Source organism: Capricornis sumatraensis, chromosome 13, assembly GCF_032405125.1.
Source record: "Capricornis sumatraensis isolate serow.1 chromosome 13, serow.2, whole genome shotgun sequence".
Lineage (NCBI taxonomy): Eukaryota > Metazoa > Chordata > Mammalia > Artiodactyla > Bovidae > Capricornis > Capricornis sumatraensis.
In genome coordinates, this window is record NC_091081.1 from 33,985,308 (window position 1) to 34,273,665 (window position 288,358).

The window sequence follows — 288,358 nt, forward strand, 5'->3', positions numbered from 1 at the left end:
GTTTTGTATGTCACATTTAATTCTGCTCTAGTCTTTATAATGACCTACCTTGTGATTTTGTGTCTGAACATTTACAGAGTGAAATGGAGCATTGAATGGGCTATATCCAGTCAATTTTGTTAATCAAATGAGCGAAAAGAGTTTAAACCTAAGAGAAATTACATATTCTTCATGTTTCATTATAAAATAGAATAATAAAACTCAAAAATATGCATGATTATTTTTATAATTTGAAATGATATGGGAAATAATCTGATTTTCTGCTTTGATGTTGCACCTGAAATAATAAGTGTGATAGCATGAATACCAGGCTAATTCAACCATTTACACCCAGGTTGGAAAATTGATATCTCTTCATGTCACTAATATGTACAGTGATCTTAAATGAGAATCTGCCAGTAACAGAATTTTTCAGAATTAAGAATAAAAAGCCGAAATCAAGTAAGGTTAGAATTTCTGTCTTTTCCTTTAATCATTAGGTTTCAGTCAACTTAAGAATCAAACAAATTTTAACATTATTCTCCAATTTTATGTAAGAAATACCAAATGCCCCATTTATAGCTTTTTATTTAATAAGTTTTGATTCTCAAGAATTGATTTATTGATCAATAAAATGACTTCATGCAATGTGAAATATATACAGTGATATTTCTGATAAAATTCTGACCTTGGTTAGCTAATATATTCTAAATATCTATGGGAGCAGTGGGGTTGATTGATGTTCTTTCCTCAGTAATTTCTATAAGAAAATTTTAAGCATTTCATTTAATTTTGGTAGGTGAGTATGAAGAAAAGCAGTGAGTACAAGGGCTTAAAATTTGGTGAAAATGCAGAACATAAAGCAATAGGGCTCAGTGGAAAAGAATCTGCCTACAGTGTGGGAGACAGGTTTGATCCCTGGGTCAGGAAGATTCCCCTGGAGAAGGAAATGGCTACCCATTCCAGTATTCTTGTCTGGGAATTCAATGAACAGAGGAGCCTGGTGGGCTACTGTCCACGCAGTCATAAAAAGTCTGACAAGACTGATCGACTGACACTTTCATGTGTGTGTGTGTGTGTGTTTGGTTTCTAGTGCCACATGATAATTAAATATACAGAGTGGAGGGAGACAGCAGGACATGTCACTCATGCTGAAGATGGCATGCCAACATACACAGAGCAGTATTCAAGACACAGAGAAAGGAATAACTGACAGAGATGATACAGTATGCCTGTCTGCCAGACATCAATCACCCCAGTATAGACAGACTCAGGATACTTCCTTTGATAATTAGGATAATTGGAGCATTTATTCACATTTATGAGGATCATTTTGGACTTTGAGAACTCAGCCAGCAGCTTTGTGTTTGTAAATTTGAAGCCTGTTAATCTTCTCGAAAGTTCTCCTTGCTTAGTAGTGCAGTGTCACTCTTCTTTTTATTTAAAATGTTTTCATTCATTTGTTTTTCCATTTTTCTTTTGCACTGTAACTTTAAAATGCATATGTTTGTATATGATTTATTGTTTTCGATTATAATAATTGCATAATATTTATTTTAGTGGTAATTACATTTTTCAACTTTGATAATTCATCTTATGTGGGTTTTCTTTCGTGATGAATTACTCAGTCAGGACTATTCTTGACCAGAGTCAAAGGGTCCATAGATAAAATGCTTGGGATAATTCTTGTAACAAATTTGCCAGTGAGTTTGAATAACTTTTTCAGTTGACTTTCCACATGAGTCTAACCTTTAATGAATAATTTCCTTTAATCTTATGTAGGAAATTTTGATGCTACTATGACTTTCATAGTTTTATTGATGAGGTAAGGAAGAAGACAATGCAATTGTACATGGCTTTTGAAGAGTTATCAATTTGTGAGACATTATTCATATTTGAGTAACATTGACAATGTTGAAGATAGAGCAGCTCCTATCATCCTCTCAGAGCTTCTTACACTTTAATAACCCTGTATGCGAGACAGCAAGAGACACAGAGGTATAGAACAGTCTTTGGACTCTGTGGGAGAGGGAAAGGGTGGGATGATTTGGGAGAATGGCATTGAAACATGTATAATATCATATAAGAAACAAATCGCCAGTCCAGATTTGATGCAGGATACAGGATGCTTGGGGCTGGTGCACTGGGATGACCCTAAGGGATGGTGTTGGGGGGAGGTGGGAGGGGGGTTCAGGATTAGGAACACATGTACAACCTGGGGCAGATTTATGTTGATGTATGGCAAAACCAATACAATATTGTAAAGTAATTAACCTCCAATTACAATAAATAAATTTAAATTATAAAAGAAGGAAGGAAAAGAGCAGGTATAATTATAGGTTTACATTCTCCAAGTACAGAGTTGAATTCATGAAAACTATCAAAACATGTTTTCTGCATCATTTCTTTTACACAAAATGATGCCAATAGCAAACTGTTGCACAGACATTTGGGGGATAACATTAATTTACAGTTTAATATTAATGTTTCTTAATTAGTTCTAAGAGAATAGAGAAATAGGATAACTTAGTTTCAGTATTAGGATATCTTATACTATCTAAGATCTAAGACATTGCAGAAAAGTAGAAAGCCGGTGGAAATTGGATAAAGAAAAAAGCCATCGACCAAAGCATGGAAGAGTGCTGCTGACTCTTACTGTACAGTCTTCAGCCAAGGAACATCCACCTCCTCCCAGAACCACCAGGAGGGGGGTTGGAAGGATGGACCTCAGCAGACAGCCAGAGGGGTGGAAACCTCCACACTGTATACTCTCCCCACACTCACATCCTGTACTAGGGAGAGGCAGCTGTATTTTCTTCCTCCAGAAGTGAGTAGTAAGTTTGAAAACTTGGGCACAGAGAATGAAGAACCCTTGATAACTGGAAATATCCTGGAGCGATGCTACCCTTAGACATAACAGGACTAGTAATCATCAACCAGTAATAATAAGTACAAATGTAAACACACAACACAGAATCAATAAATACGTGCAGAAGTACAAGAGCCCTAAAGAAGCATGGAAAACTGAACACCAAACTTAAAACAGAGGCAACTATATTAATAGTCAACAGAGTAAAAATAAACAGTAGGATTCAGAATAACGATTATCTGTATGTACTATAATCCACATGACACTGTTTGGTACCCAAAAAAATGAAGCAACACAGATAAGGTAGATGAAATATCTCGATAACAAGAGTAAGCAAACAAGTAAATTCAGGAGCTTAAAATATGAGCTAAAAATGAAACAGAAATAAATGAATCCGTGGGACTGAACAATTGAACATGAGTTTTTCCAGAATGCAGAAAGTATGTTTCAAAGAACAGAGGGAAGAAACCTAGAAAATGGGTACAGGATTTGTATGATCTGTTTAACTGAACAGAAAAAGAACATGAGAATAACACACACATGTATGTACATACATAATGAAATTTCAACACACTGGAAATAAAGAAAAAAAACCAAAACACCCCTTTAAAGAAATATCAGATCCTCCATGAAAGAACAAGAATCACTATAACCTCAAATATTTTTTTGACAATACTACCTTGAAAAAGGTAATAGAAAATTATCTAAAATTTCTTATTAGGAATCTTGGATTCTATATTTAACCAAATTGTACTGACTATGTAGGAAAAATAGAAGTATTTTCACATATGAAAGTTTATATATAATGGACTCTGGAGTTTTATTATGGGTAAAAGTGTGAAAGTGTTAGCTGCTCAGTTCAGTTCAGTTCAGTTGCTCAGTCGTGCCCAACTCTTTGTGACCCCATGGACTGTGGCACTTCAGGTCTCCCTGTCCATCACCAACTCCTGAAGCCTACTCAAACTCATGTCCATTGCATCAGTGATGCCATCCAACCATCCCGTCCTCTGTCATCCGCTTCTCCTCCCTCCTTCAATCTTTCCCCTGCATCATGATCTTTTCCAAAGAGTCAGTTCTTCACATCCAGTGGCCAAAGTATTGGCATTTCAGCTTCAGCATCAGCCCTTCCAATGAATATTTAGGACTGATATCCTTTAGGATTGACTGGATGGATCTCCTTGCTGTCCAAGGGACTCTCAAGAGTCTTCTCCAACATCAGAGTTCAAAAGCATCAGTTCTTTGGCAGTCAGCTCTCTTTATGATCCAACTCTCAGATCCATACATGACTACTGGAAAAACCATAGCCTTGACTAGATGGACCTTTGTTGGTAAAGTATTTTGAATATGCTACCTAGATTGGTCATAGCTTTTCTTCCAAGGAGCAAGAGTCTTTTAATTTCATGGCTGCAATCACCATCTGCAGTGATTTTGGAGACCCCCCAAAATAAAGTCTGACACTGTTTCCATTGTTTCCCCATCTATTTGCCACGAAGTGATGGGACTGGATGCCATGATCTTCGTTTTCTGAATGTTGAGCTTTAAGCCAACTTTTTCACTCTCCTCTTTCACCTTTATCAAGAGGCTATTTAATTCCTCTTCACTTTCTGCCATAAGGGTGGTGTCACCTACATATCTGAGGTTGTTCGTATTTCCAGTTTGTGCTTCATCCAGCTGGCATTTCGCATGATGTACTCTGCATATGTTAAATAATTAGGGTGACAATATACAGCCTTGACATACTCCTTTCCCAATTTGGAACCAGTCTGTTTTTCCCTGTCCGTTCTGACTGTTGCTTCTTGACCTGCATACAGATTTCTCAGGAGGCAGGTCAGGTGGTCTGGTATTCCCATCTCTTTCAGAATTTTCCACAGTTTGTTGTGATCCACACAGTCAAAGGCTTTGGACTAGTCAATAAAGCAAAAGTAGATGTCGCTCAATCGTGTCCAACTCTTTGCAACCCCATGGACTTTAATCCACAAGGCTCCTCTTCCATGGAATTCTCCAGGCAAGAATATTGGAATGGGTTGCCATTTCCTCCTCCAGGGGATCTTCCTAACCTAGGGATTGATTATTATGTGTAGAACCTCTGAAATAATTCCTAAAGGATATTCACGTAATAGAGGAAGATGATATAAATCTAAAAGGAATAATTGAGAATCAATAATCACTTGTAAAATATTAGTAGAGTTATGATAGAAGTATTAAAGTGGTTAAAAAAATGGTCATTGAGCCTAACTGACCATTGAAATTCTTGCTTTACCACTAATTAGCTGTATTACCTTGGACCCATTTCTTAACTACTTTCTGGTTTTGTGTCTTTGTAAAATGGAAAAAATTATTATAGTCACCTCATAAGAGTATTCTAAGTATTAAATAAGTGAGTACCTGTTAAGTGCTGAAAACAGTGCCTGGCATGTGACAAGCTCTTGATAAATGTTATATGGTTATAACTATATTTATGTGGTTAACTATGGTTATATTTAGTGTAAAAAGTAATATTTTTGAACTAAAATTACAGATATTTTGTAGTTCATTTGAGATACTGATTGTGATTAAGTAACAACTTTTGATGTCTTTGTGTTGATATGATAGGTGACATGGATGTTGTTTGACTTTGTCGTTGTTAGAAATGTATCTGTTAGGAATATGTGTTCAAATTTTAGTCAGAATTAGTTTCTGCTTTTTGCAACCAAAGAACTTCATGCAGTTTTCTCCTTATCTGTCTCTGAATTACCCTTGGCTTTACTATCCATTCCTCAGTCAATTGTAAGTTTCTTGGGGGAAATATTTGATTCCTGGAAAGTATATCATATTTATGTGTGTGTGTTTGTGTGGGGGAAACAATGATTTCTTTCTGGAACATTTATTCTTTCTGAAAATTAATTTAGCATTGATTTTTTGAGTCACAATATTCAATTTATTAAAATAAATAGTGATATTAATGGAGTTGTGGTGTATTTATTTTTTATAAGAAAATATGGTTTTAAAAGACTGAGACTACTAGAATTTCATTGTTTAAGTCTTTACAAATTTATTTTCCTATAAGCTAAAATGCAAAATCATTGTGTGATCAGTCCTGTCCAACTCTGTGATCCCATGGAATGTAGCCCCTCAGGCCCCTCTTTCCTTGGTATTTTCCAGGCAAGAATACTGGAGTGAGTTGCCATTTCCTGCTCCAGGGATCTTCCCAACCCAGGGATGGAATCTTCATCTCTTGCACCACATGCAGTGTCAGGCAGATTCTTTACCCCTGCCCCAACTGCGAAGCCCATATAAAAGCCTTACCACAGCTTATAAGATCTTTAATTTAACCATTACCTAATTGTTGGCATCCTCTGTTGTCCCCTCCTTAGAAAGCTCAGTAAGAAATTGCATTCATTGACCATGTCATCTTGCCTTATTGCCTTTGTTCAGTATGCTCATTCTAGCTAAAAAGCCCACTCCTTTCTAAATTAAAGAAAAGAAAAAATGTGTATATGTGTTTAGATATACTTATATATATATATATATATTCACATATAGACAGTTTTAAAAAGCTACATTGAATGAATAAAGGTTGTTGTCAGTCACTTTAGTCGTGTCCAACTCTCTGCGACCCCATGGACCATGGCCCGCCAGGCTCTTCTGTCCATGGGATTCTCCAGGCAAGAAGAATGGAGTGGGTTTCCATTTCCTTCTCCAGCGATAAAGTATGAAGTGAATGAAGGGAGTGAAGTGAATTCGCTCAGTCGTGTCTGACTCTTTGTGACCCCATGGACTGTAGCCTACCAGGCTCCTCCATCCATGGGATTTTCCAGGCAGGAGTACTGGAGTGAGTTTCCATTTCCTTCAAAAATGGCCATATTCTCTAAGATGGCTTACTAGATCATCTGCTATTAGGAATCAGAAATAAATATATGGACTTTTGCAGGAAGAAGAGAATATGGACCAATAATGAGATTAGTGCTCCCTTTACATATGGACAACTGTGCTTCAAGTTTTTAAAGTGTCTCACTACTTTTTGATTTTGAATTCCCTTATAAATTATTTTTCTCAGCTTAACAGTTAAGAAATTCTGTCTTTAATCATTTTTTTGCTTCCCCATGTGCAGGTTTCATGCACATACAATTTTGTTTCAGAAAGGGATAATGACTTTTTTTGTATTCTTCTTTAGTTATTATTTTTACTTGGAATTATTCATTTACTTTATTTTCTTCTCTCATTTTTCCTTTTTTTGTGCTTATTTTCCATTCAACCTAATTATATTATGTATTAAAGTTCTGGATTTCATTTAAGTACGTTGGAGTTACTTGTTAAAAATATGTGTTCCATCTGCTCTATTGGCTTCCAAGCTTGTTTAGTATATTTTTAATGTTTCTATAATAGCTCTTCCTTTCTAACATAATAAGAGGAAAAGAGCAGACCTTAATATCCTCCTAAAGCTTAAGAAGGCAAAACAGTCTGCTTTTTTGGTACTGGATGCCAGCAGTCTCTGTGGAGATTTGGAAGGGAGAAGAGCTCCCTTCCAACTCTCTCTGAACATGAACACATCCTTAGAGAATCATAAAGATGCTGCCACAGCCATTCTCCAGTCTGAATGGCAGTTGAGAAAGAATTTTCTGACTCCAAGATACAGTATATATATATATATATATATATAAAAAAAACAATCAGTCCCAAGATTGAATGGTATGAGGGCAGGTCAGGTGGAGCACCATACAACCAGCTCCATCTCTCTTTGGCTGTTCCGGGCTGAACATTTCCAGGATGCATGACAGGAAGCATCCACCTTGTGTTACACAGAAGACATGTCCTCTGAGTCAGAAAATATGTCCAAGAGCTTTGGGTTTATCAGAATGAACATTCACACTGAACAACTGATCTAGAGAATGATACCTCAGTTCAGTTCAGTTCAGTCACTCAGTCGTGTCCGACTCTTTGCGACCCCATGAATCGCAGCACACCAGGCCTCCCTGTCCATCACCAACTCCTGGAGTTCACTCAGACTCATATGCATCGAGCCAGTGATGCCATCCAGCCATCTCATCCTCTGTCGTCCCCTTCTCCCCCTGCCCCCAATCCCTCCCAGCATCAGAGTCTTTTCCAGTAAGTCAACTCTTCGCATGAGGTGGTCAAAGTACTGGAGTTTCAGCTTCAGCATCATTCCCTCCAAAGAAATTCCAGGGCTGATCTCCTTCAGAATGGATTGGTTGGGTCTCCTTGCAGTCCAAGGGACTTTCAGGAGTCTTCTCCAACACCACAGTTCAAAAGCATCAATTCTTTGGCACTCAGCTTTCTTCACAGTCCAACTCTCACATCCATACATGACCACAGGAAAAACCATAGCCTTGACTAGATGGACCTTAGTCAGCAAAGTAATGTCTCTGCTTTTCAATATGCTATCTAGGTTGGTCATAACTTTTCTTCCAAGGAGTGAGTGTCTTTTAATTTCATGGCTGCAGTCACCATCTGCAGTGATTTTGGAGCCCAAAAATATAAAGTCTGACACTGTTTCCACTGTTTCCCTATCTATTTCTCATGAAGTGATGGGACCAGATGCCATGATCTTTGTTTTCTGAATGTTGAGCTTTAAGCCAACTTTTTCAGTCTTCACTTTCACTTTCATCAAGAGGCTTTTTAGTTCCTCTTCACTTTCTGCCATAAGGATAGTGTCATCTGCATATCTGAGGTGATTGATATTTCTCCCGGCAATCTTGATTCAAGCTTGTGCTTCTTCCAGTCCAGCGTTTCTCATGATGTACTCTGCATATAAGTTGAATGAGCAGGGTGACAATACACAGCCTCGACATACTCCTTTTCCTATTTGGAACCAGTCTGTTGTTCCATGTCCAGTTCTAACTGTTGCTTCTTGACTTGTATATAGGTTTCTCAAGAGGCAGGTCAGGTGGTCTGGTATCCCCATCTCTTTCAGAATTTTCCACAGTTTGTTGTGATCCACACAGCAAAGTCTTTGGCATAGTCAATAAAGCAGAAATAGATGTTTTTCTGGAACTCTCTTGCTTTTTCTATGATTCAGCAGCTTACTTAATGCAAAAAATAAGAAAAGGGGGGGGGCTATTTCTGTTTTAATAAAAATAAAAGGCAAACTCAGAAGAGGAGTCCATAATTGCAAATCTACTGTGTCAGTTTGAGCTGAAAACACTGGCTGACTCATGAAGTGATTATTTTATTCTGACAGTGGATCCTCAATCATCATGTACATTTCAGACATTTGTCATGCTCTTCAGTTATTATCCTGTCAATGTACTCAGCACATTATAAACAAATGAGTGTCAGGAAAGCAATTAGAAATTTAGTATGTGTTATTCTGGACTGTCCTTTGTTTTCATTTCTTTTTTATTTGTTTATATGGTAAAATAAGTGCATAGCCTCTCAAATACTGATCTACTCCATAAATGATGTTAGTAGTAGATTTCTCTTTGAGGTAGTACCACTATTATTGGTAGTTATATTTTAGCATGCTTTTTTTCTGATCACTTTGACTTGTGCGGTGACAGATATGTGTCTGGGCAGGTGCTTACACTCCCTCATTCATTGACAGGGCAAATGGAGATGGAGATTTAACATCAGGGTCTTAAAGAAGGAAAAAGAGTAGTCTTTAATGGGGAAAGGAGACAAAAATATGTGTTTTTTTAGAGTGACACAATTCTCTGTCCCCATGTCCTTATTTCTTATCCCTGGCCTTGAGACAGGATCATTTTGGAGTGTATATTTCTTTCGAAATGGACATGCTTAAGGCCAGTTAACCTAGGTACAGGCCCTGAATTTAAGTGTGGGTTTGGGGGCTCTGCACAAACTGGTCTCCAGGCAGCATTTAACCAAGTGAGCACTTAACCAACCCCCACACTGGCAATTGACCCTCTCCTGGTGATCGTTGCCAACTCCCTGTTCCTGTCACCATCAATGATCCCCATTGTTCCAATTCCTCCAGGCTGATGAATCAAAACCAGAGGCTTATTTCTCTTTGTAGGTTTTTTCTTTAAGAAACTTTTAGAAATGTGAGCTGAGCTATAATATCTTACTTAGTTGTGTTTTAACACCAAAGCCCCAAATAATCTGATAGCCAGGTCTTTAGGATCAGTTCAGTATGCTTTCAGTTCAGTTCAGTTCAGTCATTCAGTCATGTCTGACTCTTTGTGACCCCATGAATCACAGCACGCCAGGCCTCCCTGTCCATCACCAACTCCCAGAGTTCACTCAGACTCATATCAGTATGCTTATTCAACAGTATATTCTAAATAAACCTGATGTTAATCATTACTATTGCTGCAGATGAATTTTTATTCTTTCAATTTGCTTTCAATTTTATTGTGTATTGAGCACATAGAACAGAGTCATAATTGGAGACACTAAGTAGTTTGCTCCTTCCATCACCCCTATCAACCACTCATTCTTGCACCATCATTAATTTTAGGGAGAACATAACAAGTCAGTGTTGGAGAAAACAGCACAATTTTTTTTTTTTTTTTACTTATTAAATGAAGAGCCTAGACTTTAGGCACAAGGCCCAAACCATTTCCTGGTAGCCAGAGAACCAGTTATTTTTACAATCAACTTTCTCAACCCCTCCACACCCCTTCACACCTCTAAGAACTGTGTGATGCTGTGTTACTGGGGAACCTGGAGAGTAAACAAAGTTGGTGAGATATGGTGCCCTTGCTGCCTTACTTCTCACAGACCAAAGATCAGCATGGTTCTCAGAGTGGGTAATTCACTCTCAATTTGAAGTCTGAGGGAGGATAGATCTCATTCTCTCATGAGGAAAATCTGGACCTCTGAGATAAGATCCCTGAAACACAATGACAGACCAGACTGTTTAAATGTGTGAAGGCCAGAGGCTGCCTGTGCAGCTGCCATGTCTACTAAGTGAAATGGGAGGGCTTTCAAAATCCTCTGTGGTTCCTAAGAAAGTAACATAGGTTAACTGAGAAAGTGAGCCATAGATGGGTAGGTGTAGGCAGAGACCATGCCATAGGCTGCAACCCTGGAGCTGATAGGCTAGAATTTTCCAGAATTGTGCTTGCCAGCCCAGTGTCCTCTGGATAGAATAAGTTTCCCAAAGTGGCTACTACCAGTTCTATGTCCTCAGTGGGGGGTCTCCCAGTTTCATCCTTTCCCTCCAGAAGGCATTTCAGAAATCAGCAAGCTGGTCTGGCCTGTGCTTCTTTCAAATTACTGCCTCTGGGCTGGGACTGGATCATGTAAGGTTTCACATGAGCCCTTTAAGAGTAGAATCAGTTTTCTACAGCCCTCCAGGTCTCCCAGAAACAAGCTCTGCTGGCCTTCAAAGCCAGAGGTTCTCAGGGGTTCATCTTCTTGATACAGAACTAACCCCTCCTGAATCCAGGGAGCCTGATGTGGGGTTCAGAATTCTTACTCCTTTGAGAGAACCTCTGCAGTTGTAATTATACTTATCTTGTGGGTCATCAACCCAGAAGTGTGGGTCTTGACTGTAGTTGTGTCCCCACCTATCTTGCTGTGGTTCCTTCTTTGTATCTTTACTTGTGGAAGACTTTTGCTGCTAGTCTTCAGCACAGATAATTCTCACAGATAGTTCATGTGTAAATTATTATAATTATGGTGTGCCCATGATAGGAGATGGGCTTAGGGTCTTCCTGTGCTGACACCTGGCCACACTTCTTATCAGTTATAATTTTTAATGTTATACACTGTTATTTATTATTTAACTGAAAATTTTCAATGGAGGTTATGGGCTGTTAGCCAAAAACAGCTGAAATTCTATGTCCTGTTTTTATGTTTATTGAAAAAAATCTATCATATGCTTTCTAAAGTATTTGTTTTCATTGCTAAATTTTTCAGCAAAATGCAGGCTTCTGTATTTTGAGCACATTACCTCCCTCTTTTGTTTTTGAGAATTTTTCCATAGGCCCCATGCTATTTTGCTCTCTTCACTCATCTTTTAATGAGAAGAGGTCAATCCAGGCCTGATGCTTTCCCAGTAGCAGCGCTGCTGTGCTCTCCTCCTGCCCCTCTCTGCTGCTTCCTTTTGAGTCCTTTCCTCAGATCATATGCTGACACCCACCGATGTGCACAGAGTGAATCCACAAGGCTGAGGACAGTGTTTTTGTTCTTGCTGTTTGGTTCTCTGATTATTCTGAAGTGAATGGATCTCTGGAAAATTCAATTTAGGCTGTTCTGTCTCTGTGGACAGAAGGTGTGCAAAACCCCTGAAAGTTCACAGCCTCTTATGCCCTTGAATACTCTAGCCTTCCTAATTATTCAGCTCACTTTTTGGTGTGCAGAGTGCATTTTTCTGTCTTTTGCAGCTTCTTTATCTGTAGCACTACTGAGAGAAAATCCTGGAGTTGTCATAGATGAAAAGATAATTAATTAGAAAGATGATATTGAAACAGCTCTGATCACCCCACAAAGGAGCTCCTCTGTGCAGTCAGTCTATCATCACCCTGAGTGAAGGTGTCTAGTCAAGAAGGGGGTAAATCTCTGACAGTTTTCATCATGTCTGAATTCATGGTTCTGCCTCGTACACACAGGTATCAGAAGATAAACATTGCTAGTTCAAGGCATTTTGAACTCGTTTCATCTGTTTCTATATTCCTATTAGATTGTCAATCAGAAAATAGGGGTGTGATGTGGGGCAAGTCAGGCAGTTTAGCTATCACTATCTTTACCTGAAAATAGTCTGAAACAACTTTCACTATATTTTCATGTTGAAAGTGAAAGTGTTAGTCACTCAATTGTGTCTAACTCTGTGACCCCACAGACTGTAGCCCACGAGACTCCTCTGTCTATGGTATTCTCCAGGCAAGGATACTGCAGCGGGTAGCCACTCCCTCCTCCAGAGGATCTTCTTGACCCAGGGATCGAACCGAGATCTTCTGCATTGCAGGCAGATCTTTTACTGTTTGAGCCACCAGGGAAGCCCAGTGACCATAAAAAAAAAAAAAAAAAAAAAAAGCAAGTTTGACTCAGGTTTAATAACTGGTAATCTCAGCTGCTCTTATAATGATGACATTTACTAGGAAGTAACTCCTAAAATATGTATATCCAAGACTATTTATCTGAGGTTGTAGAACTGGAGGTTGTCTCTGGCCATGCAGTTGTTAAAAGTGACCCTACCTCTGTCTGATCTTTGTGCAGACTCTCCCCCTGCTTCAGCGTGACTATATGATTCTGTCTCCCTCTGTTAGCCTAGACCCCTTAAGCAACTTAAACTTGATGTGCTTTCAGGTATGAATGCTTAAGCATTCATAACACTTGCATTATGAAAACTATATTAGATACAGAAAAATTAGTATTAAAACTTTACCTATAACCCTACCCATTCAAGCCAAAAAACCTTTCATACTATTGCCCTTGAGCGTCACAGAAACTCAGGAACTAAATAAATTTACTTTTATTGGATTCAAAAAAATAATAGGTTCCAAATCCAAGATTTTGATGCACATATGTTTCTCTTTAAAGCTGATAGCATTTTATGATGCTATGACATCTTCCCTGTGATTTAAAAAAAAATACAGATTGACCTGCAGTCATAGTTCTTTACTTGTTGGCACCTACTTTAGAATGATGTAGAATGGCTAATATCTTTCTAGATTGTTAATCATAAGGTGAGTTATGAAGTACAAATACACATTCTACCCAGGCTACTTTAAAAGTGTGTCACATTTCCTATTTAATTCATAATGGGGTATGTGTGTATGTGTGTGTGTGTGTATGGGTTTGAAAGAGATACACACATGTAGAAGTGAATGATCAATTTACATAATGCAACTCATGAAAATTGGCTGAGGATTCCGTTCACTGATCTGGACACCCAAGGAAAGATATGTTGTTGTTTTCTTGCATTTCACCATCCTGTATTAGTGCTGGAAGGATCAGGAAGTGTAGGAAAGATGCAGGGTACTCTCACAGTAATGGATCGAGGACTAATATTCCTTGTTCAGTATCTCAACACAGAATAAAATATAGAGGTAAAAATCCTATCATATATCTGTATCACATAAGATCTTTTGTTTTTACATGAGTAATATTATATTTTGTGTTACGAACTTGCTTGTATCTTATCTTTTAGCAGCATTTAAGTAGTCACCCATGGATCAGTCTTTTTAAAAGAAATACTCCAATTTAGCACTTTGTAACAACAATGGCACAAGCTTCTAAAAGATCATTTTAAATATAAGCAGGAAACATTAAGATTCCTCTTTTAAAAAATATAATATTAGTGCATCAGGAAGTGAGTATTCCAGGGCTCGAACATATGGAGATGGCCAGCACTTGAAAGAAGGAAGACTTGAAAGTCAACGAGTGGATATATCTGATAACATTTACTCCAGAACTGTAATGAGAGCAACTACTGTTCAGCTTTGTTCTAGGCTGCTTCCACTGTTTTAGGTGCTTTCTATGCATTATCTCTAAAATTTTGTCCTCAAAAAGAATCTCATAAGTAGATATTATTTCCTCCCTATTCTTTTCTTCCAATAGGCTAACCAGGCAAGTAAAGTTTGATTTAATTAAAATGAACATCAGGCCCACCATGATAAAGCATCCATAAAAGAGTAGCTTTGTGAGGCTTTTAGAGACTGGGTATAAATTATTGATTCAAACCTCAAAATGCCTCTTGCCCACTCTGTGATTTTGGTTCCTTTTAAAATCAGGTTTTGATTTTAAAATATTGGTGCAAATGCTTATATACAATTTTCAGTTGCATGCAAATAAGAGTTATTTGCCTCTAGACCCCAAATAATTGAATAATATCAAAACTAACTATCACCAAATAGCCAAGTTTTATGGAGGGTATATTATGCCAGATATAGTAGTTAAAGCTTCACATTTTTATTTCACTTAATGCTCATAATGACACTGTGGAAGTTCATTTATAGTAATTAATACGCTTGCCTAAAGTCAGACCTGAGAAGTATTTTTATTTGTGCTTAACTTCTTACATGATTATTTAGTACTACTGAAATTATATATACCAAAATAATTATGGTGTTTTCAATAAACCAAAAATACAGATTCTGAAACCCTATGATAAATTAAGGTACCCTGTGCTCTAAACATAGATATTATACAGTTTCATTTAGTATGCTTGCCTGGAGAATCCCACAGACAGAGGAGCCTGGCAGGCTACAGTCCATAGGGTCACAAAGAGTTGGACACAAGTAAAGCAACTTAGCACACATGTGCATACATCCATGTTTATGTTTTTCATTGTTCAAGTACCAATTTGTTATGTTATCCTTTGACTTCTCTTCCTATGACCACTCCTTTGTGGATATATTCATCTGGATTCAGTCATTGTCTTCTGCTTTTCTCAGGATCACAGACTTGGAACACTCATCTGTGACTGTATGTTAAACTCTTACACACAGAAGATTCCTACTTCTGTTCTTACTTTCAATCTCATTTTGGAGCATTTTTGACTCTTCCTTATGTTGACACGTGGGTCTGACAGTTAATGATGTCAGACAGTTTCTGATGTCCTTGGAAATAATAATTTACCCCAAGGAGTTTTTCTGTTCAACTCTTCGTTCCTACTGTTTATACCACCCTCTCCTCCCTCGGCTTTCCGTAAGCCTCTGTCTAGAATGCCTATCTTGGCTCTCTTCCTATCAAGAATGTTTTGTTTTTTTTTTTCCAATAAGTTTATGTATCCATGGGTTGATATGTCCAGGCAATGGGTTTTAGCATCTTTCTTATATCTATTTTATATATCAATAGTTTAAGGATACAATAACTTTGTTCACATAAATATTATAATAAATTCTTTGAACACCTTTTGAGTTACATCACCCAAATTACATAATCATATAGAAATCTTTTGATGTTTTAACATCTGGTAATTTGAACAGTTTTCTGTTCATTTTGCTAAACACAGATTTAGAGACAAATCATAAAAGTTTTATTAAAAATGCATTAGGATCAATTATTTTCTCCATTTCTAAAAAGTAGATCCAAGAACTGACCAAGGCTTAACAAAATATTATTAACTTTACCAATTATTTTTTCATGTAGAGGCACTTTATGTTACAGAGAAAGGGTTGGAAAACATTTGTATATTACATTTACATTGTATGTTTTCATCAAAATTTCATCAGAACTGCAGATTTGCCTATCCAATTTGTGAAAAAGAACTTCTGCATAATCTAATTTGAAATGCTGGTCTCTATTGTTGAATCAGTTAATCAAATCAGACTGATTTACTGTTAGGACAAACATCTCTGCATATATTTTTACTCAAAAATCTTTAAATGTGTCCCCAGGATACTTATCTCATATCTGAATTCAAAAGCTTAGTTAGATACACGAATAGAAAGATAAAAGCTTGATATTTTTAATAACTTTATTGAGGTATGTTTTACATGTATGAGATTAATCCATTTTAAGTGTACAATTCAGTGACTTTTAATAACATTACCTAATAGCACAACCATTACCATCAATCGGTTTTGGAACATTTTAACACCTATCCCAATAATATGCCTTGTTCCAATTTATACTTCATATAAATTCATGGATAATGCATGGACATTTAGGTTGTTTCCAGTTTTTGGCTGGCTATTATGGAAAAATTAATTGCTATGAACCTAGTATAACCTAATTTGTGTGCAAATCTGTGTGTGAGCATAAGTTTTCATTTATCTTGGATACTTAGTAAAATTTCTAAAGTTGTCTAGCTATTTTATGCTGAATTTTTGAGAGCTGCCAAACTGTTTTCCAGTGCTACTGCACCAGTTTATGTTCCTCCCAACAACTTATGAGTAGTTATGTTACTCCACATACTAGCCAACATTTGGAATTGTCTGTCTTATTTATTGTGGCCCTTCTAGGAAGCATGAAATGTTAGCCCACTTTGGTTTTAATTTGCATTTCCTTGATGGCTAATGATGTTGAATATCTTTTCATGTACTTCTCAGCCATTGGTATATTTTCTTTTGTAAATGTTTGTTGCCTATTTTTATTGGGCTACTTTATTGTTGATGTTATTGAATTGTAACTGTTCTTTGTAAAGTCTGGATATGTTCTTTATAAGATATGTCCTTTTCAGATATTTCCTCCTTGCATCATATTGCATCCCCTATTCATTTTCTTTCTTTGCAAGTTGTGAGGCCTTCCATAGTGTAAATTGTATAATTGAAGACCATTTTAAAAGAAAACAAAACTTCTATCTATATATCTTGACCAATTATCATACCTTTGGAGATCTCACAATGCAAATATAAAGATTTGTGCATTGGTCTGCTGTCATGCTTACCTATTTTATTTTACGTAAACATATGTGAGATGACATGTGCAGTTTAAGACTAAAGAATATTTTATAAGGAAGTGCTTGACATTTAGAGCCTCGGCACTTATTATTTGAATGTGAATAGACTTGTTTGCTTCTTAGTTTGTCAGCATGAGGTGTGCAATTATGGCTTAGAAAACAAAATTTGAAAAGTTGCTTTCTGGCTTCATGTTGTTTAACAGGAATATAGTTTAATGTTCCACCAGCTGCTAGCTGCATTGTTCTCTTTTTAAGGGTACCCCTAAACAAGCAGTATGGAGGAGTTAGAAAATGGTTCAAACTTCCATTAAGCATTTACTGTGACTGCAAATGCATACCTTTTTTTTTTTTTTCCAAAAAGTTTATATGCTTATAATATGGTAATCTTCCTCCTTATACAAAATGCATTAGCTTTTTTTTTCTTTTTGTACACTAGGAATTTTTATAGTGTTCAATATGCATGCATTTTAATTTTTATTTCTGTTAAGGTAATGTAGAAAATAAAACTACAAATATGATTTATTTTAAAATTAGCTTTAATGTGTTAAATATAACCTAATTAAAATTATCCTTAGCATTGAATCTCAGATACAGATAGTTTGGTGTTGAATAAGATGCCAAATATAAACTTAGGCTGATATAATGTTACCCTTAACATTTTTTCTTTCTATTTGGAAAAGTATATGCATAATATTAAAGTGAACTACAGTAATATCATAACCTTTCATACCACCAGGAAAAAAAAAAATTTCTATCCAAGTAGAAGCTAACTATTCTATAAATAATGTGTTATAACAACAATTCCCAGAACAAGAGTGTTTATCAAAATGGAGAATTCACTCTCACTTTTTTACATGATGACAAAAACTCTCCTTGACCAAGATCTGGTCAGGCTGCTGCTTTCTAGCAAGCCCTCCTCTCATCTAGACCTTCACCTTGGCCTGTAAAAACTGCAAACTCAAAGCAAGCAATTTCATTCCCGCCTTTCCTGCTACAGACCCTGATCCTGTCAGCTTTATTGCTTTTGATTACCTTTCGCTATGTCCAGCCAAGTCACCGCTGACTACTCAGTGGGTCACTGCCATAGCCTCTTAATGGGTCTCCTTATGCAATTGCCTCTGCAGTGAACTCACAAAGCAGTAGCAGAGTCATGTCACATCACGTCTCTTTTTGGGTTGAAACCCACAAGTAACTGTCTCCTAAGTAAAGTCCACAGTCCTGATAATGGAATAGAAGACACTACAAGACCTGCCCCCTCCAGTGTGTAGTAAAAGTGATTGCTCTGACTTGATTTCTTTCCCAGATTCATTCCACACTCATTAGTTTCCCTGGCTTATTCCACACTGACCACTTTGGTTGTTTCGTTCCCTCCCTCCTTCCCTCCCTCCCTCCCTCTCTTTTTCTGTCTCTCCAACTGCCTGCCTGCCTGCCTCCCTTCCTCTCTCTCTTCCTCTTTCTTTCCTCCCTTCATCCCTCCCTCCACCCTTCCCTCCTTTCTTCTTTTCCTTCTTTCTTTTGCTTTCATATCTTTTCTTAGGCCAGTTTTGGGTTCACAACAGAACTATGGGGGAGGTACAGACAATTCAGTATCCTCCCTATCCCAACACTTGCATAGCCATTATCAACATCTATCAGCATAGTGGTACCTTTGTTATAGTTGATGAACTTACATTGACACAGTATTATTACCCAAAGTCCACAGTTTATCTTAGGGTTCAGTCTTATTTTAACATATTAAGGGTTTGAATAAAGCATAATGACATGGATCCATCATGAGAGTATTGTCTGCCTAAAAATCCTCTGTGCTTTGTCCTGTTCATCCTACTCTTCATCCCCGCAGCCCCCCACCCCACCCCCCACACATACACACAACTCCTGCAACCACTGAATTTCCCACAATCTCCAAAGTTTTGCCTTTTCCAAAATATGATGTAGTTGCATCATATAGTAGGTAACATTTCAGATTGACTTCTTTCACTTATTAATAAGCATTTAACATTCCTCCATGTCTTTTCATAGCTTGTAGCTCATTTACTCTTAGCACTGAGTAATAAATATCCAGCTATCTACCCTCATTTTATTTTTTCTACTCACCTATTGAAGGATATCTTGGTTGTTTCCAAATTTTGGCAATTATTTAAAAGCTGCTATAAACATCCACATGCAACTTTTGAGTGGACATAAGTTTTTAACTACCTTTCCATTTTTATATACCTTTATTATTTTTCTTGATAGCTGGATATGATGTACTGGGCAAAAGGAACTGCTGTAAACAGACCTATAATAATATGGAGTTAAGATGTAGTGAGAGGGTAAATAGTCCTATGAGTGGGTCTCAGACTTTATGCGACTATATGTCTCTGGACTGTGAACCTCACAAGTGCTTCTCAGGTTTATTTTTCTCCTTTCTTCTTTGGGAGAGGATGACTTGAAAGGGTTGGAGTTGGACATTCTCCTTCTCCCAGGTCAGTTAAACTCTGATACCTCACAGTATGTTAGACTCTGGTTAACTGTTTTCTCTGATTGGAAGCCTTTTTTAAGGACAGAATGACCTTATATATTACAAAATGGTTTCCTTTCTCTTTGTCCTGCAGAAGCATAAGATTTGTCTCCAGTATTTACTATGGGAACTTGGTCTTGTTCCTAGAGGTAAATCTCACAATATTGTTGAGGTCCCCCTGTGACTGGGTCACTTAGGAATTTTTAGCTCTCAGACTCGTCCACACTGAGCCTTCAGCAGTTCTTCAGTTTCATGTTAGGCTTCCCTACCCCACCACTGACTCCGAGATGTTTTCTGCTCTCCAATTAGTCTCTGCTTCAGTAAATCAAGACTGCCTGTATTCTGCCTGTCTTTCTTCCCCATCTTGGGGGCGTTGGTTTGCTCTGTGTCCTCTCTTTTCTTTTCAGATCCCCAAAGGTTATTACTGATTTTTCAGCTTTCTACTTGTTTTTAGGAGTGAATGGCTACTTTACATCTCCTCATGGGCAGAACTAGAAGGTGTTTTGCTGTGTAAACATGAAGCACACCAAGCATATTCCTTCCTCAAGGATTTATGCTTTCTCCTCCTCATTCTGGAATATGCTTCCTCCAGAAATCTAAATGGCTTTCTACACCTCGTGCTTCAGATCTTTGTGGAAATACCTCCTAGGTGAGGTCTTCTGTGATCATCCATACAATTCATCCAAATCAATTCCCACTCACTACTCTGCCAGTTAAAAGCAAAAATTCTTTCTTGCTTTATTTTCCTCTGGATCACATGTGCCATCTAAACTGCTGTTTAGTTATTGTTACACTCAGTAGGTTCTACTAGGGTCAGTGGTCTTTGGCTTTGGATGGATAATCAAACTCATAACACTATAGGCTTCTCCAGCACCAAGATTTAAGGAAAGATCAAGGACAGAGAAAAATATAGCTTGCACAACAAGAGTCTGGCAGATTTCTCATGATTCTCAGATATAGCTCTCTATATCCATTTTCAGAGCACATACAGTCACAGGAAAGGGGCTGAAGGGGAATGGGTCAGGGAAGGCATCACTTGTGAAGCCTATTGTATCTGGCTAGGCTGCAGTTCACGGGGTCGCTAGGAGTTGGACATGACTGAGCGACTTCACTTTCACTTTCCACTTTCATGCATTGGGGAAAGAAATGGTAACCCACTCCAGTGTTCTTACCTGGAGAATCCCAGGGATGGGGCAGCCTGATGGTCTGCCGTCTATGGGGTCGCACAGAGTCGGACACGACTGAAGCGACTTAGCAGCAGCAGCAGCAGCAGCAGCAGCAGCATACACCCTCAGGGATAGATGACTAGTTCCCTTTCTCTACTAACGCAGTACCTCAATAATACTGGCAACTTTCTCAAAAGATATTTTCAACAATAAATCACAAGTGGTTGTTTTAATATACAGTCTTTGGTTGAATTCTCAGTTACCTTGGATTTGATATTGTATCCAGCACACAATGCATTATCTGAGTTAATATTGCAAAGAAAATTAAATATCAAATCTTCAAGCATCCCTGAAACCATAAAAACATAGAAAGGCCATAGAAACTGTTGTTCAGTTTTCCTTCTACTTTATTTAGGTTTATTGCATTTGGTTTATATTCGGTTTCCCCTGACATTTCCAAAGTAGCAGTATATGATGCTATATGACATTAGCAGTGTATGACATTCACATGAGCTTTACTGACAGAGAACTTGAACTTAGGACATGGATTCAAACGTTAAGCTGAATCATGAGTTTAATGTTTTGGTGGATAGATATTATCTTAAAACAGATTTTAATTTCTGTTTTCTCATTCATTTAGTTTTTTCAATAGGACATTTATGCCATTTATTTTACTCTTTTCATTCTTCCTCTGGATATCATAAGGCTCACAGTACTTTTTGGAACTCTGTGAAAAACATAGGCTAGCCCTTTTGGTAGCCAGATTTTCTTAACTTTTTTTTTTTAATATAATCTTGGTTTCCTATTATAATTAAAAAATGTTTTTCAATGTCTTTCATTTTAAGCTATCTCACATTATTTGGTAATTATCTAACATAAAAATAAAAATAAACATGACAGAGATTTGATTTTTGTTTTTAAAAGTACATTATTATTAAACATGCTTCTACTTGACAAGAAGTTTTAAGACAGGCCTCAATAAAAGCCATGTATTTTTGGATATAAATAATCAAAATAATACTGAATAATGTGTGAATAGCTGAAATGAATTAATCCTTTTGACAAAATATTAATAGTTAAGATGGTCATAAGAAACAGATGTCTTTGTAGACTGTTTAAAATGAAGGGTGAAATATTTTATAGGAATTTTTTTTCAAAGGTATATTCTGTTTTATAGTTTAGATTAAATAATGTTTTATTTATATGGGGTAATGTGTGTGTATATGTGCTCAGTCACTAAGTCATGTCTGACTCTTTGTGACCCCACGGACTGTAGCCCACTGTCCATGGGATTTTCCGAGCAAGATTACAGGAGTGGGTTGCCGTTTCCTCCTCCAGGTGATTTCCTGACCAGGGATAGAACCTGTGTCTCCTGCATCTCCTATAGCAGCAGGCAAATTCTTTACCACTGAGCCAATCAGGAAGCCCATGGGGTAAAAACAAATGATAATAAAAATCATTATTATTTGTATATGTTTCATTTAAATGGTAATCTTAATGGAGAGATAGCTAGACAAACTGGGATATGAAGTATAATGATTATTAAATTGCTTAAAAATAACAGGGAGTTGTGGCAAATGCAAAATTCAACTACGATTGATTATATTCTTTGCAGCCAAATATGGAGAAGCTCTATAAAGTCAACAAAAACAAGACCAGAAGCTGACTGTGGCTCAGATCATGAATTCCTTATTACCAAATTCAGACTTAAATTGAAGAAAGTAGGGAAAACTGCTAGATCATTCAGGTATGACCTAAATCAAATCCCTTATGATTATACAGTGGAAGTGAGAAATAGATTTAAGGGCCTAGATCTGATAGATAGAGTGCCTGATGAACTATGGAATGAGGTTCGTGACATTGTACAGGAGACAGAGATCAAGACCATCCCCATGGAAAAGAAATGCAGACAAGCAAAATGGCTGTCTGGGGAAGCCTTACAAATAGCTGTGAAAAGAAGAGACACAAAAAGCAAAGGAAAAAAGGAAAAATATATGCATCTGAATGCAGAGTTCCAAAGAATAACAAGAAAATATAAGAAAGCCTTCTTCAGTGATCAGTGTAAAGAAATAGAGGAAAACAACAGAATGGGAAAGACTAGAGATCTCTTCAAGAAAATTAGAGATACCAAGGGAACATTTCATGCAAAGATGGGCTCGATAAAGGACAGAAATGGAATGGACCTAACAGAAGCAGAAGATATTAAGAAGAGGTGGCAAGAATACACAGAAGAACTGTACAAAAAAAGATCTTCATGACCCAGATAATCACGATGGTGTGATCACTCATCTAAAGCCAGATATCCTCGACTGTGAAGTCAAGTGGGCCTTGGAAAGCATCACTACGAACAAAGCTAGTGGAGGTGATGGAAATCCAGTTGAGCTATTTCAACTCCTGAAAGATGATGCTGTGAAAGTGCTGCACTCAATATGCCAGCAGATTTGGAAAATTCAGCAGTGGCCATAGGACTGGAAAAGGTCAGTTTTCATTCCAATCCCAAAGAAAGGCAATGCCAAAGAATGCTCAAACTACCACACAATTGCACTCATCTCACATGCTAGTAAAGTGATGCTCAAAATTCTCCAATCCAGCCCTCAACAATACCTGAACCGTGAACTTCCCATTGTTCAAGCTGGTTTTAGAAAAGGCAGAGGAACCAGAGATCAAATTGCCAACATCTGCTGGGTCATTGAAAAAGCAAGAGAGTTCCAGAAAAACATCTATTTCTGCTTTATTGACTATGCCAAAGCCTTTGACTGTGTGGATCACAATAAACTGGAAAATTCTGAAAGAGATGGGAATACCAGACCACCTGACTGACCTGCCTCTTGAGATCTGTATGCTGATCAGGAAACAGCAGTTAGAACTGGACATGGAACCTCAGACTGGTTCCAAATAGAAAAAGGAGTGTGTCAAGGCTGTATATTGTCACCCTGCTTATTTAACTTCTATGCAGAATACATCATGAGAAACGCTGGACTGGAAGAAACACAAGCTGGAATCAAGATTGCCGGGAGAAATATCAATCACTCAGATATGCAGATGACACCACCCTTATGGCAGAAAGTGAAGAGGAACTAAAAAGCCTCTTGATGAAAGTGAAAGAGGAGAGTGAAAAAGTTGACTTAAAGCTCAACATCCAGAAAACGAAGATCATGGCATCTGGTCCCATCACTTCATCAGAAATAGATGGGGAAACAGTGGAAACAGTGTCAGACTTTATTTTTCTGGGCTCCAAAATCACTGCAGATGGAGACTGCAGCCATGAAATTAAAAGACACTTACTCCTTGGAAGAAAAGTTATGACCAACCTAGACAGCATATTCAAAAGCAGAGATACTACTTTGCTGATTAGGGTTGGTCTAGTCAAGGCTATGGTTTCTCCAGTAGTCATGTATAGATGTGAGAGTTGGACTGTGAAGAAGGCTGAGCACCGAAGAATTGATGTGTTTGAACTGTGGTGTTGGAGAAGACTCTTGCGAGTCCCTTGGACTGCAAGGAGATCCAACCAGTCCATTCTGAAGGAGATCAACCCTGGGATTTCTTTGGAGGGAATGATGCTGAAGGTGAAACTTTAGTACTTTGGCCACCTCATGCAAAGAGTTGACTCATTGGAAAAGACTCTGATGCTGGGAGGGATTGGGGGCAGGAGGAGAAGGGGACGACCAAGGATGAGATGGCTGGATGGCATCACTGACTTGATGTATGTGAGTCTGAGTGAACTCCGGGAGTTGGTGATGGACAGTGAGGCCTGGTGTGCTGCGATTCATGGGGTCGCCAAGAGTCAGACATGACTGAGCGACTGAACTGAACTGAAAGTCAGTTTCTATTTATTTCAAAAGATTTGGATGGCACAAGTTGAGATGATTTTGGTTTCTTTGAAGATAATCTTTCTTGGGTAGTGGAAGATCACAGAATAGACCTGTGATAAATAGTGTAGAAAAAGTGACCTGTGGTTAAATTTACTATAGGTTCACAGGGCACACATTTTATTTCACTTCAGTTCAGTCACTCAGTATATATAATCAATTGGCGATCTTCATTTTCAATTCATTATAAACTTGAAATATAAAGCTAAAACAGAAGCTGATGCTTCTTCTGAGAAACCTTAGGGAAATGAAATTATTTCAAGTAAATATGATTAAGAATATTCCAAACTGAAGGAGACAGAAAACAGGACCAGTATTTGCCATTTATGATGTTTAAACTTTATTTCCAATCTACTGATATACACTCATTGAAAGAAATAATTACAGTTTTTCAGGAAATGTACTCAATCAGTTTCATTTATGACAACTTAGGTAATTTTGTAAAAGTCGCCAGAACATTAGCTAAATCCTTACATTATCATGTTTGTACTGGAGGCCCCAGGAAAACGTAAAAGACTAATAGGGAGAGATGTTTTCATCATATTAATTAAATATAAAAGCAAAGAGTCAGTTACAGAGCTTGATCAGAAACAATGAGAAAGTAAGAGTCTCCATCTAACTTCATGTAATTAATACTTGTCAGGCATTAAAAAGGACTGGAAGAGAAAAAAGTTCAGATTTGAGTTAAACAATTTGGTCTCAACATCATTAAAAATAAGCTCCCACCTGCTTCTAATTTTCTTGTTGATTACAAAGGTCATTGGCTGTTTGAATAGTGAGGAAAAAGGTGCTCTTAGAAGAGCATGCAAATGAAAGCTCCAGCAAGGAGTCCTAATGTTAATGAGTGAGGGGTGTTGATCAGTATGCAGTTGAAGACTCTGACTATGATAAACATGCTTGAATATCTTTCAACTCACAAGGGCACTCATTTAAGTGTGCAAGTCAGCAGCATAAATCCATTATTTGAAATTGTACTAAGACCTTCAATTACCTTTGTGAAAATAGGTGGTATTTTTGTATTTTATAGGATTAAGTCTAGTGATCTTAAAAGTAGAGTTAAAAATTTCATAAAATTACAGATCTCATTAAAATATGATACTATATTACATTACTATGGTCTCTTATAAATACACCATTTTTTCTTTTTATGTATTTGTTCAACTTCTGCAAGAAGAGAAAATGATAATAGTCATCATTCATCGAGTATTAACAATGAACTGGATATTCTCTATTATCCCTATTGATCATCACATCAATCCTGATTGTGATGAATTATTATTCTAATTTCAAAAACAATTTAATAGAAGGATTGAGGCTCAATTCTCTATCTGAGATGATAGAATTATTTCCTTCCAGCTATAATACTTTCTCAATACTCCTATCACAAGGTTTCTTAGCAAGGAGATCTTTATTTGTATCACCTAAGACACTTTTGAACTTATATAGACTTTGACCTGATGTCTAAATGTTCTGTTCAGTTGGGTTTTGATGATTTGAAGTCTCTGTATTTTATTTATAATTTTGAAGAGATTAACAGTGATGCTTATGTGCACCCCAGTTGAAAATCACTGTTATTTACCATTGTAGAATGTAATTACTAAAATATAGTTACTATAATTTTAGTGATACAAACACTTCTACCACTAATGTTTAGATACAAATTGATGGCCCTGGACTCTGAGTGCTAGAGATATGGTTTCTATGCTATTATTACAGTCTAATATCTCTTGATCTCTTATTATGTACTTACTGCTATTCTAAGTGGTTTGTGTCTACTAGCCATTTAATCCTCATAGTGGCCTTACTAGATACTTTTCTAAGCTCATTTCAAAGATGTGAAATTGAGGCAAAGGGTTTAAGAAATTTGCATAAAAGAATTTGAATGGATGCTGTGTGATTACAGAGCCCAGGTTCTTAAAACATTCCATGAATATTTACTAGGTTCTCTGTGGTGAAAAATTTCTTTTTTGGATCATGAAATATTTTGCATATCCAAATTAGTAGAGATATTTTCAATGATAGGTATATGAAATGATAATAATGAAGTGCATATTTAACTATTAAGACATAGAACATAATGAAAATTATGTTTTACTTTTTATGTGGGTTGGTAATAATGTTAGTTTTATTTGTGTTTATTTGTATTGTATTTAAGTGTCTTTCCCATCTTTCTTGATTTACTATTCATTATATGATAAACATATTCATATTTAGATGTATCCACATATATATGTAATTTCTCTGCCTTTCCTTAAATATATATATATATATATATATATATATTTTGGTGTGCTGTGTTTGACTAACAATATATCCAGGAATCACTTCCCATCTGTTTCAGATATCCTTCTCATTCCTTTTTTGCAGTTTTCTAGTTCTCTGTTGTTTTAAATAACCCAAATAGATACCAATCAGTCTACTGTGAATGTGTATTCAGATTATTTCTAATATTTTGTTACTGTAATTAATGTCACAGTAAACTTTTACATGCGAAGTGTTATTCATTTGAGTTGTACGTTAAGGGTAAATTTTAGAAAAGTGGGGTTGCAATGCCAAAATATAAATGAATGTGCAATTTTCTAATACATTAAGAGATTCTTCTCCACAAATGGACACCATTGTATATTACCATCTTCATTATATGAGTTCCTATTTTTATACGGTTGATAAACAGGAGTGTTTTGACAATTTTAAAAATTTTTCCAAGTTTGTAGGTGATATATAATATTTCAGTTCAGTTCAGTCCCTCAGTCGTGTCCGACTCTTTGCGACGCCATGAATCGCAGCACGCCAGGCCTCCCTGTCCATCACCAACTCCTGGAGTTCACTCAGACTCACATACATCAAGTCAGTGATGCTATCCAGCCATCTCATGCTCTGTCATCCCTTCTCATCCTGCCCTCAGTCGCTCCCCACATCAGAGTCTTTTCCAATGAGTCAACTCTTCACATGAGGTGTCCAAAGTGCTGGAGTTTCAGCTTTAGCACCATTCCTTCCAAAGAAATCCCAGGGCTGATCTCCTTTGGAATGGACTGATTGGATCTCCTTGCAGTCCAAGGGACTCTCGAGTCTTCTCCAACACCACAGTTCAAAAGCATCAATTCTTTGGCGCTCAGCCTTCTTCACAGTCCAACTCTCACATCCATACATGACCACAGGAAAAACCATAACCTTGACTAGACGGAACTTAGTTGGCAAAGTAATGTCTCTGCTTCTGAATATACTGTCTAGGTGGGTCATAATTTTTCTTCCAAGGAGTAAGCGTTTTTTAATTTCATGGCTGCAGTCACCATCTGCAGTGATTTTGAAGCCAAAAATATAAAGTCTGACACTGTTTCCACTGTTTCCCCTTCTATTGCCAAGAAGTGATGGGACCAGATGTCATGATCTTCATTTTCTGAATGTTGAGCTTTAAGCCAACTTTTTCACTTGCGTCAAGAGGCTTTTAAGTTCCTCTTCACTTTCTGCCATAAGGGTGGTGTCATCTGCATATTTGACGTTATTGATATTTCTCCCGGCAATCTTGATTCCAGCTTGTGTTTCTGCCAGTCCAGGGTTTCTCATGATGTACTCTGCATATGAGTTAAATAAGCAGGGTGACACTATACAGCCTTGACGTACTCCTTTTCCTATTTGGAACCAGTCTGTTGTTCCATGTCCACTTCTAACTGTTGCTTCCTGACCTGCATACAGATTTCTCAACAGGCAGGTCAGGTGGTCTGGTATTCCCATCTCTTTCAGAATTTTCCACAGTTTATTGTGATCCACACAGTCAAAGGCTTTGGCATAGTCAATAAACAGAAATAGATGTTTTTCTGGAACTCTCTTGCTTTTTCGAAGATCCAGTGGATGTTGACAATTTGATCTCTGGTTCCTCTGCCTTTTCTAAAACCACCTTGAACCTCTGGAAGTTGACGGTTCACATATTGCTGAAGCCTGGCTTGGAGAATTTTGAGCATCACTTTACTAGCATGTGAGATGAGTGCAATTGTGTGGTAGTTTCAGCATTCTTTGGCGTTGCCTTTCTTTGGAATTGAAATGAAATCTGACCTTTTCCAGTCCTGTGGCCACTGCTGAGTTTACCAAATATACTGGCATATTGAGTGCAGCACTTTGACAGCATCATCTTTCAGGATTTGAAACAGCTCAACGGGAATACCATCACCTCCACTAGCTTTGTTCGTAGTGATGCTTTCTAAGGCCCACTTGACTTCACATTCCAGGATGTCTGGCTCTAGATTAGTGACCACACCATCATAATTATCTGGGTCGTGACGATGATTTTTGTACAGTTCTTCTGTGTATTCTTGCCACCTCTTCTTAATATCTTCTGCTTCCGTTAGGTCCATTCCATTTCTGTCCTTTATCGAGCCCATCTTTGCATGAAATGTTCCCTTGTTATCTCCAATTTTCTTGAAGGGATCTCTAGTCTTTCCCATTCTGTTGTTTTCCTCTAATTCTTTTCACTGATCACTGAAGAAGGCTTTCTTATCTCTTCTTGCTGTTCTCTGGAACTCTCCATTCAGATGCTTATATCTTTCCTTTTCTCATTTCCTTTTCATCTCTCTTCTTTTCACAGCTATTTGTAAGGCCTCCCCAGACAGCCATTTTGCTTGTTTGCATTTCTTTTCCATGGGGATGGTCTTGACCCCTGTCTTCTGTACAGTGTCACGAACCTCATTCCATAGTTCATCAGGCACTCTATCTATCAAATCTAGGCCCTTAAATCTATTTCTCACTTCCACTGTATAATCATAAGGGATTTGATTTAGGTCATACCTGAATGGTCTAGTGGTTTCCCCTACTATCTTCAATTTGAGTCTGAATTTAGTAATAAGGAGTTCATGATCTGAGCCACAGTCAGCTCCTGGTCTTGTTTTTGTTGACTGTAATTAAAATGTGTATAATTTTCCTTTGCACATAATTTATTTTGAGGGAGATTAATATGCAGATGACACCACCCTTATGGCAGAAGGTGAAGAGGAACTAAAAAGCCTCTTGATGAAAGTGAAAGAGGAGAGCGAAAAAGTTGACTTAAAGCTCAACATCCAGAAAACGAAGATCATGGCATCTGGTCCCATCACTTCATGGAAAATAGATGGGGAAACAGTGGAAACAGTGTCAGACTTTATTTTTTGGGGCTCCAAAATCACTGCAGATTGTGACTGAAGCCATGAAATTAAAAAAACACTTACTACTTGGAAGAAAAGTTATGACCAACCTAGATAGTATATTCAAAAGCAGAGACATTACTTTGCTGACTAAGGTCCATCTAGTCAAGGCTATGGTTTTTCCTGTGGTCATGTATGGATGTGAGAGTTGGACTATGAAGAAGGCTGAGCACCGAATAATTGATGTCTTTGAACTGTGGTGTTGGAGAAGACTCTTGAGAGTCCCTTGGACTGCAAGGAGTTCCAGCCAGTCCATTCTGAAGGAGATCAGCCCTGGGATTTCTTTGGAAGGAATGATGCTAAAGCTGAAGCTCCAGTAGTTTGGCCACCTCATGCGAAGAGTTGACTCATTGGAAAAGATTCTGATGCTGGGAGGGATTGGGGTAGGATGAGAAGAGGATGAACGAGGATGAGATGGCTGGATGGCATCACGGACTTGATGGACATGCTTCTGAGTGAACTCTGGGAGATGTGACGGACAGGGAGGCCTGGCATGCTGCAGTTCATGGTGTCTCAAAGAGTTGGACATGACTGAGCGACTGAACTGAACTGAAACATGTTTTCATATATTTAAGAACAAGTTTATACTATAATATTGAGAATTATATTTTAATATTTGCCTGTTTTTATTTCACAATTGTTAGTCTTTTCTCCCTTTTTTTTTTAAAATCATGTACTATGAAAACTTGCCCTCTAGCTTTAATATTAGTTTAAAATAGTTTTCCTATTTTATCATTCATCTTTTGATATTTCCCTATTGCTTTTCTTCCAACTACTTTGCAAAAGTATGTAATTTATTAATTGTTTAATCCACATGTATTTTTGAGTCACAGTGAACAGTCTTTTTAAGTATTAAAATTCTTGAAGCAGAACACTACTTTTACCCTCACCCCACGAAGAAGAGACAGATGAGCGACCTTATTGTCCCCATATTAGAAATGGAAATACTCCTGTCTCTCTTTTAGTCTGGGTCGTCCTTCAGAGACCACAGCTTTATGTGTTAAGTCTCTGAATCAATTTTCTTCTGCACAAATTACTGAAAGTCTGTAACACTCACATTTCTGGATTGTCAGTTTCTTCCAAATTTAATTGCCCCTTTGTGTTTAAATACTTCGTTTTTCCTCCCTCCTCTTCCTCTTCCTTTTCCGCCTTCTTCTTGTCTTTTTTTGTCTCTCTTCCCTTTAAGGGATGTCTCTAAATTCTGTAACGCTTTCATCAATAGTTTCAAACAAATTCATTTTAATATGTACCTTGTTAGCTTGGTTAAAATGTTTATTTTGTTGATATTTTAGGATGAATTTGTTGTAATGCCATCTTATAGAAAAGAAAAGTATTAGATACTGCTTTTCAATGCAATAGAAGATACTGTTTGATGATATTGATACATCTGATTAAAAACTATCGGAGGCATTCCTCTAATCTTATTCTTCATTTCCCTTATATGAGGATGTATGAGAGAAAATTTTATACAGATATTATGTGTACTAGATATTTATCCACAAACCAAAAAAAGTAGGCATTATTGAAAATCACAAAGAAAGGAAGATACAGGTGTGAAGACAAAAAATAGAAGATCCCAAGAGAGTAATTTTAAGTAGTTAAGGTATGCCTCAGGGGGAGAATAAAATAATTTACTCTTGTTAGGCATTTGCTCTTTATAAAAGTTTTCTCCATGCAAATGTCAGTGATATATTATTTAATATTTAATTTTATAATCAGTAATTAATTTTATATAAAACTCTGATAAAACAATTTGAGACAGTAATTTTGGCACCTGTTTATGGACAAAATTCAGGATAGCTACTAAGGAAATACTCAAAGCTCATTAAAAATACAGATTCCTAAGGCTTACCCATTGTTAATAGAGGTGAATAGCAATACATCAACTCTAAAGATAAAGAAATGGAGGGTTAAAAATATGAATTGCCTAAGTCCCACAGCTACTATCTGACAAGCAAGTCACTTGACAAATGTTTATATCTGAAGATGCCAATGTTGGACATATTCACTATGACACTTGTGTCAGCCGCCTCAGTTTTTTCTAATTATCTATTTGTCCATCATGAGGATAGTGCAGCTGAATAGTGCATAGTATTTGGAAATAGCTTGAATTTGTTACAAAGTAATATCTTTTCTTTAGCTGTTAGAATTTTGCAAAATAAATAGATAATTAAACATGAAGAAAAGTTGGTTAGGATAAAGAGTTTAATGTTAGATATGATTATTCCTGAAATTGGTGTCATAGTATATTTTGTGGTGGAGATAATAGATTATATGTGATGAAATAAACATGAAATGCAAAATGCAAATTTATTTATTTAGAAAATAAAAGCATATAAACAATTTACTTATGATTGATGTTAGGCAATTCTGTTGAAAACACATTTACTGGTATGAATATAAAAAATAGAAGAGAACATTTTATTAGTCTCTTTTCTCTGAAGGTCATCCATAAACCAAACAAAGTGAAACTTTGCTGAGGCTTAAAGGATACACACGCAAATGCCCTCTAGGGTATATACAGGATATAGAAAGGGGTTTGTCTCATAATTTTCTCTAAATTGAAATAGCAGTCTGTAAGAATATCTTTTCTAGTTTTTCTTTGCTTCTTTTGCCCCAAACTTCAGCTGCTCTTTTATTTTCTAAAGACATACTTCATTAAAAAAGTTATATGTATATATGTATATGGAAGATTAATAATGTTGAAGGAAAAGAGATATATTCTGCTGACTGTGCATCATCATTACATCTCTAAGTATTCCATAGAATCTTCCAGATAGAAGCCTCAGGTCCACTATTGACAAATATTTATATATGTGTTATTATTAATAATAAAATATATGCCTCACTGCAGAACTCTATTTATTCAGTGATCCACATGCCAAGGATGATTTGTTAGTAAAAACAGTCAAATATGAGAAGTTAAGGAAATATATTATCAAAAAAGATGAAAAGAATAGATTCTGGAGAAAAGAAGTAAGTCAGCATGAGCCACCCCCTAGTCTGTGAGTTAGACTGGAATTGCCACAGTTAAAACACAGCCAACCCAATACTAAATTGATAGAACTGGTATCTCAAACAAACCTAAGCTGCTGTAGTCTTGAACTCAGGAAACTTCACACTCTAGCTTGCCAGAGAGTGCCAGTGAATATGTGGTTAATGGTATGTGGTATTCTCAAAAATTGCAGAGCTTACATGGGGACTCTATCAGTCTCCTGGCCAATCTTATCAAAAATTACTCCAAAGGACCCAGAAGATACTGGGTCATTTGCAGGGTTCTGAAAATAAATTGTAAGTGATTAAAATTTAGAAGCCTCCTATGAGCAGGTGAGGTAAATTAAGTGGAGAAAAGAGGAGTGAACCATTTTTGAATATTCCAGCTGGAAATGAGAATAGAATTTATTTATATTTATGCATGCATTACAATGCTTGATGGAGGAGAATGAGATGAAACTTTGAAGTTATTAGAAACTGCAACGTCTGGAGATGCCAGGTATCAAGTGTTAGCAGTACATCACATAGATGTCAGTAAGTTTCAAAGGAACTCTTTCAGAAAGTGTGAAGAGCAAAGAAGTGGTTATTTACAGTAACTTATAAAAGTAGTCACAAATATCTATAGTTTGCCTTGATAATGTTGAAGTACAGACAACAGAGAACTGTTTCTATGAGCAATAGTGAACAGGTTGAGTTTACCTTTTTCCTGAGGTTTTCATCAAGTATGTAGTCTATAAATAAAAGATGATTCACACTCCTCTCACCATCACAAAACCAAAATGTGAAAGGACTTGAGGTATTCTTAGGTAGGACAGATTATTAAAAAAAAAAAAAAAACACACTCAGGCTTACAAGGATAAGAATATATTTGAACCTTGCAAAATTTAAAAAAAATAATAAAAATAAAAATTAAATTAATTTCAGAAGAAGCAAAAATTTTTCTACATTTCCACATTTGAGAAAACTCAGATATAAATGTTCCAATTGCTCCTTGAAGCTTAAATATGAAAAATATTGAGTAAACAGAAATTTTAGGCTAGATCAGATATAAGATGTTGCTAAAGCTGTTTTTCATCACACAGGTAATAACAAGTCAGCTAGCCCTTCTGATAATGACTCTGACCCACCAATTTTTTCTTGAAGAATTTTAGGGAAAACAGACTATTTAAGGGAATCTTGAAGGGCCATGTTACATCTTAAAAATCCTTTTGTTTTGTTACTTTAATGTTAAAACAACTATAGTTTTTGAGCTCCATTTTAGATATTTAGACACCTGTACTTTGAAACTACAGGAGCAGCTTCTGATATTGGGTCAACATGACCCCTGAGAAATAAATTCATCCTAAGATTATAAAAGCAAAAGTTTTATTATAACTTCAACCAAACTTTTCCCATTCCTGAGGAGGAGGCTTGCATTCTGTTAAAATACTGGTTGAAGGAAGCCATCTTGGCTGCAGAACGGGGAGAATGGACGTAGCCTCTGACAGAATAGCAGGACTGCAGGGATACAAAACATCTACTAAGCCCACAGAGCCCTCCTCACAACACTTGCATTGTTATCAGGGTGTCATTTGATGTCACAGGGCAGAAAGAGATGCCCAAATTGGGCATTAGTAGACTATAGGGCTGCTGAGTTAAAGGGTTACGATATTTATTAATATCCCCAAATTAAACATAAAACTTCCCGGGGGAAGCCCCTGGCATCTAGGAACTCTAGTCCAAATCAGAAAGCGAATCTCCTGATTTTTAGCTAACTTATAGTCTCAGTTTAGATTTAGTGCTTATGTCTTGGTTAACGATGTCCATGCCCAGTTTGTCGGATTCATCTTCAATATACTGTACTCTAGATAATCTGACTGTAAGTTAAAAAAAAAAAAAAAACATTATGATTTGAGCCTTTGACTGACTTCCAAACAATAAAGACACATAATATGAAGAAGAAATTTGAAGTATATCTGAATTAGAACTTGATTTAGACCTCATAAAGTTATCTCCTATCTTAGCAGTCTCCCATATACCAGCAGTCGTGACTATTGTCATCGTTTATGTCAGCATCTGAACAGGAAAGTAATATTCTAGAAGTAGTCAATTTGAAAATTAAAGTCTCCCTTTGTCGGTTAACAAGATAATCCTATTTGGTGCAGTCTCTTAAAATAGTTGTAAATATATTTTTGTCACACTAACTGGATCATTTTGTCTCAAGACCTTTAGTTCACATGATGACTTAGAAACATTTCTTTCATGCACTTTAGGTTGACAAGTTAATCATTTCTAAATTGATCTGTTGACTGATAACTACATAAAATCACGAGAGGCAAGGATTCTGGCATATGATTTACCTCATAAATAATTGAATATTCATTCTTGGACAAAAATAAATTAAAATATGTGTCATGATAATGATAGCCATAGGGTTATTGAGATCCATAACTCATATTGCTATGCGTATGGTGGTTGCCTAATGAGATGGTCTTTGGATTATATTAAGAAATAGAATAATCGTAGATATGTCTCTATATCAATTATATTCGGTCTGGCTGACAGTCTGTGATATTGGATAACTCTTTCATGATTCTCTTTTAAGGGTGGTAATTCTGGATCATATTTGTTCCTGTTTCTTTCTTTCTACCCCACCTTAGGGATTCCCTGGTGGCTCAGATGGTAAAGAATCTGCCTGCAATATGGAAGACCTGGGTTAGATCCCCAGATCTGGAAGATCCCCTGGAGAAGGGAATGGCAACCGACTCCAGTAGTCATGCCTGGAGAAGTCCATGGACAGAGGATCCTGGCAGGCTATAGTCCATGGTGTTGCAAACAGTCGGACATGACTGAGTGACACACACACACCCCACTTTAGGGACCATTCTGATATATTCAGTTACTTTCTCCAGCTTTACAAGCATTGCCCAATATTTCATGCATGCATTACTATCAATGGATGACAGTCAGAAAGAATTAAGATATGGGTTTTTCTTACCCAGTAGAGTAATATTTTTTCTGAAGATCAGATTTTGGATTTCTCCAGAGAAGTTTACCTCATTGTACTCACCAGGTGGTCAAATGCCAAGGGACATAGCAACAAAAAAGAAACATGAACATACAGGAAAATACGTGAGCAGGTTTAGTTTATAAAACCAAAACCTTGTGAAAATGTTGTAGGCAAGTAGCACAAAGTAAGCTCTGTCAAAGGGGAAAATAATGACTTAGATCTTTGTAGTTCTTGACTGCTGATGTATGACAATGAGCTCAGTGTTCCTTTCAGAACAAAGCAGTGATTCCCCAATTATTAGATGTGTCCAAGGAGAACACTGGAATCTAAGGAGTGGTTTCATTATTGAGATGAGCTCTGAAGTTCCTTGGAAACTGGATTGAAATGTTAGGTTTCTTTTCTGCCTTAATGTTCTCCTAAATTTGCCTCTGCTTTTGCCAAATGAAAAAATCCTGAAGTTTTATCTCCACTGTGATGCCTGACTAAAGTTAATTTAAAACAACCCTGTTTTTCTTCCCATCTTCTTAGGGACATGTCCTAAAATGTGTTGGGAATAAAAAATATTTACACAAAAGGTTTACAGATGTCAGGTGTTCTATTACCAAATCAGTTTGAAAATTCTCTTACATTTAAACAAGCTTGGTTAATATGAGTTTTGACACTGAGAAATATAGCATGTTAATGTGAATTATGAGCTTTAAGAGTGAAGTATAAGATGATCAATTTCATAGTTGTGTTCAATATCAAAACTATTTTCAGTGTGATGCAGACTTAGTATTCTATGGATCACTCTCATCCTATGGAAATTATTATTAAGCCTTTTATTCTGTGTTTCATTGTATGTTATCTGTAATTGTTTGACTTTCCATGTGTGTATATCTTTTTTGAGGTCAAGGCACATGAAATAAAACTTTGGTATATGTAACTCTCTTTTCTGATAGCCATGGTGCCTCATGGGGGCACTAAGTAGTGCTAAATACATAAAAAAAAAAATTAACCTTTGTGTGTTTTCAATATGAACAGCCTCCCTGCTATTTGTCCACACATTTACTGTCAGTAGCTGTATTTCTGTATACAGGAGTCTGTTTTTACAGTAGACCATATATATATCTTGGGGCCTCCCATGTGGCACTAGTGGTAAAGAATCTGCATGCAAATGTAGGCGACATAAGAAGCAGGTTCATTCCCTTGGTTGGGAGGATCCCTTGGAGGAGGGCATGGCAACCCATTCCAGTATTCTTGCCTGGAGAATCCCATGGACTGAGGAACGTGGCAGGCTGCAGCCCATGAGGTCACAAAGAGTTGGACATGACTGAAGTGACTTAGACCACATGCACACATTTATGTCTTAGGCTACCAGTGTCAATATGTGCATATGTAAAAATGTCATAATATTCTAGCAAATGATAGAGTTTTTTGGAAGGAGGAAGAATCACAATTTTTCAAAAATTCTCTATCTCTATTTTTATTAACTACATTGCATTGTTACTTTCTTAAAGGTAAGTAAGTAAGTGTTAGTTGCTCAGTCGTGCCCAACTCTTTGTGACCCCATGGACTGCAGCCCACCAGGCTCCTCTGTCCATGAGATTTTCCAGGCCAGGCTACTGGAGTGGGTTGTCATTTCATTCTCCAGGGGATCTTCCCAACCCAGGGATTGAACCCAGGTCTCCTCCACTGCAGGAAGATTCTTTACCTGACTGAGCTACAAGGAAAGCCCTTTTCTTAAAGGTATTACCCCCAAATCAAAACTTTCTCATTTGAATTCTCTCTTGGGGTGTGTGTGTGTGTGTGTGTGTGTGTGTGTGTGTGTGTGTGTGAATTCTCTTTTACTTGTAGATTGCTTTGTAGAATGGGAGTGTTTTTCTAACAAAAACAAAGCAAAAACAAAAAAAGAATCATCCATTAAACTCACCTGAAAATTTTCTTAATTTAGAGTGATATTTGGTACTAGATTTTTCTTTACATTGAAGGGCGTATTCTTGCAAAACATATGACTTTATTCCCTATCCAATGAATGGTTCCTTCTTCATTAGGATCACCTTTCTTTCTCTGAGTTGGTGCTCTTCCTCCTTTCTGTTTTCCCTCAGTGGTTAATACTATTCTTAGTGGCATGTAGCCCCATGAATTAGCTCCTACTTAAATAGGGATATTATAAGTTTCAATGATTCTGAACTACGATATGTGTATGAAGGAAGTGTGTTAGTCACTCAGTTGTGTCTGACTGTTTGCAATCCCATGGACTGTAGCCTGCCAGGCTCCTCTGCCCATGGGGTTTCCCGGACAAGAATACTGGAGTGGGTTGCCATTCCCTTCTCCAGAGGATTTTCCTGACCCAGGGACTGAATCTGGGTCTGCTGCATTGCAAGCAGAGTCTTTACTGTCTGACGCTCTTTCGTCAGTGCATGTCATTTGATTTATAATGCAGATCAATCTGAAAATTCTTTAAACATGATTTCTGGTAGAAGGAAAAACACTGAGAATATAGAAAGTAAGAAAGTATATTTTACCAAAAAAATGATAATGTTGAAATAAACATTCAAATAATGTTTAATTCAAGTGATGATTTTATTAAACTCAGCCGACATATAAACTGACATTTTAAAACAATATTTGTTAGAAGTGAAAAACAAAATATGGCCTAAACCTAGGTAATGATCAATAGCTCACAATATAAAATTTTCTAATGGAGACTCGAGTCTTACTTTTTATCTAGGACCTGCCAATGCAAGGACAATATGCTTTTTATATCATTGTAATTTCTAAAGTTTAATGAAGAAAAATTGTGTTGTTGGCTATTTTTTGAAGTGACTCATAAGATTTACATATAAAACCATCACCTATCCTAATGAGAAAAAAAGAAGGTATCATAATATCATTTATTTCATTATCACATAAAATGCTATGTATTCTACTTTACCTGTTAGAGAGACTTTTGAGATCTGACCACAGTCTTGAGCCAGCCACATGGCTGTGCAAAACTGATGGCTCTCTTGTTGCCTCACCTTTTCCTTTTGTAAACTGATAAAATCATATGTTAGGTGATGACTTTTAAATTTTAATATAGAAATAAAATTGTTTTTCTCAGTGAAGTCTGACTCTCCATTTGAGAAGGATAGATATAGTACCAGCATATCTAGTGTGCTGGTGATTTTGGGGGAAAAATGGCAACAATATGGTATCTTTCTCTCTGAAGTTGATTCTATTTATCTTCAAGGACTTGCTCAACCCTAGCATCCCACTGGTATTTTAAGTTACTTTGTTTTGAACATGTTGGAGACCATCTTGGAGAATTTTTGTTTGATTCAGATTTCTGGGTGTTCTGGTGTAAGTATGAGCCTCAAAAAGATTCTAGAGTGAACTTCACAGTATCCTTTTTCCTGTGAGTATGACTGGGCCTGGATCTCCTTATCCATATGGAGACTTCCCTCTTGGTTTAGCTGTTACCTGTCTGTCTGGACCATATGTTTGACATAATTAGTAAATTTGTTCCTTAACTTCTAAGTGCTTTCAGATTCAGTGAGTGAGCCAAATTATATTGTTTTTAAAACATATAACTATTCTCAATAGAAATGGGGGAAATGAGAGTTGTTTTTTTTTTTTTAGAACTAGTCAATAGGTGATGCAGAACTTACATTAAAAATAGGGGAAAATACTGAAAACTTTTGAAAGGAAAAGCTTGTAAATAAAATTGACCTCTTAAGGGACAGACTGATTTGTTCTCTTATTTGTAAATCTAGCAGAGATTTCTGATTTTCTTGCAAATAGAACCCAATTTAGAAACTTCCCTGGTGGTCCAGTGGTTAAGACTTAGGGCTTCCAGTGGAGTGGGTGCAGCTTCTATCCTTGGTGGAAGAACTAGAATCTCACATGTTGTGCAGCGTGACCAAAAAAAAAAAAAAAAAAAGAAAAGAAAAGAAAAAAGAACCTGGTTTTCTTAAAGAACTGATGTGGATATACTAAGAAAAGGTGGGCCTCATTTCAGACTCCAGAAATTTTTTGTCCTTTAAATCAACCATGGAAATCCCTTTCCTTTTTTTTTTTTTTTTCTTCCCAGAGTAGTTTAGAGTTAGACATCTGACCTAATTCAGCATACTTAGAGAATTCGGCTACAGAACTGACTAGAGATTTAAAGCAGTCCTCCCCTCTTCTTCCTCCTTACCTTGGAAAAACTACTGTTTGCAGTAGTGACATCCACCTCTAAACATATGAGGAAACCAAGAATAGGGTGCCTGATCTAGGTCCTGGATATCAGTGAACATCTGGCTTGATGAACCCCAGATTTACTGCTCTATAAATTTTTATCAGTTAAAAGAATAAAACTAATGTGGTTCAGGCCACTTATTGTTTTAAAAGGCTGCCTAAGATTTTGTGGTATATGTATGTTAGGGTGGGGACAGTGGTTAAAGAATTTGAACCTGCTAGAATAGAGTAAGATTATGTCCCTGATGTCAGTAAAGTATTAGTTGATCGGTTGTGTAGGACTCTTTGTGACCCCATGGACTGTAGCCATCAGGCTATTCTCTCCATGTAATTCTCCAGGCAAGAATACTGGAATGGGTTGCCTTTTCCTTCTACAGGGGATCTTCCTGACCCAGGCATCTCCCGCATTGCTGGCAGACTCTTTCCCAACTGAGCCACAAGGGAAGACATCTTTCATGTCACTAAAGAGGTATATAAACCAGCTAAGTGTGTAGACATACATGTTTGATTTCAGATTGTACTCCATAAGCCATAAGCTGGTGGCCTACAGAAACTACAAGCATGCCTTTATTGGTCTCCATACTGTATACATTCTTGATAATTTTTGTCACATTGCTATTATATACTCACATTTTACATATTTTCATAATCTAATGAGCCACTATAATCTTGTGACTTTAGCTTCCTGGTCAAAAAATGTACAAAATTAATCTTGAAACACTTCTGTAACCATCATAAATTTGGAAAAGGAGCATTTGTGATATTCTCAAACATTTTTTATATCGATTATACCACTAAATATTTATTCAATGAAAATAAAGTGACTAACAATCATAGATATTTAATTTTCATAATAGTGTTAATTTTATTGATTAAATCATAAAACAATTCTGAATCAATAATATTGTGAAATTTGTTAATTACAAATATACTACATACAGTCCTGAGAAATGTGATTTTTCTTTATTTGTTTTACATGTTTGTCCCAGTTTGCTCTGTTACAATATGTTAGAGACAAAACAACTGATCAAACACCTGAGAAGAAACAAGTATGAACTACATAGGATGATTTTATTTAGACATGAAGCTGATGTTTTCTTTTTTTTTTTTTTTTGTCAACATCTAGAAGACTGTCATGGCCATTTATATACAGAATAAAAACTTGATCTCAGTTTTGGTTCTGCTTAAAGAACTGTATTTGTGAAAGATTTCTTGTGGAAATTTGCATATTAAAATTGCAATCCAAATAAAGGAGGAATTGATGTGAATATACTGATATGACTGAAGGTGGCAAAGGAAATTGTGAAACACTCAAAAATTTTTAATAATTTTGTGAAACTATCCATCACTGATTTATCAGTTTGGGATAACTTCTTATAAAGTCAGGAATGCAGTCTCTACTCTTTGATCTACACTTTTAAGATACTGCAAAAATTGTATGATTTCTTTAAATTGACATTACCTGTGATGGTGCATCTGGGGTGGTTCGGTCAGTAAAGAGTCTGCCTGCAATGCAGGGGGCCTGGGTTTAATCCCTGGGTCAGGAAGATCCCCTGGAGAAAGAAATGGCAACCCACTCCAGTATTCTTGCCTGGAGAATTCCATGGACAGAGGAATCTGATGGCTACAGTCCATGGGGGTCACAAAGAGTCAGACAAAACTGAGTGACTAATGCTACTTGTACTGAAGCATATGAAGGTAAATGATAAGGATGCATGTGAATAGGATTTGAAGATAATTTGGTAAAATATTTGGTATTTGGTAGAATATCTTGGTATGTTGAAAAGTATGCTAGTACGGCTAAAGAATATTGATATTTAGAATATTTGTTGATATTCTAGAAAATGCAAATAAATGAAAATCTTTTGAAAATGAAATATTATGTAAATTGGCTTCAAATTTGTGTTTTTTATAGAATTTTGCTGCTCTTACATTTCTCTTTAACCTCAGCCAGGTGTCACATTCATAATATGTTTTGTGAGTGAATCTTAAAAACTTTCATAAATTTTAAATTAGAATTTGTTGCTGTTGTTGTTCAGTCACTCAGTTGTGTCCAACTCTTTGTGACCCATGGACTGCAGCTTGCCAGGATTCCCTATCCTTCACTATCTCCTGGAGTTTGTTCAAACTCATGTCCATTGAGTTGATGATGCCATCAAACTATCTCATCTTCTGTTATCCCCTTCTCCTCCCGCCTTCAGTTTTTCCCAGCATCAGGGTCTTTTCCAATGAGTCAGTTCTTTGCATCTGGTGGACAAAGTATTGGAGTTTCAGCTTCAACTTCAGTCCTTCCAATGAACACTCAGGACTGATTTCCCTTAGGATTGACTGGTTTAATCTCCTTGCTGTCTAAGGGACTCTCAAGAGTCTTCTCTGGCACCATGCTTCAAAAGCATCAAAGCAACCAGCCTTCTTTATGGTCCAAATCTCACATCCATAAATGACTACTGGAAAACCCATAGTTTTGACTATACTGATCTTTGTTAGCAAAATGGTGTCTCTACTTTTTAATATACTGTCTAGATTTGTCATATCTTTTCTTCTAAGGAGGAAGCGTCTTTTAATTTTATGGCTGTAGTCACAGTCCATAGTGATTTTGGAGCCCAACAAAATAAAGTCTGTCATTGTTTCCATATTTCTAATTACCACGACGTGATGGGATTGGATGCCATGATCTCAGTTTTTTGAATGTTGAGTTTTAAGCCAGCTTTTTCATTATCCTCTTTTACCTTCATCAAGAGGCTGTTTAGTTCCTCTTCGCTTTCTGCCATAAGGGTGGTATCATCTGCACATCCATGGTTATTGATATTTCTCCCTGCAGTCTTGGTTCCAGCTTGTGCTTCATTCAGCCTGGCATTTCTCATGATGTGCTCTACCCAGAGGGATGGTACGGGGAAGGAGGAGGAGGGAGGGGGGTTCAGAATGGGGAACACTTGTATACCTGTGGCAGGTTCATGTTGATGTATGGCAAAACCAATACAATATTGTAAACTAATTAACCTCCAATTAAAGTAAATAAATTTATATTAAAAAAAGAATTTAAATAATTAGGGTGACTATATACAGTCTTGACATACTCCTTTCCCAATTTGGAACTAGTCTGTTCTCTGGTTCTGTTGCTTCTTGTCCTGCATACATGTTTCTCAGGAGGCAGGTAAGGTGGTCTGGTATTCCCATCTCTTTAAGAATTTTCCACAGTTTGTTGTGATCCACACAAAGGCTTTTGTTCAGTCAATGAAACAGAAATAGATGTTTTTTTCTGGAATTCTCTTGCTTTTTCTATGATCCAATGAATGTTGTCAATTTGATCTCTGGTTTCTCTGTTTTTTCCAAATCTGTCTTGTATATCTGGAAGTTCTCAGTTCACATATTATTGAAATCTAACTTGAAGATTTTAAGCATTACTTTGCTAACATATGAAAACAGTGCAATTATGCAGTAGTTTGAATATTCTTTGGCATTGCCCTTCCTTGTGATTGGAATGAAAACTGTCCCTTTCCAGTCCTGTGGCCACTGCTGAGTTTTCCAAATTTACTGGCATATTGAATGTTTAAGATAGTCCATTAAGAGAATAAGCTGTTAGTTGCAGTGTGGAAATGCAAGGACCTACTAAGCCTTTCATTTATACTCTCTCTTAACCTAAAATTATACCTAATTTCCTAGTCACTAGTGGACAGTGTTCTAACCAAGTAATCAGGAATTTTCTAAAAGTTTATGCTTTTCAAAATAAAGATTGCAGCAGATAGAATACTAGGCCATAAATCTACCCATTTATATGCAACAAAATAAGAAATACTATCAAGAATATTTACATTGATGTTTCAGCTTTGTATGGTGTTTGTGGATGTACGGATTGTTTAACACAGTTGATGGCTTGATGCCTTGCATTGGAGACTAAGAAGACATAAAATTTGAAATCAGGGATAAAAACAGAAAAAGAAAAATTTATGTTGGTTAAAGGGATAGTTTCCATAATTCATGATACTTAAATGATACTGTAGTATAAGAAAAATGGAATTCTTTATGTTTCTATGGCAATCTATAAGAGAGACTTATCTGATAAGCAAGAGATTTCTTAATTCCTAATAATATTTTTGTATAAAAGCAAGGTTCGATGCTGTAAAGAGCAATATTGCATAGGAACATGGAATGTCAGGTCCATGAATCAAGGCAAATTGGAAGTGGTCAAACAAGAGATGGCAAGGGTGAACGTCGACATTCTAGGAATCAGTGAACTAAAATGGACTGGAATGGGTGAATTTAACTCAGATGACCATTATATCTACTACTGTGGGCAGGAATCCCTCAGAAGAAATGGAGTAGCCATCATGGTCAACAAAAGAGTCTGAAATGCAGTACTTGTATGCAGTCTCCAAAATGACAGAATGATCTCTGTTCGTCTCCAAGGCAAACCATTCAATATCACAGTAATCCAAGTCTATGCCCCAACCAGTAACACTGAAGAAGCTGAAGTTGAATGGTTCTATGAAGACCTCCAAGACCTCTTAGAACTAACACCCAAAAAAGATGTCCTTTACATTATAGGGGACAGGAATGCAAAAGTAGGAAGTCAAGAAACACCTGGGGTAATGGGCAAATTTGGCCTTGGAATGCAGAATGAAGCAGGGCAAGGACTAATAGAGTTTTGCCAAGAAAATGCACTGGTCATAGCAAACACCCTCTTCCAACAACACAAGAGAAGACTCTACACATGGACATCACCAGATGGTCAATACTGAAATCAGATTGATTATATTCTTTGCAGCCAAAGATGGAGAAGCTCTATACAGTCAACAAAACAAGACCAGGAGCTGACTGTGGCTCAGATCATGAACTCCTCATTACCAAATTCAGACTCAAATTGAAGAAAGTAGGGAAAACCGCTAGACCATTCAGGTATGACCTAAATCAAATCCCTTATGATTATACAGTGGAAGTGAGAAATAGATTTAAGGGCCTAGATCTGATAGATAGAGTGCCTGATGAACTATGGAATGAGGTTCGTGACATTGTACAGAAGACAGGGATCAAGACCATCCCCATGAAAACAAATGCAAAAAAGCGAAATGGCTGTGTGGGGAGGCCTTACAAATAGCTGTAAAAAGAAGAGAGGCAAAAAGCCAAAGAGAAAAGGAAAGATATAAGCATCTGAATGTAGAGTTCCAAAGAAGAGCAAGAAGAGATAAGAAAGCATTCTTCAGTGATCAATGCAAAGAAATAGAGGAAAACAACATGGAAAGGGAAAGACTAGATACCTCTTCAAGAAAATTAGAGATACCAAGGGAACATTTCATGCAGAGATGGGCTCGATGAAGGACAGAAATGGCATGGACCTAACAGAAGCAGAAGATATTAAGAAGAGGTGGCAAGAATACACAGAACTGTACAAAAAAGATCTTCATGACCCAGATAATCACGATGGTGTGATCACTCATCTAGAGCCAGACATCCTGGAATGTGAAGTCAAGTGGGCCTTAGAAAGCATCACTACAAACAAAGCTAGTGGAAGTGATGGAATTCCAGTTGAGCTGTTTCAAATCTTGAAAGATGATGCTGTGAAAGTGCTGCACTCAATATGCGAACAAATTTGGAAAACTCAGCAGTGGCCACAGGACTGGAAAAGGTCAGTATTCATTTCAATTCCAAAGAAAGGCAATGCCAAAGAATGCTCAAACTACCACACAATTACACTCATCTCACCAGTTAGTAAAGTAATGCTCAAAATTCAAGCCAGGTTCAGCAGTACGTGAACCATGAACTTCCTGATGTTCAAGCTGATTTTAGAAAATGCACAGGAACCAGAGATCAAATTGCCAACATCCGCTGGATCATGGAAAAAGGAACAGAGTTCCAGTACATCATCTACTTCTGCTTTCTTGACTATGCCAAAGCCTTTGACTGTGTGGATCACAATAAACTGTGGAAAATTCTGAGAGAGATGGAAGTACCAGACCACCTGACCTGCCTTTTGCGAAATCTGTATGCAGGTCAGGAGGCAGCAGTTAGAATTGGACATGGAACAACAGACTGGTTCCAAATAGGAAAAGGGGTGTGTCAAGGCTATATATTGGCACCCTGCTTATTTAACCTATATACAGAGTACATCATGAGAAATGCTGAACTGGAAGAAACACAAGCTGGAATCAAGATTGCTGGGAGAAATATCCATAATCTCAGATATGCAGATGACACCACCCTTATGGCAGAAAGTGAAGAGGAACTAAAACGCCTCTTGATGAAAGTGAAAGTGGAGAGTGAAAAAGTTGGCTTAAAGCTCAACATTCAGAAAATGAAGATCATGGCATTGGGTCCCATCACTTCATGGGAAATAGATGGGGAAACAGTGGAAACAGTGTCAGACTTTATTTTGGGGAGCTCCAAAATCACTGCAGATGGTGACTGCAGCCATGAAATTAAAAGATGTTCACTCCTTGGAATAAAAGTTATGACCAACCTAGATAACATATTCAAAAGCAGAGACATTACTTTGCTGACTAAGGTCTGTCTAATCAAGGCTATGGTTTTTCCAGTAGTCATGTATGGATGTGAGAGTTTTACTGTGAAGAAAGTTGAGCACTGAATAATTGATGCTTTTGAACTGTGGTGTTGGAGAAGACTCTTGAGAGTCACTTGGACTGCAAGGAGATCCAATCAGTCTGTTCTGAAGGAGATAAACCTTGGGATTTCTTTGGAAGGAATGATGCTAAAGGTGAAACTCCAGTACTTTGGCCACCTCATGCGAATAGTTGACTCATTGGAAAAGACTGATGCTGGGAGGGATTGGGGGCAGGAGGAGAAGGGGACAACAGAGGATGAGATGGCTGGATGGCATCACTGACTCGATGGATGTGAGTCTGAGTGAACTCCGGGAGTTGGTGACGGACAGGGAGGCCTGGCGTGCTGTGATTCATGGTGTTGCAAAGAGTCGGACATGACTGAGCGACTGAACTTAACTGAACAAAATTATAATGAGTCGTGAAAATCAGCCACTGTCAAGTAAGTTTGGGCTGCTGAGTATGGATTATAGAAGAAAACAATATTTAGAACAAAGGGCTTATTAATGAAAGGCAAATTAAATATTCAGATCTTAGTAGCTTGATCTCTAAAATGACAGAAAAGTATTTACTAAAAGCTAAGAAAATCTGTAAAGTGCTTAGACAGCTCTGTGTTGGCAGTTGGAAGGTATCCTGTATGCTGTGATGGTAACTGAGGTAAGGAGGAATTGGAGAAGGTGTGGTTGCCTTTTAGTAAAGGGGGAAACAAAATGGTACAGAGGAAGGACAAGAGGAAGCAGGAATCAGTTACTGTGTTTATTGTTGTGTGGTCCATAAGAGCATATATTTTAAAGACAGGGAAACCATTGATGGTTTCTACAACAAAAAGTAGAGAAGTGGAGTAATGCATGGTATTTGATATAAAAAGAGTGTAATTCTTATGGAAAAGAAAATAAATATTGAAAGGAACATTCATTTAGGCCATCTTAAACTAAATATCTAGTTATAAAAAAAGAAAAATTGGGCATGGTATTGGATGAGAGACTTGGATTGGCACCTCTAATAATATGGTTGTGTTAGCAGAAAACGCAGAAGCTAAATGCATGATTGAGTGTTCTCAAATAAAAATCATGGGGTTTCACCTCTTTAGAAATAATGCAGTACCATTTTGCATACCCAGAATTGGCCTGTCTGATGACATAGGCTCTCCCTCAGAATTTGCCTTACATCAAAGGAACCTCACCATGCATTCATTTTATTTAGCAGTGTAGAATAAAACCCATGAAGTGAGATTCTTTCAAATGATTCCTTATAAGAAACATTGATGTTATATTGACTGTGGTATGATTTCCATGGAGAACACTGAAGTAGTGTTTTAATCAATAGATTAAAATAAATCACTAAAATCGACAAATCTTTTTAATTAATTAATTACTTTTAATTGGAGGCTAATTACTTTACAGTATAGTGGTGGTTTTTGCCATATTTTGACATCAATTGGCCACAGGTGTATGTGTGTCCCCCATCCCAACCCCACTCCCACCTTCCACCCCATCCCGTCCCTCTGTGTTGTCCCAGTGCATCAACTTTGACTACCCTGTCTCATGTGTCAAACTTGGACTGGTGAACTATTTCACATACAGTAATATACATGTTTCAATGCTATTTTCTCAAATCATCCCACCCTCACCTTCTCCCACAGGGTCCAAAAGTCTGTTCATTATATCTGTGTATCTTTTGCAGTCTCGCATATAGGGTCATCATTACCATCTTTCTAAATTCAATATATATGTGTTAATATACTGTATGTTGTTTTTCTTTCTGACTTACTTCACTCTGTATAATAGGTTCCAGTTTCATCAACCTCATTAGAACTGATTCAAATGTGTTCTCTTTAATAATGGAGCAATATTCCATTATGTATATGTACCACAACTTTCTTGTCCATTTGTTGATGAGCAACTAGGTTGCTTCCATGTTCTAGTTGTTGTAAACAGTGTTGTGATGAACATTGAGGTGCACATGTCTCTTTCAATTCTGGTTTCTTCAGTGTGTGTGCCTAGCAGTGGGATTGCTGGGTCATTTGACAGTTTATTTCCAGCTTTTTAAGGAATCTCCACACTATTCTCCATAGTGGCTATACTAGTGTGCATTCCCACCAATAGTGTAAGAGGGTTCCCTTTTATGCACCTTCTCCAGCATTTATTGTTTGTAAACTTTTTGATAGCAGCCATTCTGACTGGTGTGAGATGGTACCTCATTGTGGTTTTTATTTGCATTTCTCTGATAAAGAGTGAGTGATGTTGAGAATTTTTTCTTGTGTTTGTTAGCCATCTGTATGTCTTCTTTAGAGAACTGTCTGTTTAATTCTTAGGCCCATTTTTTTGGTTGGGTCATTTATTTTTCTGATATTGAGCTGCATGAGCTGCTTGTATATTTTTGAGATTAATTCTTTGTCAGTTGTTTCATTTGGTATTGTTTTCTCCCATTCTGAAGGCTGTATTTTCACCTTGCCTATAGTTTCCTTTGTTGTGCAGAAGCTTTTAATTTTAATTGGGTCCCATTTGTTAATTTTGCTTTTATTTCCATTACTCTGGGAAGTGGGTCATAGAGGATCTTGCCTGTGATATGTCAGAGAGTGTTTTGCCTATGTTTTCCTCTAGAAGTTTCTATAGTTTCTGGTCTTACATTTAGATCTTTACTCCATTTTGAGTTTATTTTTGTGTATGCTGTAAGAAAGTGTTGTAGTTTCATTCTTTTACAGTTATTTGACCAGTTTTCTCAGCACCACTTATTAAAGAGATTGCCTTTTCTCCATTGTATATTCTTGCCTCCTTTGTCAAAGATAAGGTGCCCATAGGTGCGTGGGTTTAACTCTGGGCTTTCTATTTTGTTCCATTGATCTAAATTTCTGTCTTTGTGCCAGTACCATACTCTCTTGATGACTGTAGCTTTGTAGTATAGTCTGAAGTCATGCAGGTTGATTCCTCCAGTTCCATTATTCTTTCTCAAGATTGCTTTTTCTATTCAAGGTTTTTCATATTTCTATACATTTTGTGAAATTATTTGTTCTAGTTTTGTGAAAAATACCGTTGGTAGCTTGATAGGGATTGTATTGAATCTATAGATTGCTTTGGGTAGTATACTCATTTGCACTATATTGATTCTTTCAGTCCTTGAACTTGGTATATTTCTCCATCTTTTTGTGTCCTCTTTGATTTCTCTCACCAGTGTTTTATAGTTTTCTATATATAGGTCTTTTGTTTCTTTAGGTAGATATTTTCCTAAGTATTTTATCTTTTTGTTGCAGTGGTGAATGGGATTGTTTCTTTAATTTTTCTTTCTGTTTTCTCATTGTTAGTATACAAGAATTCAAGGGATTTCTATGTGTTAACTTTGTATGCTGCAAATTTACTATACTCATTGATAAGCTCTAGTGATTTTCTGGTGGTGTCTTTAGGGTTTGCTATGTAGAGGATCATGTCATCTGCAAACAATGAGAGTTTTACTTCTTCTTTTCCAATCTGGATTCCTTTTATTTCTTTTTTTTCCCTCTGATTGCTGTGGCTAAAACTTTCAAGCGTATGTTGAATAGCAGTGGTGAGAGTGGGCACCCTTCTCTTGTTCCTGACTTTAGGGGAAATGCTTTCAATTTTTCACCATTGAGGATAGTGTTTGCTGTGAATTTATCATATATGGCTTTTGTTATGTTGAGGTATGTTTCTTCTATGCCTGTTTACTGGAGAGTTTTTTATCATAAGTGAATGTTGAATTTTGTCAAAGGCTTTCTCTGCATCTGTTGAGATAACCATATGGTTTTTATCCTTCAGTTTGTTAATATGGTGTATCACATTGATTGATTTGTGGATATTGAAGAATCCTTGCATCCCTGGGATAAAGCCCACTTGGTCATCATGTATGATCTTTTTAATATGTCGTTGGAGTCTATTTGCTAGAATTTTGTTGAGGAGTTTTGTATCTATGCACATCAGTGATATTGCCCAGTAGTTTTCTTCTTTTGTGCGGCATCTTTCTCTGGTTTTGGTATCATGGTGATGGTGACCTCATAGAATGAGTTTTGGAGTTTACCTTCCTCTGCAATATTCTGGCAGAGTTTGATTAGGATAGATGTTAGCTCTTCTGTAAATTTTTAGTAGAGTTCACCTGGGATGCCATCTGGGCTTTTGTTTATTGGAAGATTTCTGATTACAGTTTCTATTTTCATGCTTGTGATGGTTCTGTTAAAATTTTCTGTTTCTTCCTGGTTCAGTTTTGGAAGGTTTTACTTTTCTAAGAATTTGTCCATTTCTTCCAAGTTGTCCATTTGGTTGGCATATAGTTGCTGGTAGTAGTCTCTTATGGTCCTTTGCATTTCTGTGTAGTCTGTTTTGATTTCCCCATTTTCCCCTAATTTTGTTGATTTGATTCTTCTCTCTTTTTTTCTTGGTGAGTCTAGCTAATGGTTTGTTTCTTTTATTTACCTTCTCAAAGAACCATCTTTTAGTTTTGCTGTAAAATCAATTTTAATGTCTACTGGAGGTAGATAGAAAATGCTAAATTTTACCTATTTGAAAAATATGGAAAAATAGGATTGCTTTTGGATTGCCTTAGAAGCAAAGTTCAGAGCTTTGTTTTTTATTCTTATAAGGAGCTGTTAAACAGAAACATCGTGTTTGTGTATATGTGTGGGTATGTGCGGTTTTTACATTTGATGATATAAACGCTATGATTAAGCTGCTTTTTTGATCTGGTATAAAGATCCCAAACCATGTGTTTTAAAAATTAACAGCTTATATGTTTATTATTTTCCTCTGAGATAAGATAAATCTTAAATCCATAACCTGTTATTTTAAAAGAAATTTACCAGTTGCTATTTATTCACTACAGAATTATGAAACACTAATTTGTAAAGCTTCACTAAATTCTGTTGGCAAGTCACTTTCAGGTGTGAAATTATTAGCCAATTATCAAACTGGCAAAATAATTATCTGTGCTCTCTAATATTTGGTTATTATGTAGCTCTTCTAAAAGGATACATACATAGACTGCATTTTGAAATAGATTTTTGAAACAAATATGACTTTTTGTAAACCATTAAAATCATTGAAAGTAAGAGTAAATATACAAATTATATTTTACTCATTTTGTATAACACAGGACACAACTAGTTAAGTTTATCCTCAGAATACTTACCTCATTAAAAAATAACAGAAAAGTTGCTCCATAATTTTTTCCTAAAGACTTATGAATATCATGACCCAAAGATTCATGCTAAATCATTTTGTTCCAAAGAATGCAAGAACATTTCCAGAAATTTCAGGCTTGTCTAAAACATTAGTCACCTATTGACTAGTCAATCCATTACCCTGAAATCTCACTTTTAAGGAAGTAATACATTTGTCAGCATCACTTGTACACATTAAATATTCACCTGAAAATATTGTAGTCTTGTCCAAATACCATAATTTAGAAATATTATTTGTTTTACTTTTAAAGTTTTGAATTTATTGTGATAATTTCAGCCAAATGTATTTACCATTTATTTTTTAGAAAACAAAAATATTTACATTTGAGCCACAACTTAAGTTGTGAAATAAAACACTTTATCTTTTAAATTTTTCTTCTGACTTCAAGAGCAAGTGTGATAGTACCTACAGATGAAATGGGTGCCTGACTTATCTCCCCTCCTCCAGGACCTAGTTATCTTTTCTAAAAGTGAATACTTTATTTCTCAGGAGAGAAACAAATAAATTGACTTGTTTGACCTGATCAATTAATTGACCTGATTAATAACTAAATAGTCAAATCAAAAAAGCAGGAGTGATTATCACTTCTGTTCTCCTTCAGTGGCTACCATTTGTATTTACTGAGAGTTCCCCTGGATAATTCTGTCCTATGACATAAAGTGGATCTAAAATGCTCAGTCTTAGAGGATTTATTCTGGTCTATGCTATGTGCGTAAAGAATCTTTTATATACCTCCAAGATAAAGTTTCAATTAACATAATAAACACCATAATGAAAAGGTATGATGAAACAGGTCATAAGAGCTTTTCCCAGACATGCCAAATAGATGGATAATGATTGTATTTTCTATTCTCATCTTAGTTTTAAATCACATGTCTATCTCAATAAATATTGAGTAATAGGTCTCAGACTTGCTGTCCAAACCTAATTTCTGTGTGAGATTTGAAAGGCCTGTGTATTTTTATGTCTGGAATTTCTAAAGTTTTGTATTAGGATGAATTTAGTTTGTATAATAGCATAGGCTGCTGAATTTTATTCAAAAGAGAGGGGATAGGAAACAGTTAGGAAGTATTGATGATTTATCTGCAGGATAAAATTTGCTAGTATTGATCACATTACCAGCAAGCAGAAATTCACTTATTTTTTTTTTCACTATTAATGATTTTCAGATTTTTAATTTCTTTAGCATCTTGTGCTTTATAAATTTCCCCCCAAATATTCTCTTAGGTGACTGTTGTAACAGTCCCTAAAAATGAGGGCACATGCATTTACTTTTTGATTTCTATACAAGGTAATTAAATGAGGGAGAAGCCAAGAGTCATGACCCCAACCTAGGGCAGAGTAGAACAAAGTCTTCCATTTCTGGTTCAATAGTCTTTTCATTGCATTGTTGTGTTCTTGATTTTCTAGGAGAATGTGTTTGCTGATACAGTATTTTGGACACATCCTGGATGATTTTGAGCTGGCAAAGTAATAGAGAAGGTAAGGGAGACGTATTCGCTGTAAATTGTGCATTATTTGTCTATCATGTAAAGCCAGGTTAATAGATCTCACTTCTAAAATAATTCAAACTAAGAAGACAAGACCCTTTTTGAACTTTTGCAGACCCCTTTGAAGTGTTTAGTAGGCACTAGAGGAAAGTATTTGTTTTGTTTTTTTAATATTGTGAAAAATTCTGTTTGGTCTTGAAATCTACACAGTCCTCAAAACTTGTAAATACTTATACTCTGTTCAAGTCAACAGAGAGTTAGTGCATGTCATTCTAGCAATAATGCATGCTCTAGCAATAGTCATTTAAAAAATTATCTAAAAGAGATGACAGAAAGAAACAAAATGACAAATAGAGCCAAGTATTACTTTAATAGATTCAATTTCTATAAATTAAAATTTACTTTGAAAAGGTATATGTCACTTTTTTTTTTACTTTTATTTTTACTTGATTTTACTTTACAATACTTTATTGGTTTTGCCATACATTGACATGAATCACCACGGGTGTACATGCGTTCCAAACATGAACCCCCCTCCCACCTCCCTCCCCATAACATCCCTCTGGGTCATCCCCGTGCACCAGTCCCAAGCATGCTGTATCCTGCGTCGGACATAGACTGGTGATTCGATTCTTACATGATAGTATACCTGTTACAATGCCATTCTCCCAAATCATCCCACCCTCTCCCTCTCCCTCTGAGTCCAAAAGTCTGTTATACACATCTGTGTCTTTTTTGCTGTCTTGCATACAGGGTCATCAAGCCATCTTTCTAAATTCCATATATATGTGTTAGTATACTGTATTGCTGTTTTTCTTTCTGGCTTACTTCACTCTTATAATCGGCTCCAGTTTCATCCATCTCATCAGAACTGATTCAAATGTATTCTTTTTAATGGCTGAGTAATACTGCATTGTGTATATGTACCACAGCTTTCTTATCCATTCATCTGCTGATGGACATCTAGGTTGTTTCCATGTCCTGGCTATTATAAACAGTGCTGCGATGAACATTGGGGTACATGTGTCTCTTTCAATTCTGGTTTCCTCAGTGTGTATGCCCAGCAGTGGGATTGCTGGGTCATAAGGCAGTTCTGTTTGCAATTTTTTAAGGAATCTCCACACTGTTCTCCATAGTGGCTGTACTAGTTTGCATTCCCACCAACAGTGTAGGAGGGTTCCCTTTTCTCCACACCCTCTCCAGCATTTATTGCTTGCAGATTTTTGGATCACAGCCATTCTGACTGGTGTGAAGTGGTACCTCATTGTGGTTTTGATTTGCATTTCTCTAATAATGAATGATGTTGAGCATCTTTTCATGTGTTTGTTAGCCATCTGTATGTCTTCTTTGGAGAAATGTCTATTTAGTTCTTTGGCCCATTTCTTGACTGGGTCGTTTATTTTTCTGGAATTGAGCTGCATAAGTTGCTTGTATATTTTTGAGATTAGTTGTTTGTCAGTTGTTTCATTTGCTATTATGTTCTCCCATTCAGAAGGCTGTCTTTTCACCTTGCTTATATTTTCCTTTGTTGTGCAGAAGCTTTTAATTTTAGTTAGATCTCATTTGTTTATTTTTGCTTTTATTTCCAAAATTCTGAGAGGTGGATCATAGAGGATCCTACTGTGATTTATGTCTGAGAGTGTTTTGCCTATGTTCTCCTCTAGGAGTTTTATGGTTTCTGGTCTTGCATTTAGATCTTTAATCCATATTGAGTTTATTTTTGTGTGCAGTGTTAGAAAGTGATCTAGTTTCATTCTTTTACAAGTGGTTGACCAGTTTTCCCAGCACCACTTGTTAAAGAGATTGTCTTTACTCCATTATATATTCTTGCCTCCTTTGTCAAAGATAAGGTGTCCATATGTGTGTGGATTTATCTCTGGGCTTTCTATTTTGTTCCATTGATCTATATTTCTGTCTTTGTGCCAGTACCATACTGTCTTGATGACTGTGGCTTTGTAGTAGAGCCTGAAGTCAGGCAAGTTGATTCCTCCAGTTCCATTCTTCTTTCTCAAGATTGCTTTGGCTATTTAAGGTTTTTTTTATTTCCATACAAATCTTGAAATTATTTGTTCTAGTTCTGTGAAAAAATATGGCTGGTAGCTTGATAGGGATTGCATTGAATTTGTAAATTGCTTTGGGTAGTATACTCATTTTCACTATATTGATTCTTCCAATCCATGAACATGGTATATTTCTCCATGTTTTAGTGTCCTCTTTGATTTCTTTCATCAATGTTTTATAGTTTTCTATATATAGGTCTTTAGTTTCTTTAGGCAGATATATTCCTAAGTATTTTATTCTTTTCGTTGCAATGGTGAATGGAATTGTTTCCTTAATTTATTTTTCTACTCTCTCATTATTAGTGTATAGGAATGCAAGGGATTTCTGTGTGTTGATTTTATATCCTGCAACTTTACTATATTGATTGATTAGCTCTAGTAATTTTCTGGTGGAGTCTTTAGGGTTTTCTATGTAGAGGATCATGTCATCTGCAAACAGTGAGAGTTTTACTTCTTCTTTTCCAATTTGGATTCCTTTTATTTCTTTTTCTGCTCTGATTGCTGTGGCCAAAACTTCCAGAACTATGTTGAATAGTAGCGGTGAAAGTGGACACCCTTTTCTTGTTCCTGACTTTAGGGGAAATGCTTTCAATTTTTCACCATTGAGGATAATGTTTGCTGTGGGTTTGTCATATATAGCTTTTATTATGTTGAGGTATGTTCCTTCTATTCCTGCTTTCTGGAGAGTTTTTATCAAAAATGGATGTTGAATTTTGTCAAAGGCCTTCTCTGCATCTATTGAGATAATCATATGGTTTTTATTTTTCAATTTGTTAATGTGGTGAATTACATTGATTGATTTGCGGATATTGAAGAATCCTTGCATCCCTGGGATAAAGCCCACTTGGTCATGGTGTATGATCTTTTTAATGTGTTGTTGGATTCTGATTGCTAGAATTTTGTTGAGGATTTTTGCATCTATGTTCATCAGTGATATTGGCCTGTAGTTTTCTTTTTTTGTGGCATCTTTGTCAGGTTTTGGTATTAGGATGATGGTGGCCTCATAGAATGAGTTTGGAAGTTTACCTTCCTCTGCAATTTTCTGGAAGAGTTCGAATAGGATAGGTGTTAGCTCTTCTCGAAATTTTTGGTAGAATTCAGCTGTGAAGCCGTCTGGTCCTGGGCTTTTGTTTGCTGGAAGATTTTTGATTACAGTTTCAATTTCTGTGCTTGTGATGGGTCTGTTAAGATTTTCTATTTCTTCCTGGTTCAGTTTTGGAAAGTTATATTTTTCTAATAATTTGTTCATTTCTTCCACGTTGTCCATTTTATTGGCATATAATTACTGATAGTAGTCTCTTGTGATCCTTTGTATTTCTGTGTTGTCTGTTGTGATCTCTCCAGTTTCATTTCTAATTTTATTGATATGATTTTTCTCTCTTTGCTTCTTGATGAGTCTGGCTAATACTTTGTCAATTTTATTTATCCTTTCAAAGAACCAGCTTTTGGCTTTGTTGATTTTTGCTATGGTCTCTTTTGTTTCTTTTGCATTTATTTCTGCCCTAATTTTTAAGAGTTCTTTCCTTCTACTAACTCTGGGGTTCTCCAATTCTTCCTTTTCTAGTTGCTTTAGGTGTAGAGTTAGGTTATTTATTTGACTTTTTTCTTGTTTCTTGAGGTATGTCTGTATTGCTATGAAGTTTCCTCTTAGCACTGCTTTTATAGTGTCCCACAGGTTTTGGGTTGTTGTGTTTTCATTTTCATTAGTTTCTATGCATATTTTGATTTCTTTTTTGATTTCTTCTGTGATTTGTTGGTTATTCAGAAGTGTGTTGTTCAACCTCCATATGTTGGAATTTTTAATAGTTTTTCTCCTGTAATTGAGATCTAATCTTAATGCATTATGGTCAGAAAAGATGCTTGGAATGATTTCGATTTTTTTGAATTTATCAAGGTTAGATTTATGGCCCAGGATGTGATCTATCCTGGAGAAGATTCCATGAGCACTTGAGAAAAAGGTGAAATTCATTGTTTTGGGTGAAATGTCCTATAGATATCAATTAGGTCTAACTGGTCTAATGTATCATTTAATTTTGCATTTCTTTGTTAATTTTCTGTTTAGCTGATCTGTCCAAAGGTGTGAGTGGGGTATTAAAGTCTCCCGCTATTATTGTGTTATTGTTACTTTCCCCTTTCATACTTCTTAGCATTTGTCTTGCATATTGCAGTGCTCCTATATTGGGTACATATATATTTATAATTGTTTTATCTTCTTCTTGGATTGATCCTTTGATCATTATGTAGTGGCCTTCTTTATCTCTTTTCACAGCCTTTGTTTTAAAGTCTATTTTATCAGATATGAGTATTGCCACTCCTTCTTTCTTTTGGTCTCTATTTGCATGGAATATCTTTTTCCAGCCCTTCACTTTCAGTCTGTATGTGTCCCTTGTTTTGAGGTGGGTCTCTTGTAAGCAGCATATAGAGGGGTCTTGTTTTTGTATCCATTCGGTCAATCTTTGCCTTTTGGTTGGGGCATTCAACCCATTAACGTTTAAGGTAATTATTGATAAGTATGATCCTGTTACCATTTACTTTATTGTTTTGGGTTTGGGTTTATACACCCTTTTTGTATTTCCTGTCTAGAGAATATCCTTTAGAATTTGTTGGAGAGCTGGTTTGGTGGTGCTGAATCCTCTCAGCTCTTGCTTATCTGTAAAGCATTTGATTTCTCCTTCGTATTTGAATAGATCCTTGCTGGATACAGTAATCTGGGCTGTAGGTTATTTTCTTTCATCACTTTAAGTATGTCTTACCATTCCCTCCTGGCCTGAAGAGTTTCTATTGAAAGATCAGCTGTTATCCTTATGGGAATCCCCTTATGTGTTATTTGTTGTTTTTCCCTTGCTGCTTTTAATATTTGTTCTTTGTGTTTGATCTTTGTTAATTTGATTAATATGTGTCTTGGGGTGTTTCGCCTTGGGTTTATCCTATTTGGAACTCTGTGTTTCTTGGACTTGGGTGATTATTTCCTTCTCCATTTTAGGGAAGTTTTCAACTATTATCTCCTCAAGGATTTTCTCATGGTCTTTCTTTCTGTCTTCTTCTTCTGGGACTCCTATAATTCGAATGTTGGAGCGTTTCATATTGTCCTGGAGGTCTCTGAGATTGTCCTCATTTCTTTTAATTCATTTTTCTTGTTTCCTCTCTGATTCATTTATTTCTACCATTCTATCTTCTACCTCACTAATCCTATCTTCTGCCTCCGTTATTCTACTATTTGTTGCCTCCAGAGTGTTTCTGATCTCATTTATTGCGTTATTCATTATATATTGATTCTTTTTTATTTCTTCTAGGTCCTTGTTAAACCTTTCTTGCGTCTTCTCAGTCCTTGTCTCTAGGCTATTTATCTGTGATTCCATTTTGATTTCAAGATTTTGGATCATTTTCACTATCAATATTTGGAATTCTTTCTCAGGTAGATTCCCTATCTCTTCCTCTTTTGTTTGGTTTGGTGGGCATTTCTCCTGTTCCTTTACCTGCTGAGTATTCCTCTGTCTCTTCATCTCGGTTATATTGCTGCGTTTGGGGTGGCCTTTTTGTATTCTGGTAATTTGTGGAGTTCTCTTTATTATGGGAGCTTCCTCACTGTGGGTGGGGTTGTATCAGTGGCTTGTCAAGGTTTCCTGGTTAGGGAGGCTTGTGTTGGAGTTCTGGTGGGTGGAGCTGGGTTTCTTCTCTCTGGAGTGCAGTGGAGTGACCAGTAATGGGTTATGAGACATCAAAGGTTTTGGAGTAGCTTTGAGCTGCCTATATATTGAAGCTCAGGGGTATGTTCCTGTGTTGCTGGAGAATTTGCGTGGTATGTCTTGCTCTGGAACTTGTTGGCCCTTGGGTGGAGCTTGGTTTCAGTGTAGGTATGGAGGCGTTTGATGAGCTCCTATTGCTTAATGTTCCCTGAGTTCAGGAGTTCTCTGATGTTCTCAGGCTTTGGACTTAAGCCTCCTGCTTCTGGTTTTCAGTTTTATTTTTACAGTAGCCTCTAGACTTCTCCATCTATCCAGCACCGATGATAAAACATCTAGGTTAAAGATGAAAAGTTTCTCCACAATGAGGGACACCCAGAGAGGTTCACTGAGTTACATGGAGAAGAGAAGAGGGAGGGGATAGTTAGAGGTGACTGGAATGAGATGTGGTGAGATCAAAAGAGGAGAGAGCAAGCTAGCCAGTAGTCACTTCCTTATGTGCGCTCCATAGTCTGGACCTCTCAGAGGTAGTCACAGAGTTATACAGGGAAGAGGAGAGGGAGGAAGTAGACAGAGGTGGCCAGGAGGATAAGAGAGAGGAATGAAAAGGAGAGAGACAAATCTTGCCAGCAACCAGTTCCTTAGGTGTTTTCCACCGTCTGGAACACACAGAGATTCACAGAGTCGGATAGAGAAGAGATGGGGGAGGAAAGAGACAGAGGCCACCTGGTGGAGAAAAAGGAGAGTCCAAAGGAGAGAGTGGTCAAGCCAGTAATCTCGCTATCAGTAATCTCTTTGGGTTTTTAAATGTACAAAATTGACAACAAAAACCAAAAAGCAAACATTAAAAATCTAGAGTAGAGGTTGGATTTTCAAAAATACATTATTAAAGAATAGAAGCAGAAGGAAAAAAGAAAAAAAAGCCACAAGAATTATTAAAAAACACCACCAACAACCACACAAAGACTATATATGGTGTTTGCCTTAAAAAAATAGTCTTTTTTTTGAATAGTAATAGTAGGTTATAGAAATAAAAATTAGAGGAGAAATAGAAGACAACAATTTTTTTAAAAAAGTTAGAAAAAAAAGAAAGGAAAAAAAGAAGGAAAATAAAGGAATGATTGTAAAAATAGTAAAGATATATCTGGCCCTTCTCTGATGTTGTGGGCAGTATGGGGTCACTTCCAAGGCAGTTCCCTCTGTTTAACTTCTGTTTGCTGGTTTTTTAGGCTCACTAGTTCAGTCGCGCTGTGGGGAGGGGGGGATGCTGCAAACAAATAGCACTGTCGTCTGCACACAGTGTGTCAGCCCCGCTGGACCTGTCCCTTCTCGTGGCGCACAAACCGCTCTGGCTCTACAGTGCTCAGCTGGGAACCGTCTGAGGCCAGCCCTGGGCTGCGTGCACCTCCCCGGTCTAAGCTGCTCAGGTTCAGCGCTCAGGTAGCCCTCAGAGGCAAAGATTTGGTTGGGACTGCGTTTTGTGCCCTGCCCAGGTCCGAGTAGCTCAGGAGTTTGGCGAACGCGGTCACTGCGACTTGTTGCCTTTTCTGTCTCTGCTGCTCAGTTTTCTGGGTGTACCGCTGGCACCCCTTGTGAGGCAGATGGTGACTGTCTAGCACCCCCAGAAGTCTTAGCAAAGAAGCCTGCTTACAGTTTGGCAGGTAAAGTCTCTCTGGGGCTGCAATTGCCCCTTTCCAGCCCTTACGGCTCTGGCTGCCTGTCCCCAGCGGGGGATGGTCTGCAGCCGGCTTTTTCCGTTCCATCCTTGGTTCTGTGCGCGGTCCTGGCAGTGTCTTATGTTCGAGCTTTTCGTGCGGTAGCTATCCCACAGTCTGGTTTGCTAGCCTAAGTTAGATCATTCTGGTTATGCGTGGGGCATTCCTGCACAATTCTTACAAATCTCTGCAGCCTGTGCCTCCCGTGCTTCCCTGCCCTGCCCCCACTTGCTAGTGACAGATGCAGGCGTCTGTGCTGCTTTTCTGCTGGGGGAGTTACTGTTGGGCTTGTAATCCGTTGGTTTTAATTATTTAATTATTTTTCCTTCCTGTTATGTTGCTCTCTGTGTTTCCAAGGCTCGCCACAGACTTGGCAGGGAGAGGGTTTCCTGGTGTTTGGAAACCTTTCTTCTTAAAATTCCCTTCCTGGGATGGGCTTCCCTTCCCGGGACAGAGCTCCCTCCCCACCTCCTTTGTCTCTTTTTTCATCTTTTATATTTTTTCCTACTTGTTTTTGAAGACAATGGTCTGCTTTTCTGGTTGCCTGATGTCCTCTGCCAGCATTCAGAAGTTGTTTTGTGGAGTTTGCTCAGCGTTGAAATGTTCTTTTGGGGAATTTGTGAGGGACAAAGTGGTCTTCCCATCCTATTCCTCTGCCATCTTAGGACCCCAAATGAAAAGGTATATGTCACTTAAAAGGAGCTCTTGTGCTTTAAATATTTTTGTTTGATTCAAACAAATATAGAAAACATTCTATAAGTGCACTGTATTTTCAATGATGATAGAACTAACATTACATTTAGAGGATTCAGTATTGACTCTTATTTAGCAAAAAATGAGGATAGCAGGAAAGACCTATATATTAAAATTTTGTGCATTCCTCTTGAAGACCACTGCAGTGTTGCAGAGATTTTTCATTTCATATTTAGAATATTTACTTGCTTTTAAATATTGATGAGATTGTAAATAAAACATTGAAGAAAATATTGGTTGTGTAATTAGCTACATGTACAATTTTGTAGAAAATTGAATGTCAAAGATTTTTACTAGAATCATCATCCTTAAAAAAGACATTTCTATAAGAGAGTCTTTGCTGTGTCTGTGTATTTATGAAGAGACTAGATGTAGGAAAAAAGGTTTATATGACTTTAAGATAAAAATGAATGCAAAACATTCAGAATTGATTGCCTGGAGGGGGCAAGCAGGATAAAACTCACTTCATGTTCAATCTTAAAAAAATAATAATTAAAATACATAGCTTGAACATTAGTAAAAATACAAAGATTGGAACTTATTATTTATATGGTTTTATAAGATGTCCCAATAGTCCTGAATTCTAGAATTTATTGTATGATTCATTGTTTTCAATGAAGACGGTTTGTTCTAGTATAGAAATGGATTTCTTGTATGGGTATATGGAATATCCAATAGGCTACTCTTTTTAGTTTTGCTTGTTTTTCTGATTTCCTTGAGTTTTGAATGGTACTGATATTCATATTTCTTGAATTACACATTTAGGCTTTCAGAAAATCAAAATTTTTCCTTCTCATCCTTCTTGTCACTGACAATTTGCATTTACTCTTCTGAGATCCATGCTTCACTCCATCATACAGCAGTAATTTTTCTCAGTCTGTTTTAGATTTAGCATGATCTGTCCTCTTCTTAGCAGATTTATTATTTATAAGCCATTTATATAACACATTCTTAATTTGAATATATTTTACCTAGTATTATTAAATTTTCATTTAAAAGTTCCATGTGTATTTATGGCCCATTGCATAGCTAGATAATAAGTAAGAACAATGTTTTGTATTTTTGTCTATTATCTTTTGTGTCTTTATACATATGGATTCTAAAAGTGTGCTCTGCACTGCATGGGCTAGTTGCTTCAAATGTAGTCAGCTTTGTCTGTTCACCCATAGGCCATATATATATTATCTCTTTCCTCTTCGTGCCATAACATAAGTTAGGTTGGGGTGTGTGATATAAATCTTCAATCAATTCATTAGTCTAAGTAGCAATATATTGGAGAAGGAAATAGCAACCCACTCCAGTGTTCTTGCCTGGAGAATCCCAGGGACGGGGGAGCTTGGTGGGCTGCCGTCTGTGGGGTTGCACAGAGTTGGACACAACTGAAGCAACTTAGCAGCAGCAGCAGCAGCAGCAGCAGGAGCAGCAGCAACAGCAATATATATCCATTATCCACAGTGTAGTAGGGACTGTACCTTGGTTAAAAATGTCCTAGGCTTCTTTCAAACACAGTTCAAATATAACTTCCACAGGGTAATTTTTTCCAGTTTAGGTCCAGCTTTTCTGTTTTAGTTTTTTACTTATAACTTTTCTGTAGTCTTAGAAGAACATTGGGATTTTCTAATTTGTACAAAAGCATGATTTTAACTATAATTAATTATTCTTTATAACTAGTCCACATCATTTAGGTGTGAATATTTTGCTCATTCATAGTTTGGTTTTTACCTGATTTACAACATGGTCAAATTTTCATTGACTCAAAATGTGTAGATTATTCTTAGAGTTGCAGTCACTTTTAGAGCATTTTATTCTGTGCTAGTTATCACATAACAATTTATAACTGGCACTTAAAAATCATTTCCTTTTAGTTTTTATGATGTATGGTACAAAAAGGCAAAATTCTGGAGATGATAAAAAGATCAGAGGTTGCCAGGGGTGATTGGGAGATGGATGGATAGGCTGAGCACAGAGCAGAGCAAAAAATCCTCTGTATCATAATAAAATGATGGATATATGTCATTATACACTTGTTAAAACCCATAGAATATGCACCAAGAGTAAAGTCTTAGGTAAACTTTAGAAAAGGCAGAGGAATCAGAGATCAAATTGCCAACATCCAGAGGATAATTGCAAAAGCAGGAGAGTTCCAGAAAAAACATCTATTTCTGCTTTACTGAGTATGCCAAGCCTTTAACTGTGTGGATCACAACAAACTGTGGAAAATTCTTAAAGTGATGGGAATACCAGACCACCTGACCTGAGTCCTGAAAAATCTGTATGCAGGTCGAGAAGCAACAGTTAGAAATGGACATGGAACAAGACTGATTCCAAATTGGGAAAGGAGTATGTCAAGGCTGCATATTGTCACCCTGCTTATTTAACTTATACGCAGAGTACATCATGTGAAATGTCAGACTGGATGAAGCACAAGCTGGAATCAAGATTTCTGGGAGAAATAGAAATAACCTCAGATATGCAGATGGCATCACCCTTATGGCAAAAAGCAAATAGCTAAAGAGCCTCTTGATGAAAGTGAAAGAGGAGAGTGACAAAGTTGGCTTAAAACTCAACATTCAGAAAACTAAGATCATGGCATCCAGTCCCATCACTTGGTGGCAGATAGATGGGAAAACATTGGAAACAGTTGCAGACTTTATTTTTTGGGGCTCCAAAATCACTGCAGAATGTGACTGCAACCATGAAATTAAAAGATGCTTGCTCCTTGGAAGAAAAGCTGTGACCAACCTAGACAGCATATTAAAAAGCAGAGACATTACTTTGCCAACAAAAATCCATCAAGTCAAAGCTATGGTTTTTCCAGTAGTCATGTGTGGATGTAAGAGTTGGAATGTAAAGAAAACTGAGCACCCAAGAATTGATGCTTTTGAACTGTGGTGTTGGAAAAGACTCTTAAGAGTCCCTTGAACAGCAAGGAGATCAAACCAGTCCACCCTAAGGGAAATCAGTCCTAATATTCATTGGAAGGACTGATGGTGATGCTGAAATGCCAATACTTTGTCCACCTGATGCAAAGAGCTGATTCATTTGAAAAGATCCTAATACTGGGAAAGATTGAAGGCTGGAGGAGAAAGGAAAGACAGAGGGTAAGATGGTTGGATGGCATCACTGATAGAAGGGCATGAGTTTGAGCAAGCTTCGAGAGTTAGTAATGGACAGGGAAGCCTGGTGTGCTGCAGTCCACTGGGTCACAAAGAGTCAGACACGACTGAGTGACTGAACTGAACTGAAACTATGGAATTTGGGTGATTATGATGTGTCAGTGTAGGTTCATCTTTGGTTACAAGTGTACCATTCTGCTGAGTGATGCTGATAATAGAGGAGACTATGCATATGTAGGGGAAGAGGATGGATGGGAAATCTCTGTACCTTTCCTTTAGATTTTGCTGTGCAGTTTAAGCTTCTATAAAAAAGAAAAATTTAAATAAACTCAAACTAAAATATATCAACTTTGCTTCTCTACAGAATGGTATTTTAAAAACAAGTTTATAATTATCACTTCTAAAGACACTTGGAAATAATAAAAAAAATGGACCATTTTTAAACCTTATCTTTTGAAAAATTTATGTGGCATAATTTTATATCAAAACCTCAACCATAGGATATAAATTGCCCCTAAATTAAAGACAAGGAAAATATACATATAACTCTTCTCTGAGCAGCAGAGTGTGTTGAACAATAGTTGTAAAATATCTTAGAACCTACAAATATAAACATACACCCTGCACTTCAACACTGAGTGATATAAATTTGATTTAAGGGGAAAGATGGACCCTAGTCCATTGGAGCACCTTTTCTGACATGGACATGGATAAACACCCCTCTGTGATCCTGGGATAGAGTTAGACAAGCATCTAGGCCAAGTTTCATTTGTTTCCTTGAGTGGAAGTCAAGTAAGATGGGTAGTATGTCCCCGAATCTGGTAACAAATAGAAAACTCCTAATTACAAGACCACTAGTGTCAACTTAAAAAGATGTACAACTTGAGTTGTGAGTTAAGTGTTACCTGGGGCAAGATGAGGACTGCAGCCCAGGAAGCAGCATCTCAGATAGCTCTGAGAGACTGCTCCAAAATGGCAGTAGGGAAAGGTCAATATATAAGGTTTTGGTGAATGGGGAGTTCAATAGCATTAAGCGCTCATTTTACAAAAGATGTTTGTTAGTCATGAAGATCTGATGTCATCATGAAAGGATTTAGTGCTTTTCTAGATATGAGGAGATGCAAGGATTGAGATCATAAAATCCATTCTTAAAAATATTCAACTATTTAAAGACCTGTCCCACCAGATTCCCTGGAACACAGAGTGCCTCACTGCACCCTGAACTCCCCCAGGGCTTGTTGAAGTCCAAAATCTATAGCAACAGGGGGCTCAATCTCCATAGAGGCAGATGGTAAATGCCTTTGTTGTTTGGTTGTTGGCAATGCTCTTGGTATGTGCCAGTTTGTAGTTGACACTAGCAAGATATGCAATTTTGTCAAAGGACTATATCCAGTCTCCTCAAATAACTGGTAATAATTCAGAGTTGACATTCATTTACCCAGCAAGATTTGGGTTTTGCAACAAAATAAACTACTATCATGGATATTTACATTTGTGTTTCACCTTCGTCTCACTTCCACTTCCTCACTTCCAGTTCCATCCCTGGCTTTGCTTCTTTTGGTCCCTGTGTCCATTCATTCTTGGTCACAGAATATCCTATCTTCATTTTCTCTTAGTTTTAATTTCAACATGATATATTGTTGCAGTTTTCACAGCAACCTGGAGATGTAATTTTTCAGAAAATGGGGCATTCTCCAGAATGATCAAAGATCAAAGGCATTCTCCTTCTAGGATGTTTGGGAAAACTTTTATCTTACAGCATATTCTTAAGCCCTCTCTATAACTATTCTATAAAAAGCAATGTATCACCTGTAAATATAAACACATAGATGTTTACATTACTTTCCATATATATTTGTATATTGTTATTCTTAATAAAAGAAAACATAAATATGAAAAGTTACTACTTTTGCAAGGAATTTAAACATTTTATTTCCACTTTTTCTAATTTATAATACTAATTTTTAATTTCAAAAGTATGGAATTTACTTTAACATATTCTTTTGATTCAGTACCATTTATTGTTTTAGGCAAATATATTCATAAACAGTTGGTAATATATGTGCTATTTTTGTCTATCTCTGATATCCATTTTATGAGAGCTCATACAAAAAATTGAAGATTTTTATGTTTAGGCTTTGGATAGGTGTAAAAAATGGTCATTTTTTTCTACTTTTTAGTATTTTAGAACTATATGCCTCTTATAATGTGTGTTCATTTAATGTATGTTTCTTTAGTTTTTTCTACCTTTCAAAAGGATTGGGAGCTTGTATACACCTGTGGTGGATTCATGTCAATGTATGGCAAAACCAATACAAAAAATAAATAAATAAAAGTTACTAAGAGAAAAAAAATTAAATTAATGAAGAATAAAAAACAAACAAAAAAAACAAAAGAATTTAATGAAATGAATGCTACTTCCTAAAATTTTTCACTTCTTAGAATTAAGAAAATCAGTATCACTTCTTGAAGCTCTGGTATAAATGCCTATAAAGACAAATGTACGCCCATGGCTGATTCATGTCAACGTATGGCAAAAACCACCACAATATTGTAAAGTAATTAGCCTCCAATGAAAATAAATAGATTTTAAAAATTCTAAGATTTTTGCTAGACAGAGCTTTAACTGCATTTTCAATTTTTCTTATAATATTAACCCATTAAAGTTTTCCTCTCTGCTTGGGTTAGACTTGCTTATTTTTTAATGTTCTTAGGTTGGGTTCCCTGATTGCTCAGCAGGTAAAGAATCTGCCTGCAATGCAGGAGATATAGGAGAGGTGGATTCCATCCCTGGGTTGGGAGTATCCCTTGGAGGAGGAAAATGGCAACCTACTCCAGTGTTCTTGCCTGAAAAACCCCATGGACAGAGAAGCCTAGTGGGCTACAGTCCACAGAGTTGCAGAGTTGGTCATGACTGGGAAACTAAGCACATGTTCTTAGATATGACACATTTTGTCAAAATTTTAAGTTTATTGATGTAATTTATTAAAAATTCTCTTTACCCATCACATATTTTTCTGCATCTTTATTGTTCTTTCATTTGATTTTAGAAGTTTCTTTATCTCATTAATCTTTTGAAAAAGTCAAAGTAAATGATTCTCAAAGATACATTGTTTTAATAAAATCTGTACCTGAATGTATTCATGAAGTCAATTAAATGATAATTGGACTAAGCATAATTTCTTTATTTAAAATGATCTTCCTTCAAAATACTTTAGAAATTATTCCAATATCCTCTAGTATGTGCCACTGCAAGTTCTGCTGATAGTCTGACTCTTTTCTTTATAAGACTCCCATTTTTTCTCTCTGGAAACTTCTAAAGTCTTCATTGTTCAGTTAGAAATTTTTCCCAATAATGCATCTGATTCTGTTTCTTCTTTCAGTGGTTTTGTCTTACAATTAGTAGGACTTTTTGACCTAAAACTGAAAACTTTGAGTAAACCATATGGCCTGGTTTGTTACAAAGGTACATGCTTTCTCTAAGCTTAAAGTTTCTTCCCCCCAAAATTATTAGTAACACCTGTCTAACAAGTTATCTTGTTACAGCTGTATGGGTTCCTGAGCTCTGCTTCATTTTTCCTTCAATTGGAAACTATTAAAATCGCTATAACCATTTTGAATATTTTATACTTCCATAAATCTGGGGAAAAAAAAAAACTAAAAAAAAGTATTTGCTCTGTATATTCCGAGCTGTTTACATTCAGTTTATTGAACCATATCCTCTTTTGATCATGATTTTGTTCTTAATTTTGTCTTCTTCATAGTCAGTTCAATTTTGTGAAGGGGAATAAGTGAGTTTATAGGCTAAATACTTAAGATTAAACTGGAAATTCATTTCTTGTGATTTGTAAGAACCTTTTAAATTTATTAAGGCTATTTCTTCATCCATGACCTTTATTATGCTGGTTTTAAATCTTATTTATAGTCTTTGATGTGGAGAAATATAGTTTATGTAATCATATCTATTATTTTTTAATGGATTCTCCTTTGTTTTCATACCATGTGGACTTTCTATCTCATAGTGTTATATGCATATCATAAAATTTCTCTGAGATCTCTAGGTAGATCTTAAGTTTTATTGTGTTTAGAGCCTTTCAATCGATCATCTAATCTTTATGTTTATCACCTACTAACTACTGACTGACCTTATTGATCTATAGCTTAAATGTTTACCTAGAAATATTTCTTTTTAAATAATGTATGCTTATATTTATGTTTCAAATTATGAATTATTTCAGGACCCTGTATTGAATATCTTATCCTTTCTCACATATTCTTATACACCTTACTGACTACCTGCTACAAATGATCCAGACCCCAAGAAGATGAAAGGGACCAGATAGTTTCATCCTTTAAGGAATTTAAAGTATGAAATGGTACATCAGTAAATATAGGAAGAGGTGTGATAAGGAGTATATAGTGAACTATCAGCAATTGTGCTTCCTCAACTCCTATAGATATGATGTGTTGAATTTATTGTACTTGCCTCCCAACCAGGCTAGATAATGTCTTTCCTAAGAGAAGTTGTAAAGACTATAAAGCAATTTAAATTTAACATGAAAAATTGCTTTCAAGTAGAAGTTCAGTTCAGTTCAGTCGCTCAGTTTTGTCCGACTCTTTGCGATCCCATGAATTGCAGCACACCAGGCCTCCCTGTCCATCACCAACTCCCGGAGTTCGCCCATACTCATGTCCATCAAGTCGGTGATGCCATCCAGCCATCTCATCCTCTGTCGTCCCCTTCTCCTCCTGCCCCCAATCCCTCCCAACATCAGAGTCTTTTCCAATGAGTCAACTCTTTGCATGAAATGGCCAGAGTATTGGAGTTTCAGCTTCAGCATCAGTCCTTCCAAAGAACACCCAGGACTGATCTCCTTTAGGATCGACTGGTTGGATCTCCTTGCAGTCCAAGGGACTCTCAAGAGTCTTCTCCAACACCACAGTTCAAAAGTATCAATTCTTCAGCACTCAGCTTTCTTCACAGTCCAAATTTCACATCCATACATGACCACTGGAAAAACCATATCCTTGGCTAGATGGACCTTTGTTGGCAAAGTAATGTCTCTGCTTTTGAATATGCTGTCTAGGTTGGTCATAACTTTCCTTCCAAGGAGTAAGCATCTTTTAATTTCATGGCTGCAGTCACCATCTGCAGTGATTTTGGAGCCCCAAAAAATAAAGTCTGACACTGTTTCCACTGTTTCCCCATCTATTTGACATGAAGTGTTGGGACCAGATGCCATGATATTCGTATTCTGAATATTGAGCTTTAAGCCAACTTTTTGCACTCTCCTCTTTCACTTTCATCAAGAGGCTCTTTAGTTCCTCTTCACTTTCTGCCATAAGGGTGGTGTCATCTGCATATCTGAGGTTATTGTTATTTCTCCCGGCAATCTTGATTCCAGCTTGTGCTTTTTCCAGTCCAGCGTTTCTCATGATGTATTCTGCATATAAGTTAAATAAGCAGGGTGACAATACACAGCCTTGACGTACTCCTTTTCCTATTTGGAACCAGTCTGCTGTTCCATGTCCAGTTCTAACTGTTGCTTCCTGACCTGCATATAGGTTTCTCAAAAGGCAGGTCAGGTGGTCTGGTGTTCCCTTCTCTTTCAGAATTTTCCACAGTTTATTGTGATCCACACAGTCAAAGGCTTTGGCATAGTCAATAAAGCAGAAATAGATGTTTTTCTGGAACTCTGTTCCTTTTTCCATGATCCAGCGAATGTTGGCAATTTGGTCTCTGATTCCTCTGTCTTTTCTAAAACCAGCTTGAACATCAGGAAGTTCACGGTTCACGTATTGCTGAAGCCTATATCTGAGTCCAAATGATTTCCCAAACTAGATTTAGATCTTCCTAACAGGGGACATGAAATGTAGATATGGGAAGAAATATAGGTTGAGCAGGTGCAGCTTTCTCTCAAAAGCCTTATTTCCTAAATTGTTAAAATCCCAAAGTGGCCTTTCTGCTTCTAGACTCACCCCATTGCTCATATTACCATATGAGAGCTTTTCCTTTAAAACACACAAACACACATGCACACAAGCAATTTTTAGAATGCCAGTTTATTTATTTAATTTTTATGACCTTTTCCAAAAACGGATCAAATAAAGAATCTGCTTCTTAGCTAGAGATCTTCACAAGTGTCACTTAAGGTTTATCTTATTTTTTCAACTGTTTATTATTTTTCATAAATTTGGGGCTTGCCTGGAATCCCCTCTTTGTGCTATTTCCTTTGCCTCTAATGTGCTTTCCTACCGTTCCTCCTCATTACCACATCACAGTTACCCTTAAGGGTTTTGCTCAGAGACACAGACATAGAGACCAGACTTGAGGACACAGGAGGGAGAAGGTGGGACAAACTGAGAGAGTAGCATGGACGCATATACACCTCCTTATGTGAAATAGAGAGCCAGTACGTATTTGATGTATGACAAAGGGAGATCAGCCCAGTTCTCTGTGAGGTGGGAGGGAGGTTCAAGAGGGAGAGGGAATATTTATACATATGGCTGGTTCACGTTGATGTATAGCAGAAACCAACCCAATATTGTAAAGCAATTATCCTCCCATTAAAAATAAATTTTTAAAAAACCATTTGCTTGCGCATTAGCTTCATACAGATTGTTCCTGACTTCTTTCATCCTCATTGTTTGAACACTACATGCTCCACTGTATTCTAGCACCTCTCTCTCTTAAATACTTATGCTGTGATATAAACACTGTTAATTATGTCCATCTTCTACCAATCTTAATCCATAAACAATATTGCTCATACCCAGTTCAAAAGAAGTGTTTAGTAGGTAAGCATTTATTGAAAGAATAAGTGAATTATTTCCTGTTTGGGCTTTTAAACTTTGGACATATTTGATATTTCTTACCACTGAGAAGGTATAGAATCTTGACCTCTCCAAGGATCATAGTTATGGATGAAATTCCTCCTACGTGACTGAAATGTGCCTGTGATTACAAACATTATCAACATTTAAAAATGATTATAATTTGTGAAAGAGCTTGATATAGTGTTATCCCTAGAAAAGGAAGCTTTATTACTTAGCAACCTTGCCAGCTTTTTTGTGCTGGTCATTGAAGAAATCAGCTAGAGGATGAAGTTTTATAGGATTAGGGCCGAAGGTTGAAATTGGAAGAAAAAAGTTAAATCTGTTTTCTCTTGTCTCTCTTTCTATCACCTTAGGAAAGATACCTAAGTACCTTGCAGCATCCATTAGACACTTGACCTTTTCCTCTACTAGTTCCTCTGACTACAGTGCCTCTGAAGACAGAAATAGACATCACAGTAGTGGAAAAAGTAATCTAACTTTGTAATCATCTCTCTGACATTATTTTCTTCCCATGTTCATTTTGTTTGATAGATTACTTGTCCCCCTACCTACTTGCCCTGGCCCTGTTCCTGCCCTTCCAGGTAAGTTAGATAGAGGAGTGATTACATTGCATTGTTAGGTCTACAGTGTTTGTTTTGTCCTCTTTAGTCAGCACATACAAAATACCTGAATATAACCTATTTTTAAAGAATGGTTGTGTACTGAGTTGAGTATCATTAATGACTATGTTATTTGCCTTGAGGAATTTTCTGTCTCCCACCCACACATGGAACTTGTTTGATTTTAATAACAACTTTATGGATGAATGGCATGAAGTAAAAAGCAAGCACATGGTTTGTACAGGTGTGCTTGTCTTACAACTCAAAGCTTTTTATCAGGAATCTTTGACAGTCAGGTCAATAGACTTAAAATCAAATGCATGATTTTCTAGAAGAACTCTCAGTTAACAAAGAGTTTAAATACAAGGAGATAAAGTACAAATGACATCAGATTGAACTTGAAGTGTTCTAGATTTATGAGGATAAGTCCAAAGTAGCCCCCTGCCCAGCCCCCGCCAATGCCTTCTCCCCCCCACCCCCCCACACTACTCTCTTTTATTTCCTAACCTGTTCTTTCCTCCCCATTCTATTTTGGTAGCCTACACAGTCTTTATTGAAAGGAAAATTTTACCCAGTTTATCTTTGGTTTCAGCTTGTTCCCTAAATAGGTCAGCTTGGAATATTCCTTTGCAAGGACTGCACTGAAATGTTCAAACTGCATATATTTACCTAACTAGAAATTTCAGGGAGTCTGTTATCTTTAAGAAAGCTCTCTTCCTATCCCTCCTCCCTCCTCACCCCTCTTCCCCCCACCACCCCTGCTTTGGACATTGTCTTTGCATAAAGACAGCGAAGCTTTGTGTTTATTTAGAAGATATAGATTGTGACATGGGTTACTGTTCAACTTTCCTGCTTTGTTGTTGTTGTTAAATAATGAATGGCATGAAATATTTCCATAAATCAGTCTGACCATGGCAATTCCTGCTGTAACTATCTTTAAATTATACTGATTTTTTTTTTATTCTTTGCCTCTTGAAATAATATTTATCTGTCAAGACCAACTCAGATGTCACTATTTATCAAAATGTATATAGCTTTCCTAGGCAGAGTTAACCAATTCACTCTGTATTTCCAAAACACTTGTATGATAAACACCCTGTAGTAATACCTGTTATTTATTTGTGTCTGTCACACACCAGAAAGCTCCTTGAATGTACAGAATATTTTATATTTCTCCATCTCCCCAGTAGCTAGTTCGGAGTCTGACATGTACTAGATATTCAATAAATGTAGAAAGAATAAATAAATGAATAATTACCATAACAAAATTCAATATTGCATTAAGCCCATTTTAAAAATTAAACTTGTTTATCTATTAAACAGATCTTTCTTAAGCTTCTACTAAAAGCCAGGCCTTGTTTATAGGCCCGGGAGACATAGCAAAGAACAAAACAGACTAAAAGCCCTGTATTCATGAAATTCATGAGGCTGAACAATATGAAACTGTAGAAACTTGACAGGTTTTACCTACAAAACTGACAATTGTACATCATTCAGATGAGTATATTTTGGTGATGAAATTAAGACGCTTGATTCAAACCTTCTGGAAGCAGGGCCTATGGTTCCTTGCTAAATATCCCATGCTGTTTGACATCAGGACTCTGTCCACATTCATGATACAACTTAGTCTGAATGCCCATCTTCTATTACCTGGATTATTGCAATAGCCTCTTAAACTGCTTCCCTGATGCCTGTCTTCTTACTGCCTTTTTTAACCAAAGCAGCTCAAGTGACTCTGTTAAAATGTCTAGCAATCAGATCATGACACTCCTCTGTACAGAACCCTACATTCACTCTACATTTCACTAAGAAAAAGCATCAACTTTCTTGCAATGGCCTACAAAGACCTTATGCATTCTGGTATCCCACTTTTCCTTCTCTTTGGCATTCTTGTTTCATATTGCTCACACTATTTCAGCTACACTGACTTCTTAAATATTCCAGTTATCTTCTGCTTTTGGGCCTTTACACGATCTTGTCCTTCTGCTTAGAAAGCTCTTCCCTCAAATACCTACATGGTCAACTCCTTACTTCTTCAGATGCTAGCCCTAACATCATTTTTGCAATGAGTTGACTCTAATCACACTTTCAACTATGTTGCTTATTGTTCTGAATTACTTCTTTTTTCCTGTTTTTTCTGTTTCCTGTAGTCCAAGGGATGTTCTATCATACCATACAGTTAACTTATTTATTCTGTCTGCTGTTGATTATTCCTTTGCCTTGTTAGATGGTAAGCTCTATGAAGGCACTGACTTGGAAAAAAAAAAAATATATATATATATATATATATATATATATATAGTTCAGTATTTCAAAACCCTAGAACAGTACTTGGCATACAGTAAGAAAACAAATACATATATATACTCACATACACATGGATTTTTAATGACAGGATAAATGCTAGACATTCTAAATTAGACTAGATTTCCCCCTATATAGAATATACTAATATTCCTCCTACCTTAATATTCTGATTTACAATCCAGAAGAAAATAAGGTGGAGTAAATGGACTGTTATTTATTACCTGATGCTTGGCAGGCAATAACTATAGACTTACCTTGTAGAGTTCATTTAAATGTAATAACTCATTACTATAATACTTTTACTAAATACAAAATTGAGAATGAGAGAATTAATATAACTTATGATCCCACCTTGGAAGTGTTAGGATGTTTTGGCCTTTGTTGCTCTTGCCATTCATTCTATTTTATAGCCTAATACACTTTTTAAAATAATTGTTATATTTTCCAAATTGGATGCCAATAAGTTGTATAAATCCTCTGAAAATCAGAAAGGCACACTTCCATTACTATTGTATGTTGGCATGAAATGTGTGAGAATGAGGGTTAGAGGAAGAAAATCTATTTGCCTATTGATTAGAAAGCCACCACTGCTGTTTCTGTTATATTACTGCTAAAATATTCTTCACCAAAGAGAGAAAATTATTCTAAAGTGTCTATTAAAAAAATCCTGCTGTGACAGCCAGTTCAATCAAACAAGCATTTGAAATGTATACCACAGAGTTTTGATAGGTTGTTCTGATTTCTGATTTTATAAGAAAGAACTAATGTTAAAGGGAGTTAAGTTTAGATATTACATTTTCAAATGAGTAAAGACTTTTATTTATAAGTTTATGTTAGGCAGTCTTTGCCAAATATTATGATCTTGAAAATGCAATTATAACTATCAATAAATCTTTGGATTACTTTATGTAAACTATAAATAAAGTAGAGATTTTGTTGTTGTTGTTGTTGACACTCAGCAGGGAACTCTAAAGAAATCACAATGTCATAGAAATTCTAACTCTATGGCAAACTCATATATAGATTTGGAAAAACTTTCTACCTACCTGCCTAACCTATAATTATGAAAAGGCCAGTATTAATAATGTTTCCTTCTTTAAAATAGGGAATTCCACATCAAAATAAGGTTAATTGTCTTTTTGATTGATCTAGGATATTTTTTTTCTCTTGCATGATGAAATGACGTACTTAATAATATATTTGAATTAATGTGCCCAATTGACCATAAATAATATTTTTAAATGACTTCATTAACACAGCAGTATTTTGGTGTGTGAGAGTAACCAAGAATTGAGATAGTCATGATTGCAAAATAAGAAAGAAGTTTGACTATTTTCATAGTAGGGTGAAGAATGTGTACAGAGGACAAAAACAAACAAAGCATTTTGCATTATGGTATCTGAACTCCATTAAAGGACAGAAATGGTATGGACCTAACAGAAGCAGAAGGTATTAAGAAGAGGTGACAAGAATACACAGGAGAACTGCACAAAAAAGATCTTCATGACCCAGATAATCATGATGATGTGATCACTAATCTGGAGCCAGACATCCTGGAATGTGAAGTCAAGTGGGCCTTAGAAAGCATCACTACGAACAAAGCTTTTGGAAGTGATGGAATTCCAGTTGAGCTGTTTCAAATCCTGAAAGATGATGCTATAAAAGTGTTGCACTCAATATGCCAGCAAATTTGGAAGACTAAGCAGTGGCCACAGGACTGGAAAAGGTCAGTTTTCATTCCAATCCCAAAGAAAGGCAATGCCAAAGAATGCTCAAACTACTGCACAATTGCACTCATCTCACATGCTAGTAAAGTAATGCTCAAAATTCTCCAAGCCAGGCTTCAGCATTACGTGAACCGTGAACTTCCTGATGTTCAAGTTGGTCTTAGAAAAGGCAGAGGAACCAGAGATCAAATTGTCAACATCTGCTGGATCATGGAAAAAGCAATAGAGTTCCAGAAAAACATCTACTTCTGCTTTATTGACTATGCCAAAGCCTTTGACTGTGTGGATCACAATAAACTGTGGAAAATTCTGAAAGAGATGGGAATACCAGACCACCTGACCTGCCTCTTGAGAAACCTGTATGCAGGTCAGGAAGCAACAGTTAGAACTGGACATGGAACAACAGAGTGGTTCCAAATAGGAAAAGGAGTACGTCAAGGCTGTATATTGTCACCCTACTTATTTAACTTCTATGCAGAATACATTATGAGAAATGCTGGACTGGCAGAAACACAAGCTGGAATCAAGATTGCTGGGAGAAATATCAGTCACCTCAGATATGCAGATGACACCACCCTTATGATAGAAAGTGAAGAGGAGCTAAAAAGCCTCTTGATGAAAGTGAAAGAGGAGAATGAAAAAGTTGGCTTAAAGCTCAATATTCAGAAAACGAAGATCATGGTATCTGGTCCCATCACTTCATGGGAAATAGATGGGGGAACACTGGAAACAGTGTCAGACTTTATTTTTGGGGGCTCCAAAATCACTGCAGATGGTGACTGCAGCCATGAAACTAAAAGACGCTTACTCCTTGGAAGAAAAGTTATGACCAACCTAGGTAGCATATTCAAAAGCAAAGACATTACTTTGCCGACTAAGGTCCATCTAGTCAGGCTATGGTTTTTCCTGTGGTCATGTATGGATGTGAGAGTTGGACTGTGAAGAAGGCTGAGTGCTGAAGAATTGATGCTTTTGAACTGTGGTGTTAGAGAAGACTCTTGAGAGTCCCTTGGACTGCAAGGAGATCCAACCAGTCCATTCTGAAGGAGATCAACCCTGGGATTTCATTGGAAGGAATGATGCTAAAGCTGAAACTCCAGTACTTTGGCCACCTCATGCGAAGAGTTGACTCATTGGAAAAGACTCTGATGCTGGGAGGGATTGGGGGCAGGAGGAGAAGGGGACGACAGAAGATGGGATGGCTGGATGCCATCACTGACTCGATGGACATGAGTCTGAGTGAACTCTGGGAATGGTAATGGACAGGGAGTCCTGGTGTGCTGCGATTCATGGGGTCGCAAAGAGTCGGACACGACTGAGTGACTGGACTGAACTGAACTGAACTGATTCTATATGTAGAGGATGATCTTTCACATATAGTATAATACATCTATGGAAATGCAATTTGATGAATTACTGGATTTTAGTTTCTTCTATAAACACCCTATAAGTAATATTTTCTTGATTATGAGTCTTATTTCAATAAAGACACTTTTTAATTTATTTTATTTGCAATTTACCTAGTTATCTGCTTGATTTCAATTCTTTGAAATAGGTTAAGGCCTTCTTATGATTCAGGATAGGACTTATATTGGTGAATGTTACATGCTAACTTGGACAAAAGTTATTACGTTGTTTTGGAAGGTGTTGTATATCAGTTACATATAGTTTCCTTATTGAGTTATTCAGAACTTTATTTTTACTAATTTGTTTTTCCTGGGTATTCTGTCTACAGTGAAGAGAGAGGTTAATGACTACCTGTGACTGATAGAAACCCAGAGATGTTGGAGCAATGGGATATTTAAAAATAAAATATACCTCTACTCTGTGTTGATTATAGGATGGCTTCTTTTCTATGGTTTCATATTCCAGCATTAAATACCGTGTATATAACTTCAAAACAGGTGGTGTACATACTTTGAAAGTGAAAGTGGAAGTGATGTCGCTCAGTCTTGCCCGACTTTTTATGACCCCATGGACTGTAGCCTGCACCAAGCTCCTCTGTCATGGGATTTTCCAGGCAAGAGTACTGCAGTGGGTTGCCATTGCTTTCTCCAGGGAATCTTCCCGACCCAGGGATCGAACCCAGGTCTCCCACATTGTAGACGATGCTTTACCGTCTGACCCACCAGGGAAGTCAGGAAGTATATACTTTAGATTTATTCAAATTCTATAAATAGCATATAATTCCCAATACTAACATTTTTTCTTAACCTATGCAACTCTTTACCATACTTGTATATATTTGATATATTAGAGAAGACTAGGATGAATTGGATTTTGCCTTTATTGTTGATATTTTTGTTCAATGATTGCACTTTTTTAATATTTGAAAATCTCTCCAAGTTTTGCACAGTTGATTTGATTTTCAGTTATTTTTTGTAAGCATAATATATAATTTCTGTTTCAGGGTCAATATTTTCCATATATCAGAATTAAAACAAAAATATTTGCTTTAATGAACATTGGGGTACATGCATGTATCTTTTTCAGTTTTGTTTTCTTTAGGATGGATGCTTAGAAGTGGTGTTACTGGGTCATATGGTGGTTTACCTTCTAGTTTTTTTAAGGAATTTCCATTCTGTCTTCCATAGTGGTGATTCATGTTGGTGTATGACAGAAATCACACCAATATTGTAAACCAGTCATCAATCAATTAAAAATAAAATAATATTAAAAATGCTTTAAATAATTTGCTTCAGCTCCATCTGTATGCCCTCTTTTAGAAATATCATTTTATTCCTAGGCTCATCATTTGAATATTTCCTATTTTTAAACTGTTTTTTCTTTTTATATCATATGGATATTGTTTCATCTGGAAACATGTCCCTGCAAATACCTTCTCTTGAATGTCTTCATTAGTTCTTCAGATTTGGAAGCTGGATTTTTCTTCTTCTTGTGGTTCATCCACATTTTAAGTAGCTTCTTTTTTTTTAACTGATGCTAAAATTTATTGGGAATGGGATTCATATTTTCTAACATTTTATCTGTATGTTGCTGTACATGTGTATCAAAGGAAGCAAAATACCTGATGAACATATCAATTAAAGTAAGGAACTACTGAGGAAATCAGGATTGAAATAGCTTTAACTCTAAACATACTTGCAAAATCTGTGAAACTTGAGTATACTTTTAAGGGGTCTTAAGGCATATGGAAGGAAGAACATGAAGCGTATGCAACTGGGGATTAAAAAGTAATTCAGAAATAAATCTGACTTTTCCTATGACATACAAGATTATACAAATAAAATAGCCTTGGTGTGGAGTTATATAGGAGTTAAAAAATTCATTGAGAAGTTGTAGCACTGAGGTGGTCCTCCCACAGATCTGTGCACCAGTTGTTGCTCAATAAAACTGCAAGTCTTGAAGTTAATTTAGACTGGCCCAAGGCCAAGAGTTTCCTTGTATCCCTATTAGCAACAACACAAATACTATCTGGAGGATTGCACCTACATCCTAGGCCACAGAAATTTCAAGAAATTATGCTCCTTCAGAGTAGGAAATCACTAATTCTGCAAGAACATAGAACATCATAAATATGAAGAAAGCATGCTTTATCAATTAACAAGTAATTCAGTTCAGTTCAGTCGCTCAGTCGTCTCCAACTCTCTTGCGACCCCATGGACTGCAGCATGCCAACCTCCCTATCCATCACCAACTCCCGGAGTCAACCCAAACCCATGTCCCTTGAGTCGGTGATGCCATCCAACCATCTTATCCTCTGTCGTCCCCTTCTCCTCATGACCTCAATCTTTACGAGCAGGGTCTTTTCAAATGAGTCAGCACTTCGCATCAGGTGGCCAAAGTACTGGAGCTTCAGCTTCAACGTCAATCCTTCCAAAAAACACCCAGGACTGATCTCCTTTAGAATGGACTGGTTGGATCTCCTTGCAGTCCAAGGGACTCTCAAGAGTCTTCTCCAACACTACAGTTCAAAAGCATCAATTCTTCAGCGCTCAGCTTTCTTCACAGTCCAACTCTCACATCCATACATGAACACAGGAAAAACCATAGCCTTGACTAAACCGACCTTCGTCAGCAAAGTAATGTCTCTGCTTTTTAATATGCTGTCTAGGTTGGTCATACCTTTCCTTCCAAGGAAAAGCATCTTTTAATTTCATGGCTGCAGTCACCATTTGCAGTGATTTGGGGGCCCAGAAAAATAAAGTCAGCCACTGTTTCCCCATCTATTTGCCATGAAGTGATGGGACCAGATGCCATGATCTTCGTTTTCTGAATGTTGAGCTTTAAGCCAAATTTTCCACTCTCTTTCACTTTCATCAAGAGGCTTTTTAGTTCCTCTTCACTTTCTGCCATAAGGGTGGTGTCATCTGCATATTTGACGTTATTGATATTTCTCCAAGCAATCTTGATTCCAGCTTGTGTTTCTTCCAGTCCAGCGTTTCTCATGATGTACTCTGCATAGAAGTTAATTAAGCAGGGTGACAATATACAGCCTTGACGTACTCCTTTTCCTATTTGGAACCAGTCTGTTGTTCCATGTCCAGTTCTAACTGTTGCTTCCTGACCTGCATATAGGTTTCTCAAGAGCCAGGTCAGATGATCTGGTATTCGTATCTCTTTCAGAATTTTCCACAGTTTATTGTGATCCACACAGTCAAAAGCTTTGGCATAGTCAATAGAGCAGAAGTAGATGTTTTTCTGGAACTCTCTTGCTTTTTTGATGATTCAGTGGATGTTGGCAATTTGATCTCTGGTTCCTCTGCCTTTCCTAAAACCAGCTTGAACATCTGGAATTTCATGGTTCACGTATTGCTGAAGCCTGGCTTGGAGAATTTTGAGCATCACTTTACTAGTGTGTGAGATGAGTGCAATTGTGTGGTAGTTTGAGCATTCTTTGGCATTGCCTTTCTTTGGGATTGGAAGGAAAACTGACCTTTTCCAGTCCTGTGGCCACTGCTGAGTTTTCCAAATTTGCTGGCATATTGAGTGCAGCACTTTCACAGCATCATCTTTCAGGATTTGAAACAGCTCAACTGGAATTCCATCACCTCCACTAGCTTTGTTCGTAGTGATGCTTTCTAAGGCCCACTTGACTTCACATTCCAGGATGTCTGGCTCTAGGTGAGTGATCACACCATCATGATTATCTGGGTCATGAAGATCTTTTTTGTACAGTTCTTCTGTGTATTCTTGCCACCTTTTCTTAATACTTTCTGCTTATGTTAGGTCCATATAATTTCTGTCCTTTATTGAGCCCATCTTTGCATGAAATGTTCTCTTTGTATCTCTGATTTTTTTGAAGAGATCTCTAGTCTTTTCCATTCTGTTGTTTTCCTCTATTTCTTTGCATTGATCACTGAGGAAGGCTTTCTTATAGTTTATCAATTCCCAAAAATGTCTTCTATTGATGCTATCACAAATTATAAACTATTGTGGATCATTATACTTAGAAAAAATAAAAGTAAACCTTGAAAATCTATAGAGCAAAAGAGACAAAAAATCAAATTATCTTAAAAAATTGAATTTTTGGCAATAAAAAAAAATATAGGAGTTACCTAGTCAATGGAGAAACTTCTACTTCCTGTGATAGTTGGTACTAAACATACCTTATGAAAATTAATTACTTGAAAACTGGGCAAAATTATTTTCAGATATCAAACTTTAAACAGCACAAGACTGACTTTCCAAAGAGAAAGGAATTGAATGCCTTGAATTATCCTATAGTTTCCTCAAGACACTTTGAGCCTGGAGGGCCAGAGAGGGTATCAGGAGAGGAGAATACCACTGTATCACTAATTAAAGGAGATTGAGACTGGGGATGCAGGTGGCAAAGGCTACTGAAATATGTGAGCAAGAGTATCAGAGAGGAGGGAGGTACACAGATAAAGAGCTCTGACTATCTACAAAGGGGTTAGCTTGAATGCTTGGGTAAAAAATAATCTGAAAATACATGTGGTAAAATTGTATAAGGCCAAGCAAAAAACATATAGTATGGTAAAACAGACTTCTGAAAATTTCCAGGGCTCACTCAGGGCTAAGAGATCTGTGAGTTTCACCTTGGTGGACTGGAGGGACATTGCAGACCGCATGATTAATTCAGGAGAGACCTTGAAAATACTCTCACACATTCATAGCCCGAGACTCAAGTCTGTACATGCTCCAGCAAAGTGAAAAAATTAGTCTCTACTGGATCAAATTAATCTGCAAGGTACTTAAATGCCTGACAAAACATACTATAGAATCTTTAAATGAAGACAACAAAATCCAGACAATCAATAATGTAATATACACAATGTTTAGTATCAAATAAAAAGTGCTAAACAGACAAAGGAGCTGGAAAATGTGACTCACAAACAAGACAAAAATCAGATCCCAAGGGGAAAAAAGAGATAATGAAAATAGTGTAAAATAATTTTAAAACATTAAAAATGTGCTCATTGATTAAAGGATAATGAAAATATGGTGAGAAAGGAAATGGAAAATATAAGATAAATTAAATGGGAATATAGAGGTAAAAAAAAAAAAAAGACAAAACCCCCACACAGAATCTGAAATAAAAAACTCATTGTAGACACTGAGAAGAATGTGGAAAATAGCATTATAGCAAACAAGGAAGACATTGGATTTACCAAGAATTAAAAAAAAGAGAGAACTACACAAAACAAAGGAATAAGTGATATTGAGAATAGAAGTGGGGACTTACCTACAAATTTGACTCACATTAAACAAATAATAAGATAGATGTAATACAGTTCTTGAATGAGGAAAATTACAACATTGACCACTTTAAAAGCATATATCAGTTTAATCTCTGAAGTGATGCCCCTCTTTCATTCCTTTGTTGTCCTTCAGTTGCTCAGTTAAGTCCGACTCTGCAACCCCATGGACTGCAGCATGCCAGGCTTCCCTGTCGTTCACCAAATTCCCGGAGCTAGCTGAAAGTCATGTCCATTGAATCAGTGATGCCATCCAACCATCTCATCCTCTGCCGTCCCCTTCTTCTCCTGCCTTCAATCTTTCCCAGTGTCAGGGTCTTTTCTAGTGAGTCAGCTTTTTGTATCAAGTGGCCAAAGTATTGGAGTGTCAACTACAGCATCAGTTGTCCCAGTGGATAATCTGGGTTGATTTCCTTTAGGATTGACTGATTTGACCTCCTTGCAGTCCAAGGGACTCTCAAGAGTCTTCTCCAACAGTTCAAAGGCAACAATTCTTCAGTGTTCAGCCTTCTTTATAGTACAACTCTCACATCTGTACATGACTACAGGAGACACTATAGCTTTGACTATATAGACATTTGCCAGCAAAGTAATGTCTCTGTTTTTGAATATGCTGTCTAGGTTTGTCATAGTTTTTCTTCCAAGGAGCCAAGAGTCTTTTAATTTCATGGATGGCCTGCAGTCACCATCTGCAGTGATTTTGGAACTCAAGAAAATAAAGTCTGTCACTGTTTCCATTGTTTCCCCATTTATTTGCCATGAAGTGATGGGACCAAATGCCGCAATCTTAGTTTTGTGAATGTTGAGTTTTAAGCCAGCATTTTCACTATCGTCTTTCACCTTCATGAGGATGCTCTTTAATTCCTCTAAACTTTCTACCATAATGGTGGTGTCATCTGCATTGTGAGGTTGTTGGTATTTCTAACAGCAATCTTGATTCCAGCTTGTGCTTTATCCAGCCCAGCATTTCACATGATGTATTCTGCATTTAAGTTAAATAAGCAGGTTGACAATATACAGCCTGACATACTCCTTTCCCAGTTGTAACCAGTCCATAGTTTGATGTCCGGTTCTAACTTTTGCTTCCTGACCTGCATACAGATTTTTCAGAAGGCAGGTCAGGCGGTCTGGTATTCCCATGTTTTTTGGAATTTTCCAGTTTTTTGTGATCCACCCAAAGACTTTAGCATAGTCAAGAAGCAGAAGCAAACATTTTTCTAACATTCTCTTGCTTTTTCTATGACCCAGCACATGTTGGCATTTGATCTCTGTTTCCTCTGCCATTTCTAAATCCACCTTGAACATCTGCGAGTTCTCAGTTCACATGCTGTTGAAGCCTAGCTGGGGGAATTTTGAGTATTACTTTGCTATCATATGGAATGAGTGCAATTGTGTAGTAGTTTGAGTGTCCTTTGGCATTGCCCTTCTTTGGGATTGGAATGAAAACTGACCTTCTCATTTCTTACATTGTTAATTAATAACTTCTTGGTTTTTTTGTCATGATTACTGGCTAGAAATTTATAATTTGTATTAATCCACTCAGAGATTTTGATTCTACTCATTTTCTTTGTCCCCCCCCCCCCCCATGCTTTAGAGCATTTTTAAAAAAATCACTAATACAGCCTTTATTTGCCTCAAATTTAATATGTTCTTCTCTTCTGGCTTCCCTCATAACTCAGTTGGTAAAGAATCTGCCTCCAATGCAGATGACACTGGTTCAATTCCTGGGTTGGGAAGATCCCCTGGAGAAGGGATAGGCTACCCACTCCAGTATTCTTGGGCTTCCCTTGTGGATAACTGGTAAAAAGTCTGCCTGCAGTGTGGGAGACCTGGGTTCAATCCCTGAGTTGGGAAGGTACACCTGGAGAAGGGAAAGCCTACCTGCTCTGTATTATGGCCTGGAAAAGTCCATGGAGAAGTCCATGGGTTTGCAAAGAGTCATCACGACTGAACAACTTTCACTTTTCACTTTCTAGTTTCTGAAGGGAACAGTTAGCAACTAACTCCTGCTCCATGCTTAAGATTATTATTATTATTTCTATGTTAAGTATTCAGTCTGATGGAGCATTGTTACCTTGGCACATTCTATTTTCTTGGGAAAAGGAAAGAGCAAGAGAGCTAATAGAAACATGAAATGGATTTTAAAGCATTTCTTTTATTTCTATTCACATTTCTGTGCCTGAAGTAAATTGTATGAGCCAAACTTTGCGTTCATGGGATGGGAAAATATATGTCTCCCATTGTAGGTATACTAAGCTCCATGGTGATAGATAAACAACCCCTAAAGGAAACATGACCTATATTCTCTGACAGAACTAAAACCTCTAATGATGCCATCAGTTTATTAAAACTTATTTTGGCATTTAAAGAAGACAATTTCAGAAAATAATGGAGGTATTTCAGTACTCTGTTTTCTTAACTTTTCTGCATACTTTGCCACTGTTCACTGTTAGCTTCCATTTCAAACTTTCTGTTTTCTTGTCTTCTTTTGTTTTGTAATTCTTCAAGATAATGTTTCTGCAAGTTGTACATAATTTCTAAACACTTTTAGCTGTATATTCTCTTCTGGTTATGCTTCTCCTCTCACACTGCAAACACAGTAGTTACTCTAATTTTTTTTCCCCCTTAATATAGAACAAAATTTTAAATAATTAGTTTTTTCTAATAAAAGTAAACATACTTAATGCAGAGTTATTGAAAATTAGAGAAATATGCAAACATGCATACCCACAAAACACAAACTAAAATTACTTCTATGTTTTTCCTGTACTAATATCTGTAAATAGTTAAGTTTTGATTAATGACAAGTCTACCATTTACTTGAATATGTGTTAGCTCCTTAATAAAAAACTTCAGACTCTATATAGCTTGCTTTTTCTACATCAAAATAATAATTTTTATATTCATAATGTATTTCTCAAGTATGGTTTTGAATGTCTATATTATTCCATTTTGATATATTTTTCATAATTTCTCATTAATTTACACTAGTGCATTTAGGTAGTTTCCTGGTTGTACATTGTTGTAAATGACACTGAACCACACAAATTTTTTTTTTACATATCCTTGCTCATATATGAATCTGTACTATTTGTATACATACAAACTTTAAATAATAAGCAGCAGTAATGCTCAAAATTCTCCAAGCCAGGCTTCAGCAATACATGAACCGTGAACTCCCTGATGTTCAAGCTGGTTTTAGAAAAGGCAGAGGAACCAGAGATCAAATTGCCAACATCTGCTGGATCATGGAAAAAGCAAGAGAGTTCCAGAAAAACGTCTATTTCTGCTTTATTGACTATGCCAAAGCCTTTGACTGTGTGGATCACAATAAACTGTGGAAAATTCTGAGAAAGATGGGAATACCAGACCACCTAACCTGCCTCTTGAGAAATCTGTAGGCAGATCAGGAAGCAACAGTTAGAACTGGACATGGAACAACAGAGTGGTTCCAAATAGGAAAAGGAGTACGTCAAGGGTGTATATTGTCACCCTGCTTATTTAACTTCTATGCAGAGTACATCATGAGAAACGCTGGGCTGGAAGAAACACAAGCTGGAATCAAGATTGCCGGGAGAAATATCAGTCACTTCATATATGCAGATGACACCACCCTTATGGCAGAAAGTGAAGAGGAACTAAAAAGCCTCTTGATGAAAGTGAAAGAGGAGAGTGAAAAAGTTGGCTTAAAGCTCAACATTCAGAAAACGAAGATCATGACATCTGGTCCCATCACTTCATGGGAAATAGATGGGAAAACACTGGAAACAGTGTCAGACTTTATTTTTTTCAGCTCCAAAATCACTGCAGATGGTGATTGCAGCCATGAAATTAAAAGACGCTTACTCCTTGGAAGAAAAGTTATGACCAACCTAGATAGCATATTCAAAAGCAGAGACATTACTTTGCTGACTAAGGTCTGTCTAGTCAAGGCTATGGTTTTTCCTGTGGTCATGTATGGATGTGAGAGTTGGACTGTGAAGAAGGCTGAGCGCTGAAGAATTGATGCTTTTGAACTGTGGTGTTGGAGAAGACTCTTGAGAGTCCCTTGGACTGCAAGGAGATCCAACCAGTCCATTCTGAAGGAGATCAGCCCTGGGATTTCTTTGGAAGCAATGATGCTAAAGCTGAAACTCCAGTACTTTGGCCACCTCATGTGAAGAGTTGACTCATTGGAAAAGACTGTGATGTGAGGAGGGATTTGGGGCAGGAGGAGAAGGGGACGACCGAGGATGAGATGGCTGGATGTCATTACGGACTTGATGGACGTGAGTCTGAGTGAACTCCGGGAGATGGTGATGGACAGGGAGGCCTGGCGTTCTGCGATTCATGGGGTCACAAAGAGTCGGACACAACTAGCGACTGAACTGAACTGAACTGAACTGAATAGGAAATCAATAATGATTCTAACTGACATTGGTACACATTTTTAAAACCTATTTTTGAGACATTTAATATATATATCCAATTTCAATATGAGAAAGTTATCAATTGTACATGGTAAGCTCTGTGTCTGTTTTCTCTGCACCCTTAGATAGTACTTTTTTTTTAATTTTTAGAAATATAGGATGTAAAACTTTCTCATTTTAATATTTTTTATAATAAACAATTGATGAACCTATTATCATATATAATTGCCCATTCATATTTTTGAAAGGTTTTTCTTAAAAAAAAAAAATTGATTGTTCAACTGGCAGTTTCCCTTCCTTGGTGGTTCAGATGGTGAAGAATCTGCCTGGAATGCAGGAGACCTAGTTTCAATCCATGAGTTGGGAAGATGCCCTGGAGAAGGAAATGGCTACTCACTCCAGTATTCTTGAATGGGAAATCCCATGGGCAAAGGAGCTTGGAATGCTACGGTCTATTGGATTACAGAGAGTTTCTGAGGCACCACTGAGCAATCAACACTTTGTTTCAAAAAGCTTACAAATGTAAATTATCTATTTAAGTTCAATTTTTGAATTATAAAAGTTACATAAACTTATTAGAAATATTAGAATATACTAAAGTGTTAAAAATAATATCAAATAATGATATTATCAATAGTCTGGGTGTCATGGAAAATTTGACAGAGCAAACCTGGATATGGGGATTTCCCTAGTAAAATATATAGAAAAATCGTTAGAAAATATTCATAACAACAATTAAAAATATTAAATTTAAAAATGACTCTAATTTCATCTCATAACTTTGAAAACAGGAAGCTTATCTGAGACCAGTCCTGACCTTTTCCAATTCCTCTAAAATTCTGTAGGAATATAAATTATATCAGCATAATCATGAGAACTCTTTCTAATGTGAATGGATAGGAAGGCAAGTAGAAATCAAAGAAAACATTTGAAAACCAAAAAAAAACAAAAATGTCTATGTCTTTAGAGAATCTGAAGACAGTTTGAAAAGACCAATAAAGTTTGTCATATTATGGGAAACTGCCCTAACTTTGAAGAGAGAGACAAGGCCCATTGCTATGAGAATAGCCTTTCTGGGTGGAGTATATTCTGATGTACATTATTAAGTAAAGATTTCAGGAAAGAAAACAAAGCCCAGATATCAAGGGATATATAATAATAGATTATCAGCAACTGTCCTCCTTTGTCTTTTCCTACTCTTAAACTACACAGAAAGTACTCAGACTCACAAAGGTGTTGTTCAGTTGCTCAGTCTTATCTGACTCTTTGTGACCCCATGGACTTCAGCACGCCAGGCTTCCCCATCCTTCACATTCTCCCAGAGCTTGCTTAAATTCAAGTTCATTGAGTCAGTGTTGACATCCAACCATCTCATCCTCTGCACCCCTCTTCTCCTCCTGCCTTCAGTCTTTCCCCGTATCAGGATCTTTTAAAATGAGTAGGGTCTTTTCTAATGAGTCAACTCTTCTCATCAGTGGCCAAAGTATTGGAGTTTCAGCTTCAACATCAGTCCTTCCAATGAACACCCAGGACTGATCTGCTTTAGGATGGACTGATTCTGCCATAAGGGTGGTGTCATGTGCATATCTGAGGTTATTGATATTTCTCCCGGCAATCTTGATTCCAGCTTGTGCTTCATTCAGCCCAGCTTTTGTATGATGCACTCTGTATATAAGTTAAATAAGCAGGGTGACAATATACAGCCTTTATGTACTCTTTCCCGATTGGAGCCAGTCCATTATTCTGTCTGGTTCTAACTGTCGCCTCTTGACCTGCATACAGGTTTTGCAGGAGGCAGGTAAGGTGGTCTGGTATTCCTGTCTCTTGAAGAATTTTCCAGTTTGTTGTGATCCACACAGTCAAAGTCTATAACTTAGTAAGTTAAACAGAAGTAGATGTTTTTCTGAAATTCTCTTGCTTTTTCTATGACCCAGCAGATGTTGCCAGTTTGATCTGTTCCCTCTGCCTTTTCTAAATCCAGGTTTAACATCTGGAAATTCTCAGTTCATATATTGTTGAAGCCTAGCTTGAAAGATTTTGTGTATTTTCTTGCTATTGTGTGAAACGAGTGCAATTGTGTGGTAGATTTAACATTCTTTGGCATTGCCCTTCTTCGGGACTGGAATAAAAACTGACCTTTCCATTTCTGTGGCCACTGCTGAGTTTTCCAAATTTGCTGGCATATTGAGTGCAGCACTTTCACAGCATCATCTTTTAGAATGTGAAGTAGCTCAGCTGCAATTCCATCACCTCCACTAGCTTTGTTCATAGTACTGATTCTTAAGGCCCACTTAACTGCATGCTCCAGGATGTCTGGCTCTAGGTGAGTGATCACACACAAAGGTGTTAGTTGATATAAAATGTGCATATATATATAAATGAGTTAGAAGAAAGACAAGAGGGAGAATTAGGCAGGAAAAAATACTTGATAATGTCCAAAAAGTTCCTTACTTTGTCATTTTTCATTGTTCAATTGGGTTTCTCTGGTGGCTCAGATGGTGAAGAATCTGCCTGTAATGTGGGAGGCCTGGCTTCAATCTCTGGATTGAGAAGATCCCCTGGAGAAGGGCATGGCAGCCCACTCCAGTATTCTAGCCTGGAGAATCCCCATAGACAGAGGAGCCTGGCTGGATACAGTCCATGTGGTCGCAAAAGTTGGACATGACTGAGCGACTAACAGGCACATTGTTCAGTCACAAAGTTGTGTTTGACTCTTTACGATCCCTTGGACTGTAGCATGCCAGGCTTCCCTATCTTTCAGTATGTCCTGGAGTTTACTCCAACTCATGTCTATTGATTCAGTGATGCTATCCAACCATCTCATTCTCTGTCACCCCCTTTTCCTCTTGATCTTAGTGTCTTCCAGCATCAAGGTATTTTCCAATGAGCTTGCTCTTCACATCAGGTGGCCAAAGTATTGGAGCTTCAGCATTGGTCCTTCCAATGAATATTCAAGGTTGATTTCCTTTAGGATTGACTGATTTGATCTAGCAGGCCAAGGGACTCTCAAGAATCTTCTCCAGCACCACAATTTTGAAAGTATTAATTTTTTGGTGCTCAGTCTTCTATCTGGTCCAACTCTCAATTTAGTAAAAGACATAATTTGGCAGCTACAGAGTATTAAATGAACATTAAGCACCTGACCTGCCTCATGAGAAACCTGTATGCGGGTCAGGAAGCAACAGTTAGAACTGGACATAGAACAACAGACTGGTTCCAAATAGGAAAAGGAGTATGTCGAGGCTGTTTATTGTCACCCTGCTTATTTAACTTCTATGCAGAGTACATCATGAGAAATGCTGGGCTGGAAGAAGCACAAGCTGGAATCCAGATTGCCAGGAGAAATATCAATCACCTCAGGTATGCAGATGACACCACCGTTATGGCAGAAAGTGAAGAGGAACTAAAGAGCCTCTTGATGAAAGTGAAAGAGGAGAGTGAAAAAGTTGGCTTAAAGCTCAACATTCAGAAAACGAAGATCATGGCATCTGGTCCCATCACTTCATGGGAAATAGATGGGGAAACAATGGAAACAGTGTCAGACTTTATTTTGGGGGGCTCTGAAATCACTGCAGATGGTGATTGCAGCCATGAAATTAAAAGATGCTTACTCCTTGGAAGGAAGGTTATGACCAACCTAGACAGCAGAGACATTACTATTAAAGAGCAGAGACATTACTTTGCCAACAAAGGTCCGTCTAATCAAGGCTATGGTTTTTCCAGTGGTCAATGTATGGATGTGAGAGTTGGACTGTGAAGAAAGCTGAGTGCCGAAGAATTGATGCTTTTGAACTGTGGTGTTGGAGAAGAATCTTGAGAGTCCCTTGGACTGCAAGGAGATCCAACCAGTCCATTCTGAAGGAGATCAGTCCTGGGATTTCTTTGGAAGGAATGATGCTAAAGCTGAAACTCCAATACTTTGACCACCTCATGCGAAGAGTTGACTCATTGGAAAAGACTTGATGCTTGGAGGGATTGAGGGCAGGAGGAGAAGGGGACGACTGAGGATGAGATGGCTGGATGGCATCACCAACTCGATGGATGTGAGTTTGAGTGAACTCCAGGAGTTGGTGATGGACAGGGAGGCCTGGCATGCTGCAATTCATGGGGTTGCAAAAAGTTGGACATGAATGAGTGACTGAACTGAACTGAAAGCAGAATAAACACAAAATTCAGAAAGCTGTTGTGCTTTTTTCAGCTTCATGGGGTTACTTGTTTGCTTGAATTGAGAAAAGAGCTGTTCATAACTTTTTAATCTTATATACTCTACGTGTTATTAAAACTGCTCATAGATTTTTACTAACTGATGGCACCCTTCCCTGTTTTCCAGCACTGTTACATGTGAAAAAGCTCATTTCTTAGCTCATTTTCAATGAGGATTTGGGAGGTATTATAAGTTAGATGCTTAGGCTCATATTTCTACCTTGAAATAAAAGTCTTCTATAAATTTATTAACTGATAGAATCAGTAAATATACATAAAATATAAGCATCAAGGTGTAAAAATAGTTAGCAAATCCATGTAACAATCTATATCTGTAATTAGTCTTCAGAATTTATAACATTTACTACACCAAGAATAACAGGCAGCATGGAGAGATAAGTATAGTCTCAGTAGCAATTAAATTGATGTAAAATAAAACAATTTTAAGGTAAAATTATAATCCTATTAAGCTAGCAAAGGAAAATAAAATGTAAACACTACATAGTGGCTTTGGGGGTTCATGCTATTTGTATGCCTCTTATACTTAAAATTGGACTTCCATGGTGGCTCAGAGGGTAAAGAATCTGTCTGCAATGTGGGAGACCTGGGTTCAGTCCCTGAATTGGGAAGATCCCCTGGAGGAGGGTATAGCAACCCACTCCAGTATTCTTACCTGGAGAATCCCCATGGACTGTAGCCCTCCAGGCTCCTCTGTCCATGGGGTCACAAAGAATTGGACACAACTGAGCAACTAAGCACAGAACATACTTAAAAATGTTTGTGCTTTTCTTTCTAGAGCAAATAAAAAAACCTACATACTTTAAAATTGCATTTCCCTTTAGAAATATTCATCCAGAAAAGTAATTCTCAAGAAGAAATTTTAAAATAAATAAGAAATTAGAAAAAAATGTTTATAGTCTCAGAGCCATTATTAAAAAGTTGGAAGCAAACTAAATGTCCAAAGAAAAATATCTTTTCTTCACAAAGTATATAAGATTAACATAATGAAATTCTGCCTGTATTTAAAATTTTTAATGAATACCCCATCCAAAGAAGGAAAGGCTTACAGGAAATGCCAATTACTCTGAGATACAAGGAATTATAGACTCAATGATATTTAGTCATTTATATGTCATGTAAATATTGTTATGCTTGCATCATACTTTGAGGACAGTCAAATAGTCAATGCACATTCAAAAGGCCCATCAGTTTACATAATCTTCTAATCTTAAAGCTTGATAATCTTTTTTTTTTTAACTAATTTTAATGTTGAAAAGTTTTATGTGAAAACTTGAACTTCCTTTTAAAACAGATTTTGCTCAAATCATCTTACATATATTTTAAGCAACATGATACAAATAGATAATTAAACAACAGTTGCCTTTTTGTTTTTGTCATTTTGAAATTTAAAAACAATGTATTTTCAGAAAAATCTTGCATACAATTTCATTGAAAGAGGCAGAAGCAGGGTACAAGTCTTAAGAATTCATCACACCGAGCTACTGGGTAAGGGAAACACTGTGGTGTTTTATAGACAATAGACTTTCTCTTGTAATTACCATCATTTTCCCCAGTTTCTGATTATTTGCAAAACAATAACCATTTGGGCAGTGGTTAATTGTTTCTCTTCAAACATTTGACACATTCTTCATTACTTTTAGTGAATGTGAGCTTTATACTAAACCACAATTATAATTAAGACTGATGAAATCATTAGGCTTGTTGTAAACATTCAGTTTATCCAAATAGAGTTTGGCAACATTTTAAAGGTCTTCTGTCAGGTTCATTCAATGTGTAATTATTTGTTGTTGATGTTGAATTGCAGCATGATTGCTGTCATTTGTCATTATGCTCTATTGAAGTAAGTCAACTGATTCTATTTATAATATTTTTTTTGAATGAAAATGGAAACACAACAACCCAAAACCTGTGGGACACTGTAAAAACAGTGCTAAGGGGAAAGTTCATACCAATACAGGCATACCTCAAGAAACAAGAAAAAAGTCAAATAAATAACATAACTCTACACCTAAAGCAAATATTTATAATATTTCTGATCCACCTACATTTAAAATAACAACAAATATCACAACTCTAAAGCATTAATTCATCTCTTCTGTTATTAATATATTGAATGTCAAGAAGTGCTGTTATTCTAGTTACTTGGTGGTTACATAAATTGGGAAAATTAACAATAACACAATAATAGTGGGAGACTTTAATACCCCACTCACACCTATGGATAGATCAACTAAACAGAAAATTAACAAGGAAACACAAACTTTAAATGATACAATAGACCAGTTAGACCTAATTGATATCTATAGAACATTTCACCCCAAAACAATGAATTTCACTTTTTTTCTCAAGCACACATGGAACCTTCTCCAGGATAGATCACATCCTGGGCCATAAATATAGCCTTGGTGAATTAAAAAAAATTGAAATCATTCCAAGCATCTTTTCTGACCACAATGCAGTAAGATTAGATGTCAATTACAGGAGAAAAACTATTAAAAATTCCAACATATAGAGGGTGAACAACATGCTGCTGAATAACCAACAAATCACAGAAGATATTAAAAAAAAAGAAATTAAAATATGCATAGAAATGAATGAAAATGAAAACACAACAACCCAAAACCTGTGGGACACTATAAAAGCAGTGCTAAGGGGAAGGTTCATAGCAATACAGGCTTACCTCAAGAAACAAGAAAAAAGTCAAATAAATAACCTAACTGTACACCTAAAGCAACTAGAAAAGGAAGAAATGAAGAACCCCAGGGTTAGTAGAAGGAAAGAAATCTTAAAAATTAGGGCAGAAATAAATGCAAAAAAAAAAAAAAGAGACCATAGCAAAAATCAACAACGCCAAAAGCTGGTTCTTTGAGAAGATAAATAAAATTGACAAACCATTAGCCAGATTCATCAAGAAACAAAGGGAGAAAATCAAATCAACAAAATTAGAAATGAAAATGGAGAGATCACAACAGACAACACAGAAATACAAAGGATCACAAGAGACTATTATCAGCAACTATATGCCAATAAAATGGACAACTTGGAAGAAATGGACAAATTATTAGAAAAGTACAACTTTCCAAAACTGAACCAGGAAGAAATAGAAAATCTTAACAGACCCATCACAAGCAAGGAAATTGAAACTGTAATCAGAAATCTTCCAGCAAACAAAAGCCCAGGACCAGACGGCTTCACAGCTGTATCTTACCAAAAATTTAGAGAAGAGCTAACACCTATCCTACTCAAAATCTTCCAGAAAATTGCAGAAGAAGGTAAACTTCCAAACTCATTCTATTAAGCCACCATCACTCTAATACTAAAACCTGACAAAAATGCCACAAAAAAAGAAAACTACAGACCAATATCACTGAGGAACATAGATGCAAAAATCCTTAACAAAATTCTAGCAATCAGAATCCAGCAACACATTAAAAAGATCATACATCATGACCAAGTGGGCTTTATCCCAGGGATGCAAGGATTCTTCAATATCCACAAATCAATCAATGTAATACACCACATTAACAAATTGAAAAATAAAAACCATATGATTATCTCAATAGATGCAGAGAAAACCTTTGACAAAATTCAACATCCATTTATGATAAAAAAAACCATCCAAAAAGCAAAAATAGAAGGAACATGCCTCAACATAATAACAGTTATATATGACAAACATACAGCAAACATTATCCCCAATGGTGAAAAATTGAAGCATTTCCCCTAAAGTCAGGAACAAGACAAGGGTGTCCACTCTTACCACTACTATTCAACATAGCTTTGGAAGTTTTGGCCACAGCAATCAGAGCAGAAAAAGAAATAAAAGGAATCCAGACTGGAAAAGAAGTAAAACTCTCAGTGTTTGCAGATGACATTATCCTCTATATAGAAAACCCTAAAGACTCTACCAGAAAATTACTAGAGCTAAACAATGAATATAGTAAAGTTGCAGGATATAAAATCAACACACAGAAATCCCTGCATTCCTATACACTAACAATGAGAAAACTGAAAGAGAAATTAAGGGAACAATTCCATTCACCATTACAACGAAAAGAATAAAATACTTAGCAATATATCTACCTAAAGAAACTAAAGACCTATATATAGAAAACTATAAAACACTGATGAAAGGAATCAGAGTACACTAATAGATGGAGAAATATACCGTGTTCAGGGATCAGAAGAATAAATATAGTGAAAATGAGGATACTACCCAAAGCAATCTATAGAGTCAGTGCAACCCCTATCAACCTACCAATGGTATTTTTCAGAGAACTAGAATAAATAATTTCACAATTTGTATGGAAATACAAAAAACCTCAAATAGCCAAAGCAATCTTGGAAAAGAAGAATGGAACTGGAGGAATCAACCTGCCTGACCTCAGACGCTACTACAAAGCCACAGTCATCAAGACAGTATGGTACTGGCACAGAAATATAGAAATATAGATCAGACAGAAAGATAGATCAATGGAACAAAATAGAAAGCCCAGAGATAAATCCACACACATATGGACACCTTATCTTTGACAAAGGAGGCAAGACTATACAATGGAGAAAAGACAATCTCTTTAACAAGTGGTGCTGGGAAAACTGTTCAACCACTTGTAAAAGAATGAAACTAGAACACTTTCTAACACCATACACAAAAATAAACTCAAAATGGATTAAAGATATAAACCTAAAACCAAAAACTTAAACTCCTAGAGGAAAACATAGGCAAAACACTCTCTGACATATACCACAGCAGGATCCTTTATGACTCACCTCTCAGAATATTGGAAATAAAAGCAAAATTAAACAAATGGGACCTAATTAAGATTAAAAGCTTCTGCACAGCAGAGGAAACTATAAGCAAGGTGAAAAGACAGCCTTCAGAATTGAATAAAATAATAGCAAATGAAGCAAATGCAGTACATATACACAATGCAATATTGCTCAGCCATTAAAAAGAATACATTTGAATTAGTTCTAATGAGGTGGATGAAACTGGAGCCTATTATACAGAGTGAAGTAAGCCAGAAAGAAAAACACCAATACACTATACTAACACATATATATGGAATTCAGAAAGGTGGTAATGATAACCCTACATAGGAGATAGCAAAAGAGACACATGTATAGAACAGTCTTTTGGACTCTGTGGAAGAGGCCAAGAGTCAGATGATATGGGAGTATGGCATTGAAACGTGTAAATTATCATATGTAGAACAAATCAGCAGTTCAGGTTCGATGCATGATACAGGGTGCTCGGGGCTGGTGCACTGGCATGACCCAGAGGGAGGGGGAGGGAGGGAGGTGGGAGGGTGATCAGGATGGGGAACACATGTACACTCATGGTGGATCCATGTCAATGTATGGCAAAACCAATACAATATTGTAAATTAAAAAAAAAAAAATTATGGGCCAAACCCCCATGAGACAAAAAGTAAAATATCATCCCTGACCTCAAGTCTTTTAAATTCTAGTGCACTGATAGTGTCACATAGCCAAAATGTCATGAAAAATCTGCAGAACACTACCTAAATGCCAGTCAATCTAAGGGTTTCTTTGGTAAGTCTTGCTTTGCTTTTTGTTGTGTGGTATGTTTTCTGCAAAGTTCATTTGGGTTTTTCCTTTTGATCTTATGCTGTGAATATACGTTGTGAAAATATATCAGATGTTCTTTACACAGTTAAACTGTGTTTGGAAGATCCTCCTGCCCTTGGTCTGATATCTGTCCCTCGTGAATCTTTAAGGATTCCACAAGGGAAATGGATACTTGCAAGGAAATGACCTCTCTTTCTTATACATATACGTTCAGCAAATTGTGGCAGCTTTAACTTCAGAAGACTGCCTAAAAATACTTTCAGATAGGCCAATCAGAGGAATTTATTTCTGAGATTTAAATACTGAAAGACTTTTGTTCTTTTTAGTTTGAAGTTTGAAGAAAAAAAAAAATCATGGCAAACACAGGAACAAACCTTCTGTTAACAAAGCCTAGGATATTTGGTGAATCTAAATTATGGAAGGTGGCATTTCTCTTTACTGCTCTCAGCCAATGTTTAGCCTGGGGTGACATTTCTTAGTTTTATTTCAGAGAGTGCATGATTAGTTTTAAAAATGAAATTAAAGGCATTAAGACAGTTTCAGTTCAGATCAGTTCAGTCGCTCAGTTGTATCCGACTCTTTGCAACCCCATGAATCACAGCATGACAGGTCTCACATCATCATGATTATCTGGGTCGTGAAGATCTTTTTTGTACAGTTCTTCTGTGTATTCTTGCCACCTCTTCTTAATATCTTCTGCTTCTGTTAGGTCCATACAATTTCTGTCTTTTATCGAGCCCATCTTTGCATGAAATGTTCCCTTGGTATCTCTAATTTTCTTGAAGAGATCTCTAGTCTTTCCCATTCTGTTGTTTTCCTCTATTTCTTTGCATTGATTGCTGAAGAAGGCTTTCTTATCTCTTCTTGCTATTCTATGGAACTCTGCATTCAGATGCTTATATCTTTCCTTTTCTCCTCTGCTTTTCACCTCTCTTCTTTTCACAGCTATTTGTAAGGCCTCCTCAGACAGCCATTTCGCTTTTTTGCATTTCTTTTCCATGGGGATTGTCTTGATCCTTGTCTCCTGTACAATGTCACGAACCTTATTCCATAGCTCATCAGGCACTCTATCTGTCAGATCTAGGCCCTTAAATCTATTTCTCACTTCCACTGTATAATCATAAGGGATTTGATTTAGGTCATACCTGAATGGTCTAGCGGTTTTCCCTACTTTCTTCAATTTAAGTCTGAATTTGATAATAAAGAGTTCATGATCTGAGCCACAGTCAGCTCCTGGTCTTGTTTTTGTTGACTGTATAGAGCTTCTCCATCTTTGGCTGCAAAGAATATAATCAATCTGATTTCGGTGTCGACCATCTGGTGATGTCCATGTGTAGAGTCTTCTCCTGTGTTGTTGGAAGAGGGTGTTTGCTATGACCAGTGCATTTTCTTGGCAAAACTCTATTAGTCTTTGCCCTGCTTCATTCCGCATTCCAAGGCCAAATTTGCCTGTTACTCCAGGTGTTTCTTGACTTCCTACTTTTGCATTCCAGTCCCCTATAATGAAATCTTTTTTGGGTGTTAGTTCTAAAAGGTCTTGTAGGTCTTCATAGAACCATTCAACTTCAGCTTCTTCAGTGTTACTGGTTGGGGCACAGACGTGGATAACTGTGATATTGAATGGTTTTCCTTGGAGATGAACAGAGATCATTCTGTCGTTTTTGAGACTGCATCCAAGTACTGCATTTCAGACTCTTTTGTTGACCATGATGGCTACTCCATTTCTTCTGAGGGATTCCTGCCCACAGTAGTAGATATAATGGTCATCTGTGTTAAATTCACCCATTCCACTCCATTTTAGTTCGCTGATTCCTAGAATGACGATGTTCACCCTTGCCATCTCTTGTTTGACCACTTCCAATTTGCCTTGATTCATGGACCTGACATTCCTGGTTCCTATGCAATATTGCTCTTTATAGCATCAGATCTTGCTTCTATCACCAGTCACATCCACAACTGGGTATTGTTTTTGCTTTGGCTCCTTCCCTTCATTCTTTCTGGAGTTATTTCTCCACTGATCTCCAGTAGCATATTGGGCACCTACTGACCTGGGGAGTTCCTCTTTCAGTATTCTAACATTTTGCCTTTTCATACTGTTCATGTGGTTCTCAAGGCAAGAATACTGAAGTGGGTCCCTTCTCCAGTGGACCACATTCTGTCAGAGCTCTCCACCATGACCCGCCCATCTTGGGTTGCCCCGCAGGCATGGCTTGGTTTCATTGAGTTAGACAAGGCTGTGGTCCTAGTGTGATTAGATTGACTAGTTTTCTGTGAGCATGGTTTCAGTGTGTCTGCCTTCTGATGCCCTCTTGCAACACCTACCATCTTACTTGGGTTTCTCTTACCTTGGGCGTGGGGTATCTCTTCATGGCTGCTCCTACCTTGGACGAGGGGTATCTCCTTACTGCCTCTGTTTCTGACCTTCAACGTGGGATAGTTCCTCTAGGCCCTCCTGCGCCTGCGCAGCCACTGGTCCTCGGGATGCTCCTCCATGCCGCTGGCCCTGGCCTCGGGCGTGGGTGGCTCCTCAGGGTCACCGCCCTTGGCCTCGGGTGCGAGGTGTCTCCTCCCGGCCGCCCCTGACCTTGGATACAGGATAGCTCCACCCGGCCGCCGCCCCTGACCTTGGACACAAGGTGTCTCCTCCCGGCCGCCCCTGACCTCAGACACGGAGTAGCTCCTCTCGGCTGCTGCCCCTGACCTCGGATGCGGGGTACCTCCTCCCAGCCGCCCCTAACCTCGGACGCGGGGTAGCTCCTCTCGACTGCCGCCCCTGACCTCGGACACAGGGTAGCTCCTCTCGGCCGTTCCTGCGCTGTCGCAGCCTGGCACTCTAGGCTGCTGCCCCTGACCTTGGACCTGGGCTAGCTCCTCTCAGCCACGCTTAGGGCGCTGGCTCTCTTGCAGCCGCCTGCACTTAGTGCCTAAGACAGTTTAATGGATAATTTTTATGAAGTGCCCCTTGATTGAAATAATTTTGCTGTTTTACAGTTGCTCAAGAGATATTTTCTAAGTCCTTGTCTAGAGAAACCAAATTATTTTGTTACTAAATTTACAGGAGCAGCATAAAATAAGTTTTTTAAGTATAACATACTGGCAAATATTTCTTTTTAAACATAAAAGTAATGCTATGTAAAACTTACCATGGATCTGGTAACACGCTGGTTCTCAATTATGACTTCATCTTAAAACCACCTGGATACTTTGGGGGAAAAAAGTACTAATGCATATATACAACCACAGAACAATTAATCCATATTTCTAGGGACAAAACCCTGAGAAGGGTATTTTAATTTACTCAAATGTTTTAATGTTCAGTCAGGTATGGAAACCTCTTTGTAAGAGTTAACTGCGCTAGTCAGGCTGCAGATGGCTATAATAAACCCTGAGTTTGTAGACTGAACTGGGTGAAATACAGAGTCTATGAGATAGAGCGCCAATTATATGAGAGAACTCCCATCAAATGCATTAAAATGCAGGTCACAAAATGTACATCATGGGCCACTCTACCATCTTGATCACTTGTCCAAGTGAGAAAATCAGTTATTTTGGTAAAGAACAAAGAAAAGTTTAGCAAAATCACATTAAAAAAAGTAAGAGGCTTACTTAAATTTAAAAGCTGAACATATGTGCCAGGCTCCTGAAAATAAGCTCATTAAAGACTACACAATGCATGTCTTAATTATTTGCAGCCATTTAATCAATGACAAGTTTCTTTTCAGATACGTGAGATTTACACTCAGGCTCTTTGAAGTAGAAATTCTGTGTGGGGTGTGTTTATGTGTGAATATACATGTATATGTCTGTGTAGGGAATGGCCTAGTAAGAAACTATTTTATTAATATCTAATACTAAGTACAAAAATTTTAGAATTGTTTAGGTTTTCAGACAGTTGGTAACAAAAGTATTTTATATATGAGTGATTCAAAGTGGTTGAATTATTTTATAGGATCTTGGCAAAGACTGATGCCCTACACTATTTTCCCAAGTATTTTAAATAGTCATAAGTAAAGATAAAAGCACAAGCCCACCAGGATATTCAATTGGTAATCAAATTATCTTCCAGTTTATTGTTCTGTAAAGGATATTACTTATAAAAGTCCACATTGTGATTTGTAAAGAGGATGAGCTTTGGAATCGGATGGGTCTGTGTTTTAATCATACCCCTATTTATTAGTTGTGTGATATATGACAAGATTCATAAGTTGTAATTTAACTTCAACAATTCTAGTTGCTTCTTTATAGCATCATTATTCCTTTCTCCTTTCCCATACCTTTAAATATGAGCAGACTTCAAAGTTTGTTAACCTCTTTAACCTCTTTCTCTCTCTATCTCTCTCTCTCTCTATATATATATAGAATATATATATATATATATATATATATATATTCACCTGAACTTATATATTTTGAGAGATATATATAAGTTTTCATTATGTTCACCTGATTTCTGTTTCCAGAAGACATCCCTAAACTGGAGATACAGTCTTAGAACTCTTGTTAGAGATTTGATTACATCCTAGATGCATCTTAAAGCATCTTAAAGCTCAACTTTAACTTGACATGTTATTGATAACTTGACGTGTTATTCACTTGCCAGGTCATGTCCAATTCTTCACAACCCCATGGACTGTTGCAAGCCAGGCCATCCTGTCCTCATCATCTCCTGGAGTTTGCCCAAGTTCATATCCATTTCATCGGTGATTCCATTCAACCATCTCATCCCTCTGTTGCCTTCTTCTTCATTCAGTCTTTTCCAGCATCAAGTTCTTTTCCAATGAACTGGCTGTTCACATCATATGGCCAAAGTATTGGAGTTTCAGCAGGAGCCCTTCCAATGAGTATTCAGGGCTGATTTCCTTTAAGATAGATTGCTTTGATCTCCTTGTGGTCCAAGGGACTCTCAAGAGTCTTCTCCAGCACCACAGCTTGAAAGCATCAATTCTTTGGTGCTCTGAATTCTTTATAGTCCATCTCCCTCAACTGTATGTGACTATTGGAAAGACTGTAGCCTTAACTATATGGACCTTTGTTGGCGAAGTGACACCTTTGCTTTTTAACACACTGTCTAGGTTTGTCATAGCTTTCTTGCCAAGAAACAATTGTCTTCTAATTTCATGGTTTCAGTCACCGTCCTCAGTGATTTTAGAGCCCAAGAAGAGAAAATCTGTCACTGCTTCCACATTTTCCATTTCTATTTGGCATGAAGTGTTGGGTCCAGATGCCATGATCTTAGCTTTTTTTTAAATATTGAGTTTTAGCTGGCTTTTTCACTTTTCTCCTTCAACCTCACCAAGAGATTCTTTAGTCCCTCTTTACTTTCTGCCATTAGAGTAGTATCATCTGCATATTTGTTGATAAATCTCCCAGTGGTCATGATTCCAGCTTGTAACTCATCTAGCCCAGCATTTCTCATGATGTGCTTTGCATATAAGTTAAATAAACAGGATGATAATAAACAACCTTGTCATACTTCTTCCTCAATCCTGAACCAGTCAGTTGTTCCATACAAGGTTCTGACTCTTGCTTCTTGACTGGTATACAGGTTTCTCAGGAGACAGGTAAGATGATCTGGTATTCCTATCACTTTTAAGAGTTTTCCACCATTTGTTATGATCCACACAGTCAAAGGATTTAGTGTAGTCAATGAAACAGAGGTAGATATTTTTCTGGAATTTCTTTGCTTTCTCTATGATCCAAGGAATGTTGGCAATTTGATCTGGTTCCTCTGCCTTTTCTAAACCTAACTTGGACATCTGGAAATTCTCAGTTCATGTATTGCTGAAGCCTAGCATGCAAAATCAGAGAAGGCAATGGCACCCCACTCCAGTACTCTTGCCTGGAAAACCCCATGGGCAGAGGAGCCTGGTAGGCTGCAGTCCATGGGGTCGCTACAAGTCGGACATGACTGAGCAACTTCACTTTCACTTTCCTGCATTGGAGAAGGAAATGGCAACCCATTCCAGTGTTCTTGCCTGGAGAATCCTAGGGATGGAGGAGCCTCGTGGGCTGCCGTCTATGGGGTCGCACAGATTCGGACACGACTGAAACGACTTAGCAGCAGTAGCAGCAGCAGCATGCAAAATACTGAGCATAACCTTACTAGCATGGGAGTTGAGTGCAATTGTCCAGTGGTGTGAACATCCTTAAGTACTGCCCTTCTTGGGAATTGGAATGAGGATTGACCTTTTCCAGTCCTGTGGCCACTGCTGGGTTTTCCGAATTTGCTGACAGATTGAATGCAGCACTTTTGTACCATCATTTTTTAGGATCTTAAATAGCTCTCCTGGAATTCCATTGCCTCCACTAGCTTTAATGAGAGCAGTGCTTCCTAAACCCCACTTGACTTCACATTCCAGAATGTCTGGTTCTGGGTGAGTGACCACACCTTCGTAGTCATCTCTGTCATTAAGATCTTTTTTTGTACAGTTCTTCTGTGTGTTCCTTCCATAGCTTTTTGATCTCTTCAGCTTCTATTAGATCTTACTGTATCTGTCCTTTATTGTGTCCATCTTCGGGTAGAATATTCCTTTAATATTTCCAGTTTTCTTATGAGCTCTCTATTAAATTTGTTAATTTTATACTAAAGTAATGCTTCTCATGTACTCCTGCCTCAGAGACCAATACTTCTAATTTGATTCAAGTTAAAAATTTGAAAAATAAAAATCTGCATATTCAACTTCATCTACATCCTTATCCATCAATTTGTATCAGTCTTCCACCAGACATGTCTTTTATCCACTTATATTTCATTCTTATTACCACCCTCTTAGTTTAGCTTAATCATATAAACCTTGGTTTAGGTTATTTATTACAAAATCCTTCTTACTACTTTTTTGTCTCTTAACTTGCAAATCTTCATGTATTTTTGCAATTACTATAAATATTTTCTTAGGCACAACTCTCCTCATGTTAGTTTTGTGATAAGCACCTTATAATTACCCTCTATGCAACTGCTTCCCAAGGCTTTTGACCTAGTAATCTAGTATTTCCTTTCATTTCTTGCTACTTTCCCCTTACATGATTCTAGCACAATAAACTCTCACCTCTAGTACCTTACAAATGCTTCTCCCTATGCCCAAGGCTCCATACTCCACATCCATCCTACAAATTCACTTACTCATATATATATAAACACACACATGCACATACACACATATATACACACATATATATGTATAAATATCCACACACAGTATATCCAACTGAAACATTACTTACAAGTGAACTCTCAGTTTAAATTCAGTAAAAATTAATGTAATACCTATAGCAGTTCTTTGTAGTAACATTATATTTAGTTGTGATGGAGCCAGATTTCTTTAAATTTATATGTTTCTAGATAAAGAGGAGAGAAAACTGAAACCGGACCCATTTTAGATCACAAGATCCTAGATGTGAAGCCTAGTTGCCTCAGATGGTAAAGCATTTGCCTACAATGTGGGAGACCCGGATTCGATCCCTGGGTCAGGAAGATCCTCTGAAGAAGGAAATGGCAACACATTCCAGTTCTCTTGCCTGGAAAATCCCATGGACCAGGGAGCATGGTATGCTACAGTCCATGGGGTTGCAAAGAGTTGGACATGACTGAGTGACTTCACTCTCTCACTCGCTGCCATAATCAAATGAGATTTTTAGGGTCTTGAAATAAAGGTGAATATATTTTGCTCGTGGGGCAGGGTAAGTAGTTGTGGCCAGAGGATAGAAGGCTAGGTTACAACTGTTGTCACAGCATTTTGTACCCCACAAGAGGTAGAGTCATCCCTTGGATTGGAGTTGGCATTGTATATCAAAACTATGATTTGACCCATAGTGTAGTAGAAATGAAGTTATGTGAGTTCTGAACCTGGCCTGAAGAGCCCTTGGGACTTCCTCTTGCTTCTTGGGACCATAGAATGACATGTGAACAAACACAGAGCCTCCTGGAGGACTAGATACCATGAGGAATACAGATAGTCACTTATGCTGAGCAATGCCACCACCTCCATCATCTTAGCTGTGGGAGGAGCTGGCTGCAGACTGATGAATGGAATCACCTAGTTTAGTCTGGCCATGTTCAAAGGATGAGATCAAATCACTCTTCAGTTTCAATCTTTGACAAAGCTCTCCATCTTACTCAGAATAGGATAGAAGACTGATATGATCTGGTCCCCCTGCTATAACACTAACTTATGTTTTTCTGATGATTATTCTTATCCCTTTACTCTTCTCGTTGGCTTCAGTGATTACTCCTTAAACAGGCCAGACAACCAAGCCTATACTATAGCTACACCTCCACCCTCTTCTCCCAGTAGGCCATTCAGCACCCTCATCTGATAAAGGCGTTTGCTTTAATATCACCTTCTTATTGTGGACAACAGTGATAAATTTTACTTAAAATTGCACCCTTTTCAGTGTCCCTTTCTACTCTATTTTTTTTTCTTTTTCCCTCACTGCACTTGTGACTTTCTAAGACAATATGAAATTTATATATTGTTTATGATTTATGTAATAATATTTATGTATTATTTATGATTTATATTTTCCACCAGGGCAGAGATTTTTGTTTGTTTCTTGAAGGCATTTCATACAGCTAGGACAATATAAAGTGCTCAGTATATGTTTGTGATGAAAACTTATATAAAAGGGTACCATTATCTATATCTATATTTTTATATATATTTGTATTATTTTTTTTTGTTTAGTATTCTATTCTAGGGGCTTCGTTGGTGACTCAGACAGTAAAAAATCTGCCTGCAATGTGGGATTTTGAGCCCTTGGTTGGAAAGATACCCTGGAGAAGGTCATGGCAACCTGCTCCAGTATTCTTGCCTGGAAAATCCCCATGGACAGAGGAACCTGGAGGGCTACAGTCCCTGGGGTTGCAAAGAGTCAGACATGACTGAGTGACTAAACACACATTATATTCTAGAAACTTTGCTTTAAAATATTCTTTCAGTATTTTAATGGGCACAACACTTAAGCATTCAGTGGTTATCAGAGTTAATCTTTATACTATTAGATATAATGTGTGAATGAAAATCTTTTCAATGAGATTGTGTTATGGAATAAATCCAATAAGGAAATGTGATGGTTCAGAGGATATGAACATTTTAAAGCCACATTTTTTTTCTAAATGCGCATATAATTAATGATCAATACTAATCTCTTTGTAAAAAGTGAGATAGGAAACATGTGACCAAATGACAAGTGACTCTGTGGCTGTTTTATAAATTCTCTACAAAATGATAAAACAAGTACAATCCTGCATATATATTTATGATGTGATATATATACATATTTGGCATTAAAGTGTAGGTATACATTCTTCCCTGAACTTGCTTTTATTATAGGGCAGAATTGTGATTTAATTCTGAAATCTCCACTATATTGTGGCAGTTATATCTATATGTAATTTAATGTTCCATAAAATAAGGAGCTGGGATACAGTTAAGATTCTGCATTTCAGTAATGTTTTATATGAATATATACATATGTAAGGTAAAAAGTTGCCCAGAGTTTAAAACTAATAGCATTATTAAGTAAATTTTTAAAATATTAAATGATTATATAGTGACTATGTCTTTCTCTACAAATTGCATTGATTGTTTTGTCTAGGGAGAAATGAATTGAATCATGAACTTTTTCTTTAGTTTATTAATCAAAATATTAAAATGCTTCCTGGAAGATCTGACAATCTAGAAAATGTAGATTTTTATTAATTGGAAGACACAGACTATTAAAGGATAAAGATGAAAAAATATTCATGTGTATCCTGCAGTAAGGTAAACATGAAAAAATTATTTTGTTGTTCTAATTCATAGTTTTTGATGATGTACATTTTCTAGAAATCTTCCTTTTTACACAAATCAAACAATTTTGTTCCTCTTGACCTGTCTTGTAATTTTTGAGGCAATGCTGGAAGGTGTTTATGTGATAGAGCTAATTTTCCCTGATGATTTGATTTCACATTGATTTCCTCCTTCAAAAGCTCCTTTTGTAACTTTTGCCTGAAACATAAAATTAGCAACTCATTACTTGTTTTCTTGTTCAGTGTTGGCTCTGGGCAAAATTGTTAGTTCTCAAAGAGGTGTCTGAGAGCCTCCTCACCTCTCCTTTCTATATACGTTTCCTCCTTGTAAGAAGTCTCTTCCTCAGATTCTCTTAAAATCTTTTCAAAAAATGATTTAGCATGAGTGTAAATTATAAAATAATTACCTTCCTTCTTTAATATACACTATTTTGCATTCTGTTCTAATTTGCAGGTGAAAGGTTCTATTGCCTCAAACAAACAAAAGCCCGCATTTTTAAGTGAGAAGAATTCAATGATCCTAATATAAGACAGAGCTTACCTACTATTCCTTCTCCATAAACCTAGATTTACAGGTCAATGTTTTTTTAGATAGGAGTTCAAATGTAGGTTGCATAAGTCATCTATAAATAAGTTCATAATGGGGAAAAAAAAAATTTCTGCCTTTGTATGCCCTGTAGCACCTAACACAATGTAGGTAAATATCAGGATCCCAATAGACACATACAGATGGGCAAAAAATGATACTGATGTATATTATTTTATTGCAATGGATTAAGCTTATCTACAGAAGTATATCTTCTGATTTGGACAAATATAATTCTAGATACCTCTCTGGGTTTGTGTATCAATAAAAGTACAGGTTGATATTTGGAAGAAATAATTTTATAGAATTTTAACAAGGCATAGTAATTGAGCTTTTACATAACACATGGTATTAGTTTTATTTGTATTCAGTTTGAACAGGAAAAGGAATCTGAATTGAAAAAGATCATTTAACTTCATATAATTTTCACCAAAAATAGCTGTTTTAAAAAAGATATTCTACCATTCCTCCCATCTAGATCTTTACTCAAAGCTAGGAGAGTTCATGAATACTTCAACCAGTAGTGTATGCTGTATTACTTCTGGGATTAGGTCATAAAAGGTCAAATAGCTTCCACCTGATTCACTTGGAACTCTCACTCTGGGGACAATTGGCTGTCATGTACAAAGCCCCTTTATCTTAAGGCAACATGCTAGTCAACAGACCAGCTAAGCACAGCCTTCTATCCATCTCCAGACATATGACACCTCTTGGTTTGTTCAGACCAGTCCATCCAGCAGCTGGATACCCAGGAGGAATTTTAGCCCCTGACATGAGGAACAGAATAATCTCACAGCTCAGCTCTGCCCGAATTTATGACCTACAAAATCTGTGAGATAAATTAGAATGGCTGTGGTTTTCAGCTGTTAAGTTTGTGGCAGTTTTTTTTTTTTCTTTTTTAAAACAATGATACATGTTTATTATATATATAGGAAACATCTTTCAAAACTGTAAAGTTCAATGAGTTTAAAAATACTGCGATACTGGTTTGTGCCAAACCAAGGAATGTATAAGCATGTGTACAGTGGACCCAGATAATCTGAAGTTCAAAAAAAAACGATAAGCCAAAGACTCTGAGAAGAATATTTTTAAATTAATTTATTTAATTGGAGGCTAATTACTTTACAATACTGTTGTGGTTTTTGCCATACACTGACATGAATCAGCCATGGGTGTACATGCCTCCCCCATCCTGAACCCCCCTCCCACATCCCTCCCCATCCCATCCCTCAGAATTGTCCCACTGCACTGGCTTTGAGTGAGAAGAATATTTTGAAGCATAATACAACTCTTTGTTGTAGATGATGTGATAAAGATGCTGAATAATTTTAATCAAAATAAGGGATATTATATTACTATATATTTATAAAAGTTTATAATTCACCACCTTCCTGACCTTATTCCCTTTATCTTCTCAGCTTTTTTAGATTTATTTTTTCTAAGGAAAATGTTTGATAAAGGTGGACTATATTACTTTCTTCATAGGACAAAAATCTAATGTTTATTTTCAGACTTTTCTGAAATGAATAATATCTGTATATATACACACACATATGCACAAAATCTATGTACTAACTAATAAAATGAATGTTAATTTTCTTTCTAAGTATTTTATTTAGAAGACCTTACTTTATCCCCAAGTCAACAGAAAAGGTTGAAAAACTGACATATTATTAATTACAATACAGCATGAAAAATGCAGTATTTGGGGGCAATAAACCACTTGTTTTAATAAACTTTTGTGAGAACTTTGAAGCTATAAATTTAATTCACTCAGTTTGTGGGAAATGACCAGAAAAGGTCAGTTTTTATTATCAAATCTGTCAGTCAAATCATCTGGTTAGAAATGAAAGATTGACTGGTTTTCAGTTCAAATTAGCATGTTAATATGCATCCCACTCACACCCCCACCTCTATCTTCTGAACTCTAAGATGAATGACTCAGGCACCTCTACCTGCACTGTTTCTTAGGATAATCTGTTTGTTTTTGTTTCAAATGACTTCACCCTTCGATGTCATTCATTCTTTGACAATAAAGGGATGAAAAAGTTAAAATTTTCAGGCTACTTCTCTGATAATTACCTGGATGTTTTCACAGCTTGAGGCAATGTATTCATCTAAGATTTAGAAGTGTTCTAGTAACTGCATTCTTTTGTAGTAGTGGGAGAAGGCAGCTTGTGAAAAGTAAGATGAAAAAGAGAACTAGTCTGAGAGCTACATGAAACGTTGGCACAATCTCAAGTATATCTGTTTTAAAAATGGAATATATTTCTAAGGTGAACATCAATATGTTATTTCTTTAAAACTCCCTCCCTTATCTACTGCTCCTATGAAAATCCAGATGTAAATCCAGCTTCCTAAATATCTTATTTAAAGAACATTAATTTAGATAAGAAACACTCTAGGTTTTAGTGATCTAATATAGTACTTAATGGCATGCAGCTAGTAACATTTACTTTTATTATTTTATTTATATTAATATTTTTACTTCTATTAGAAGTATCATTTACTATTGACACTTTACTCCAAAATCCATTAAGACCGTTTTTAATTTATTCATTATTAGCTACATCATTGTGGGAATGAATAATTTAGAAATGCTTATAAATTTCTAGACCATAGAGGGTTCAATTCAGTTCAGTTCAGTCGCTCACTCATGTCTGACTCTTTGCAACCCCATGAATCGCAGCATTCCAGGCCTCCCTGTCCATCACCAACTCCTGGAGTTCACTCAGACTCATGTCCATAGAGTCAGTGATGCCATCCAGCCATCTCATCCTCGGTCGTCCCCTTCTCCTCCTGCCCCCAATCCCTCCCAGCATCAGAGTCTTTTCCAATGAGTCAACTCTTTGCATGAGGTGGCCAAAGTACTGCAGTTTCAGCTTTAGCATCATTCCTTCCAAAGAAATCCCAGGGCTGATCTCCTTTAGAATGGACTGATTGGATCTTCTTGCAGTCCAAGGGACTCTCAAGAGTCTTCTCCAACACCACAGTTCAAAAGCATCAATTCTTCGGCACCCAGCCTTCTTCACAGTCCAACTCTCACATCCATACGTGACCACAGGAAAAACCATAGCCTTGACTAGACGGACCTTAGTCGGCAAAGCAATGTCTCTGGTTTTGAATATGCTATCTAGGTTGGTCATAACTTTTCTTCCAAGGAGTAAGTGTCTTTTAGTTTCATGGCTGCAGTCACCATCTGCAGTGGTTTTGGAGCCCCCCAAAATAAAGTCTGACACTGTTTCCACATCTATTTCCCATGAAGTGATGGGACTGGATGCCATGATCTTCATTTTCCGAGTGTTGAGCTTTAAGCCAACTTTTTCACTCTCCTCTTTCACTTTCATCAAGAGGCTTTTTAGTTCCTCTTTACTTTCTGCCATAACGGTGGTGATATCTGCATATCGGAGGTGATTGATATTTCTCCCAGCAGTCTTGATTCCAGCTTTGTTTCTTCCAGTCCAGGGTTTCTCATGATGTACTCTGCATATAAGTTAAGTAAGCAGGTGACAATATACTGCCTTGACATACTCCTTTTCCCATTTGAAACCAGTCTGTTGTTCCATGTCCAGTTCTAACTGTTGCTTCCTGACCTGCATACAGATTTCTCAAGAGGCAGGTTAGGTGGTCTGGTATTCCCATCTCTCTCAGAATTTTCCACAGTTTATATGGTCTGGTATTCCCATCTCTCTCAGAATTTTCCACAGTTTATTATGATCCACACAGTCAAAGGCTTTGGCATAGTCAATAAAGCAGAAATAGATGTTTTTCTGGAATTCTCTTGCTCTTTCGATGATCCAGCGGATATTGGCAATTTGATCTCTGGTTTCTCTGCCTTTTCTAAAATCAGCTTGAACATCAGGAAGTTCTTGGTTCACGTATTACTGAAGCCTGGCTTGGAGAATTTTGAGCATTACTTTACTAGCATGTGAGAGTTAGCTGTCATCAATTTGCCTATAATAATACAAACCATTGATAACATTTTTCATGCTTTATCTACATTACTTAGTTTGTTGCTATAAAAATTAATAAAAAAGAAGATCGTATGATTTTCTTCAAAATACTAACATGATTTTTTAAACTACTCCATGTCAATTTCATTGGAATACATTTTCATTTCCTTAAGGTTGTATGACCAGGCTCAACTTCATTATGCAGTAATATCTTATTTATTCATCATATTTCCACTGTAATTTTCTGTCCTGGCTATACACATCTCATCATCTGGGCCACCTTCATTGCCATTTTAGTTCTACATATAGTTAAGTGCCCTAAGAACCTGTCAGTTTTGTCCATTACTATCAGTTCAGTTCAGTCACTCAGTAGTGTCAGACTGTTTGTGACCCCATGAATTGTAGCACGCCAGGCCTCCCTGTCCATCACCAACTCCCAGAGTTCACTCAAAGTCACGTCCATCGAGTTGGTGATGCCATCCAGGCATCTCATCCTCTGTCGTCCCTTTTCCTCCTGCCCCCAATCCCTCCAACATCAAGTCTTTTCCAATGAGTCAACTCTTCGCATGAGGTGGCCAAAGTACTGGAGTTTCAGCTTTAGCATCATTCCTCCCAAAGAACACCCAGGGCTGATCTCCTCTAGAATGGAGTGGTTGGATCTCCTTGCGGTCTATGGGACTCCCAAGAGTCTTGTTCAACACCACAGTTCAAAAGCATCAATTCTTTGGTGCTCAGCTTTCTTCACAGTCCAACTCTCACATCCATACATGACTACTGGAAAAACCATAGCCTTGACTAGAAGGACCTTTGTTGGCAAAGTAATGCTCTATAGCCCTAGCAATTCACCTACTGTCTGATTTTTAGATGTTTTTCAAAAAATGTTTTGATGAATAAACTAATAAAATTATAGAAGTTTTGCATACATTTATCTTTTATTAATATAACTGAGCTTGCTATTTATTTTCCATTTTTAAAAATATTTTTCATTGGAGGAATATAATTTGTCAGTTCTTAAAAGTTAAAACCATATTACTTTGATCCAGGAAGCAAAATATGCCTGATGGCATATTGACCAGGCTAAAGTTAAAGAATTTGCATCAATATCAAAGTCTCAGAACATTTAAAAAGAGTAATAATATCATAATCTTAATAATAATCATAAAATAAACCTAATAAACACAGTAACTATGATATTTCATCTTTGAAAGTTTGACACTTATTTCACAAATTTATTGGTTTAGCAATCCTGATCAATATTATGCAGATTTTTCTGTTTAAGCATTCTTTTAGTGTATCATTTTTTATTTTATTATATCTTTCAGTGTCTTTTACTATTACTTTTATATACATATATATAATTTTGCCACTAAAGGGATCCATATTGACTTGGAAAACTATCACCAAAATTTTTTGCAATGAGGTCATATTGAAGATTTAGCTTTCATTCCATTCTATTATTACTGTCATTTGAATTCTATCTTTTTCAAGTGACAGTATCATTTATAAATTCTATTTATCCTTTCAAGAATCAGTTTCTTCAGTATTGCTTAATATCATCATATGCATATTTTTCTCTCAGATTTTTAAATTATTTCATTTGGAATTCTTTTTATATAGCTTTACATTTTTGAGCAACTCTACTACCACTGGACAACTGAAATACATTTATGAGCTTATGACTATTTTTACAACCTACCTTATTAGAATAATCACTGGGAAACCTTTTAATCAGCCAATAACAAATTCATTTCACTACAATTATAATATTGCTAACCCTACTCCAGTAATCTTGCCTAGATAATCCCATGGACAGAGGAGCCTGGTAGGCTGCAGTCCATGGGGTCGCTAAGAGTCGGACACGGTTGAGCGACTTCACTTTCACTTTTCACTTTCATGCATTGTAGAAGGAAATGGCAACCCACTCCAGTGTTCTTGCCTGGAGAATCCCAGGGACGGGGGGAGCCTGTTGGACTGCTGTCTATGGGGTCACACAGAGTTGGACACTACTGAAGGGACTTAGTAGCAGCAGCAGCAGCAACCTATATTTAATGTACCTGAAAAGCCCATTCCCTGTTTATTTGATATGTCTGTATAATTAATTCTAACAAGTAATTATCAGGGTAAGCATGCCGATTTCTATGTAACAGTAAACAAATTCTTTGTTGTCCCTGATAGCTCTTCTTAGTGGAGCATCTTGAAAGCTACTCCATCTTCTTTGACATGGGTTGATCCAGACTGACTTTCTAATAATGATCTTATAATTTATGACTAGCTGTCTCCAAGTTAGAGAACTATAATTCTATTCTGCAAGCACATCTATATAGTTCAAGGAGACGGCAGTGCCAGGAGGCAAGAAAAAAAGAGCACCTTTTCTGATCCTACAATCATAAAAGCAATCAATTTCATTGTAGTCTGTGTGTGTGTGTGTTTTTTCTTCAATCAGAAGACTGAGATAAAATCTTGAAAGTAAATTGCTAGGTTATTGAACTGATGGTTTTTGGTCAAACTTCCATGTAAAATACCTTTAGCAACTGTTTACTGTGCAGATATTTGTGTGCTTACATTTATTAAATTAATTCTTAAGATAAATTGAAGGCGCATGAAGAAGCCATCTAAACTCCAGCACTTTTCCAGGACTAGAAGAGTTAGATGAAGTTGAGACAAAAAATTTCATTGTGCAGTGCAGTCCTTTCATGCAAATGAAATCCCTAAGAGCTATATTAAAAGATGTCTCATTATAAGGCAAGAAGAATGAAATAATAATTGCCTAATTTTCAAGATTAGGTTCCACTGTTTGCTTTCCTAATTATATTTTCTAATTTTGAATAAATATTCTAAAGAACAACTAAAGAAAATAGAATATTTAGCCGTGTGTGTGTGTGTGTGTGTGTGAATGGCAGTGAGTGAGTATTGTCTTGATAACCTTAGGAGAACAGCTATAATATTCTACATATATTATCTGCAAAATTTTCCCCAGTCATGTTTAGTCACATGTAAGATTACACTTATATTGGATAATTTGACCTATTGCTTCCCTTTTTCTCCTAAATAGCCATTATTTTTGTCCTGCTTGCCTTTTGATTTACTGAGTAAAATCCAGTCCTAACCATTCTAAAGAGGGAGAAACTACTGATGATCTTTTCAGCATTAATCTCACTTATATTAATTCATGTTATTGATAACATCACATCCTTTTCAATTGTTCATGACTCTCCTGCCTTTCTTTCTGGAAATATATAAATGACCCCAGAATGTAAACCTTCAGTCTGAGCCTGAATTGACAGTGAGCCTCTCTGGAATTTAAGTTCATTGTTCTTTCTAGAAACTCTATCTGTACCATTTTTGAATGATATTTGAGCTATCTATTATTCCTGCTGCTGCTGCTGCTGCTGCTGCTGCTAAATCGCTTCAGTCGTGTCTGACTCTGTGCAACCCCATAGACGGCAGCCCAACAGGCTCCCCTGTCCCTGGGATTCTCCAGACAAGAACACTGGAGTGGGTTGCCATTTCCTTCTCCAATGCATGATAGTGAAAAGTGAAAGTGAAGTCGCTCAGTCATGTCCGACTCTTAGTGACCCCATGGACTGTAGCCCACCAGGCTCCTCCATCCATGGGATTTCCGGGCAAGAGTACTGGAGTGGGGTGCCATTGCCTTCTCCATCTATTATTCCTGGTTAGTTGCTATTAGAAAAAAAAACAATGTTGTTGTTTTCTTATTTTTTTTGCTTAAGCATATTGATAGCAGTTGGCACACATTTATTGATTAAAACAACTATTTCCTATTTCAGAGACACTGAATGGTGCACTGAATCAAAGCATATTTAGGGTCTTTATAAAAATTATCTTTAAAGCTTTTAGTAAGTGGTATTCTGTTCATAAACAACTTATTAACTGTCTTTTTATTATACTAATTTCTATACATGTCAAAAGTTTTCAAACTGTAATTTTGTCTTACAGTTACTATTTTTCAAAAGTTTTACTTAGCTGAGCTTTACATAACAATGACAACCTAACTGATCTATTCAATGAAATGGCAAACAGAAATCCATTTTAAAAGTCTTATTATATTGGTACTACTTTACTACAAATTGATAAGCAGCTTTTCTTTTACCTTTCAGTCTTTTGTGAACCAAAAATATGTTACTTCCTAAATATTAAATCTATATTAGTAATAATTGATTTGTTTTTCTGAAAATGTTAAATTTTAAAAATAATCATACTTGTGATTTTAATTTGTAATTTGTTATTTGAAAAACAATGTTTCTGTATTTGGTAATACAGATTATCTTAACTAGAGAATAATCAGTACTTTTCTATAAATGATTCATTATTCATAAATATGTATTAATCATCTACTATATGTGTGTCATGAGAGGTGAATAAGATACAGGTTTAATTTTACATTCTCTGAAAACATACCTCTGACTACCAGCCTCTTAATTAGTAAAGTAACTGTCCTACCTTGGGGTAAGTTAATAAAAGTAGTTGTTTTAGTTCCTCATGAGCAAATGGAAATAAAATTATAGACTCATCATTGTATTGGTGGAGTAAATGGTCTAGAATAATGTATAACACATAGCTTTTATTATTATTATTATTACATTTGCCTGTAGTAGAATGCTAAAAAGGTAGAAAAGGTACTTGATGTCACAAACTTTACAGTTTATTTCAGGACACAGATTAAAAATTCAAACATTAAATTAGTACATATGAGAAGTATAGAGAATAAAAGGAATAGAAAGTTGTAAGGAAAAAAAAAATTACAATGAATCAGTTCAGTTCAGTTCAGTCGTTCAGTCGTGTCCGACTCTGCAACCCCATGGATGCAGCACTCCAGGCCCCCCTGTCCATCACCAGCTCCTGGAGCTTAATCAAACGTGTGTCCATTGAGTCTGTGATGCCATCCAGCCATCTCATCCTGTTGTCCTCTTCTCCTCCTGCCTTCAATCTTTCCCAGCATTAGGGTCTTTTCAAATGAGTCAGTTCTTCACATCAGGTTGTCAAAGTATTGGAGTTTCAGCTTCAACATCAGTCCTTACAATGAATACTCAGGACTGATTTCCTTTAAGATTGACTGGTTGGATCTCCTTGCAGTCAAGGGACTCTCAAGAGTCTTCTCAAACACAATTCAAAAGCATCAGTTCTTTGGCACTCAGCCTTCTTTATAGTCCAACTAACTCTCACATCCCTACATGACTACTGGAAAAATCATAGCTTTGACTAGACAGACCTTTGTTGGCAAAGTAATATCTCTGCTTTTTAATATGCTGTCTAGGTTGGTCATAGCTTTTCTTCCAAAGAGCAAGCATCTTTTAATTTCATGGCTACAGTCACCATCTGCAGTGATGTTTGTGCCCCTCAAAATAAAGTCTCTCACTGTTTCCATTATTTCCCCATCTATTTGTCATGAACTAAGGATCAGATGTCATGATCTTAATTTTCTGAATGTTGTATTTTAAGCCAGCTTTTCACTCTCCTCTTTCACTTTCATCAAGAGGCTCTTTAATTCTTCTTCACTTTCTGGCATAAGGGTGGTGTCATCTACGTATCTGAGGTTATTGCTATTTCTCCCAGAAAACTTGATTCCAGTAGGTGCTTCATCCAGACCAGCATTTTGCATGATGTACTCTGCATATAAGTTAAATAAGCAGTGTGAGAATATACAGCCTGACGTACTCCTTTCCTGACTTGGAACCAGTCTGTTGCTCCATGTCCAGTTCAAACTGTTGCTTTCTTGACCTGCATATAGATTTCTTAGGAGGCAAGTCAGGTGGTCTAATATTTCCATCTCTTTCAGAATTTTCCACAGTTTATTGTGATTCACACTGTCAAAGCCTTTATGAATAGGAACCTGAATAAGTTTCAAACTTCCCCTGGATGGCACACAGTTTTTTAAAAGTAAAATTCATCACTCACTTGGCTCACTGTAAGTTGTATACCACAGAATAAGACTGGGGAAGGAGCTTTAGAAAGAGAGAAAGATTATTTATGAAGATGTTAGCAATTGAACTGGATATCGTAGGTTGTCAGGTTTCATAGTTGCTGGAAAATTATAGGCAAAGGGACCAGAGTGAAGCAAAGGCATATAGAAGATGTGTGCTGTGCTTAGTCGCTCAGTCATGTCCTACTCTTTGAGACCTCAGTACACCAATGAAAAAAATCTCATGTAATGAGCCTATTTTCAATTTATTTAATTCTAATATAAGAATGAATTTTTCTATTAAGTGATCCTCATTTCCTGAATAAAATAATTCTTGGTCAGTGAGTCAGTTCAGTCACTCAGTCGTATCCAACTCTATGTGACCCCATGAATCACAGCACGACATGCCTCCCTGTCCATCACCAACTCCCAGAGTCCACCCAAACTCATGTCCATCGAGTCAGTGATGCCATACAGCCATCTCATCCTCTGTCATCCCCTTCTCCTCCTGGCCCCAATCCCTCCCAGTGTCAGAGTCTTTTCCAATGAGTCAACTCTTTGCATGAGGTGGCCAAAGTATTGGAGTTTCAGCTTTAGCATCAGTCCTTCCAATGAACACGCAGGACTGATCTCCTTTAGAATGGACTGGTTGGATCTCCTTGCAGTCCAAGGGACTCTCAAGAGTCTTCTCCAATACCACAATTCAAAAGCATCAATTCTTCAGTGCTCAGCTTTCTTCACAGTCCAACTCTCACATCCATACTTAGATCCAAGAAAATGAGATAAAACTGTCTAGCAAAACAAAACATTATATTTTAAAATTACATTGAATAATATGTGACATTAGAGTTCTTAAATGTTATGCTTAGTAGTTGTTCTCACCTCCTTGAATTTACCTCTATCCTTCCTTTGTGAGGGGCTTCCCTGGTGGCTCAGAGGTGAAAGCATCTGCCTGGAATGCGGGAGACCAGGGTTCAATCCTTGGGTCGGGAAGACCCCTGGAGAAGGAAATGGCAACCCACTCCAGTACTCTTGCCTGGAGAATCCCATGGAAGGAGGAGCCTGATAGGCTACAGGCCATGAGGTCTCAAAGAGTCAGACACGACTGAGCGACTTCATACCTTCACACCTTCCTTTGTGAGAATACTCTTTATAGTTGGTCTCAGGACCAGTATTGATCTAAAAACAGCCAGTCTGCAGTTTATATTTCTAGAAATAGAAAATGCATGTGTTAAAAATGATATACAATTGGATGGAGTAATTTTAGGTAAAAAAAAAAATTGACATCACGTTTCATGTGCTTTTAATTTTATAATAATTCAATTTATTGTTTGTTCTAGATTAGAAATTAAGGCCAAACAACAAATCTCCTTGTATCTTCATCACTCAGCGTTTAAAAGCACTATATTAGAAAATTGTTTCAGAAAGTCTTCTTGGTACAGTAGAGGAATTGGTTATCTTTATAATTTTTATTTATGCTGACAGACTGATCTGACTCCTGGCTGAAATGGTGAGCTGAAGATGGTGCCAAAAACATAAAATGGAATCTTAGGAGAGTGATGGTCATTAGATGCCACATTAGAGGCTAATTATAAACTCGGTTTCATACAGAAAGCCGTAAGACACTATATAATACAAGATACTTAAGTAAAATTTGAGTTCAGTCACTCAGTCGTGTCCAACTCTTTGCGACCCCATGAACTGCAGGACGCCAGGCCTCCCTATCCATCACTAACTCCCAGAGTTAACTCAGACTCACATCTATCCAGTCAGTGATGCCACATCCAGCCATCTCATCCTCTCTCGTCCCCTTCTCCTCATGCCCCCAATCCCTCCCAGCATCAGAGTCTTTTCCAATGAGTCACCTCTTCGCATGAGGTGGCCAAAGTACTGAAGTTTCAGCTTTAGCATCATTCCTCCCAAAGAAATCCCAGGGTTGATCTTCAGAATGGACTGGTTGGATTCTCCTTGCAGTCTAAGGGACTCTCAATAGTCTTCTCCAACAACCACAGTTCAAACGGATGAATTCTTCGGCGCTCAGCCTTCTTCACAGTCCAACTCTCACATCCACACATGACCACAGGAAAAATCATAGCCTTGACTAGACGGACCTTAGTCGGGAAAGTGATGTCTTTGCTTTTGAATATGCTATCTAGGTTGGTCATAACTTTTCTTCCAAGGAGTAAGCATCTTTTAATTTCATGGCTGCAGTCACCATCTGCAGTGATTTTGGAGCCCCCCAAAATAAAGTCTGACACTGTTTCCACTGTTTCCCCATCTATTTCCTATTAATTTCATTTTATATAATTTAAATATTTATATAGAATAATAATTCTCAGAAAGATACAAAATTAGTTAGCTCTGGGTGAGTTCTGGGTTTGCAAGGCTTAGGGAAGATCCTGAATCCTTCCCAGGTGCACTAAGTATAAAGATGATTCTGTGTACTTTCTCAAGTCCTTCCAGCTATTACTTCAGTTTTCTTCTAGACTATAGTTTGAGTATGGAATTACCCAATCCTCTCCCATTGGGAATTTATAATTATGCACCAGTTTGCCTGTGAGTGTTCAGGAGACACAGAAAGGAACACTGAAATTTCTTGCAGAAAGTAATTTGAATGCCAGAATCTTACTCTCAGAAACTGGTGTGCTACAAGTCTCATTTTTTCTGTGACCTTTGAAGTGAAGCAGAAAATCATTGGAAAATTCTTGAGAAAGTCTGTACTGGGAAACCAGAAATCAGAACAGTCTTGAGACATTAATGACAAATAGTAAATTGTGGTCTCTGAATAAAAGCTTTACAAATACAACAGAACTGTTCCAGAAAACACATATATCTCATGTTAGACTTCCCTGATGGGGACGCAGGAGGGAGGGGGGTTCAGGATGGGGAACACATGTATACCTATGGTGGATTCATGTTGATGTATGGCAAAACCAATACAATATTGTAAAGTAATCAGCCTCCAATTAAAATAAATAAATTTATGTTTTTAAAAAAAGAAAAAAAAAAGAATCTGCCTGCAATGCAGGAGACCCTGGTTCAATTCCTGAGTTGGGAAGATCCACTGGAGAAGAGATAGGGTACCCACTCCTGTATTCTTAGGCTTTCCTTATGACTCAGCTGGAAAAGAATCCACCTGCAATGCTGGAGACCTAGATTCAATCCCTGAGTTTGGAAGATCCACTGGATAAGGGAAAGGCTGCTGCTGCTGCTGCTAAGTCACATCAGTCATGTCTGACCCTGTGCGACCCCAGAGATGGCAGCCCACCAGGCTTCCCCGTCCCTGGGATTCTCCAGGCAAGAACACTGGAGTGGGTTTCCATTTCCTTCTCCAATGCATGAAAGTGAAAAGTGAAAGTGAAGTCGCTCAGTCGTGTCTGACTCTTAGTGACCCCATGGACTGCTGCCTACCAGGCTCCTCCGTCCGTGGAATTTTCCAGGCAACAGTATTGGAGTGGGGTGCCATTGCCCACTCCAGTATTCTGGCCTAGAGAATTCCATGAACTGTATAGTCCATGGGATTGCAGTGAGTCAGAAACAACTGAGCGACTTTCACTTCACTTCACTGCCGGGGTCCAGCCCCGGTGGATCCAGGGAATTCGAAGCATGGATGGCGTTGGCGTGAGAAAAACTTATTTATTTGTTGATATAAGATTAGATTAAGAAACAATAGTGTAGTAGGGAAATTAAGTGGAGAAAGAGGGCTGAATAACTTGGATTATGTGGAAGACCAATAAAATTCCAGACAAGGAATTTGCGCCATCTACATTGGGCCACCAGTGCTCGCTTGAATATCTAAGGGTGCCTCACCTTAGGCTCCCTTTCATGCGGGTCTTAACAGCCAGGGCAAGTAAGTAGATTGGCGAGCCTCTGCACCCCAGATGGGAATTCAGCCTGAAATTAAAGTAAAGAGGAGAGGGAGGGAAAGGGAGAAAAGGAGAGAGAGACACACACACACACGGGGGAAACCAGTCCAGTGACTGGCTCCAGCCCCTATTGTCTAGAAAGGCCTTTTATACCTTTTTTTGATTGTACATAGAGATCAATGGATAATACAAAATTATGCAGTGTTAGCAGTCCAGACTGTTATCCAAACCAGGTTTTCTCTCTGCATACCTAATTGTATACACAAGTCTTAGGTGATTTACATCATCTTCTGGCCAAAAAGGGCCAATTAACATTTTACAGCCTTTTTTCTGATAAGGGTTTGTCAACCAGAAGACTTATTTGTGTTGATCTTCCCAAGGTTTGGTGCCACTCTCAGAAAGCGCTAAATAAAGTTACATTCTTACATAGCAAGGACACAAGAGGAGTGCAGTGATATATAACAAAGAGAAGTAATTAACTCAAAAGTCAAGCGTTGCTAACATCAAAACTACTATATATCTTTTTCTATATCCTGTTTACATTGATTAACATCCTCCCAGGTGCCTAAAAGATAAAGAATATGGAGGCCTGGCGGCAATCATTGAGTCAACAGTGAAAACTCTCTACCAATATAATTTTTAACTCTTTAGAAAAGGCTCTGTATCTTTAAGATGCTTTTAAGCTTTGTGCCTCTCACAGTTGGGGGGCTGTAAGCAATTCACAAGCTGTAAGAGGTGGGGGAACCTGTTAGGCAAGCTAGAGAGTTATCAGAGGGGGTTTAACTGAAACATCCCTTTCAAATGCAGAAGACTAAAGCCCTGAGTTGACTTTTTTCCAGAGAATATCAGAAGACTGGAAAAGCAGACAGATTCTTATTTTTGGGGGGTGGACGCTCAGGAAATCCCAGGGGGAAAACCTGATGTCTGATTAGCCTTGCCGCATGACCTTGTCACGGGTGGAATTCCTCACGCTGGCTCCCGGCACTTCACTTCGCTTCATTTCTCATGTTAAGATTCAGCAACTGGCTTCCCAGTGACAAATATTCAGTCAGTTTAAATGAAACTTGAAATAGTTATCTTTGGAAAATACCCTTTAAGGTAACATTCTTGAGATCCATGCATCAGATCATATTGCACTGAAGTATATTCTGTACCTTGATTAAAAAATATGATTGTATAGTTTATGGTGATTGGTGTAATAATGATGAAGATACATTTTAAGCATTATTTAAAAAGAAAAACTGTCTTCTTTAAGCTTGTGTACTTGGCTAGAACTTTTTCAGACCCTTAGGCTAAGCAGGAAAGTTACAAGACACAGCCTGTGGCTTAGGGCATAGATTCTGCCTAGGATTTACTTAGGGATCAAGGATCACTTTCCCAAGGGAGCTGATGTGCTTTATCTGGGAGGAAACTGACCCTGAAAACCTCCAGAGAGGAAGAGGAGAAGATAAGTGTATTTGTCTCTCAGGGACAGACAGAAAAGAGGAATATTGGGAAATATGTTGGTAGAGAAAGAACTGTAGCACTCATCATTAGAACTGCTGAATTAAAATCTTAATCTAATTTGCTGATTTATGATAGTTTACCTGAATTACTTTTGTTATGTGTTAAACTGTCAATAATCTGAAAATTTTAGGGTACTTGATATTTTTCTTAGAGTTTATTGAAAACATATTTCTGTTTAGTGTAAACATTTTCCTTATAAATAAAGCAGAGAAACAATTTATGAGAGGCAATATTAAATTGACTTTAAAAAGAATATTTTTATGAGCCAATTAGTTGATGGTAAACATTTTTTCCATTCAGTCTGTCATATATTGCTTTACACTATGGAGAAAAAAGTTCTCGTCTGAGGTAGAAATCCCATGATTTTGAGCTAACATAAACAAATAGGGGAATTTATTGGAAAGCAAGAGTATCATGTCTTCAGGAGAAGCAAAAGTGAAATAGATTAGATATTAAGTAAAGTCTAAATACAAAGTTTCCCTCCGAGTTTCACTTTCTTATTATTTATTTATTATTAATAATAGATAATATTATTTTCTTTCCTTATTTATTCAGTACCCAAATTGTGAACTCCTCTGTCAAGGAGGAAATAGCTCCCCTCAAAGTGTGTGTCAGTTACTTTGAGAGTATCAGTGGAGCTATGAGGTTTAATTATCAACCAGACTGTGCATGGCTGCAGGCATACTTTTGCACTCTTGCTCCAGCTTTTTGGAGGCCATACAGAAGGAGAGTTGCCTCTGCTTCCATCCTGTGCAGTTCTTTGGACTGGATGCATGACAGCTTTGCTTGTGCTCAGAGTTTATCAGACCTCTTAGGAATCATTTCTCAGCATCAGTAATTGTCCAGAATTTTATATTTCTTAAGAAATTTTTACCTTTTCATTTGCTAGGTGTTTATCTTTCATTTGCTAGGTTCCAAGATAGAACACAGTATAGTTATTCTTATGTATGCTTCACTATGTGAGGTCTCTCTGTTGGGTCCTCATACCCTCCTCAGGTATGGTTCTGAGGTGAAATCTTTTGTGAGATGGCTTGCAGTGTGAATTTTTTTGCCCTTGTCATCAGGGGAAGAGCAGTGTGCTCTCCGTGCATCTGTTTCTCTTCAGTTAGCTGTCTTAAGCAAATGGTCCGTTTCCTGGGCTTCAGTGAGACTTTAATCAATTGTAGCTTCAGATTATGAGGGACACATAATAAGCTCTGTAAGTGGTACTTTTGACATCTCTTTAATTAGACCTGAAGAAGGAACCAATTGTTTTTAATTTGATAGAGAAGTGTTAATAAATCTACATATTTTAGAAGAAGACGTCCATGGTGGCTCAGATGGTAAAGCATCTGCCTGCAATACGGAAGATCCAGGTTCGATCCCTGGGTTGGGAAGATCTCCTGGAAAAGGAAATGGCAACCCACTCCAGTATTCCTGCCTGGAGAATCCCAGGGACGGAGGAGCCTTGTAGGCTACAGTCCATGGGGTTGCAAAAAGTAGAACACGACTGAGCCACTTCACTTCACTTCACTTAATTTTAGAAGAAACACACATTCTTTAATCATAAGCCACAAATGTTTAGGCTCTTCAGGTATATCATGGGCTGCTGCTACTGCTAAGTCACTTCAGTCGATCCGACTCTGTGCGACCCTATAGACGGCAGCCCACCAGGTTCCCCTATCCCTGGGATTCTCTGGGCAAGAATACTGGAGTGGGTTACCATTTCCTTCTCCAATGCATGAAAGTGAAAAGTGAAAGTGAAGTCGCTCAGTCGTGTCCGACTCTTAGTGACCCCTTGGACCACAGCCTGCCAGGCTCTTCTGTTCATGGGATTTTCTAGGCAAGAGTACTGAAGTGGGGTGCCATCGCCTTCTCTGATATCATGGGCTGAGAGGGGCTAAATTGACTTTAGGTAGCTCCTTTTACAAGTCCTGTGGCACTAAGAGAATGTGAGGTCAACTTGGCATCTATTGTGTTCTGCTCAACATTTGAGCTATCAGCTGAAACTGATAAAGGTCTCTTAACAAGCAGTCATCTATTATCACTATACATAATAGAAGAGAGTTTAATAGGATCAGTGGGAGGAAATAAATGAGATTTTAGATAATAAGATAAAAAGAGGCAACTACAGGAAAAAAGATTATAGGAAGATAGCCTAAATGACAACAACAACAAAAAATCTTTAGCATAAAAGCAGAAGTACAGTTGGTTATGGCAAACTCTGTTATCAATTAGTTACACCCCATCACTTCATGGCAAATAGATAGGGAAACAGTGGCTGATTTTATTTCTCTGGGCTCCAAAATCACTGCAGATGGTGACTACAGCCATGAAATAAAAAGACGCTTACTCCTTGGAAGGAAAGCTATGACCAACCTAGACAGCATATTAAAAAGCAGAGACATTACTTTGTCAACAATTGCCCGTCTAGTCAAGGCTGTGGTTTTTCCAGTGGTCATGTATGGATGTGAGAGTTGGACTATAAAGAAAGCTGAACGCCAAAGAATTGATGCTTTTGAACTGTGGTGTTGGAGAAGACTGTTGAGAGTCCCTTGGACTGCAAGGAGATCCAACCAGTCCATTCTAAAGGAGATCAGTCCTGGGTATTCATTGGAAGGATTGATGTTGGAGCTGAAACTCCAATATTTTGGCCACCTCATGTGAAGAGCTAACTCATTTGAAAAGACCCTGATGCTGGGAAAGATTGAAGGCAGGAGGAGAAGAGGACAACAGAGGATGAGATGGTTGGATGGCATCATCGACTCAATGGACATGAGTTTGAGTAAGCTCCAGGAGCTGATGATGGACAGGGAAGCCTGGAGTGCTGCATCCATGGGGTTGCAAAGAGTCGGACACGACTGAGTGACTGAACTGAACTGAATCTCCATTGTAGTTAATTTTTGGTTGTCTGAATACAAATATCAAGGCTTATTTGGATCAGCAATTTAACACAATAAATGGGAAGTGGAGGAGAAATTATATGATAAATAAGAAGTAATGATGTAGCTCCATGTTTAAGAATTGTTGCTGTTCAATTGCTAAGGCGTGTCTAACTTTATGACCCCATGGATTGTAGCACACAGTGCCTCCCTGTCCTTTACTATCGCTCAGAGTTTGCTCAAACTCATGTCCATTGAGTAAATCATACCGTCCAATCATTTTATCCTCTGTTGCTTCTTTTTCCTCCTGCCCTCAAACTTTACTAGATCAGGGCTTTTCCAATGAGTTGACTCGTCACATCAGATGGCCAAAGAATTGGAGCTTCAGTTTTAGCGTCAATCATTCTAATGAATATTCTCGGTTTATTTGCTTTAGGATTGACTGGTTTGATCTCCTTGCTGTCCAAGGGACTCTCAGGAGTCTTCTCCAACACACAGTTCAAATGCATCCCTTCTTTGACACTCAACCTTCTTCATGGTCCAACTCTTACAACCATGTATGACTACTGGAAGGATGAAGTAGATAGAAATATCTCATTGCCATGTATGTATTTTTTGACACCAGTAGGTCTGATCATGTTCTTTAATTGAAAATAAAGATTTGTTTTCACTATTTGACTTTTTCTACTTACTTAGAGTCAGTGGTAATCAATCTTAAGGGGTAATCACCAAAATGTACTGGTCAAGATAGGCAGCTATTCCAATAATTAAAATGTGTAGCAAACAGAAACTGTAATTTATAACATGTAACACTGGAATTACTTTGTCTTGCAAATTGTAGGTGAGATTTTGTTAAAAATGCCATTGACGCCAAGGGCAAGTGTTTTTAAAAGTGTGTAGTCTACTTAGAACTTCCCATGTGGCTCAGTGCTAAAGGACCCATCTACCAAGCAGGATATGCCAGTTCAATCCCTGGATCAGGAAGATTCCCTGGAGAAGGAAATAATGACTCACTCCAGTATTCTTGCCAGAGAAATCCCATGGATAAAGGAGCCTGGTTGTCTACAGTACATGGGATCATAAAGAGTTTAACATGACTTAAGACACCTGGGAAACTGTCACTTGTATTAGAAAATATTAGAATCAAAATGCAGATGAGTAATCTCAACCCTGTAGGTGATTTTCCCTTAACTGACCTAAAGTTTAAAATTGATAAAATAGATGTTACAACAAATAAAATGAAATTCAGAGACATGCATAGATTATTTTAGAGTCCATTTAAAAATACTTTTTACAAATCTTTTTGAGTATACATATTTTATAATGTTTTGTACTTTATTTTAGAATAAGACATAAGTAATAAGGAACTCAAAAGACTTTAAATGAAGAATGTTATTAACAAAAAATTAAATTATTTTAAAATAGATAATAAAAGTCTTTATACCTGTATATTTCTATTACAACATTCAGAATACTTAAAAGAGAATAAATAAAAGTAAGAATATGTGGGTCATTCTAATATGTAAAGAAGACTATGAAAAGAAAAATGTAATTATCCTTGTGGGTTGAAAAGATTATCAGAAATGCTAAGGTGCTGATACTGCAATATTCATTTAACCAATATATGTTCTCTTTCTTTTATCATAATGAAGCTATCTAACTACCTGCAGGGGATGTTATAAAGATTAATCACTTCATTTTTTTTTGAAGAGTTCATAAAGTTTAATAATATTAAATAAAAGGACAAATGAAACATTGAGGTAGGAGCTATTAAATATTGTTACAGATCTACCCTTTATTATTACTTATAAGGATGAAGGTCAGCATTTCACTTGCAGCATCTATTAACATATGATCAGAAACATGATAAAATTTTATTAAAAATGTAAATCAACTACTATATATCTCTGTATGTAAAAAGCTTAAGATGGTTTCAATTAAACCTTGACAAATTCTGCTTTTAAAACATTTACTTTCCCTTCATTCCTAACAATGTACTCTCCAGTTTTTCTGGCTCTGCGATGTTTTTTTTTCATTATCTCTCCTTCACTGGTATCTCCTTAAAAGGTATTTCTCATTGTTTTGCATTGTTAGTCGATCTTAGAATGTATGCATTCTTTAGAACATCTCAGTCATTTTGACTGACTTCAAAATCTATATCATTAGGCCTTAAATATAATTTTCATTTCAGGTACAGAACCCAAATAAGTTAACAGCTCCAGTCAGATGTCCTCTATGGGTACCTCAAAATCAACATATTTCAAATAGAATTCATTACTTTACTTCTGGAACTTAGCTTTTCTAAGAAATGAATCCATATATTCATTAGAAAACAAGCTCTGGGGCCATAACTCATGAGGTTGTATTCAGTTCAGTTCAGTTCAGTTGCTCAGTTGTGTCCGACTCTTTGCGACCCCATGAATTGCAGAATGCCAGGCCTTCTCCTGTCCATCACCAACTCCTGGAGTTCAACCAAACTCATGTGCATCAAGTTGGTGATGCCATCCAGCCATCTCATCCTCTGTCATCCCCTTCTCCTCCTGCCCCCAATCCCTCCCAGCATTAGGATCTTTTCGAATGAGTCAACTCTTCGCATGAGGTGGCCAAAGTATTGGAGTTTTAGCTTTAGCATCAGTCCTTCTAATGAACACCCAGGACTGATCTCCTTTAGAATGGACTGGTTGGATCTCCTTGAAGTCCAAGGGACTCTCAAGAGTCTTCCAACACCACAGTTCAAAAGCATCAATTATTCAGCGCTTAGCTTTCTTCACAGTCCAACTCTCACATCCATACACGACCACTGGAAAAACCATAGCCTTTAGTAGATGGACCTTTGTTGGCAAAGTAATGTCTCTGCTTTTCAATATGGTCATAGCTTTTCTTCCAAGGAGTAAGCGTCTTTTAATTTCATGGCTGCAATCACCATCTGCGGTGATTTTGGAGCCCCCCAAAATAAAGTCTCTCACTGTTTCCTCTGTTTCCCCATCAATTTGCCATGAAATGAAGGGACCAGATGCCATGATCTTCGTTTTCTGAATGTTGAGCTTTAAGCCAACTTTTTCACTCTCCTGTCTTACTTTCATCAAGAGGCTCTTTAGTAGTTCTTCACTTTCTATCATAAGGGTGGTGTCATCTGCATATCTGAGGTTATTGATATTTCTCCCGGCAATCTTGATTCCAGCTTATGCTTCTTCCAACCCAGCATTTCTCATGATGTACTCTGCATATAAGTTAAATAAGCAGGGTGACAATACACAGCTTTGACATACTCCTTTTCCTATTTGGAACCAGTCTGTTGTTCCATGTCCTGTTCTAACTGTTGCTTCCTGACCTGCATATAGGTTTCTCAAGAGGCAGGTCAAGTGGTCTGGTATTCCCATCTCTTTCAGAATTTTCCACAGTTTATCGTGATCCACACAGTCAAAGGCTTTGGCATAGTCAATAAAGCAGAAATAGATGTTTTTCTGGAACTCTCTTGCTTTTTTGATGATCCAGCGATGTTGGGAATTTGATCTCTGGTTTCTCTGCCTTTTCTAAAACAAGCTTGAACATCTGGGCATTCACGGTTCACATATTGCTGAAGCCTGGCTTGGAGAATTTTGAGCATTACTTTACTAGCGTGTGAGATGAGTGCAATTGTGCAGTAGTTTGAGCATTCTTTGGCATTGCCTTTCTTAGGGATTGGAGTGAAAACTGACCTTTTCCAGTCCTGTGGCCTCTGCTGACTTTTCCAAATTTGCTGGCATATTGAGTGCAGCACTTTCACAGCATCAACTTTCAGGATTTGAAACAGCTCAACTGGAATTCCATCACCTCCACTAGCTTTGTTCGTAGTGATGCTTTCTAAGGCCCACTTGACTTCACATTCCAGGATGTCTGGCTCTAGGCTAGTGATCACACCATTGTGAATATCTGGGTCATGAAGATCTTTTTTGTACAGTTGTATTTACACATTCTTCAATAACCTGCTGTGTGATATTTGCAAGTGACCTATCTTCTCTGGGCTTCACTTCCCAATTCCAAAAATTACTGAAAACCACAACAAAAATCCTTTATTTCCATGACACCTATTAGGCAAGACAATGACAATCTCCAGCAGGTCTCATACTGTTATCATGCTATTACATCTGGAATTATCTTTCTACTCTTAATTCTGCTAGTAAACCCTTATTATCCTTTAAATCAAGCAATCAATTAATTTGTAAAGCTTCTTTACCTTCTATCATCCATTACATTTCCATAAAATTTAAACTTTCCACATTTCTATTTGTGGCTTTTCGTATCACTGTAACAGATCATTCCAGTTTTATATTACCTACCTCCTCTTAACTGAGAAAAGGAAATAAGAAGAAACAGTATATTTGTTGCTTCTTTGCTACATTTTTAGTATATTAACATAAATTGTCATATAAGATACATAAATTTTTGCTTCTATATTGGAACATTTGTCACAATTTGCCTGGGGCGAAGTCCTCAGTTTGGAGGAAACAGATAGATAACAAATAGATAATAGATAGATAATTATGGCTTCAGAAGGACTGAAGATGCTTCATTCTTTGGCTGAAAAATGTTACTTGAATAATTTGGTATAAACTAATATAAATGGCCTTTTGCCTGAGGTCTATAGAATTTCATTTCCTATAAATAAGTATTCAAAGTTAAGGAAAACTCTGTTAGAAATCTGTGTGTGCGTGCATGCATGCATGTGAGTGCAAGCTTTCCTGATCAGAAACATAGGAAGGCCTCAAAAACGAGTCTGTTTACTGAATGATCATTCATATGCTAACAGAGAATGTATTTTTGAGGTACGGATAGATGCTTCCTCTGTATTCAAAGGGGGTCCTGGTATAATTCTGGTGAGATCTAGGCTTTGTGTAAACAACTATAGAACACATTTTCTTCTGCATGCTCAACTCTAAAAGCATGGTGATGTTTCCTTTACAGCCTTGCTTGAGTCATTAAATTGAAGCATGCATGAAATATAAGTGGTAAAGTTCAATTAAAATCTTGAGCCTGAAGAGACAATCAGGTTTATTATCTTAGTTTCTTCCTCCCACCTACTAGCTTCTCATATATATAATTCAAGATTGTGCTTCAGAAATACTCCAAGTAGTCCATTTTTCTGCAAATATAGTTGAATGGGTACTTTGCTTTAGGCTATGAGACATCTCTGAGAAAATAACTCTAAGCAGGAAAGATAAAGTTCCTGGTGCAATGGATGCACACGTCAACTGAAGGGAATAGGAATTGAACACACCAACACAGAAAAGGGCTTCCCTGGTGGCTCAGATGGTAAGGAATTCGCCCGCAATGCAGGAGACCTGAGTTTGATCTCTGGGTCTGGAAGATCCTGTGGAGAAGGGAATGACAACTCACTCCAGTATTCTTGCCTGGAAAATCCCATGGAAAGAAGAGCCTAGCTGGTTACAGTCCATGGGGTTGCAAAGAGTCAGACATGACTGAGTGACTAACACACACACACTGTGATAAAGGCTATTAAGGACCACACAGAGTGTTACAAGATTGTAATAAGAAGCTTGGATACCTAATGAGAAGTGATATTTACAGTGATGAATGTCATGGGGAATTGATGTTTAGGCTATAACCAGGAAATTATTAAGATCCCTCTATTGGGAAGATCCCCTGGTGGGCATGGCAACCCAATCCAGTAGTACTCTTGCCTGGAGAATCCCACGGACAGAGCCTGGTGGGCTACAGTCCATGGGGTCACAGAGAGTCAGACGTGAATGAAGTGACTTCACACGCAAGGATGCACGTGCACACACACATACACACGTGTAGTGGCTGATATACTCCAAGCAGGAAAATTAGCATGTTTATGAACTTTTGGCAATGTCACATGAAATAGAATAGCTACAGAATTAAGTACAATTTATCTCTATCTTATTGTTATATTTTAATGTATATAATAGAATCTATTCTCTACTATTTAGGAAAGTGGTAAACATACAAAATAAGTATCAGCTCAGTACATGAAGTCCCTAGGATTTCTTTTCAATGTCAAGATGGTAGGCTAGTGTTCATATTGGAGAATCTAAGAAACTTATTTGAGTAACTAGATGATAGAAATTTCCCAGTGAGAACTTGTCAGCAGACTAGAATATTTGGCTTATGTTGATTTGAAATCTAGTGAATTGCTTAATATATCTATATTAATAAAGATAAACTCATACAAGATTTGGACTAGGCTGAATCTCTCAGACTGATTTACTCACAACAACTTGCATATACACATGAAAGCAATGATAACAATTGAGATGTTGAAGATTCCTCCCTGATTGGTATAGACCTATGGTTATTTTTCTACCCCAAGACATCTCAAAATGAAATGCACTAAGGCACAGAGAACTTATTGTGGGGAGGAATACAGGGAGGATATATAAAGAAAGAAGTTTTGAATCAGACATTTGTGGTTGAAATCACATCTTCATTTCTATGTATTATGGAAAATTATTTAATTCCTGTTTATTTCATCTCCTTTTTCTTTAAAATGCAGCTAATAATATCTCTGACAGTTCTTTCAATGAATACTGTTATGTTTTGATGAGTTAGTTGTTGTGACAATTAGGACCCATTCTCTCAGTCATCATAGTGCTTCTGGGGTCCTAAAGTAATAAAAGCTACATTGTCAGGGCAGAATTTTATTTGTAAAATTATATTCTTCATGGTCTGATAATCTGTTCAGTACCAATAAAAGTACAACAAAAATTTTCACAAATCCATTATAAGGCAAAATTTTCCAATACTTATCCTAAATTTTTCTACCTGTGACATAAAATTATAATAATCAGTACTCATTCTCTGATTGGGTAAGAGAAAGCTGAAATGGGCAATATGTTTACCTGTATCCCTTTCCTTTGTCCTGGCAGGTATTCTCATACAATACCCTGTAAAAGTAAAAACACAACAACAAAAACCTTGATATCTTTTATATTTATCATTTAAAATGTACAAAACTCTTATAAAAGTTAAGAATCAAGAATAGTTTACATATATTCATTTATTTTATTTCCCATGTCCAGATTAATAAATGATTAAGCTAAGACCCCAAATTCTGTAGATGAACCAAGGGAAAGTGAAAAACAGTAGTTGTTATCATTGAACTCTTCTCAATAAATAAAGAAATGCAAGAAGCAGTATAACGTTACATATGGTAGAATGGAATAAAGCAGAACCATAGCCTAAATTCTTAAGACCTGTGACTTCCAATCCAAGAATTTAAATTAGAAGTGCAGACTACTTTTTCAGTTCAAATGAAACAATTCTAATACAAGTAACTTAAGCATTTGAACTTAGTTTTCTCATCTGCAACATGTGATTTACCATGTTTACATCTACCTATCTATGTATTAATAACTATATATCTATGTCTATTTCTGTATTTGTATCTATATCAACTCTATACTACTAGAATTTGTGGTTTTTGTTGTTGTTGTTGTTTGCTTGTATGTGTATATGTGTAGACCCAGAATGAAATAATGGATATAAACATATATACTATAATACAATGAAGATTTTCTTTGTCTTTTTCAGCTTTTCTGTATTTAAAGTACCCTGAAATAGATATATATATTTTTTTTTTCCTGGCATTTTTTCTGTTATCATCTTTAAGTTCTACTACCTTTCTCTATTTTAGATCATTCATAATTGAACTAATCTACAGGTAATGTTGGGCTTCCCTGGTGGCTCAGAAGGCAAAGCATCTGCCTGCAATGCAGGAGACCTGGGTTCGATCCCTGGGTCGGGAAGATCCCCTAGAGAAGAAAATGGAAACCCATTCCAGTATTCTTGGCTGGAGAATCCCATGGACAGAGGAGCCTGGTGGGCTACAGTCCATGGGGTTGCAAAGAGTCAGACACGACTGAGCGATTTCACTTCACAGGTAATGTTACCAAATCAGACTAAGGTGGATCAGAGTTTTCACACAATTTCAGGTTTTAATACTGTCAAGGATGAAAAGTGAAAGTGTTAGTTGCTCAGTTGTGTCCGACTCTTTGCAACTCCATAAACTCTAGCCCTCCAGGCTCCTCTCTCCATGGGATTCTCCAGCCAAGAATACTGGATTGGCTTGCCATGCCCTTCTCCAGGGAATCTTTACAACCCAAGAATCGAATGAACCCAGGTCTCCTGCATTGTAGGCAGATTTTTTTTTTTTTTTTTTTTTTACTGTCTGAGTCATCATGGAAGCCCATGGTCAAGGATAAGAGAAATCAAAAGACTCAAAGCAGAGAGTTCTGGAACATCAAGAGTAGCTCCTCAGAGCCTGTATTTTTGCAGTGGATATGTACTTCTATTCCAGAATGGTAGATATGACCTATAGATAAGTCTTACACTATCATCTCTCACTGTAAAAGTTTTTCCATTTTGAACCATCTCCATTTTTAACCCCAGAATTGTACAGATCTCCAGGGAACATGTACTTCATAGATCCTGAATACTGTTTACTACAGGGGATTCTTAGGGCTGTATCTTGTTAAGTGCAATTCAGAGATAAAATCTCTTCCACCTAGAAAAATAGCACTGGTGTATTTTCCCAGAGGTCCAGTTGACAGAAATATATACTAAGTTATCTGCTTCTCTTTCCCTTCTTGCAGGCATCATTCCTATAAAAGTAGTAACTTGGAAGTTACTGGAAACTTTAATTTATTCCTGCCAGTAGATAATATCATTTTTCATTCTTCCATTTTTTATTTTCTTTTGAATTTTGTGTAATTTTACCATGACTGTTATGCAGCTCAATGTTTCTATTTATTGCAATGCTATATCTGCTTCTGATATAAATTAAACATTGTTGTTTTAGTTTTCTCTTCAATTTTTTCTGGTATCCTTCCATTTCTATGAATGAATGACTTTTCCTTATCCCCCAGTACTTGAAAAGTCTTATATCATCTATAGTAAATTTTCTAGAACTTTCAGGATAGGAATCATCCCTCCTTTTTTCCACCCTTCTCTCCCTTGAATACATCTTCTTCCAAACAAATATTTTGCTGTCTTCCATATTGCATTATTGTCTTTTAATTTTTTTCAGAATTTTTACACAAGTTCCATAATACTTTATTTTCTAATGCTAAACATAATAAAATTCACTAGCATATCTCTTTCTGTGCCCAGTTATCTCCAAAAAGGCAAAAACTTGTCACTGAATTTGATACTTATCTCCCAATTTTTAATTATGTATTTGTTTATCTAAGCATATATTTCCTATTATTTTTAATTTTATCTTTATTTCTATTTTAATTATTCTTCCATGTATTATTATTTATGTTAATTCAGTTATTATGTGTGATGTCATATCTCTTTTAGGGAAATCTTTCTTAATAGATTGTGTAGGCTAAATACCTAGACTCATGTCTATTATATTCGCTAACTGAATGTAAAAGCTTTTATATGTCTTTTGAGCTCAAAGTGAACTTTCTTCTATTTCTCAAGTTTTAAAAGTAGAAGAAAGTATTGAAAGAAATCAATACCTTTATTATGATGTTCTACAATGTCTCTGGTTTATGGTAAATAAATGTTTTCTGGAGGGGCAGTTACTGAGATTCTACAGGCTAGCCCTTTTCCTGGGCATCTATTCTGGGAGAATATTTCCCAAGCTGGAGTTGCTTATTGCAGGTTCTGTTTGTCAGAAGATGCCCAGAGGTCCAGGTTCCTTGTCACAGAGTCACAGAAATGGCAATCCACTCCAGTATTCTTGCCTGGAGAATCCCATGGACAGAGAAGCCTGGTGGGCTACAGTCCATGGGGTCGCAAAGAGCTGGACACTGAGCGACTTCACTTTTCACTTTCACTATGTGCCAGGAAGGAGGGGGTGGGGTGGGGTGAATTACTATGACTTAGGTGTTTATTTGTTATCTACTCTGGCTTAAAGCTCAACATTCAGAAAACAAAGATCATGGCATCCAGTCCCATCACTTCATGGGAAATAGATGGGGAAACAGTGGAAACAGTGTCAGACTTTATTTTTGGGGGGCTCCAAAATCACTGCAGATGGTGATTGCAGCCATGAAATTAAAAGACGCTTACTCCTTGGAAGGAAAGTTATGACCAACCTAGATAGCATATTCAAAAGCAGAGACATTACTTTGCCGACTAAGGTCCATCTAGTCAAGGCTATGGTTTTTCCTGTGGTCATGTATGGATGTGAGAGTTGGACTGTGAAGAAGGCTGAGTGCTGAAGAATTGATGCTTTTGAACTGTGGTGTTAGAGAGGACTCTTGAGAGTCCCTTGGATGCACGGAGATCCAACTAGTCCATTCTGAAGGAGATCAACCCTGGGATTTCTTCGGAAGGAATGGTGCTAAAGCTGAAACTCCAGTACTTTGGCCACCTCATGCGAAGAGTTGACTCATTGGAAAAGACTCTGATGCTGGGAGGGATTGGGGGCAGGAGGAGAAGGGGACGACAGAGGATGAGATGGCTGGATGGCATCACGGACTCGATGGACATGAGTCTGAGTGAACTCCGGGAGTTGGTGATGGACAGGGAGCCCTGGTGTGCTGCGATTCATGGGGTCAGAGAGTCGGTCACGACTGAGTGACTGAACTGAATTGAACTGACACAAAATCTGGCCCTGCAGGCTTTCTGCTTATTGTAGTCACTCTCTTAATGAAAAAGTCTTCACAACAACATTTGCTAGCTGCTGCTTCTTTCCTATATACCCCAAGACTGTATTCACACTTTCAAATGAGGACTCAGAATGTGATTTTATTAAGGTGCTCTAGCCTTATTTCACGAGCATTCTTTCAATGGAGTGAAAAATGAAAGTTTATATCTTGTCTCTTCTGATCTGGCATTCTGTGCATTCTAACAACCAAATAATTAATGTTTCTATTATATAGATGTGAATATTCCTAGTTCTCTACGTTAATGAAAATTTGTTCCGATTTGTGTGCATAGTTAATCATTTCATGAATATCTTTCAACGATAGTAGTAGACACCAATTTTCATATCACTTTTTTAATCCATTGACTATATGGTGGTAGTTTTAGTAAGAATGGTCAAAAGGGAAGATAGACTTCTCTGATTTTATCACCTTATTTACATATTATTCTCATAATTTTCCAACCCACATACTCTAGTCAAATGAGTCTACTCTTTTCCTGGTGTGGTAAATATGACTCAGTGCTTTTTTCACTTATCACTACAATTCCCCTAATTTTTAATATCTCTCTCATCCTTTTCTAAATTTATTCTAATTCATCCACAGCATCCAGCAGCCTTCATTAGTTATTCTTACTTGCACAGACCTTTCTTTTCTGATCATAATTGCCATTTTAATATTTTTCACCCTCTAAATTTTAATATGAACTTCAAAAAAATTTACATTAATTGTGCTTTAAAATTGTTTTGTCTTTGTTAGTTGGGTCTTCTCTACTGAGAAGGGACCATACCTCTCACTGTTTGTCTTTTTCTGACTTTCTCTAGCCCAGTAGTTTTCCTATCTGACTGCCCATTAGAATCATCTTTTGGGGAAGATGAGGGCTTGTGAGTGGAGGGTTAAAAATCACCTATATTTGGACTCCACCCAAGATTAATTAAATTAAAATCAGGCATACGAATTGTTTTTCATTCCCAACTGATTCCACAGTAGCCAAGTTTGAGTATCCCTGCCCTAGCATTATATTGAGAATTTGACAGTGTTTAGTACACATGTGATTAAGCATCCATTAAAGAGCATCAGAGACCATCCAGGGAATTTTCCAAGGGAATTTCCAAGGAAAATTTTTTCATAATTCAGCATGCATAGTTCAGTTCAGTTCAGTCACTCAGTCATGTCTGACTCTCTGCGACCCCAGGGACTATAGCACTCCTGGCTTCCCTGTCCATCACCAACACCCAAAGTTTACCCAAACTCATGTCGATTGAACTGGTGATGCCATCCAACCATCTCATCCTTTGTCATCCCTTTCTCCTCCCACTTTCAATCTTTCCCATTATCAGGGTCTTTTCCAATGAGTCAGTTCTTTGCATCAGATGGCCAAAGTATTGGAGTTTCAGCTTCAGCATTAGTCCTTCCAATGAATACTCAGGACTGATTTCCTTTAGGATGGACTGGTTGGGTCTTCTTGCTGTCCAATGGACTCTCAATAGTCTTCTCCAACACCACAGTCCAAAAACATCAATTCTTCGGTGCTCAGCTTTCTTTATAGTCCAACTCTCACATCCATACATGACTACTGGAAAAACCATAGCTTTTACTAGATGCACCTTTGTTTGCAAAATAATGTCTCTGTTTTTTAATATGCTGTCTAGGTTGGTCATGCCTTTTCTTCCAAGGAGCAAGTGTCTTTTAATTTCATGGCTGCAATCACCATCTGCAGTGATTTTGGAGTCCCCAGAAATAAAGTCTGTCACTGTTTCCACTGTTTCCCCATCGATTTGCCATGAAGTGATGGGACTAGATGCCATGACCTTAGTTTTCTGAATGCTGAGCTTTAAGCCAACTTTTTCACTCTCCTCTTTCACTTTCATCAAGAGGCTTTGAGTTCTTCTTTGCTTTCTGCTGTAAGAGTGGTATCATCTGCATATCTGAGGTTATTGATATTTCTCCTGACAATCAGCATGGATAAGTGAGGCATAAGTTGTCAATTGTAAAGCATAGCTAATTGAAGCAGAAGTCATGATTTAGAGATAATTGATAGAAGAGGTGTAATAAAAGTTAAAAAAAACAAAACAAAACAAAACAAAACTAAAACTGAATCAGATTTTATAAGCATATGTAACCAGGTACTAAACTATAGAGTTAAAAGATAATTCGAACTCTGTCAATTTTGACTCATCTGAGAAAGAAAAAGGGAAATATAGCAATTTGAAGGGTAAAAGATGGAAGTGTCAGGGTATAGGAAGAGGTCTTTGATAATGATTATATGAAAATACGAAAATAAAATGAAGTTTGTAAAACAGAGAATCTATTTAAGATAGCTGCAGGCACCTTCCTCTTCTTGGAAGATGGGTGGTTTACGGTGTTTGAGGGAGTTAAATGGAGCTTAAATAATTATAGCTAAAGGAACAATTCTATCTTGATCTTACCGTCTCTGATGAGTTGACAGGCCCAGCCACTGGTAAGCAACACTATAAAGAATTTAAAAAGCAAATGTGCCCAAGAGATGAGGATATCAAGAAGTAGGCTTGCTCTGGCTTCAGGCATTAATATATCAGGCTACAAGTGAAAGACTAATTTGAGATCCCACCAGAAAGAAACATCAGGACTTTTTATATCCTCCTGCATTGTTCAGGTCTAGTTCAGGTCCTGCTGGAGCTGTATCTGACCTGGCTGCTCATGAATTGAGAAAAATAGAAGTTTGTGTGTGTTTAAAGGTAGTGTGCTTGTTGTCAGGCAGGTCACAGCACAACATATGTGAAAGGGCTGCTAAATGCAAACCTGAATAAGAAAACTCCTTGGGAAACAGTATGGATGAACGAGCAATACATTATCATTTCCCTCAACCCAGCCTATTTTTTTTCACAGTCCCAGCTCATTTGTAGACCCATGGGTGAGCGAGTGAGATTTAGTGTGTTTAGTGATGCTGAGTTTCAGTAAGGGTTAGTCTATCCAAGATTGATAAAGATGTGTGATAATATATGCTGTTATAAAGTATTTTGAATAAATATTTATATGTGTTCAATTGCCACCAATATACACCTTAAGAATTTTAGGTAAAGTTTTTATTTATTTATTTTTTAATTGAAGGATAAATGCTTTACAGAATTTGGTTTTCTGTCAAACCTCATGTTTCAGCAGAAAAAACTATCATCCTCCTTTTATATAAGACCTTAGAACATTGACTTAAGGAAAACAGGTGACTTAAGGCTGCTTAAAAGAATCTTATCAGAGTCTCCAGTTTTTACAACATTTTTGATTTGAAGTGCCATAAAATAGAACTATGAATTAATAAATTTCTATAATTTTCTGAAGCATCCTTGTTTCAAACATCTTAATAGAAACTGAAATATGAGCTGCTTAGTTAGTCCTGTGATGACTTAAGTCATTATTCTTTTACTTCAGTGACACGTTAGTAGTTGTCAAGTTTTAAAATCCTGATAGAGAAATGCTGATATGTATATTAAAAGCTGGTAATCCACACAGACACATACACTTGCTTTTATCTTTTTGTTATGGGACAGCAATCCATTTTTGGAAGAATAAAAGGATTTTTTCTCCTGTCAATGTAATCTATTCTCGATACTCGTGTTCATTACTTTCTGTAACACACTAATTGTCTCCACAGCACAGCCTTAACTGAAGAACAAACCTTAGGGAAGGAAAAAGGCATTAAAAATATCTACACATCTGCTTTCAGCCCCTCCATTATTACCATGAATGTCCTAAATCACCTGGTGTCTGATGACATTAAATCAGGGACAACAGGCAAAGGAGGCCATGTCAGCATGCTGATAATGTGGCCACTGCACTGTCTGGTCGGTTTATATTCTGTCACTTCCAACTTAAAGGGCACTAAATAGAGCAATTTTTATCCAGGACAAGTTTGTAAAAGAAATTCCCCTTTTTGTTTTCTTGTCTGCAACAGCAATTAGTTTTTAATAACAATTGCAATATCATAAGTGTCTGACTTTTTTTTTTTTTTTGGTTCATTTCATTGTGTTTACTCCTAACATCATTTTAAGCCTTTTAGACAGCACAATATAAAACTAGAATTATCAAAAACAAACAAACAAACAAACAAACTCTCAACCTAAGGATTTTAGACGTTGGGTTCTCAATACAGTTTAAAAGTACTTGATATATTTTAATTTTTAAGCTTGGGAGAGTTTACTAATGCTTTCTAAAATTAAGTTTTCAGACTTCAAAAGGAATGCATGTTTGTTGTAGGAAATTTAGACAATATAGAAAATATACAGAAAAAAATAAAGAATACCTCAAAGCCAAGCATACTGAAATAATCACTGCCATTTCAAATATAACTTTCCAGTCTTCCAGTGTGTGTACATGTGCATGCATGTATGTTTGTGTGTAAATAACAGTCCAGTCAGCAGAGACCCCACACAGGGTAGGCTTCCTAAAAAGACTATTTATAGGAGAGTTACTACTAAGAGGGAATAAAAGAGAACTCTGAAAAGGAGCCTAGAGCTGAGAAAGAGTAGAGAAGGAAGGCATAAATTTACAAGTAGGCCTCCTTTTCCAAAGAGATGGGATTCAGACTCCTTGGAAAAAGGCAGTGCTACAGTCTACTAGATGGTGAAGAAGTCTGTTGGGTTACCCTGGAATGAAACTGGTCCCCAGATGATGGACCAAGACTAAGTTATTACTGGAAGATGAGCATTAGTGAGTGGCCTGTGGCCTTCTGGTTACTGAGTATCATAGGAGAAAACAGAAAAAAAACACACTGGAATTAGCAAGAGAAACACCTTTCATCTTTCAGTGTCCCTCTAGCACCTCCACTGACAATGGAAAGATATTTATAACACCAGCTCCATTGTGACAAATAGGGCAGTAATGAGGAGCTCCAGAGCTGAAAGACAATACATTATGATAACTGACACAGTACATAATCTTGTCTTTAAAAAAATTTTTTTCTACCACATATTCTTTCTTAAAATTTGTTTTTTCTCACTCATCAATTTATATCAGAATATTTTCTGTCTTTCTTTTACAACAAAATTTCAGAGCCTACATGGCATTTTGCAACAAGAATGTCCTATGGAAATTGTGTGCATACTATGTCTGTAATATAGACAGGTCATGCCTTAGTAATTCATTTAAGACATCTCTGTGGAGAAACACTGGCCTCTTTTCCCTTTTCTTTGTTGCTTTGGCAATTTCAATTGGTCCTTTTGTCTGAGGGGCTTTTTGCCATTGCTAATCAAGAGTGTCCTCATATTTGCCCTTGCACTTCTGGCAAAGAAACTCATTCACTAAAAATTCTTAATTCTGAGGAAAATAAATGCTGATAAGGGATGTTTTCTTGTAGTTTTCATTACAAAGTCACAAACATCTTTATGGCCCTCCATTTCATACTTAATAAAAATTATAGTTGACCCTTGAAAAACACAAGTTTGAACTATGCAAGTCTACTTATACATAGGATTTCTTTCCATAAATATTACTCCACTATAAGGGCTTCCCAGGTGGCACTCGTGTTAAAGAGCCTGTCTGCCAATGCAAGAGATGCAAGAGATACAGGTTCACTTCCTGGCTCGGGAAGATCCCCTGGAGAAGGAGGTGGCAATGCACTTCAGTACTCTTGCCTGGCTAATTCCACAGACAGAGGACCCTGGAGAGCTGCAGTCCATGGGGCCACAGGGGGTTGGGCATGACTGAGCCACTGAACACACACACACAAAGTAATACATGGTTGATTGAATCTGCAGATTTGGAACCAAGGATACATGGAGTTTTGACTGTATGAGGGGAGGTGCCCCACTCCCCTGCCTTGGTCAGCAGTTAACTGTATAACCTTCCCATAAAAATAGGATCTGAATCATGCACATTAATTTAGACGGGAATTGCTGAGAACTTGAACTGTAACTATTCCAAGGGCATATTCACCTTCCAGTAGACTTCAACTGAGGTCTTTGTTTTGTGACTTGTTACTTACCAGGTATGTAGAAAAATATTGTGTATGTGTATATTGTGTGTGTATGTGTATCTTAAAATAGTGCATAATATATATGGATTTAAAAGGAAATAAATGCACTGAATGAGTCTGTTGCTTTCCAAAAACTCATTAATAACATGTGAGAAGTATCTTCAAGGTATCAGATTATATCTATAATTCTTTTGCACAATGTACAGCATTTATGTTTAATTAAGCATTGTGAAAGAGTTGAAGAGTAGCCATGATAAATACACTTTTGAAAATCTCAATTAATTGACTTTATATATAAGAGTTAGTTTCAAAAGAAGCAAAAACATAAATTAATCTAAAGCAAAAGCAGATTAACCACTGTGGTTTGCATGGCTTATTTGTATCTAATATTATTAAATAATTGATTAAAATTATCACATTTAAGACAAATTTATAAATCTCAGTTTATGCCAAATTTTATGATTAAATGAAAAGAAAGAAAGGCAATACTATAGAGCAATCCAAAAGAGTATGAATAGAAGAAAAATTGTGATGCCTATTATGGCTATTACCATTTAATTAAACTTGAAAGACATATATAGAACATTTGTGATTGTATAGACAGGTTTACTGTATAAAAAAATGGATCAACTTATCCATTTTTCCTTCTTTCCTCAAAGAGGGCTTGTGAATTTTCAACATTTAGGAAAATTTGGTTCAATTGCTCGAAATCTATGATTGTTAGAAGTTCACTTCTTTTCTCCAAAAGGACCACACTGATCCAGTTTGCCATCATCTTTCTTTTGAGTTTAGCTGTAGTTTCCTAATAAATTTCCTTCCCATATATCACCAACACACCAATGAGGGTGATTTTATTTTCTTTTCCTTTAAATTAAATCTTTCATTCCCCCCTCTCATTTTCAAATCATTCAACTGTTTCCTGCTGTTCTTTGATGAAAATAAAGTCACTTTTCTGGAATAGATAATAGATCATTTTTCTTTCTCCTGATCCAACTCTTGAGATCACCAAGCTTTCAGATGGGTCACTGCCAAGCCTATTGCTCCAGATGACACAGCACTTCATCCAGAAATTACCACATCACTGTGCCTCAAGGAAGCACAGCTGTCAAACTCTTGGTCTCCTCTGCACATAAGAGACCAAGACCCTGGAAAGTGTAGCCAGCTAGAATAGAAGCTATTCTTCTGTGGGTATATATTCTCCTTGTTTCCTAGTATTATTTCCAAGCTTTTTCCTTCCCCCACTCCTTTAAATGACTGGTTTCAAGTACCTACAATTCGACTTTATCATCTCTGTTGCTATTAACTGCATAATTTTGGTTATGCTCCTTCATTAATCACGTGATCGTTTTAGTACTTCCCACTACTCTTTTCTGGGGCATTACAGGTGGCTCAGTAGTAAAGAGTCTGCCTGCCAATGCAGGAGATGCAGGAGATGAGAGGTTTGATTCTTGGAAGAGGAAGATCCCCTGGAGGAGGAAATGGCAACCCACTCTAGTATTCTTGACCGGAAAAATCCAATGGATAGAGGAGCCTGGAGGGCTATAGTCCGTGGGAGTGACAAAGAGGTGGACATGACTGAGCACACACACACTTACGCTTTTCATCTATATTTGTATCTTGTCATCATTATTGACAGTTTCAACAGCAGTAGTTTTAGTTCTTTTACCTGACTGCAATGATCTTTTATTCTACTATTCCTTAACCATCCGTGACCATAATTGAAATGCTTTCTCTCCTTCTAAAATCTCTGATCATTAATTTATATTCTGTTGGTTGATTTTCTATAATAAATTCCTGTCCAGAAAGTATACAACCAAATGAAGACATTTACTTTGTTGAGTCCTATTATTCACTAGACATCATTCCTTTTCTATTTTCATTATCTCTTATACACATTAGATTTCTTGTTACATTATTGTACTATTTTCCTTAAAATGTAGCTTTGACTTGTTTACTCATCTCTGACTCAGTTTTAAAAGACTAATAATGTCTTGACATGGTTAAATCCAATTTTGTGCCCAAACTATAACTTTATTTCTTTGTAATTGTAGAGAAGACTAGACAAGGTGATTTTAATACTTTAGCCATAACCATAAATTATAGAAATTTAATATTACTACATAATATTACTATTGTCCTATATGTTCAATTTCCCATCTTTGAAATGATTATCATATTGTTTCCCACCTCTACCATCTTTCATATATCTCTATGCTACTGTAAAATTCATTCCTGACTATAAATTAATATTCTGTCTGTAAAATAAAAAATCTAGACAGCAAGTCCATCAATGTCCCACCAGCAAATCTTCTACTCTGTCTGTAGCTATCTGTACCCATTCTTTTACTTTTCTTATTTTCCTCTTCTTATAATGGACAAAATAGCCTTACACTTATGAAAGCAAAACCTCTCCTCATTTTTTCATAGAGGTACAATTGACAAAACTTTATATTTGTTTCAGGTGTACAATTTAATGGTTAGATATTTTTATAATTGTATACATCTAAAATTATTGTCACAATAAATCCAGTTAACATCTGTCACCATACATAGTTACAATTTTTTCTTTCTGATGAGAATTTTCAAGATTCACTCTCTTAGCTAGTTTCAAAAGTGCAGTACAGAATTGGGACTTCCTTTCCTGTCCAGTGGTTAAGAAGCTGTGCTTTCACTGCAGGCAGAATGGGTTTGAGCCCTGGTTGGGGAACTATAATAGGATCCCAAATGTCACAAAATTCTGCCAAACTAAAATGCATGGCAGAATTATTACGTGTTGTATGTTACATGCCTATGACTATTCATTTTATAACTGGTAATTTTAATCTTTCAATAACCCCCTTCATTTTCATTTTGTGTTTTACCTTATATACTTGTTCCTATAATTTTTTTCTTTCCTTAATCACCAACTTTTTTTATACTGGATATTCCAATTAGTTTAAAAGCATGCTTAGTGTTTGCTATATGTAATAAATATCCTCCCTTGAACCATTATTGTTCTCAATTACTGTTCTGTTTCTCTGTTCCCCATAAAAGCAAAATTCTTGAATGAGTAACTTCTAGTTGTCTCAGACTTCTCATTTCCTACATATTTAATTCTTCAGCAATGCTTTCATTCCATATCCCCACTGAGAAACGTTTTGTTATAATCACTGATGGCATTGTTTTCAAATATAATAGGTCAGTCTTTGGTTTGGTCTCACTGAACTTTTCTGCAGCCCAGTCAGTTGTTGTTTTCTCTCTTGCTTCTGTAACAGCATAGAGAGTCCTTGTTTTTCTTCTGCCTTATTGGCTGTTATTTCCAGATTCAAGACATTCATCCTATAAGCATTTATTGAGAAATTTGTGATATAAGTGGTTCTTAAATATTTCAGTGATCAAAACAGATTAAAAAGTATCCAGGTATAAGCTCCACAAGAAGATATAAATAAGTTTACAAATAACATAATGTATTAAAAGTATTACATAAAATAATACTAGAGGATAAATGTATAAAATTTTGCACATCATTTGTCTTTAAGAAATTTCAACTTCAAACAATAAGACACCACTACACACATATTATGGTGGATAAAATGGAAAAATATAGTAATACCAGTCCATCCTGAAGGAGATCAGTCCTGGGTGTTCACTGGAAAAACTGATATTGAAGCTGAAACTCCAATACTTTGGCTACCTGACGCGAAGAGCTGACTCATTTGAAAAGACCCTGATGCTGGGAAAGATTGAGGGCAGGAGAAGGGGACGGCAAAGGATGAGATGGTTGGATGGCATCACCAACTCAATGGACATGGCTTTGGGTGGACTCCGGGAGTTGGTGATGGATCTTGTACAATGGATCTTGTAGGGTGGTGAAAATGTTTTGTGTAATGATGTAATGGTGGATATGACAATACAGATCTGTGAAAACTGATATTTAACTTTAATGTTTGCAAGTTAAAAAAAATATTGAACATCAAGCTATTCTAGGATGGAATGCAGAATGTGATAAAATGATCTAACTATACTAAAAATTTATACAATGTTGGGGAAAGTGATTCTGACCTAAGTAACTATATTAGAGGAGTTTGTAAGAATAAGGGCAAAAGAAACAGTACATAAATTTTGTATGCCAGTTCATAAATTTGTTTCCTATGGGAATATGAGTTAGCATTATGAATACTGCTTGAAATATGTACTGCAATTGAAACGTAAGTACTTCTGTGGCAGATGTTGGGAGGCAGGTTTCTTCTGAAATGAGAGTTTACAAATAAGCAGGGGGAGAGCTTAGAATCACCCATGTGGTAATGGATTAGAGTTGGAAACATCAAAATGGACTCAAGATTAGCTTAATATAAATAGAACTAGCCAGCTATAGAAATATTTATGGTTGTGTGTGTGTGTGTATATATATATATATATATATATATATATATATATACACACAAGGGTTAGTGTATACACATATATTTTCCTGCTCTGTCAGCCAAGAGGTCTTAGAAACAACAACCCTCCAGTAAAAGAGTGCGCCTAGCACACATATTTTAGTTAGTAATACCATTGTGCAATAACATCTCTCTTTGCAGAGATGAATGATTGTAGGACTAGGCTCTACTATACATTATGATCTTTGAGTGCTAAAAAGTAAGTAAGTGCTCCAAAAAGAAAAAAAGAAAAGCATAATGATGGTGGTATCAAAGGAAGGGACAAAAGAAGCTAACAAAGATTTCCTAATGGCTAAAGCTGAAAGAACTTGAAGAGAAAAAAATAAACTAATATTGGGATATAGCACAAAGTATAAATTAAATATCCATATTACATCCAATATAAATAAATGATGGAATAAATAAATAAATAGAGGAAAAGGACAAATCTCTTGTGATTCTGAATTGACTTTAATTCCTAGTAATAATACCAATATCAGTTCATTAATTTTAGTAAATATACCATAAGAATATAAGATGTTAATAATAGGCAAAATTTGGTGTGGATTTTAAAGGAATTCTTTATGCTATTTTCTCAATTTTTCTGCAAAGCAATAATTTTACTAAAATAAAAGTTTATTAAAAAAGAAAAAAAATCAGGAGAACAAGGGATAAAGGGGTATGTGAGGAGGTTCTGATTTAACTCTGGACTGTCCTGATAATGTTGGTTGGTATAATGATATTCGATCACTTGGAGGAGGTGAGAGAGTTAGTCATGTGGAAATTGGGAAAACTTTCTAACCAGAGGGATCTGTAAAGGCAAAGGCACCGAGGCTGAGCATCATATGGGTTAGAAGAACCTGTGTGGGTAGTATAGAGTTAGTAAGGGGAATATAGCAGGAGAGGTATCAGAGTCATACAGATCTATACAAAGGTACAGATTATGTAGGGCCTAGTTCAGTTCACTTCAGTCGCTCAGTCATGTGCATCTCTTTGTGACCCCATGGACTGCAGCACACCAAACTTCCCTTTCCATCACCAACTCCTGGGGCTTGCTCAAACTCTTGTCCATTGAGTTGGTAATGCCATCCAACCATCTCATCCTCTGTCATCCCGTTCTCTTCCTGCTTTCAATCTTTCCCAGCATCAGGGTCTTTTCCAAGGAGTCAGTTCTTCCCATCAGGTGACAGGGCCTTGTAGGCTATAGTAAATAGATTGCTTTTTATAAGGATTGAAATTAGATATCATTAGAGGGATTTGAGCAGAGGATGTTGTGAACAAAGAAATATGCTCTAGTTTTATAAAAGCATGCAGAGAAATACTTTATATCAGTTCACACCATCCTCTGCTCAAATCTGTATCTTGGCGGAAGTATTATGGACAGAATGAGAACATAGAAACCAGTTAGTTTAGCAATCCCCAACCTTTTGACACCAGGGACTGGTTTTCTGGAAGACTGTTTTCCACAGACTGATGGACAAGGGATGGTTTCAGTATGATTCAAGCATATTACATTTATTTTGCACTTTATTTCTAATCTGGGCTTCCCTGATAGGTCAGTTGGTAAAGAATGCACTAGCAATGCAGGAAGGAGACCCTGGCTCAATTCCTGGGTTGGGAAGATCTGCTGGAGAAGGGATAGGGTACCCACTCCAGTATATTTTGTCTTCCCTTGTGGCTCAGCTGGTAAAGAATCCATCTGCAATGAGGGAGACCTGTGTTTGATCCCTGGAATAGGAAGATCCCCTGGAGAAGGGAAAGACTACCCACTTCAGTATTCTGGCCTGGAGAATTCCATGGACTACAGTCCATGGGGTGGCAAGGAGTTGGACACAACTTAGCGACTTTCACTTTCTTTCACTTTTCATTTCTAATCTAATGCTGCCACTGATATGACAGAAGATACGGATCCTGGAGGTTGGAGACTCCTGAGTTAGGTGCTCATTATTCTTATCTAGTTAAAAAATAACTGCAGCTGAGGCCAGAGATATAACATTGGGGGATATTGAGAAATGGTCAGATTTTGGACATATTTTAAAAATAGAGCCAGGACATTTACTGATGAATTGGATGTGGAATGTCAGCAAAAATAGCAATCATAGAAATGTATTAGGTTTTTGTCTAAATAATTCAAAGTCCACTGTGGAAAACATTATGAAGATTCCTTAAGAATTTAGAATAGTATGACCCAGCTATTTCCTTCTGGCTATTTAACTTACAAACATAAAAACAGTAATTCAAAGAGCACCCCTATATTAATTGAAACATTATTTACAATAGCCATGATATGGAAATAACCTGTGTCCACTCATGCATGAATGAATAAAGAAGATGGAGTGTATACACACACACATACACAAGGAAGTACTACTAAACCATAAAAAAGAATGAAATCCTATCACTTGTGGCATCATGGGTAGACCTTGAGATATTATACTATGTCAGATAGAGTAAGACAAATATGATTTCATATGTACATGTAATCTGAAAATTAAAAAATGGTTGTAGCTGAGACCAAAAAAATGAATAAAATACAGTGAAAACAAGCTCATAGATATTCATAGATACAGGGAACAGATGAGCAGCTACTAGAAGGGACAGGGTTAGGAGGTGGGTAAAGTAGGCAAAAGGAGTCAACTCTATGGTGATGGATGCTAACTATAGATGACTTGTGGTAGTGATCACTCTTGAATGTATACAGCTATTCAACTAGAATTCTGTATGCCCAAAATTTATTTTGAAAAAGAGTGATGATCAACAAGTGAAAAGCATATCATTGTTATTACAGGGGTTTGCCTTGATTTGGTTATGATAAGCTCAGGGATAAGATCATGTGAGTATGTGACTAAAGGCAAGATAATTGGAAGGTAGACTAAGGAAATGAGGGGCCTGGGAGTTATCTGGATCAAGAACATGTGCACTGTAGTCACCAAGAATTAAGACTGGAGTAGTGTGGATAGAGCAATAGTGAGCTAAGATCAGACATCTTTGGAACACACAGGTTGAATAATTGGGATGTGAAAATGATAGTAACAAATGAAGAGATGTAGGTGACATACTCAATGGTTGTGAGATTAAAATCTGGGTGTTTTTATGCCGGGGTCCAGCCCTGGTGGATCCAGGATGATTCGAAGGTGGGGGGACGGAGTCAGCGTCTTTGGAAAAATGGACATTTAATTACAGATATAGAGAGAGATTAGAAACTGATAGTGTAGTAGGAAGATTAGTGGAGATAAAGAGGCTGAATAACTTGGTCTATGTGGAATAGCATCCATGCTCCAGATGGGAATTCAGCCAGAAAAACAGAGAGCAGAAAAGAACGACATGAGGGAATCAGTCTTTCCAGAAACTGATCCATTTTCTTTATTTTTAGGTTTGCTTACATACCTTTTGTTACACATAGGGATGAATACAGAGTCACGCGGGGGTCAGCAGTACTGACCGTTATCAAAATCAGGTGCTTCACATAAATGTATTAAAAAAAAAAAAAAGGTTTTAGGGATATTACATCATCTTCTGGCCATGAGTGAGACCTGCTGACACTTTATGATCCTTTCTTTCTGATAACCAAAAAACTTATTTCTTCCAAGGGTGTTTTTTTCTTAAACCAGGCACCACCCTCCAAATAAAGTTACATTCTTATAGGATGAGGGTGTAGTGAGTTACAATCAAGAAAGGAATTTATTTAACCCAAGGTTAACATGATTAATCTTAAAGGTTAATACTTATTTCTCCTATATGCTTAAAGGTTAATGCTTATTTCTCCTATACGCTAGTTATATTCATTATAAGGGCAGGGAATATGGAGATTTAGCAGCAAACATCAGCCCAACAAATAAAAATCCTTTCACCAATGTTCCCCTTAAGATCTATTTAGTCTTAAGATAGAGATAAAGTTACATTTTTACATAGCAAGGACACAGTGATTTATAACAAAGTACAGTGATCTATTACAAAAGAGAAAATTCATTAACTCAAAAAGTCTAGTATTGCTAACCTTAAAAACTACTATATTTCCTTTTCTATATTCCAAATACATTGATTAATATATTCCCAGGTGCCTAAGGATATGGAGGCCTGGCGGGAATCATTGACTCAACAAGAAGAAAAAGCCCTATGCTAATTAAGACTTTCAAAATACTCCAAAACTCTCTGTGCTGTTTATGGTTGAGAGGTAGTAAACAATCATGTGGGTAGTAGCAGGAGTATGGATAATCCTGTCACACAAGCTAGTCTGTCAGCAGAGAGGTTTGACCTGAGACATCCTTGTCCCACCCAGGGGAGAGAATTAGCAGCAGTTATTGACACAACAAGTGAAAAAACCCTTCACCAATATAATTCCTAACCAACCCACTATACTAATAATTTCCAACTCCCCAAAAGAATTTGCCTTTAGTAAGTCTAAAACATCTCGTGCCTCTCAGATTTGGAGGCTGTAAACAATCACATGTGGCCAGATGAACCTATACAGGCGGGCTAGATAACCTTCAGAGGAGTCAGTAAGCTGAAACACTCTTGTCACGCCCAGGAATTTTTATTGCCTTGGAGCTGCACGTCTACTCCTTCTCCGAGAGAAATGGTTATGGGGGAGAGTCCCCTGTAAAGTCAGAGGTGTAGGTGAGAGCATAAAACAGACTCTGGTTTTGGGGTTAGATGCTCGGGAACAGGGGGTTTCCTGAGGCTTGATCACGCCTTTGCGTATGCCAGGCCTCCTTCCTCATGACCTTTGCCGTGGGCAGAGTTCCTCAAGCTGGCCCCCGGTATTTTTAAAAGACAGTGTGTAGAATTTTATAAAAACAGCTAAGAGGGGCAAAAGGATCACTAGCCCACCTCCCAGCCTAGCAATCACAACAATGCCTTCTACCTTCCTGGAGGACTATGAAGGAAACATTGTTCGCAGGAGGAAGCGGGTGATTTTTTTTGTTTGTTTCTTTTTGTTTATTTGTTGTTGTTGTTTTAACACGAGAAAATAATAGAAAGTTTCAAAGAGGAGGCTTAGAAAATAGAATATTTTGCTGCTGACAGTCTTTGAATTGCATGGGGAATAGATGAAGAATTTCTGGAATTGAGAAGTGTGATAAGGATATAAATTAGGAAGTGCTCAGCGCTTTATGTAGATTAGTTTATTTGGGTTCTTCTGGTTTCTAAAGGTGAATGTATAATAGGGGGAAAAAAGGATGTATTGAGATGTTTTTCTGAGTAGATTCAATGTTGAGAGTGGAACTTATACTGACAGTTGAGGGGTAGCAATTGTCGATGTCTAGGCTCCCTATTCATTCCTGTTAATAGAAACAAGTTGCTCTGAGGAAAGCTGTGTGTGGATATCTTGCTTGATCACAAATGATACAAGTATTAATAAAAGGTTTGAAGAGAAAAACTGTTATTTCTAGAATGCGAAGCCTAATTATGACCTAGACTAGCCCATGGCCAGATTCTTTGTCCTCTTACCTTAAATATCTCCATTTCACCTTGGAACTCTTACCTTGTACAATTTATGCTGATAACTCTCAAGGTTATATACTCGGTCCTGACCTACTTTAGACTGTTTATCAAGCTATTCACTGGCCATCTTTGCTTGAATGTCTAAGGTATTTCAACTTCAGTTGACCAAAACAGAGTTTCAGATGTTCTCTTCAAATTCTTCTCTTTCCACCATCTTCTAAAGAACATCCAGGCCACATTTCAAGAGAGAAAATTGGGATCATCCTTGTTCCCTCCTTCATTTCATCCTGATGTGTTAGCATGCCCTCTTGAGTACCTATCAACCTGAGATCATTCTCCTTGTGTTCATCTAAACTGTAATCTAAGCAGTCTTTATTTCCACCCTGCCCCCAGACTGATTTAGCATCCTTATAGCTAATCTGAACTTGCCCCTAGAATATCTATTTCCTATCAAGGAGACAGGCTGATGTTTAAAAAAATATGAGTGATTTATTGCTCTATTCCCTGTTCCCACAACTACTCCCACCATCAGCACACATTCTTCAAAGGCTTAAGATCACTTTGAGAATACAACTGAGTTCCTTACCCCACTCTCTGTGTCCCTGTGTGATCCAGTCCCTGCCTCTCTCTCCAGTGTCACTTCCTGCCCCTCTCTCCTGCTCATTATGTTTCGGCCACATTGATCTTTGCTCTGTTCTCTGTAACTGAAGCTTGTTACTTTCCTAAGGTCATCCACAAGCTGTTTCTCTGCATGAAATGCTCTTCCCCTTGTTCTCACCATGAATAACTCTTACAATTTTTTTTCCCTCCACTAATCACTCCTCTTGGAAAGTTTTTTTTTCCCCCTTGAATGTTCAATTTCACTAGAAAACTTGCCACATCCATCATTTCAGCCTGTTTTAACTCTCTGAAACATAGCTAATATTACCTGACACTGTCATGCCCAGAGAAGTTTTCAGCTGTGTTCACTGATCTTAGTTCCAACATATGAAAAATAACCTAGTTACTGCTCCATGTATATTCATTGAACTAATAAGCAAATGACTGAATGACTGATGAATGGCCATCAGGCCTGGCCACCTCTCTCCTGTCATTTTAACCCATCCCCACTCTAGCCCCACTGAGCTTCCTGTCAATGTTAAGGTGTTAACTGTCTTCTGTATCAGGCCCTATTTCACATGTTTTTCTGTCTTGTAATACTTTCTTCCTATATTTCTTCCTTACCCTAGTGAACCTGTTTATACCTCAGATTCTAACTCAAACCTATCTTCTCTGGAGAAATTTTATTTTGAAAAAATATTTTTTTTTTTTTTGGTTTTGTCTCACCTCAAAACAAAATAATGTCTATAAAAGGAGAACTCCACCAAATACCAAGTTTTGGGTGCACTCAGCACATGCCAACCACTGTTCTAGGCACTTGCCATGGGTTGCCTCACTTCATCTTGTCTGTACTTCATAACGAAGGATATATTTCATTTTAAAGTTTCATAACAGCATGCACATTATTTTAAAGGACTTAGCCATTGTTTTTCAGTTTTTTTATTGTCATATTTCTCCTTGACAAAACTGAAAGCTCCTTAAGAGTCAGGATGGTATCTGTTTTTGCACTTTCTTCCATCCTCATCCACTAGGCAAGTATGTGGTCTTGCTCAAAATTATTAATTTGCTCTCTTTATCTCATTTAATTGTCTAAATACAAGTGAAAGTTTTAAATCCCATAAAAGCAATCAATAAATACTTTGTCAGCCAAAGCCTACCTATTTCCCTCCACAACTTGTGACTGAGCTAAGCCAACAATTAGGGCATTTTGAGCTCTAATGGACCATGGATAACAATTGCTTGGTTTAGCTATCATCTCCCACAAAGACAAGTGGCAGGTAAACAGTAATTAAATGGTATAGCTGTACCAACAGTCCAGTAATCCTTGTCCACAGCTGGGTGCTTCCTATAATAGCTGATAGTAAGATGCTGGAACTAATAAGTGGGACTGCCTTGCATGTTGAGGGCCCTGAGTTCATTCTGGTGGCAGGTCAAGAATTTGTAAAGCATATGATTTTTACTCCTTACTCCATGTCTTCAGCTGCCAGCAAGTCAGGTCAAATATTTCTATTTAATCCCCTTATTCTACCCTTTGTTTCTTGTTCAAAATTGTATTTTAAAGAAAACTCAGATTAGAATAGAAATGGGAATTCTACCTCTTTTCCAGATCATGGTATCTAGCAGTTTGTAGTTCTACTCCATTCTGGTAGATGTGTTCCTCTTAATGAAATGTGATCATTAACAGCTAGTCAGCATTTTAAAATATCAATAGATTTAAATAAATAATGTTTGACCTAGTATTTTCGACCACTTTGATTTTCTTTAAATCCTTGAAGGCCAGGAGAATAAAAACTGGGGGCAACCTACTACATGCACTGAAGAGCTCTGGAGACTTGTTTAGGAATTCTGAATCACAGAAGCTCTGTTTGGCAGCAGGAAATGGGTTTGAAATTGATCGATAACTATTTTATTTTGAAAAAAGAATTTTTTTTGGTTTTGTCTCACCGCAAAACAAAATAATGTCTATAAAAGGAGAATTCCACCAAATGCCAAGTTTTTGGTGCACCCAGCACATGCCAACCACTATTCTAGGCACTTGCCATGTGTTGCCTCACTTCATCTTCACAACCACTATATATTTGTATTTTTCTTATAACATATTTGAAGTTCAGAGAAAAATAAATCTCTTGCCAAAATAAGTGCCAAAAGTGAAATTTAAACTCATCTCAGTTTTTCTTCATAAACAGAATGTCAAAAGAAAAAAAGAAGTTAAAAACACTAAGATTAAACAGTAACCTTTGCTAACATAATTAACATCTGTGAACAAGGAGAACAAATAAACATGATAAGCACACAGGAGAATTAGGGGATTTATTTCCAAGACACTGAGTATACATGTGTCACAAAATTTCCATTTAGCAGCTACAATGGTCAGAGAAGAGTCACTGATTTCTTTATTTTGCAATTCAAGCACATTTGTGAAATAAAATATCGTATGTTTTGTGAAGTTTGTAAACACCCTGCTGTTGTTGATGGGAACACCTTCACAGTTGATTTCTTCAGTTTCATCCATCTGTATCTAGATAATATTTGACATAGGACTTATGGCCAGGTATTGGACTACAGTTTGCTTATAGCTGACTGATATAATTCCTGCCAAAGACAAACCCTCAGGGTAAATGACAGTAAACAATAGTAATAGAGTATATCATTCAGCATGTATTTTGCTTGTTGTTTATGATCATTCAGATGAAATGAGACAATTCTCAGCTTCTGTGCTCTATATTCTCCTCATAACTAGTTTTACTTGCAAACAAAGTGTAATCTCAAACCTGGATAAATCCTAAGACCAATACTGATCTGAGATAAGATAACTTCATGTAGCATTATGTCATCTTTAAAATTTCTAATATTACCATACTAGATGTTACATCTCTACAGTGCATTCAGTAAGCAGTTGAATTGTTTTAGGAATTGTTATGCAAAAGTATAACTGATGGTTTTAGTGGAATAATTGAACTTTAAGTGAAGCATTAAAAAAGGTAAAGACTTTAAAATTTGCATATATTTGAGTCTCAGAAGCACTTAAGGGTATAGCACAATTCTGTTCATGTCCTTTGGTTATTATTTATTTAAACTTAAAGACTACAAATATTCAAATATACAGTTTTAGGAATTAAAGAAGGTACTTATGGGCATAGAAATTGACAGAGTGGTAACACAAAATAGAAAATCTGAAACAAATGAAAAACAGACAAGAATCTAATTTGTGATAATTTTTTTAAATTATAGGTTCTCAAGTATGTTTTAAAAACAAAAGGTAGAATGCTATGGTATAATTCACATACAAAATTTGAATGCATATTTGGTATTCGATGATTGGGCATAAAATACATTTTTGTTTGTTATTTCTTTTTGCTTTTTTCTTCTTTCTCTGTAAGAAACACATCTTTCTTTTATAATAAAATAAAAAAATATTATTCAAAATACGCTTTCGAATAGAAAGCATACAATATCCTTTTAGCATACATACCCTAGGAACAATGTTTTTTAAATTTGCTACTTTAAGCTGTCATTGTAAATATGGAACCTATCAAACTTTAGAGTCAAGAGTATATTCAGTTGTTTACTAATGTTAACTGAGTGAATTTATTCTATCAATTATATCTAGTTTTCTCTTCTGAGAGTATTTTGTCCTGATTGACTGGGGTTATGTTGATGTGACATTAAAATAGAAAAAGAAAAAAAGATTGTGCTAATTCTAATGTAAATCTCCTTAGAACTCAACAATAGAAACCAAGGTTACAAAAAGATACACAAACACACCCAACACACACACATACGCACAAATGAGCAATGAATTTAAATCATTAATGCATGACATATGAAATGGAATAACTAAATGAATTCTTAAAATTCCAAACTCTCAAACAAATATATGAAAAAAAAATTAACATTAGTTTTTATAAAAGCAATTTTGCAACATTCAATAAAGGGCAGTATACTACAGTTCATATTCAAAAAAGGGCAGTTAATATTCTGAAATCTATCAAGTATACAAATTATACAATGTTATGTCCCAGTACATATTCAAAAGGAATTTGAATAATCATTTTTTGGGTAAATGGAATAAATAATTCACTGATTATTTTTATGAATATGTTAACAAAATGTTAACAATTGTCAAATCCCTCTTATAATGATTTAAGTCAGCTAGGAAGAGTATAGGATAAAGCGATGCTGTCTTCTTACCAGGTAACAGTTCATCCCCAGTGTATTACTGTTCTTATCAACGCATAAAACTTATAGAGCTAGCAAGAACTCAGCAGAGACTTTACACGTGAAAATTTAAGAGTAACAGTCCACTAAATCATGGCAGAAATCTGTAAAGATATTGAATGACTGAAAGTATAAGTTTGTCTCTATAGAACTTCTCTAAAATACAGTTTTATACAATTGGCATAATGTAATGCTCATAACTGCTTTAGGCAAAATTTGCATACTCTGCAAACTTCATGTTAAATTATTCTTATTTCCACTAGGTGGTTCTTAAACTGAAAGTTCCTGCTCTAATAAATGATTTAAGACTCTGAATTTTCTTCCTTTTTGCTGTTGCAAAGAAGAGCAAACCTGAATTGTTATTTACTAGCAATAAACAACCTCTGTAACAGTATCCTAATAATTTTCTTTCCTTTGACTTTCTGAACCAATTAGGCAATGACCTTGCACTTTATTTTCTTCCAATAATTATGTCAAATTATATAGATGAGAGAGATGTATCTATTTCAGAATATACCAAACACACATACACACACACACACACACACACACACACACACAGAGTAACCCCCTTTCAAGCAAAGTATTTGGTGTATGAATCCTATCACTACATTCTTAATATATAAATAAGTAAAATTTAATGACTGATGAAATAAAAAGAGCTTGAAAGAATCATTTATTTGTTTAAACCAGACAATGAAGGAGACAGGAAAATTGAATCAAGTTAATAAAATGGTGTAAAACAAAACCTTATTTTACAAATAAGCCATGTGATAAAATTTAGAATATAGGAAGGATAGTTGAAATTTAATGTGGTCTCCAAGCAACTTGAGATACTGAAGTTATTTTTACATTCTCATGGAAATACAAAGAAAATAAATTTAGATTAGAAGAGAACACGTGAAAACTATCATTTCCATTTGCTACTTATTGGGCACTATGTGCATAGATTCAAATCATGATCATTGAGAAGCAGGTAAGGTAATGTTGACCTTGGAAAATATCAACATATTGAAAAAAAATTAGTGAACAATATTGAAAAATAAATTAGTGAACAAACAACTACAAATAATCTTTTGTGTTCAAACCCATATTTCAAACAAGGCAATTTGCAGGGAGGTAAAACAAAGGGGGAGCAGACAACTTGGTTTATATGACTAGTACATGATTAACATGCTTTTGATGTATGAACTCATGCTTGGGGTACTGCTTCATGTGGTGTACAAATTTCAGATTCTCTCCCTTATATTTTCATCAGTGCTTTTACATAGAAAAGATGCTTATATTTCTCAATTCCATTAAGAACTATCTCCTATTATTTTTACCATCTATTCCTATCCTTCATTATTCAAAAATATTCTTATCAGACATGTCATTCTTAATATCTGCTTTTAAATGTTTTTTAAAAACATTTTTTAAGATGGATTTTATCAGGTGGAAAAATTTAATTTTCCCAATTTAGAATAATAATCTTTTTTAGTTTTGGAATTAGAATTTCTTTCACATATAGAAAGTTTTTTCTATAACAATAATAAATATAAAACATTATGACTCCTGGTATTATGATCTCCCTCAGTACTGTAATTATTGATGGCTCATGAGAAATTGATATCCTTCACTCAAACACATCATTTAATTAACCAGAACTATTTATTTTTAGGACAGGAATATAAGAAATACTGTTAAAGAATCAGGTTATAGTAATAAACTATAAAGGAAAAGAATCTGAAAAAGAATATATGTGTGTGTATATATATATATATATATACACACACAGACACATATATATATATATGTAAAACTTCAACCACTTTGCTGTATGCCTGAAAATGAAAAATGGAAAGCAATAAATGCAAATAAAGCAAAAAAAGATCAGGTTACATTATCATAGAGATAACTTCATTTTTTCAATCCAAGATTTTAAATGTAGTGGGATAGTTTTCTTATTTCCTATAATAGTTCCATTTTTCCTGCATCTTTGAATTTCACCAAGGATATGATAGATATTAGGATCATTGGCATACTAACTCACTTAAGTGCTTATCAAAACTTGAGAAAATTTCAGCCCACAGGTGTAAAAATCAGAAATTTCTATTTTTGTATATAAGTTATATAAATTTTCATGGAAGTTAAAGAAACTCAATTTTATTTAGGTGATTCATTTCTTTTTTTATATTTTAATTGAAGTGTAATTGATTTACAATATTGTGTTTAATTATTGCTATATAGCAGAGACTAAGTTTTATATGTGTGTGTGTGTATATATTCTCTTTCATATTCTTTACCACTGTGGTTTATCACAGGATATTAAATATAGTTCCCTGTGCTATACAGTAGGGCCTTGCTGTTTGTCCATTCGTATATATAATAGTTTGCATCTGCTAATTCCAAACTTCCCTTCTGCAACTCTCCTTCCCCATGGCAACCACAAGTCTGTTCTCTATATTTGTGAGCTTGTTTTTGTCTCATAGATATGTTCATTGGTGTCATATTGTAGATCCCACATATATGTGATATCATATGTTATTCTTCTTATCTCTTTCTGACTTACTTTGCTTAATATGATAATCTCTAGGTCCATCCATATTGCTACAAATGGCATTATTTCATTCCTTTTAATGGCTGACTAATAGTCCCATATATATATACACACACCACCTCTTCTTTATCCATTCATCTGTCGGGGACATTTAGGTTGCTTTCTTGTCTTGGCTATTGTAAATATTGCAGCTGTGAACATAGAGGTGCATGTATCATTTAGAATTATAGTTTTGTCTGGGTATATGCCAGGAATAGGGTTGCTGGATCATGTCGCAGTTCCATTTTTAGGTTTCTTGAAGAGCCTTCATACTTTTTTCTATAGTGGCTGCATCAGTTTCCATTCGTAAGAAGGTTCTCTTTCCTCCTCATCCTCTCTAGCATTTATTATCTGTAGACATTTTAATGATGTCCACTCTGACTGGGTGAGGTGATACCTTGTTGTTTTGATATGCACTTCTCTAATAATTAGCAGTAATGAGCATCTTTTCATGTAAGGCATCTCATTTCACTTGCTCATAAAGATAAGGCATTGCTGACATTTTAAAATATTGTGTTATTCTTTCTCTAATGTCTTTTTCAGTATACAGATAGTTCTTACATTTAATGCTGTTAGTGAATTCTTTGCAGCTGCTAAAGCATCATACCCTATAGACACCCTAAGGCCTTTCTACTGTGAATACTTTAGTTCTAAAAGATCATTTTCCATAATAACATTTTTAGCTATTGCAATGCTAGAAAGTACTCCAAAGACTAACTTTCACTTTACAAATGGCAGACTTGGCCTTAGAAAAATAAACTTGTTTAATGTCATACAGATAATAAATTAGCGTTGGGTTCAGGACTAGTATTGAAATGTATTGTCTCACATCCTACTGTTCATTCTATTCTACCAGGATTTTCAAAGCATTCTAGACAAAGTTTGACATACATTTCCAAACTCAGTCTTTCTTTGGTTTTACTTGTGGGGTTTTCAGAGATGCTCAATACTAGCTGTTTAGAAACACTTGGGGACCTAGGAAAAGTATAAATTTGTGTTTCTGCCTTTTTCTAGCTTGACCTAGCCAGCAGAGATTTTTAGGGGCTTAGATTTTATTCTAAATTAAATGGGAAGGCATGGAAGGTTAATGCAGGTAATTAATATATTTGTCATTAGCCTTTAAGGATATGACTCTGCTTAACAAAGAGGAAGAAGTCTCTTAATGCACTTCAGTGAATGTACATATATATTTAAGTATCTGAGTTCCAGGAAGTTCTAAGTTGCTATGAATTAATTTAAAAATAATTATGTAGAGATTAGTTAGAGATTGTATGTGAGTGGGGTTGCAGAGGAGACCTGAGGACAATAGCTGTTGGTAAACTGTACCCACTCCTAGGGCCAACCTGTGAATATCCAAGAAGATAATAATCCAGCTTGATCACCTAAAATGTCTTCACTCTAGAAAAGCAAGATGTATGTACACAGACTATTTTAATATATATACTATACAAAAATATCTATATTAACTGTTATCACAATGGCAGCGAGTACAAAATGGTGGTACTAATGTGAGTGACCTATTTAAAATCTACTTTAAAAAATTATCAGCTTCTGGGCGACAGGTTGAACATTAAAATTGATGTATATAAATGTGTTAACAGTAGATATACATTATATAAAACTTGGATAACTATAAAGTTTAGAAAGACTAACAAAAATTGAAACAAAAAGTAATACTTTTTATATTAGCATTCCCCAAACTGAAATACTTATTCATAGATCAAATAAAATATGTACAAGCTCTATTAGAAAATGGTATTACTACTCTGATGAAAGAAATCAAAGGATAACTAAATAAATACAAAGATAGTCTATGTTTATGAATAGAAAGCCTCAGCATTGTCAAGATGTCATTTTGTTCCACCTGTTCTATAGATTCAATGAAATTGTAGTCAAAATCCAACCAAGTATTTTTTGAGTTGCTTCTAAAGTTTATATGGAAAGGCAGAAGACCCAGAATAATCAATACAATCTTAAGGAGAACAGAAGTCAGAGAACTGGCACTACTTGTCTTCAAGACTTATTGAAAAGCAAGATTAATCAAGGCAGTGTGTGTGCGGTATTGTGAAAGAATAGACAAATATATCAGTGAAACTTGCCAGGTGGCGCTAGTAGTAAATAATCTGCCTGGCAATACAGGAGACACAGAGATGCAGTTTCGATCCCTGGGTTGGGAAGATACCTTGGAGAAGCAAATGGCAACTCACTCAAGTGTTCTTGCCTGGGAAACTCCATGGACAGAGGAGCCTGGCAGTCCATGGAGTCGCAAAGGGTCAGACATGACTGAGCGAAAACACAAGTCAAACTCTGTCTGAACAGAGTAAAGAGTTCAGAAATATATATAGTCAATTGATATTTGATAAGGGAGCAAAGGTAATACCTACAGAGAAGTTCATCTTTTCAACAAATGGCACTAGTATAATTGAGGAATATACGCAAAAATGTTGCTTCTAGACACAGACCTTACACTACTCACAATAATTGACTCAAGATGGATTGCAGACCTAAGTGTAATTTAAATATAGTACCAAAGGCACAGCTCATGAAAGAAATAACTGATAGGCTGGGTTTCATTACATTTAAATTTTCTTCTCTGCAAAAGAAATTTTCTTCTCTACAATGTTATTACAGAATGAACTTTGGCCACCTGATGTGAAAAGTTGACTCATTAGATGCTGGGAAAGATTGAAGGTAGGAGGAAAAGGGGATGACAGAGGATGAGACGGTTGGGTGGCATCACCGACTCAATGGACGAGTTTGAACAAGCTCCAGGAGATGGTGAAGGACAGAGAAACCTGGCGTGCTGCAGTCCATGGGGTCTCAAAGAGTCGCAATGACTGAGTGACTGAACAACAACATAGAATGAACTGCTGTTATGTTTTAACGAACTCTTTGGGACCCCATGGACTGTAACCCACAAGGCTCCTCTGTCCATGGGATTTCCCAGGCAAGAATACTGGGGTGGGTTGCCATTTCCTTTTCCAGAGGATCTTCCCAGTCTAACCCGTGTCGTGTGTATCTCCTGCATGCAGGCAGATTCTTTACCCACTGAGCCATTGGGGGCTCATAGAATGAGACAAGCCACAAACTGGGAGAAAATATTTGAAAAACTTGATAATCTTTTTTAAAATATACAAAGAACTCATTTAAAATATATGAAGAACTCATTCATGAAAAAAAAAAAAAAAGAAAAATTAGAAAATTGACCAAAGACCTTAACAGACACTTCATGGAAGAAGATATTCAAATGTCAAGGCAGATGCAGATTTCATAAGCATGTGAAAGAATCTACATCATAAGTAGATCCCTTACTACTATCCTTACTCTACATCATAAGTCATCATGGAAATGCAGATTAAAACAAAAATGAAATATTGCTACACAACTGGTAGAATGACCAGAATTCAAACACTGACAACACCGAAAGCATTTGAGGGTCTGGAGCAACAGAAAATCTTACTCTTGAAAAAACCTAGAGGTATCTTAAAAGAATATTACCATGCCCCACCCCACCAAAAAAAAGGCAATTTGAAAAGGCTACATATTTTATAATTCCAACTATGATATTCTTAAAAAGATAAAACTATAGACATGGTAAAAAGGTTAAGGAGGAGAGAGAAATGAATAAGGAGAACATAGAGAAATTATAGGTCAGTGAAACTATTGTGAATGATGCATTAAGGGTGTCATTATACATTTGTCCATATACAAAATTTACAAGCGTGAACCCTAAGGTAAATTATGGGCTTTGGGTGATAATGATATGTCAGTGTACATTCATCAGTTTTAACAAATGCCCCACTCTGATGTGAAATATTAATAGTCGGTGAGGTGTTCGAGAAAACTCTTGAGAGTCCCTTAGACTGCAAGGAGATCCAACAAGTCCATCCTCAAGGAAATCAGTCCTGTTGTTCATTGGAAGGACTGATGCTGAAGCTGAAACTCCAATACTTTGGCCACCTCATGCGAAGAGTTGACTCATTGGAAAAGACCCTGATGCTGGGAGGGATTGGGGGCAGGAGGAGAAGGGGACGACAGAGGATGAGATGGCTGGATGGCATCACCAGCTTGATGGACATGAGTTTGGGTGAACTCTGGGAGTTAGTGATGGACAGGGAGGCCTGGCATGCTGCAGTTCATGGTGATGCAAAGAGCAGGACGCTACAGAGCAACTGAACTGAACTGAGGCTGTGAATATATCAGGGCAAGTGGTTTATGGATACTCTCCGTACTTTCAGTCAGTTTTCCTGTGAACTTAAAACTGATCAAAAAAAAAGTCTATAAAAATCACATTGTGCATTTTATATTCAAACGATAATTTTATACCTTGCACAAAAATAAAATAAAAATGAAAATGTATTAAACTCTCTTGATATGCCAAGAAATTGAATAAGTACTTTAATGACAGTTTTATTATATTTTGAATGCTTGTGATATGAAAGACATGGGTTTATTTGAAGGTGGGACTTGTTATTAAGTGGAGCTGAAGGTAAAATCTACAAAGTGTATTATTGCATGATTAAAGCACTAAGTTTTGTGTGAAAACATGTGTCAAGATCAGTAGAGAATAAAATGGTACCCTCATCCTCCCATTTTTACCAGGTGCTGTGTTCATATTATTTTGCTGGTCAAGCCTTACCTGTACATCTCAGGAAAAGGACCCTGTCACCATGTTTCTTTCTTCTAAGTCAAGCATAAAAGCAGTCTTATTAGTGGGAAAATGCTTCCCAGGTGGCGCTAGTGGTAAAGAACCTGCCTGCCAATGCAGCAGATGCAAGACATCCGAGTTCAATCCCTAGGTTGGAAAGATCCCCTGGAGGAGGGCATGGCAACCCACTACTCCAGTGTTCTTGCTTGGAAAAGTCCCATGGACAGAGGCGCCTGGTGGGCTATAGTCCATGCGGTTTCATGACTGAGCACTTAGCAACAGGGGGAAAATAAATCATCTGCTTGGTATCAGGTCATCTGAATTGGAATGTGAGAATTTTCATAAAGATTTTTGGAAAAGCCTGAGGCCTGGCACTTCAGGACCTTTAGTCACGTGGAATGCACAACTATTACTAGTACATAATCCCTTGGGTAGTGAGGAGCGAGGACTCCCATCCCAGAGAGAATTTGCTTAGTCAATGAAAAGTGGTTTATTTTCCAGGGTAATTTTTACATAGTACTTTGTGTTGCACAGAGTCCAATCCTATATCTTTGGGCATAACTATGTACTGAATATATCTAAAATAGGAATAATAGGAAGATATTTGCAAGCCTCCTTTTCCCTTATACCTGACAAAGATTGGCATTCAAGTATATAAAACCTGTACAATCTGTTTTTGATACACAATATCTCAAAGAATATTTTTCTCAGAAGCCCTTCCTGTAAAATTTACTAGAAAACAAGAGTTGGGTAACAAAAATGCCCACATACATCAACACAATTAGTGCAGGTGAGTATTAAATATATAATTACATTTGTAGAACTAAGAATGAGTCTTTAAAGGAAAAGAATACAGCATATAGTGATTATGCAGTCTGACAATGGGGAGAAATTGGGAATGATTCATGCAAAATAATTTCAAACTTGTCTCTAGTAATCATATTTGGTTGGGATAGCATTAGTTTTGTGAGTCTAGGGCTATTGTATCACAAATAAACTAGTTATGAAATATTTCAATATTATTATTCCTCTTCTTAAGAATCAGGATTTGCTATGTAGCAGAAACAATATTCAGCTATAAGATATAAGAGGTTTTGTTGAAATATTTCAGTTTTAAAATTAAAATTGGAGTTATCAATATGATTTCTTAATGTATTTAATTTTGTGCACTTAGGAATTCTAGAAACAATTCCCAGTAAGCACCCCTAGTGCCAATATTGTAGACAAAATAATATTTCCCATTGAAAAAGGCAGAGCTTCCTGAAAAATGGGCTAATCACAAAATTGGGTCAGAAATAATCTGGCATTCCAAATAGGAAGGACTGTCAGAAACTTCAGACAGTAAAGAATCTGCCTGCAATGCTGGAGACCTGAGTTTGACCCCTGGGTAGGGAAGATGGCCTGGAGAAGAAAGTGGCAGCCCACTCCAGTATTCTTGCCTGGAGAATTCCATGGACAAAAGGAGCCTGGTAAGCTACAATCCACAGGGTTGCAAAGAGTCAGACACAACTGAGCAACTAACAACATAAAATAATATAACATCAGAGACTTTTTTGGGTCATGTCAAAGAAGGCTTTAATAAGGGTAAGAATTGCAATGTGCTTAAATCCATGAGTTCATACTCTTGCAGAAAAATTAGTTATTGGCAACCTCAGGATAATACAGTATAAACTGGTTACATAAAAGAGTGAAGCATTTGTCTTTACTTACCTATTAACTGAGTAACCAAATAGTAGACTAGAGAAGATATCTTATAAATTTATTCTAACTGTTGAATGAAAAAAAAATGAGATAATTTGAATATTAACATTTTAGAACTCTTTCAGTTTAATGTGGGTATTAAGCATCAGTGAATGTTATGCTCAAAACGTGTAAACAGACATTAATATATTAATTATGTACCTCCTGATGAAAGAACACATCACTGCTATGGCCTTGGCAAGGGAATCAAATCAGAGGCTGATCAAGTATCTGGATCCAGTTGTCAGTTTGCAGAAAATGTAGATAAAGAATTCTATAGGTTCAATCCTCCCGGTTCTTCAAAAGATTTATTGGAATGGAAAGAAAGGAAAGAGAGCAGGCCTGTAGATTAAGAGAGACTTAAAAACTGATGGATGCTTAGGTAACTTCCATGTCTTGGCTATTGTAAATAATGCTGCTATGAATATTGGGGTACATGTATCTTTTCAAATTAGTGTTTCCATTTTCTTCAGGTTTATACCCAGGAGTTAAATTTCTGGATTATATGGTAGTTCTAGTTTTATTAGGAAATATTGTATGGTTTTTCATAGTGGCTGCACCAATTTACATTCCTACTAACAGTGTATTAGTGTTCCTACATGTCGATTAGAGAGACAAGAATTTAAAGAAAGAAAACAACTAAGGAATACATGAAAAAAATAAGTTCTCTAGCTGTGCTTTGGCACTTAGTAAAAGGAAAGAATGATGTGAGTAAAAGAGAGATTTAAATGTAATATAAAGTTTTAAAAAGTGGACATACATTCTTGGGTAATAAAATTTGAGTGAAAGCAAGGAAGTGAATATTATAGGTTCTTCTGAGGGGAGAAGAGTCATGAGTAAGATGGGAAAATGGAAGAACTTGTGGGATTATTAATCAATTCCATTTCTTGACCTGGGTGATGGTTTAAAGATCATTTACTGTATTGCATGTGTGCTGCTCAGTCACGTCTGATTTTTTGCAGGCTGACTTTTTGTAGTCTGCAAGACTCCTCTGTCCATTGGATTTTCCAGGCTAGAGTACTGAAGTGGGTAGCCACTTCCTTCTCCAGGGGATCTTCCCGACCCAGGGATTGAACCCACATCTCTTGCATCTCCTTGCCTGCAGGTGGATTCCTAACCTCCAAGCCACCTAAATTCACTATTTTCTACATTCTTTTTTTTTTGTATTATATTGTTTTATTTTACAATAAAGTGTTCAAAAAGCCTTTGTAAAAAGTAGCAGTTAAATATATAAGCTATTTAGTTCTTTTTGAATAAAATTATGCATGTAACAATGTCTGAAACAGAATACCTTAAATCAAATGTTTTTCAGTGAGGGAAGAGTGAAAGAAAACTATCAGTTGATTATATAATTATATACTTCTTTAATGTTTGAATCAGTTCTTTAAATCAGATGCACATATTGTATAATTTCAAGAAAGCCTGTTGTGCTATTTGAAACACTGAGATTTATAATATAAAGAAAAAATGCTCACAAATATCAATCAAGTGATCAAGGACCCCACCCTCAGCTGTGTATTTCCTGGGCTATTATATTGGTTACTTTATCTCTAATTATATTGACTAGTTACAACTAACCTGAAATATTCAGATCAAATATCGATCTGGTATTGTTTAGTCAGTAAGTCAAGTCGACTGACTCTTTGCAACCCCGTGAACTCCAGCTCAGCAGGCGCCTTTATTCATGGAATTTCCCAGGCAAGAATGCTGGAGTGGATTGCTATTTCCTCCTCCAGAGGATCTTCCCAACCCAGGAATTGAAGCCATATCTCTCTGTCTCCTGCATTGCTGGTGTATTCTTTACAGCCAAGCCACCAAGGATGGCCTTTGTACTTAATTTTACATATTTTGGAACAGCAGAGGAAAGCAAATAGTTCTATTTAAAGATCATGATTTTGGAGACATAATAATCTAGAAGTTAAATTCTGAACATCAACTTGTTTATAAAATGTTAATTGTATTGGTGGTGTTGGTTTAGTCACTAAGCTGTGTCCGACTCTTGTGACCCCATGGATTAGCCTGCCAGGTTCCTCTGTCCATGGGATTCTCCAGGCAAGAATACTGGAATGGATTGCCATTTCCTTCTCCAGGGCATCTTCCCAACCCAGGAATCGAACCCAAATCTCCTGCATTGCAGGCAGATTCTTTACCAACTGAGCTAATTATTATTTTATAAAATATTAGTTCCAGCAAAGGGAAATACATAATAACACTATAATAGCTCAATCATCAAGCTTAATGTTAAGGTCTCAAGAAAGAACATGCCTATAGAAGCTGAAAAAATTCATTTCCATGTTGAGAAAATATGAATATCATTGTACCTAAGTTACTTCCAAACAAAGCTATTTTATATTCTCTTTTTAAAATGCAGTTAAAAAAATTTTTGTCTTGACCAACTCTTGTTCTTCTAAAAGGAAATAAATTATATTTTTAGCTGTTAAATCTTTGTCAAATATTAGTAAAAAATACATAGGTGCAGACTTACATTTGAGAATGCCATTCTTAAATAATGCATTCCATTTTTAAAATAGTTCTTCCTTGATTTCAAGTGGCAAATGCACAGGAACTCTATGTATTACTGAGATTTTTTTCAATATTAACTAGTACTGTAGACACCATTACAAGAGAATTAATATAGCTTCCCTAAAAAAAGAAAATATTATTGACTGCATCAGCAATACAAATGAAATGTACTCATAATGGGTTTCTATTAACCCATTGTTAGTCGAAAGGAAAAATACAATTCTAATATAGATTCACAAAGTGTGAATTTAATTCATACATTGCAATTCAGTTTTGATACTATGATGACAAAGAGGGGCCAACAACTTACAAGCATCCTTGAGAAGATACCAAGCCTACGTTTTACAGCATTTGAATTTAAATGTAAGTGAAATGGCATTCTACCATTTTCTTTAAAGTGTTATGTGTTATCTTTATATCTAACTGGACAACAACATTATTCAAAGGGAAATCTGAAATTATGTAGCCCACTTGACTACGTTTTTTCTTCTTCTCATACTAAGATTCAAATACACACTCTTATGATACGTAGTACAAGCTTTGGTAAACAAAATTTCAATATTAACACAGCACCTTCCCCTAAGGTAAGAGGGTAGGGCTTCCCTCATAACTCAGTTGGTAACGAAACTGCCTGCAATGCAGGAGACCTGGATTTGATTCCTGGGTCATGAAGATCCCCTGGAGAAGGAAATGGCAACTCATTCCAGTATTCTTGCCTGGAGAATCTCATGGACAGAGAAGCCTGACAGGCTACAGTCCATGGGGTCGCAAGAGTCAGACATGACTTAGCCACTTAAGAGAGGGAGACAGAGACCTTCCCCTAATGTGATTTTGAGTGTTTACTGGCAACTTAAGTAAGTTGCTTTATACTAGTCACACTAAGCGGAACAGTGATAGTGTCTCTCTTTGGGATCTTCTTGATCCATCCAAATGCTTGTGCTAAGGAAAATCAGAGATTTAGTCAGGCCATAAATTAATTCTAGGGCAGCTAGTGTTCAATAGAAATATAATGCCAACTACATATATAATAGATATTTTCTAGGAGGCACATGTAAACCTGTAAAAATAATTGGGTAAAATATATTTCAGTATGATATTGTGTTTCACCCAGCTTATCCAAATACTACCCAAAATGCAGACTCAGACTTGTCACTGTTGTTTATTCAGCTAACTTTAGGTTTTCCTCCTGCAGAAATCCAGTTATATCCTTCTAAGCATCCTTCAGTGACACTCTTCTGTAACTTCTCTATTGGAAATCAAGTGTTATCTGCCAGTTGCCAAATTAGTATAAAATTATTCATTTCTCATCTTACTTAGCCTTTCCTTCTATTAAAAAAATGAACCTAATTTAGTGTGATGTTTCAGAACCATCCTCCAAAGAACAAAATACTAACCATGAATGTGAAAACAAAACAAAGTCTTCTTGAAATCATACTCTTTTTAAGTTTTCTTTGGTACATGTATCTCATTCATAGCAAAGTATATTTTAGCTTTGTCTTCATCCACTTCCTACTTAATCAGAAGTGGGCATTAACCAGAAATCACATGTAAAGCCTTTTAAAAACATAAATCCCTTGATATTTCTGGAGATTTTCATTTAATAATATTGATGTTCAACTGAATTGTCTGTATATTTTAAAAGACTCAAGACTGATGTTAATACACAGGTAGGACTGAGAAACACTAATCAAACAAAACCAACTGAACATATACTTCCACCCTCTCCATCCTCTTTTATGCCTCAGGATATTGATCCATTGTGATTCTTTCACCATAATTCGGCAAATCAGATGCCTGTACACGTTTAATTGGACTTCATTTAGGACCAGAGTGCTAATATAATTCTAGCTCAAGCTTTACCACCTGGTCCCAGCCTCTTGATTTGAAAATTTTCTCTTTTTTTTTTCTTTTTAATTTTTTTTTTTTTTACTTTATTTTACTTTATAATACTGTATTGGTTTTGCCATACATTGACATGAATCCACCACGGGTGTACATGCGTTCCCAAACATGGACCCCCCTCCCACCTCCCTCCTCATAACATTTCTCTGGGTCATAGATAAAGAACTAAAATCTCATGCTAGGGCATGTATGATTTCTAATGATTCAGATTAGGGCCTTTATTATTTTTATAAAAAACTATAATACATTTTATTGAATTAAAAACTCTAATGTATTTGCTTTTGTATGTGCTTGGTATCTCTGGATTTTTAAACCATTATATACCTATGCCATTTGTATCTAATTTATACTGGCTTAGAATTATATAAACATATTCACATTAGTATTTCAAGTTAAAAATGAATACTTTTCCCTTGAAATCACTGAGTTTAATTTTTTAATCAAAGCATTGGGTATGTATCATAACTCTAAAATAAATCTTTAGGACATGTAGCTATTATCACATTATAACTCAAGATGTGTGCCTTGAGAATATTTTTCATGATTCATTTATAATTAATGCCTTCAAACATTTCACATATAATGATTTCACTATCTAAGATATTGAAACCAGTCAATATAATTTTACCACATAATCTCAACTAGTTCTATGAAAATGCAAATTAAAGAGCAGAGTATTAGGCAAATCGAATTTGCATGCATATGGTGTATATACATAAAATGATTCAGAATATTGGATATCATTACCCAGTCATTATACTCATAGACCATAATAAGGAACAAGAGGAATTTGCCACATAAAAGACATTAACAAAATGGAAAATTTTACAGGCATACAATTTATATCTGAAGCCCCAACACAGACCTGAATGCAAAAATTAAAATAGCTAAGAAAAGAAAGGTAAAAGCAGCATTTCTTTCAGCATTCTGAAGAGTAACTCTATAGTGACTAAAGCTAATGAGGCTGGATATTTTCTAGATCTCTTTAAAGGATTTGAAAATACAGTATTTTTTCTATTTTAATATTAGGATAAATCACTAAAGTATGCATGAACATGTAGTATAATGATTTAGAGGTTAAGACCAATTTTTAAAATTAGCTGAGGTTTGAATTGTGGATTTACTATTTATCTAGCATGCATTTCTTAACCTAAATCTGTGATTTTTTTTGTACCATATAAAATCTATTGCCCAAATGTTCTCAGTATAAATACTATCACCATTAAAGTATTAATACAGTGTGTGCATATAGTGAATGTAAAGTATGATTACCTATTATATTTTCTATTGAAACAAACTCACACTTTTATCTCTTTTCAAATGCTTTTTAAGAAGTGCACCATAAACTTAAATCTTCTCATCTCGAATGATAAATAAATATATTTACTGGGAAAAATTCACATATCAAAACATGATATATTTCATAATTGGGATATTTAGAATGCTTGTTAAATTCCACCTTTAACAGTTTTGGAAGTAGAAGTGTTAGAATACCTAATGCTAAAGTACAAAGAAATAACTTAATATTTATTATTCAGAAATCAAATGTGGAAAAACATCCACAGCAAGTTTAAAGTGAAAAGAAATGAATTTGCATGCTATCTTGGTGTCTCAAGATGTGAAACCTTAATTTCAGGTTCTGCCTTTTACTTTCTGTGAAATTTTGAACAACTCACTAAACCTCAAAGAGAAAGAATAGTCATTAATAGTTAATATCTACTTATTGAAATATCAAGCCCAAGTCTCTAATATTTGTCAGGTAAATCTCTGATAACCTTGAATAATCTAATGTCAAACCACAAAGCTGAGTAGTCAAATTCAAAATATATATCCAAGAGATCAAACATTACACTAATATTATTAGATAAATCAATATCATGTCTTTAAAATATAAATGAAAAACTGATTTACTCTTCTTCGATGTTCACATGAACACTGTAGCTGGGGCCAAAAGTACTACTCATTCAGAGTTGAAACTACCAACATTAAAGCTTTATCTACTTGCAAAATGAAACTTTTGATAAAAAATCCTGATAATATATCTGTTTACTTTACTCTGGTGGAAATATGTGCTCTGTAAACATGTACACTTCTAATTCCTTAACATTGATCCATCTTTGAGCCTGCTGCTGTATTTATTTTAAAAAAATGTAGTTACACATCTACTATATCTGTAAAGGATATATCAAATGCTTTCTTAAAATAGCATCTTAAGGATAAATCATTAATTCATTTGTGATGATATATCAGGTTCTTGATATTAAATGTAGTTTAGATTCTCTGCCTCCATAATTGTTTTATCACTCAATGTATACGTAGTTGGGGCTTCCCACGTAACATTAATGGCAAAGAACCCACCTACCAATGTAAGAGACATAAGAGATGTGGGTTCAGTCCCTGGGTTGGGAAGATCCCCTGGATGAGGGCATGGCAACCCACTCTATTACTCTTGCCTGGAGAATCCCAGTGGAAAAGGGCTTTCATGGCACTTCACATGGTAAAGAATCTGCTTGCAATGCAGGAGACCCAGGTTCAATCCCTGGGTAGGGAAGATCCCTTGGGGAAGGAAATGGCAAACTACTCCAGTATTCTTGCCTAGAGAATCCTATGGATAGAAGAGCTTGGCAGGCTAAAATCCATGGAGTTGCAAAGAGTCAGACATGACTGAGCAACTAAGATAACATAAAATATGTAGTTGTATATGCAGTTAGTGCTGTACTCAATATGTCAGCAAAGTTGGAAAACTCAGCAGTGGCCACAGGACTGGAAAAGGCCAGTTTTCATTCCAATCCCAAAGAAAGGCAATGCCAAAGAATGTTCAAACTACCACACAATTGCACTCATCTCACATGCTAGTAAAGTAATGCTCAAAATTCTCCAAGCCAGGCTTCAGCGATACGTGAACTGTGAACTTCCAGATGCTCAAGCTGCTTTTAGAAAAGGCAGAGGAACCAGAGATCAAATTGCCAACATCCGTTGGATCATCAAAAAAGCAAGAGTGTACCAGAAAAACATTTATTTCTACTTTATTGACTATGCCAAAGCCTTTGACTGTGTGGATCACAATAAACTGTGGAAAATTCTAAAAGAGAGGAATACCAGACCACCTGACCTGCCTCTTGAGAAACCAATATGCAGGTCAGGAAGCAGCAGAACTGGACGTGGAACAACAGACTGGTTCCAAATAGGAAAAGGAGTACATCAAGGCTGTATATTGTCACCCTGCTTATATAACATCTATGCAGAGTACATCATGAGAAACGCTGGGCTGGAAGAAGCACAAGCTGGAATCAAGATTGCCAGGAGAAATATCAATAACCTCAGATATGAAGATGACACCACCATTATGGCAGAAAGAGGAACTAAAAAGCCTCTTGATGAAAGTGAAAGAGGAGAGTGAAAATGTTCGCTTAAAGCACAACATTCAGAAAACGAAGATCATGGCATCCAGTCCCATCTCTTCATGGGAAATAGATGGGGAAACAGTGGAAACAGTGGCATGCTTTATTTTGGGGGGCTCCAATATCACTTTGGATGGTGATTGCAGCCATGAAATTAAAAGATGCTTACTCCTTGGAAGGAAAGTTATGACAAACCTGGATGAAATATTAAAAAGCAGACACATTACTTTGTCAACAAAGGTCTGTCTAGTCAAGGCTATGGTTTTTCCTAGTCATGTATGGATTGGACTATAAAGAAAGCTGAGCACAGAAAAATTGATGCTTTTGAACTGTGGTGTTGAAGAAGATTCTTGAGAGTCCCTAGGACTGCCTGGAGATCAAACCAGTCTATCCTAAGGAGATTAGTCCTGGGTGTTCATTGGAAGAACTGATGTTGAAGCTGAAACTTCAATATTTTGGCCACCTGATGAAAAGAGCTGACTCATTTGAAAAGACCCTAATGCTGGGAAAGATTGAGGGCAGGTGGAGAAGGGGATTACAAAGGATGAGATGGTTGGATGGCATCACCAACTCAATGGACATGAGTTTGGGTAAACTCTGGGAGTTGGTGATGGACAGGGAGGCCTGGAGTGCTTCAGTTCATGGGGTCGCAAAGAGTCAGACACGACTGAGTGACTGAACTGAACTTAATATATGATAAAAGCATACATGTGATTTTTGAACTTTAATATGTATGTAGGAGTGGAAACTGAGGTTAGGAGACTGGCAAATCATAGATGTAAGAGGAATGGCTTATTGGAAAAGCATCTGAAAATAATGCCTTATGAATTTTCTGGATGTGTCCACTCTGCTCATTCATGACTGATTTTTGCAACCCCATTGACCATAGCCTGTCAGGCTTCTTGTCCGTGGAATTAGCACACTGGAGTAGGTTGCCACCATTTCCTACTCCAGGGGATCTTCCCAACCCAGAGATCTAACCCGTGTTCTTGTGCCTCCTGCATTGACAGGTGGATTCTTTACCATTAGCATCACCTGGGAAGCCCCTAAATTTTTGGATAGATATATCATTTTATTTTCAGATTTAATAAAATAATTTGTACTTATGTAAAACCTGCTAGAGGTAGTCTGCTGGTCATTAGGGAATTGTTGAGTTGATACCACAGCATATGGTGAAGAAATTCAAGCTTCCAGGAATCTCTGCTTATTCCACTGAAATAAAAGTGAAAGTGAAAGTTGCTCAATTGTGTCTTTGCAACCCTATGGACTATACTGCTGCTGCTGCTGCTAAGTCGCTTCAGTTGTGTCCAACTCTGTGCGACCCCCATAGACGGCAGCCCATCACACTCCACCGTCCCTGGGATTCTCCAGGCAAGAACACTGGAGTGGGTTGCCATTTCCTTCTCCAATGCATAAAAGTGAAAAGTGAAAGTGAAGTTGCTCAGTCATGTCTGACTCTTAGAGACCCCATGGACTGCAGCCTACCAGGCTCCTCCATCCATGGGATTCTCCAGGCAAGAGTACTGGAGTGGGGTGCCATTGCCTTCTCCGATGGACTATACAGTCCATGGAATTCTTCAAGCCAGAATACTGGCATGGGTAGCCTTTCCCTTCTTCAGGGGATCTTCCCAACCCAGGATCAAACCCATGTTTCCTGCATTGCAGGCTGATTCTTTACCAACTGAGCCACAGGTAAGCCCACTGAAATAGACCTGCAGACCATTTAAGTGGTTAACCAAACAAACAGATGAAATTATTAACTTTGATCAATTTAAATGTAATTTGACTTTTTATTCTTTCCTCAAAGTACTTTTATTAAGTTTCAGTACAAGATATCAGAAATTAAGCACAGATATTGATAGCCTTCTTGTTTTTTATCATGTTTAATTCATATTTATTTTCTTATCCAATCTCCAACATAAAATACATATTTGGCTGTGTCCATGTGCTAAGTACTGCTTTACTTTAGAAATTCAGTTCAGTTCAGTTCAGTTGCTCAGTCATGTCCGACTCTTTGTGACCCCATGAATCGCAGCACGCCAGGCCTCCCTGTCCATCACCAACTCCTAGAGTTCACCCAAACTCATGTCCATTGAGTCGGTGATGCCATCCAGCCATCTCATCCTCTGTCGTCACCTTCTCCTCCTGCCCCCAATTCCTCCCAGCATCAAAGTATTTTCCAATGAGTCAACTCTTCACATGAGGTGACCAAAGTACTGGAATTTCAGCTATAGCATCATTCCTTCCAAAGAAATCCCAGGGCTGATCTCCTTCAGAATGGACTGGTTGGATCTCCTTGCAGTCCAAGGGACTCTCAAGAGTCTTCTCCAACACCACAGTTCAAAAGCATCAATTCTTCGGCACTCAGCCTTCTTCACAGTCCAACTCTCACATCCATACGTGACTACTGGAAAACCATAGCCTTGACTAGATGGACCTTAGATGGCAAAGTAATGTCTCTGCTTTTGAATATGCTATCTAGGTTGGTCATAACTTTTCTTCCAAGGAGTCAGTGTCTTTTAATTTCATGGCTGTAGACACCATCTGCAGTGATTTTGGAGCCCAGAAAAATAAAGTCAGACACTGTTTCCACTGTTTCCCCATCTATTTCCCATGAAGTGATGGGACCAGATGCCATGTTCTTCATTTTCTGAATGTTGAGCTTTAGGCCAACTTTTTCACTCTCCTCTTTTACTTTCATCAAGAGGCTTTTTAGTTCCTCTTCACTTTCTGCCATAAGGGTGGTGTCATCTGCATATCTGAGGTTATTGATATTTCTCCCGGCAATCTTGATTCCAGCTTGTGTTTCTTCCAGTCCAGCGTTTCTCATGATGTACTCTGCATAGAAGTTAAATAAGCAGGGTGACAATATACAGCCTTGATGTACTCCTTTTCCTATTTGGAGCCAGTCTGTTGTTCCATGTCCAGTTCTAACTGTTGCTTCCTGACCTGCATACAGATTTCTCAAGAGGCAGGTCAGGTGATCTGGTATTCCCATCTCTTTCAGAATTTTCCACAGTTTATTGTGATCCACACAGTCAAAGGCTTTGGCATAGTCAATAAAGCAGAGATAGATGTTTTTCTGGAACTCTCTTGCTTTTTCCATGATCCATCAGATGTTGCCAATTTGATCTCTGGTTCCTCTGCCTTTTCTAAAACCAGGTTGACATTAGGAAGTTCAAGGTTCATGTATTGCTGAAGCCTGGCTTGGGGAATTTTGAGCATTATTTTACTAGCATGTGAGATGAGTGCAATTGTGCGGTAGTTTGAGCTTCTTTGGCATTGCCTTTCTTTGGGATTGGAATGAAAACTGACCATTTCCAGTCCTGTGGCCAGTGCTGAGTTATCCATATTTGTTAGCATATTGAGTCCAGCACTTTCACAGCATCATCTTTCAGGATTTGAAATAGCTCATTTGGAATTCCATCACCTCCACTAGGTTTGTTCATAGTGATGCTTTCCAAGGCCCACTTGACTTCACATTCCAGGATGTCTGGCTCTAGATGAGGGATCACACCATCATGATTATCCGGGTCATGAAGATCTTTTTTGGAGTACCGAATTGTAATGTTAACTAGGTTGGTGGAGATAGAACTCCCAAAGGGAAGGTCTCAAATGAGCAGATTTTAGACATACACATATGTAAAGGAAGGTATATCCAAGTAGAGTAAGAAACCAGTGCAGAGATCATCAAGGTTGGAACATAGATATTAAGGGAACTCAAGGAGGGCTTGAGTAACTAGGGTCATGTGAGAAGTAGCAAGTAAGGAACTGGGAGCTACTTAAGCTTTGCTCTTGCAGGCCGCTGTGCACTGACTCTTTCTCTTGGAGCCATTCCTGTGTTCTGCACAAGATGGTATGACCTAGATGATTTTTAAATAATTACTTTGGTAGATAGGCAGCGAATTTGTTATGGACCAGGGTTCTTGGACTGTATTCAATAGAAATGACGAGAAGGCAGAGAAGAAATTCAGGCAAGGCTTTACTGGGACTCGTGCTATAGCACAAGCGAGGGAAAACAGGTGACAGATTCCCTTGCTTGTTCCCAGAGGAGGGGGTAAGCTGGCCCCTTAAATAGGGTGAGGGTAGAGGCAGATCCTGAGGGGTGGCTTAGGTGGTCTGCACACCCGCTTAGTGGTGCTGTATGCGGGGACCATGTGCAGTACCCTGCTTTTGCTCCTGACACTCAAAAGTAGAAGTTGGGTTTCTGGTCTTTTTTTTTTTTTTTGGTATATTCTCGGCTGCTTTTATTTCCTTGTAGTTTCTTTATATTCTGTGGCTCAAGGAAGTGTTCCTCCAAGTGCAAGCACTGCAGCCAAGGGTCCCAGGTTCTGGTTTGCCTCACTCTGACCACACATGTGCAACAGTGGAAGGAGGGAAATTAACTCAACAACTTTTGGGATGACACTTTAAAACTCCTGTCTCAAAGGCCTCGCACAGTGTGTGTACACCTCTTCCTTTCAGATTCATGTCATAGTAAGTGTTGTGGCAGGTCCTCTCTGTGCTGTCTGGGCCATCATCATGGTGAAGCTGAGCAAAAATGGGGCCAAGCGGAGACTGCAGCTGTTTTTCCTGGGGGTCAGTTTGCCATTCCCTGAGGCTTTAGTCTTCTCATGGTTTGCCTGGTCTACATTGGGGATGAACAACTATATGGTCATCTGCATTTGGAAGCAGTCATTGAACAGGAATTACCTACAAGGTGTGTGTTCTGGCTGGGATAAGAAGTCAGACACGGTTCAGACATCCACCAGTCTGATGACATGGGGCTCTTATTTCACACATGCATCTGTGGCAGAGTCAAATGTATACTGACTGACTTATAAACATTGTTAAGTTTTTTTTTTTTTTCCAAAAAGTACTTCAAAATTTTTTTCTATAATAGGAGAATGAAGTAGGTTGTTAGCAATGGAGTTTGAGAGTTGGATTCTGTATGTATTTTTAAGTTAAAATCAATGATTTTCAGATGGATTTTATGTAGAAGGTGAGAAAAAGGGAGGAGGCAAGGATGACAGTACATTTTTGATCTGAGCAACCAAATAAAGTTGCTATTAATTACTGTTACTTTGAGCAGTGTTAGCACAATCATTGGTATTTTGGTTTTAGACATGTTGAGTTACTTAGTAACACAATATTTTGGCACTATTTAAATGTAAAACAACTTTTTAAGGAAGTAGCTAGGTATGTGACTACAGTTAAAATGAAAGGCTCTGGTTATAAATCAAAATAATTTGGAGTGTGATCAGATCAGTTCAGTTCAGTCACTCAGTCGTTTCTGACTCTTTGCGACCTCATCAACTGTAGTGCACCAGGCTTCCCTGTCCAACACCAATTCCCGGAGCTTGCTCAGACTCATGTCCATTGAGTCAGTGATGCCATCCAACCATCTCATCCTCTGTTGTCCCCTTCTCCTCCTACCTTTTTCCCCAGCATCAGGGTGTTTTCCAATGAGTCGGTTCTTCGCATCAGGTGGCCAAATTATTGGAGTTTCAGCTTCAGCATCAGTCCTTCCAGTGAATATTTAGGACTGATTTCCTGTAGGAATGCACAGGTTTGATCTCTTTGCAGCCCAAGGGACTTTCAACAGTCTTTTCCAACACCACAGTTCAAAAGCATCAATTCTTTGGTGCTCAGCTTTCTTTATAGTCCAACTCTCACATCCATACATAACCACTGGAAAAACCTTAGCTTTGACTAGATGGACCTTTGTCAGCAAAGTAATGTCTCAGTCTTTTAATATACTGTCTAGGGTGGTCATAGCTTTCCTTCTGAGGAGCAAATGTCTTAATTTCATGGCTGCAGTCACCATCTGCAGTGATTTTGGAGCCCAAGAAAATAAAGTCAGCCACTGTTTCCACTGTTGCCCCATCTATTTGCCATGATGTGATGGGACCAGATGCCATGATCTTTGTTTTCTGAATGTTGAGTTTTAAGCCAACTTTTTCACTCTCCTCTTTTACTTTCATCAAGAGGCTCTTTAGTTCTTTGCTTTCTGCCATAAGGATGGTGTCATCTTCATATCTGAGGTTATTGATATTTCTCCCAGCAATCTTGATTTTAGCTTGGGCTTCATCCAGCCTGCCTTTTGCATAATGTACTCTGCACAGAAGTTAAATAAGCAGGGTGACAATATAGAGTGTTGACATACTCCTTTCTCAATTTGGAATCCATCCATTATTACATGTCCATTTTCTAACTATTGTTTCTTGACTTCTTTCTCAGGAAGCAGGTAAGGTGGTCTGATATTCTCATCACTTTAAGAATTTTCCGGTTTGCTGATATCCACACAGTCAAAAGCTTTAGTGTAGTTAATGAAGCAGACATAGGTGTTTCTCTTGCTTTTTCTGTGACCCAGTGGATATTAGGAATTTGATCTCTGTTTCCTCTGTCTTTTCTAAATACAGCTTGTGCATCTGAAAGTTCTTGATTCACATACTGTTGAAGCCTAGGCTTTCTCATATTAAACAAAGGGCCAAAAGATTGTGGCAACATTTTTCTTTTTGTCAAGCATTTTAACTGTTTCCTTACATGCCTAGAAGTTTTCAGATCTTGATTGATTTAGTTTGTTGTTTGACCCCTGGGTACTATTTAAACCAAATCAATAAAATCATAAATCAGTATATGTTTTCTAAAAGTAGCACAAGTGAAATATCTCCTTTAAAAATCAGTCAATTTATATAAAGCACTAACAAAGAAAAATCTGAAAATATTATTTCAAATGTTAAGAAATTATAGTTTAAATTTCAGCTTAAAACTGTGTGGATATTTTATAATAGTTCTTTACAAAGATTTTAAGGCTATAAATTGTTGCTTAGTACATCAGAATAATTATTTAAGGAGATGATTTGGTATTTCATTTTCTTTCCCTTTTTTTTTTTTTTTAAACTGAGCTTTTGTTTCCTATCAAGTTTGAAAGTCTTTATTTGGCAATGATGGGTCTTCATGGCTACATGCAGACTTTCTCTAGTTTCAGCAAGAAGGGGCTACTCTCTACTTGAAGCAAGCAGGGCGTACTCTCTATTTGCAGCAAGCAGGGCCTGCTCTCCAGCTGCCGTACACACTGGCTTCTCACTGAATTGCCTTCTCTTGTTGCAGAGCACAGGCTGTAGGGCACAAGGGCTTCAGTAGCTGTGGCTCCTGGGCTCTAAAGCACAGGCTCAGTAGTTGGGATGCACAGGATTAGTTGCTTTGCAGCATGTGGGATCATCCAGGACCAGGGATTGAACTGATGTTCCTTGCATTGAAAGGTGGCGTCTTTCAAGGTCCGTTGCACTGAACCACCAGGGAAGCCCTTCCCTCTTCTTTCTTCTTAAATCTATTATAGAAAAAAACTTCAATAATGATATTTATATTTTTAACTTAAATTAAAAAAAAATGTGTTGTTTACGAACTTTTAGAATTTATTTAAAACCAGGAGAAATCTCATTGAGACTGCTAAATAAAGTTCTCAACAAAATTTTAACTTCTTGACAATTTTTATCTTTCAACTAAGTAATTAGCACTCTAAAATTAATTTTCCCTTGTTTAGCCTCTACACATGAACCACATGAATCTGCTTGTTCAAGTTTTTTCTCTTTTTATATCTCAACACAAAGCAGGCAGCCTTGTGAAAGTACAGATGTTCTCAAAATAATCATGTTTCCAGAGATTGGGAGCATGGAGAATCTTAATGGATTTGAAATATTTTCTAAAAATTGGATCAGATTTTTTTTTTTTAGCACATTTTAGTCTCCAGAAGTAGAACCTTAAAGGATTGAGAATAAATCCACTTGTCTCCTCTCCAGTTAAAATGGCAGCATTCCTGTTGTGCTAAGATAGATAGGTTGCTTTATGAAACTGAAAAACTAATTCTGTTTTGTTTAAACAAATACACTTAGAGTTAGGATACAGAGCTCTCTTCTTAATGCTCATTTGGAATTTGTATTCTAGAGGAGAAAAATGTGAACAATAATGAATGACTTTAGGTATGAATCTTATCTCATAGACTTCATCTATGTTATTCTCTGTTTCTTGCACAAGATGCATTTGCATCAAGTCTACTCTTACCTTTAGTTTCTAAATTTTGATTCTTCCTCTTGAATTTGTTTCTAGTTTTGGATGAATTTTAGCACAGATCATATTACATATAATTTTTCTTTCATTTTGCTCAATTATGTGTTAAAATTTGAAACTCTATATATGTGTATTTATAACTATCTCAAATCTGTTTTTCTACCCTTAAATCATCAGAAAGAAAACCACTAATTTGTGGTTTTACAAAAATCTGCTTATCCTTTTTATTTTCTTATGAATTATGACATGTGAATATTCTTAAATACTATCTGAATGGACCTATAGGGGATTGTTGGAGGAGGTCATTAAGAGGACATTACCACTGGCTGACATGTGAAATCAACCTAGGTTATCAGGGGCTCATCACCCCTCCCCTGTGGGTGTGGAGATCTACTCATCTTGCAATTACCCAAGACAAGTCTAGTGAGTAAGTTCCTTTGCTTATTAAACAAGCCATTTATCACTCAGGAGTGGACTGCTTCTTCCTTTTGTCTCTCTTTGACCACCATATATGAGGGCCAGTTTGATAACCAACAAGGGTAAGTATCAATAATTTATGTATCAGTGGTTCTACCATGAAGAGAGGTTTTCCTCTGCTGATCAAAATACATATGTAGAATAAAAACCATCTTAACGGGACAGAATACTTAAATTCTTTGCTCTAAATATCTCTGACCATGATTCTATTAGTTTACATAAGAAGTTGTATGTTTTGTGCTGTGCAGCAGTTTACCAGTTTTTAAAATGTATACATTGTGCCTTTCCATTCTCAAAGAAAGGCAATGTCAAAGAATGCTCAAACTACCAAACAATTGCACTCATCTCACATGCTAGTAAAGTAATGCTCAAAATTCTCCAAGCCAGGCTTCAGCAATACATGAATCATGAGCTTCCTGATGTTCAAGCTGGTTTTAGAAAAGGCAGCGGAACCAGAGACCAAATTGCCATCCTCTGCTGGATCATCAAAAAAGCAAGAGAATTCCAGAAAAACATCTATTTCTCCTTTATTGACTATATCAAAGCCTTTGACTGTGTGGATCACAAAAACTGTGGAAAATTCTGAAAGAGATGGGAATACCAGACCACCTGACCTGCCTTTTGAGAAATCTGTTATGTAGGTCAGGAAGCAACAGTCAGAACTGGACGTGGAAGAACAGACCGGTTCTAGATAGGAAAAGGAGTACATCAAGGCTGTATATTGTCACCCTGCTTATTTAACTTATATGCAGAGTACATCATGAGAAATACTGGGCTGGAGGAAACACAAGCTGGAATCAAGATTGCCGAGAGAAATATCAATAACCTCAGATATGCAGATAACACCACTCTTAAGGCAAAAAGTGAAAAGAACTAAAAAGCCTCTTGATGAAAATGAAAGAGGAGAGTGAAAAAGTTGGCTTAAAGCTCAACATTCAGAAAACTAAGATCATGGCATCATGTCCCATAACTTCATGGCAAATAGATGGGGAAACAGTGGAACCAGGGGCTGACTTTATTTTTCTGGTCTCCAAAATCACTGCAGATGGTGACTGCAGCCATGAAATTAAAAGATGCTTACTCCTTGGAAGAAAAGTTATGACCAACCTAGACAGCATATTAAAAAGCAGAGACATCACTTTGTCAACAAAGGTTAAGGCTATGGTTTTTCCAGTGGTCATGCATGGATGTGAGAGTTGGACTATAGAAAGTTGAGCACCAAATAATTGATGCTTTTGAACTGTGGTGTTGGAGAAGACTCTTGAGAGTCCCTTGGACTGCAATGAGATCCAGCCAGTCCATCTTAAAGGAAATCGGTCCTGGGTGTTCATTGGAAGGACTGATGTTGAAGCAGCAACTCTAATACTTTGGCCACCTAATGCGAAGTGCTGACTCGTTTGATAAGAACCTGATGCTGGGAAAGATTGACAGCGGCAGGAGAAGGGGACGGCAGAGGATGAGATGGTTGGATGGCATCACTGATTCAATGGACATGGGTTTCAGTGGATTCTGGGAGTTATTGATAGACAGGGAGGCCTAGTGTGCTGTGGTTCATGGGGTCGCAAAGAGTCAGACATGACTGAGAGACTGAACTGAACTGATTGTGCCTTTCCAGCTAATGTATATAATAGAAGACAGAGTCTCTATATTACTTTTGTACCCTTAGAGTATTCTCAGAAGCCTTCAATATATAAGGTTGACTCTATATTTACATTTTAAAATTTGCCTATTAAATTATCTCATTAGGTATTGATTTCTGTTGGTAAAATCATATTTGCATTCTTTAGGAAATTATAAAATCTGAAGGACATTGTAAAATCTACACATGGATATCACCAGATGGTCAATACTGAAATCAGATTGATTATATTCTTCACAGCCAAAGATGGAGAAGCACTATACAGTTAGCAAAATCAAGACCTGGAGCTGACTATGGCTCAGATCATGAACTCCATATTTCCAAATTCAGACTTAAATTGAAAACTGTAAGGAAAATCACTAGACCATTCAGGTATGCTCTAAATCAAATCCCTAACAATAATACAGTGGAAGTAAGAAATAGATTTAAGGGACTAGATCTGATAGAGTGCCTGATGAACTATGGACAGAGGTTCATGACATTGTACAGGAGACAGGGATCAAGACCATCCCCAAGAGAAAGAAATGCAAAAAAGCAAAATGGCTGTCTGAGGAGGCCTTACAAAAGCTGTGAATGAAGAGAAGCAAAAAGCAAAGGGGAAAAGGAAAGATACACCCAGTTGAATGCAAAGCTCCAGAGAATAGCAAGGAGAGGTAAGAAAGTGTTCCTCAGTGATCAATACAAAGAAATAGAAGAAAAAAAATAGAATGGGAAAGATGACAGATTTTTTTCAAGAAAATTAGAGATACCAAGGGAATATTTCATGCAAAGATGGGCTCAATAAAGGACAGAAATGGTATGGACCTAACAGAAGCAGAAGATATTAAGAACAGGTGGCAATAATATACAGAAGAAATATACAAAAAAGATCTTCACGACCCAGATAATCACAATGGTGTGATAACTCACCTAGAGCCAGACATCCTGGAATGTGAAGTCAAGTGGGCCTTAGGAAGCATCACTACGAACAAAGCTAGTGGAGGTGATGGGATTCCAGTTGGGCTATTTCAAATCCTGAAAGATGATGCTGTGAAAGTGCTGTACTCAATATGCTAGCAAATTTGGAAAACTCAGCAATGGCCACAGGATTGGAAAAGGTCAGTTTTCATTCCAATCCCAAAGAAAGGCCATGTGAAAGAATGCTCCTACTACCACACAATTGCACTCATCTCACATGCTAGTAAAGTAATGCTCAAAATTCTTCAAGCCAGGCTTCAGCAATACATGAACCATGAAATTCCAGATGTTCAAGCAGGTTTTAGAAAAGGCAGAGGAAGCAGAGACCAAATTGCTAACATCTGCTGGATCATCAAAAAAGCAAGAGAGTTCCAGAAAAACATCTATTTCTGCTTTATTGGCTATGCAAAAGCTTTTAACTGTGTGGACCACAGTAAACTATGGAAAATTCTGAAGGAAATGGGAATACCAGACCACCTGACGTGCCTCTTGAGAAATCTGTATGCAGGTCAGGAAGCAGCAGTTAGAACTGGACATGGAACAAAAGACTGGCTCCAAATAGGAAAAGGAGTACATCAAGGCTGTATATTGTCACCTTGCTTATTTAACTTATATGCAGAGTACATCATGAGAAACACTGGGCTGGATGAAGCACAAGCTGGAATCAAGATTGCCAGGAGAAATATCAATAACATCAGGTATGCAGATGACACCACCTGTATGGCAGAAAGCAAAGAGGAACTAAAGAGCCTCTTGATGAAAGTAAAAGAGGAGAGTGAAAAAGTTGGCTTAAAGCTCAACATTCAGAAAACAAAGTTCCCATGGCATCAGGTCCCATCATGTCATGGCAAATACATGGGGAAACAGTGGAACCAGTGGCTGACTTTATTTTTCTGGGCTCCAAAATCACTGTGAATGGTGATTGTAGCCATGAAATTAAAAGACACTTGCTCCTTGGAAGGAAATTTATGACCAACCTAGACAGCATATTAAAAAGCAGAGACACTTTGTCAACAAAGGTCCATCTAGTCAAGGCTATGGTTTTCCCAGTGGTCATTTATGGATGTGAGAGTTGGACTATAAAGAAAGCTGAGTGCTGAAGAATTGATGCTTTTGAACTGTGGTGTTGGAAAAAACTGTGGAGAGTCACTTGAACTATAAGGAGAATCAGCTAGTTCATTCTAAAGGAGATCAGTCCTGGGTGTTCATTGGAAGGACTGAGGCTGAAGCTGAAACTCCAATACTTTGGCCACCTCATGCGAAGAGCTGACTCATTTGAAAAGACCGTGATGCTGGGAAAGACTGAAGGCAGGAGGAGAAGGGGATGACAGAGCATGAGATGGTTGGATGGCATCACTTACTCAATGGAGATGAGTTTGGTTAAACTCTGGGAGTTAATGATGGACAGGGAGGCCTGGTATGCTACAGTATATGAGGTCGCACAGAGTCGGACATGACTGAGAGACTGAACTGAACTGAACTGAAAATCTGAAGAATGGTAAGTAAAACTATGACCATTAAGAAGAGCATGGTATCAAAGAAATGCTCTGTGGTAGTCTCCCCTTATATTAATACTGCTAATGAATATTTCCTGTACTGACTGAACACAATTCTAAAGAAAACTATGGAAATCTCAGTAAAACACAAAGCCTCCTTTTCTGAGAAAACATGACTGTAAGAGTACGTCTGGGCTATGCAATCACTAGTAATACCAAGTATTAGACATGCTATTAAACCATGTGTGTTAATATCAGTTATTTTCATAACTTCTCATTGTTCCAAGTGGTTTCTAAATTTATAGTTTTTGGATTTTTAAGTATGTTAAAATTAGTTTGATTTCTATCTGGGGAACTTCAGATATTTATGTCTAACTGCTTATTTAGTGTTCCTGGAATTTAAGTAACATACACAAGTCAAAAATCAACCTAGCAGTATTTTTATGCTGTTTATTATGTATATGATACAAATATTTTCTATTGATAAGCTATACTTCAAATATTGAAAACTATTCCCGAAAGAGAATGACTTCTCTTGGGACATGTACAAAATACTTCATAAAAAATTCCCTTTATGTTTCATGCTTTTTGTGAACTCTGCAACCTGATTGGGTTATAAAAAGAACAATAACTTCTTGGGTATTGAAGATTCTGCAACTCCAAGCAACATAGTCATGCCAGAAATTAACTATATGTCATGTTTGCTTCTTTCATACCATCTAAATACCTCATTCAAGAGTCAGAAAGTGTATAACGATCATTCTATATAGTTACAGTCCAAGAAAAGACTGTTACATTCACCTGAAAAACAATGCCTCCTCTTTTAACCCACAACATATGAAAAGGTATCTCCAGGTGCAAACAAACATAAAGTGTGGTTGGTTGGAATGGACTTAAATGTCAAATAGTTTTGTTTCAATCTGAAACATGGCTTCAAACCATTGATCTTGTTTTGGGGGTGGGAGAAAGGGAAGGTCAGTTTGCAGTGGAGTCTGGGAATCTGACTAGACAATATTGTTGATGCTGGAGGAAATAGCCTGTGAAAAGCCCCTAAAGGTATATTTTGCAGGTACTGATATGGGGGAGGCACAGGTGGTCTTGTATGGCCTGAATATTTCATGAGTTATTTGATAATCAAAGCGAGGCATTGTGTGAAGCTGCTTTTAGGAAAATGATTTACTCAAACTGCAGAGAAATTGAATAATGTGACTCAGATTGCTGGGGTAAGTGTCTTTGAAAAGTCATCATGGTCTCAGGACCCCAAGAAGTAACTGGAATTCAGGGCAAAGCAAAGTGTAGAACATGAATAGTAATTATACACAAAACAAAACAGAGAAACAAGGCAGTATCAGTTATTTCTCAAGTCCCTGGGAGAGAAGTGACTTCCTTGGTGGCTCAGATGGTAAAGCGTCTGCCTACAATGTGGGTTACCCGGGTTCAATCTCTGGGTCAGGAAGATCCCCTGGAGAAGGAAATGGCATCCCACTCTCTATTCTTGCCTGGAAAATCCCATGGACGGAGGAGCCTGGTGTAGGCTACAGTCTATGGGGTCGCAAAGAGTCGGACATGACTGAGCGACTTCACTTTCACTTTCTTTCACTTTCTGGGAGAGAAATATGGGTAGAAATAAACATGGTTTAAATGGGTATATTTGGTTCCCTTCACTGTTTCCTGGTGGCTCAGATGCAGTGCTGGAGACCCTGGTTTTGTCCTTCAGTTGGGAAGATCCCCTGGAGAAGGGAGTGGTTACTCACACCAGGATTTCTTGCCTGTAGAACTCCAGGGACAGGGCAGTCTGGTGGGTTACAGTCCATGGGGTTGCAAAGAGTCAGACACAACTGAGCAACTAACACTTCCACACTTTGTTGTTTACTTGCTAGGTCGTGTCCAACTCTTTTGCGAGCCCATGGACTGTCCTCCACCAGGCTGTTCTGACTGGGTTGTTTGTTTTCATATTGAGCTGCATGAGCTGTTTGTAAAGTTTGGAGACTAATCCCTTGTCAGCTGCATTGCTTGCAAATATTTTCTCCCATTCCATATATTGTCTTTTGGTTTTGCTGATGCTTTCCTTTGCTGTGCAAAAGCTTTTTGAGTTTGATTAGGTCCCATTTCTTTATCTTTGGTTTTATGTCATTTGCCTTGAGAGACTGATCTAAGAAAATATTGCTACAGTTTATGTCAGAAAATGTTTTCTCTATGTCTTCTTCTAAGAGTTTTATGTTCAGTTCAGTCGCTCAGTTGTGTCCGACTCTTTGTAAACCCATGAATCGCAACATGCCAGGCCTCCCTGTCCATCACCACCTCCAGGAGTTCACTCAGATTCACGTCCATTGAGTCAGTGATGCCATCCAGCCATCTCATCCTCTGTCATCCCCTTCTCCTCCTGCCCCAAATCCCTCCCAGCATCAGAGTCTTTTCCAATGAGTCAACTCTTCGCATGAGGTGGCCAAAGTACTGGAGTTTCAGCTTTAGCATCATTCATTCCAAAGAAATCCCAGGGCTGATCTCCTTCAGAATGGATTGGTTGGGTCTCCTTGCAGTCCCAGGGACTCTCAAGAGTCTTCTCCAACACCACAGTTCAAAAGCATCAATTCTTTGGTGCTCAGCTTTCTTCACAGTCCAACTCTCACATCCATACATGACCACTGGAAAAACCATAGCCTTGACTAGACGGACCTTAGTCGGCAAAGTAATGTCTCTGCTTTTGAATATGCTGTCTAGGTTGGTCATAACTTTTCTTCCAAGGAGTAAGCGTCTTTTAATTTTATGGCTGCAATCACCATCTGCAGTGATTTTGGAGCCCCCAAAAATACAGTCTGACACTGTTTCCACTGTTTCCCCATCTATTTCCCATGAAGTGATGGGACCAGATGCCATGATCTTCATTTTCTGAATGTTGAGCTTTAGGCCAACTTTTTCACTCTCGATTTTCACTTTCATCAAGAGGCTTTTGAGTTCCTCTTCACTTTCTGCCATAAGAGTGGTGTCATCTGGATATCTGAGGTTATTGATGTTTCTCCCAGCAATCTTGATTCCAGCTTGTGTTTCCTCTTTTTTTTTTTTTTTTGTATATGGTGTGAAAGAGTATTCTGATTTCATTGATTTACACAAGGCAGTGTCCAGCTTTCCCAATATCACTTGCTTAAAAGTCTCTTTTTTCTCCATTGTATATTCTTACATCCTTTGTCATAAATTAATTGACGAGAGGTGTGTGGGTTTCTTTCTGGGCTCTATATTCTGTACCATTGATCTATATACCTGTTTTTTGTGCCAATATTTTGCTATTTTGATTATTGTAGCTTTGTAGTATTGTCTGAAATCTGGGGGATTGTACCTCCAGCTTTGTTCTTTTTCCTCAGGATTGCTTTGGCAATCCTGGGTCTTTTGTGGTTCCATATAAAAAAATGCCATGGGTATTTTGATAGGGGTCACATTAAATCTGTAGATTGGCTTGGGTAGTATGACCATTTGTTTTTGTTAAGATTTGTTTTTGCTGTTTAGTCACTAAGTTGTTTCCAACTATTTGCGACCCCATGGACTATAGCACACCAAGCTTCTCTGTCCATGGGATTTCCCAGATAAGAATAATGGAGTGGTTTGCCATTTCCTTCTCCAGAGGATCTTCCCAACTCAGGGATTGAGCCCGTGTCTTCTGCTTGGCAGGCAGATACTTTACCACTGGGATCAGTGGTAAATAATCTGCCTGCCAATGCAGGAGCTATAGGAGTCACAAGTACAATTCCCAAGGTGGGTAAGATCCCCTGGAGGACGAACTGGCAACACACTCTGGTATTCTTAACTGAAAAATTCTATGGACAGAGGAGCCTGGCAGGCGACCGCCCATGGGGTCACAAAAAGTCAGACATGACTGAGTGATTGGGCACAGAAGTACATACTTATTGTGTAGAACTGGGAACTATATTCAGTATCTTGTAATAAGGTATAATGGGAAATAATCTGAAAAAAGTATAAATATATCTGAATCATTTTGCTGTAGACTTGAAACTAACATAATATTATAAATCAGTTGTACCTCAATCAAGAAAATTTTAAAAAGGAACAGTGAAAGTGAACTAAAAATGAGGATAGCTATCAGGATTTGTAGAACAAGATGTTTTATAAGCTGGAAAATATATTATTGCTATTATTTTCAGTGAGGGAGGTAATTATATAGGGAGGAAAAAAAGCAATTGTAGAAGATATTTTGATACTGCTGTTGAGTTGGCAGAACAAATCATATGTAATTCAAAAGTGAAGTTATTAAGATGTGAAGAGACATATCACTGAAGATAAATGGATGACAAATAAAACATATGAAAAGATACCACTGTGAGATATTACTGCATACCTAATAGAATGGTTAAAATCCAACACACAAACGAAGCAAATTTTGGTAAGAATATTGAGCAATTCATCCCTTGCTGGTGGGAATGCCAAATGATATAGCCATTTTGAAAGACAGTTTTGTAGTTTCATCAAAGTTAAACACAGGTTACTGTAAGATTCAGGACTCTCACATCTAGATTTTTACCCAAATGAGGTGAAAACTTCTGTATACATAAAAATCTGCACATGAATGTTTACAGCAGCTTTATTCATAATTGCCAAAACCTGAAAGGAAACAAGATAGTATAGATGATACTGTAATGTTACATATAGGTCACTGTGCATTTGTCAAAACCCATAAAACTGTACAACTCAAAGAGTAAACTCTAATGTAAACCATGATCTTTAGTTAATAATAGTACATTGATGTTGTTTCACCACATAGTATATTGATGTTGTTTATATATACAAACTCTCTAACTTCTGAGTAATTTTTCTGTAAGTTAAAACTGCTCTAAAAATTACTATTCAAGCATGAAAAAAATAAACAAGTATAAAAATATTAAAAGGAAATAGAGGAATTATCTTCTGATAAAAGAGATCTTTGGTAACAGTTGTTTAATCAGCACATTCAGGTGTAGATGCTGGTAAATGAGGAAATAAGAGAATGAAAGATGGTGGAAATTATGTTTTGATTGTTTCAAATTTCTCAGTAAAATCAGAGGAAAAGTTTTAATCTCAGAGTCAGAAAATTTAAGTGTTAGAACTTTGAGATAAGCAAAGAATATATGAAATAATCTCCTAAGAATAGAAAAATCAATGCAAAAGGCAAGTATAGGATAATTGCAATGCAATTAAGGGCCTGGTTGACATCTGTGGTTTTAATTTTAAAGCAAGACCAGTCTATGTGGTTTGGGATAAGGTTTTTCTATTTCTCCAGACTAACTGAGATGTATGTTACATCTGTAGGATAGAAAGACTTTGGATTTAACAAGAGTTGTGGTTTTGCAAGCAAATATGATAAACTGAGATGGAAAGGAAGAAAGTGTATGAAAAGGAGTTATTTTAATGAATTACCATAGGCCAATTAATTACCTACCATGCTTGCTATCAGTTCAGTTCAGCCGACTCTTTGTGACCCCGTGAACCACAGCATGCCAGGCCTCCTTGTCTATCACCAACTCTTGGAGTCCACCCAAACCCATGTCCATTGAGTCAGTGGTACCATCCAACCATCTTATCCACTGTTGTCCCCTTCTCCTCCTGCCTCAATCTTTCCCAGCATCAAGGTCTTTCCACATGAGTCAGCTCTTTGCATCAGGTGGCCAAAGTATTGGAGTTGCAGCTTCAAAATCAGTCCTTCCAATGAACACTCAGGACTGATCTCCATTAGGATGGACTAGCTGGATCTCCTTGCAGTCCAAGGTACTCTCAAGAATCTTCTCCAACACCACAGTTCAAAAGCATCAATTCTTCTGTGCTCAGCTTTCTTTATAGTCCAACTCTCACATCCATACATGACCACTGGGAAAACCATAGCCTTGACTAGACAGACCTTTGTTGACAAAGTGATGTCTCTGCTTTTTAATATGCTGTCTAGGTGACGGAGGAGCCTGGTAGGCTGCAATCCATGGGGTCGTGAAGAGTCAAATACGACTGAGCGACTTCACTTTCACTTTTCACTTTCATGCGTTGGAGAAGGAAATGGCAACCCACTCCAGCATTCTTGCCTGGAGAATCCCAGGGACAAGGGAGCCTGGTGGGCTGCTGTCTATGGGGTCTCACAGAGTTGGACACATTTGAAGTGACTTAGCCGCAGCATCAGGTTGGTCATAACTCTCCTTCCAAGGAGCAAGTGTCTTTTAATTTGATGGCTGCAATTACAATCTGCAGTGATTTTGGAACCCAGAAAAATAAAGTCAGCCACTGTTTCCCCATCTATTTGCCATGATATGATGGGACTAGATGCCATGATCTTAGTTTTCTGAATGTTGAGCTTTGAGCCAACTTTTTCACTCTCCTCTTTAGCACAGACTGAGAGGCTTTAACAAGAGAAATTTATTTTTTCACTGTCTGGATGCCAGAAATCCAAGAACAAGGTACAATCAACTTTTGTTTCTCTTGAGGCTTCCCTCACAGTTCAGCCAAGTTCTTTGCCACATTATGAAAAGGATTGCCCTTCCTCTGGTTTCAAAAACATGTTCTCCTTTTCCATCTGAGTCTTAACTAAAATCACCTCTAATTTCCATGTTCCTAGCAGTCTCTTCAAAGTAATCTAGATTTTTTTCTAACATGCAAAACTCTGCCTGTCTCTACCTCTTCCCAATTCCAAAGCAATCTCCATATTTTGGGGGATTTGTTACTGTAGCATCCCACTTCTCTGTACCAACCTCTTTATATTTGTTGGGGCTGCCATCTTCCCTGGTATTTCAGCTGGTAAATAATCAGCCTGCAATGCAGGAGACCCTGGTTCAATTCCTGGGTTGGGAATTTCCCCTGGAGTAGGGATAGGCTACCTACTCCAGTATTCTTGGGGTACCCTGGTGGTTTGATCGTAAAGAATCCGCCTTCAGTGTGGGAGACCTGAGTTCGATCCCTGGGTTGGGAAGATCCCCTGGAAGAGGGCATGGTGACCCACTCCAGTATTTTTGCCTGGAGAATCTCCATGGACATAGGAGCCTAATGGGCTAAAGTCCATGAGGTCGCAAAGAGTCAGACACGACTGAGCGACTAAGGACAGCACAACCATAACACAATACCACGAACCACTGGTTTAAACTAAACATTTATTTTCTCACAGTTCTGGGAGGCTATAAATTCAATATCAAGGTGAAGTTAAGTTTGGTTTCTTCTGAGGCCTTTATTTGTGTCTTGCAGATGGCCACATTTTTGCTGTGTCCTCATAGTCTTTTTCTGTGCACATACATCCCTGGGGTTTCTATGTACATCCAAATTTCATGATAAGGACAACAGTCAAACTGGACCAAGGCCCACCCAAATGACCTCATTTAATCTTATTTATCTCTTAAACAGCCTTATTAAATTAGGCCTTCAGTATATGGATTTCAGGGGGACACATAATGCCATATAATTCAGCACATAATACCATATAATTTAATCTTGGAAGGAAGGGAAGAAAGGCCATTCAGTAGAAGTGAAAAAGTAATAGAATCCATGGATGGGAGCTCATTTTAATGTCAAAGCATTGGTATTCAGAGTTCATATACTTGGAGATGAGATTGTAGAGTATTTGCAGTTGTTGATAATGGCATGGGCTAAATATTTCTATGGAAACCAAAGACACCAGATCAGTGGGAAAAAGAATCTCAAGGGCCTAAAAAGCTAAAGTCATTGGAAGGATCATTTAGGTGTATTTTGACATAAGAGATTTTCAGTGGAAATCATGTAGAATATGGTGTTGGAGGGAAGGGTATAAAATATTGAGGAATCAGGACTTACATCTTAGGGATATGACAACAAAAGTCAAGTGTATTTGATGATCCAGTTTGATCACATGAGATTCAAAACTAGAGAATTTGGGGATGAAGGAAGGAGAATTATATGAAAAAAGCAATAAACTACAGACCTTTGGAGGCTTGATAAATACATAGGTATGCCTGCAGAGAAATCAGAGTCTTCAGGGAAGAATTAGGGTTTCTTTAGGGCAAGAAGGTATAGAAAATATTTTTAAAAGTTTAGTGATGGTGTATCATTAAATTTAGTGGTCTAGGAGTTTGGAAAGGGTGAAATAATGGGGCCTAATAAGTTTCTATTAGAAATATTTTAGAAATTAAAGCAGTTTTGAATGGTCTTAGGTATTGGGCATGAGTGGCTCAATATAGGGCCATATGGACATAAGTGTGCAGAAGGTGAGAGATGACCTGGAATGCTGGGCCTTGCTATGATGACTAAGATAAGATTAAATGTCCTATTTAAATTAATCTTGATAAATTCAAGGCCGATTGTGATGGCAAGGCTGTCCAAAAAGAGAAGATTTCTGTCATTCTCCCTAGACACATAATAATAGAGGCAGAGGTGTCTGGCAAAGTGTTGTCTTAATTCTTGTGCTCGAACTTGATACTGGCGATAGAGGTTCTAAGGGAAGCTTGCCTTAGTCCCAGTATGGGCTTCATGTGGTTTGTTTCCGCTGCTGTTCTACATGAGATCTCTTTATTCTAACTAACTGATAGCACATGCCACTCAATATACAGATATTTATCTGGAAAATATTTATCACACACACACAAAAACACAGAATATCAAAAATGGATGTTGGCCTGTGCTGGTCAGGTCAGAAGTATACTTTCTCTTGTTAAAGACATTTACTAACTTCTCTGATTTAATGCTGCAGTTTAGTCTAGAGTTAAGCTGAGCTGATTATTTTGCCCTCCTAAAAGTTAAGTGCCCCAGACTATTGATATTTGATGGTAGATACAAATCTGAGGGATGTTAGAGAGATGCTGACAGGCATAACTGAAGGGCAAATCTCAGGCTCTGTAAATGCCTTGATTAAAAAAAAAAAAAGTCACATAAAGAACAAGTTGTTATTTCTTATATCCACTACTCCTCAGATAGAGGCATACATTTTGACAGATTTTGGTGGGTTTTCTATGAATTTTGAGTACAAACATGAATGGGACATTTTCATTAAATGACTTCAAAGTCAGCCTGCTTTTGGTTGGGTCCTTTTTGGAGAGGGGTTTACGAGCTATTAAGACTGCATTGCAATAATCTCTCTCTCTCTCTCTTTTTTTTTTTTTTTTTTTGAGCCTTTAAACCAAATATATCTCATTTTCAGGTCAGAAAGGTCTAAGAAACCAGAGACACATTTTGATAGGGGAAATACACGAGGAATATGTGGGTTTTATTATTAATTCAATTATTATTTCAGCAAATGACTTTTTCCTTTTGAGAAACAACTCTTAGTTTGTTGAAGTTTCCTTTGCAAATAGAGTGTCTAATTATAAAACAATAACTGACCATGAAATCTAAGGTGCCTATCATATGATATGTGTTCTATAATTTTCTGAATCCAGCTGAAGTTGAACGGTCATATGAAGACCTACAAGACCTTTTAGAACTAACACCCCCAAAAGATGTCCTTTTCATTATAGGGGACTGGAATGCAAAAGTAGGAAGTCAAGAAATACCTGGAGTAACAGCTAAATTTGGCCTTGGAGTACAGAATGAAGCAGGGCAAGACTAATAGAGTTTTGCCAAGAGAATGCACTGGTCAAAGCAAACAACTTCTTCCAACAACACAAGAGATGACTCCACACAGGGACATCACCAGATGGTCAACACTGAAATCAGACTGATTTTATATATATATATATATATATATATATGCATTATATTACATTATATTATATATTATATAGCCAAAGATGGAGAAGCTCTATACAGTTAGCAAAAACAAGATTGGGAGCTGACTATGGCTCAGATCATGAACTCATTATTGCCAAATTCAGACTTAAATTGAAGAAAGTGAAGTTGGGAAAACCACTAGACCATTCAAGTATGGCCCAAATCAATTCCCTTACGATTATATGGTGGAAGTGAGAAATAGATTTAAGGGACTAGATCTGATAGACAGAGTACCTGATGAACTATGGATGGAGGTTCATGACATTGTACAAGAGACAAGGATCAAGAACATACCCAAGAAAAAGAAACACAAAAAAGCAAAATGGCTATCTGAAGACGCCTTAAAAATAGCTGTGAAAAGATGACAAGTGAAAAGCAAAAAAGAAAAGGAAAGATATTCCCATGATACTGCAGAGATCCAAAGAATAACAAGGAGAGATAAGAAAGCCTTCCTCAGGGATCAATGCAAAGAAATAGAGGAAAACAATAGGATGGGAAAGACTAGAGATCTCTTCAAGAAATTAGAGATACCAAAGGAACATTTCATGCAAAGATAGGCTCAATAAAGGGCAGAAATGGTATGGCTCTGACAGAAGCAGAAGATCTTAAGAAGAGGTGGCAAGAATACACAGAACTATACAAAAAAGATCTTCATGACCCAGATAATCACGATGATGTGATCACTCACCTAGAGCCAGACATCCTGGAATGTGAAGTCAAGTGGGCCTTAGGAAGCATCACTACAAACAAAGATAGTGGAGGTGATTGAATTCCAGTTGATTCAAATGCTAAAACATGATGCTGTGAAAGTGCTGCACCCAATATGCCAGCAAATTTGGAAAACTCAGCAGTGGCCACGGGACTGGAAAGGTCAGTTTTCATTCCAATCCCAAAGAAAGGCAATGCCAAAGAATGCTCAAACTACCACACCATTGCATTCATCTCACATATTAGTAAAGTGATGCTCAAATTCTCCAAGCCAGGCTTCAACAATATGTGAACCGTGAACTTCTTGATGTTCAAGCTGGATGTAGAAAAGGCAGAGGAAGAAGAGATCAAATTGCCAACATTCGCTGGATCATTGAAAAAGCAAGAGTTCCAGAAAAACATCTATTTCTGCTTTACTGACTATGCTTAAGCCTTTTACTGTGTGAATCACAATAAACTGTGGAAAATTCTGAAGGAGACGGGAATACCAGACCACCTGATGTGCCTCTTGAGAAATCTGTATGCAGGTCAGGAAGCAACAGTCAGAACTGGACATGGAACAACAGACTGGTTCCAAATAGAAAAAGGAGTATGTCAAGGCTGTATATTGTCACCCTGTTTATTTAACTTACATGCAGAGTACATCATGAGAAACACTGGGCTAGATGAAGCACAAGCTGGAATCAAGATTGCTGGGAGAAATATCAATAACCTCAGATAGGCAGATGGCACCACCCTTATGGCAGAAAGTGAAGAATAACTAAAGAGCCTCTCAATGAAAGTAAAAGAAGAGAATGAAAAAGTTGGCTTAAAGCTCAACATTGAGAAAACAAAGATCATGGCATCTGGTCCCATCACTTCATGGCAAATAGGTGGAAAAACAGCGAAAACAGTGGCTGACTTTATTTTGGGGGGCTACAAAATCACTGCAGATGGTGACTGCAACCATGAAATTAAAAGACGCTTACTCCTTGGAAGAAAAGTTATGACCAACCTAGACAGCATATTAAAAACGAGACATTGTTTTGTTAACAAAGGTCCATCTAGTCAAGGCTATGGTTTTTCCAGTAGTCATATATGGATGTGAGAGTTGGACTATAAAGAAAGCTGAGCATCGAAGGATTGATGCTTTTGAATTATGGTATTCGAGAAGACTCTTTGAGAGTCCCTTGGACTTCAAGGAGATCCAGCCAGACCATCCTAAAGGAGATCAGTCCTGGGTGTTCATTGGAAGGACTGATGTTGAAGCTGAAATGCCAATACTTTGGCCACCTGATGAGAAGAGCGGGCTCATTTGAAAAGACCCTATGTTGGGAAAGATTGAACGCAGGAGGAGTAGGGGACGATAGAGGATGAGATGGTTGGATGGCATCACCATGTCAATGGACATGAGTTTTGGTAACCTCCGGGAATTGGTGATGGACAGGGAGGCCTGATATGCTGTTGTTCATGGGGTTGCAAAAAGTCGGACACAATTTGACTGAACTGAAATGTCACATATGAAGAATATCACTCCATCTCCAAGTGAAAGTTATATTTACATGTCTCTATCTCTCTATGAAAGACTGGGAATGATCAGATTCTAAAATCATCCCTTGATGTTATGTTATACATTGATATACTTTGTGTCTTTCACACTAAAAAGGAAGCTTCATGAGTAACAATACTGTCTTATGTGTGGCATACTGCATTGCCAATAATTAGACACATAGTGATAACATAAAATATATGTGTATGTACACATATATGTGTGTGCAAACATGCTAATTTGTTTCAGTATGTCTGACTCTGTGTGACCCTTTGGATTGTTGCCCACCACTCTCTTCTGTCCATGGGATTCTACAGGCAAATACTGGAGTGAGTTGCCATTTCCACCTCCAGGGGATCGTCCTGACCCAGGGATTGAACCACATCTCCTATGTCTCCTGCAGTGGCATGTATTCTTTACCACTAGTGCCACCTCAGAAGTTCATGTGTGTGTGTGTTTATTTATTTCTGTATGTCAGTCATCTATCATCTCTTTAGCATTTATGTTGTTGAAGGACTCAGTGAAGGCATATTGCGTAAAACATATACTGGATCTATGTAGCCTGAATTTACCTAGTAACATTTTACTTTCTGTGCAAATATCTTCTCCAAATCCCTACTGCTCTTTGTATTTGGTAGTAGTTTGAAATGTCATTCTGTCCTATATTCTGCTGAATATGTTAATGAAGGCATAACTCTGGGAAAGGATAATAATAATAAAACAGTGACTAGCTCTTTCTCCAGGGGGAGCATTTCAACACCCTCAAGAATCAAGTAAAGAGAACTCAATTTATTATAATAGTCTACATGAATGTTTTCCTATTTATCTCTTCATTGTTTAACATAAATGGTTTTATCTGGAATTTCTAATATACTGGTATTGTATAGAACAATTAATATTCAGTTTTTAAAATTTCACCCTGTAAAAAATTGCCATGGTTTCCAATTAGATGGTTTGTTTAATTAAACAGCACTGTTGAATCCATATCATATTATTTGACTTTATAACCTCCATAATGATGATTCTATTACCTACCATGGAAAATGTATTCTCTAGGCCTAATTTTGCCTTTATTGAAATTTAACCCATTATTATATTGCAATATATTGTGAGAATGAATAGAAGATCAGTTTTCATTACTTTTTAGTAACAAGGATAAAGCCTTTCCACTTTTTCAAATATGATAGTCAAACTGTCTTAGCATTTTTAACAGAGATACAAAGATGCCGTGACAGACTATATCATATTCAAACTGTTCCCAGAATTTTCTTTCTCTATTATGATTAATTGGCATTATTAGATTTTCTGAGCCCCAGTAAATTCTTACAATCATAGAATATCTTCCTGGAGGATTCACGTTCATCAAACAAAATCTGAAGTCAAGGTCAGTTCACAAGGAGTGCTGTCACATGGGTTGCATTAATCTTCTAGTGTTTCTGTTAGTACACCTAGAGTAAATGAGGATAATAGTATTAAAAATAATACCAAAGAGTTTTTGTAAGCCTACTATGTACCAGAGGCTATAAATCATTTTGTATTTATCATTTTGTTACAATAACTACTATGAAATAGGTATTAGTATTGTCTGTATCACTTAAAGAAAGAAGTTCAAACCAATAATGACATAATCAAGAAGTCCTTTCAGTTAAGTTCAATTGCTCAGTCGTGTCCAACTCTTTGTGACCTCATGGACTGCAGCACGCCAGGCCTCCCTGTCCATCACCAACTCCTGGAGTTTACTCAAACTCATGTCCATTGAGTCAGTGATGCCATCCAACCATCTCACCCTCTGTCATCGCCTTCTCCTCCCATCTTCAATCTTTCCCAGCATCACGGTCTTTGCAAATGAGTCAGTTCTTCGTACCAGGTGGCCAAAGCATTGGAGTTTAAAGTTCAGCATCAGTCCTTCCAATGAATATTCAGGACTGATTTCCTTTAGGATGGACTGGTTGGATCTCCTTGCAGTCCAAGGGACTCTCAAGAGTCATTTCCAACACGATAGTTCAAAAGCATCAATTCTTTAGCACTCATCTTTCTTTATAGTCCTACTCTCATATCCATACATGACTACTGGAAAAACAATAGCCTTGACAGGATGGACCTTTGTTGGCAAAGTAATGTCTCTGCTTTTTAATATGCTATCTAGGTTGGTCATAACTTTTCTTCCAAGGAGCAAGCGTCCTTTAATTTCATGGCTGCAGTCACCATCTGCAGTGATTTTGGAGCCCTGCAAAATAAAACCTGCCACTGTTTCCACTGTTTCCCCGTGTATTTGCCATGACGTGATGGGACCAGATGCCATGATCTTTGTTTTCTGAATGTTGAGCTTTAAGCCAACTTTCTAATTCTCCTTTTTCACTTTCATCAAGAGGCTCACTAATTCTTCTTCACTTTCTGCCATAATGGTGGTGTCATCTGCGGGGTTATTGATAATTCTCCCAGCAATCTTGATTCCAGCTGTGCTTCATCCAGCCCAGTGTTTCTCATGATGTACTCTGCATAGAAGTTAAATAAGCAGGGTGACAATATACAGCCTTGATGTACTCCTTTTCCTATTTGGAACCAGTCTGTTGTTCCATGTCCAGTTCTAACTGCTGCTTCCTGACCTGCATCCAGCTGTCTCAAAAGGCACATCAGGTGGTCTGGTATTCCCATCTCCTTCAGAATTTTTCCACAGTTTATTGTGATTCACACAATCAAAGGCTTTGGCATAGTCAATAAAGCAGAAATAGATGTTTTTCTGGAACTCTCTTGCTTTTTCCATGATCCAGCGGATGTTGGCAATTTGATCTCTGGTTCCTCTGCCTTTTCTAAAACCAGCTTGAACATCTGAAAGTTCACAGTTCACGTATTGCTGAAGCCTGGCTTGGAGAATTTTGAGCATTACTTTACTAGCGTGTGAGATGAGTGCAATTGTGCAGTAGTTTGAGCATTCTTTGGCATTGCCTTTCTTTGGGATTGGAATGAAAACTGACCTTTTCCAGTCCCGTGGCCACTGCTGAGTTTTCCAAATTTGCTGGCATATTGGGTGCAGCACTTTCACAGCATCATGTTTTAGCATTTGAAATACTCAACTGGAATTCCATCACCTCCACTATGTTTGTTTGTAGTGATGCATAGCACTCACTTGACCTCACATTCCAGGATGTCTGGCTCTAGGTGAGTGCTCACACCATCGTGATTATCTGGGTCATGAAGATCTTTTTTGTATAGTTCTTCTGTGTATTCTTGCCACCTCTTCTTAAGATCTTCTGCTTCTGTCAGAGCCATACCATTTCTGCCCTTTATTGAGCCTATCTTTGCATGAAATGTTCCTTTGGTATCTCTAATTTCTTGAAGAGATCTCTAGTCTTTCCTATTCTATTGTTTTCCTCTATTTCTTTGCACTGATCACTTTCTTATCTCTCCTTGCTATTTTTTGGAACTCTGCATTCAAATGGGCATATCTTTCCTTTTCTCCTTTGCTTTTTGTTCCCTTCTTTTCACAGTTATTTATAAATTCTCCTCAGATAGAAGTCCTTTACATACCATTAAAATTCAGAAGTGACTATATAATTACTACAGCCCTTTACACTCAAGGTGAAATCCAGATGTCTAAGATTTATCATATAACTCAATCTTCTTTTTAATCGTGACCCTTGAAAATAACAATGAGATAATAGATCTTGTTTAATGATACATTTAATGAAAGCAAACCTGTCTAGGTAAGTCAAGAGTTAATCAAATAAGAGGAAGAACACTATTGCTGGTTTTTGTTTAACAAATGGCATCTATTTCATATGTATACAAATCACAAACTGACAATTTGAAGCACAGGTCACTAAATTTATCCTCATAATTATAAAGTAGGGATTTGGTTATTATTGTCATGATTAGTAACAGACAACATGGTATTTTTAAGAGTACATGGAAAATGTCTATTAGACAGGATAGTTCATTTAATAGCAAGGAAATGGCAACCCACTCCAGTACCCTTGCCTGGAAAATCCTATGGATGGAGAAGCCTGGTAGGCTACAGTCATAAGGCCGCAGAGTCAGACATGACTGAGCGACTTCACTTTCACTTTGGCATCTTTGAAATCTGTTGCACAAGGGTGACAGTCAGTTTCTCTCAGGAACTAGTGGTCTGACTTTATTTCCAGCCATACTATAGGGATGAGGGTTGTTGGAATAATCAGACATGACCCAATACTCACAGCCTTCAATGACTCCAATACAAAAGAACATTCTACTACTAAAATTTTTGAAAAAATGATTGGACTGGTTAAATTTATATTTCATTCCTGTCTTACTTGGCCATCTCCAAAACAGTCTTTTTTTTTTTTTTTTTTTTCTAATTCTTCCTCACTTCTAATAGACAAGAAACTCTTTTGGAGAAAAATCATATAAATACACAGATCACCATGTCTATACATGGATGAGATTCTCCAATTGTGTATTTTTAGTGAGCTCTATTTTACATTTTTAAATGCCATCCTGACTTTCACTGGATACTATGAAGATACCATATCCAATCATTAAACACTATCTTGCATTTTCATTTTTGGAAGAACAGTTTCACCACTTCCCTGCTTCGACTACAGTCTGGCTTTGTGTGTGCATTGTCTTTGGGGCTGTTCAGTGTGCTGGCACCATGGAGTAAAAGCTTGCATGTGAATAAGGTGTTTTCAGACTACCTTACTGCTGCTTCTACCCCTTTGCTTTTTTTTTTTTTAATAAATTTATTTATTTTAATTGGAGATTAATTACTTTACAATATTGTATTGATTTTGCCATACATCAACATGTATCTGCCACAGGTATACATGTGTTCTTCATCCTGAACCCCCCTCCCCCCTACCCCCTCATACCATCCCTCTGGGTCATCCCAGTGCAGCAGCCCCAAGCATCCAGTATCATGCCTTGAACCTAGCCTGGCGACTCATTTCATATATGATATTATACATGTTTCAATGCCATTCTCCCAAATCATCCCACCCTCTTCCTCTCCCAAAGAGTCCAAAAGACTGTTCTATACATCTGTGTCTCTTTTGCTGTCTCGCATTCAGGGTTATCGTTACCATCTTTCTAAATTCCATACATATGTGTTAGTATACTGTATTGGTGTTTTTCTTTCTGGCTTACTTCACTCTGTATAATAGGTTCCAGTTTCATCCACCTCATTAGAACTGATTCAAATGTATTCTTTTTAATGGCTGAGTAATACTCCATTATGTATATGTACCACAGCTTTCTTATCCATTCATCTGCTGATGGACATCTAGGTTGCTTCCATGTCCTGGGTATTATAAACAGTGTTCCGATGAACATTGAGGTACACGTGTCTCTTTCAATTCTGGTTTCCTCCATGTGTATGCCCAGCAGTGGGATTTCTGGGTCATAAGGCAAGGTCATATAAGCAAGGTGAAAAGACAGCCTTCTGAATGGGAGAAAATAATAGCAAATGAAACAACTGACAAACAACTAATCTCAAAAATATACAAGCAACTCCTATAGCTCAATTCCAGAAAAATAAATGACCCAATCAAAAAATGTGCCAAAGAAATAAATAGACATTTCTCCAAAGAAGATATACAGATGGCTAACAAACACATGAAAAGATGCTCAACATCACTCATTATCAGAGAAATGCAAATCAAAACCACAATGAGGTACCATTTCACACCAGTCAGAATGGCTGCAATCCAAAAGTCTACAAGCAATAAATGCTGGAGAGGGTGTGGAGAAAAGGGAACCCTCTTACACTGTTGGTGGGAATGCAAACTAGTACAGCCACTATGGAAAACAGTGTGGAGATTCCTTAAAAAACTGGAAATAGAACTGCCTTTGCTATCTTATTTACTAATCTCTACATTATTTGGTTACTGTTATCTACCTCCTGACCATGCCCTGCATCTTTAAGACATTACTATATGACTCATCTTTTTCTACACATACATTTCAAGGAAATTAATGCTCCTATAAATGAGCTGTCTACCACCTATCATAATTTCTTGACATTCTCACTGTTAACTTCATCATCTATATTATACCTGAATAATAATGTTCCACAAACATCCCCTGCAATGAGTACAAATGAAGATTATGTTCTCATAAAATCTGTTAACAAAGAGAGCCAATGGAAAATGAAACACATGGAAGGAAAAAAAACTCAGATTTCTGGTTTGAACTGAGATATACAGAAAAAGAGAAGAAGAGATTTTAAAAACCAATCTTCCTAGCAGTTACTGTAAATTGGTTTGTAAGCTTAGGACTCAAAATCGTAATAAAGCCTCCAATATATTAACACTTCCCATTTTACCAACACAAGCCCTTGGCTATATATGCATCTTATTGCTAGTTTAAAAGCTCTACTTTTGAAATCTTCAACTCTAATATTAAACTTGATAATTGGCATCATATATTTTCATGCTCTTACTCATTGATTCCCTGTTTATCATATTTTCAAAGACAATTTGACATTGTCTCTTTAGCTTATTTTAACCACTTGTTATTTGAATGGTTTGGAGCTACTTACTTAATCCTTTGAGCTTCATTGTTATTGCATTTGTAAAATGAGTTAATATGACATCAGTTTTATATGTTTGTTAAAGGATTCAGTGAGAACAGTAAGAATAGTTCCTGACACACAGTGATCACTAAATAATTCTTAGCTATTCACATTAATTATACTATTCATATCATCGTTATTGTTCTATTATTATTTTATCTCTCCATCAAATCTGCCTTTTCCTCATTTCCGTTCCTTTCAGTGCTTGTATACACTTTTTCCTCTATATTCAACTGCTCTGTTTCTGGATCCTTGAGTAGCTTTACCTTTTCCTGGACCCTTTCAGCAAAATTCCAATAATAAATTAATCATATTCTCTGTTCCTATACCTATACATCTGAGTTCTTCTAGAGAAAAATCATGAACAAAAACTGCTAGATTCATTAGAAAGTCATGGTTTCCAATACCACCTGCTAGTTTGACACTTTTTGGCAGTTCTATCATAAGTCACTAATTAGCACCTTGATTTTCATACTCTTTGGTGGCTATTAAAAGTCTTCACTGTGCTCCTGAAGTCTCCTTTACTGCCTTTCTCTCTCCCAATATCCAGAGATAATCTTGTTTCTTATTTTACAATATAAAATAAAAGAAATTATATGCCAATTTCCTAAATTTCTTAACATCTTCTATTTAACAAGTTTATCTATGCTTGGGTCTCATATTTCCTATTTTCCCTGAACTGAAAGAAAATGTGCCCCTCAACCTACTGAAATCTGACATCCACCTGATTTTATTTTATCCTGGCCTCTCCTGTCCCTTCTGGTACTTTATCACCCTTATTTGATTTTTTTTTGCCTTGAGATAAATAGATTCCAATGTATTCCATTATGACAACAAGGGAAAAAAAAAATTAGTTATTTCTCCTTCAAGCTCTCTTTCTTACTATAGCCAAACTATCACCCTGTGAAATCTGTGCTCTTTGTCTTCATTCTCTCAGGATATGTCTACAATTCTGTCCTTACCATTCTGGTTTCTACCTTCCTGTTCACTGAATCTACTTTGGTAGATGAGTTTACTGATAAATAAGCATTATTTATAATGGTGACATGGTAAATTAGCATTATTTATAATAGTGACATATCTGTGATAATGATCACAGTATTTATAAATCTGTATAATAATGATCATATATATCAATTTATCCTGGGCTGTAACTTCCAGAAGTCATTCAAAATCATTTGGGGAGAGAAAGGAACAGTCTAGAGCAAAAACATAGGGTGCCATATTCTCTAGCCTATCTCCTTTCACTGCAGAAAATCTCAAGGGTACTCACGAATGGTGTAATGTTCTCATCTTAATCAAATGTGACTCATGGGGATTTCTGATGCTGCTTTACTAAACTGTTTTTTTTTTTTTTCAGGTCATAGCAGTACTTTTCAAAAGTGTACACATTAGGTAAGTTTTCTATAGTGTGGTTCCCTTTGACTTATCCATTGCATGTCATTATAGAACCTTGTAATATAGGCGCTGTCAGGGTCTTGGTGTTGTACAGAAAATTGCTATTGCAGCAGAGAAGGACCACAGGTAGAGAGAGTAGCTCTGTGTGATTATCTTTTCAAAAAACTCTAGAAGTAACACTTTCAACCAGAGCTGTTCCATCTTAAAATATATTCCAAGTATATTTAGCCCCTCCAGAATTTTTGTTTGTAGAAGGATTTCCACAGCCAAATTTAATGAACTGCACTGGAGCTTTGGTGTCTGACACACCTGCAATTTAGATTTATCTCTTCCACTTTGTAGCTATGCAACCTCAGACAAATTATTTTCTGAACCTATTTCCTCATCCCTAAGAAAGGGTTTATGATTTCAAATTTCAAGGCTATAAGACATAGACTTAAAAATACAAATGATCATCTTTATTTACAAACTTATAAGTACTATCATTATTTTCCTTTTATAAATAAATAAATTCTGGCTTTAAAATATGATGTCAATGTCGAGGATGACTCAGCTGGTCACATATAAAACTGAGCCAAGATCAATTTGATTCCAAAATCCATACCTTGAATCTAGATGTGGTACTTGGTACTTGACTTAATGCAGTGAGTACTGGGCAACAGTAAATAACAAATGGGCTTTATAAAATGTTGCCCAAAAGATTCTTAATTATTGTAAGTATATTCTTTACATTTATGAAGTAGTTTAAATTTTACAGTGTTTTTCTATGATTATGTTTTTATCTGAGGCTTAAAATACTCTAATGGGGACAGGATAGTTACTGACATTCTTATTTTTCAGATAAGCATAAAGAAATTTACATAACTAAAAGGACTTATTGAACATGATTAACAAGTGGCAAAGTTATTCAAGTTTTTGCATTTCCCCTACAACATCAATGATATATGAGAAAAATATTTTATATTCTACTTCTAACAGAAAAAGAGCAATATTATAAAATAATTCAAAGCACTACTATTTCATATCAGTTAATAGTATTAACCTAAAAAAAATTCTATTCCATCTCTTCATTTCCTTTAGCTTCAAGCAAAACTTTACAGTTCCACAAAAGAAGCAAACACAATATATAGTGTCTCTGAATAACAGAACTAGTAATTTAAGAAAAAAACAGTGTATACATAACACTGATTTTCTACAAGAAGCTGAGTATTTAATTGATGAATCTGCCCTTAAATGACTGTAGCTATGTGCTTCAGCTGACTTGCTTTTTACAGGACCTATCATATTGTAATCTGGTGTGAACTAATGTTACAGTCCAGAAGTTTTGTTTTAAAAAAAGTCCTGAGAAGCAGACCACCTACTAGCAGACAAATGTCAAAACACAAGTAGCTAGAGTTGATTGCATCCTTACAGACTTCTACTCTGAATGTTATGCTTGGGGTGAGAGTGGTGTGTCTATAATAGGAAAAAAAGAGAAAACACTTTGCCTTATGTTTTGAAGACAAAAATTTAATTGCCCATATACAATATTGAGGGGCATCCCAGGTGGTACTAGTTGTAAAGAACCTTCCTGCCAGTGCAGGAGACACAAAAGACGTAGGTTTGATCCCTGAGTTGGCAAGATTCCCCTGGAGGAGAGCCTAGCAACCCACTCCAATATTCTTGCCTAGAGAATCTCATGGACAGAGGAGCCTGGTGGGCTACAGTTCAAAGGGTTGAAAACAGACACAACTGAAGCAACTTAGCATGTACATACAATACTAAATATTGCAGAAAGATAGAGAAAATCTTTTCTGCTAATACTATACTTTGTCTTCAAACTATTTATTTTGGCTCTACTGTACTTTTTGAAAAGTGTTTGACAGAGATAAAGATGGAGAATATACAATCCCAAATAGCAATGATTAATATAACACTACAAAAATTACATTGATTGTTAACTCCAGATCAGTAAGTTGTGGTTTCTTATACTAGCATCTTCCTATGAGATTAATATATATATTTTTTATTTTTTTAATTTTTATTTTTACTTTATTTTACTTTACTGTATTGGTTTTGCCATACATTGACATGAATCTGCCATGGGTGTACATGAGTTCCCAATCCTGAACCCCCCTCCCATCTCCCACCTGTAAATCAAGACCACAATGAGGTACCATTTCACACCAGTCAGAATGACTGTGATCCAAAAGTCTGCAAGCAATAAATGCTGGAGAGGGTGTGGAGAAAAGGGAACCCTCTTACACTGTTGGTGGGAATGCAAACTAGTACAGCCACTAGGGAGAACAGTGTGGAGATTTCTTAAAAAATTGCAAATAGAACTGCCCTATGACCCAGCAATCCCATTGCTGGACATACACACCGAGGAAACCAGAATTGAAAGAGACACATGTACCCCAATGTGCATCTCAGCACTGTTTATAATAGCCAGGACATGAGATTAATATTTTTATTTAAATTCTATATAATTAGGTATATAGGCCTGTGTGAGTATCTGTTTACTCTCTCATATATTGCTATAATTTTAGGTTGAAATGCTGGATCAAAGTGTTATAGGGTATTACACCAAGATAGGAAGCACTAAGTATTATGTTTATGTTGAGAGTTTAGAGTGTTAGAAATTTTAATTTGAGAATTAAGAATAATCAATTACTAAGCGCTATTTCCCTCCTCCTATAAGCAAGCTGATATGCCAGTGGAAAGTGAAAGTGAAGTGAAATTGTTAGTCGTGTCAGACTCTTTGTGACCCCATGGACTGTAGCCAACTAGGCTCCTCTGTCCATGGAATTCTCCAGGAAAGAATACTGGAGCGGGTTGCCATTTCCTTATGCCAGTGGGAAGAATGATCAATCAGATGAGATAGTGCCATTAAATTGCAGGTGTTTCCATTTTAATTATGGAATTCTAAAAATTAATTTATTTAAACCTAAGCACAAACACACCTGGGGTAAATATAGCATAGTAGTACCAATTTGCAAGAAACACTTTCATAGCCTAGAGATTTACATCTCCTTACTCTGGGGAAGGAATTCAATGTTTCTGTGCCTTAGTTCTCTTGTCTGTAATATGGAAGTACAAATATGGTTGTTTTACAACTTAATTAATGACAAATTCTGGGCGATCATGGGACTGTTTACTAAGAATATTTGTGTAAGATATTCTGATTTTGTTGTTGAGTTCTGCTACTATTACTTTTCTGTTTGTTTGCATTTTACCTCATAAGACGTAATGCTACATACTGATGCAAGAAAAAATGGACTTTTTAGTAAACAAATTATATTTCTTTATATTTTCACTTTTATTTGCATTTGATATGTTGCATTACAATGTTCTAGGCTTCCTTTCTCTGAAATTCACTATGCAGAGAAATCCCTATATTCTTTCTTTCCAGCGTATTTTCAAGGCTGTTACATATTTCCTAAAATATTTGTAATATTCCTGGAACACTAGGTTTTGATAAAGCTTTATGTATTTATTTGTTTATTTACAGATGGTTATTTGAGTGGAAAATACATCACATAACTGGGATTATGTTTTGTAAGTTTGCCACAAAATTTAAAGTATAAAATAAATAATGAAGAAAATATAATTAAAACATTAATTTATATTTATTATTTAGATCCAAGAGTAGTTAAGAAACAACTCATTTTGGTTTCTTTTAAGAGGTTTCTATGCTTTTGGTGACATAAAAATAGAAACATTAACCTGTCCTTTAGGTATGAATTGTTGCTAAAATGCTCACAGGTGAAATTTTGAAATGGAGTTGTAGAAATCTTAAGGATAGGCTATATACTCATGTATAGCAAATGGTATAACAGATAATTTACTAAGATAAGGGAAATTGTCTAATATTAAAATAATATAAAGGATGAGTTCCCTAATCTACAGATTTGCAATAGAAAATATTTTTATAATGAATTTTTCTGTGTTTTGTTTTACTTACTTTATTCACTGACAGATTATCATGTTGATTCAAAGAAGTATAACTTTAGAATAAACTACAGTAAGTTCTTGATTCCTTTATTGTGTGAATATTTAGACTAGTGGGAATAATGTATATCATACCCATATGTACTACAAACAGATGGCTCGGTGGTTAGCAAACATCTCTGCTTTGTTCTGGCATTCCATCACCTTCAAGAGCTATTTATTGACTCATATATTCAACTACTATAAACATAATGCCTTATTTAGAAAATGTATTGTGACAGAAGAAAATAAGAGAGTAGTAGTCAAACAGGGATTTACTGCTTGCAAGAGCGCTATAGTATAATTCAATGTATAAACACATTGACATAGCTGTATTACATAAGGAAATGTTGGGGAATTGCTTTTATTTACTATACTATAAATTATTTAAACAGATGAGGCATATGTGTCCTTATTTTTCAAGCAATATATAAATGATGTCACCTACTATAAGATGTTAATCTTATACACACACACATACACACACAAAACCACTAGACCATTCAGGTATGACCTAAATCAAATCCCTTATGATTATACAGTGGAAGTGAGAAATAGACTTCAGGGACTAGATCGTATAGACACAGTGCCTGATGAACTATGGACGGAGGTTAGTGACATTGTACAGGAGACAGGGATCAAGACCATTCCCATGAGAAATGCAAAAAAGCAAAATGGCTGTCTGAGGAGGCCTTACAAATCGCTGTGAAAAGAAGAAAAGTGAAAAACAAAGGAGAAAAGGAAAGATACAAGCATCTGAGTGCAGAGTTCCAAAGCAAAGCAAGGAGAGGTAAGAAAGCCTTCCTTAGTGATCAATGCAAAGAAATAGACGAAAGCAATAGAAAGGGAAAGACTAGAGATCTCTTCAAGAAAATTAGAGATACCAAGGGAACATTTCATGCAAAGATGGGTTCGATAAAGGACTTAAATGGTATGGACCTAACACAAGCAGAATTATTAAGAAGAGGTGGCAAGAATATGCAGAAGAACTGTACAAAAAAGATCTTCACAACCCAGATAATCATGACGGTGTGATCACTCACGTAGAGCCAGACATCCTGGAATGTGAAGTCAAGTGGGCCTTAGAAAGCTTCATTACGAACAAAGCTAGTGGAAGTGATGGAATTCCAGTTGAGCTACTTCAAATCCTGAAAGATGATGCTGTGAAAATGCTGCATTCAATATGCCAGCAAATTTGGAAAACTCAGCAGTGGCCACAGGACTGGAAAAGGTCAGTTTTCATTCCAATCACGAAGAAAGGCAATGCCAAAGAATGCTGAAACTACGGCACAATTGCAATCATCTCACATGATAGTAAAGTAATGCTCAAAATTCTGCAAGCCAGGCTTCAGCAGTACATGAACCATGAACTTCCAGATGCTCAGGCTGGTTTTAGAAAAGACAGAGGAATCAGAGATCAAATTTCCAACATCCGCTGGATCATGGAAAAAGCAAGAGAGTTCCAGAAAAACATCTATTTCTGCTTTATTGACTATGCCAAAGCTTTTAACTGTGTGGATCACAATAAACTGGAAAATTCTGAAGGAGATAGGAATACCAAACCACCTGACCTGCCTCTAGAGAAATCTATATGCAGGTCAGGAAGCAACAGTTAGAACTAGACATGCAACAGACTGGTTCCAAATCAGAAAAGGAGTAAGTCAAGGCTGTGTATTGTCACCTTGCTTATTTAACTTATATGCAGAGTACATCATGAGAAACACAAGCTGAAATCAAGATTGCCGGGAGAAATATCAACAACCTCAGACATGCAGATGACACCACCCTTATGGCAGAAAGTGAAAAGAAACTAAAAAGTCTCTTGATGAAGTGAAATTGGAGAGTGAAAAAGTTGGTTTAAAGCTCAACATTCAGAAAATGAAGATCATGGCATCTGGCCCCATCACTTATGGGAAATATATGGGGAAACAGTGTCAGATTTTATTTTGGAGGGGCTCCAAAATCACTGCAGATGGTGATTGCAGCCATGAAATTAAAAGACGCTTACTCCTTGGAAAGAAAGTTATGACCAACCTAGATAGCATATTGAAAAGCAGAGATATTACTTTGCCAACAAAGGTCCGTCTAGTCAAGGCTATGGTTTTTCCCCTGGTCATGTATGGATGTGAGAGTTGGACTGTGAAGAAAACTGAGCACTGGAGAATTGATGCTTTTGAACTGTGGTGTTGGAGAAGACTGTTGAGAGTCCCTTGGACTGCAAGGACATCCAACCAGTCCATCCTAAAGGAAATGAGTCCTGGGTGTTCATTGGAAGGAGTGATGCTGAAGCTGAAACTTCAATACTTTGGCCACCTCATGAGAAGAGTTGACTCATTGGAAAAGACCCTGATGCTTGGAGGGATTGGGGGCAGGAGGAGAAGGGGACGACAGAGGATGAGCTGGCTAGATGGCATCACCGACTCAATGGATGTGAGTTTGAGTGAACTCCGGGAGGTGGTGATGGACAGGGAGGCCTGGCTCGCTGTGATTCACGGGGTCACAAAGAGTCGGACACGACAGAGTGACTGAACTAAACTGATGTATGTGACATCTCTTTATCCTTTATTCTATGGTGAAGATATCCAAGAGAAGCTACTTAGAGATCATTTTAATGTCATGAGAGATCTTTACAGTATTTGTATGAAAGACTGAAGGTGTTTTTATTTTAGTTTTTAATATTTTATTATTAAAAGTTTTAGCCACTCTCACATATATAGGGGTGCACAATGGGACAAATTCAATTGTGACATTTCTAGGTCTGATACTTGGTAGGAACCCTCAGAATGTATCTGTTTGTTCCTTTAAATGCTCCATGATAGCCAGATGGTAAAAGCGCAGCTGTGCCTTGGCATCCTCCAGTCCACAGAAAATCAGACAGTAACAATAGCAGACCAATGTCAACCAAAGGAGGCTCTTCCAGCCTAATGGGGTCTGCACAAATAAGATTCTATAATTTCCTCTGAACAGTAGATTCGTTTCTACTTGTGAACTACAGTACTATGAGGATATTATTCTTTCTGCCTGATATATGACACTTCTGTCATTTAATTATCACATCTGCTTTTTAGTCATCAGGGAAGAAAGTAATTAATAATGGCTGCTGTAAGCAGTCTATATCTTATCTTTGGTTCAATAAGTTTTTGTTTTATTTTGTTTTAAGTTCTGGAAAAGTAGCTAATACAGAGGATCAAATTTCCTGTGCTACCATATCACCTTAAAGATGAACTGTAGCCTGACTTGCATATAATACTTCCTGGGTTGTGTTTTTCACAATAAGGCCTATGAAAAATTGGTGTATCCTGAAAGCTTCTCATGTGTCCAACAGTTTTAATGTGAAAAAGGGAGTTAAGCAATGACACATTTATGTGACAGTTGTGAAATATGTAATTATTAGTATTAAATATTTAGTATTCACATTACATTTTTCATGCTTTTATCATCCCACTTGTCACAGATATGGTCTTGAAAATAAAAAAAGAATTAAATACAAATTTCCAGAAAAAGTTTTAACTATTTTATCATCTTAAGCTTCCAGAAAAGTTGAAAAAATATATAGAATCCTCATATGCCTTCTTCTTAGTAGTGTAAGAATTTAGATGTTTTGTAAATATATTATACACAGACTTTATATTAACTTATTAAGGTAAAGGTTAATAGAGAGTTGCAGAAAAACACCTACTTTTGCTTTATTGACTACGCTAAAGCCTTTAACTGTGTGGATCACAACAAACTGTGGAAAATTCTTCAAAAGATGGGAATACCAGAGCACCTGGTAAAATCTGCTTGAAAAATCTGTATGCAGGTCAAGAAGCAACAGTTAGAACTGGACATGGAAAAACAGACTTGTTCCAAATCAGAAAAGGAGTAAGTCAAGGCTGTATATTGTCACTATGCTTATTTAACTTATATGCAGAGGACATTATGTGAAATGCCAGGCTGGATGAAGCACAAACTGGAATCAAGATTGCTGGGAGAAATATCAATAACCTCAGATACACAGATGACAGAAAGTGAAAAAGAACTAAAGAGCTTCTTGATGAAAGTGAAAGAGAGTGAAAAAGTTGGCTTAAAGCTCAACATTCAGAAAACAAAGAACATGGCATCCAGTCCCATCACTTCATGGCAAATAGATGGAGAAACAGTGGAAACAGTGTCAGACTTTATTTTCAGGGGCTCCAAAATCACTGAAGATGATGACTGCAGCCATGAAATTAAAAGACATTTGGTGTTTGGAAGAAAAGCTATGACCAAACTAGACAGCAAATTAAAAAGTCGAGACATTACTTTGCCAACAAAGGTCCATCTAGTCAAGGCAATGGTTTTTCCAGTAGTCATGTATGGATCTGAGAGTTGGACTATAAAGAAAGCTGAGCACCGAAGAATTGATGCTTTTGAAGTGTGGTGTTGGAGAAGACTGTTGAGCGTCCCTTGGACTGCAAGGACATCCAACCAATCCATCCTAAAGGAGATCAGTCCTCAGGGTTCATTGGAAAGAATGATGTTGAAGCTGAAGCTCCAATACTTTGGCCACCTGATGCAAAAAGCTGACTCATTTGAAAAGACCCTGATGCTGTTAAAGATTAGGGGTGGGAGAAGGGGACAACGGAGGATGAGATGGTTGGATGGCATCACCGACTCAATGGACATGAGTTTGGGTGAACTCTGGGAGTTGGTGATGGACAGGGAAGGCCTGGTGACCTGGGGTTTATGGGGTCACAAAGAGTTGGACATGACTGAGTGATCGAACTGAACTGAATGCCAAAAAATTGATGCTTTTGAACAGCGGTGATGGAGAAGACTCTTGAGAGTCCCTTGGACTGCAAGGAGATCCAACCAGTCCATCATAAGGAAATCAGTCCTAAATATTCATTGGAAGGACTTATGCAGAAGCTGAAACTCCAATACTTTGGCCACCTGATGCAAAGAACTGACTCATTGGAAAAGGCCCTGATGCTTGGAAAAATTGAAGGCGGGAGGAGAAGAGGATGACAGAGGATGAGATGATGGATGGCATCACCGACACGATGATGAATTTGAGAAGGCTCCAGGGGTTGTTGATGAACATGGAAGCCTGGCATGCTGCAATCCATGGGGTCACAAAGTGTTGGCACAACTGAGTGAGTGAACCGAATTAAGGTTAACAGAACACAGTGTGTGTTTTTAAATGTATTCTTATATAATTTCCATGGACTTTTCTTGTGTGTCAATATTGCTTTGCATAATTTATCTCTAAAATAGAGATTGACCATTGCCTCCAAATTGAATAATTGAAATATAAAATTAATTTAAAGAATAGCAACAAGAAAAATCTGTGGGTAAGATGAAAGTAGTAAGTTCTCATAATTAATGTACTGTTGGTTTGTTATGGAATATGAATTCTGCTGGTGAAGAAAAGTGTAACAGACACTCTCAGTGCTCAGTCAATGTACCGTCAAATCCACCTACTATTTCAGTGTCCCTCAGCCTGATTTCTGATTATCAACATGTACAGTATGGTCACTGTCACCCTTGGGTTGCTAGCAGATGCTTTGCCTATGAGCTTACCTGGTTACAATCTGCTAAGATTTAATGTCCCTTTGGAGGCAGCGCTTAACCAGTGAATTACTGACGAATAGAAAACTGTTATTATTGCAGCTCCTTTGTTGCAGGATAGTTTTGAAGCATGTATTTTATACTATTTCCAGGATTTTGTCTAAAAGTTTAAGCTTCAGTCACTCATTGTAATAGTTGGCTCAATAACTCTCCCCTTACTAGCTGCCCCAAATTTGTTGTTTTTAAATCACTTCCCCTGTCTTCTTACAGTGTTTCCTCCACCTCCAGCACTGAAGATGTATTTAATCCTTCTCTCAGGGTCTGTTTCTTGGGTGAGGAGAAGGGGATCAATTAAGATAATACATAACATAACAATTATTTTAAATCTGTGATGCAGACCTATAGCATATTCTGCTAAGTTAAAACAGTTGACTTTCTAGATTTCCTTGTATTACGCATATCTCTTTACCGAACAATAGATATTTCAGCGAGAATCCTGTTGAGGTCATTGTTATCTGAAATACCAAAAATTTCAAATAAAATTACAAAATATTGAATCCTAATGACTTGCAGCTATTGACATTTAACAGAAGGGATTCTAATGAATAAGAAATTGACATACAGTTCAATCTGTTTATCACCTAACCAGATATCCACTGATGAGTTTACAGTAAATATAGTGCCTACCAAATCCTTGGTGGCTTAGATGGTAAAGAATCAATTTGCAGTGAAAGAGACCCAGGATCGATCCCTGGATTGGGAAGATCCCTTGGAGAAGGGAATGGCAACCCACAAGAGAAGCCTGGACAGGCTACAGTCCATGAGGTCACAAAGAGTCAGACACGACTGAGTGACTAACACTACTAAACTGCTACCAATGGTATGGAATAACTTTACTCATTTTTTCTCATATGATGTATATATTTTTGTGATTTAAAAAACACGATGAAACTTTGTTTTTATAAATTTAGTTAAAATATTTTTCCACCTGTGAACTTATGTTCATTAAACAGGTGTCAAGTGCCAAAAGTACTGAAGAAAATAGGGTTAGGGTACCAGTGCAACATTTTCATCCATACTTATCAAATAATGAAAAAATCAGCTATGACTATTTAGGAATTTATAAACCATCGAGTAGGCAGGAGTGCTGGTAATGAATGATGATAGGGATTATGAAAAATATTTGCATGTGTCTTTATTAAGCCCATTTATCTTTGTTCAGTAACTAAATTATGTTCAACTCTTTGCGACCACATGGATTGCAGCACGCCAGGCTTCCCTGTCCTTCACTATCTCCCAGAGTTTGCTCAAACTTATGTTCATTGAGTCAGTGATGCCATCCAACCATCTCATCCTCTGTCTTCCCCTTCTCCTCCTGCCCTCAATCTTTTCTAGGATCAGTCTCTTTTCCAATAAGTCAGCTATTGACATCAGGTGGCCAAAGTATGGGAGTTTCAGCTTCAGCAGCAGTCCTTCCAATGAATATTCAGGTTGATTTCCTTTAGGAATGACTGGCCTGATCTCCTTACTGTCCAAGGGACTTTCAAGGGTTTTGTCTAGTACTACAGTTTGAAAACATCAGTTCTTCAGTGCTCAGCCTCTTTTAAGGTCTAACTCTGACATCTGTACATGACTACTGGAAAAACCATAGCTTTGACTCTACAGACCTTTGTCACCAAAGTGATGTCTCTGCTTTTTAATATGTTTTCTAGCTTTTACACATAGCTTTCCTTCCAAAGAGCAAGTGTTTTGGAAGGAAAGACACCTTTTCTTGGGCTCCATTATCATTGCTGTTTGGAGCCCCAGAAAATAAAATCTGTCCCTGTTTCCATTTTTTCCCCTTCTATTTAAATACATTTGAATCAGTTCTAATGAAATGGATGAAACTGGAGCCGATTATACAGAGTGAAGTAAGCCAGAAAGTAAAACACCAATTACAGTATACTAACACATATATATGTAATTTAGAAAGATGGTAATGATAACCCTGTATGTGAGACAGCAAAAGAGATACAGATGTATAGAATGGACTTTTGGATTCTGAGGGAGAGGGAGAGGGTGGGATGATTTGGGAGAATGGCACTGAAACATGTATACTATCATGTAAGAAACGAATTGCCAGTCTATGTTCGATATAGGATACAGGATGCTTGGGGCTGGTGCACGGAGATGATCCAGAGAGATGATATGGGGTGGGAGGTGGGAGGGGGGTTCAGGATTGGGAACTCATGTACACCCGTGGCAGATTCATGTCAATGTATGGCAAAACCAATACAGTATTGTAAACTAAAATAAAGTAAAAATAAAAATTAAAAAAAAATAAAAATTTAAAAACAAAACAAAACAAGATGTGATGGGATCGGATGCTATGATGTTAGTTTTTTGAAAGCTGAGTTTTAAGCCAGCTTTTTCAATCTGGAGAAGAGAATGGCAAACTACTCCAGTGTTCTTGCCTTGAGACCCATGAATAGTATGAATAGGCACAAAGATATTAAGCCCGTTTATCAATCCTCTAATATTCCACCCCCCTTCTCATATGGGATCGTTGTTTGGAGAAGCAAATGCATTTCTTGTGACATTCCATCAGCAACATCAACTTCCACATTCAGGGTAGAGGGATTTTCTATCCACTTTAACTAAGAAATATGAGATCTTTAAATACATGTTGTCACTCCCTTTATAGTCTCAACACAAATATCTTTTTATAGTAAAAATGTAATATTTGGTATAAAAGAAACTGTGAACTGGTTATGCACCTCTACCTTACTGATAGTTTATATTTTTTTTTTATCATTCAACATATAAGAATTAGACTCTTATTTTCTATATTAGCACACAACGATTTTCTCTTCCTTGACTTCTCACAAAATCCCAAGTACTTCAGAATTATTTATAAATAGATGAAGCTTGTATAAAATAAACAAGATTCCATATATCCTGACCATTGTATAATCAAACTGTCAGCAGGCATAAGGGACTTAACACCTATCTGATTAGAATATGTTTCTATATTGTCAAAGATGGAGAATAGTGTTTTATAAAGTTTATTTTTCACATTCTTTAACATTCTATCCTATTTGTAAACAGGATATATTCTTAGTTGGTGATAAACGAGCTACTGGGGTTTTTAAAATTCTACTGTCATACTTTCCTGAATGTCTATTGCTTAATTTATGGTAACCTGCCATTCCTTATCTAACAGCTTTGCACTCAGTGTTTCACTTAATGGACTCCATTTAGCTGAAGAAATTTATGTTTCACATTATCATGGGCTTTGTTTCTCTGGTAAAATCAGCATCAAAATATCATAAAAGCAAAGGAGAAGAGGCAAAAATCAAAGGGAAAATGCACTTGCAGTTCTAAGACAGATTACTGGCTTTGTTTTCCATCTCATAATAAATAAAATGGCAAATATTTTCTTAACTTTGGAGGTAACCTCAGTATACTTTAAATAATGAAAGGGAAATGATTTATGAGGATGCATTTTATGCTATTACATTTGGGCATGTATAAATGATGTGCAGAATTTCTATACTGCATCAATTTACCCATTTTATCTAAATGTACAGTACCTTTGTATTTTTGGTGGACTGTGTATTTCTGCTGTTTTGTCTTAAGCCATACTCAGGACAATTCCTCAATTTTCATTAAAATATAAGTGTAACATGAAAAATGTATATTTAAGTAAAACCAGATATTAATATATAGCTATATTTCATGTAAATGTTTAATAAACATGCAAGAAAAATCAAGATTCTAGGCATATGAGATATTTTCCATAAATTATTTATCTACATGCTAATTTCACTTTCATAGCATTCATGATATTTCATATTACCCATTCTTAGCTTTGTTCTCCCAATTAAGTTTTGTCCGACTCTAAGTGACCCCATGGGGGTCATATGGACAGGGGCTCTTTTAAACATTGTCACCTAGTTTTAAGATTGAATATAATTGCTGCTGCTGCTAAGTCACTTCAGCCGTGTCCAACCCTGTGCAGCCCCATAGATGGCAGCCCACCAGGCTCCCCCATCCCTGGGATTCTCCAGGCAAGAATACTGGAGTGGGTTGCCATTTCCTTCTCTAATGCATGAAAGTGAAAAGTGAAATTGAAGTCACTCAGTCATGTCTGACTCTTAGTGACCCCATGGACTGCAGCCCACCAGGCTCCTCCATCCATGGGATTTTCCAGGCAAGAGTACTGGAGTGGGTTGCCATTGCCTTCTCCGTTGAATATAATTAGTTGTAGTTTAAATGATTCTTAAGATCTATTGGTTAAGGTACCCTGGAGAAATGATCTCTTGGTTTTCCAATTGAATGAGTTTTAACATCCTTATCCAACAGTATTGTTTAGCTGTCTTATGTGAGAAAAACACATCTTTGTATGCATGATTCTGATTACTCAAATAAGAATGACAAAGTTATGAATATTTTAGTTTTCCCCCTGAGTTAACAAGCCTGGCATTTTTTTTCAGAAGAGTTAGCTTTATTTAATATTTAATTACTTGGTTGCTCTAGGTCTTAGTTGGGGCATGTGGGATCTTTAAGCTGTAGCATGTGGTAGATCTAGTTCCCTGACCAGGGATCAGACTTGACCTTCTGCAATGGGAACACAGCATCATAGCCACTAGACCACCAGGGAAATCCCCAGAAGAGTTAGCTTTAAAAATAGATTCAAAAACATGAATGCCCAACTCTTAATTTCACTTTTTTAATGTGCATGTTTTGTTTCACCTTGTGTATTCTTTTACTTATGAAATGAATTTTGGGAAATACTAATAATTTTCTGTGCAAAGATGGGCACAATAAAAGAGAAATGGTATGGACCTAACAGAAGCAGAAGACTTTAGCAAGAGGTAGCAAGAATACATAGACGAACTGTACAAAAAAAATCTTCATGACCCAGATGACCACAATGGTGTGATCACTCACCTAGAGCCAGATATCGTGGAATGTGAATTCAAGTGGGCCTTAAGAGCATCAGTTCAGTTCAGTTCAGTAACTCAGTCGTGTCCAACTCTTTGCGGCCCCATGAATCACAGCATGCCAGGCCTCCCTGTCCATCACCAACTCCCGGAGTTCACTCAGACTCACGTCCATCGAGTCAGTGATGCCATCCAGCCATCTCATCCTCTGTCATCCCCTTCTCTTCCTGCCCTCAATCCCTCCCAGCTGAATGTTGAGCTTTAAGCCAACCTTTTCACTCTCCTCTTTCACTTTCATCAAGAGGCTTTTTAGCTCTTCTTCACTTTCTGCCATAAGGGTGGTGTCATCTGCATATCTGAGGTTATTGATATTTCTCCCAGCAATCTTGATTCCAGCTTGTGTTTCTTCCAGTCCAGCATTTCTCATGATGTACTCTGCATAGAAGTTAAATAAGCAGGGTGACAATATACCGCCTTGATGTACTCCTTTTCCTATTTGGAACCAGTCTGTGGTTCCATGACCAGTTCTAACTGTTGCTTCCTGACCTGCATACAGGTTTCTCAAGAGGCAGGTCAGGTGGTCTGGTATTTCCATCTCTTTCAGAATTTTCCACAGTTTATTGTGATCCACACACTCAAAGGCTTTGGCATAGTCAATAAAGCAGAAATAGATGTTTGCTGGCATACTGAGTGCAGCACTTTTGCAGCATCATCTTTCAGGATTTGAAATAGCTCAATAGGAATTCCATCACCTCCACTAGCTTTGTTCGTAGTGATGCTTTCTAAGGCCCACTTGACTTCACATGCTAGTGGAGGTGGTAGAATTCCAGTTGAGCTATTTAAAATCCTAAAAGATAATGCTGTGAAAATGCTGCACTCAATATGCCAGCAAATTTGGAAAACTCAGCAGTGGCCACAGGATGGGAAAAGGTCAGTTTTCATTCCAATCCCTAAGAAAGGCAATGCCAAAGAATGTTCAAACTACCACAAAATTTCACTCATCTCACACGCTAGCGAAGTAATGCTCAAAATTCTCCAAGCCAGACTTCAACAGTACGTGAACCATGAACTTCCAGATGTTCAAGCTGGACTTAGAAAAGGCAGAGGAACCAGAGATCAAATTGCCAACATCCTTTGGATCATTGAAAAAGCAGGAGAGTTTCAGAAAAATATCTACTGCTTTATTGACTACGCCAAAGCCTTTGACTGTGTGGATCTCAACAAACTCTGGAAAATTTTTCTAAAGATGGGAATACCACTTTACCTGCCTCCTGAGAAATCTGTATGCAGGTCAAGAAGCAACAGTTAGAACTGGACATAGAACAGCAGACTGGTTCAAAATAGGAAAAGTTGTACATCAACATTATATCTTGTCATCCTGCTTATTTAACTTATATGCAGAGTATATCAAGTGAAATGCCGAGCTGTATGAAGCACAAGCTTGAATCAAGATTGCCGGGAGAGATATCAATAACTTCAGATATGCAGATGATACCACCCTTGTGGCAGAAAGTGAAGAAGAACTAAAGAGCCTCTTGTTGAAAGTGAAAGAGGAGAGTGAAAATGCTGGCTTAAGATTCAACATTTAGAAAACTAAGATCATGACATCTGGTCCCATAACTTCATGGCAAATAGATAGGGAAACAATACAGTGAGAGACAGTGTCCTGTTTCTTGGGCTCCAAAATCACTGCAGATGGTGACTGCAGCCATGAAATTAAAAGATGCTTGGTCCTTGAAAGAAAAGCTATGACCAACCTAGACAGCATATTAAGAAGCAGAGATATTACTTTGCCAGTAATGGTCCTTGTAGTCAAAGCTATGGTTTTTCCAGTAGTCATGTATGGATGTGAGAGTTGGACTATAAAGAAAATTGAGCACCAAAAAATTGATGCTTTTGAAATGTGGTGTTGGAGAAGACTCTTGAGAGTCCCTTGGACTGCAAGGAGAACCAACCAGTCCATTCTAAAGGAAATCAGTCCTGAATATTCAGGACTGATACTTCAGCTGAAACTCCAATACTTTGGCCACCTGATGCAAAGAAATGACTCATTGGAAAAGACCCTGATGCTGGGAAAGATTGAAGGTGGGAGGAGAAGGAGATGACAGAAGACAAGTAGGTTGGATGGCATCACAAACTCGATGGACATGAGTTTTAGCAAGCTTCGAGAGTCAGTGATGGACAGAAAGCCTGGCATGCTGCAGTCCATGGGGTAGGAAAAAGTTGGACATGACAAAGAAACTGAACAATTTTTTGGGTATAAACTCTTCGTTTCACTAAAGGTTTAGCAAGTTATTACTAGTTCACTCATATAATTTATAGTTCTTAACCTAGCTTTAATATTCATGACCAAATAAGTTGAAAGAATGTGGATAATACTCTGAAGCTACCATCCTGTTAGGGATTCTTTCTCATTAGAAATTATTCAGAGATTAGATAGGAGATAAAATTTACTCAAATTGAAGAACAAAGGGATGGGTAATTTCACCTACATGGGAATTATTGAATCCAGATACTGTAATATAGCCTGTACTAATAGGAGTTAGAAAATTAAAGAGTCTGCTAGATTCATTCATTTCTTTTCTTTGCCTTCTGTTATTTATCCATTCTTCTTTCTGCAAAATGATTATAAAATTTTAAATTTATTGCTTGAGATGTTTTCTCACCACTAAATTTTCACCCACATGACTTTGGTTTAATGTGTTCTACTTAGAGATTTAGCATCTACAATTAATTAACTGGAACGTCTGTGTCTTTTTTTCATAATTCACATTTGTTCAAAATAGTCTAGTCAGATTCTGTCATTTTATAGATCTAATACCTCCTGTCTAATGCCTTCATCTGTTTTCTGGTCAGCCCAAGTCATGTAGTTGTAGGTAAACCTGGATTTAAGGAATATGTTTTATTTTTTAGGTGGGCATTATGGCTAAAGCCATCAGCATGTTTTTATGTGTTTTTCCTTTTTGGTGTTTTTTTGAACAGAGTAGGTTATAAATTGATTCACAGCAAGTTCATAATATTGTAAAGAAATCATATCAGTTTGAAGTGAAAGGGTTAATGAGTATTCAGAGAAGTCTTTGACAAACAGGAAGCAAGTGATACTTGTAGACTATGCCACTTTATATAGCAAAGTGGGCTTATAAAGAGTAGAAGCAAGAGCCCAGAGGACAGAATTAGGAATCATGGAGAATTCAAAAAACATAGATGAACCCCGATCAAGGAAGTGTGAACGTGGTCCTGGCTAGATTTTAGAATTGCTATTGTCCAGTGAATACTATCTGCTTCTAGTTGGCCACATTATTTAAAAGAAATGTGTTATAAATGAATAGCATCTCCTCAAACTTCATGTTTAAGCCGCAACCCCCAATCTGACTGTATTTGGAGATACAGCTTTAAAGAGATAAGGTTAAATGAACTCACAAGGTTGGGACCCTTGTAAGACAAGACCAGAAATGTGTACTCACAGAGAAAAAGGCCATGTGAGGACACAAAAAAGAACCAGGAAAAGAGGTCTCACCAGAAACCAATCTTACTGGCACCTTGATCTTTGACTTCCATCTTACAGAACTCTGAGAAAGTGAAAATTCTTTTTTGTTTAAAACCCCCAGTCTGTGGTATGCTGTGATGGTAGCCCAAGCAGAATAATAAATGTCTATGGTTGTTATTCTATGCCTTTCACACAATTTCACATTGGTTGTAAGGTGATACATTCATTGCCTTTTTAGTTTTCCAGTGGAACAATACTTGAGGAGTCTCTTCCTTATGAAGACCTGATACACATCACAAGTATGTGAACTTTGGCCACATAGGTTTGGGTTTTGTTTTTAATTAAAGTATAGTTGCTTTAGAGTGAAATGTTCAGTTCAGTTCAGTTGCTCAGTTGTGTCCGACTCTTTGCGACCCCATGAAACACAGCACGCCGGGCCTCCCTGTCCATCACCAACTCCCAGAGTTCACTCAGACTCACGTCCATCGAGTCGGTGATGCCATCCAGCCATCTCATCCTCTGTCTTCCCCTTTTCCTACTGCCCCCAATCCCTCCCAGCATCAGAGTCTTTTCCAATGAGTCAACTCTTCGCATGAGGTGGTCAAAGTACTGGAGTTTCAGCTTTAGCATCAGTCCTTCCAAAGAAATCCCAGGGCTGGTCTACTTCAGAATGGACTGGTTGGATCTCCTTGCAGTCCAAGGGACTCTCAAGAGTCTGCTCCAACACCACAGTTCAAACGCATCAATTCTTCGGGGCTCAGCTTTCTTCACAGTCCAACTCTCACATCCATACATGACCACTGGAAAAACCATAGCCTTGACTAGATGGACCTTAGTTGGCAAAGTAACATCTCTGCTTTTCAATATACTATCTAGGTTGGTCATAACTTTTCTTCCAAGGAGTAAGCGTCTTTTAATTTCATGGCTGCAGTCACCATCTGCAGTGATTTTGGAGCCTAAAAAAATAAAGTCTGACACTGTTTCCACTGTTTCCCCGTCTATTTCCCATGAAGTGATGGGACAAGATGCCATGATCTTCGTTTTCTGAATGTTGAGCTTTAAGCCAACTTTTCACTCTCCTCTTTCACTTTCATCAAGAGGCTTTATAGTTCCTCTTCACTTTCTGCCATAAGGGTGATGTCATCTGCATATCTGAGGTTATTGATATTTCTCCCGGCAATCTTGATTCCAGCTTGTGCTTTTTCCAGTCCAGCGTTTCTCATGATGTACTCTGCATAGAAGTTAAATAAGCAGGGTGACAATATACAGACTTGACGTACTCCTTTTCCTATTTGGAACCAGTCTGTTTGTCCATGTCCAGTTCTAACTGTTGCTTCCTGACCTGCATACAGATTTCTCAAGAGGCAGGTTAGGTGGTCTGGTATTCCCATCTCTTTCAGAATTTTCCACAGTTTATTGTGATCCACATAGTCAAAGGCTTTGGCATAGTCAATAAAGCAGAGATAGATGTTTTTCTGGAACTCTCTTGCTTTTTTGATGATCCAGCAGATGTTTGCAATTTGATCTCTGGTTCCTCTGCCTTTTTTACGTCCAGCTTGAACATCTGAAAGTTCACGGTTCACGTATTGCTGAAGTCTGGCTTGGAGAATTTTGAGCATTACTTTACTAGCATGTGAGATGAGTGCAATTGTGAGGTAGTTTGAGCATTCTTTTGCATTGCCTTTCTTTGGAATTGGAGTGAAAACTGACCTTTTCCAGTCCTGTGGCCACTGCTGAGTTTTCCATACTTGCTGGCATATTGAGTGCAGCACTTTCACAGCATCTTTCAGGATTTGAAACAGCTCAACTGGAATTCCATCACCTCCACTAGCTTTGTTCGTAGTGATGCTTTCTAAGGCCCACTTGACTTCACATTCCAGGATGTCTGGCTCTAGATTAGTGATCACATCATCATGATTATCTGGGTCGTGAAGATCTTTTTTGTACAGTTCTTCCGTGTATTCTTGCCACCTCTTCTTAATATCTTTTGCTTCTGTAAGGTCCAGACCATTTCTGTCCTTTATAGAGCCCATCTTTGCATGACATGTTCCCTTGGTATCTCTAATTTTCTTGAAGAGATCTCTAGTCTTTCCCATTCTGTTCTTTGCCTCTATTTCTTTGCATTGATCACTGAAGCAGGCTTTCTTAACTGTTCTTGCTATTCTTTGGAACTCTATGACCCAGCAATCCCACTGCTGGGCATACACACCAAGGAAACCAGAATTGAAAGAGACACATGTACCCCAATGTTCACTGCAGCACTGTTAATAATAGCCAGGACATGGAAACAACCTAGATGTCCATCAGCAGATGAATGGATAAGAAAGCTGTGGTACACATACAGAATGGAGTATTACTCAGCCATTGAAAAGAATACATTTGAATCAGTTCTAATGAGATGGTTGAAACTGGAGCCGATTATACAGAGTGAAGTAAGCCAGAAAGAAAAACACCAATACAGTATACTAACACATATATATGGAATTTAGAAAGATGGTAATGATAACCCTTTATGCAAGACAGCAGAAGAGATACAGATGTATAGAATGGACTTTGGACTCTGAAGGAGAGGGAGAGGGTGGGATGATATGGGAGAATGGCACTGAAACATGTATACTATCGTGTAAGAAATGAATCGCCAGTCTATGTTCGATACAGGATACAGGATGCTTGGGGCTGGTGCACGGGGATGATCCAGAGAGATGATATGGGTTGGGAGGTGGGAGGGGGGTTCATGTTTGGGAACTCATGTATACCCGTGGTGGATTCATGTCAATGTATGGAAAAGCCAATACAGTATTGTAAAGTAAAATAAAATAAAAATTAAATTATATTAAATTAAAAAAAAAGAAAAATAAGCCAATAAAACCATGAGATAAGATGATAGCTTTACTTAATTTTAAACCCAGTGTTAGTGTTGCTGGGAAACACAAATTACAATAATAAGTAACATATCTTTTCCCTCATCCTAAACTTGCTTTATGGCAGGTTTTCATATTTATTTTCTCCCTCTACTTGCTCCTTCCCTTGCTTAGTAAAGATAATATAAAGTTGTCTGAGTTTGAACATTTTATTCTCCCACATAAATAGCTAAAATCAGAGGTAAATCAATCTGCACTTGCTAATAATTATGATATTGTCTCTTGGCTATAACCAAAACTATGTAGTCCTAATGTGGCAGCAGAATTTTAGAAGCATTCATATGTAAGAAAAACATTGAACAGTTTGAGTACATTTTCTCTCAAAATAAGGACATTCAGCTTTTGTTCGTAGTCTGTAATGCTATATTGATGGGTTACTGCTTGTTGAAGGACACATTTTCACAAAGTAGATTTTATCATAAACCACTTCAGCTATTAAAATAGTTCAGATTTTACAATGTCAAACTTTTGTTTAGAAAAACAATTTTACAATCAATATTCTTGACTTTTAACAAGTTTGATTTATATAGCACTGAAGCTTATCCCAGGTTGTATTCTAAACAAAGTAGAGTTTGTAGTTTCTACTTTACTTATATCATACATTATTAACAGTGTTGTATTATGTTGATTGAATTTTAGCTCTATGCTATTAATTTATTATTACTTACAACATAGTTTTTTGATTAATTCAGTGCCTATATTTATTCAAACAATTTGATCTTGTGCAAATAAAACTATGGAAATCCAAGAAACTAGATAGCTGTAGAAGGGGAGTAGATTAGAAGGAGAATTTCAGAGGATAATAAATATGTAAGTTTCCAGATAACACTGACATATATTGATATTTCAAGGACAAATTTTTCAACCCAGTGTTCATAGTCTCTTTAAGGTTAATTTAAATGATTTAAATTAGTTTCATAGTAAATTATCACCTATGAGTTTCTAGCATGAAATCAGTACCTGTGAAAGAGCCAGAAAATTATGAAATATTCTTATAGAAGATGAGCTGCTTTTCATATTTTATTTCAGTGGAGTATGTGTTACCTGATTTTCACAAGCCACATGGAGTAACAAAGCAGGTAACATACCGCTGAGATTCATTTCCTACTTCTCAAGATTCCTAGTTAGTTCAGAGATTGTTGGGCTGGTTATCTCACAGTTACAGCCTTATGTTCTTTACAAGTTAAGTTCAAAGAAATGCTTACTGAAAAGCCAGTCAGCCTGGCCCAGGAGGACTAACTAGATTCTACTTAATATATACTTTGTCTAGGTCAAAGAGCTAATATTAAGGTAGACAGTGAATGAAGACTAGCTGAATGAGTTTGGGTCAGAAATGATGAATTTTATATTTTTGTCATTACTAATGATTTTTGTTTCACTAAAATGTTTTGAGTTTCCTTACTGGTTCTGACTGAAATTTGGATTTCACAGGGACTGGCCCTGGGAATTATTCTTGCCCACTGTTTAAAGAATGTCATTCTTTTACAAAGATTTAAATATTGTCTTTATGTAGATGACTTCCAAATTCATATTCTCAGCCAAAACCTTTTCTCTGAGCTCAAAACTTGAATATCCAGATGATTACTTGCTATCTCCAATCTGATGTCTACCAGAGATCAGAATTTAGGTATCAAAGTATATACAACAGAAATCATAATTTTTTCACCAGACTATTTCATACTTCATGTCTCACTCACCAAGTTAAGTATTACCCAAGTAGGAAGCTTAAGAATTGAATTATCTATGAGTCCTCACTTCATATAATCACGTATTCTCCAAAATAAACAATACATACATATTTTGTATCATGGAGCTTAACTATATCACAGACAAATGGTGGGGTGGAGAGAGATTTTCTAAGTTGTGTATCTCCAAAGAAAAGAATCAGTGGTTAGAAATTATAGTGAGCAGATTTTGGCTCATTAGGATAAAAATCTATATTAAAGTCAGCAGTATCAAAAAATAGTATTTTTGTCCTTATTCTAAAAGGATTTTGATAAGGCACATATACAAAAAAATCTATTCATTACACAGGGCTTATGAAGCCTGACAAATTCCTTATTTATGGTAATTTTCCCTTCTTATCAGCTCCTTTGTCCATCCTTACAATAGATCTTCCATTGAAAACTTTTCCCCCAGAAGATGTCTAAAGTTGTGAGTGGTTTGAGAAGTGTCACTCGTAGGATGATTGAAACAGTGAGACATTACAAGACGTTAAACTCTAGCAAAGATATTCTGACTTTTGTGTGTGTGTGTGTGTGTACAATAGACAGGTAGACAGACATATGTACCTCTACATTTGTGTGTGCACTTATAGGTCTAGATGTGTACATGAATGTCTGTGTAATGTTTTTATTTCACATGCATACCAAAAAATTAAACCATTAACTAAATTAGACTAGTGATTACAACACAAGTAGGACAGTAAGTGGTAAAGATGCCAAAATTCCTTAGACAAAGAAAGAGATAACTACCATTGGGAATCACTGGATGATAACTTGTAGAACTATGCACACAACACATTCTTGTGGATAGGAAAGTATTTTGAGCTTGGTCAAAAATGTTCATCAAAATAAAATATATTTTCCTTGTGCCTTAATGCTTTACAGAGGAGGTTACACTTATTTTGTGTGTCTCCAAAGAACAGGATCAGTAGTTGGAAGTTATAGGTAAGCAGGTATGGGGTCACTTGGATGAAGTCCTGATAAGTATGTACTGTATGAAAAAGGATGAGAGGATGCACAGACTAGAGGGTTTACCATTGAGGGAAGAAATTGGGCCTGAAAAGAACACTGTCTTCTTGATATACAGAAGAAATTTCTATGTTGGGAGAAATATTAGATGAGTAAATTGTTTATTTTTGTTTCTTAGTAAACACTTCTCCTTCCCTTCACAACGTATCTCTTCTGTATCAACAAATCACTACACTTAAGCTAGTTGTCTTTAAAATTTTTATACAGAATAATAAAGCACAAAGTATTGCATATCATCAACTTAGGAGAATCAGAGATATCTTTGATGAATAATAAAATGACTTGATTGTGCATTTCAGACTCAAGTGACCAAAGAGGGATACATTTTTTAAAAAGATAGTCTGTATATCTGTGTCTATTTATTTTTGTTATATTCAATAATTTGTAATATTTTTTAGATTTCACATATGTTATTCAGCACTTGTGTTTATCTGACTTAATTCACTTAGCATAATAACCTCCAAGTCCATCCATGTTATTGCAAATAGTAAGTTATAGATATCTCTGATTTTTAACAAACTTCACACTGTGACCAGAAAAATTTACTAACTCCTCCACTCAGAGGACAAATAGCTATTTCACACTTCAAGATTCAGGACAAGTCAGCTTTTGGATAAAACTTGACCTCTGATTTAATACAGATTTTCTCCCCTATTAGATGCAAGCTGTTCAAGAAGTTAAATTTGAGAGATTGATGCAAACAAAACAAAACAAAACAAAAACAACAGATACATGCAATAGCAAGGGAGCACACATAAACTTTCTTTAATTCTTTTTACTCTTTTACTCACAGGAACCCACACAGAATGGAAAGCATGGTGGTATATACGATTAGGACTCAAACATCCACATATACAAATCTTTACAGAAGGCCCAAAGTTGAAACTCTCTCACTTAGAGTAGGGTCAAGATGGGGCCTTGACAAATTGCTCTATGTCACTCTAATTCATTTTTTGATTCATTGGGAATGTTTGGAAAACTCTGGCTAAATGCCTGCCTTCTTTAGTGACTGTATGCTGTTGTAAACCTAAATGTTAAGTGAGAATTTTTGAATTAATGTGCAGTTTCCTGGGAGTAACATTCATTTCTTGGGCAAATTTTGGGAGATGGTGAGGGACAGGGTGGCCTGGTGTGCTGCAATCCATGGGGTTGCAAAGAGTCAGACACAACTGAGCAACTGAACAACAACAGCAATATTCCTTTAACAGATTTATGTTTCATTCATTTCTGAAATATACTATTGTCTGAGTCACATAGAAGTATTCTCTCACCTATGTAATTTATTCAATTTGCTTATTCATATATCTTTCTCTCATTAAATCTCCATTTCTCAATGGCAGGATAGGGACTGGTAATACAGAATTATGACAATCCTGTCAAAGTGACTGGCACATAAATATTACTGATTTTGATCGCAGTAAAACACATGAAGACCTCATTTACTTCTGTTTACATTAAATTAGGCTTCCTTGGTGGATAAACGGTGAAGAATCTGCCTGCAGGGTTTGATTCCTGGTCAGAAAGATACCCTGGAGAAGGGAATGGCTACCCACTCCAGTATTCTGGAGAATCCCATGGACAGAGGAGCCTGGTGGGCTACAGTACATGGGGTCTCAGAGTCAGACAGGTCTGAATGACTAACAATTTTTTTTCAAAACACAAGAATACCACATTTACTTCTGTTTTCATTATTATAGGACTTATACATGTCTGAATATATGTGGCAATTTTCTATTATATATTTCTATCTTGAAACACCCAGTAAAAAGTAAAATTTCACTTTCTGTGTTATAGTATTTGTCATTGATAATTTTCAGATTTATTTTTCATACTGTCACCCTAAACATAAGAACTACTAGACACTAACTGCTTCATTTCCTTCCATCATCTAATTAAATTATTCAAAATAACACTTTCTTATTCCTTTTTTCTTTTTTTTTTATTGTCTCAGCCACACTTATAGGCAGTTGTTTTTCCTATCACTTATATTTTAATTTACTAACTTTTGTGGTAAATTATGTAGTAACTTAATTCATTTTTCTCACAGAATCTATGGTAAGAGAGTTAGGAATAGAAATACACTGTCTCTGTGGTTTGGGCTCAAGATAATTGGTCTAATGGGGTTTTGAGTTTGTAAACCAAATCCAAAAATATTATAAAAATTCAAATGGGAGCCATAAAAATATGTTCTCAAGTTATTTAATACTATAAAATTAAGAAAGGTGATATTGTCTTTCAGTATTTCATATTCTAACTTTTGTGTCCAATTGTAGTTTGTCTTTTTTTTTTTAATTTTCCCTTTAATGAAACACCATTTGGCAAATAGTCGGTCAATTCAATTAAAGTTTCATTTTATGGATAATCATGAGAAATGAACACTCTATTTATATTTTTTAAAAAAAACTATTTCAGATTAACCAGTGTGCATTAGAGGATGTATAATCTTGTAGAGTTTGATATCAACAATGACATTTGCATTTATATACAACTACCATTTATAATAATCATGTAGAGCTGTATAACTACTGTAGGGTCAAATTCCTGAGATTTCATTTTCATTCTATTTTCCTTGCAAAATTTGAAGAGAAAAGAAGGATATATGAATCCATTATAGATTTCCATGTGTAGTGTTTAAAGGTAAAACAAAATTTTGTATCTTTTTTGATAATAACTCATCAATAGTTTAAGTACAATTAAAAAGCAGACACACCTCTCTGTTGGACCAGGAATATTTCCTTTATATTTCATGAGTCTTGTTCAAATTTTAATTTATAAAATATTTCTAGAATTCTATTTCTTGAAGAAATTTTATTTAAAATATTGTTTAATAAAATATTCAACTTTATATGTATTTTATAAGTATGCTAAAATTCCTCAATAGTTGGCAAAATACTTTAGGCCTAGAGATCTGCCTTGATTATTTATGCTTTTACTTATCCCAGTTTTCTGATATAGTGAATTGTATTTTTTCCACCTTTTATGAATGACAAGAACTGGGCAAACAATAAATTCAAGAGGTTTCCTGAATCAGAAGCAGAAAGGAGGGCAACCAACTAGGGAAAAACCTAAAGAGAAATTTGTATCCAAATAGGAGAGAACCAAACAAAGCCTTACCTGAGATCCCTGGGATAGACCCAAACAGATGTCAGTGAAAGGAATTCAGAAATCACAGCTGATGAACTGGTGGAGGTCAATGGTGTCTTGAAAGAGTTTATAAAACCCAGGATGCTACAGAGATCGGAGGGTTGCTCCTGTTACACTGGAGAAAGTTTAAGTGTGTTATATAGATTTATGGGAGTGGGAAAGCAGCTGCAGTAAGACTGTCCTGAAACTCCACAGGTTTATTTCCCTCTCTTACTTGTGAACTAAGTCTTTATCTATAGTGTTAGTGATTCAGTCATGTTCAATTCTTTGTAACCCCATGGATTACAGTCAACCAGGCTCCTCAGTCTGTGGGATTCTCCAGGCAAGAATACTGGATTGGGTAGCCATTCCCTTCTCCAGGGGATCTTTCCAACTCAGGGATCAAACCTGGGTCTCCTGCATTGCAGGCAGATTCTTTACCATCCGAGCCACCAAAGTGAGGATGACAAAAAACACTGTCACTCTTCCTAGTGAAAAATGTATTAGAACATGTGGAAAAACAGACAATAACTCTTCATAAGATAAAAGCCAGACAATGTGCTAGACTTAGCAGTACAGCAGGGAGAGGGGCAGGAACATTGAGGAAACCATACTTTTGAGACAAGGAATATGGCACCTTCCAAAGATTAACTTTAAAAGTAACAACAGAAAAAGTCTTCCTAATATTCCACCTCCTCAGACTAACAAATTTGCATAATAGCAACAAAATATTATTGAGAGACCTACAGAGGAGGGATACAAGAATGGGAAGAAATCCTCTCTGAGGTGTACTGCAGAGGAAGTACCTAATACCAAAGGTAGAACAAAGGGACCAAAAAACAGACAAAACCACTTTGCAACACTAGCCCTTATCAAGACACAACATATTGCTTTAAGACTTACAAAACTAGTGCGCTGAGCATGACCATATTAACTATCCTCAAACCCAGCTTAATTCCTAACTAGATAATGCAAATCCTCATATTAAAATTATGGCAGAAGGATACATGTTACTATTCCCAGACTTAAAAACTGGATACCAAAATAGTCGCATTCTATTCAATATATTTGGCTTTCAGCAGAAAATCTAACACACAAAAGGAAAGAGACACACTCCCAAAAGACAAAGGAGTTACCAGAACAAGACTCAGATATGACACATTTGTTAGGTCTATTAAATCTGACATGGAACTTAAATATGTTTAATATTCTAAAGACTCTAATGAAAATGATGAGAAATATAAAAGATCACATATTTCAGCAGAGATGAAACCTATAGTTAATGAAATGAAAATGTCTCAAATGAAATGAAGTCAACCGAAATTATCCAAAATTGCAGAGGAAAAAAAAAAAAAAAAAAACGCAGTGCATCCAAGACTATCAATAGTTGACATGCCTAATGATAATTCAAAAAGAAACAGGACTGATGAAATCATTTGCAAAAATGATGGCCAAGAATTTTCCAAATGTGTTAACTCCTAAGCCACAAAATAAATTTATCAGAGCACAAATAAATAATGAAATAAAAACCTAAGAAATTGCCAGAAAAAAGGCAATGAGAAACTTTTAATGACAAAGACATTGTACAGAGGAATCAAAATATGAATTATGGCAGATTTCTTGTTGTAAACTACACAAGCCAAAAGAGAGACAAACCTTTATAAGGTGCCAATGTGCAAAGATAAAATCAAATTCTCTGTGATAGGTTTGCAATTCATCTATTTCAGAACTGTCTAAAAATAAAAAGTTAACAAAAAGTAAATGAGTCATTCAAAATCAAATGACCTCCCAAAGGTCAGTTTTAGAAGAAATATTATTTCAAATTCTAACTTACTGCCTATTTTAATTCTGTGTTAAATTTGAAGGAATTCTTTATTATATGCCTTAAGTTTTGGAGGATATTGTTATTTTTGCTTTGGTGAATTTCAGAAGTCATAGTTGAGTTTCTTTGTTTTCTGAATATTATACATAGCTTCAACACAGAACTAAGCATTTAACAAAGATAAATTTGTAAGGCAAAGTTTTAAAATACATACTGATGAAATTAAGTGGGAATAAAAAAAATACTGTTGGGTACTTGTTTGGGCTCTAGGACAAAGGCATTTATTTCTGATCAAAGTTAAATCTTTACTTAATCTTGAGTTCATTAGCTTCAAATTGAAGTCTCTCAGTGTATCTTCTGTATCTTACTCAAAATACTTATTCTCTATCAAGTGCTTTCTTTACCTCCTTGACCTGTAAATCCAATTAGTTCTTTAATTACTATGACACTTGCTAGATTATATGTCTATGCATAGGTATGTGTTTGTTTCTTCCCTACTTCACTAAGCTTATCCTTGATTCTAACACAATTATCCACGTAAAGAAAACATGCAGCCCACCACTTATTTTCATTTTCTCCAATAAACTTTCACTTTTCCCATGTCTGTATCTATATTTATAGCACATGAAATGCCAGTGATCCTTTTCTGCCTTCTTACTTATCCTAGAAGACCTGAATTCTTTGCTAGCTTTGTTATTAACATCCTAATCACCTCTGATTAGAAATTCTGAGTTTTTATTTATAACTTTAAAACATAGAGACTCTGCTGAGCTTATAACTAAGCTCTCTATCCAAAATTTTACTCCCTTGCTTGTCCCAAACCTGTTTCTTTCAAGATGGAGAAATAGCAAAGAAAAGGGGGGCTTAAAATTATATACAAGCACCTTTATTATTGTCCTTTGAAGGGAAAGGCTTTTGGATTAGTCTCCCAGGCATCCCCCAAGTCTCAAAAGGTTGGCTCAAGAGTCAATGATTAAAGAATATGAAGATGTAGAAATAATACCTGTTGGGCCAGGAAACTGGTAACAATTTAGACTATAAACTAGTCTGTGTGGCTGGTTTATACCCCCAGTTCCCTGAAAAATATAAAGGTCTACCACACATTCCTTCCTGTGGTCATGTATGGATGTGAGAGTTGGACTGTGAAGAAGGCTGAGCGCTGAAGAATTGATGCTTTTGAACTGTGGTGTTGGAGAAGACTCTTGAGAGTCCCTTGGACTGCAAGGAGATCCAACCAGTCCATTCTGAAGGAGATCAACCCTGGGATTTCTTTGGAGGGAATGATGCTGAAGCTGAAACTCCAGTACTTTGGCCACCTCATGCTAAGAGTGGACTCATTGGAAAAGACTCTGATGCTGGGAGGGATTGAGGGCAGGAGGAGAAGGGGACGACCGAGGATGGGATGGCTTGATGGCATCACCGACTCGATGGACATGAGTTTGAGTGAACTCCGGGAGATGGTGATGGACAGGGAGGCCTGGCGTGCTGCGATTCATGGGGTCGCAGAGAGTCGGACATGACTGAGCGACTGAACTGAACTGAACTCAACCACACATTCCTAAGTTGTGTGTGTGTGTGCTTTTTTTTTTTGTTTTTTTGTGGTGGTGGTGGGTTTTGTTGTTGTTGTTTTTAAACAGGAAGCAGACACCCACCAGATGAAAACTACTAATTGCAAGCACATAGAACCCAGTCTGACTGAAGCCAATTGAAAATGCTTGAAACTTCACCTTGATGCCAACCAACTGGAGAATTTTCCACAAGCTGATCACGTGCCCTAAAGCCCCCTCCTTCTTACTGCCTTTAAAACTCCATTCCTGAAAGCCATTGGGGAGTTTGGGTCTTTTGAGCACAAGCTGCCAATTCTTCTTACGTGGTACCCTGCAGGAATTGCTGTGCTTTCCTTCACTACAATCCAGTGTCAACAGATTGGCTTTACTGTTTGTGGCAAGAGGATCCAAGTTTGGTTCAGTAATATAACTGCAGGTCTTAGTATGTTACATGATTATTTTATATCCATTGTTTCATTTTAACATTATTTGATAAAATATTCCACCTACCTTAGATATCCAATGGTAGACTAAGGCAACTTACTATCTTAGTACAGAATATTTCTGAGACATATAAGAGATTTACAGATGCAGCCTAAATTCAATTACCTCTAATCTGCCCTCAGCTTTTGTTGATTTAAACATTCTTTAAAAAATGAGAATAAAAAATGATACAAAAGTAAGTTGTTGAGTGCTATTGACCATAAAGAAGAGGTTTTGTTATCTATCTCCTTTCTTCCTACATCAGTATTTGTTTTAGGCACTCTGTTGTTTCATGTCCTACCTGTTTAAACATGGTAGTCACTCAAATCACATTTATCTTTTATTTCTCTGAGTCCTGCTTGTGTAATAATAAAATGGATACAGTTTTACTTGCCCTGTTCACCTTAAATGCTACCATGAAGACCACATAGTAATTGCATATGCAAAACTGCTTGATGAATTATCTGTGCTCTACTAATTTAGATTAATAGAGCACAATACTTACTTGTAAATCGCTTGAAAGCCCTATCAAGAGTCCTAAGACACTTCTAGATATAATTCATTTATAATGTAATATGACTCTAATCATTTAAGAAGCGATAGGAAAGCAATGGCTTTGGAGTTGGGTATATCTTTCCTTGTTAGAGATAAGAGACTGAGCTACAGTGAAAAGATGCAATGGAATTATTCTGTTTGGATAAATGATCCACTAAATCAAAAAGATAGTCCATTTGTTTCTTACTAATTTTAGTAGTTTTTACTCTGTTTTTGGAAGTTTATAATTCTGCCACTAAAGACTGTACAAGTTTACATAATGTAAGGTAAAGGGTAATTTTTGACTTATTTATATAACATTTTGGCATAAAAATAAATATATCCTTTTCTTGAATGGCACTGACTCTTCATTGAAATACACATAAGTTTCTTTTAAAAATGGACATTTGTGTAAACTTTTTTCATCGGGAAGAATAATTATGTTACTACTGTTTCCAGTGACCAAAATAGCCTTAAAGTTCCCCTCAGCTTGACTAAACTTTAGACAGGATTCTTCTTAAGGGGTTTATGCCCTAACCTCCATTTTCTTATAGCACTTACTTTAGAATACTTGTAATTACATATTGTTTCTCTGCCTTTTGATATGTAAGGGGGTCTCTTGCCAATTTTGCAACCCAAGAAAATCTTTCTCAAAAACCTGGAAACCATCCTCTTGAAATATCAAATTTTGAAGACATGAAGAATATAGCACCCCTATCTGTAAGTCTCTGTGTAAAGGTAGGGACCTAACTTTATAAAGTGCTAGTTAAGCAAATGCAGATGGTATAATCACATTGACCAGACTTTCCACTACTTCAGCCTGATACTTAAAAGTCATCTTGCTTTTTGTTTCAACTGAGTTGAGCTCTCTCTTTCTCTAGTGCAATAGTTCTGAATAAAGTCTTCTTTACCTGTTTAAGGGCATCTGGTGCAACTTCTCTTCAGTAAGAGAAAATATCATTCATATAACTGAATCATTACATTATTTGTCAGGACGTTCAAAGCCATATTTGGAACTTAGGCAATAATGTAAGAAACTGTCCTATTCAGTTCTAGATTCTTTGTGGTTTAACAATAGAAATTTGTTTCTCACAGTTCTGGATATCGGAAAGTTAGAGAATAAGATGCCACCCAAACAGGAGACAAAAATATTAATGCAAGTTTTAAAAAATGAAAGCAACATATGAGATTTATCACAGAAAGCATGCCAACCTATCCATAATAGGGGTTTCAGAAGTGGAGGAAAGTAAGAAAGGGATTGAAAGAATATTTCAAGAAATTAAAATTGCAAATGTGAAAGAAGGAAATGGATATCCAGGTAGAAGCAGCACAGAGGGTCCCAAAGAAGATGAACCCAAACAGACATATCATAATTTAATGATATAGAGAGAGTTCTAAAGGCAAAAAACAAAGGGTCAGTTACAAGGAAATTCCCATAAGGCTATCAGCAGATTTTTCTACAGAAATTTTGCAGACCAGAAGGGAATGGCAAAATACGTAAGTCCTGAAATGGAAAACCCTGCAAATTAGGATGCTTTACCTAGCAATCATCATTTAGAATAGAAAGGTGAGAGAATTTCTCAGGCAAGCAAAAACTAAAAGAATATAGCAATCCACATATGTATATGTGAGGAGGGGGAGATGTGGGGTGTGGAGGGAGAGATGTGAGGTGTGTGGGGGTGAGGGTGTAAATGTGAGATTGCTTTATGTTAAGGGAAAGACTGGGACAAATGTGAGGAGGGTAAGATGGAGAGTCGAGGGCAAGATGAGGTGTCAATGTATGTTCAGAGAGAGTCAGGGGTTTTGTAGGAAGAGAAGTAGGTGTGTGTGTGTTTGAGGAGGGAGAGAGAGGTTGGAGTATGTGTGTAGACAATGGGGTATGGGTGTGAAGGAAGAGATGAGGTATAGGGGGAGAGATGTGCCTATGTGTATGTCAGAGTCAGGGAAAAGAGAGAAAGTGTTATTTGTGGGAGGGTGTGTGTGTGTAGAGAAGAGGTTGTTGTATATGGAGAGAAGGGGATGAGTAAGTGATGGGAGAGATGAGTGTGTGTGTGGAGAGACGACTTGGGTGTGGAGTTAAGACATGCATGTCTATGTTACTGTGCATGTGGAAAATGATGTGTGTGGAGGGAGAGATGGATTTGTGTGTACGTATGGATGAAGAGATTGGGGTTGCGGAAGAGACAGGAGGATGAGGAAAAGAGATGCAGAGCAGTGTGAGGGAGAGAAAGGTGTGTGTGTGCTTTTGTGTGTGGAGTGATAGAGGTGAATGTGTGTGCACACAGAAACTGGGGTATGAGTGTGGAGGAAGACAGGTGTCAGTTTGTGGGCAGAGAATGGGTTGTAAATATGGATGGATGGAGGAGGCATTGTGTGTGTAGAAAGAGAAGGGTATAGGAAAAGACGGGTGTGGGTGTGGGTGTGGAGAGAGACTGGTGTGTGAGTACATGGAGGTACAATGGGGTGTGTGTGGAGGGACGGGTGGGAGTATGTGGGGTGTATGTGAATGAACAGATAGGATATGGGTCTTTGGGGGGTTTTCTGAACAGACTAGGGTGCGTGTATGTGTGCATGTGTGTAGAGAGGAGGTTGGTGTGTGCGGAGAGAGAGATTAGGTGAGTGAATGGAGGGAGAGAAAAGTGTTTGTGTATGTGGAGAGACTGAGGTGGGGGTGTGGAGGAAGGAATAGGGTTGTGGTGTGCCTGTGTGAGTGATGGGGTTTGGGTGTGATTTTGAAGAGACAAGTATGTGTGTTGTATGTAGAGAGGAAATGTGTGTGTATGTTTAGAGAGAGATGGGGGATATGAAAAGAGAGACAAGGTGCTATTGTGTGTTGGTTCATATATGTGTGGAGAGTTGGGTGTTGGTGTTGAGGGTGAGAAAGGGTTACAGAAGAGACGTGTATGTATGTGAGAGACAGCTGGGGGTGTGCGAGGTGACCAGGGAGTATGGAGGCAAATATTGGTGTATGTCTCTGTGTATGTTTATATGTACGAAGAAAGAAAAAGGTGCATGTGTGCATATGGAGGAGGGAGAGAGATGCAGGGTATGTATGTAGACAGTAGGCTGAGTATGTGTTCATGTGCACTAGGGGACAGATTGTAGTGTTTATGGAGGAGAGTCATGTATGTAAATGTATTGCATAGAAAGATGTTTGCTGTGACAGAAGAGAAATAGTTGTATGGGATGTGTTTGTGTAGAGAAGGGGTGGTTGTGTATGGAGGGAGTGTTGGGGTGAGTGAGAGGAGGGAGATATGGGTGGTTTTGTTTATCTGTGTTTGGAGAGACTGGGCTGTGTGTGCATCTGTATGTGCATGGGGAAAGACAGGTGTGTGTGTGTGTAGTAGAAAAAGGTGTGTGTAATTGTGTATATAGATGCTGGGGCTAAATGTGGAGTTAGAGACTAGGGTGAGGATGTTTGAGTGGAGAGAGTAGTGTGTGTGTATGTTACAGTGTATGGACAGCCTGGGATGGGGTTGCAGAGGGTGGAACAAGGGTGTGGATGTGGAGAAATGGGGTTAGCACGTATTTTTGGAGAGACAGGTGTGTGTATGTGTGGTGGGAAAAACAAGTGTGTATCTGTGTAGGGAAAGATGATGGGTGAAGATGGTGAAACCGAATATAGGGTGTGTAGGTGTCTGTGGAAAGTTTGGTATATGGGTATTGATGGTGGGACAGGTTGTGGAGGGAGAGATGAGGGTGTGTGTGTGTATGGAGGGAGAGGCAAGGGTGTGTATATGTGTGTGTAAGGAGAGATGGGTGTGTGTCTGTGGAGGGAGAGATGGGATGGTTTGTTTAGAGAGAAACTGGGGTTCTGGAGGGAGAGACAGCCAGATGTGGAAGAGTATTCAGGTATGATTTGGAGAAAGATGAGTGTGGTTGCTTGTGTGGAGAGACATGTGTGTGTTTGTATGTGTAAAGATGAGAGATGTGTAGAAGGAGAGGCAGGGTGTGCGGGTATGTGTGTATGGAGGGAGAGATGAAGTTTGGGTCTTTGTGAGTGTGTGGAGACTGGTGTATGTGTGCAGAGATAGGTGTGTGTGTGTTTATAAACATAGAGATGGTTGTGTTGTGGTGAATGATGGTGAGGTGTGGAGACAGAAGTGTGTGTGTGTGTGTGTGTGTGTGTGTGTAGAGAGAGAGAGAGATGATGGTACGAGAGGGTAGTATGGGGAGTGTTTGCGTAGAGAAATGCTTATCATGTATAGAGGGAGTGTTGGGGTGAGTGAGACAAGGGAGAGATGGGTGTTTGTGTGCGTTGGTGTATAGACTGTGGTGCAGGTGTGGAGACAGGAACGGGTATGGGTATAATTCTCAGTGTGGAGAAATGGGTTTTGCATGTGTTTTGTGAGAGATGGGTTTGTATGGGTAAGGCAGAGATGCAGTATAAATCTGTGTGTGTCTGGAGACACTGGGCTCTGTGTGTGAGCATGGGGGGAGAGACCTGTGTGTGTGTGTGTAGTGTGATGTGTGTGTGTGTGTGGATAAACTATGGTGTGTGTGCTTGGGTATGAGTAGGGAGAGAGAAAGACATGTTTGTATATGTTTGTGGAGAGCTGAATGTATATGGGAGGTGCAGGAGAGACAGATGAGTGTGTGTGTGTAGAGACTAGAGTATGGATGTGGCATTAAAGATGTCTGCGTGTGTGTGTGCATGTGCGTATGTGTGTGTATGTGTGTGGATGGAGAGAAGAGAGGTGTGGGTAGGGAGTAAGAGGTGTCTCTGTATTTATAGGGAAAGATCAGTGGTTGCAGAGAGAAAGAGAGTTAATGGGATAGAAAGAAGGGGTATGTGGAAGAAGAAGGGGGTGTGAGTTTTCAGTGTATGGAGAGAAGAGTATGTGTATGTGTGTTTTATAGAGACTGGGGAGTGTGAGTTTTGTACAGAGACCAATGTGTGTGTATCAAGTGACTGGGTTGTGGCTGTGGAGTGTGAGTTGGAGGGGTGTTGAGGGTGAGAAGGAGGTGTGTGTTTGGAGGAAGGGACAAGTGGATGGAGAATGGAGGAAGAGACAGAAGAGTATGGTTTTGTATGTATGTGGAAAATTTGGGCTACATGTGTTTGAGTGCAAAGACTGGGATGTGTGTCTCTGTGTGTGGAGTGACAGGTGTGTCAATGTGGAGGGAGAGATGGGGATGGTGTGGAGATAGAGATGTGTGTGTGTGTGTGTGTATGTGTGTGTAACAGGAGAAATGTGGGGACTGTGTAGAGGGAGAGAGAGTGGGGACATGCAGGGAGATTCAGGCAGGCTGTGGAGGAAGAGATTAATGTGTATGGAAGGATGATTAAGTATATGGAAGGATGAATTTGTGCATATGTGTGTATGTCCTTGTGTGTGGAGAGATTTAGGTGTGAGTGTGGAGGGAGAAATGTGTATGAGTGTGTGTCTGAAAGACTGGGTTGTACATGTGCAGGGAGATGAGGGTGTCTATGTGTTTGGAGAGATGGGAGATATGTAGAGACGGGTGTGTATGCATGGATAGAGAGATGCAGCTTGGGTCTTTGTGCGTGTGAGAGAGTGTGTATTTGAGAAATAGAAATGTGCATTTGTGTGGAGACTGGTGTGTTTGTGTGGAGGGAGAGGTGGAGGAATCTATAGAAGGACAAACAGTGCATGTCTGAAGGGAAGGGTGGGCTATTGTGTCAGTGTATGTGTGGAGGGAGAGACATGGTGTGTGTGTGTGTGGAGAGGCTGGGCTCTGTGTGTGTTTGTGAGAGCAGGGAGAGAGACCTGGGTACACGAGAGTGTGTTTGGATACTGTGATATGTTTGTAGGTATGTGTGGGGAGACTGGGCTGTTTGGAAGGAGAGATGTGTCTGCGTGTGGAGGAAGAGATGGGGAATGGAGGGAGTGACAGGGTGCTGCGTGGTGTGTGTAGAGAAGGAGTAGTTTGTGTTTAGGGAGAAATGAGTATAGATGTGGAGTGGGAGATAGTGGTGGGAGGGAGAGACAGAAAGTCTCTGTGTGTTGGGGTATATGTATGTGTTAAGAGTTAGTTGTATGTAGGTGGTGAGGTGAGATGTGGGTTGTGGAGAGACTGGGGTGTACATGTGGAGGAAGAGATGTTTGTGTGTGTAGAGCCTGAGTTTTGTGAGTAGAGAGGCAGACTGGTTGAGGAGGGAGATATGTTGGGGTAGGAGAGAGAAATGAGGGGACATGTATGGTATACAGGCGGGGTGTGGAGGGAGAGACGGGCTTGTGGATTGTGTATGTGGACAGAAGGGTGTATGTGTCTGTGTAGAGACTGGGGTATGAGTATGGAGGAAAACGTGTGTGGGTGCATGGAGGGACTGGAGTGTGAACACAGAAGGAGAGAGGGCATGTGTGTGGAGAGATGGGAGATGTGCAGAGGGAAAGACTGGGTATGTGGCATGTGTGTGAATGTATGTGTAGAGACTGCTGTATGTGTGAGGAAACTGCGATTGTGTACGTGAGATTTCTGTGACTTAATTAGAGACTGGAGCAGAATGTGTTGAGCCATGAAGAGATGTGGAAACAGAGATGGGGAGTGTGGAGGGAGACTCAGGGAGGGACATGGAGGGAGAAACAGTGTTTGGGCATGTGGAGAGACTGTGGTGTAAGTGTAAAGGGAGAAACAGGGGTGTGCGTCTGTGGAGAGAAGGGAGGTGTGTTAGGGAGATATGGGTGTGTGCGTGTGGAAGAAGAGACACGGTGTGTGTGTATGTGTGTGTGTGTGTGTGTGAGTGTGTGTGTATAGAAACAGGGATGGGTCTGGGTGTGGATAGAGTGGGATGTGTTTGGAGGGAGAGACATGTGTACCTGAGAGTGTAGACAGAGATGGTGGGGTGTCAAGGAGCTGACAGGGTGTCGGTGTGTGCATGGAATGTTGTCTGTATTGTGTGTGAGGGTACTTAGGGTGAGTCGAGAGTTAAGGAGGGTGAGTCAGGTGTGTGTGTGTGTGGAGGGAGAAATGGGTTTGTGTGTAGATATTCATGTATGTATAGAGAAGAGATTGGGGTTGTGCAGGGAGAGCCAGGAGAGTTTATGTAAGGAGAGATGACAGAATATGGAGGAAGATTCATGGGGTGGGTATAGAGGGAGAGAAAGATATGTGGGTGTTTTTGTGTGAGTGTGTGTAAAGATTGGGGTAAGAGTGTGGAGAGACAGGTATAAGTATGTGGGGAGAGACATTAGCTGGGTATAGGGAAAAATGGGTGATGGGGGGGGTTGTTGAAGGAGAGATGCTGTTTCTTCTTTTGGAGTGTGTGTGTGCCTGTGGATATGGAGAGACTGGTGCCTGTGTATATGGAGGTAGAAAATGGCTTGTGTGGGGAGAGATGTGGGGATATAAGTGTGTGAGTTTGTGGATGGGGAGACACAAAATGGGACTATGTGTATGTTTTGTGGAGATACTAGGGAATGTCACTCTGTACATGTGGAGAGACAGAGGGTATGTGTGTGTGTAGAGACTGGGGTGTGTTTGAATGGAGAGACGTGTGTGTATATGTGTGTGAAGAAAGATATGGGAATATGGAGGGAGAGACAAGGGGTGTGGAGGAGAGAAGAGGGTGTTGGTGTGTGTTAGTGTGTGTGTTTGGAGAGTTGAGTGTGTGGGTGCTTTGGAGGAGGAGAAATGGGTGTGTGTCTGTGAAGGGAATGTTGAATTAGAGTGTCTGTGTATGGGGGGGGGAGACTAGGGTATGGGTGTGAGAGAGAGACAAGGATATAGAGGAAAGATGTGCACATGTGTGTGTATCAGGATGGAAAGACATGGCTGTATGTGTGTAGAGAAGACATTGTATATGAGGAGAGAGGTGGAGTGAGTGAGTGGAAGGAGACTGAGTATCTGTGTGTATGAGAGATGGGTAGGGGTGTGGAGGGGGGATTAGGGTTATGTGCTTGTATGGAGTGATAGAGTTTGAGTGTACTTTTGGAGACGTGTGTGTGTGTGTGTGTGTGTGTGTGTTAGGGAGATGGGGGCATGGAGAGAGAGATGGGTGTTATTGGGTGTCAGTGCATGTGTGTGTAAAGAGTTGAATTTGCGTGGGTGTTGAGGGCGATAAGGGGGTTGTTGAGGGAGACAAAACTGTATGTGTGGAGATACAGAAAGCTGTTGATGTGTTAAATGATTGGGTGTGGAGGCACAATGGGTGTGTATTTCTATGTCTGGAGAAAGAGGTGTGTGGAGGGGAGGGAGTGAAGGGGAGTGTCTGGAGGGAGAGACGGGAATGTGTAGAGAGAAAGATATAGTGTAGGTATATGTGTTGTGTTTGTGTGTATAAAGACTGGGTTGACTGTGCATGTGTGTGTGTGTGTAGAGACTGGCATGTGTTTGGAGAGACTGGAGCATTTTCGGAGGAGAGTTGCATGTGTATATGTATGTGAGGAAAGAGAGATGTGTCTGTGTCAGGAAAGAGAAAGTTGTATGGGGGTGTGTTTGTATAGAGAAGAGGCTGATGTGTTTGGAGTGAAAGATGGGTTTTTTTTATACCCCTGTTCATGTGGAAAGACTGGACTGTGTGTTTATATTTGCTTGTTTATAACATGTGTGTATGTAGAAACAGACATGCTTATGAGTGTTTGTGTGTGTGCATAGATACTGGGGTTCAACATGGAAGTAAAGATGTAGGTGACGGTATCTGTGTGGAAAGATAAGTGTGTGTGTGTATGTGTGTGTGTGTGTGTATGTGTGTGGATAGACTGAGATGGTGTTATGTAGGGAGGAAGTGAGTGTGATTATGTGTGTGAAGAAATGGGGTTTGCATGTGTTTTTTCAGAGATAAGTATGTGTGCATTGAAGAAGAAATTGGTGTGTGTCTGTTTAGGAGATGGCAAGAGTGAACATCGACATTCTAGGAATCAGTGAACTAAGATGGACTAGAATGGGTGAATTTAACTCAGATGGCCATTATATCTAATACTGCAGGCAGGAATCCCTGAGAAGAAATGGAGTAGCCATCATAGAAAACAAAAGAGTCCGAAATGCAGTACTTGGATGCAATCTCAAAAATGACAGAATGATCTCTGTTTCCAAGGCAAACCGTTCAATATCATGGTAATCCAAGTCTATGCCACAACCAGTAACTCTGAAGAAGCTGAAGTTGAATGGTTCTATAAAGACCATTTGAGTACTAACACCCAAAAAAGATGTCATTTTCATTATAGGGGACTGGAATGCAAAAGTAGGAAGTCAAGAAACACCTGGAATAACAGGCAAATTTGGCCTTGGAGTACAGGATGAAACAGGGCAAAGAGAGTTTTGCCAAGAGAACGCACTGGTCATAGCAAACACCCTCTTTCAGCAACACAAGAGAAGACTCTACACATGGACATCACCAGATGGTCAACACCAAAATCAGACTGATTATATTCTTTGCAGCCAAAGATGGAGAAGCTCTATACAGTCAGCAAAAACAAGACCGGGAGCTGACTGTGGCTCAGATAATAAACTTACTGCCAAATTCAGACTTAAATTGAAGAAAGTAGGGAAAACCAATAGACCATTCAGGTGTGACCTAAATAAAATCCTTTATGATTATACAGTGGAAGTGAAAAATAGATTTAGGGGACTAGATCTGATAGAGTGCCTGATGAACTATGGACAGAGGTTCATGCCACTGTATAGGAGATGGGGATCAAGATCATACCCAAGAAAAAGAAATGCAAAAAGCAAAATGGCTGTCTGATGAGGCCTTACAAATAGCTTGAAAAGAAGAGAAGTGAAAAGCAAAGGGACAAAGGAAAGATATACCTATTTGAATGTAGATTTCCACAGAATAGCAAGAAGAGATAAGAAAGCCTTCCTCAGAGATCAATGCAAAGAAATAGAGGAAAACAATAGAATGGGAAAGACTAGAGATCTCTTCAAGAAAATTAGAGACACCAAGGGAACATTTCTGGAGCCGATTATACAGAATGAAGTAAGCCAGAAAGAAAAACACTAATACAGTGTACTAACACATATATATGGAATTTAGAAAGATGGCAGTGATGACCCTGTATGCAAGACAGCAAAAGAGACACAGATGTGTAGAGCGGACTTTTGGACTCAGAGGGAGAGGGAGAGGGTGGAATGATTTGGGAGAATGGCATTGAAACATGTATACTATCATGTAAGAAACGAATTGCCAGTCTATGTCCAAGGCAGGATACAGGATGCTTGGGGCTGGTGCACGGGGATGACCCAGAGAGATGTTATGGGGAGGGAGGTGGCAGGGGGGGTTATGTTTGGGAACGCATGTACACCAGTGGTGGATTCATGTCAATGTATGGCAAAACCAATACAGTATTATAAAGTAAAATAAAGTAAAAATAAAAATTAAAAAATAAATCGGCTCAATAAAGGACAGAAATGGTATGGACCTAAGAGAAGCAGAAGATATTAAGAAGAGGCAGCAAGAGTACACAGAAGAATTGTACAAAAATATCTTCACGACCCAGATAATCACGATGGTGTGATCACTCATCTAGAGCCAGATATCCTGGAATGTAAAGTCAAGTGGGCCTTAGAAAGCATCACCATGAACAAAGCCAGTGGAGGTGATGGAACTCCAGCTGAGCTATTTAAAATCCTAACAGATGATGCTGTGAAAGTGCTGCAATCATTATGTCAGCAAATTTGGAAAATTCATCAGTGGCCACAGGACTGGAAAAGGTCAGTTTTCATTCCTATCACAAAGAAAGACAATGCCAAAGAATGCTCAAACTACTGCACAATTGCACTCATCTCACACGTTAGTAAAGTAATGCTCAAAATTCTCCAGGCCAGGCCTTAGCAATAGGTGAACCATTAACTTCCAGATATTCAAGCTGGTTATAGAAAAGGCAGAGGAACCAGAGATCAAATTACGAACATCTGCTGGATCATCGAGAAAGCAAGAGAGTTCCAGAAAAACATCTATTTCTGCTTTATTGACTATGCCAAAGCCTTTGACTGTGTGGATCACAACAAACTGTGGAAAATTCTGAAAGAGATGGGAATGCCTGACCACCTGACCTGCCTCTTGAGAAACCTGTATGCAGGTGAGGAAGCAACAGTTAGAACTGGACATGGAAAAACAGACTGGTTCCAAATAGGGAAAGGAGTACCTCAAGGCTGTATATTGTCACCCTGCTTATTTAACTTATATGCAGAGTACATCATGAAAAATGCTGTGCTGGAAGAAACACAAGGTGGAGTCAAGATTGCTGGAAGAAATATCGGGAATCTCAGATATGCAGATGACACTACCCTTATGGCAGAAAGTGAAGAAGAACTGAAAAGCCTCTTGATGAAAGTGCAAGAGGAGAGTGAGAAAGTTGGCTTAAAGCTCAACATTCAGAAAACTAAGATCATGGCATATGGTCCCATCACTTCATGGCAAATAGATGGGGAAACAGTGGCTGACTTTATTTTTGGGGAGTCCAAAATCACTGCAGATGTTAATTGCAGCCATTAAATTAAAAGTTGCTTACTCCTTGGAAGGAAAATTATGACCAACCAAGACAGCATATTAAAAAGCAAAGGCATTACTTTGTCAACAAAGTTCCACCTAGTCAAGGCTATGGTTTTTCCAGTAGTCATGTATAGATGTAAGAGTTGGAGTATAAAGAAAGCTGAGCACCGAATAATTTATGGTTTTGAACTGTGGTGTTGGAGAAGACTCTTGAGAGTCCCTTGGACTGCAAGGAGATCCAACCAGTCTATCCTAAAGGAGATCAGTCCTGGGTGTTCATTGGAAGGACTGATGTTGAAGCTGAAACTCCAAAACTTTAGCCTCCAGATGTGAAGAGCTGACTCTTTTGAAAAGACCCTGATGCTGGGAAAGATTGAGGACAGGAGAAGGGGATGACAGAGCATGAGATGGTTGGATGGCATCACCACCTCACTGGATATGAGTTTGGGTAAACTCCGGGAGTTGGTGATGGACAGGGAGGCCTGGCTGCTGTAATTCACAGTGTCACAAATAGTCAGACATGACTGAGCAACTGAACTGAACTGTTTAGGGAGAGATGGAGGTGCAATGGGAGAGATAGGGTATCAGTGTCTGGAGATTTGAGTGTGTATCATTATTGAATGTGAGGTTATGGAGGGAGAGACGCTATTATGTCTGTGTGTGTGTGTGTGTGTGTAGGGAAAGATTGTTGCTTAAGGGAGAGACCGGGCAAATGGGAATGAGACATGGGAGTGTCTGCAGAGAAAACAGTGTTTATTCTTGATGTATAAATAGATGGGTGTGTAGTGCTTTGGAGAGACTGGAAAGTGTGTGTTTGTGTTGAGAGACGTGTGTGTGTGTGTGTGTGTGTGTGTGTGTGTGCGCACAGACTTTGTTGTGAGTGTTGATGGAGAAATATGTGTTTGTGAGTCAAGCCATGGGATTAGTAAGGGAGCGCCAGAGGAGTGCTGATGGAGAGTAGGAGGTCACATGTTTGGAGGAAGAGACAGTGGCACATGTTTCTGGTGGAGACTGGAATGTGTGTGTGTGTGTGTGTGTGTGTGTGTGTGTGTGTGTATAGGCAGAAATGAGTCTTTGTGTGTGGAGGGAGAGACAGGAAGAATGTGTAGAGGGAAGGTGGTAGATGTGTGGAGGGAGAGAAGGGCTATTGTGAAGGTGTATATTTGGAGGGAGAGGTGTGGGGGGGGTATATGGAAATCAGGCTTTGTGTTATTTGTTAAGCACAGGAGGAGAGACTTAGGTGAATGTTTGTGTGTGGACAGACTTTAATGTGTATGGGTATGTGTGGGGAGAGGCCAGAGTGTGTTTGGAAGGATAGAAGTGTATGCATGTGAGAGATGGTGGAATGAAGGGAGTAGCAGGTTGTGTGGGGTGTGTGTAGATAAGGGGTTATTTTGTGTTTAGGAAGACATGAGGATATGGGTGTGGAATGGGAGATGGGGTTGTTGATGATGGAGAGATGGTATTAGCATGTGTTGGGGTATGTCTGTGTGTGTGAAGTGTTGGGTGTATGAGAGTGTTAAGGGTAAGATGGGGGTTGTGGCGGGAGAGACTAGGGTGCATATATGGAGGGAGAGATGGGTTTGTGTTTGTGTGTGTGTGTGGAGACTGGGCTGTTGTGTGTGGAGAGGTAGTTGAGGAGGGAGATATGTTTGGGGGGATGAGGGAGAAATTGAGGGGATGTGAAAGGAGATTTCAGTGGGGTGCAAAAGGAAGAGACAGGCTTGTGATTTTTTGTGTATGCGGAGAGATGGGTGTATATGTCTTTGTGTTTGTGAGTGTAGAGGCTAGGGTATAGATTATGGAGGGAGAAACAGACATATGAGTGTGTGGAGAGATGAGTATAAATGTGGACAGAGAGATTGCAGTGTGGGTGGAGAGATGGGAGATGTGGAGAGAAACAGACTGGGTATGTGAGTGTGTTTTTGTGTGTGTGGAGGGAGAGATGCAGTTTGGGTCTTAGTGGGAGGGTGTATGTTCTGTGTAGAGACTTGTGTATGCGTGTGTGTGTAGATTGGTGTGCATGTGCTGAGTGATGAAGGGTGTGGAAACAGAGATGGGTAAATGTCTGTGTGTTTGTCTTTCTGTATATGGAGGAAGAAAGAGGGGTGTGTTTGTGTGTGTGTGTAGAGATGGCTATATGTGTTTGTGTGCACATGTAGAGATTGGATTGCATTTGGAAGAGTCATGAGTGTGCAATAGAGAAAGAGATGTGGGGTGTGGAGGGAGATACAGGGTTGTATGGGGATGTGTTTTTGTAGAGAAGGGACATTTATGAATGGAAGGAGTATCAGAGTGAGTGAGTAGGGGGAAAGATGGGTGTTTTTGTATGTTAGACTAGGAATAATGGGATAATGCATAGACTGGGGTGGGGTTGTGGAGAGAGGAACTGGGGTGTAGGCGTAATTACATGTGTGGAGAACGGGGTTTGTGTGTGTTTTTGAAGAGATGGGTATGTGTGGATGAAGGCAGAGATGCAGTAGGGTCTGTGTGTCTAGAGAGACCAGGCTCTATGTGTTTCTGAGCACGTGGGGAGAGACTGTGTGTAGGCAGACTGTGGGGTGTGTGTGGGTATATGTGAAGGCTGGGTGTCTTGAAGGGCGAGATGTGTGCCTGTGTATAGAGGGAGAGATGGTGGGTAGAGGCAAAGACAGAGGCTGTAGAGCGAGAGAGAGGGCGTTAGTGTGTGCTGGGTTTGTGTGTGTGTGTGTGTGGTGAGTTGGTGTATGTGGGTGGAGAGGGTGAGACAAGTTTGTGGAGTGAGTATGTGTGAACAGAGAGATGGGTTTTATGGGGTGGAAATACACGTGTGTATGTGTAGAGAATGGAGTATGGTTGTGGAGTTAAAGATGTGTTTGTGTGTGTTTCTGTGTGTACATGAAGAGACAGAAGGTGTGGGGATGGAGATAAGGGTTGTTTGTGTGTATACATGTAACTGTGTAGGAGAGACTGATGGTTGCAGAAAGAGACAGGATGAATGGGAAGCAGAGATGGGGGTGTGTGGAATGATACAGATGTGTGGGTTTTGGTTACACGGAGAAAAGGGTGTATGTAAAGACTGAATCGTGGCTGTGTGGAGAGAGATGTACATTTGTGTGTCAAGCAATAGTGTTGTCTGTGAGGAGGAAGAGCCAGAGGAGTGTGGGACACAAGTCAGAGGTTCATGTGTGGAGGGACAGAAAAGCATGATGGAGTGAAAGACAGGGGAGTATTGTGTGTTTGTGTGTAGAATATGGGCAGTGTCTGTGTGGGTGGAGATTGGGGTGTGTGTTTTGGTGTGTATGTGTGTCTGTGTGGAGCAACAGGTGTGTCAATGTGGAGAAAGAGGCATTCTTGTGGAGAGACAGAGTATATCTGCACAAATGGGTGTGTGTGTGTGTGTGAAAGGAGAGACAGAGATGTGTGATGTGTGTGTGAAAGACTATGGTTGGGTGTAGAGGGACAGATGGGTACACAGATGGAGGGACAGATGGGTACACAGATGGAGAGACACATGTGTGTAAGTATAGAATATGGTCAGAGTACATTTGTGTATTGGAGACTGGGGTATGTGTGTCTGTCTGTGTCAATGTATTTAGAGACTGGGCTGTGGATGTGCTGAGCCATGGGAGGGTGTAGAAGAGGAGATGAGATGTGGAGAATGAGACAGGCATGTGTGTGTATGTGTTTATGTGAGTAGAGAGACTGGGATGTATTTGGAGGGAGAGATGTGTGTATCTGAGAGTGTAGGGAGAGACAGTGGGATGTGGAGGGAGAGAAGGTGGGGTGTGGAGAAAGAAGCAATGTGGATTTTTATGTGTATAGAGAGATTGGTATATGTGTCTGTGTGTGTATAGAGACTGGGGGATGAGTGTAGGAGAGAAACAGATTGTGTGTGTGTGTAGAGACTGAAGTAAAAGGTGGAAGGAGAGATGGGGTGCTTGGTGTGGATAGATGGGAGATGTGTAGAGGAAGTGATGAGATGTGTGAAGGTGTGTGTGGAGGGAGAGACAAAATTTGGGTCTTTGTGGGGGTGTATGATGCTGGGAGTGATTGGGGGCAGGAGGAGAAGGGGACGACAGAGGATGAGATGGCTGGATGGCATCACTGACTCGATGTACGTGAATCTGAGTGAACTCTGGGAATTGGTGATGGACAGGGAGGCCTGGCGTGCTGCGATTCATGGGGTCGCAAAGAGTCGGACACGACTGAACGACTGAACTGAACTGATGTTCATGGATACTGGGGTGTGGGTGTGTACAGATGGGTGTGACTGAGAGAAAGGGTGTGTGGAGGCAGAGGTTGGTGTATGTTTGTGTGTATGTTCCTGTGTGTGAAGGAAGAAAGGACTGTGTATCTTTGGGGAGAAAGGTGGGGAGTGACTGGAGGGAGGGAGAGATGTGGTGTATGTGTCTGTAAAGATTGGGCTGTATGTATGCGTATTTGCATGAGTCTCCACACACATGGAAAGACTGGATTGTGTTTGGAGGAGAGTCGTGTGTGTATGTGTCTGTACGGGGAGAGACGTGGGATGTGAAGGGAGAGAGAGGGTTGTATGAGGGTGTGTTTGTGTAGATGAGGAGTTGTATATAGACGGAGTGTCAGAATGAGTGAGTGGAGGGAGAATGGATTCTTCTGGGTGTGTGTGTATGTAGAGAGAGACTGAGGTGAGGGTGTGAATGGAGAGAGAGGATACAGAGGGAGAGACAAGCCGTGTGTGTGTGGAGGGAGAAATGGAGTGTGTGTGTGTGTGTGTGTGTGTGTGTGTGAGAAGGGAGAGAGAGTTGTGTGTGTGGAGAGAGACATAGGGATGTGTGGAGGGAGACATAAGTGTTTGTATATGTGGAGTAACTTGGGTAGGGGTGTAGAGGGGGAAAAAGGGTTGAGGATGTGCTGTGTGGAGTTATGAGGTTTAGGTGTGTTTTTGGAGGGAGATATGTGTGTGTGTATATGTGGAGACTCTATAAAACTCAGGCTGGAAACAAGATTGCTGGGAGAAATATCAATAACCTCAGATATGGACATGACACCAGCCTAATGATAGAAAGCAAAGAGGAACAAAAGAGCCTCTTGATGAAGGTGAAAGAGGAGAGTGGAAAAGTTGGCTTAAAACTCAACATTGAAAAAACTAAGGTCATGGCATCTGACCCCATCACTTCATGGCAAATAGATGGAGAAACAGTGGAAACAGTGTGAGACTTTATTTTCTTGGGCTCCAAAATTACTGTAGATGGTGAATGCAGCCATGAAATTAAAAGATGCTTGCTCCTTGGAAGAAAAACTATGACAAACCTAGACAGCATATTAAAAATTAGAGACATCATTTTTCTGACAAAGGTCCATTTAGTCAAAGCTACGGTTTTTCCAGTATTCATGTACAGGTGTGAGAGCTAGACTATAAAGAAGGCTCAGAGCAGAATAACCTATCCTTTTGAACTGTGGTGCTGGACAAAACTCTTAAGAGTTCCTTGGACAGCAAGGAGAGCAACTAGTCAATCCTAAAGGAAATCAACACTGAATACTCATTGGAAGGACTGATGCTGAAGCTGAAGCTCCAATACTTTGACCACCTGATGCAAAGAGCTGACTCATTTGAAAAGACCCTGATGCTGGGAAACATTGAAGGCAGGAGGAGAAGGTGACAACAGAGGATGAGATGGTTGGATGGCATCACTGACTCAGTGGACATGAGCTTGAATAAACTCCAAGAGATAGTGAAGGACAAGGAATCCTGGCATGCTGCAGTCCACGGGGTGGCAAAGAGTTGGACATGACTGAGCTGAACAACAAATGTGGAGAGAAAAGGTATGCATATATGTGGGGAGAGATGGGGGTGTGGAAGGAAAGGCAATGTGTTACTGTGTGTTGGTACCTCTGTGTGTGGAAAGTTGGGTGTGGGTATTGAGGGTGAGATGGAGTTTGTGGAGTAAACACATATGTGTGCACAGAGACAGCTACGGGTGTGCTAAGTGATGGGGAGTGTGGAGACAGAGATGAGTATGTGTCTCTATGTGTATGTGTGTGCTTCTCTACACGGAGAAAGGTGTGCATGTGTAGGGAGCAGGGGGAGTGTGTGGAGTGAGAAACATGGTGTGGGTCTGTATGTGATTGTATGTGTGGAGTGACTGTACTGTGTGTGCTTATGTACATGTGTGGAGAGACTGGATTGTGTTTGGAGGAGAGTCATGTGTGTATGTGTCTACAGGAGGGATGTGGGGTGTGGACGGGGAGACACAGTTGTATGGCGGTACGTTTGAATAGAGAAGGAGCTGTGTATGGAGGGAGCATATGGAGGGTGAGTGAGTGAAAGGAGAATGGATGTTTCTGGGTTTGTGTCTGTGTATGCGCAGAAGGAGAGAAGGGTGGTGTGGACAGGGAGAGAAGTGTTGTGTGTCTTTATGCATGTGGAGAGACTGGGGTGTAAGTGTGAGGGGAGAAACAACAGTGGCGCAAGTATATGTGGTGAGACTGCGGTGGAAATTTGGATGCAGAAATGGGGGTGTGTGTCTGAAGAGAAGGTAAGTGTGTTAGTTGAAGATGTGTGTGGGTGTGTGTGTGTTTGGAGGTTGAGACACAGTGTGGGTCTATCTATGTGTAGGGAGAGACTGGACTATACACATGTTTGTGTGTGTGTGGAGAACTGGAGATGTTTGTGTGTGTAGAGAGTGTGGTATGTGTCTGGAGGGAGCTGACAGGGCATAGGTGTGTGCATGGAAAGTTATCTGTATTGTGTGTGAAGGTACTTAGGGTGAGTAGGGAGTTTTGGAGGGAGAGTCAGGCCTGTGGTGTGTATGTGGAGGGAGAAATGGGTTTGTGTGTAGAGATAAGGGTGTGTGTATGGAGGAAGAGACTGGGGTTATGGAAAGAGAGCCAGGAGTTTATGGAAGGAGAGAGAGTAGGATATGGAGGGAGAGAAAGATCTGTGGGTGTTCCTGTGTTTGTTATGATAGGGTGTGTGTGTGTGTATGGAGACTAGGGTATAAATGTGGAGGGAGAGATGGAGGTGTCTGTGCATCGAGAGTCATCAGGTAGGTATAGGGAGAAATGGGTGCTGTGGACGTGTGTGTGATCAGGGAAAGAGGCTATTTCTTTCTTTTTGGGTGTGGGTCTATGCATATGAATGTGGAGAGACTGGTGTGTGTGTACATGAAGAGACTGCTTTGTGTCTGTGTGTGTGTGTACAGGGAGAGACGAGGGAGTGGTGGGTGTGTTTGTGAATAGAGAGACACAATGTAGATCTTTATGTGTTTTTGTGGAGAGACTAGAGAATGTGATTATATACCTATACAGAGACAGATTTGTGTGTGGAGAGACTGGGGCGTGTTTGAATATAGAGATGTGCCTATGTGTTTTTGGAGTGAGAGATGGGAATATGTTGGGAGAGAGAGAGTATTGGTGTGTGTTGCTGTGTGTATGTATGGAGAGTTGGGTATGTGAGTATTTAGGGTGAATTGAGATTTTTAGGTGGCTCAAATGTTAAATAATCCACCTGCCAGTGCAGGAGATGCAGTCAGGAGACGTGGGTTTGATCTCTGGGTTAGGAAGATCCCCTAGAGGAGTAAATGGCAAATCACTGTAACATTCTTGCCTGGGAAATCCCATGGACAGAGAAGCCTGGTGGGCTACAGTCCATGGGGCCATAAAAGAGTTGGACATGACTGAGCACACACACAGTACAGTACAATAATAGGGGCTTTGGGGAAGAGAAATGGGTGTGTGTCTGTGGAGAAAGAGACATTTTAGAGTATGAGTGTGAATGGAGAGACTGGGGTGTGGTATGAAGAGTGAGGTGAAGACACAGAGAGAGACGTGTGTGGATGGAGAGACACGCTTGGGTGTATGTGTGTGTAGAGAAGAGGATGTTGTATACAGAGAAAAAGATGGGGGTGAGTGAGTGGAGGGAGAGATGAGTGTGTGTGGAAGGGGATGTGGAGGGAGAAACAAGGTTGTGGGCGTGCTTGTGAGGAGTGATAGGGTTTGGGTGTGTTTTTGGAGACATGGGTATGTGTGTATGTCTATGTAGGGAGAAAATAGTATGTGTGTATGTGTGGGAAGAGTTGGGGGTAAGGAGGGAGAGACAGTGCGTTATTGTGTGTTAGTGCATGTGCATGTGTGTAGAGTTGAGTTTGTGTGGGTACTGAGGGTGAGACAGGAATTGTGGAGGGAGACACACGTGTGTGGAGAGATGGGTGTTGGTATGGTAAGTGTTGGTATGGGGGATGTGTAGGCAGAGATGGCTGTATGTCTGTGTTTGTATTTCTGTGCATGGGGAAAGGAAGGACTGTGGGTGGGAAGTGAAGGGGAATGTGTGGAGGAAAAGATAAGGTGTGGGTTTCTGTTTGTGTGTGTGTGTAAATAATGGGTGGAGTATTTATGTGTGCATGTGGAAAAACTGGCAAGTTTTTAGAGAGACTGGAATGTTTTTGGAAGAGAGTTGTGTATGTTTGTGTGGAGGGAGAGATATGGGATGTGGTAGGAGGAAAAAAGTTGTATGGGGGTGTGTTTGTGTAGAGAAAGGGTTGTATATGGAGGGAGTGTCTGGATAATGAGTGGAGGGACAGATGGGTGTTTTTTGTTTCTGTGTGTGTGTGTGCGTGTGTGTGTGCAGGGGCTGGGATGCATGTATTTATGTGTGGGTGTGGAGAGGTGTGTATCTGTGTGTGTATATAGATATGGAGGTTGAGAGAAGAGTTAGAGATATGCATGTAGTGTCTGTGTGGAGAGATTAGTGTGTTTGTGTGTGTTCTAGTGTGTTTGTGTGTGTGTTACCATGTGTGGACTGGGAAGGGTTGTGGTGGGAGGAACTGGGAGTGAGTGTAGTTATGTGTGTGGAGAGATGGGGGTTTGCATGCGTTTTTGGAGAAACAGGTGTGTTTGTATGGAGGCAGATGTGTTTCTATGTTTGGAGACATGAGGGTGCAGAGGGAAAGAAAGTGTCTATGTTTGTGGAAAGTTGACTGTCTGTGGGTACAGGGACTGTCTTTGGGTGAGACAGAATGTGTAGGGTGAGACAGGATTGTGTGTGTGGAAGGAGAGATGGGTGGATTTGGAAGAAAATTCAGGTGGAGTATGGAAGAAGACAGAAGAGGGTTTGGTTGTCTCTGGAGAGAGAGATGGGGTATGTGAAGACATCTGTAGAGGGATGTGTTTCTGGAGGGAGAGCTGGGGATGTTTGTGTGAAGGGAGAAACAGGTGTGTGTTTGTGTGTATGGAGAATGGAGTGTTAGTGTGTGGGTGTGCACAATGGATAGATTGGAGATGTGGATAAGTGTGGAAAGAGTGGCATGTGGGTATAGAAAGAAACAGGTGTATGTGTATAGAGATGTGTATGTGTATAGAGATGGGTATGTGTATATGTGGATGAAGAGATGGTGATGTATGAGGAGGGAGAGAATGATGTGTGTGTGTGTGTCGGTGGTGAGACTGGAGGATTGGTATGGACTGAGGGACTAGGGTATGTGTGTGGAGGGAGACAGGTTGTATTTGTGAAAACTGGGGTGTCTGTGGGTGTGAGGTAGACACTGGGTGGCAATGTGGAAGGGGAGATGGATGTGTATGTGGAGAGACGAGAAGTATGTAGACAGATAGACGGGGGTGTGTATGTGTGTTGCATGTGCAGAGACTGATGTGAGTGTGTGTGCACAGGTAGATTGATGTGTGTGTGTGCATGTGTGGAAGACAGATGCATATGTGAGAGACTGGGATCTGAGTATGGATGAAAGACAAGTGTGTTTTCTGTCTGTAGGTTTTGAGTGATGGGGTTGTGGGTATGGAGAGAGTGCTGGAGTGGTGTGGAGGGAGAGACATGTCTCTATCTGTAGAGATCAGTGTGGGGGGGAGTTGAGGGAGAGAAGGGTTTTATGAAGGGGAGTAGGGGATGTCTCTGTGTGGAATACAGATGGGTGTGTGTGTAGAGAGACAGGAGGTACGTGTATGGAGTGATATTTGTGTGCATGGAGAGGGAGAGATTGGGGGTATAGAAGGAGAGATGGGGCATTGATATTTGTGATTGTGGGGGATGGGTGTGTGTGTTTAAGTTTGTAGAGACTGGGTTGGGGTGTGGAGGGAGAGATGAACATGTGTGCTTGTGTCCAGAGACTGAGATGTGAGTGTGGAAGGAGAAACATGGGTGTCTGTGTTTGTGTGTAGAGACTGGGGTGTGCATGGAGGGAGATGGGGTAAGTTGTGTTTGCATTTGTGTGTATGAAGAGTCTGAGGTTGAGTGTGAAGTTACAAATGTGGACAAGGGTGTCTGTGTGGATAGATGGGTATATGTATGTGCATGTCTGTGTGTGGAGAGAGCTGGGTATGTGTTTGGAGATATGGTTGTGTGGATGTCTGTGTGCAGATATGGCAGGGTGAGTGTGGAGATACTAGAGAGTGAGTGGAAATACTAGGGGTTGTGAAGAGACAGGCTGTGTGTGTAGAGACAGAAGTATGTGGGTAGAGAAGAGGTGTGGTGAGGGGAGAGATGGGGGCAGTGTGAAGGGAGAGAGAGGCATTTGTATATATTTGTGTGTGTGCAGAGAGATAGATGGGGGAAAGGAGAGATGGGGTTGTGTGGAAAAGTGTATGTGGAGGTGGGGTTGTGTGTGTGTTGTATGTGTGTGTACAGAGAGACTGAGGTGTGGATGTGGTATTAGAGATGGGTATATTGCACTCATCTCACATGCTAGAAAAGTAATGCTCAAAATTCTCCAAGCCAGGCCTTAGCAATACATGAACCATTAACTTCCAGGTGTTCAAGCTGGTTTTAGAAAAGGCAGAGGAACCAGAGGTCAAATTGCCAACATCCACTGGATCATGGAAAAAGCAAGAGAGTTCCAGAAAAACATCTATTTCTGCTTAATTGACTATGACAAAGCCTTTGAGTGTGTGGATCACAATAAACTGTGGAAAATTCTGAAAGAGATGGGAATACCAGACCACCTGACCTGCCTCTTGAGAAACCTATATGCAAGTCATGAAGCAACAGTTAGAACTGGACATGGAACAAAAGACTGGCTCCAAATAGGAAAAGGGGTACATTAAGGCTGTATATTGTCACCCTGCTTATTCAATTTCTATGCAGAGTACATCATGAGAAATGCTGGGCTGGAAGAAGCACAAGCTGGAATCAAGATTGCCAGGAGAAATATCAATAACCTCAGATATGCAGATGACACCACCCTTATGGCAGAAAGTGAAGAGGAACTAAAGAGCCTCTTGATGAAAGTGAAAGAGAAGAGTGAAAACGCTGGCTTAAGACTCAACATTCAGAAAACGAAGATCATGGCATCCGGTCTCATCACTTCATGGCAAATAGACGGGGAAACAGTGGAAATAGTGGCTGACATTATTTTCTTGGGTTCCAAAATCATCCTCAGATTGTGACTGCAGCCATGAAATTAAGATGCTTACTCCTTGGAAGGAAAGTTATGACCAGAGGAAAGTTATGACCAGCCTAGACAGCATATTAAGCAGCAGAGACATTACTTTGCCAACAAAAGGTCCGTCTAGTCAAGGCTATGGTTTTTCCAGTGGTCAGGTATGGATGTGAGAGTTGGACTGTGAAGAAAGCTGAGCGCCAAAGAATTGATGCTTTTGAACTGTAGTGTTGGAGAAGACTCTTCGAGTCCCTTGGACTGCAAGGAGATCCAACTAGTCCATCCTAAAGGAGATCAGTCCTAGGTGTTTATTGGAAGGACTGATGCTAAAGCTGAAGCTCCAGTACTTTGGCCACCTCATGCCAAGAGTTGACTCATTGGAAAAAGACCCTGATGCTGGGAGGGGTTGGGGAAAGGAGGAGAAGGGGATGCCAGAGGATGAGATGGCTGGATGGCATCACCGACTCAATGGACATGAGCTAGGGTGAACTCCAGGAGTTGGTGATGGACAGGGAGGCCTGGCGTGCTGCAATTCATGGGGTTGCAAAGAGTCGGACATGACTGAGCGACTGAACTGGACTGATGGATTTCTCTGGAAATGGATTTGTGTTTGTGTGTATAGAGAGACTAGGAGGTGTGGTGACAGATAAGAGGGTGTGTGTAGGTAAAGAGAGGTGTATGTTGCAGATACAGGAGTGTGTTAAGGAGGGAGAAATGGGTATTTTGTATGGAGAGACAGGATCTGGGTGTTTACGGAGGAATGTGGTGAGAATGTGGAGGGAGAAAAGGAAGGAGTCTGGGGGTGCATGCTGGAATGAGAGATAAAGTGTGGTGATGTGTTTTTGAGAGACTGGGGTGTGTGTTTATTTATCAAGAGAGACTGGGATATGTGTGTGTAGAGTGTATGAGTGTTGAGGGAGAGAGGGGTGTGTTTTTATGTGTGTAGAGACTGGGGATGAGTATAGAGGGAGACAGGCTTGTGTACGTGTGTATATTAGAAATGGCATGTGTGTGGAGGAGAAGTTGGGTGGTAGGGTGGAATGAGAAAACAGGGAAAATGTAGAAGGAAAATGGTGTTTGTGTGTATGTGTGTTGAAGGAGAGGAGGCTGTGGAGGGAGAGAAGATGTGCACGTTAAATGTTACATGGGTTTATGTGTAAGAGAGAGAGACTGGGAAATGTGTGGATGCAGAGACATGTGTGTGTGTGTGTCTGTGTGTGTGTGTGTAGAGATGGGGTTGACTATGAAGGGAGAGCAGTGTATTTGTGAGCAGAAGTGTATCTGTGAGCAGAAGTGTATCTGTGTCTTTGTAAGAGTGAAAGGAGAAATGGGTCTGTATATGTAGAGAGACTGGGGTAGGTGTGTAGAGGGAGAAATGGGTATGTACATGTTTGCATGTGTGTGTTTGGAGAGACAAGGGTAGAGATGGGGTGTGTTAGCAAGGAATACAATGTATTTTCAAGCAGAAACAAGTGTGTGTGTGTGTGTGTGTAGACAGGGGTATGAACATGTTGAGAGATGGGGTGGTCTGAACAGAGACACAGGTATGTGTGTAGCAAGACATGAGGAGAATGTGGGGTCGTGTGTGTGGAGGGAGATGAGGTTTAGGTCTCTGCATGTGTAGACTGGGGGCCAATATGAAGGGAGAGATGGGTATGTGTGTATGTACATGTGTGCAGAGACTGATGTACATGTATGTGTATGTGCATGTGCAGAGTGACTGGGGTGTCAGTGTGGAAGGGAAGATAAGGGGATGTGCAGGGAGATTCAGGAGATGATGTGCAGGAAGAGACAGGTGTGTGGGTGTACAGACAGGGATGCACAGAGATGGGTTGTGTTTGTATCTGTGGAAACAAATGGTTGTGAGGAGGGTGAGACAGGATATGGGTCTGTGTACATAGAGACTGGAGTGTTTGTGTGAAGGGAGAGATGGGTTTGTGTTTGTTGATGTATAAGGAGAGACTGGGGATGAGAATGCAGAGAAACAGGTATGTATATGTATGTATGTATGTACGTGTGTGTGTGTATGTGTGTGTGTGTGTGTGTGTGTGTGTGTGTGTGTGTGTGTGTGTGTAGGATAGAGGAAAGGCATGTGAAGGGAGGGAACAGGGAGGGTGTGGCGGGAGAAACAAGTGTGAGTGTGTGTGTTCAGAAAGTGGCCTGTGGGCATGGAGGGAGAGGTGGGGATGGAGAGGTAGAGATGCACATGTTTGTGTGTGTGTGGAGAAACGGTTGTGTGTGGAGGGAGATGAGATTGTGGAGGGAAAGGTGGGACTGTGTATAGAGATGAGGCTGTTGCATGTGGAGAGCAAGATGGGTGTATGTGTGGGTGCTGCAGGGGTGTGTGTGTATAGAGACTAATGTGGTGTGGTGAGGGGAATAGAGGCGGTTTTTGTGTAGAGAGATGGTGTTTGCAGGTGTGTGTGGTGAGACTGTGGTGTGGATATTGAGGAAGAGTCGTGTGTGTGTGTGTGTGTGTGTGTGTGTGTAGAGACTGCAGATGTGTGCAGGGAGAGACTTCTATATGTCTGTGGGAGCTGAAACAGATGTGTTTGTGAGTGTAACGAGAGATTGGGGGTGTGGAGAGAGAGAGACTGAGTGGGTGTTTGTAATTATGGAAAGATGGCTGTTTTGTGTGCATATGTATCTCTAGAGACTAGTTTGTGGGTGTGGAGAGAGATGAGTGTGCTTGTGTGTGTGTGCAGTGAGTTGGGTGTGTGTGTACATGGAGGGTGAGTTGGGGATTATGGAGGGTGAGCAGAATATGTGTGTGGATAGACTGGGCTGTGTGTTTGGGTGGAAAAACAGGTGTGTGTCTATGCGGAGGAGACTATCAGGGGTGTGATTATTGGGGGAGAGACTGCAGTTTAAATGTAGAGGAGAAGTTGTGCAGTGTGTGTTTATAGGGAGGGATAGGTATTTATATGTGTGTTGAAAGATGGGGCATCTGGGGGGAGACAAAATTTTGTTTGTGTAGGAAGAAATGGGAGAATGTGGGATGGTGTGTATGGAAGGATAGATGTGGGGGGTGTGTGTGTAGACTGGAATGTGTGTGAGCACATATATAAAGGTATGTGGGGGCTGTGTATGGATATACTGGGGTGTGTTTGGGAGACCAGGGGTGTGTGGAGGGATAGATGGGGGTGTGAGCATGTGGAGAAATTGATGTGTATGTATTTGTGTGTTTAGAAACTGGGCTTTGAGTTTATCAGAGAGATGGGGTGTACATTTCAGTCAATGGGGGTGTAGAGAGAACTGGAGGGGTGTGGAAGGAGAAATGGAGGGGTGTAAAGGGAGAGACAACTCTGTTGTATAGAGATGGTTGTGTTTGGGAGTTGATGGAGAGAAGGGGGTTTGAGGGAGACTAGTGGATTAGGGAATGTCTATGTGTAGATAGATATGTATGTGTGTGTGTGTGCACGAGTGTGTGCATGTGCATGTGAGTGTTCAGACATAGATTGGGGTGTTGCAGGAGAGAGAGGGGTATGGGTGTTTCTGGGGAGAGGGGTGTATGCATGATTGTGTCGAGACTGGGTTGGGGTATGGAGTGAGAGATGTGGGTTTGGAGGGAGACAAAAGAAGGTGAGGGAAAGATGGGTGAGTGTATATGTGTGAAGAGACTGAGATGTAAGTATGGAAGGAGAAACAGGAGTCTGGGTGTGGTTGGAGAGACTGGGGTGAAGATGGAGGGAGACTTTTGTTTATGTGTTTGCATGTATGTGTACATTAAGTTGGAAAGTGAAAGTCGTTCAGTGGTGTCTGACTCTTTTGTGACCCTTTGCAACTGTGACTTATACAGTCCAAGGAATTCTTCAGGCCAGAATACTGGAGTGGGTAGCCTTTCCCTTCTTCAGGGGATCTTTCCAATCCAGAGATCAAACCCAGGTCTTCCTCATTGCAGGTGCATTGTTTACCAGCTGAGCCACAAGGGGAGCCCAAAACTAGAACATTGTCAGAAGTGGGATGGAATGAGTTTGAGTAAACTCCAGGGGTTGGTGATGGACAGGGAGGCATGGCGTGCTGCAGTCCATGGGGTTGCAAAGAGTCAGACATGACTTAGCAACCGAACTGATATGTCTGTATGGAGAGACTGAGGTTGGGTGTGGGGTTAGAGACATGCGTGTGGATGTTTGGAAAGATGGAAGTAGTATGTGTGTGTAGAGACTGGATTTTGGGTAGAGAGATGGTTGTGTGCATGTCTGTGTGTGTGGAGATACTAGGGTGTATGTGTGGAGAGACTGTGGTATATATGTAGAGATGGTGTTTTGGAGAGAGGCTGTGTTGTAGGTAAAGACAGGTATATGTGTGTAGACTGTGTATGGAGACAGTGAGGTGTGGGTATAGAATTTGAGATGGGTATGAGTATAGATTTCTCTGGAAAGATGGATTTCTGTGTGTTTGTGTGTGCATGTGGAGAGATGAGGCGGTGTGGCGAGAGTTAAGAGGGTGTTTGTTGGTAGAGATAGCTATATAGGTGTGGAGGCAGGGGTGTGTTATGGAGGGAGAGATGGCTGTTTGGTATGGAGAAACAGCTTGTGTGTTTTGAGGGAGAGGTGGGGTCAGACTGTGAAGGGAGAAATGGGAAGGGTTTGGGCTGTGTGTTGGAATGATAGATGTAGTGTGGGTGCTTGTGTTTGAGAAACTGGGGTGTGTGTTGTATGTATGTCTGGAGAGACTGGGATGTGCATGTGTGTAGAGAGAGACTAGGGTATGAGTGTGGAGGGAGAGAGGGGTGTGTGCTGCTGCTGCTGCTAAGTCGCTTCAGTCGTGTCCGACTCTGTGCGACCCCAGAGACGGCAGCCCACCAGGCTCCTCCGTCCCTGGGATTCTCCAGGCAAGAACACTGGAGTGGGTTGCTATTTCCTTCTCCAATGCATGAAAGTGAAAAGTGAAAGGGAAGTTGCTCAGTCGTGTCTGACTCTTAGCGACCCCATGGACTGCAGCCTCCAGGCTCCTTGGTACATGGGATTTTCCAGGCAAGAGTACTGGAGTGGGTTGCCATTGCCTTCTCCGAGAGGGGTTTGTACTTATGTGCTTATGTTTGTAGAGACTAGAGGTGGGTGTGGAGGGAGACAGGCAAGTGTATTTTTGTTGAGGGAGAGGAGGCGGCTGTGGAGGGAAAGAGATGTGCGTGTAGATGGGTTTGTGTGAGTGAGTGAGTGTGTGTGGATGCCGACAGGTAGGGATGGGGTTGACTGTGGAGGAAAAGAAGTGTATCGGAACCTGTATAAGTGTGAAAGGAGAATCAGGGGTACGTACATGTAGATAGACTGGGGTATGTGTATAGAGGGAGAGATGGGTATGTGTATGTTTGCACGTGGACGTATGGAGAGACTGGAGTGTGAGTGTAGAGTTAGAGATGTGAATGTGAGTGTGTGGAAAAATGAGTGTGTGTATCTGTATATTTCTTTGTGTGTGTAGCTACTGGGGTATGTGTGGATGTGTGTGTAGAGAGACTATTGTCTGAGTGTGGAGGGAGAAACAGGATTGGGTGAGGTATGTGTGTATGTGTGGAGAGTTGTGTGTGTGAGAGTGCTGAGGGTGAGATGAGGTTGTGGGGGGAGAGAAGGGGCTGTGTGTAAGGAGGGAGAGTTGTGTGTGTGTCTGTGTATGCCTGTGCAAAGACTGGGATTTTTGTGTGGGGGGGTGTAGAGAAGCTGGGATTTGGATATAGAGGGATAGATAGGGTGTGTGTAGGCAGAGACAGGTATATGTGTGTAGAGATACAGGTGTGGTTGTGTTTATGGAGAGACTCAGGTGGAGGTGTAGAGGGAGGAATGGTGTGGATATGTTTCTGTGTGTATAAAGTTGGGTTTGGGTGTGTGTGTTTGAGGGTGCAGATATTTAGTCCACAATAGTTACTGTAATCTCTCTCTGTGATCTAGCATTCTTATTGTGTTAGTCTTAAATAATTAATGCTACATTAACACTTTTATTTAAGTATATTTTTGTTAGTTGCTTCCTTATTTTATGCAAGCAAGTAGTATATAAAATTAGATATACTCTTAGCTCTTATCTAAGTTCTTTAATTTTATAGAGAAGAAGACTCAGACCTTGGCAGGACTTGATTGTCTTGAGTATTTTTCCACGAAATCAAATGTGTTATAGATAAACGTAATTTATTAGACTCGTCTAGTATGTGCTTTGTGTCGTAACTTCTGGTTTAGAGGCAAAGTAGGGTTGAGAGGTGCATACCCACCCAATTTGAATAGTGCCATTACCTTTCCCAGCTCTAGCTCATTCCATTAAGAAGGCTTTTAGTCCTAAGAACTTATTGTCAAAATCATTCAGCTCGTGTTTCTATTTGCTTACTGATTGAATATTTTCTGTTTTTATTGGAGTAGTATTGTTTTACAATGTTATGTTAGTTTCTGTTGTACAATGAAATGTATAGCTATATGTTTACATATATCCACTCCTTGAGTCTCTCTCCCCCAGCGCACTACATCTCTCTAGGACATCACAGAGCACTGAGCTGAGCTCTCTGTGTTATACAGCAGGTTCCTACTAGCTCTGTTTTACATATGGTAGTATATATGTCAATGTATGGTTGAATATTTTCAGTAGCAAAGACAAAGTGGCTTTATCTAGTGATTAGACAAATTAAATAGAAGAAATAAAACTCATCTGTGTAGGATTATTTCTTACTTTCACAAAATAGAGTATTAAAATTTGTTGGTCAGTCTGATATTTCAAGAAATATTAGATTTGTCACGTAATTCTGTGTGACTTTTCAATACGTCATTGTCAAATAATAAAAGTACCTTTTTCCATTAAAAAGAATACATTTGAATCAGTTCTAATGAGATGGATGAAACTGAAGCCAATTATACAGGGTGAAGTAGGACAGAAAGAAAAACACCAATACAGTATACTAACACATATATATGGAATTTAGAAAGATGGCAATGATGACCCTGTATGTGAGACAGCAAAAGAGACAAAGATGTGTAGAGCAGACTTTTGGACTCTGAGGGAGAGGGAGAGGGAGAGGGTGGGATGCTTTGGGAGAATGGCATTGAAACACGTATACTATCATGTAAGAATCGAATCGCCAGTCTATGTCCGATGCAGGATACAGCATGCTTGAGGCTGGTGCACGGGGATGATCCAGAGAGATGTTATGGGGAGGGAGGTGGGAGGGGCGTTCATGTTTGGGAATGCATGTACACCTGTGGTGGATTCATGTCAATGTATGGCAAAACCAATACAGTATTGTAAAGTAAAATAAAGTAAAAATAAAATTTTTTTAAAAAAGTAAAAAAAAAAAAAGTCTTCAAAGTAAAAAAAAAGTACCTTTTTCTTGTGAAATGCTTTTGATTTTAAATATGGTTTCCAGTATCTTAAGTAGATTAATAATTGTTGTTTATTTGCTAAGTCAAGTTAAACTCTTTGCAACCCTATGGACTGTAGCCTGCCAAGTTCCTGTCAATAGGATTTTTCCAGAAAGAATACAGGGGTGGGTTGCCATTTCCTTCTGCAGGGGATCTTCCAGACCCAAGGGTCGAACACATGGCTTCTGCTGCATCTCTTGCACTGCAATATGAATGCCTATAAATTTTAAATTTAACACTTAATGCTGATTACCATATGAAACAATAATTGGATATACCTTTTCTTGTCCATTAATTTCTTGGATCTTTTTTCATTCTTATTTTATTCCATTTACAATTGTCTTTACCTTATAACTTTTCACAAGTTTCAGCAGACAGTAAACGTCTATTTATTCACAGGTTCAGAAAAACTCCCAATGCTATTTGTGACTGGACATAACACATCTGAGTCTTTACTGCAGAAATTTCTCTCTCCAAACAAAATTTTGAATATGTAACAGGTGCAGTTATCTGTTCAGGCCACTATATAATTTTAATAGTCTCAAAGAGAGCACACAAACTCTAGTTTTTAGACCATTTATTTGGTACTGTTTCCTTCTGCTTAATAGACAAGAGGCCCCCCAGTAACTCAATCTTCCTTCCTCTTCAGGTATTTAGAGATGTACATTTCTCTCTCAGGGTTCTAGGGACCACTTAGTATGCTGCAGTGTGTATTAACATTGACAAAAACATTTACTTTAGATAAAGAGATCATACTCATACTGTGTGTGCATGCTCAGTCGCTCTTTCATGTCTGACTCTTTGTGGTCCCATGGACTGTAGCCCACCAGACTTCTTTGTCCATGGAATTCTTCGTGCAAGAATATTGAAATGGGTAGCCATTCCCTTCTCCAGGGGATCTTCCTGCCCCAGGGATCGAACCCGGGTCTCCTGCATTGTGGGCAGATTCTTTACCATCTGAGCCATCAGGGAAGCCCCTCATACTCATACTATTAGACATTATAAATCTAAATTTTCACAAAAGTGTTTGCACACACTTTAAAAAACTACACTGAAGAAATCACAGAGGAAATCAAAAAAATACTTAGAGACCAGTGAAAGTACGGCAATCTAAAATCTGTGGGATATAGCCAAAGCAGTTCTAAGAGGGACCCTCAGGAAACCAGAAAAATCTCAAACAACCTAGTCTTACACCTAGAGCAACTGGGGAAATAATAGCAAACCCAAAGTTAGAAGAAAGGAAATCATTAAATTCAGAGCAGAAATACAAATGAAGAAAACAGAAGAGATTAGTGCAAGTAAAAGCTGATTCTTTGAAAAGATAAACAACACTGATAAACCTTTAGCCAGACTCATCAAGAAAAAAAAGAACTCAATAAAATCACAAATAAAAAAAAGAAGAGCAGACACCATTGAAAATAACAAGAATCCTAAGAGACTACTATAAGTAACTGTATGCCAATAAAATGGACAATCTAGAAGAAATGGACAAATTCTTAGAAAGGTATTACCTCCCCAGATTGAACCAGGAAGAAAGAGAAAATAGGAACAAAACTGAAACACTAAATGTTAAAAGGATGTTAGTAATAACAGCAATGCTCTATCTCGTCCCTTCCCAACTCTATTGTTTGTCTTCAGAATGAATTAGTTGAAGCCTTATTATCCTAGTATAACACTTATGTTCAGCTCAAATTCTGTTCATATTTGGAATTTCAACTCTTAAGAAAACAATCCCTAAAAGCTCCAAATAATATTTTTCTCATGTCAGAAAGTGATGCCCCTGCAGTTATCTACATGCCCCCTCTTTTGAAGTGAGTTTTGTATAATTCTTTTGATTAATTTATCTCAGTTCTAAACAAATAGAGCTTTAAACGTGGTTTGTCAAGTGATTCTTTTATTATAGAAATCCCAAGAATTGATAGTTGCAGCCTTGAGACTGTTATGAAGCATTCTATAACTAAATGTAGACTTATCAACAAACGTCTGAAAACTAATGAATGATGTCTGCCCCAAGCATACAAGAGGGGTAGCAAGTGTATTCAGAATGTTCTTTAAATCAGTTAAAAAAAATTTTGTTTTTCCCTTACCTTAAAAGACGTTTTATAAGTCCAAACACACTTAAAAACTCATGGGAAAACTAAAAGTTGTAGATTTTGAAGTGATCACTATAGACAATTTACCTTTTTAAAGAGGAAAAACTGAAAAGGAGGCAAGAATATGCAATGGATAAGTCTCTTCAGTAAGTAGTGCTTGGAAAACTGTACAGCTAAATATGACAATGAGACTAGAACGTTCCCTCACATCACCAACAATAAACCCGAAAAGGATTAGAGACGCAAGTATAAGAACTGAAACCATAACTCCTAAAGGAGAACAGGCAGAACACTGCCAAATTGTAGGTGAAAAATATTGTTGTCTCCTAAGGCAAAAGAAAAGCAAAACAAATGGGACCTAATTGAACTTAAGCCTTTGCACATCAAAGGAAACCATCAAAAAGAATCTACTGAATGAGAGAAAATATTTTCAAATGATATGACCAACAAGGGGTTAATATCCAAAATATATCAGCTTACACAACTCAAATATCAAAAAAGCAGACCACCCAATCAAAAAATGAGCAGCAAATCTAAACAGACTTTTCCAAATATGACTTTCATGTTGCCAACAGGCACATAAAAAGATTCTCAAAGCATCGCTAATCAGGGAAATGCAAGTGCAAACAAGATATCACCTTACACCTGTCAGAATGGCTATCAAAAAATCAACAAACACTGGCAAGAATGTGGAGAAAAGAGGGAACCCCTGTACACTGTGGGTGGGTATGTCAACTGGTTCAGCCACTATGCAAAACAGTATGGAGGCTCCCCCAAACTAAAAGAACTATCACACAATGCACCAACTGATTCCTGGATGCATATCTGAAAAACTATGAGATCACTAATTCAAATGATACATGCACCCCATATTCATAGCAGCACTATTTATAATAGCCAGTACGTGGAAGCAACCCAGGTGTTCATCAGATGTATGCATTAAGATAATGTATATATCCACAATTTTTTATCACTCAGTTGTAAATAAAGAATGGAATTCAGCCATTTGCAGAAACATGGATAAACCTAGAGGACATTATACTTAGTGAAATAAGTCAGAGAAAAAGACAAATACTGTATATCACTTACATGTGGAATCTAAAAAAAAATTAATATATATTACAAAACTGAAACAAACTCTACACAGGTAAAGAAAACAAATTAGTGTTTACCAATGGGGAGAGGAAAGGAGGGAAGGTGTTGGGCTTCACCATGCAGGTGTGTAAGACTTGGAGTTGCCCAGCCTTGAAACAAAAGAAAGAACCCACAAACAGTGACAGAGATATCAACAGCTTATTGGATAAAAGATAAAACTTTGAAGCTAAACGTCTTGGAGTAGCACCCAACATTGGCTGGCTGGCTGGCTGGCAAGCAGGCCTGCTACAGCAGCCATCTTCACTATTCAGGGGAGGAGGAGAAGGCAGCTACCATTTATATTGGGAATTGACATCAGGTTGGCTCATCAGTTACCAGGGAAATCAGGAGGTGGGGTGGGTCCCTCTCAGACTCTCAGGTTATGGAGCTTCACGAGGGCAGGGATTTCCCTTTATTAAATTGTAGGTGGAGCTGTTCTGGCCTAAGGATTAGAACAATCACTAGCTGGAGCAGGTGGCAAGCAGTTCATGTGAGCAGCATGTAAGTGAAGCAGAGCCTGGTCTAGCAGGGGATATACACAGAGCAAGAGAGTAGCCATCTTGAGTGGCCTGATTATAATACATCTCTAATTATCCTTCATGACCTTTTTCAGTCTTGGTCTACTCTTCTTCTGTAATATCCCTGGGACAGGTATGTAGAGGTATAAGGCAACAAATACAATACAAACGCAAAATGCAATCCCAAGCCCCCAAAGTGGGCAAACTTTAGAGCCAGGTGCTTATTGGGTCAATTTTTCATGGAAGTTGAGAAGACAAAGATATCTCACTGTAGACCAAACAATCAAACTCAACAAGGAGACCACCTTTGTCACCCAGTCACTCAGACTAGGGATCAAATGTAAGCTATATAACAGGCAAAATAAAGGACAATCAAGACCATCAAGCAAAACACAAGCAATAATAGCATTCTGAGATAATACCATATCTGACTGCAGTTTTGTCCTGGCCTACAGTACCAAAACTACCCATCTACCCACCATCCCCATCAGTTCAGTTCAGTTGCTCAGTCGTGTCTGACTCTTTGTGACCCCGACCCCATGAATCGCAGCACACCAGGCCTCCCTGTCCATCACCAACTCCCAGAGTTCACTCAGACTCACATCCATCGAGTCAGTGATGCCATCCAGCCATCTCATCCTCTGTCATCCCCTTCTCCTCCTGCTCCCAATCCCTCCCAGCGTCAAAGTCTTTTCCAATGAGTCAACTCTTCGCATGAGGTGGCCAAAGTACTGGAGTTTCAGCTTTAGCATCATTCCTTCCAAATGAATCCCAGGGCTGATCTTCTTCAGAATGGACTGGTTGAATCTCCTTGAAGCACAAGGGACTCTCAAGAGTCTTCTCCAACACCACAGTTCAAAAGCATCAATTCTTCAGCACTCAGCCTTCTTCACAGTCCAACTCTCACATCCATACATGGCTACTGGAAAAACCATAGCCTTGACTAGACGGACCATAGTCGGCAAAGTAATGTCTCTGCTTTTTAATATACTATCTAGGTTGGTCATAACTTTTCTTCCAAAGAGTAAGCATCTTTTAATTTCATGCCTGCAGTCACCATCTGCTGTGACCATCCCCATAGTTGGTGCCAAATATTGGAGATTCAGTCTAAGAGACAACAACATTAATATAATGGTGCCTTTCTTCAGTAAGCAATCAGATTAATTACTTTAGTAGTCTTACCTTGGACAGGGAAGAATACAGGTGAAATCTATAAATTCTTTATTTTAAATTTTGCATGCAATTATTTAATTGATAACATACAAGGGAGACAGCATGCAAATCATGAGCATAAAGATCAAAACAGTTTTTGCAAATTGAACACACACACATAAGCAAAACTGGGTTCAAGAACCGAGACATCACTAGAGTGCCAGAAGTTACTCATAAGTCATTACCCCTCTTCAAGGATAAGTGCACTTCTGACTTCTAACACTATAGATTAATTTTGCTTATTTTGAATTTTACATATAGAATTATATGATACAGACAGTAATGTGTCTTTTACAGCATTAGGTTTGTGACATTTCATACCTGTTTTTAAATGTAGTTATAGTTCATTAATTTTTATTGCTGCGTAGTATCTGTCATGTGATTATGCCATAATTTATTTTCCCATTTTCTTACTCTGAACACTTAGATTATTCCATTTGTGGTATTATGAATAAGTTATACACATATTTTAATGAACATATGTAACCCATTTCTGTTATATACATATAGCAACTTTTTTCTTACTAGATTTTTCTTTTAATTTTTATTGCAGTGTAAGTAATAGTTGTTTTACAATGTTGTATTAGTTTCTGTTGTACAGCAAAGTGAATCAGCTGTAAGTATGCATATATCCCTTCTTTTTTGCATTTCCTTCCCATTTAGGTCACAACCGAGCATTGAGTCGAGTTCTCTGTGCTACACAGCAGGTTCTCATTAGTTATCTATTTTATACACGATATCAATAGTGTACCTATGTCAATCCCAATTATTCTTTTCTAATCCTATTTCTCATGTGGCAGCAACAAACCCAAAGCACCAGGGACTTACCTGTCAGCCCCAGAGTTTTTTCATGTGTGTTTCTGGGGATAGATCCTGCAGCAAGGGCTAAAACAGTTGAATTCAGGTTGGGGTGACTTGTTATTTTTGGATTAATGTAGTGTAAGCACTGCAGTGATTGCTCCTGGGATATTTACACCTATGGAGAGAACAAGCTTCTTGTCTCAGTTGTTAAGTAACCCAGTCATCCTTTCAATTATCCCTGCAGCAGACTGGTTGTAGGGCAGGGGGAAATGCCAGCATATGCCACTTTTGTCAGATACTCCTGAACTTTATGGCTGGTAAAGTGTATTCCTTGGTCACTATGGATGTCCATGGGGGTCCTGTATGTTCCTCACATCTGTTCCTGACCCGGAATATTGGGGTTTTGCATTGCCAGTAACTTGAGTAGGTCTTTTGTAATGTCTTCCACCTATTGTAACATGCTGTAGATTGCACAGAGCTGCACTCTACAGCATGTTAGAACTGCGTTGTTCCATCACACTATATCACTGCTCTGCCCCTTCCATAGCTAGGATCAGAGGCCCAAGGGTACTCATTATTTTGCCATCACCACAGGTCCCAAACCAAACCCTCAGGGTAACTGGCCAAACTCAATTCACATGCCTGTCTCTAAGTTAATAAAGCCTGTTTCTATAATTACTTAAGTGGGGGGCGGGGTGGGGGGGCAGGGGGTGTCAGGGATATGCTTATTTTTCCCAAGCAGATAACATCCAAGTATTTGATAGATAATAGAGATCCTTGCCTTTTGTCTGTATTCAGCAGCCATTCCCCCATTGCAGTCAAATGAGCCATGAGGATAGGGCTACTACCTTTAAACTGGAAAGAGACTCTGAAGATATCATCAGTATGACAGAATATCTCATGGTGGTCAGCTGTCACAGGGACCACCATGATAGTCGGTAACCCCCTAAACTTTATTTCCTGACATACTGAGGGCTCATGGAAATTTCCTCAGCCTCCTAACCAGGTCACCAATTGTCGGGCTGCACCCCGCAGGCCTGCAAGCCTCAAGCTGCCCAGCCTAGAGCCAGAAGAGCCCAGAGACAGTGACAGAGACACCAGTGGCTTATTGGATAGGGAATCTTACATGTCTGAAGCAAAATTTCCTAGAGTGACACTCCACAATGTATGTAGGCTGGCAGGCAGGCGGGCGAGCACACAACAAGCTATGGCAGCCAAGTTTGCTACTCGGGGCAGGAAGCGTCTACTTTTTATATAGTGAATTGGTGTCTGGTTGGCCCATTAGTTACCAGGGAAACCAGAAGGTGGAGCAGCATGTCTCTCAAGGCCCCTTAGTTTAAGGAGCTTCAAGAGGGCAGAGGTTTCCTTTTAATAAACTAGCAAGTGGAGCTCTTCTGGCCTAAGGATGAGAACGATCACTAGCTGGATCAGGGCAAGCAGGTCATGTGAGTAGTATGTAGGTGAAGCAGGGACTGGTCCAGCAGGGGACATACACAGAGCAAGAGAACAGCCATCTTGAGGTGGCTTGACTGTATAGACAAGCAAGACAGGGATATGGGATTAAGAAATACAAACTGCTATACATAAAATAGATAAATAACAGGATATATCATACAGCACAGCGAATTATAGCCATTGTTTTCTAATAACTTTTAATGTAGTATAATCAATAAACATGCTGAGTCACTATGCTGTACACCTGAAACTAGTATAACCTTATAAATCAACTATACTTCAACACAAAATTAAAAACGATTAACTGAATAATATATTTGATATCTTTAAAGAGCTTATTGAATTTTGAGTTATAGTGTCATCAAAAAAATCTGTGTTTAATGAAATCTGTTAAAATAATCCAGGTGGTTTTGCCTACATAAGAGTTTGCTGATAATTTTCATACTTTGTGTTTTAATGGTGAGGTTTACTGCTTTTTTGTTCTATAAGCACCTGCTCAGTTTTGCTATGTTGCACCTAAATATTATGAGTCATTGTGTTAATTCATTTATAGAGTCTTCTGAAATTGAATACATCTGAGAAGGAAAGCAAAGATTAGAAATGCAAATGATATAATTGCTGCTTTTGGTGTTGTTATATTAACTTTTTCTTTCTTTAATTTACTTTATATGAGAAAATCAGAAGATTTTGAATTATTCACCACATTTTCTTCCAATGTGAACCTCTTTTTATTGTGATTAGACTTTCACATTAAGTGTTAATGCTTTTTACTAAGAAGCAGGTTAATTGTACCATCTATTTTCAATTAGCTCTAATAGGGTGCATATGTAGCTGCAGAGTCTATTGTGCATGTCCTTATAGAAGTGAGGAAATGAAGTAAAAGCTAGTATTTTGATGTTCTGAAAAATTATACTCCATATTATGTTAGATTAACAAAATGAATGACTAATGTTCCATGTACACATGAGCTATAACAGTATTTTTGACTCAAATATATCTGAATACTTGCTGATACCCAATATTTTTTCACTCTTAAATGCAAATTAAATCTTGATGGTTACTCATTACCTTTAGTTACTGACTTCTAAAAGCTGATGTATACATATATATATATATATATATATATGTTCACTATTGATTTTTCATCACTAACCAGGAAAATTCTAAAATATTTAGGTTCCTTGTTGTTTTATGAGAACATATATGGTAAACCTTATAGAAAGCTATAGAAGAAAATGCATGTTTTCTTCTCTTACTGTGAAATGGAATGTAAATTTTTACTTTTGAAATTATGAATTACTCATAGTTCATTGATCAAAAGCAATATATATTTATATGATATATGTGGAATTTTATTACATGTATTTATAAAAAAAATCCTGAACAACAAAGAGGTTAATTTCTAATAGTTGATAAGAATTAGAAATTTTAATAACTGGGAATGTTTACATTAATTATGCTTTTAAAAGACCATATTTTTCACTTTCCATATTTTGTAGATTGTTTTAATTTAGGAATACCACTAAATCTAAAATCTGTCAATGGTATTAGGAGAGGTAATTACAGTTAAATGACAGTTCTTAAATTCTGAAGTATTTGTTTGCTTTCTATATATTTGCCAGTGTTTTGATTCATTTTCAAAAATCTGATGTGATTATAAGATGACGATTTCTCTAATTTTTGCCTGTTTTCCTTGTCAAAACCAAATTAAATGACCCCAGAAATATTAAAGTTTTAAAGAGTATAGGAACTCTATAGAGAGTGAAGGTATTGCCTTGTCCTGTATAAAATAAGTTTTAGAAGCATTCTCTAAAATAACTATCCATTGAATATTTTAAACCCAGGTTAATAAATTAATTCTGGAAATGTCAATAATTGTCCTCAAAAATGTATTGAAAACAAGTGTAGATTCAAGGAAATCAATAGAAATGATGGAGTAAGTAATAAAAAGTCATATAAAGTTGTGTATTAACGTTTGAACACAGAATCAAGTCAGCAAGGGCTATCAAAACTAAAGATAATTGCTAGTGTGTCCATTTATGCAAATAAGAAAAATCAGATAATAATTTTGACATCTTAAATGTTATTTGATAAAAAAATGTATTTCTTCTGTGTAAAATTTCATGTTAATTGTAGAATGAAAGCAAACTTCCTTAACATGGAGATGAGTCTTAGAATACTACAGAAAACATCAATTCTTTTTTTTTTTTAATTTTTATTTTTACTTTATTTTACTTTACAATGCTGTATTGGTTTTGCCATACATTGACATGAATCCACCATGGGTGTACATGCGATCCCAAACATGAACCCCCCTCCCTCGTCCCTCCCCACAACATCCCTCTGGGTCATCCCCATGCACCAGCCCCAAGCATGCTGTATCCTGCATTGGACATAGACTGCAGATTCGATTCTTATATGATAGTATACATGTTTCAATGCCATTCTCCCAAATCATCCCACCCTCTCCCTCTCCCTCTGAGTCCAAAAGTCTATTCTACACATCTGTGTCTTTTTTGCTGTCTTGCATACAGGATCATCATTGCCATCTTTCTAAATTCCATATATATGTGTTAGTATACTGTATTGGTGTTTTTCTTTCTGGCTTACTTCACTCTGTATAATTGGCTCCAGTTTCATCCATCTCATCAGAACTGATTCAAATGTATTCTTTTTAATGGCTGAGTAATACTCCATTGTGTATATGTACCACAGCTTTCTTATCCATTCATCTGCTGATGGACATCTAGGTTGTTTCCATGTCCTGGCTATTATAAACAGTGCTGTGATGAACATTGGGGTACATGTGTCTCTTTCAATTCTGGTTTCCTTGGTGTGTATGCCCAGCAGTGGGATTGCTGGGAAAACATCAATTCTAATGGTTAAAAGTGAAGAAAACACTTAAATATTATTTGAGATACAGGAACTGAAATGATATTTCAAAAAATTGTGAATATCAGAATAACCTATGAAATTTTTCACAAGTGGAAATTTTTCTAGGAACTAGGAAATTTTGTCTGGAAGTCTGTATGTACCTATATTGTAAAGATATTTGCTTAAATATTGATAATAACAATAATGAACATTTGAGTGATTTATCCATGTCTGAATGCTTCTAAATCTTTAAAATATATAAACATTTTAAAATTCACAAAATCTGTATAGAATAGGAGCTATTATTATCTTATCTTACAGATGAGGAAACTAAGATGCAAAGAAGCTAAAAACTTGCCCACATCCTCTACAAGACAGATACCAGAACTCAATTCACTTACTTACAGTTGATCTTACTTTTGAAAAATGGATCAAAATCTCAGGCACAAGTCTCACTGTATAACTGGAATTGCTATTTAACAAAGGGAACCCAAAGCTAATGCTCTGTGACAACCTAGAGGGGTGGGATGGAGAGGGGGTAGGAGGGGGGTTTAAGAGTGAGGGCACATATGTCTACCTATGGGTGATTCACGTTGATATATGGCAGAAACCATCACAATATTGTAAAGTAATTATCCTCTGATTAAAAATAAAATAAAAAACACATTCCCTTAGCTGATATTAAGAGAGCACATATTCTTAGTATGTGCTAGTATGGCTTCCCTTATTATGGCTTCCCTGATAGCTCAGCTGGTAGAGAATACACCCACGAATGCAGGAGACCTCCGTTCAGTTCTTGGGTCAGGAAGATCTACTGGAGAAGGGAATGGCTGCCAACTCCAGTGTTCTGGCCTGCTGAATTCCTGGCCTATATAGTCCCTGGGGTCACAAAGAATTGCACACGGCTGAGAGACTTTCATGTTCTTAGTATATTCCTTAGAGCTGGAAGTTTGGAGTCAACTGTCCTTGTTTCTCTATACTCTTTCGGTATGCAGATGCAAGTTTTATTTTACTCAGGAAAGGTTCCTTGACTTAGAGTTTTAAATATAGGTTCTCTTCTATCATTTTGTTTTTATTCTTCAATATCTCCAGTTATATGTACACTAAATTATTAGTCTTAGAATCCCTTTACACTCTCAAAATATATTGAGAAGCACAAAGAGTTTTTGTTTATGTGTACTTAGAAGTGAAGTGTTAGTCACTCAGTCATATCCAACTCTTTGTGACCCTATGGATTGTAGCCCATCAGGCTCCTCTGTCCATGGATTTCTCCAGGCAAGAATACTAGAGTGGGTTGCCATTTCCTTCTCCAGGGGAATCTCCTGACTCAGGGATTGAACCTGAGTCTCCGGCATTGCAGGAAGACTCTTTACTGAGTGATCCACCATCAATACCAATTCAGAAATTAAAACTGAGAAATCTTGTTTGAATTGCAAAGTTGTCTAAATTTTTTCTTCTGTTTCTAACATAGATCTTCCCTACTTATGTCTGGTAAAATTTTTGATTCTCATGTTCTTTTTATTCTATGTACATCTTTTGTAGATTTAATGATTTTGTTTTGTTGCTGTTGTTTTAAGTGTGTTGACTTTTCCTAAAATAATTGAGTGCATTATCAGTAGAGAGGATTATGGGTTTGGGTGGCTTTTCTATTTCTCAGTGTAATGATACTCTTTTTGGTCTGGCTTTCTCTGATTTTTTGGTTCTCTCATGTTTCAGTAATACTCTTATCATTAGTTACATTTTTATTTTTACCATTATTTGCTAGTTCTAAGGGACATGTCTTTTTAAATTTCTCTCTCTCAGAAGTGGTCCCTTCTAAGGATTGCCACCTCTGGCTCTCTGTACTTTCCTCTCTTTTCTTTTGAATACTCTAATTGATGGTACTTTGACCCTTTCCCTTCTCAAACATACTCATTTATTAGCACTCAGTGTTAGGTCCTCTCCTTCTGTGGTAAAATGCTAATTGATGTCTTCTGGGGTCTCTTACCTGCTCCTTTATATTCAAAGGCTTGTAAATTTAATTGCCAGAAAGAAAAATTTAGTGAAGTGTTAAAATTTGGGGAGACAATAAGCTTTAAAGCACTTAGTATCTTTCATTGGCCCTGGTGAAATTACCTTCTAATCCATATATTTGATGAAAACCTTAATGTTGTCATTGCTTTACTGATGAAACATAGATTGAACATAACAGGTTATTACTTTAAATTAAAAAAAATTAAAATATTGTTTTAAGTCTGCTTAACAGTTTATTTGGTTTTGCTTATTAAGCAAACTTAATTGTATAATTATGGTAATGTCTTTAATTATAAAAATGAGATCATATGACATATAAGGAAGGCAATAATAGAAACAAAATTAAATAGGAATGAATTTGTCTTCTCTGGAAATTGTTTTTAAGTCCTCTCCTGGACAACTTAATAATTTCCTTTCATCTTTTCTTAATGTTCTTTATTTTCAAGATATATATATATATATATTTCATATGTACTTTTTGTTGTGGAAGACTTCTGCCATTTCTAAAAACAGGAAAAATGAACAAGTAGCCTACTGAACTCAAAGTACTCAACATCCTGTTAAATCTACACTCTTATCAACTTCATCCCCACCTCACAGTATTTCAAAGAAAATTTCAGATACCATAGCATTTTGTTGGTAAATATTTCATTTAGTTCAGTTCAGTCGCTCAGTCATGTCTGACTCTTGTGATCCCATGAACCGCAGCACGCCAAGCTTTCCTGTTCATCACCAGCTCCCGGAGTCCACCCAAACCCATGTCCATCGAGTTGATGATGCCATCCAACTATCTCATCCTCAGTCATCCCCTTCTCTTCCTGCCCTCAATCTTTCCCAGCATCAGGGTCTTTTCAAATGAGTCAGCTCTTCGCATCAGGTGGCCAAAGTATTGGAGTTTCAGCTTCAATATCAGTCTTTCTAAGGAACACCCAGGACTGGTCTTTAGGATGGACTGGTTGGATCTCCTTGCAGTCCAAGGGACTCTCAAGAGTCTTCTCCAACACCACAGTTCAAAAGCATTAATTCTTTGGTGCTCAGCTTTCTTCATAGTCCAACTCTCACATCCATACATGACCACTGGAAAAACCATAGCCTTGACTAGACAGACCTTCATTGGCAAAGTAATGTCTCTGCTTTTTAATATGCTATCTAGGTTGGTCATAACATTTCTTCCAAGGAGTAAGCATCTTTTATTTCATGGCTGCAGTCACCATCTGCAGTGATTTTGGAGCCCCAAAAAATAAAGTCAGCCACTGTTTCCACTGTTTCCCCATCTATCTGCCATGGAGTGATGGGACAAATGCCTGTTAATGATAAGCCTTTTCTTGAATATTTCCATTCCATTATCATATCTAAAATTAGCAATCATGGTTGATTTTATGCATTGTTTCCTCATCTAAGGCATGTCTAAGACAGTTTAACACAAATATAGATGTGTATAAAAATTGCTTACTAAAAAGTCCACATGGTGATTCAGGAGTTCTACAGAGGGCTAAAAAATTTCTCCATGTAATTTCATTGATTCTTATCACACTTTGATTTTTGGGAATTGTGTCACATTTGCAGAAAATTTGTAAGAAAGTACACAAAATTTCTCTACAGCCTTCAGGAAGCCTTCCTAGTTGTCAACATTTTCCATATTCTCTGTCTCTCTCACTTTCCCTCTGCCAATCTCCATTTGTGTCTCTAATTTTCTGCCCATGCAGCTTAATAGTTTTCTGAAGTATATAAGAAATCACAGTCCATAATAATCCTTAAAATATTTCCTCCTTAGTTGATGAAAACAAGGAAAGTCCTTACATAAGCAAGGTAAACCTATCACAGGCAGGAAATTAATGTTGGTAAAATACCACCACCTTCAGAGAACTCATTCACTTCTGGTGCAAGATTAAACCCAAAAGCACATGTTGCATTTAAGTGTTAGGATGCTTTAGTCTCTTTCAATCTAGAAATGTTCCTCAGTCTTTCTTCATTTTTCTTTCATATGAACTGAACACTTTGAAGGATTAAAGGCTAGTTACTTTGCAGGTCAAGAAGCAACAGTTCGAACTGGACATGGAACAACAGGGTGGTTCCAAATCAGGAAAGGAGTATGTCAGGTCTGTATATTGTCACCCTGCTTATTTAAATTGTATGCAGAGGACATCATGCAAAATGCCGGGCTGGATGAAGCACAAGCTGGGATCAAGATTGCTGTGAGAAATATCGATAACCTCAGATATGCAGATGACACCACCCTTATGGCAGAAAATGAAGAAGAACTAAAGAGCTTCTTGATGAAACTGAAAGAGGAGAGTGAAAAAATTGGCTTAAAACTCAACATTCACAAATCTCAGATCATGGCATCTGGTCCCATCACTTCATGGCAAATTGATGGGGAAACAGTGGAAATAGTGTCAGATTTTATTTTTCTGGGCTCCAAAATCACTGCAGATGGTGACTGCAGCCATGAAATTAAAAGATACCTGGTCCTTGGAAGAAAAACTATGAAAAACTAGACAGAATATTAAAAGACAAAGACATTACTTTACCAACCAAGGTCCATCTTGTCAAAGCTATGGTTTTTCCAGTAGTCATGTATGGATGTGAGAGTTAGACTATAAAGAAAGCTGAGTGCTGAAGAATGGATACTTTTGAACTGTAGTGTTGAAGAAGACTCTTGAGAGTCCCTTGGACTGCAAGGAGATCCAACCAGTCCATCCTAAAGGAAATTAGTCCTGAATGTTCATTGGAAGGACTGATGCTGAAGCTGAAACTCCAATTCTTTGGCAATCTGAAGAAACAACTCATTGGAAAAGACCCTGATGCTGGGAAAGATTGAAAGCCGAAGGAGAAGGGGATGACAGAGGATGAGGTGGTTGGATGACATCACCAATGCAATGGACGTGACTTTGAGTAGACTTCAGGAGTTGGTGATGCACAGGGAAGCCTGGCATGCTGCAGTCCATGGGGTTGCAAACTGTCGGACATGACTGAGTGACTGAACTGACTGACTGATTTTGTAGGGTACTCCTGACCCTCATAGCTCAGTTGGTAAAGTATCGACCTGCAATGCAGATGACCCCGGTTTGATTTCTGGGTGGAAAGATCCACTGGTGAAGGGATAGACTGCCCTATCCAGTATTCTGGCCTGGAGAATTCCGTGGACTGTAAAGCACATGGGATTGCAAAGAGTTGGACACAACTGAGCAACTTTCACTTTCACCTGGCATTGTGTTCAATGATTTAAGCTTAGATTTTTGTTGATTTGGGGCAGTCATTTGGGGCATCTTCATTCATGCCCCATGTATCAGGAGTCATTCATAGACCATGTTCTACATTTTGTTAATTTCATGTCCAACTCTTTTGCCATCCTGTGGACCATAGTCCACCAGGCTCCTCTGTCCGTGGGAATTTGCAGGCAAGAATACTGGAGTGGGTTGCCACTTTCTTCTCCAAGGACTCTTCCTGACCCAGGGTTCAAATCTGTGTCTCCTGCATTGGCAGGCAGATTCTTTACCACTCAACCACCAGGGAAGTCCATCTACAATGTAGCCATGATTTAAAGTTAATTATAAATATTGTTGTAGGGTAATACTTTGAGTTTTTGTAAATATCCTGTTTCTCACACAATACACACCAACTAATTTTAGAATTTATTTTGATTCTTGCATGAATCAATTATTTTCATGATGTTTGATGGTGATTTTCTAATTATTTTTCTATTAGTTGACATTCTATTAACAATGTAGAATCTTTCTTTTTTTGATTCTTTATTTTCTACCTTGTTTCTTTCTGCCTCCCCCTTTGGCTAATAAAGACTACTAAATTCCTTTTTTTATTTAATTATTTATAATCTGTCACTCTTATTATTACTTATAATCAAAGTTTCCCAATTTTAGTAGTGTTCTATCCTCTTTTCACCTGTCCCATCATTCTTAGAGCATTTTCTTACTTTCTGCATATAAGATATTTCAGGGTTACCCTACTCTGTTCCTGCCTCAGGTCTGCAACCAGCCTATTTTCAAGAATTTCTCAAGGAAAAAAAAAAAAAAAACTCTAATAAACAGCCTAACCATACACTTAAAGCAATTAGAGAAAGAAGAATAAACAAAATCCAAAATCAGTAGAAGGAAAAAAATCATAAAGATTGGAAGAAACAAATGAAACAGAGATGAAGAAAGCAATAGCAAAGATCAATTAAACTAAAAGCTGGTTCTTTGAGAAAATAAACAAAATTGATAAACATGTAGTCAGATTCATTAAGGAACAAATGGTAGAAGACTCAAATCAATAAAATTAGAAATGAAAAAGGAGATGTTACAACTAACACCACAAAAATCCAAAGGATCTTTTGAGACTACTACTAGCAACTGTATGCCAATAAAATTAACAACCTGGAAGAAATAGACAAATTCTTAGAAAGAGACAAACTTCCAAGACTGAATCAGTAATAAATATGAACAGACCAACCACAAGTAATGAAATTGAAAGTGTGATTAAAAATCTTCCAACAAACCAAAGTCCAGGACCAGATGGCTTCTAGGAGAATTCTGTCAAACATTTAGAGAAGTGCTAACATCAATCCTTCTTAAGCTCTTCCAAAAAAATTGCAGAGAAAGAAACATTCCCAAACTCACCCCACAAGGCTATGATCACCCTGATAGGAAAACCAGACAAAGATATCACACAAAAAAATTACAGGTCACTGATGAACAAAAATGCAAAAATTCTCAAGAAAATACTAGGAAACAGAATCCAACACATTAAAAGAATCATAAGTAAAGACCAAGTGGGATTTATCCCAAGGATATAAGGATACTTTAGTACACACAAATCAATGTGATATACCATATTTTTTCAAATTGAAGAATAAAAGAATGTATGATCACCTCCAAAGACACAGAAAAAGATTTTGGCAAAATCCAACACACATTTATGATAAAAAACTCTCCAGAAAGTGGGCATAGAGGGACTCTCATGATCGTGCTTCCATTGCTTCAGTTGTGTCTGACTCTGAAACCTAGTAGACCTTAGTGTGCCAGGCTGCTCTGTCCATTCTGTCCATGGGATTTCCTGGCAAGATTACTAGAAGGAGTTGCCATACCCTCCTCCAGGGGTTCTTCTCCACCTAGAGACTGAATCTGTGTCTCCTGCATCTCCTCCACTGCAGGCAGTTTCTTTTACTTCTGAGCCACTGTGAAGCCTGATAAGGGGAACCTAGCTTAATATAATAAAGATCATAACACCACAAATCCACAGCTAACATTGTTCTCAATGGTGAAAAACTGAAAGCACTCCTCTAACATCAGGAACGAGACAAGGATGTCTACTCTTACCACTACCATTCAACATAGTTTTTGAAGTCCTAGCCATGGCAATCAGGGAAGAAAAAGAAATATAAATTGGGAAAGAAGTAAGATGGCCATGTTAGCAGATGACATCATACATAGAAAATTCTAAAGACACTACCAGAAAAATACTAGAGCTCATCAATGAATTCAGTAAAGTTGCAGACTGTAAAGTTAATACACAGAAATCTCTTGCCTTTCTATGCACTGATAGTGAAAGACAAGAAAGAGGCATTAATGACACAATTCCATTTACTATCATAAGGAAAAGAACAGAATACCTAGGAATAAACCTACCTGAGGAGGCATAAGACCCTTACTCAGAAAACTAAAAGATACTGAAAGAAATCAAAGATAATACAAACAGATGGAGAGATATACCATGTTCTTGGACTGGAACAATTCATATTGTGAAAATAACTACACTGCCCAAAGCAATCTGCAGCTTTGATGCAATCCCTGTCAATTTACTAAAGTCATTTTTCACAGAACTATAACAAAACATAATTTGTATGGAAACATAAAAGACTTCAAATGGCCAAAGCAATCTTGAGAAAGAAAAATGGAACTGGAGTAATCAGGGTCCATGACTTCAGGCTATACTACAAAGCTACAGTAGCAAACTCCTTCATGGATTACAGCTTTGTTGTGGCAAAGGGGCTGGCATAACTCAATGAAGCTATGAGCCAAGAGCCATGCTGTGCAGGGCCACTCAAGAAAGATGGATTCATACATAGTGAAAAGATCTGACAAAACGTGGTCCACTGGAGAAGGAAATGGCAACCCACTCCAGTATTCTTGCCTGGAGAACTCCATGGGCAGTATGGAAAAGCAAAAAGATATGACTCCAGAAGATGAGCTCCCCAGGTCCAAATGTGTCCAGTATGCTACTAGGGAAGAGTAGAGGGCAATTACTAGTAATCCAAGAAAGAATGAAATAACTGGGAGAAAGCATTACAGTGCTCAGCTGTGGATATGTCTGGTAGTGAAAGTAAAGTCCAGTGCTGCCATGAATAATATTGCGGAGGAGCCTAGGATATTGGGTCCATGAATCAAGGTAAACTGGACATGGTGAAGTAGGAGATGGCAAGACTGAACATAGACATCTTATGAACCAGTGAACTAATAACATGGACCAGAATAGGCAAATTTAATTCAGATGACCATTATATCTGCTACTGTGGGCAATAATCCCTTAAAAGAAATGGAGTAGCCCTCAGAGTCAACAAGGGTCTAAAATGCAGTACTTGGGTGCAACCTCAAAAACAACGGATTAATCTCAGTTCATTTCTAAGGCAAAGCATTCAACATCACAGTAAACCAAGTCTATGTCCCAACCACTGATGCTGAAGAAGCTGAAGTTGACCTATTCAATGAAGACCTATAAGACCTTCTAGAACTAACACCCAAAACAGATATGCTTTTCGTCATAGGGAATAGGAATGCATAAGTAAGAAATCAAGAGATTCCTGGAATAACATGCAAGTTTGATCTCGGAGTACAAAATAAAGCAGGGCAAAGGCTCACAGGGTTTTCTCAAGCGAGCGTGCTAGTCATAGCATACACTCTTTTCCAACAACCCAAGAGATGACTCTACACATGGACATCACCAGATGTTCAATAGCAAAATCAAACAGATTATGTTCTTTGCAGCCAAAGAGGGAGAAGCTCTACACAGTCAGTAAAACCAAGACCTGGAGCTGACTGTGATAATGAGAACCTTATTGCAAAATTCATGCTTAATCGAAGAAGGTAGGGAAAACCACTAGGCCATTCAGGTATGACCTAAATCAGATATCTTATGAATGCACAGTGAAGGTGACAAATAGACTTAAAGGATTAGATCTGGTAGACAGAGTGCCTGAAGAAATATGGACGGAGGTTCATAATATTGTATAGGAGGCAGTGACGAAAACCAGCCCCAAGAAAAAGAGATTCAACAGACAAAGTGGTTGCCTGAGGAGGCTTTTCAGATAGCTGAGGAGAGGTGAGAGGAAATGAAAGGCATGGGAGAAAGGGAAAGAAATACCTGACTGAATGCAGAGTTCAGAGAATACTAAAAAGAGATAAGAAAGCCTTCTTAAATGGACAATGCAAATAAATAGAGGGAAAGCATAGAATAGGAAGACTAGAGCTATCTTCAAGAACATTGAGATATCAAGGGAATATTTCACGCAAAGATGGGCACAGTAAAGGACAGAAAGAGTAAGGACCTAACAGGAGGAAATGATTAAGAAGAGGTGGCAAGAACGCACAGAACTGTATTAAAAAGGTCTTAATGAACCAGATAATGATGGTGTGGTCACTCACCGAGAGCCAGGCATCTTCACCTATGCTGTCAAGTGGGACTTATGAAGCATTATATAAACAAAGCAGTGGAGCTGATGGAATTCCAGCTGAGTTTTTAAAATCCTAAGAGATGATGTTGTTAAAGTGCTGCATTCAATACATCAGCAAATTTAGAAAACAAAGCAGTGGTTATAGGACTGGAAAAGGTCAGTATTTATTTCAATTGAAAAGAAGGGCAATGCTAAAGAATGTTCAAACTACTGTACAATTGTTCTCATTTCACACGCTAACAAGGTTACGGTCAAAATCCTTCAAGGTAGGCTTCAACAGTACATGAACCAAGAACTTCCTGATGTACAAGCTGGATTTTAGAGAGGCAGAGGAACCCGAGATCAAATTGCCAACATCTGTTGGATCTTGGAGAAAGCAAGGGAGTTCCAGAAGAAACATCTCTTTCTGCTTCATTGACAATGCTAAAGTCTTTGACAGTGCAGATCACAACTAGAAAATTCTTAAAGAGATATGAGTACCACACCATCTTATCTGTCTCCTAAAAACCCTGTATGTGGGTCAAGAAGCAACTGTTAGAACTGGACTGAAATAATGAAAAAGCTCAAAATTGGGAAAGGAGTACAAGAAGACTGTTTATTGTCACTCTGCTTATTTAACTTCTATGCAGAGTGCATCATGCAAAATGCTGGGCTGGTGAATCACAAGCTAGAATCAAGATTGCTGGGAGAAATATCAACAACTTCAGATATGCAGATAATACTACTCTAATGGCAGAAAGTGAAGAGGAACTAAAGAGTCTCTTGATGAAGGTGAAAGAGGAGGGTGAAAAGGCTGGCTTGAAACTCAACATTCAAAAATCTAATATGATGTATATGGTCCCATCACTTCATGGCAAATAGAAGGGGAAAAGTAGAAGCAGTGACAGATATTATTTCCTTGGGCCCCAATATCAGTGCAGATGGTGACTGTAGCCACTAGATTAAAAGATGCTTGCTTCTTGAAAGGAAAAACATGCCAAGCCTAGACAGCATATTAAAAAGTAGAGTGGCTAACACACACATATGCATCACTTTGCTTACAAAGGTCCATATAGACAAAGCTATGTTTTTTACAGTAGTCATATATAGATGTGAGAGTTGAACCATTAAGAAGGCATGGTGGTGGTGGTGATTTAGCTGCTAAGTTGTGTCTAGCTCTTCCAACCTCATGAATTGTAGCCCACCAGGCTCCTCTGTCTATAGAAATTCCTATGCAGGAATACTAGAGTGGGTTGCCATTTCCTTCTCCAGGGGATCTTCCTGACCCAGGGATTGAACCCTGGTCTCCTTCATTGTAGGTGATCTCCTTCATTGCAGGCAGGTTCTTTACTGACTGAGCCATAAGGGATACTCCAAAGAAGGCTTAGTGCCAAAGACTCATTGCTTTTGAATTGTGGAGGTGGAGAAGACTCTTGAGAGTATATTGGATGGCAAGGAGATCAAACAAGACACTCCTAAATGAAATCAACCCTGAATATTTATTGGAAGGACTGTTACTGAAGCT